The sequence below is a fragment of the Lissotriton helveticus genome, chromosome 2_2 (genome assembly GCF_964261635.1).
Source record: "Lissotriton helveticus chromosome 2_2, aLisHel1.1, whole genome shotgun sequence".
NCBI lineage: Eukaryota > Metazoa > Chordata > Amphibia > Caudata > Salamandridae > Lissotriton > Lissotriton helveticus.
The window spans coordinates 260,973,065-261,261,422 of NC_136060.1; positions in this window are offsets into that span (position 1 = coordinate 260,973,065).

The window sequence follows — 288,358 nt, forward strand, 5'->3', positions numbered from 1 at the left end:
GCTCCTCACTGCACCAGTAACAAGCATCATGGCACCAGTTTTGGGGTATCACCCCTCATCAGCCAGGCTAGCTTGAATCCAGTGTCACAGTGAACCCGTAACCCAAGTATGGGCATACTTGACGCACTTAGGGTGAGAAAGCAAAAGACACACAATCTATTTTAAAGCACTGTGCAGTATACATAAATGTCTTCTCAGAATTGCCCCTTCTTTTATTATGACAAAATTAGCAAACATGCCCCATGTGACCACTATGTCCATCTGATCTCAGCTTCTGAAAGAACCCAGATTTTTAAAGTCCTCCCTCAGTTGAAGAACCTTCTCTGTCCTAGCACCCTATTTTTAGAATTCTTTACCATCAGACCTCAAAATAATTACTTTAGTTTTAGAAAAACTCAAGACCATGTTTTTCTCGGAATAACTCTGTAGATTACACCTCTTCTGCTCCATTTACCTACACCTAGCACCAAGAGACCTTGAGAGATAACATAACACATCAAAGGAAAATCAATCCTTCAGTACAGCACAGGGTAATAAATTCTCAATGCAGAAGAACAATACTTGCCATTAGGGAAATTAATTTTCAGGCTTCAACCAACTGTGTCAGCAAAAAAACCGAAATCAAGAAGTGAGTAAAAAACAAAACAAGTTACCCAACTAGCTTAATTGAAGAGCATAGACTGGGGGGAGAAGTCTTAGTTTAAAGTGCCTGAGCTCTTAGAAGCCATCTCTCATGGCCTGACCATGGGTGTAGTTTCAGGTGGGAGGGTGGAGTTGTGGTGTCACAGTCCCCAAATAAATGCATTGTTGGCTTGATAGTTGTTTCTGAGGCCCTACTATATGTTCATTTTTCTCTTCGCGATCCTTTAATGTAAGAGCAAAAGAGATAAAGAAACACAGAGACACCAAACTAGTGGCTGAATTTCAAAATGTAAAACAAGATACCCCGATTTCAATATGGCTTCCTGCTTGTCAAAATTATGTGATACTAAGCAAATACTTTATTTCACAGAATGCACCAAATTTAAAATATTTTTTCTTTTTATTTTCTTATTTCTCAAGGTGCACACTATACTCACTAGTCGACGGCCCTATGTGATAACTTTACCTCCGACTAGGACTAATCATAATAGCCCTGACGAAGCTCCTTTGGGAGCGAAACGCGTTGGCTGTCTTGTGCACCTTGAGAAATAAGAAAATAAAAAGAAAAAATATTTTTGGAATAAACTTCTGGCTCCATTGATTTACTTTAAATTTGGTGCTGCCTCCATTTACTTTTGACATTTCTCGTCTGGGATTCCAGTGGGACCCAATCACAGCAGGTCCTGGAGGTTTACAGCACAACTATATGTAACAATTCATGGGACTTCGGAAATTTGAGGTGCTTACTAGTTGATCAGCTGTGGGACATTGTACTTTGGAGTTTATTTCACAGATCCTCCGTTTTCTTTATTATCACACATGTGTTCACTTTTAAAAGGCTGAGTTCAGAATGTGCCCTGTAGAAGTAACTTTTATGTTAGATTTAGTAGACTATAATGTTTCTTCATTTATAATAAGAATCTAGGCCATTTTTAGGGTTTACATGACTACTGACATTCCTCTTAGTTCGCTAATGGCATTGTCAATGGTGCAGCGTGCAATGAATTTATCTATGCAGTGATAAAGTCTGATGAATGGTTAAACGCTTCTGCGTGTTAAAGAAATACTTTTTATTGAATTTTGAAGAGAATGTATTGTTGCTCGGATATGAATTTATGTTAAATGAATAAATTTAATTAAATGGTGCAGCAAGAGCCTCGACAGAGTGTGTCTGTTCAAAGTCTCTTGATGTATAAAGTTTTGGTTGTCATTATATACAATTTATGAGGAACAATAAAATATTTTCTATATTCCAACAATAAGGCATCTGATAAAGACATAGATGGCTCTCAACTTTGGGGAGAGCTAGTGTGGCCAGTGTGTATGTGTCCAGATGTCCGGCATGAGGAGCACCTAATCACTACGTGTGAAGTGCATGTCTTGTCAGATTTGCTGAGTGTTTCTCTCTACATATGGAATCTAGCTTTGTGGTATTTTTGGGGAAGGTGAGCCTTTGGCTAAATGTATTTAATTGGAGCCATTTGCCTCGGACCTGTTTGTGGTGCAACTATCTGACTGTTGAATCGGTCAGGGTTTTCCCTTGGCGAGCGTTTGCCTTTGGATTAAGACCCACCTGTGATCTCGTATTTGATAGGTGCAGGTGTGGGTCGTAGGACCTGAAACCACATATCTCTGACTCAGGGTTGATAGTGAGGTCACTTTGGGTGAAGTTGACAGAAATGATTCTTAGTATTATGCATATAGTTGTCATAGCTTACACTTGATATAGTTCTCACTGGTATTGGCATGGTTATACTTGCAAAGTTCATAACGTACATTGACATTGTTGTTACAGCTAACAATATTGTCATTTCCAAATGGATTATGGAATGTATTGACATTGTTACTGCTGATGTCGATACTGCTGTCCGGGCACAGGTTATGGCATACATTGGCATTGCATTTATTGGTATTGACATAGTCGGGCCTACACAATATCATGGTATTCATTGGCATCGTATTCACCCGTTCCAACATTCTCATATTTTTATAGTATTTTGTTGACATGCTATACATGTCAAAGGCTTTCAAGGCTCAGCTCATGCATGGACTCTTCCAGCCAAGCCTGACCTAAGGCTCAGCTATAGCTTGGCATGCCCTAATAAATTAATTTCCCTGTGCGCCCTTCTCTATTTGGACTCAGGCTTAGTACATGGGGCTGTCAGTCACCTGATAAAATGATTTGTAAAATGCGAGGACTGGATGCATAGAGGCATGCCCACATGTACCAATTTGATAACTCTTCTATCAAGGCTTCTTGTAGCAGAGACTGAAAAGAATGGACACAGTGAGAAATACATTTAAAAGAAGTGACCTCAGGGCATGGACTCAAGGCTGTTGTGTTGTATTTCACTGTATTCATGAGTTCCCAGGGATAACCACCAGACTGAGGTGTAATGGGTAGGGCCATGCCATGAGCAGGTGTGTTGTGGGTAAGACACACCTAAAATACATTCTTGGTTTGTTAGTTGGGTCTGGAAGCCCTGAGTTGAGTCTGCTATGTCTGTGTCAGGTTTTCTCAGTGTTCATTTTTTGGATGGGGATCTTAACCACATATACAGTGATGTAAATAGTGACCAGTTTACCAAAAAGGTAGTAAATCTGCAGCCACAAAAGTTCTTCTTAATCGGTGCAAATTTACTAATGTTTGGGATCCCCAAACATTGCCATTACTAGGTTTGGAAAGCTTTTCAAGTTTCCAATCATACTAATGACAATCAAGTACCCAAACTATGATGGGTGTTTGCTTGCAAATCATCTAACCAATGGCAGTCACTTAGTGGCATTTCAATCCATCATTTTCTGCTCAGTGTGCCAGACAGAGGCCCACCTAATGCACCTTTGGTTATCTAACCCATTCACCTGCAGACCGCTTCTTTTATTGTTGAAAAATTGGAGATTCACTCTCCTCAAATCTCACTGACTAAGCAACACGCCTGCCCCTGTCTAAATGGAGCATGGCACCAATTGAGCTACTCAATTGAGTTACTCAAAAAAACTGCAGAATGTGCTCACTGGCAAGATGTTTGCAGGGCCTGAGGCTCCTGTCCAATTTGCGGCACTTAAGATTCTCCTAACCCCCTTTGTGCTGAGCGATTTAAGGACTGCACAAAAGGCAGTGCCAGGTCTATAGTTGTCTGTACTTTACTGATACTGATGATCCACTCCCTGTAGACAACCCTGGAGCTGTGACGTGATCCCAGTGCAAAAACTGGGACTCATAATATTCGCTTGTCCTAGGATCTACATGAACCAGAAGGGGTAGTGTACTGGTCAATTGTTTCAAGTTTTCAAATAAACATAATGTTCAGGATGTCGTGCTTAATAAGCATTCAAATGAGGTGTGTTGAAAAGTCATCCTGTGCCCTGGGCACCCCAATTTTGTTTTCTGGCTGGTACTCGTGGTAGCTGACTCTGATTGTCCCTCTGCTCTGCCTAACCAGGCCCAGGGCCAGTGCTATGCTAAAAACACACTTAGAATACATTGAAAACACCTAAATACATTACGGTACACTATGGGTTAGAGTACCCATATTATTGGCATGACCTTTCCTATCAGGCCCAAGTACATAATAGGGCAGGGGGTTAAAACTACTTTTAAGTCCCTACTATGAAATATGGCATGGCAGTTTAGAGGCCAGCAGCCCTTTCTGCAATTGCATGTGTGCACTGCTGAGAGCCTGCGGTCAGTTTAAATTTGTCCAAGCTCGACTTTGGTGTTTGGGGCACTTAGAAATTAATATACTACAATATTATTGCATATTAGGTACTCCTTGGGTCTCCCGTAGGTGTTCCAGGGGTGGGGGTTCAGACACTTATGGGGAGGGGCATTATAACATAGGTTGTATATATCCTGGGGATAGTTAAATTGCATATTTCACTTCACTCATTGTGGAAAATCGACTTTTGTGCTAGGAGTACTCTGGAGTGAGGGTCTGCAATATTTTCCCTTCTTCAGAACCCCTACAATGTTTCTTAGGTGGTCCAGGGGCAGGGAGTCCTGTAGATACAGGCAGGGACCTTATACGAGATGTTTTATAAGCCCTGGTGTTGGAGAAATTGCCCAGTTGACTTTCCCCATTGCAGGTCCCTCGCCAAATAGGTCAGCATGGTGTTTAGTTATTAATCAATAACTCCCATTAGGAAATACAGAAATATCATTCAAGGACTTAGTAAAATGGTATTGATAAATGCTATTGTTGAGTTTATCCTAAAATGTACAGACAAGAAGGTATAATACTTTCTTGTCTGTATGTCAAAGTCAGACTTCCAGTGATCTTCCCGGATTGTTCAGAGTTAAGTGGATTAGCCAGGCTGCTTTGATGAAGTGATACCTGGCACCTAGGGTGAAGAACCATTCTGGGGGCAGAGGGTTCTGCTGCATAGGAATGCCGGTACAGGGGGGAGGGGTTGTAAACCATGATCTTCAAAGAAAGGAGGGGGGCAGAAGAAGTCAGTTTCATTTACACCCATACCCTCTGAACTCAGCCAGATGACAGGTTTAAGGAAGGAATGTGCAGATGCCAGGGAGTACTAACAGACCTCGCCTGGACTATCACCACCAAGAATCCCAGCGTGGAGTACTACCAGTTGATTTTTTGGGGGTTTGTCCAAGCAGATTGTGGGAATTGAAGTCCAAAACTTTGAAAGAGCTTCTTGGAGCTTCCAGACCCTTGGAGTACGTTTTGGACACATTGGGACCCTCAAAAGTGATGTTTGGAGAACTTTTGTGCAACTTTGGAAAAAAGCTCCATAAGTGGACCGACTCGACCTGGTAGCCAAGCCGTTGATACTCAACCACGAGCCGGCCTGCCCTCCAGGCTCATCCCACTGAAAAGCTCCTGAGGTTTGACTTCCAGAGTTTGACCGGGAGCTGGTCGAAACCCAAGCTGCTGAACCCTCACAAAAGCCGGCCTGGTGAAGAGCATCGATGGACCCCAGAAGAAAAAGCTCTGCAAATAGTTTCTAACTCCAAACGTAGAAAAGGCAACTGGGACCAACCACAAGAGTCGAGCCGCCCACCTTCAATCGCAAGCCTGTCTGGATCTCTGGTTTGTCTCGCTGGAAAGCTCCAGAGGTCTGACTTCCATAGGTTTGACCGGGAGCTCATCACAAGGCAAGCTGGCATAACCTCACCAAATCTGGACTGGCTGAGAGATTCGAAGGACCCCTGGAAGAAAAGCTCCCAAAATGTTTCTAAGTCAGAAGGTAAAAACTTCGATCGAGACCTGCAGCAAAGTGTAGCTGCACAGGCATCCATTGCGGCTGGCCTGAAACTTTGATTTTGTCTCGGCACAGGGCGACCAGATGTCCCAATAGGAACTATTGGTTTCTAGGTGCTATATAGTGCTAAGTCTTTAAAACATCATATCTCTGGTTCCCTACACTGGATTCTTTTTGTTTTGGTGTCATTTTAAAGACTAATAAACTTGGCAAAATCTTGTTGATATATAGCATGCATAACTCAGATGAAGGATTCTAATTAAGTAGCTCTGGCAACCACATTCAGCCGTTGGGCTGCTGATGAGATTGAGTGTACCTGACATCTCCGCTGTTGCACTCTTTGCCACTAAAATAGACGTTTTGCAGTCTTGGAGAATTAGTCAAGCCAATAGTTAGGGTTTATATCTCAAAAGGCAAGTCAGACTTATTGACCTTGCCAATACTTGTTTTAATATTAGGGAGGTGTATGGGAGGGGTTTTCTCCTGCTAGAAAAATATTTTCCCAGTGGAGAAAAACCAGCATGAACAAAAAGGTGCCATAGTGCTCATATAATTTCATTTTCACCTGCACAGTTTTACACTATGGACTATTACCTAACCATTTTCAGATGTACACATGGTAACCTGGTATTATTGTCACTGGTGTTCCAAGAGTACTACTGGGAACCTTTGTAAATTAAAAAAAAGTCAATTCATCTGCAGCCATGTGTAAGCCCAACTGTGCAGAATTTCAATATTTTTAAGTATTGGGTCGTATTTCTATTAGTTTGTCACATAGCTTGTTGCCAGTGAGCCATGTGTTGTGTGCTTTTAAATCATTATGGAATTTGGGGTCAGTAAACAGTCGCAGAGTCATTATTCACCAATCAAGAAATGGACCAGAGCTGTGCAAGGATATTATAAATATTTGATTATTCAGATCATGCCAGGAAATGTCAGCCTATCACTGTCAATCAAATGCTTCCAACTATAATCATATTGAGTAACTGCACCAGCTACGTTGGGTTGAAGATTTTTTAATGTACAAGACAGCTTAATAGACATGGGTAGTTTTAATTTGCCTATGTCTTTGGTCATTCATCATATGCAGGATCTATACACAAGATGTTGAATGTTTCCCAAATAGCAGTGAGTGCGTGTTTTATTAGTTCATATTTTTTGTCCAAGACAGTGAAGATATCTGTGCAAACAAACAAAGTGGCAGTGATCAACCATTCGTTACCATTAAACGTTTTCACCTTTTTCATTTGTACTTTCACATGACTTCATGTAAACAATCTGTATGCAAAAGTATCTCTGTTATTCTCAAAAACGTTAATTTCTGAGCACGTTCATATTTAATGCCTGCGATCTTCAAAGTCATGTCAGCATGGACTATTGAAGAACATGTGATAATCTGAGATAAATAAGCACTATCTCCATAATTTGTCACCACCACCACTATCACCAGCAAAGGCCAGTAAGAACAGGATCCCTGTAAAGAGTACTACTTAGTCAACTAATAGGCTATCTCGCTAAGTTGAAGGTAAAACCTTCCACAATCTTTAAAAGAAGAAAAGTTTCTCAAATAGTTTTCATGAGTAAGAACATTTTCATTAATTTTGTTATCTTCAAAATATTGTGTGATTGTGAAGCATTCCCGTGCCAATCATCTGTTGCTAACTTCTCTTTGTGATGTCAGCCCTACAGGAAGAGGAATTATCCCTTACCTGAAAAAAAGTTGAAAAATGTAAGCAAATATTTTCTCATATTGTTTTGGCGGATCGTGATTCTCTCTCAGCAAAACCAAAGAGATGAACCTAGATAGCCATAAGTAAACAGGCGGCTTATGAAGAGGGCGAGGGAGTGCTGCATAAGAATGGAGTCTCAAAGGGAGTCTCAAAGGAGTTTTATATCCCACTATGTATGTGTATGGTATTTCTAGAGCGCAAATTGGAGCAGCGTTGGTGCCGTCCTGATGGAAATGGAAATTCTGTTCAAGCTCCTGAGTGCATGAATGGGAAAAGCCTACTGCCTTGATTTTTCTTTTTAACACTTCTTAGTACGCAATCTGATGGTGCCCTCTCTGTAGGTGTGCCTCGAACCATCAGAGATGATGAGCTTGTCTGTAAGATAAGTGGGAGTCGGTGGTGATGGCTTTGTAAATGATGTAGCAGGTTTTGAAGATGGTGTGGGCTGACAAGGGGAGCCAGTGCAGTTTCCTCTCGATGTGGGTGAAAATGATCATTTTTTTTAGGTCCTGCATGAGATTTGCTGTGGCGTGTAGAATGCCTTAACCCCTTTGATGCTCACGACGGAATGGTTCCATCATGAGCATCGGTGCCCCTGTGCTCATGACGGAACCTTTCTGTCATGAGGCCGTGGGGCATGGAATCCCTCTGCTGCAGACAGCAGAGGGATTTCTATTATTCCCCTGTGACCCTGGGATTCCCCAGCTCCTGAGGCCCCCTCCCTGGTTTCTGTGTCATGAGGATCAGCACGCACGTCGCGCTGTCGTCATTACACAGAAACCAAAACTGAAATGAGCCTTTAGGCTCACTTCAGTTTCATTTTCTATGTGCTCAGGGGGCTATCTCAGCCCCCCGGGCACGTATAAAGACGGGAGAGGTATCCGTGGAAAGGGGAGAATCTCCCACTATACGCCAGGGATTTTTAAAAAATTATAATATATGGTGGGGGCTTCCCAATATGGCCATGCCCGTGCCTCCACCGACCCCCGCAAAAATGACAGCCACAGTAGCCCCCAATCTACCCCCCCCCATTGGGGGAAAAAAGCCCACTAGACAGCAGGATTTTTTTTGGCAAATTTTAATTGGGCTGGGGGCATTGGCATGCCCGTTTTGGGTAGCCCCCACCCTAATTAAAATTTGCCCAAAAAACTCCCTGGCATTTAGTTGACATTCTGCCCCTCCTGGGGGGGTAGATGGGGGCATTAGCCCCCAATCTGCCCCACCAGGGGGGGGCAAAAAGCCCACTAGATGCCAGGGATTTTTTTGCGGCAAATTTGAATTAGGGTGGGGGCTTCCAAAATGGGCATGCCCCTACCCCCTCCCCCGCAAAGTTAACAGACCTTCCTGCCACCCCTTGGGGGCAGATAGGGTAGTAGCCCTCAATCTGCCCCTCCGGGGGGGCAAAAAGCCCACTAGACCCCAGGGATTGTTTTGGCAAATTTTAATTAGGGTGGGGGCATTGGTATGCCCGTTTTGAGCAGCCCCCACCCTAATTAAAATTTGCCCAAAAAACTCCCTGGCATCTAGTGGACTTGTGGACTTTCTGCCCTGGGGCCAGGTGGGGGCATTAGCCCCCAATGTGCCCCGCTGGGGGGGGGGCGAAAAGCCCAATAGACACCTGGGGTTTTTGGGGAAAATTTGAATTAGGGTGGGGGCCCCCAAAACGGGCATGCCCATGCCCCCACCCCCTCCCCTGCAAAAATTACAGCCTTTCTGACCCCCCTGGGGGGGCAGATGAGGCAGTAGCCCTGAATATGCTCCGCTGGGGGGGGACAAAAATCCCACTAGACGCCTGGGATTTGTTTGGCAAATTTTAATTAGAGTGGGGGCTTCCAAAACGGGCATGCCCATGCCCCTACCCCCTCCCCTGCAAAAATAACAAACTTCCTGCCCCCCTTGGGGGCAGATAGGGCAGTAGCCCCCAATAGGCCCCCCCGGGAGGGCAAAAAGCCCACTAGGCACCAGGGATTTTTTGGGCAAATTTTAATTAGGGTGGGGGCATTGGTATGCCCATTTTGGGCCGCCCCTACCCTAATTAAAATTTGCCCAAAAAACTCCCTGGTGTCTAGTGGACTTGTACACTTTCTGCCCTGGGGGCAGATGGGGGCAGTAGACCCCTATCTGCCCCTCTTAGGGCGGGGGCAAAAAGCACACTAAATGCCAGGGATTTTTGGGGGGGAAATTTGAATCAGGGTGGGGGCTCCCAAAACAGACATACCCATGCCCCACCCCCTCCCCTGCAAAAATGACAGCCTTCCTGACCCCCTTTGGGGCGCAAATGGTGCAGTAGCCCCCAATCTGCCTCCGGGGGTGGCGAAAAGACCAGTAGACGCCAGGGATTTTTTGGGCAAATTTGAATTAGGGTGGGGGCATTGGCATGCCCATTTTGGGCAGCCCCACCCTATGCCTACCTGTGGGTTTTGGGCCCTAGCACAGCCGGCACATAGCAAAACCTAACAAACCTGTACATTTTTGAAAACTAGACACCCTGCAAAATCCAGGTTGGGGTGACGTGACTGGCTCTCACCAGGTTCTGTTACCCACAATTCCTTGCAAACCTAAAAATTTGTAAAAAAACACCCACATTTTTGTCACATTTCTGTGGTCAAAAGTCCTGGAATCTGTGTGGATCCACAAAAGTCCACTCACCCCGCATTTTCCAAAGTCTTCTGAGAAAAATGGTACCTCACTTACGTGGGTAGGCCTAGTGCCCGCGATAGGAAACGGCCCAAAAAGCAACATGGACACACCACATTTTCACACTGAAAACTGATACATTTTTGCAAAGTGCCTAGCTGTAGATTTTGAACCGTAGCTCTGCAGGCACCTTGGGAAACCCAGCAAACCTATACATTTTTGAAAACTAGACACCTATGGGAATTGAGGATGGGGTGACTTGACTGGCTCTCACCAGGTTCTGTTACCCAGAATCCCTTACAAACCTAAAAATGTGTCCAAAAAAACACACTTTCCTCACATCTCTGTGGTGGAAAGTTCTGGAATCTGCGTGGATCCACAAATTTCCACTCACCCCGCGTTCCCCAAAATCTTCTGAGAAAAATGGTACCTCACATGCGTAAGTGGACCTAGTGCCTACGACAGACAAGGGCCCAAAACCTATCGAGACGACATCAAAATGACCTATCACAAAACAACCTGGTTTTGCAAGGGGGGTCGCGGGCACTATGCCTACCCACACGAGTGGGTTTTTCTCTGAAGACTTTGGGAAATGCAGGGTGGGTGGAAAATTCTGGATCCACGCAGATTCCAGAACTTTCTACCACAGAAATGTGAGGAAATGTGTTTTTCTTACAATTTTTTTAGGTTTGTAAAGAATTCTGGTTAACAGAACCTGGTGGGAGGCAGTCAAGACACCCCATCCTGGATTTCCCTGGGTATGTAGTTTTCAAAAATGTATAGATTTGCTAGGTTTCCCTAGGTGCCGGCAGAGCTAGGATTAAAAAACTACAGCTAGGTACTTTGCCATAAAAGGGTACATTTTCACTGTGAAATTGTGGTAGGTCCACTTTGCGTTTTGTGCCATTTCCTGTCACGGCCACTAGGCCTACACACATAAGTGAGATACAATTTTTCTTTGAAGACTTTAGGGAACGCGGGGTGGGTGGAAATTTGTGGATCCACACAGAGTCCAGAACTTTCCACCACAGAAATGTGAGGAAAATGTGTTTTTTGGGACACTTTTTTAGGTTTGCAAGGGATTCTGGGTAAAGAAACCTGGTTTGAGCAAGTCAAGTCACCCCATCTTGGATTCCCCTGGGCGTCTAGTGTTCAAAAATGTATAGGTTTACTAGGTTTCCCTAGGTGTCGGCAGAGCTAGGGTTAAAAAACGACAGCTAGGCACTTTGTCAAAAAATTGTCATTTTTCGCTGTGAAATTGTGGTGTGCCCGTGTTGCAGTTTGTGCCGTTTCCTGGTGTGGGCACTAGGCCTATCCACACAAGTGAGGTACCATTTTTCTTGGAAGACTTTGGGGAATGCGGGGTGGGTAGACATTTGTGGTTCCACACAGATTCCAGAACTTTCCACTGCAGAAATGTGGGGAAAATGTGTTTTTCGGGACAATGTTTTAGGTTTGCAAGGGATTCTGGGTAACAGAACCTGGTGAGAGGCAGTCAAGTCACCCCATCCTGGATTTCCCTGGGTGTCTAGTTTTCAAAAATGTATGGGTTTGCTAAGTTCCCCTAGGTGCAGGCAGAGCTAGGGTTAAAAAACTACAGCTAGGCACTTTGCAAAAAAAGGGCAATTTTTCATTGTGAAAATGTGGTGTATTCATGTTGCGTTGTGAGCCGTTTCCTGTCATGGGCAGTAAGCCTATGCACACAAGTGAGGTACCATTTTTATCGGGAAACTTAGGTAATTCAGATTTGTAAAGCAACTGTTATTACCTATTGACTTTTGATGCATTTCTGCCTTCCAAAAGAAAGATAATGTGTAAAAAATAAGTCATTTTGAAAAATGATTGATAATTCTCATGCAAGTATGAATATTCCCAATTTCCGAAATGTGCAAATATGTACTGTTTCTAAACTCTATATTTTGTTCCCATTTCAGAAATACATAGGTGTCTTTCATACCAATTTTTCCATGTATACATTTTCCCAGAATAATTTGTATATACCCAGTACAAAATAAAAAACCATTGCAAGTTGCTGCTCAGTTTTTGGCTCTGGGTTTGTCCGGTTCTTGGTGAACCTATAATTCCCCTATATATTCCCACAACCAGGAGGGTCTAGTGGATGTAACAGTATATTGCTTTTAAAGAGTTGTCATAATTAGAAGAAGTTACATGTGAAAACGTTGACATGAAAGCCTGTTTTTTTCAACTAATTTTCAATTTTTCCTATATTTAACTGTTAGTTTCTATAAAGAAACCATGAAGGATCTACACAAATGACCCCTGGCTAAATTCAGAATGTTGTCTACTTTTCTAAAATGTATAGCTTTCCTGGGTCCATTATTGCTTTTATAACCATTTCTACCATTAACTGGAAGGAGGCTAAAAGCACAAGAAATAGCAAAAATATGCAATGTCCCAGAAAAATGCCAAAACTGTGTAAAAATGTTTGGTTTTCTGACAAAAGTCTGCTTGTGCATGAAAGCTGGGAAGATGGTGATTTCAGCACCACAACCTCATTTTTGATACCATTTGCAGGGAAAAACCAGATGCTTTCATATGTAGCCCTTTTTTGCAATTTCCCCCCAAAAACTAAATGTAGTTGTATTTTGGCTAATTTCTAGGTCCCCTTCAGGGGAATCCACAAACCCTGGATACCTATAGAACTCCCATGATGTTGGAAAAAAAGGACACACATTTGTCATGGATACCTTATGTGCTCAAAAAGTTACAGGGGCCTAAGCACAAACTCCCCCAAATAGCCCAAAAAGGCTTAGCACGGGGGGGAGGCCGAACAGCAAAGGGGTTAAGGGGTGTCAATGTGGTGTCTGGGAGGCCGTGGAGCGGGGTATTACCACCGATCAAATGCAAGAGTATGGGTATTTGAAAAGAAGTTCTGAAGTCACCTTTTTTGTTTCAGTTTCTTTAGATAAGAGATCAGATACCAGGCTTGCTCTGTTTTTTTGGCACTGTGTTCCATTACAGTGAGGTTGGTGGTTGGGTGGGTGAATCCACGTGACTCGGCATTCGCGGAGAGTTGGGTTTGAGGCCTTCAAAGTTCAATGAATTGAGCCAGGTTTGTACTGTTTCTGGTTTGTTGTTGTAGTGCCTTGTATAGCCCTTCTACTCCAGCATTCCAAGGCTTGCCTATCTGTTTCTCTCAGTTTTATTAAGAACATTCAAACTCTGTGGGTGGTAGGCTCTAATTCTCAATATCATCATTTTTTATATGCCTCATGCTGTGCTGTCCATAATGTAGGTACTCTTATTTGTTATAGCTCCTCACCTACTGCTCGTGCCTTAACCAACCGATATGTAGTCCTCAGCAGCAATATGTTGTGTGCTCCCTTGACATTTGAGTGGCAGACGGTCAATTACGCCTGCAAAAGGCCTTTTGTTGCAATGTTCTAGTGTGTATTCGACTCTCAGTAGGTGGACGTTCCAATAGCTTTTCTGCTCAGCTACACCAATATTTAAGCCCCTCCTCCTTATGGGCCTTCATCTAAGGCTCAGGTCTATTACCCAGGAGAGGGGCGAGATATTTAGGAGTATGTTGCTCAATGACAGACATCGGGGCCAATTCACAAGAACATTTATGAGTAAAGAAAATAGTGCTACAGGAGCGCTCATTTACGTACTTTAACATGCCTTTGTTGTGAATTGTCCTCTAAACCTCTAACTCCCTTTTAGTAAAAGCACAAATAGGGCACAGCCCTTTCGATTTGTACTAACTGCATATGAATATTTTCTAAATATCCCCATATTAGATGTTTTGGGGTAAATTCCCAAAGGCAATCAAGAGTACTTCAAAGGTACTATTTTACACACTCCAAAGAGGGTCAATGCCTTTTAGCCGCTTCAGAGTGCTATGTTTTGAGGTCACTCATCCATGATCGGTCTTTATGCTTAAATCTGAGCAGATAATATATTCTGATCACGTCTGCTGAGTGGATCCCTGTTTGAGATTTTGCAATGGTTTTCCTAACATCAATGAAAACAGGAGATTATTGTAATGGCCAACTAGTTACACCTAAGAGGTGTTTTATGCTGATTGGCATTACCTAGCAGCGCAGTAATTATTTATACAGCTTTGCAGGTAGAGGCAGCACAACTATCAAAACAGATGGGCCATCTTTTTTGCTCCAAGACAGTAATATATTTGTAGTGGTTTAATGTACACATATAATTTTACTGCCAACACAAGGACGCCTTTTGAACAGTTAATTTGCAATGTAAATTGATTAATAAAACTTCTGCTGTATTGAAAAGCTTGTTTTATCAAAATGATTTATTTCTTGGCGGATGCCGAAAGAAACTTTGCACTGTCTGCAGTGATGAATGTGCATTGCAGAATTTCAAACTGATGAAAATGTAATTGTAAGTGCTTTTCCTGAGATGAAGCCACATGCTAAGGGGACCAAGACAATTGTATGATGGCGCTCGCGCTGTTTTGTCTCGGCGGTGGTTTGCAGATTTATTTTGGACGATTGCTGCCCGTAAAGTAAACCTCGGCTTTAAGATTATCCTTTATATGGATGGGCGCTGGACTTGGAGTGAATGATTACAACGATGTAACTTTTGTAGAAAAAAAGCTACACATGATTATGGATGAAGGTGGTGTATTATACTGCCATTTGTATAGCACTTCCATACCCCTTGCGAGCCCCAATAAGCTTTACCTATCTAATCCCGTTGACATTACTGTGTGTGGAAGATGAATGAACATTTACAACGCGAGCTCAGTCTCACATACACTCAACTCGACTACACACAATGCACTAAGCAAATCAATCAATCAGTCAATCAATATATTCTTTATTTGATTTAAAAAATATAATCATAAAAGACATTATGATGCATTTCATAAATATCGACATCAGAATATATGACAGTTTAGCTTGCTTTAGAACATCAGAAAGATAACAATATAAAAAATAAAATACTGTGGGAGTAGTTCAAAACTGTAGAAACAATGGTGCAGGTCTCACTTAGTTAAAGTTCATGGGCTGCAGGAGTGGACTTATAAATGTAAAATGCTGATAATTGTATTTCGGGTAGATCACAACTATATGCAAATTATCATTCATGGAAACATTATCACATTAACACAAAGGCAACCTCGAGTCCTTAAAACAGCCATGATTGGAGGACAGTAGCTGCGGGAATAATTTAAACCTAAAAAATGGCAGCAATCGTCACTGGTGGCGGGGCATATCAAAAGTAGAATAAGTCTCAAAGCCACTTACAGTTTTCACTAAAATCGCATGACTTACTAAAAGCTTGTTCAATGCTAATGCCTCTTGATCTGCTGCCATCTTGTCTCTAAACGCATCTTTGACCCTTCTGTTGTCAGGTTGCACTATACCACTTGGCTTGGTATAACGTTCAGGTCTCCTTAAAATTTTCATAGTGGTAGAAGCATAGGTCAAAACAGGGATCAAAGATAAGTTATCCAAGTTTGTGCAGTCTTCCATAATCAATCTATTATGCCCTAGCTCCTCATTTGTCCAAACCGAGAGCCAGATCATCAGGGCCGAATATAATCAATGACATATCCCATGCCCAGCTATTCATGATCAACCTCATAGGGTGTACTTTGTGGGACCCCCATGAGACCACTGAGGAATTTATTTTCCGCTATTTGAATTGGGGTGACTGGCCCGTATCCCCAAATACCACACCCATAACTAACTATTGAGTTGCATTTAGCCTCCAAAACTTTTTTATGTGGGTGTGCCCCAACCACCTGGAGAAGTCTCCTATGCTAAGCATTGCCCTGTTGAAATCCGTCACATTATGATTTATTAGTGAGTACCAGTTAAGACCAAAGTTCAATTGAACACCCAGATAACAAAACATATTTCCTGGCTGATATAGTGACCCTCTGCTATGGATTTAATTGTTTTTGTCTTGGGTGGGCCAAACTGCATTACATGTGATTTGGAAAAATTGGTGGACAAGTCAAGGTCATTCATAAAATCAATAAATAGAACTAAAAGTTTCTGCACCCTCCTGGCAGTCCGGGCGATGAATACTGTGTTGTATGCATAAAAAGAGCCGGGGTCGGAAGGACTCCAGCCCTAGGAACGTCCAAGTGAGAATGCATCAAAAGTGATTCTAGCTGATTAATATAAAAAATACAAATGGTGCTAATATGCAGCCCTTGCGAACCCCATGCTTCAATTTAAATTGCGGGGTGCTTTCCCCATTGGGGACATATTTAACAGAGGCCGAAGGTTCCCTGTGCAAATCAAGCAAAACATTAGCTAGAGCAGGCTCTATACTCATCTGAGCCATCATGGGCCACTGCTTGCAGCAATTCACTCTATCGAAAGCTGAACTAAGGTCTATGAAGGCCAGATGGATTGCCTCCTCCTTCTTAGCCATTGTGTACTTACAGATCAGCAAATAAACATTCAGATTTTGCTCAATAGTGCCCCACCATGGCCTAAACCATATTGCAGGTCTGATAAAATACTGTGCTCCTCTGCCCAAGTTAAGAGTCACTCCAGCAGGACCCGACCAATGATTTTCACTTCTGAGTCAATAAGAGATATGAGCCTATAGCAGGCTGGGTCTGACCTAGTTCCCTTTTTATGAATTGGGACTATTACCGATTTACGCCAATTCAGTGGGAGGGGGCCACTAGCAGCTGCATTTAAGTGCTGATTTATTAGATCAACAGAGAATTAAAAAATGTTCCTAGGGATTCCATCAGGCCCTGGGGCGTTGTTGGAGGAGAGACAGGAGACCACTAAGATCACCTTGACAGTTGAAATATAATTATATGATCCTCCTTGCTACCACCTGACAAGATGGCCTCTTACTCTTGATTGTAAATGGCCTTAAGTGCTTAACCCAAGCTTGTGATGTGATAGCTGATATCTGGTTAAAAAGTTGGTCAATATTAAACAGGGAGAGGTTGACCACTCGCCAAAAGGCAGCGCTATCCTGTAGCATACTAGCGGTAAGTAAATTACCCCAGGCCTCATCTTTCAGCTGGATCTTACCCTCCTTGCAAGTCCTACGGTAAACCACCCTGACTCTCTTCACCTTTCCTGACACAAGGTGATTTATTCAGAGATTTCAATAGATCCTTGTGTGTTTTCGAGCACTTTTTATTGAACCATCTAGCTATGCGAGGTGTGGAAGGGGCATCTGATTTACTGAGGGCCGATTTAATGACCTGCAAAGGTTCAAAAACAACACCATAATGCTATGAGCCATGGAATCCTCAGTCAGACATAAAGAAAAATCAGCACTGCAGATAGTAACCAGATTAAAGATTAAACTCAGTGGGAAAATTGAGGCTCACTGTACCCTTCAACCCTGGTCGACAAGGAGTACTGGTTCCTTTCAGGAATAGGCCTCATCAATAGGCTTTTTGTCCTACAGAAAGATGGCCATCAAAGCACTATGGTCACTAAGAGTACCCCATGTAACCTTAAAATCTACAAGGGCTAAGGATAAACAGAAAGATAAAAAATATATAATCTATGATTGTGCTAAAACCTCTACCCTTGAAGGTGGGAATTCTCTCAACTGACCCCTCTTGTCTTGGATCCATTAAATTGACGAAATTATACTCAGCAATTAGGCTAATTACATTATTGCCTTGCTGTGTGTGCAGGAGGTGGACCTGGTCAGTGCCTGGGCTTGCAATCTCAGGTGCATCATTGGCTTGACAGGACAGACAAGGTTGAAAATTAAAAATCCCCAATAACTTAATCACAGTGAATGGAGATTATAAGAGAAAAAAATGTATAAACACTTTTAAGCTGGAACCAGCATCTATTTAATTCCTGGCTGTGCGTGCATTATAATAATGTATGACCAGCAGTCTGCATTTACTTATGAAGTTTATGAGAGTACCCAGGACCTCCTTTGACTAAAAAGTTTAACTTTACAGATAAGGCCCAAATCTAGTACTGTGACAAAGCCTCCAGTAGCACGTCCCCTCGTAGCCAAAATGGCTTGTGCAGTAAATGAAGCAAAGCCGTACAGATGTAGGCATCCCTTAGCATTGTACGTCTCCTGTAGACATACAACATCAAAGGTAGCCAACATTCCAACCGATCCTATATCGATTTTCTTTCCCAGTACCCCAACAATATTCCAACTAAGAACCCCTAGGTACGTTGAACTACTGGGTACTGCAGATTTGAACAGGCCCTCTTCATCGGGGACTGGACCCAGTCAATCAAGATCTTCCAACTCTCAAAATGATTACTGAGTGGTATACTTGCAATGTGGGGTGGATAAAATATGCCCAGTGGGAGCACTGAGATTCAGTCCATGGTGAAATCTTGGAGCCCTAGAGTGTTGAGGATACGTCCTGCTACACAGTGTTGTTAAAATTGACTATAATACAGTCACCTGAAAACATCTTCTGAGAGGGGCCGATCCAGCCCACTCTGAGTACCATGATGACTTTGTTTGACAGGAGCTTGGATAAGGGCTGGGGCGAGTAAGCCCTAGAGGCCAACCAGTGGACCACTTTATTTTTGAGCTGCCCATAGTTTTCCTGAACCTGCTTTCTTAAGGGGGAACATCCACCATAATAAGAACATAAGGGGTTGCAGCTTGGGGCAGCTGGATGACATTGGTACAAGAATATTCTGCAGAAGAGGCCTCATGTGGCAAGTGATGGGCTACTGCTGCGGGCCATTAATAGCGCTATGATTGAACAGCTGGACTAGATAATAGTAGCCTTCCAACTGATGACTCCAGAGCAGTAAGCCGTGTTTCAAAAGTATCGAGGGAAGTTAAAATTATAAGTTTCAAATTATAAAACAGCTCTAAAACATTGCTCTCAACCTTATCTGTCCCAGGAGGAGTATGGTTGTTGATGTTGTTAACAGTTAGAAGATTCGAGAGAGCCTTTCTTGTGCCGTTGTCAGGTTTGTTAGGGAGTGGTTGCCCTGGGGTTTTGGCTTTGCGTCTGGCTCCCAACTTGGTGGTTCCAGATCAGCTCAACCTTGGCACATGAAATTTCTTCGGAGAGCATTCCAACTCTCTGGTTAAGAAAGGACAGTATAAATGGTAGATTCTGCTTCCCTCTTCCCCATACTATAAATAGCTGACCGCTACCATATTTTATATAATCAAAGATTTATTTATTTATTGGTATTTAATAAAGCGCGAACAAATGCCCGTAGGCGTCTCGGCGCTGTTACTACTGCAAACTTCTCCACTACTGCGTTCTGGCAATTACTGATTAAACAACCACGTTTTCAATTTTTTCCGGAATGACATGAGCGAGGGGCTGGTCCTGATAAACTGGGGGAGTGTGTTCCATACTTTTGGTTCCGCAACCCGAAAGTGGCTATCACCCCAAGTGACCATTTTCGTACGGGGCACCACCAGATCATTATCGTTGGAGGAGCGAAGTGGTCTTGAGGGACGGTATGGAGTTAACTGTTCTCTCAGAAACTGAGGTGCTTGTTGATGCAGTGAGTTATAAACTATGCATAGGGTCTTAAATTTAATTCGGTTTACAATGGAGAGCCAGTGATAACTTCTGATGGTATCGGCTATGGGTTTATACCTGGGAGTTCCGGAGAGAAGTCTGGCCGCTGCATTCTGGACCGTCTGCATTTTCTTAATGACCCTAATCTGGGCATTGGCAAACAAGCCATTGCAGTAGTCTAATGCCGATAAAACTAAAGCGCTTACCAGAGTTTTACCTACACTCTTTGGAAGAAAAGGAAGGATTTTTTTCACCAATCGTAATTTGTAGAAAGCTGTAGCAGCAGTCTGATTGGCGTGGGCAACAAAATTGAGGTCGCTATCGAAGATAACACCCAGGTTCCTCACCTTAGGAGTTGGCTTTGGCAGGATTCCGAAAGATGTTGGCCACCAAACGGGGGACCAGCTAGGAGATAGATGTCCAAAGGTTACTACCTCCGTTTTTCTGTAGTTAAGTTTTAGACAGTTTAAAGACATCCACTGTCCGATTGCCAGCATACCTGTTTTAAGACCTTCTGCCACTTTTTCTCCATCATTTTTGATGGGCAGAACCAGCTGTGTGTCGTCTGCGTATGAGGTAAGGTTCATCCCGTGTGCTTTGATGGTTTTAGCTAGGTCCGACACATAGATGTTAAATAGTGTCGGACTAAGGGATGTACCTAGAGGTACCCCACACGGCAGGGATAAATTAGCCGATTGGAACGATCCCAGCGTCACCGCCTGCGATCTATCGTTCAGAAAAGAGGCCAGTAGGTACTTAGCTGTCCCCTGAATACCCATTTTTTCGACACGATCGACCAAAATCTGATGGTCGACCGTGTCGAACGCTGCAGCGAGATCCAAAAGCACCAGAAGTGCTGAGCCTCCTTGGTCTCTAATGACTCTAATGTCATCTGCAGCCTTAATCAGTGCGGTCTCTGTTCCGTGGAACTTACGGAACCCAAATTGGGTCTCGTCGAGTAGATGATGTTCCTCGATAAACGCTGTTAACTGGGTGTTCATTGCCTTTTCCACAACCTTTGCCAAAAATGGAAGATTGGCAATCGGTCTGTAGTTTTTCAACTCTGTTTTATCTAAGCCTGGTTTTTTCAATAGGGGCTTCAGGAGGGTTTTTTTAACGAACTAGGGAATATTCCTGTGCTGAACATAGCATTACATATTTGTGTAATAGCTGGAATCAGGGAATCCATAATCGGTACAAGAGTTTTTAAAGGACATGGATCCAGAGCTGATCCCGATTTAATAGTGCTTATAATATCTCTGGCTTGAGTCTCTGTGATATCCACAAACTGAGAAAATGCACTACTAGAAGAGGGAGCCTATACAGCTTTTGTACTATGCGTGGCATTGGAGGAGAAGGCTGAATAAATGTCATTCACTTTTGTGAAGAAAAATAATGCTAATGAGTCACAAAAGATTTGTGAAGCGGGGGGATTAAGATCAGGGGCATTTCCTACCAGTTGTTTAGTAATATCGTATAGCTTTTTATTGGAATTTTTTGCACTCTCTATTTGCTCTCTAAAATACTTTTTTTTGGCTTCTATAATCATGGATTTGTACTGAGATAACAGCTCTTTATAATTATTTTTACTTTCTTCATCATAGTTTTTCCTCCAATGCCTTTCCTTATTTCTACAGCGTTGTTTCTGCTTCCTTAATTCCTCAGAAAACCAAGGAGCTGAAGGGGCCTTCCTGTTACTGGTTATCAATTTGAGCGGGACCAGTTCGTTAATGGCTTGACTTAGCCAGTCGTGATATTGCTTAAAGGCAATATCCGGATCATCAGACGAATTTGGTTTAGTACTATCAAGTAGAATTGTGAGGTTAGGGATGTTAATGTCTTTCCATGCCTTGAAAGGTTCACGACTAAGAGGGGGTGTCCTAGAAATGAAGGCCTCATTAGTTGTGATTACACCAAGAACTACATGATGATCCGACCAGGGTAATGGGAGGATATTGGTTATTTGAAAGTTTTCTAGATTGGAGAAGATACCGTCCAGCGTATGCCCTGCTTCATGTGTGGGCCGGTTTACTAGTTGAGAAAGCCCCAAGATTTCCATTTCAGACAGGAGAGAGAGTGTGTCATTATCTTCAGTTTTGTCTAAATGGAAATTGAAGTCCCCAAGTACTGTTAGTGACTTCTCAATTGCCAGCGATTCCAAGATGGTACCGACTTCAGTGAGAAATCCGGAGCGTGCTCCTGGCCGTCTATATAGCAACAGTCCCCTAAAATTGTACGTGGGGGATAGATGGATATCAAATTGCATTGCTTCACAAGTGACAGCGGGTATCAGTGAGGTCCGGATATTATACGTATCTCGAGCGATTATAGCTATCCCACCTCCCCTTTTACCCTGTCTGTCATATCTATGGATTCTAAATCCACTTGGGACCGCAATCACGAGATCAGGATCAGACGACTTGTCCATCCATGTTTCAGTCAAGAACATGATGTCAATATTCCTATCTCTAACTAAGTCTGATATTTCTTGTCTGTGCTTTCCCAATGAGCGGACATTAGTAAGCGCTATTATCGTCTTTTTAGGATATTTCTGTTTAATACCATGAGTTGAATTATTCACTAACGGTATGGTGGCCTGACAATGCGAGCATTCAAGAGAGGGAATATCTGGGATTGAGCCTAGGTGAAACTTAGTGCATTTATCTGTGGGAGCAGGGCGAAGATCAGTCAGCATTAGGGATGAATAGGAAAGGTGGCGAGCTTTGCCGTGAGGTCCCTGGGTTGTGGCCCTTGGCCCGATCTTGGCGCGGACGGGCGCAGACGGGCTTGCCTTTGGCGCGCCGCCGGCACGCCCGCTGCACCCGCCCGCTGCACCCGCCCGCTGCGCAGACGGAAGGACATCGTTAATTTATACTGTATAGAGGAGGGTGGGAGGGATCCTGCAACTGGACCGCCAACCCTTTCTCCCAGCAAGATGGCGCCCACAACCTTTACCCCGCGTCGTCAGCACCCTAATCGGCTGTGCCGGGGATGTATGAAAGGCGAGTACAGCAAACCTCGGTGCAACGCTATTCTTGCACTCGAGTGTCCCTTAAATGTGGCAATTTAAAAACGAACTAGTAAAATATATACAATTTTTAAAATATTAATACCAAGATGCAGGGATAGATTTGTAGAACCCCCGGCTTCCACCTCAGGAGAGAAATAAGCAAAGTCCTGTGCCGAGTGAGCACCACCCCTTAAATATCAGGGAGGGCGGGGGGGCGGGAGGCGTCCTGCAACTGGACCGCCAACCCTTTCTCCCAGCAAGATGGCGCCCACAGCCTTTACCCCGCGTCGTCAGCACCCTAATCGGCTGTGCCGGGGATGTATGAAAGGCGAGTACAGCAAACCTCGGTGCAACGCTATTCTTGCACTCGAGTGTCCCTTAAATGTGGCAATTTAAAAACGAACTAGTAAAATATATACAATTTTTAAAATATTATTACCAAGATGCAGGGATAGATTTGTAGAACCCCCGGCTTCCGCCTCCGGAGAGAAATAAGCAAAGTCCTGTGCCGAGTGAGCACCACCCCTTAAATATCAGGGAGGGCGGGAGGCTTCCTGCAACTGGACCGCCAACCCTTTCTCCCAGCAAGATGGCGCCCACAGCCTTTACCCCGCGTCGTCAGCACCCTAATCGGCTGTGCCGGGGATGTATGAAAAGCGAGTACAGCAAACCTCGGTGCACCGCTATTCTTGCACTCGAGAGTCCCTTAAATGTGGCAATTTAAAAACAAACTAGTAAAATATATACAATTTTTAAAATATTATTACCAAGATGCAGGGATAGATTTGTAGAACCCCCGGCTGCCTCCTCAGGGGAGAAATAAGCAAAAGATCTGATGTAAAGCTATCGAAGTGTACATGGGTAATTGGTAAAAGCCCACAAAATAGCTATATTTAATACTCTCCTGCTACAGAGAAAGTCACTTTAGAAGATGTTCAGGGGTGGCCCAGCCCTATCCGGGTACTGACGGGCATGGGACAGGTTCGCCCTTGGCCCGTGAGCGTCCCATGCTGCGGGACCCTCAGCTGTAATTGATGGACCTCTGAGTGCAGGGATGAAGAGGCAGGCAGCAAAGCAGTCTGGGGGCTGAAGTCCTCACCCAACTTCATACAGTTATACAGTGATGTTCGAGCATTGTCATTAACTTGTATCTCTTTTCTCATACTTGCACCACTTTGGATTCTTTGAGTTTTGTAAATTAGCTTGAGATCCGTTTCAGCCCATAATGAGAAATATTTAAATACTCAGGGTGAGGTATAATGTGTATTAAAATCAAGCTGAACTATTTGAACAGTTTTGATCATATTCTGTTTTAGAGTTGGAACGACTCTAGAGACTCATAAAACAAATGTATTCAAGGCTTCGTACTGTATGTGCAGTATGATAGTGTGTTGATAACTGATATTCTTAAACCTGTTGAACACAGCAATTCAACCCCCCTACTTTGAACATTGTACGCATTATTGTGCATTGTTTTTATTTATTTTAATAATAGATATTGTTCCTGTTAATTATGTAATGCAAATCAAATACATTACTATATCCCCTTTCTTGTTTTAATGACCTGACCCATTCAGTTTCAGGTAGGTGTTGAAAGGCCATCTTGAGTAAGCAAGGGAAAAAAAGTAATTGTTTGACATTTCAAAGCTGCCTTCATCCTTGATAACTAAAATAAATTAGCACTCAGTTTTGCATGTTAAAGTGTTCATTATCCATATGTGTATTCAGAGTGCTCCCTTTTCCCCATTGTATGATGAGTCGAGAGTAATGCAGCATCTGGGGCTATTCATTCCAAGGGTTATGACACATACTAATGTGCAGAATACTGTTAGTGTAAGTTCTTGGGTCATCGATCAAGGTTCATGGTGGACAGACAATTGTCTACAGATATCATTGTCCCTTTTCAAAGAAGAAGCAGACATCTGTTGGTAAAGCTATTTTAGTGGCTTTTTGTTACAGAAAGCGACCAGCACAGCTGTTTAGATATAAAATTAAGATTTATCAATTTGTCTCTTATCTGGCTAGAGCCAATTTTAGAATTTTCTATAAAATTACGATTATAATGCTCTTTGTCAGTGCTTGAAGATTAAAGGGATATGGTGAGCGATTAAGTAGGTGATGGATGGAGGTACTCAGTGACCTTTGAAGATCTGAAGGAACTGAGGGAAAGAAGAGTTGAATAGAGGAAATGAATTATGAAGGGAGATAGTGACAAGTCATACACCTGGTATTCCAAAATTCAATCAATTACTTCCCAATTAAATCTCCATATTTTTAATTCATCACAATACAATATTTCTACCTTGGCTGTGTTGTATAGAATGGTTGGTACCTGAATTTTGAAACCTACATTCTGTTCTATGAAAATATTGTGGGAAACCAGACTGCAAAAATATTTTGGAACCTTATATCAAATGTAAGTATACAATGTTTGTCTGTGTGTCAATAATGGTAATGCAAAATATATAGAATACAACAATATCATGATATTTCCAATTAATTGACATTAATATTGTGATTTACATGTTTATGCTTGCATTTCTTTTATGTAAAGATGTGTTTTCTTAGCAGTAATATTCTTTTTTATTTTAACATTTTGTGTTAAATATTGTTCTGCGCACTTTTTTAAATTTCAAGTTGTTATATGTGTATTTCATTGTATGTTTTTATTCATCTTGATATATTTTATTTTTGCATTGTTTTTAATTATTGTGATTTATAAATATTTCATGATTCTTTTGCAGACTGTGGTGTTTATTGGTTAATTTGGTGGGTAGTAATTTACGTAATATCACTTTTTGGATGGTTCAAGCATAATTTATGTATTTTTTCTAATACATTTAGTAATATTATATTTTTAGGAAATGTTTTAGGGTTCCATTAAAAATCCAATTAATATATCTTGGATTTTTAATTTTGTTTAAAATTATTTTAAAATATATTTTGCGGTTCTGATTCTGTTTAAAATAAATGCATTTGGGTTTCAGTCAGGAAATACACAAATGTTTAACCAATTTAAAAATGTCAGTAGGAATGGAATTGAGATAGTCTATTTGGCAGTCTCATATCCACATTTATTCACTTCCACAATTTTTTTAATTTTCCACACTGTTTGTCAGGACTGGAGGTAGATTGAAAAGCCTTACTCCCTTAATCATACTCCCTAAATTTGTGTTCTTTTCTTTCTAATATGTGGGGGACAGAAGTTAGAATAGTAAATCATAATCCCACTCCAAATGTATTCACTTTCAACAGTGTTTGTGGGAATGGAGTTAAAAATAAATCTTACTTCCAAATGTTGCACTTAGTTAGAGTAATAATTGCTACTACCTCAATATTTGCACTTTCCTCAGTGTTTCTTGGACTGGAGTTGCAATAGCAGATCTTCCCTTGCTCACAGTTTTAGGCCCAATATTTGTGAAAGAGGAATTAAACTAGAAAATGTGCCCTCACCCATTTATGCACTTTACCCAATGTTTGTGTGTTGGAACCTGGGATGTCAGGTCACCTAGGGTAGCCTGGCCTAGGGTAAGACATGCAATTCTAGAGGCACAAGTGTGAAGGTTGCAGACCACCCAGCAGTAAATCCACGCAATAACACTTAAAAAGGACACTACACCAATTTGTTGGAAAAATATGTACTGGTTTATAAAAATAATATACTCTGCTCTTTGGTTTCAAAATTTACAATTTAGGCACTTCAGTTTGTCATGGAAGCATTAACTACACTTTTAAGTTCTAAAACATTCACAACCAGCATTTACAGTACATTACATTTAGTCAGACCTCTTAACCAAAACTGGCAGGTAACTCTTATACTTCAATAGCTCAGTTATGCATTTACTGTACTCTGCTTTACTCTATAGCATCTCTCATTACAGCATTACTTTAAAAGAGGCAAGATCAGCACTTATGTTAGATCAGGTAAGTAATTTCCTTTACATGGATGACTCTACAATTCCCCTTCTTAGCTTGTTAAAGAAGAATTGGTTATAACCACTTGAATCAGCTTTCAATAAAGCCCTGTCAGGGATTCCTCATGGACGCTGTACTCCCGGGGCCAGAGTCTCAATCTATGACACCAGTTAATCTTGTGAAAGTCACTCCCCCACGTGTTTACCTCCTTACTTGTAATTGTCGATGCTGGAATCGTCCTGCGCCAGAAGTAATGGGGCAAAACAGCCGATATGGCCAAAGTATCGAGTGTGGCAAGGGCTTTCTTGCTTTTCAAAGCTCCCCTGCTCTCCCTCCCCACACGGGCCAGCTCCTCTGCTTGGCGCTCGAGCGGAAGGTAGGCCGATTTCTCAATACCCCCAGGCCGCCACCGGGCCCCTCAGCTTCCCCCTCCTTGCTCGGCCAGCTCCTCCATGTGGCGCGCGAGCAGAGGGAGAAGGCGGGACACTCACTCTGGCTGCTGAGGCAGCCGGCGCTCCTCCGTGATGATCGGCGGGGCCACTACTCTCGCTGACATGCGCGGTAGCGCTCACGTTGGTGCTGCCTCACACAGCGCCCGCTCCCAGGAAGGACGCTTTCCACACGGGCCTGCTCGGTCCTAGGCCCCTCCTGAGGGGATGGCTGCGACGTATTGGGCATGCGCGAAGGCGCCTTCACTTTCCCTTGACAACCGGGGCGCTGCAGGCAACGCGTCTGAAGCGCGGTAGGCGCCCCCGGGGTCTCGCTCACGAAGGGAAGCCTCGCAAGGCTTCTCAGGCTCAGTGGATCCCGGGGAAGCGCTGACACGGAGCGCGAACAGTGCCCCAGGGGTCCCGCTCACAGCCGAGGCGGCGCTGCCTCAAAGAAACCGGCACCCCTCACCCCTCGTCAGTTCCCAAGGAAATCAGGGGATCAGCTGACTGCACGTCCGGCCAGGATCTTCTGGGACACAGGGGCACAAGCCTTCCCCCACACCCAGGAAGGTAGGAACAGTGCTGGATCTCTTCTCACTTCAGCTCCCACTTCCTAGCCCTACAAAGTCCTTTTACCACTCAACACTGAATGGAGGCTGGTGTCAAGGGATGAGGGTTATTCTTTCAGAGTTCCTTCCACTGGGCAGAGGACTGCGCTCCACAGCGCCACAGTCTCCTTCTCCTGTTTACACCCCACTATCTTTAAGCTAGGGGTTAGTCAGGCGCCCAGGGTCTCCAGCCATTCAAAGCAGCAGGGATAGGACAAATAACCCAAGGGAGGACGGGTGGTGAATCAATAGGTCCAAACCTCTGACTAGCCTACCCCCACCTTAAGCTACAGCCTGTCCTCCAGCTGACTCTCTCAGGAAGACAAAATGGCTGACCAGCATTCTGCCTTTTATAGGCTGACCCTCAGAAGTCCAGAAGGGACCAGAAGGTTCTGGAACGCCCTATTCTACTCTATGGGACAGGTTCTGGGTATGACAGTTGAGACAGTTGGTAGCCACCATTTTGTGACTCCAGCAATTTCCCTGTCAGAAAAGGCCTCTAGGCCTGAGGTGAGAGACTATGAAGGGGGAAAGAACACCTATCCCCTAGACCAACACCTTAAAAAAATCTAGTGGACACAAAAATTAATAAGAGCATGAGGGGCAAAAAGGGGACAAAATAAATAATAAATGGGAGGGACTACGCAAAAAGCCAGACAGGTCTAACATTGTGGAACTAGAGTTAGATTATTAATCCAATGTATGCACTTTTTCTAACATTTGCAGACTGTAGATACATTGGTATCGTAACAATTTTATATAATTGCTAAATACATTTTACATATCTGCTTTTTAATATGATTTTATTTAAATTGGAGTTTACTTTTTTAGTTACATGTAAAATTAAAATAATACTTATGTTTTAACTGAATAAACATTTACACATTGGATAACTAAACTAAATATTCAATAACAATACATTTTTGTTAAAAATAAAAAAATAAAATATTCAGTTATACAATTGTAACAGTAAAGAGTTAAAAGAAAGTATCATTGTTAGATACAATTTTCCAGTAAAAACAATGCTTACTATTATTATTGGCTTGATAGTAAAGTAAGCACAACTACATTAATATGTTTATAGTTTATTACATGTAGATATTAAAATATTGTAATATTCATGTTTTTTAGGTTAAGAACATTATATACATTTTGCATAAATATTAAGCAGAGAGGGGCATGGTTTGGTGCCAGCCAAGATGGCAGCGTAAATCAGGAGCTCAGAAGCGGCCTCATCCAGTACCCGAAATATCCGACATTCATCCAGCATATGCGGTGAAAACTAGCGAACGTACAGCATTGCAAAGGTGGAGCGATGAGTCCGGTGCTGGGCATCTGAATCCGGAACTCAGCACAAGCGAGAAAAAGGTGACGGGCCGGAGATCGCGGGAAGGTGGAGATGCAATCACGCGGCGTCTCGTGCCGAAGGAAGGCCGTTCAGCAAAGACCAAAGCCGGGACAAGTGATCGAGTGGAGGCTGACGTACTGTGGCAGTGTGTGCCAGCCAGATTTGACAAAAGAAATCATTGGGCACATAAACGTCCCCGCCACCAGTAAGGAACAAAGTCAGAGGGTGGTGATGAGAGCCTGGGACAAGGCTCTGACTCACAGGAAGAGGCAGCACGCTGAGGAGGAGCTCAGGGAAGGCGCCACCGACACCAGATAGCAGACTGCAAGTGAGCTGCTATGGAGGAAAAGTAGACGGGAGACCGGCGGGAGTTATGTCCCCCTCATTTAACGGAACCCAAACCACCTAATCCAGACTGTGCTGCGGATGGGGTGGGGCATCCCTCATTGGTGATAATAGCGGGCCACCCAAACACGGTAAGATATCAGGGGTGGGAGTGTTGCCTGCCAGGAGGGAAGTGAGGAGGAAAGAGTCTGCAAACTGGACAGAACCCATAGGAAGCAGAGGCAACACTGGGGGGGTGCCCAAGGAGGAAGCCTCCAGCACCAGAAAGTGGCATGGCAGGTTCACCGGCGGGCAGGACGGACCCCCCCTTAGCTACACAAGCAAATGATGGATGGAATGCTGAATAATTCATACATTCACCATCAGTCAAGAGATCTGGGTTAATCCATCGTTCTTTTGCTCACCATGCCACACCAGTTTAGACCCAGCCATATGCAAATCAGTCTTAGACCCTTAGCGACACAGGTGTCAACCAGGACAGAAGGTGTGGCAACTGCCCCGCAGGAATAAAAGATGCTGACTGAGGGGCCGAGGAAGGGGCCCTCTCTATCTCCCCTCACGGGCTTCAAAATAGCGCACAGAGACTGGGGGCAATATCGAAAGAATAGTCATTGCGCATTTCACAGAGGAGAGCACAGAGGTGACAGTAATAGTGTAAGAGGGACCACTGGCATTCCAAGAAGCGTCTACAGGCCACACCAGCATTGGTTTCAGGGGGTGTTAAAGGAACGACTGAGGTGTGCCTCAACAGGTATAGAGAGAGAACATGGAGGGGAAGCCACAGGGACTGAGTAAGTGAGCTGCTATAGTGCACAACCTTGGAGGCCATGCAGCCCACCGAAAAGTCTGCCATAGGAAGCCATAAGGTGTTCTTCCAGTACAAACCAACAAGCTGGATAAATATGCATTTCCGTGACAATCGGCGCAGGAAGATGAAGCAAGTGGCAAAAAAGAGGGGCAGCGGAGCCATCACTAGGAGCAATAATGACGACCATCCAAGTCCTGGGCATTACCCTAGAGACTAAGATAGACAAAGTCTCTAGACGACCCTTGACAACCACCAGGTAGGTCGCTCCCTCCGCACAGCACCGCCAGTGCTTCCCTGCCCCAGCTGCCGCTGCTGAGGACGTTCGAGGCCCTCCACCACCCGCAGGCTACCACCTGCACCTCATCCCTGGTGGCCAGTGGTAGGTCGTAGGTAGGTTTGTTCATCCTCCGCTTTATTGCTTTTATTGTATTGCCTTTATTTTCATTGTTATGTCTGTGACTGCTGTTGCCTGTCTTCCTCCGCTGCCTGTAGGTGGTCCATGACCCTTTTTCTTCCCTCTGTTCCCCTCGCTGTCCCCGTGCTCTCTCTGCCAGGTCTTTCCTTCTGTTCCCCTTGCTGCCCCCTTGTCTCTGCCTGGTTTTCCCTTCTGTTTCCCTCGCTGCCCCCGTGCCTCTCTGTCCGTTCTGCCCTCTGTTCCACTCGTTTTTCCCTCGGTTTTTGTGCCTTTCTGCCCTCTGTTCCACTGGTTTTTCCCTTGTTTTTTGTGCCTTTCTGCCCTGTGTACCACTGGTTTTTCCCTAGTTTTTTGTGCCTTTCTGCCCTCTGTTTCACTTGTTTTTCCCTCATTTTTGTGCCTTTCTGCCCTCTGTTCCACTTGTTTTTCCCTCGGTTTTTGTGCCTTTCTGCCGTCTGTTCCACTCAGTTTTCCCTAGTTTTTTGTGCTCTTCTGCCCTCCGCTCCACTTGTTTTTTGTGCCCTTCTGCCCTCTGTGCCACTCATTTTTGTGCCCTTGTGCCTTCTGTGCCACTCGTATTACCCTCGATTTTTGTGCCCTTTTTCCTTCTGTTACCTTTGTTGTCCCTCACTGCCCTTGCCGCTGGGTCCCCTGTGGCACTGCCCACTGCCCAATCACTGCCCCCGCCTCCCGCCTCCCAGCTGCTCCTCCCTCCCACCCCCCCATATATGCCTGCCGCTGCGCGGCTGCACCGCTGGCGCCAGAACCCCTGGCCCCCGCACCCACCACGACGACTGCCGCCACTATGACGCCAGCTCTGTGAATGCTCACAACACCGGACGGAGCCACACCTGCCTGAAGGCCGCCCCGAAACGCACACACGGCCCCTTCACCTGCAGCTACACCAGCCTCATCGTCTACAAGAACAGCATCAGGGTGTCGACTATCACCGACGACGCACTCAGCACCACCGAACACATGTATTTCCAGATCCGCACAGACCCTAATACCACCCTCAGAGGCACCCTCGTCTACCGCCCCCCCTGGACCCCGCCCCCAGTTCAGCGACTCAATCGCCGACTTGATCAGCATGCACGCCCTGACCTCCACCGACTACATCCTCCTCGGAGACCTGAACTTTCACCTTGAGAACAACAACGACAACAACTCCACAACCCTGATCGATAACATCGCCAACCTAGGACTGAAGCAACTCGTTACAGCGCTCACCCACTCCGCCGGCCACACGCTCGACCCAGTCTTCTCCTAAAGCCTGTACGTCTCCATCAGCCACACCACCGAACTCCTCTGGACCGACCACCGCTGCATCCACTTCCAGAAAACCCAGCACACACCACCACACCCAACAGATCCCCCGCCGCTGCTGGAGCAATATCACCGAAGACCAACTACACGCACCAATACCCTTGCCCCCTGAAGAACCTCCCCCCCACAGAGACACCAGCAAGAGGGCAGCTGGTTCACCCCAGAACTCCTAGCCTCCAAGCAAGCCTGCCGGAAACTAGAGAAGAAATGGCACAGTGAACAAACTCCGGACAGCAACGCAGCACACAAGGACGCCATCCGCAACCACCACCACCTCATCAGGGCGGCCAAGAGGACCTCCTTCAAAGACAGCCTCGACATCAACGCACACAATAGCAAGGAGCTCTTCAACATCGTGAAGGAACTCTCCAACCCCCGCTCCAACACCAACGACATCCCGCCGTCGCAAGCCCTGTGCAACTCCCTCGCCACCTTCTTCCACCGCAAGATAGCAGACATCTACAACGGCTTCAACACCCAGACAGCCCCAACAGACAGTAACACTACAGACACTCCGTACACCATCGACCACGACCCCCTAGGCCAGCGTGAGCATCGATTACACCATCAAGACCATGCACTCAATCCACCACAGCTCTCTGTCGGATCCATTCCTGCACCACATCTTCAACAGAGCAAGCAGCACCATCGCACCCCACCTGCGCAACATCATCAATCTCTCCCTCGAGACCGCAACCTTCCCAGAGATCTGGAAACATGCCGAGATCAGCGCCCAACTCAAAAAACCTAAGGCAGACCCAAGAGACCTCAAGCCCATGTATCTGCTCCCCTTCCCTGCCAAGGTCAACAGACAGCTAACCAGATACCGCGAAGAAAACAGAATCCTGGACCCTTCCCAGTCAAGGTTCCGCAGCAACCACAGCACCGAGACTGCCCTCATCGCCACCACCGATGACATCAGGACCCTGCTGGACAACGGTGAGACGGCAGCACTCATCCTCCTAGACCTCTCTGCCGCCTTCAACACTGTCTGCCACCGCACACTACACAGACGCCTCCACGCCGCAGGGATCCGAGACAAGGCTCTGGATTAGACCACATCCTTCCTCTCCGGCAGAACCCAGAGCATCTGCCTCCCCACATTCTGTTCCAAAGCCTCCGAGATCATCTGCGGCGTACCCCAGGGATCCTCCCTCAGCCCAACGCCGTTCAACATTTACATGGCCACCTCGCACACGTAGTCCGACAGCACGACCTCAACATAATCTCCTATGCCGACGACACTCAGCTGATCATCTCCCTCACCAAGGACCCCATCACAGCCAAAGCCAACCTCCACGAAGGAATGAAGGCAGTCGCCGACTGGATGAAGCCCAGCCATCTGAAGCTGAACTCGGACAAGACGGAGGTCCTCATCCTGGGCTCCAACCCTTCAGCTTGGGATGACTCCTGGTGGCTGACAGCACCTTGCGCCGCCCACGCTGATCACTCTGTCACTTGTGTCGCCGCAGTGTTATTCACTTGTTTCACTCGTGCACCTTGTACAACTTTGGGTTGTTTACTCTTCAATTGGAAATCGCAGTGCTGATATTAACTGTAATTGTACTTGCCTATCCCCTTTAAATATGTTGAGTAAAATGATGCCTTGAGCACACGTTAAAATCATATTGAGTCTCCTTGTTCCTTCCTGGATAATGCGGTATTCATGTCCCCACTAACTGTCCTCAAATTATACCAATTGGGATACTGTTTTGTTTATATAGTTCTCTACCCCAATCCCAACAAGGTTGACGGGTAATCACTCCTGTGCAATTGTACAAGCACCATCCATAAGGCACTGCTTAACTCAGGACCTTCATATCTCTCTGAGAAATTCATGCCTTATGCCCCCTCAAGATCACTCTGCTCGAGCACTAAACACCTGCTACTGGTGCCCGAGTAAGAAGAGCAAGACTAGAAGGAAGGGCCTTATCCCATCTTGGCCCTCGCTAGTGGAACGAACTGCCACTGCCCCGTAGGCAGTGTCTAGACCATCTAAAATTCCGGAAGCAGCTCAAGACCACTCTTTTCCTCACCTACTAACTCACTAGAGTCACTTTGCCACCCATGTTCCACTGAAGCGCAGAGATACCCCTTCGGGGGTCGATTCTAGCGCTATACAAACAAACAAATAATTAAATAAATACCAGAAGCTTTCTTCCGAGCAGTTGAGGCAGAACAGCACACTTTGTTGTGGGGGGTGGCAGCCCAAGGATTGCACTGAAGAAGCTACAGCAAGGGGTATATGAAGGAGTGCTGGCTGTTCCAGACATTAGGAAATACCATTGGGCGGCAAAACTTATAAATATTAATGTGTGGATTTTTTCTCCAATCGAGGAGCCTGCATACCGGATTGACCGGCTAGCAATGGGGAAAGGCAGTTATCAGGCTGAGTTATACAGTAAAATCGCAATAGAACACTCTCAACACACACAGAGAGCCAGTAGTTACTGCATGGAGGAAAGCAACAAAATTGTTGGGTTGGGAGGCCAGGCTTCTGGAGCAAACCCCATTGTGGGAGGGAGACTTCCTAGGTGAGGTTAGACGTCTAAGAGGCTTTAACAAATTGGGAATCATAATGTAATGTAATGTATGTATACTTGTAAAGCGCACTGTTACCTCGTTACGTGGCGTCCTGGTGCTGTATACCGCTGGGGAACCCGTCCTGGCTTTCCCTGTGAGAAGGCACCCCAAGGTGAAGCCAGGCATCCCCGGCGTTGCTGGGCCCGTTGTGGAGATTAAGCAAGCTATTGCCCAGAGTTGCAGAGTGGGACCCATGGTTAGCGTAGGCACCTAAGCGAGAATTATTGAGTCCGCGGACATTGACCCAAGACTCTGCCGCATCGGGAATTGAACCCTGGTCCCGGGCCGACCTCTGCTTCAGGGTCTGCCGCTTCTAACCAGTGAGCCACACTTCTCCTCATAGGGATAGACCTCTTGAAAGATGTCTGGAGAGGAAGAAAAATTATTGACTTTGTTAGTCTCCAGATGGAATTTAAGAAGGGGCAGGAGAATACCTCAGGTACCTACAACTGCGACATGCCATCAAATGTCACATGATGGAATTGGGAGCTGTTTCTGGAGTACACTTCACTGGAAGATAGACTTTTACTCAACCCAATGATCGATAAAGCCATATCCCTCACAAACATGAAACTAATAAACAACTCCCCAGATTGTTTGGGTTCCATAAGGGCGGCAATGGAATCGGATGTGGGACTTTTGGAGGATGATGACTGGGCCGAAGCCACACAGAGCCCTAGGGAAATAGCGATAAGGGCACAGTTCAGGATGATTCAGCTTTGTATACTGCATAGGTCCTACACCCTAAGGATAGTGCAGTATCATATAGGTCATTGTGACTCAGAGGAGTGTGGGAGGGGGTGCAGCGAGAATGGTACATTCTTCCATATCCTAAGATCCTGCCCCAGATTCAAAGGTACTGGAGTGGCATTGCCCAGGTAATGGAGACGGTGATGGGAATACAGGTCCCAGTTGAAGCAAGATGGCACATCTTGGGAGTGATGGGGGAAGTAGTCTGGCCATAATATGCGACAACATGGATTATTCCAGCAGGTGGAGTGGCCAAAAGGAACATTGCCCTTGCATGGGGTGCTGGGGTGGCCCCAACACGCGAGGCCTGGAAAAAGGATCCTGATTGGTGTCAACGAGCGGAAGAGACAATATACCAGAGTAGAGGCTGCCCACGCAAATGGAAAAAGATATTGGGGTCTGTATGAAATACAGGAGTTAGCGTTCGGAGGCATGAAGGGCAACCCAGCGTTAGGAAAGGGAGATGAGGTTAAAGACAGTACTCTGGACTCAGATGAGTACAATGGTAGGCTGAATGGCATTTGGGAAAAGTGGAACCCTGCTAACCGACGTATATTTCATTGCATTCCGTGCATGTGTCGTATTGTTTTATGTCTGAAGCATCTGTTCAATAAAAAGAATTTTAGATAAATAAATAAATAAATAATAATAACCAGATAGCTATAATGGCTGGAATGCCTCTGACACATTTTCAGAGGGTAATGTTGTTTCTGATGACTTCTTCTACCTGCAGATTCCTCACCTTTAGAACAACCCCAGGTGTCAGATTGGATCCGGAAAAATTCAAAGCTCTCACTCCGCAGGTAGGGGGTAAGGACTTTGTAATGATTCTGGAAATCGAGTTAGTTGACATCACCGCAGCTGTATAGCGACCTGCTCCACATCCACATCCACCAGCGCCACCTCCACCTCAATCTCCACCTATGACGCTGGAATGGACACACAAAGTAGCAGTCACCTAATTCATGCCTCAGAGCAGGTCATGCATTGAGACACAATGACTTATAGTAGAGTATTACAGCAGACAGCTTCATGATATTTTTGGAACAGACTCTGATCCCCTGAATCTTTCTCATTATGACTATATTGGTGTTGATAGAGATTTGGGGCAATATTTCCAAGGCTTGTGTTCTGCAAGTGCTTTGCACACCTCCCCAAAGGTGACTATGGATTTCTCCACTGGTCCACCAGTGCCCGAAGTGGTTATTTCATGAAGTAATGCAAAATGCTGCTGAGTTCTTGGATCCACAACTGCCAATGACAGACTTCAAAACTAATGGTAATATACCAATGGCATGTCCTTTCTCTCACGCACCCTTCTACTAAGTGTCTAGTGGTTCAAGCCTCTTGCTCAAATGGTCAGTACCTTCTGACAGAGAATCAAAGCACCTGGAGGCCTGGAGGAAGAATGCTTTTTCAACGAAGAGCATGGCCCTGAAGTCCTTCAATGCAATCTACCTTCTCACACTCTGCACCCATGCCTGTTGGGATACGACACAAATGGTGGTACCTCATGTACTGGAATACATGAGGGTTCATTTTCAAGAAGACAACCAAGATGGCCAGAACACCTACTTTTACTTTATTGCATCTGGGCTGAACAGAGCGGAATCCAAGGCCCATGCTGTTGCAACTTTCATCTGCATCCGGAGGCATACCTGGCTCTAAACTTATAACTTTTCTCCTGACATCCAGGCCAACCAAATTGATCTGCCTTTCGATTCAGCACTGGAGTGGTTCTAAACCAGTAAAGCCATAGACCATTCCCCTAAGACTACAACCCTCTACCCCCCCAAGCATTATCAACAATTTCAGCATTATCATGGCTTTCTGAGGGGATTCTCATTTCACCAGTGACTGCCATACTAGTCTCAGGCTCAGCAACAGCCAAAGCCACTTGTTAGACAGTATTGTGTCAGTCAGCGGAAAGTCTGAAAATTCATTTTACTTCCCCAATACCACTGGGAGCCTCTGGGAGGGCTGGTTACCTTATTTCTCACAGCATGGAATTCCATCCTTCTGACCAGTGGGTCCTCTAAATTGTGGAAATGGGTTGCACCATTACCTTCCTACCTCCACCCTCCTACCTCCTCTCTGGACCACCTAACCATACTACAGCAAGAGGTGGCGACACTCCTACAGACAGGAGCAGTGAAGTTGTTACGCACATTCTTTGTGCCGAAGAAGAATGGCAAATGCGTGTCTCAATGGGTTCTCTCAATTATAGAATGTGGTAACCCCATTCATTTCCCCCCTCCACCCTTCTACTCCTTCTTCCAGACCAGCTGGCCATACTACAGCAAGAGGTGGTGGCACTCCTACAGAAAGGAGCAGTTAAGTTAGTGCCGGGACAGGAAAAGGGTCAGGGATGTTATGCACGTCACTTCCTCGTACCCAAAAAGAAGTGTTGATCTTAAATGTCAGGGCCATTTACTTTTTTCTTAAAAAGAAAATGCTCATGTTTCTGTCCCTAGTTCAAGTACTGCTGGTGTTGGAGCTTGGAGACTGGATGGTGTCACTAGAACTGCAGGATGCAGACTTTCACATCCCTATCATGCTGTCACTTCAGAAGTACTTGTAATTTATGGTAGGGTCTACACATTACCAATTTGCAGTGCTACCCTTTGGCTTAACATCAGCACCTCAAGTCTTTATGAGGGTAAAAATGGTGGTGGCAGCCCATCTCAGAAAGTGCAGCATTCCCATCTTCCTGTACCTGAACTACTGGCTAATCAAAGCCAGATCTCCAGAGGTGGTTTTGTGCCATCTGCAGTCAACAGCATCCCTGGGTATGTCAGTCAATGAACCCAAATCCCACATGTGGTCTTCCCAATGGCTCCAGTTCATAGGATAAGTTCTGCACACCACCATGCATCTTTAGGACTGGATCTCTAGCACCTTGCTAGAAAGTGGAATCATATCCTGGATGTCAGAAATCCTATGGGGTAAAGGGAAGGTGCCACACCTTCCATTCACCCCATAGGATATCTGACATCCAGGATATGATTCCACTTTCTAGCAAGTTGCTAGAGATCCAGTCCTAAAGATCTCAGATTCCTTGGTTTGCTGGCTCCTAGCATTCTCCTAGTCCTGCACACGAATTGGCATATGGGGACCCTGCAGTGGTTCCTCTGCAAGCAGTGGCTACAGTATAGGGAGACCTCTCAGACTCCATCATAACCTCCCCAGCAGAGTTTGGTAGGGGAACAAGGTGAACCCGACCTGCGGGATCACCTTCACTGTCCCTCCGCCCATTTCTAGGGTAGTGACAGAGGCATCCACCTTTGAATGGAGAGTCCACATGGTGGATTTAGAGATTAGAGGTCTCTGGACTCCAGAAGAACAGTGTCTTCACATCAGCCTGTTAGAACTGCAGGCGATTTGGCTGGTGCTCAAGGCCTTCTACCCCTCCATCCAAGGAAGAGTATATGCTCACTTCCTTTGCCTGAAAACTTTGAGACTGGTCTTGGGCACACCACCAGGGGATCTGGCTCACTGCCAATCACCAATCGGGGTCTCTGAATGTCATAGCAACTATCCTGAGCAAGTGCTACCTTGCCAACCTCGAGTGGTGTCTTTTACTGGAGGTAGTGCAGGACATCTTTGCCCAGTGGGGTACTCCTCAGGTGGACTTGTTAGCTTCCTCAGAAAATAATCATTGTCAGCAGTTCCACACCCTCCTATTTCTGTTGCAGATCCTGCAGTATGCACTTTCCCTTGCCCAGAGGGGTTGTGTGATATGAACCGCGAAGGGGAATTTGACACATCGTCAGCATTCCTCTGCCTGCCAGACCAGTTATCCCTTTTTAAATCCACCATTGTTATGCTTTTTCAAAGGAGTTGACTAATATGTCTACTCCAACATCATCTGTGGTACTCCTGAGCAACCTCAATATGGCTTTGTCCTTTCTGATGAGGACTCCATTTGAGCTTCTTCATAGCTGTATCTTAAAGACAAGCTACACTACTTCTGTCCCTCTCGCAGACTGAGATCTAGTGATATAGCACTTCTATCCAACCCCTGCAATCAAGCCTCAAGATATGGGGGCAGAGCATTTTCTTATACTGCCTGATGGCGTGGAATCAGCTTCCAGGTCACCTTCGCTGCTGTTTGGACTTTGCTCAGTTCAAAAGATTGTTAAAAACTTGCTGTTTTAATTGTTAGATGCAATTCATGTGGAGGTCAAGTTCCCGAGATACACCTTTGGGTGTGATTCATTGTGCTGTGGATTTAACATAATATAACAAGGCGATAGACTCTCCCAACTGCATTTTTGGTCGCTGTCACTTCAGTCAGGTAGCTGAGTGAGTTACAAACACTTAGTTTCCTTCCCCTTTTTACCTCATTTTACCCTCCCAAATTGGTGTTGCTAATCAGGGCTGCCTTCCTTGCTGAAGTGGGGGCCGATTTACAAGAAAGTGACACACCTGTAGAGATGCGTCACTTTCCCTCCGCCACCCTGAGAAACCCTTGTACCACCATGGGTGCTCCGTATTTCCAATGCAGTGCACCATGGCGCAAGGATTGACTGATGCGTCAGAAATTCTGGTGCATCTGTTGGAGCAAAAGTCATGCATTGCTAGAGTTGTGTTGCAAGCCTGACGCAACTTCAGCAATGCATTTTGAGGCCTATTCCCACTACACTGTGTCACTCCTTATGCCAGCTTCAAGCAGGCATAAGGTTTTGACTCAGTGGCATCCTAGAAGTGACGCAGTGAAATCTTGTAGCTTTCCCTGTGTCACTTCTATGAGGCTTTCCTGCGTGGGAATGCCCACCCTGCATGCATTATACCTGATGCAGGTATAATGTGACGCACAGCTTTACAACATGACACATCTCCCTGGAGGCGTCATGTTGAAAATTAGCCGGATTTTTAATGCCGCCGCTGCGTCACAAAAGTGACCCAGCGGCAGCCTAAAGTGTTGCAAGGGGCTTGTAAATCTGCCCCGTGGTAACCTCTTTTCACTTGGGTCAATCCATCACCCTTCTAACTGTTTATCCTCTGCCCCCATCCCACTAAGGAGAAGGAGTGGTTCGACTGGTTGAATCCTAGGCAGGGGGTCAACTACTACGTGGTCCTCACCAAAGCCATATAACTTGATGACCAGGTAAAGCTGTGCAAAAGAACCCTTGTGAGATGGATCATTCCCTCCATCAAGATCTGCTATGTTTTAGACAAGAAGGATCATCCATAAGGGATCAGAACCCATTCCACTATTTCTAAATGCACCACTTCTGCTTTCGCCAGAGGCATTCCACTTTATCGTATGGTACTGCATTACTGTCAGTCGTCCCACTTCCCTTGTCGGCTTGGACAAATGGATGGAAGCCCTATGTTGTTGTGCTGGGGCAGGCACTATATGACCATTTGCACAAATTAATTAAAAACAGGCCACTGTGCTACTTGTCACATGTCCCAAGCCTGTTTTACAAACAAAAACAGGGTGAAGGACGTGTGAGATAGCTGGCAACTGCCCTCTCCCACTGTACACAGCAGTAAACAGGTCATTGAAAAGTGTTGTGATGTGCCCCAATTCCTCTTGGTGTGCATCATTTTGCATCTAAAGGATACAGATAACAGGTAACTGATGACCTGCTGCCATTTATACAATACTGAACAGGGCATTTGCCCAGGTAACAACGGTCCTGTGCCACCTCTCACAAACAGCTGACAACTGCCCCGTTAATAGGTATGTACTAGCAAACAGGACATATTTTCTTTGAGCTCATCTCTATAAAAATAATTACATTACCAAGAAAGGTAACATTAAATAAGAGGTACCATTAAGTGAAAATTGCTGGGAGAAAACTAAGGTTTGTGTACTACCTCAATTGTTGTAGTTCAGGTGTGGCCTATGCACAGTATTAGTCAATACAATATAAATGTCATTCATCTAAAGTAATTTACCAATTAATACCTTAATTAGTTTGACAAAATCCTTTATTTGCAATCTTTCTAGAACAGGTTTAATTGCCTTAGGTGACCCACTAATGACCTTGCAGTACAACTAAACAGGGACATTGCATTTTCCCCACATAATATCTGGTTTCATTGATTTGTAGACCCTCAGATTCGTGTCAGTGGGTCATAGTTTAATGTTTAGACCTACACCCATGTGGCCCAAGTGAACATAGCAATATAGTTTCAATTCCTCTGTGGATGCATGTTTAAATGCTTTTGTTGCAGGGTCGTCTTTGGTCTCCTTGTGCACATGACATGGTAAAATGTATTTGTGTGCACCACTTTAACTGCAATCCATAGCTCCCCTTTGGAATTTTGAGGTTTTATAATGAATAGCTATTTCTCAGTATGTATTGATGGACAATGTGGCTCATGCAGTAAACCACCTGACAGGCTAGTGCTTCTGGAGTTCAAGGTGGTCCTGTGGCACAGTTACATACCAATCCAGCTGGTACCAAAACATAATGATAACACTTGGTCAGAGCAGTAGTACATCAGATTGAGAACTCAGAATGTGGTACAGTCAGTCAGTCATCTCTTCACATTTGATTTTTGAAGGTGGACAAAGCTGAAATAGCTTCAGTCACAAATGAAGTTAATGACTGTGCAGCTGGTGAGGGAGGACTGTGCAGGGTTGCTCACATGTCAGGATATTGCCAGTGGATTGAAGGAATAAGTGGGGCTGATAATTTCTAATTACGTTGGTGCTCGTATGATGGCTTGGGTAGAGTCTGTCACATGGGACATCAATATGTCTGTAGGCAGGTGGGCCTCGGTCAAGTGTGTGACATGATCTTAAATGATCTGAAGTATATGTCTTTGATGCTTGTGAGCTGGTAACTGCAGCATCTTGATGACACTGAGTCATACGGTTGTGTTCAGGGAGGAATGCCTTGGCTTTTCAGAGAACTGGCATGCATTTTATCACTTACGTCCTCATTTAAATATGTGCCATTTCCTCACCCCAAATGAAAGTATTACACAAGTCACAATCAGGCCCTTGCACCTGTAGCCACACCTTTGAGAATTTCACTTGAGACTGAAGTTCTTTCAAGTGGCTTGATTATCTCAATATCGTTAGTCATTAGAGCATATGCTTGTCAATTTGCAGACATCTCTTGCTTCCCAGGGTGCGATCCTACGTCATTAAATGTACTTGAACATGGATGCTCATGCTAAACAGATGCCTTATGCGCTTAAATGAAGTCTGGTAGGATTTCACATTTCAGATTGCACTACTTATGAAACTTGTACATTCAGGTACATTATATATTATTTTGCCATTAGAATGTTCATGTGCGTACATAGCCTGAACAAACTACGTGTCGCCTGCTGGCCCATTTAAAAATTACAATCCTACTAAGAAATTCTTGAGCAATCGGAATGACTACATTAGAAATTCAGTTGAGAAGTACAAACCAGCTTCTCTCCTTTTTTCTTTGTGAATTACATATATCTTATGCTTGAAGTCATACCACCCCTTTCCAGGTGCGTTCTGTGATGTGGGTGAATTTGATTCTGTTGCTTGAGGCAGGGCCGGTTCTAGGATCTGCGAGGCCCTGGGCTAAAAGGGAACCTGCGAGCCCCCCTCTAATTTAGATAAGTGGCCCCCTGCAAGGAGACCATTAACAGACACTGTGGGGGGCCAATTGTCCAGCATTTTGGCGCCCCCACAGTTTTAACTTTTACTCCACAAGCATTTCTCACACCTTCAGTCCGATAGGTGTGAGAATTGATTGTGGTCTAAAAGTTAAAACTGTGGGGGCGCCAAAATGCTGGACAAGGGGCCGCCAACAGTGTCTGTGAATGGTCTCCTTGCAATTGAGGGAGCGTCTCCGTCTCCCTCCCCTAATGCCTCCAGACACCACCATGAGAGGCCCAGGGAGGGGGCCCCCTCAAATGGACCTTAATTGCAGGCGACACCTTTCTTTGTAAAGGTTCGCCAGGAAAACAACAGGACACATCACTGGTGCGTGGCCCCATGCTGGTGGGCTGAGTGCGAGGCCCTGTGCAGCCGCCCACGCTGCCCATGCCTAGCGCCGGCCCTGGCTTGAGGCAAAGATGGGGTTGAGTGTATGTCTAGCTTTGTACGGGGGTGTGGCTTGGCGCGCAGCAAGATGGCCCCACAGTAGTGTAGCTCTGCCGGCCGTCGCAAATATCCTTTAAATACCCTGCTCCTAGCGTGACTATCGGAGTCGATTACTGGTTGGAGAAGATTGCTGATGCTGAGGGCTATCGAGCGGTGAAAACTGTGTTGGTGTGTTGGCTGTGGTCTCCGAGAGAGGAGCATTAGAGGTTTTGCCCACGACCTTGATGGCGGCTGCTCGGCTGATGACAGCGAATCCAGCACAGCACTAGAAGAGCGAGGTGCGACTTGCGGCAGCGACTGGCAGCGTCTGGCAGGGTGCTACGGCCCATGACAAGTGCTGCTGCCGTGGAGAGCTGTCAATCGTCCAGGCCTGCGAGATCCCCCCGCTCTTTGCTCCGGATGCTGGGGAGCTCAAAGACGTGCGCTTGCCGGAGCTGAGAGGCGCAACAAGGTAGGCCGCACGGGGGATGCGTCCTCTGTGAGTACATGATATCTCATGCCTGCTGGATTGTGCCCTATATATTACGCTGATGCGTTCGTCGCAGTGGGGGCCGTTATAGACTGCGGGGGTGCGAGGACATCATCAATGCTGTGGATTGCTATCTAATGCTCACTATAGTAGCTATAATCCCGGATCAGCCCTGTTAAATTACGTTTGTAGGGCCAGCTTGTAGCCCCCGCCTCCACTACTATTGAGAGCGCTGACCTTATACCTCTCTTGGACTTCCTCTGGCAGTGCTGCTTGGTTGGTGTCTGAGGCCTGCTGCTGAAACATGGGCGTATTGTTATGTTATGTTATGTTATGTTAAACTTTTATTTGTATAGCGCACGGCTACTCAACAAGAGTGTCCCGGCGCTTTATGAGGGCGACTCAGCAGTTAAAAAACATAACAGTAAACAGAAAAAGAGAGCAAAGGAAAAGAAAACAACCTAAAGATTGAAAAGCCAGGTCTTCAGACTTTTCCTGAACAGGAGCAAACTAGAAATGCTACGTAGAGCAAGGGGCAAAGAGTTCCACAGCTGGGGAGCCTTAAGGCTGAAGGAACGACCCCCGGTGCGAGCCTTCCTCACGCGGGGCACGACGGCCATGAACAAAGATTCCGACCGCAGAGAGCGGGCCGGACGATAGAGGGCCAGTCTACGCTGCAGATACTTAGCTCCAGAGCCAGAGAGTGCCTTATGCACCAGCGTCAAGGTTTTAAACATTATCCGCTTTCGGATAGGGAGCCAGTGAAGTGACTGTAGCACCCCAGATGTTCTTGCCCGCCTGTGAAGGCCGAAAATGGCGCGAGCCGCAGAGTTCTGCGCCACTTGCAACCTTTGGATCAGATAATCCGGAAGCCCTAAGTAAAGAGCATTAGCATAGTCCAGTCTGGATCCTATTAGAGCTTGGACAGTGATCTTTCTATGCTCCTCTGTAAGCAGGGGTAGGAACTTCCGGAGCATCTTTAGGATGCCAAAACAGGTGCCCGTCAGACCAAGAATGTGCGATCTGAACGTAAGGTTATTATCAACCTTGACTCCCAGATTTTTGGCAGCCGCAGATGACTCGGCGGGGGGCACATGTCCACAGGCCACCACTCACGCCATTCTGGTTCCGAAGCACAGCCAAATAGCAGAACCTCTGATTTACTGGAGTTGGCCTTGAGACCATTCTGCTGAAACCAGTCAAAGACCCTCTTCAGACATCCCCGGATGCTCTCCCCGTCAAATGACTGATCTTTCCTGCAGGTGAAGAGAAGCTGTGTGTCATCCGCATAGGACACGATCTGGGACCCCGAAGCCTCCACGAGTGCCGCCAAAGGGGTCATAAAGATGTTAAAAAGAGTCGGGCTCAACACAGAACCCTGTGGAACTCCGACTCCCAGTGGCGGCATCTCAGCGGCGCTCGAAGAAGCCCAGTGAACGCACCACTGCATGGGTGTGACCGGCCCACCATACCAGACTGAGCACCAGGGAGATGCATATTGCTTGTGTGACTAATGGTCTGAGTTGGCAGCTGAATTGTGCAAAGACTGGGAGCACGCATAGGTGGACACTCTCAATCCTAGGCCTAGACCCAGAGGTGGACACTCTCAGTTCTATGCATCTGCGCTGAGCGCACTTAATTGGCTGAGTAGGCGCTGCGACGGGTGCACAGCATGTCCTGATCTGCTCTATCCCTCAGCCTACTTTGCATTGTGGGCCTGTGCCTGGTCTCGGTGCCTGGTATAGATTACTGGAGGACCCTCTGTAACTGGCTGCCTCAATCACCATGCGCAAATGAGAAAAGAACCAACCCAGACTCACTTTTGAACTACGCAAGGGTGGTAAATCCTCGCAAACAGCGGCCTCGGACTCGGAGCTGGACTCTGCCTCCCAGGCTCCTACTGGTCTGGAGAAAACCCTGTTAGCCATCCAAGCCAGTCTGCAATCCATAGACAGTAAAATTGAGGCTCTCAACGGCGGGGCTGTGGACCACATTTCAACAAAAATGACTAAACACGCAGCACGAATTGGCGAGGTGGAACAAGCATCTCGGATACCGAAGATGGCCTACAGGAAGTTGCCGCCATGACCACAGATATGGAAAAACTATTGGCGGTCATACAAGCTAAGAATGAGGACATAGAAGCCTGCTCTCAGCGTAATAATGTGTGCATTTTAGGCATGCAAGAATCGACAAACGTAGGACGTCTGGAGGATTACGTTGAAACCATGTTCCGCGACATATGTGGAGCTGAAAACCTCTCTAACATGTTCACCATCGAGCATGCTCACAGGTTGCTGGCGGCGCGTCCACCCCCCGGTACTCCCCCCATGCCGATTGTCACACGCTTACTGAATTTCAGAGACCATGATACAATCCTGCGCATAAACTATCAAGGCAACGTCCTCTCATTTTATCCCGACTTCATGGCCACGGTTCAGGCTGCCCGGAAGGAATTCCAAGGGGTCAACAAATTACTGGTGAAGGAACAGATTCAATATGCAATGCTTTACCTCGCTAGCCTGTGCATAGGCGTGGAGGACAATGCTAAGATTTTTGTAAATCCAAAGCTAGCCATGGACTACGCCAAATCCTTACGACGCAAGCGACAATCTCCAGCCAATACCTCTGATGTCGATGATTGATCCGTAAATCCTCTGTATGCCCTCGATGTCCATCACTGCTGATGACATATTTTTGATAAATGCTGTTGTTATGTACAACCGTACCAGTTGATCTATCGGATGGGCCCGAGCAGGATTTAACGCATCTTTATTGTTCAGTTGACATATGTGATTTGTATTTTTGCTAAGGGTCTGCATTATGTACTCATATAATTGTTTTTTTATTAATACACATATGACAGACAAGACTTCTCCATTTTACAGGTATGGACAAATTTGGAATTCAGGGGTATTATAGCACCTGGTTATTGCTTGGGCGGGTGCTTCATATGTTTCTCCGTTTGGGTCTGCCCTGATGGTTCGTGCCCAGGAGCTTTACATTTATCGTGGCAGCCCCCTTCCGCCCACATCTGGGAGAGGTTTGTGCCGCTACATCCCTCAATGGGTGTACCCCTCAATAAGGTCTATGATATTTTGTTTTTAATGGGGTTGTCTACTTTACTAGGATATGTCTTTGGCAAGTTCGGGCTGCTGAAGTTGGTGGTGGGAGGGGGGTTCACTGTTTTGTATACATGCATCTACTGTGATCGGATTGCAGGCTGCAGATAGAGTCCGCAGTACGGATTGCTTTAGACATTACCAACTGAATTCTTAGAGTATGTCCGAAATCCTGAAAATGGACAATGGGTGAAGGGTATAAATTCCTAACATGGAACATTTGCGGTTTTAACACACCCAAGAAAGTATGCTAAGTTCTATCATACCTAGATAGGCATGCTATCCAGATTGCTTTATTGCAAGAATCGCACTTAAGTAAACACACAGAAGGCAAAATAGCACACAGGTGGGCGGGTTTCCGTCTGGGGTCTTCATATTTTACCTATGCCCGAGGGGTGCTCTTTCTAATCAAAAAGGGCATACCATTTCTGCTGATACACACCTGCACTGACACAGAGGGCCACTGGGCCATGGTACAGGGCAAGTTGGGTGTGAGATTGCTAACGATTATTAACATATATGGTCCCGTGGTGGACGACCCAAAATCCTTTCTGCACATGCCTAATGTTCTGCGTTAATGGCCTGAGATAGCTGTTCTCTGGGGAGGCAATCTTAATACACACCTTAACCGGCATCTTGATAAGTCCAACCCGTTCGGCGCACGCTCTATCAGGGGGGCTCAATGCGCTTGTGACGCAATGGTGGAAATGGGTTTGGTTGATGTCTGGCGCCTACATAATGCAGAAGTTCCGGAGGGCACACATGTCAACCCGGCCTACAATAGTTGGTCCCAGCTAGACTACTGGCTGCTCAATGAGGAGGTTAACGGATAGGTCACACACATACATACTTTACCATGCACGCTATAAGATCACAACCCTGTCTGTTTGAATATTCGGATCCCTACAAATCCACACCGCCCATTTACCTGGCTCTTCCGGGCCGAGGCTCTATCGATCCTATCTATAATGACGCCGTCAGAACTGCTATTATTCAATATTTTGACTTGGATGTGGGCTCGGTGGAGAGTCAGGCCACTGTCTGAAAGGCGTTCAAGGTGACAATTCGGGGGGTATGTATTAGCACTGCGTCGGGGATTCTTAAAGACATTAGAGGCCAACTTTCTCAGACAGAGAAAGCCCTACGTGAACTAGAGAAACAATATATGACTGTGCCGTCTGCAGACTCACTGGCCCGTGTACACGATTTGCTAGTCGAATATGACAAATTGGCCAAATCAGAAGCGAGGTATGTAGCGTGCCGCCATATGGCTCGGGCATACGGTGAAGATGGTAGACCAGGTAGGAATTTGGCCTCTAAATTGCAATTTAGATCAGAACACCACCAAATTATCAACATAACGGACGACCAAGGAGAGGCGCTTTTTACTCCTCAGGTCTATCGTCGATCGATTTAGAGGATTCTATGAGGCAATGTTTACTACCTGAGAGGGGATTGATGGCACTGAGCTGTATGAATATCTCTCGGACATAGCTTGTGCATGGATGTCGGATGCCCACCGAGAATATCTGAGTCAGACAATAGATGAAACAGATGTCAGGGAAGCAATTCTCTCTCTCCCTCTCTCTCCCTAACAAGAAGGTCCAAGGGCCAGATGGCCTAACAGCAGAATTCTATAAAACATACGCAGACCTTCTTGTCCCCTATTTATTAGAAATGTATGCTGAGGCTCATGATTCCGGAACCCTGCCTCCATCTGTCAGGCAAGCCTTGATCATTACACTTATGAAAATAGACAAACCACCCACGCTCTGTGAGTCCTATTGTCCCCTATCTTTGATAAATCTAGAAGCCAAAATATTAGCAAAGATCCTGGCTACCAAAATTCAACCTCAGATACCTCTCCTTGTACTCCCTGACCAGTCCGGATTTGTGCCAGAGCGTTCCACCTTTCACAATCTGCGCACTATTTTTGCTATGTTTCACGCTCTCAACCCAGAGTTGCCAGCAGCGGCTGTCATGCTAGAGGCGGCCAAAGCATTCAGCTTCATTGAGTAGGGTTATATGTTTCGCATATTGCAAAGAATGGAGTTCCTGAATGTCCTGATACGATGGATACAGATCCTATATATGGATCCATTGGCAAGGGTGCAAGTAGGCGGACTCACCTCAGAAACTTTTAATATTGAGCGTGGCACCAGACAGGGGTGCCCTTTGTCCCCCCTCTTGTTTGCGCTGATAGTAGAGCCTCTACCCTGTAAAATTCGCCAACTAGATAGGGCAGCTGCTCTCAATTTTAATCATCGGCCTGTCGCTATTTCGATGTATGTAGGCGACATGGTCCTCTTCATTTGTGACCCACAGCATTATTTGTCCACTGTTCTTCACAAATACATTAGATTTGGTATCTTCTCTGGTCTTATGATAAACTGGGAGCAATTGGTAATTATTCCATTGGCGATGGTCACATCCCAGCCTCAATTGGAGTACCTATTATTGTGGGCAATCGATCCGGTTAAGTACTTAGGAGTATGGATGCACCGGGACCCTAATGTTGTCACTGAAGAGAATTATGGCCGAGCTTATGACACGTTGGTGCAACAAGTGCATAAGTGGGCACATCTTCCACTGTCCCTGGCAGACTGCATCGCAGTAATTAAAATGGTTATTTTTTATATCTTTTTGTAATATTCCGCTAAAGCTCACTCAACATTTTTTCACAACAGTGAGAACGCAGCTCTTGAGACTGGTATGGGGGAATGGACAGCCCAGAATTAGCTGACATACACTAACTCTCTCCTATGACAAAGGCGGGTTTGCTGCGCCGGATTTCTGTGTGTACTACCTTTGGGCACAAGCCAAGTATGCTTACTACTGGTTCAGAACGCACAACTTCATACCACATGGTGCAGTAGAAGATGGGGATGTGCATCCTATACCACTAATGATTATTCTAACGCATACTCATAGGCACACGCCAAAAATAGAGATAAACACTATTGACATCACCATCTCGACATGGCAGGAGATTGGTAAGCGTGCACACAAGCTTCCCCTTTACGCACCTGCCCTTCCTTTGGCTTATCATGCAGACCTCTCTGTTACTCAGGAAGTAGGTCCTATGAAATCATTAAAGGATGTTGGTATAACACATATGTGTGATCTCTATCCTGAGTACAGTTATATTTTAGGGTGTGACCTGGAGTACATACATAATCCCATATCACTTTGTAAGTATTCATGTTACCGTCTGAAACACGTAATCAGAGCACATTACCTGGGTTTCCTTGCTGAGCCCCCTAGGCTTCAATCTCTACAACGTTTATTAGTAACCCCTACTAGGAAAAAACTGATTACTAAATTGTACGAGGCTGTGCAAGAAGAAACAGTACGTGAACCGGACACAAGTCTTGCGCGATGGAATATTATATTAGATACCTGTGAAAGAATGGGAGCAAATATGTATGCTAACGGGCCACCTCACATCCAACGGTAATTTGTGCATTATTCACTATAACGTTATTGATCAAGCATACCACACCCCTGTCAACTTGCACAAAATTGGCATAAGAGACTCAGACCAGTGTAGGCGCTGTGTGCAGACTAACACAGACTTTCTGCATCTCGCATGGCACTGCAGGATGGTATCCAAATACTGGGAGGAAGTGGTGGACTGCATGCATACAATAACTGACGTTGTACTACAGCGCACACCCCTAGAGTGCTTACTTGGCTACACCCCTCTTCAGCCAGGATAGCTTGATTCCAGTGGCACAGTGAGCCCAGGACCCACGTCTCGGCATATCTGGCACACTTAGGGTGAGAAAGCAAAAGACACACAATTGATGGACGGAATGCAGAACAAATCAAAACATTCACCCCCAGTCAAGAGATCTGGGTTAAATCCATAATTCTTTTGCTCACCATGCCACCCAAGTTTAGACCTGGCCATATTCAAACCAGTCTTGACCCTGTGCCTCATGGGAACAGTCCAGCCCGAACTGCCAAACCAGATCCTTCCTGGACCGGAAACAAGCATCCTAGGACCGGTTTTGGGGTTTCACCCCTCTTCAGCCAGGATAGCTTGATTCCAGTGGCACAGAGAGCCCAGGACCCACGTCTGGGCATATCTGGCACACTTAGGGCAAAAGCATAAGACACACAATTGATGGACGGAATGCAGAACAAATAAAAACATTCACCCCCAGTCAAGAGATCTGGGTTAAATCCATCATTCTTTTGCTCACCATGCCACCCAAGTTTAGACCTGGCCATATTCAAACCAGTCTTGACCCTGTGCCTCATGGGAACAGTCCAGCCCGAACTGCCAAGCCAGGTCTTTCCTGGTCCGGAAAAAAGCATCCTAGGACCGGTTTTGGGGTTTCACCCCTCTTCAGCCAGGATAGCTTGATTCCAGTGGCACAGTGAGCCCAGGACCCACGTCTGGGCATACATGGCGCACTTAGGGCAAGAAAGCATAAGACACACAATTGATGGACGGAATGCAGAACAAATCAAAACATTCACCCCCAATCAAGAGATCTGGGTTAAATCCATCAATCTTTTGCTCACCATGCCACCCCAGTTTAGACCTGGCCATATGCAAATCAGTCTTGACCCTGTACCTCATGGGAACAGTCCAGCCCGAACTGCCAGCCAACTCCTCCCTGGACCGGAAACAAGCATCCTAGGACCGGTTTTCGGGATTTCGCCCCTCTTGAGCCAGGATAGTTTGATTCCAGTATATGGCTGGGTCCAAACTGGGGTGGTGTAGTGGGCACAAGAACAATGGATTTAAAACAGATCTTTTGACTGGTGAAGAATGTTTGCATTGTCAGCATTTTGTCCATCAATTGTTTGCTGTAACACTTTTCGCCTCAAGTGGGATGGGTATGACCAGACGCTGGTCCCTTGCTCACTGTGCCACTGGATTCAAGCTAGCCTGGCTGAAGAAGGGTGACATACCCTGAAACCGGTCCAAGAATGCTTGTTTCTGGTCCGGGAGGACCTGGGCAGTACGGTCTGGACTGTTCCCATGAGGCACAGGGTCAAGACTAATTTGCAATGGCTGGGTCCAAACTGGGCTTGTTTAGTGATGTCGCACAAGCTCCGCCGACCATCTAGGACATCGAACATCGTCCCGCTATCCAGCGCGACCAAATCGCCATGTCTCCGACCGCTTAATGGAGGGGAGAGTTGCCCGAACCGACACAGCCCACAAGCACCGAAAACGCAGCGAAGGATCATCAACTGTAATACCGAGGCGGCGCGGCTGGTTAATCCATCATGGCGGTGGCCTGACCAGTAGAGGAGGACCGGGTGCGGCGTGGGAGTAGTGGTGCACACATCGAGATCCCTGGTCGGTGAGGTGAGTTGGTGGGGTGTGGGTTAAAGCGCTGGGTGGCAACATACTGGCAGACATGGTGGGGCGCTGGCGCGAGTCTGTCGGCCACCCGCGGTTGCAGAGGAGCGCTACCCCGGGCGGTGCATAGAAACGCGCAGGGACAGGGCCTGCGTGTGTTTTTGTCCATATGCAGAGGCTCCTAGTTCGATATAGCAGCAAGTGCCCGCGGGGTGCTCTGGATGATATTAAGCCCACGCCTGCCTGTGCCCTGGATGATATTAAGCCCGCGCCTGCCTGTGCCCCTGACGTACTTCCCCCTCGCTAGGGTGCACTCCACGCTGGCGCCACACTCCACAACACCGCCTGGGATTTGCTGAAGTTTCTCTGTGACGCTTCAGATGCGACAGTCGTGGTGGCCCCTGCCTTGGCATCCCAATGACAGTGCTGGGATCCTTGAGCTTGTGGACCGTCGAAGTTGGCTTAGTGGAAGCAGCTGAGAAGGTGAGGAGGGACCGAGCAGTACTTGTGGCCTGCTGGACGTGCTGCCGGGGCATTGCTGCATGAGCTGTTATGTGACGTGGAGCAGCTGACTGAGCCTGTGGGCACTGAAGACTGCCTCCCCCACATTGGTGATGGCTGTTTGTACGGCCTGGTGGGGAGAGGGCAACATCGCTGTTCCCAGGGACAACGTGAACGTGGTGGTGAAGATGGTGCACATAATAGACTGCACAGGATTTGCTGATCTGGGGGCCGCCATTTTATGCCAAGGTTGCTGTGACTCTTACTCTGGGCCCACCATCTTGTTGGCCTCAACCATTTCCTGCGTGTACAACTAGCCTTCTTTCATTAGTCTGTCCAAACCTGCCATTGTTTGCCATCAATGCTGCGGCAGTCCTGGAGAAATGTGTCATGGGAGTGCTTTTGTGTGTGCGTCTGTGCATGTGTGAGGGGGTGTGTGTGGACCCACATGTGTAGGTGTGTGTGCGCCTGTGCGTGTATGAAAGACTATGTTCACATTTCTGTGTGCGTTTGCATGTCTGTGCGTGTGATGGTGTAGACATTCATTTGGGTGCTTTTGCATTAGAGCATGTGATTCTATGTGTTCTTGTGTTTGTGCGAGCAGATGTTTCTGTATGTGTGCTTGTATGCGCTCTCAGTTCATGTATGAGAGTATGTGCGCGCATTTGTGTGTGCTTGTGCATGTCTGTGCGTGTGATAGTGTGTGTGTGTGCATGCATTTTGTGTGTACGTCCTTGGGTATTTTTGTTCTGGAGCATGTGACTGTATGTGTGCCTGTGTTTTTGATAGTTTCTGTATGTGTGCTTGTATGTGTGTGCATGTCTGCGTGTATGAGAGTGTGAGCGCATTTGTGTGTGCTTGTGCATGTCTGTGCATGTGACGATGTTTGCGTATGCATGTATTTGGGTGTTTTGTATTAGAGCATGGGATTTTATGTGTGCTTGTGTTCTTGGATGTTTTCTGTCTATGTGCTTGTGTGTGTGCGTCAGTGCGCATATGAGGGTGTTTGCTCACATTTGTGTGTGCTTGTGTATGTCTGTGCATGTGATGGTGTGTGCACGCTGGATTTGTTATTCTCTGGCAGCCGCTGTCCTGGATATTGACTTTAACTGCCAGATGCCTGACCTTAGGATGACCACCAGTGTACCAGTGTACAGTACAGTCCCCTGCCTGACCCCAAGATGGCTTCCATAATGGCCCCCTACACGTTGTTTTACTTCCCCGGGACAACAATTGGACATTGACCAGACCTTGAACCTATCCCCTAACCTGCCTACACATCAGGACATGGAGCCTGCAGAACTTACCCCAGAAAGTGGAGACCTAGCGATTTGGAGCTACCATATAGCTAAAGAGGAGATGGGTTGTGGACTCCCCCCCTGCCGTCACTTACCCAGTCGGACCTTGGGCAGATTGTTCCCTCATCTCTATGTCCTATCTTCCTCCTACCCCTTTACCCTATCCCCTTACCCTTCCTTGCTCCATTCACCCTGTCCCCTATGTTCTTTAAATGCTTTTCTTGATACTTATGTAACTTTTAACTGATTTGAATTGCAACATTATTGTTCCTCATGTAAGGCGCTCTGATTCCCATGGGTCGAGCCAGCGCTATATATTAACTCATTAATTAAATTTGTTCCCATTTAGTACTCTTTCTCTCTTTGTCTACCTCCCTAGCTCTTATCCCCTCTCCCCTGAATCTCTCATCTTGCTTGCTAGTCTGCCTAGCCCTCTGTCCTTTGTGCCCTTTGACTAAGCACTCCTTCTCCCCTTGTTGGGGAAAGATCCAATATTTATACTCTGGAGTCACAGCGAAGCCGCTGAGAGAGTCCACTGCGCCAAGGGAGCCACTCACAGCTGAGGTATGGTATGGCACCCCTTGCCAAAGCACTCCCTCTCTCCTTTTTGGGGAAGGATCCAGAATGTAGGCCTTGGAGTCTCAGAGACCCATCTGAGAGAGTCCACTGCATAAAGGGAGCCTCCCGCAACCGAGATAGGGAAGTGATACCACTCCCCCTGGGATGACAGCTTACTGGACTTTGGACGTTGCTTTGACCCGTCTACCAGTTTGAGTTCCCTGTCGCCCATCCCCTCCTCTTCCCACGCGGTGTCCTGCACCCTCCCCTCCTCTTTCCCACCTTCATTACCTTTCTACTTCCCCAGCTCCTTCCCCCTCCCCTGAATCTTTCCCCCTGCCTGCTTTTCCCCTTATATATTTGTGCTTATTGTTTATCTCGACCATACAAGTAACTATGTTGCCATGCTCTAATAACTGTGTAACCTTTGTAACGATGTAACCTATAACTATGATCTGATGCTCATGTAAAGCGCTCTGATACCTCCGGGTCTAGCCAGCGCTATATAAAACCTTTAAAATAAATAAATAAAAATAAACAATGGATTTAACCCAGATCTTTTGACTGGGGGGGGGGGGGGATTGTTTGCATTGTCTGCATTCCGTCCATCACTTCTTTGTTGTAACATTAGTGGGGCTGCAGCACTCATTATGCCATCCACTTAAGTAGCACTTTTGAATATATCTCAAACCTGCCATTGCCACCTGTAGTGCAGTTTTAAAACTGTCAAATCGTCCTGGAAACATGAACCTTTTTGAAGGCCCAAACCTTCCTTTGTAATACATATAAGCTGCCCCTAAAGTAGGCCTAAAAAAGCCCGTAGGGCTGTATTTTAAAAATAGGACGTGTTTTTTAGTTTTGCTTGTCCTGGTAGTGAATACCACTGAGTTACCTTATTACATTTAATAGGAGTTAACTTTTGATTGGGCGCAGATAGGAATGTCAAGTTTGGACTCAAATGAATTGTAATTCAAAACCCTCTTTCATGGTAAAGTTAGATTTTTAATCATAATTTTTGGTAATGTCACTTTTAGAAATTTGTAATAGCTACAATGGTTCTGGGAAAATGTTTTTCAAAAGGAAAGAAAACAACAAATATACTATATTCAAAGAAATGTATGACTCATAACTGCAATGAAAATAGAAAGAACAGAATACAAGGTACCCACGATACATTTAAAAAAATTAAAAAAATTGTCATTGAAATGATATATAGTAAGACATACATAATACCAAATCCAATAGAAAAAATCAATTGCTGCTCCCAAGGTTACACATAAGAAACCTATAAAACAAATCACAGTGTAAACAAGAAGCGCACACAATGGCAGAGGAATGAGAATACAAATATTTGTCCATATTATAACTAGATCATAGTGCAATATGTGCTTCCTCTTGATTTGCTAAAGGGGAGCGTCTGCAGTGCTTTGACCATATTGATATCAAAGGTAATCATTATGACATAAAACATTATGGTTTTGGGCTCTTTGTGACCGCCAAACGGCCCGTTACCGCCAACAAAAAGTTCTGGTGACCCCGATTCCTAAAGCTACAACAACTGCCAGTGACTGGCAACATGAGACCTACACTTCTTTCTACAGCAAACACAGCCCGCTATGACTGGCAACGCGAAGCTCTAACAACAATCGTTCATGACATCAACGTCCTCTTCCACCGCAAACTGGGCTCTTTGTGCCGGGCTTGAGAAGGTGACTTTTTTTTTTTACAAGCGGACTTACCTGGCCCTCTGTCCAAGCCATGCACTGTCACATGCAGCCTGAACTTGTGACGTCCCCCAGTCAAGCACAACCAGATTACCGCAAATAGCACTTTGTGCTTTTAGGTGCTATATCCACCTTTGAAATTGCCTATCTCATGTTCTACTAATTACATTTTTGTTATTCTGGTATCATTTTATTCACTGGGTATTTTTTGTGTGTTTTATTATCACTTTATTCCTGTTTGTGTGTTGTATAAATACTAATCAATGGCTACCTGGATGAGTTACCATTGGTCTTGGAAAGCATATATGCCCTATACTCAAACCAGCCTACTTTCTACACCAGGCTCTCGAGGTTTCTGGTAATATGGGCCCATCTCCCTTGGAACCTTGAATTTCAAAGCAGTCTGAGACACAAACCTAGATATATCATGCCCCCCATCGCTACAAGCCCACACAACTACCAGTGGTTGCTCCCTGTCAGACTGGTTATGCAATTGGATGCTAACAGAAATTTGTAGACAACATAATCCCAGTCTCTGCCTATATTCCTACTAATGACCTCAACATGAGTTCTATATGCATTTTGACTGCATAGTTTGTAAGTATGGGCAAAATTTGCGATTTTCGCGTTCCGCGAATTCGCGCGAAATCAAATTGGCAATCCGCAAAATCCGCGAATTCGTGCGAATTTGCGGATTTTTGTTTTTTGCGTGTTCGCGGGGTTTTTTACGTGTTCGCGGGTTTTTTGGCGTGTTCGCGGGGCTTTTTGCGTGTTTGCGGGCCGCTTGCATAGCGAAGTTACCCATGCAGTCGTGTATGGGCACAGCACCTCTGGTTCACCACTGCACCCTCTGGTTCATCCCTGCCACCCTCTGGTTCACCCCTGCCACCCTCTGGTTCACCACTGCCACCCTCTGGTTCAGCACTGCCACTCTCTGGTTCACCCCTGCCACCCTCTGGTTCAGCACTGTCACCCTCTGGTTCACCACTGCCATCCTCTGGTTCACGACTGCCACTCTCTGGTTCATCACAGCACCTCTGGTTCACCACTGCCACCCTCTGGTTAACCACTGTCACCCTCTGGTTCAGCACTGCCACCCTCTGGTTCACCACTGCCACCCTTTGGTACACCCCTGCCACCATCTGGTTCATCACTGCCACCCTCTGGTTCACCCCTGCCACCCTCTGGTTCACCCCTGCCACCCTCTGGTTCAGCACTGCCACCCTCTGGTTCAGCACTGTCACCCTCTGGTTCACCCCTGCCACCCTCTGGTTCACCCCTGCCACCCTCTGGTTCAGCACTGCCACCCTCTGGTTCAGCACTGTCACCCTCTGGTTCACCACTGCCACTTTCTGGTTCACCACTGCCACTCTCTGGTTCACCACTGCCACCCTCTGGTTCACCCATGCCACCTTCTGGTTCCCCACTGCCACCCTTTGGTACACCCCTGCCACCCTCTGGTTCACCCCTGCCACACTCTGGTTCACCACTGCCACCCTCTGGTTCAGCACTGCCACCCTCTGGTTCACCACTGCCACCCTCTAGTTTACCCACTCCACCCTCTGGTTCCATACTGCCACACTCTGGTTCACCCCTGCCACCATCTGGTTCATCACTGCCACCCTCTGGTTCACCCCTGCCACCCTCTGGTTCAGCACTGCCACCCTCTGGTTCAGCACTGTCACCCTCTGGTTCACCCCTGCCACCCTCTGATTCACCCCTGCCACCCTCTGGTTCAGCACTGCCACCCTCTGGTTCAGCACTGTCACCCTCTGGTTCACCCCTGCCACCCTCTGGGTCATCACTGTCACCCTCTGGTTCATCACTGCCACCCTCTGGTTCACCACTGCCACCTTCTACCGAGACCTTTTGTGACGCAGCGGCAGCACAAAAGATGTGCCATGGTGCTGGGTATTAACAACGTGACGCATCTCTCTGAGAGATGCGTCACGTTGTAAAGCCCTGCGCCATCAGGAGGCGTTCCGACTCAGCCTCCTAAAAGTGGCTGAGTGAAATCTACAAGATGGTTTCCTGACTGAGAAAGAATGTCTGTACTTGAACGTTAACCAACCACGCATCCCTACCATCTACGTCCTACCCAAGGTCCATAAGAACCCCACCAAACCACCAGGGCGTCCTATTATATCAGGCTGTGGCTCCCTTTTGGAGCCACTCTGCAAATATGTGGATGTCTTTCTAAAACCGCTAGCAGAAGCAACTCCAACGTACCTGAGAGACACCATGCAGGTGATCAACCTGGTGGACCAACGACCATTCGACAAGAACAATCAACTGCTTGTCACAATGGATATTGTGTCCTTATACACGAGCATTCCCCAGGGCCCAGCGCTAACAACGATGCAGAGAGCCTTGGCTTCAAGACCACAACCAACAGAAGTCCTGACAGAATTTCTAATTGACTTATTGGATATTGCCATGACAAAAAATTTTTTTGTATTTCAAAATAAACTCTTCGTGCAAAGTAAAGGTGTAGCCATGGGGGCAGCTTTTGCTCCGGACCTGGCTATTCTTTATATGAGTGACTATGAGGAACACCACATCCTCTCCCCGCAGAATCCGTATTTCAACAACATCTCAGAATACCGATGCTACATAGATGACATTCTGATCATCTGGACAGGACAACAACATGAACTTGAGTCATTCACTCAGTGGCTTAATACTCAATCGCAGGACATCCAATTCACCTTGAGTTGCAGCAACGAATCAATTGACTTCTTAGACATCAGCATCAGAGAAAGAGATGGAGCCTTGTACACGACCCTGTACAGAAAACCAACTGAGCGGAATACGTTGTTAAGATACTCAAGCCATCACACACGGGCCTTACGTGACAACTTACCCTTCGGTCAGGTCCTCCGGATCCGGAGGAACTGCACCCTGAAGGAGGACTACTTTGTTGAATCGGATGAACTGATCTCCCGTCTGCTCGAAAGAGGCTACCCTAAAAGGCTGGTTAAAAGGGCACGCAAACGGGCCTGGTTTTACAACAGAGAAAACTTGCTTGTACCCAAAAATAGAAACACCCCAGAAGACAGGATGATCTGTGTGACTACCTATTGCAGCAAGAGCCATGCAATAAGGAAAATAATTAACAAATATTGGAAACATTGTGTCTGATGCTATAGAAATGCCTAACCCGCCAATGCACGCTTTTAAAAGGGCTAAAAGCGTCAGAGACTGCGTAGTACGTTCCATGCTGGACAGTCCACCGGTCCCCACCATCCAATCAATGTTGAACTTGCCTGTCACACTTGGAAACTATAAATGTAGCAATTGTAAAGCATGTGCACTATGCATAGAAACCAAGACGATTACACACAATAACCTGACTGTCTCGCTAAAATCATTCACGAATTGCAATAGCAATGGAGTGATCCATGCAATTTTTTGCCCTTGCGGTCTCATCTACATTGGACAAACTAAGCAAAAGATAAAAAATCGGATACTGCAACATTGCAGTAGAGTAAGATGTCAAACAGCAGGGGCACCCTTGGTTGACCATTTCCTAGCAAACACCCACACACCAGAATCCTTGAAGTGGGTTGTTATTGAAAAAATCACGCTGGGCCCACGGGGGGGTGACCTTAACTCTATCATGAACATAAGAGAATGCAAGTGGATGCAGTCCTTTGACTCCGTCCGTAATGGATTGAATGAATTAGATGCCACATTTGCTCAGATGGCTTTGATTGACCCTGATTAATATACAAATCTACAGTTAGGTTTGCCTTGTGATATTCCCTTCTATATATGTACCATAAGACTAGATACACCCTAGGCACCATGCACAATCACATCTAGGACTATGTCTATAACTTTGCCTGTATGTTCAAAGGTTCCTCCTTTACATGTATTTTAAGATCAGATACATTGTAGCTATAATGTACGACCATCTCTAGGACTATGTTTTTAACTTTGCCTGCATACCGAATGGTTGGCTATGCCCACTTGCTCCCCTTACTCATGCTGTTTTAAGGAGTTCTCTCTCTTATCCGAGCTAATTGACTAAAGTGGCACAACCACACTCGAGAGAATGTTAACAATTACGTCTGATGTATACTCTTTAAGTAATGTATATAGGTTCAATATTATCTACCAACCAGGATGCATGTAATTGATTCTTGTCTTTGCATAGGTAACAGGTACTTTTCATGTATTATCTACCAACTAGGATGCATGCAATTGATTCTTGTCTTTGCACAGGTAATAGAATTACGTCCTATGTATGCATATTTCAAACTTGTTTTGGGCATAATTACTCAGCAAACATTGATTTAGCCATGTCAAATTACGATCTTTTTGTGTCATCACTTTATAACTATTTAAATCAATAATTGTCGAGGCACTGCGCGCTTTCTATCACGTCTGCATCGGGTACCTAGGCACTTACAATAACATCTTTTACCATGATCCCTGACGAGGACCGGGTGCTGCCCCATGATTGGCTGCCACTGGACGAGCCTCCAGACAGTATCTTGCTGCTGCACCTCGAGGCAGCCCAGTCTTTTTCCGGCAGCCGACCGTGGACGATACATACAGGCCACTCTAGGTGAAGATTAGGTAAGCGCTAGCCCGTAATCCGCAACCCTGATCGACCCTGACACGCCGTATACATTAATCTACGACCGGCTTCTGAATTCACTGCGCATAGCCGATAACGACCGACGAGGGTGACTTCATGATTATTTACGAATAACGCAAGCGTATACCACTTAGAGGTCATGCAATGCACAGTCCACTTTGTCATTGCCCAGGGCTCGCAACCCGCCCCCGTGTACAATGCAAGCGGCCCATCTTATGGATGTTTATTAGCTTAAAAGCAGAGTTTTTCCTTCTATCACCTTTGGGGTTCCGACTATAAGTAGACTATAACCACCACTAACCTTGCCTACCTAACAGCACACGATACTCGCCATAACTCTGGCGTGTATATTGAGTCCTTATTTATTGTAACTATACCGCTATTTTGAACAGACCCCTGTTCCGCTACCTGAGCGCGATGTCAGTTTTAACCCATTAGACCCTCTTATGAAATTCATCTCATTCTCCAGAAACCACCGGGGAGTGTGACGTCTGGCGCACCCTCCTGGCTACCGTGAGAACACGACTAATTTGCGAATACAAGACATAGACATTGGAAAGCTCCGACGACCCAGTAAGTGTCCCCCCTATCTGACTATTCATCCATATCCATTCATATGTGTCTAGGGGAGGTTCCCCCTCCACCTCAGTCTAAAACCGAACCTTCTGATTAATTACAGGTATATCTTCCCGCACAGGAACCCTTGATGGTCTTAACCTAAGAGCCATTGGATGGCCTTACGCAAAGTGTGTATTTGATTCCTAGTTCAGTCCCACTGTATTAATGAATTAGGGTATCAGTTTGATATATTCATTCTTATTATAATATCCATAGGCGCTCCTGTTCTCTTTGTTCTGATGAAGACCCCAGCATGAGGTTCCCATTAACCCTTATACCAGGGGTCGAAACGTAGACGACCAGACCACGCCACTTCTCTAAACATAGGACTAAAGATATGGAGTAATACGGATCCTATGTTGAAGAGTTTTATGGAACTACTGATCTAAATCAGACTGTAAAGGTTGCATCGAACTTCACTGTGATTTTTACAGGATCACAACACCTTTACCCAGTCCCCACCGCTTTCCATCACACCCATCCCTTCTAACTACCTCCTTTCCTTGTTTACTTCGAGCGCATTGTTTAAATTACCATGTGATTAATGTGTGATGTTTTTTGATAATCTCAAGCTATCTTTATGATCAATTACAAATGGATTTTTTGTGTCACATTCATGCCTATAAGACCATTTGATTCAATGAATTAATTGATATGCTTGTGTATATGGTTGTGTAACTCAATGACTTTGGGTACCCACTGATGAATACTAATGAATCCAGTTAACTATGTATGATAATAAAATACGCACTGGATCTATGAACCATTATAATTTAAGTTATGTTATGTTTATTTGTGACATTTGATGTTTAGTAAAATAACAGACTCTGACCACTTTATACGTACCTGCTTAACTGACCTAGGTCAGACAGTTTGTAGGGTCTACCCCGTTATAACTTATCTCTCTTTCTGCCTCGTTAGACTCGTTTTTTGTGCCCTTCTGCCCTGTGTTAGACTCGTTTTTCCCTTGTTTTTCTTCCCTTCTGTCCTCTGTTAGACTGTTTTTTTGTGCCCTTCTGCCCTCTGTTAGACTCGTTTTTCCCTTGTTTTTCTGCCCTTCTGCACTTTGTTAGACTGCTTTTTGTGCCCTTCTGCCCTCTGCATCACCACATCATCACTCAGCGCTACCCCAGCATCACTCAGCTCCACCACAATATCATTCAGCACCACCACATTAACACTCAGCACCATCACAGCACCACTCAGCACTACCAGAGCACCACTCAGTGCCACCACAGCATCACTCAGCACTACCACAGCATCACTCAGCGCTACCACATTATCACTCAGCACCACCACAGCACCACTCAGCACCACCACAGCATCACTCAGCACCACCACAGCATCTCTCAGCACCACCACAGCACCACTCAGCACCATTACAGCATCACTCAGCACCACCACAGCACCACTCAGCACCACCATAGCACCACTCAGCGCCACCACAGCATCACTCAGCGCCACCACAGCATCACTCAGCGCCACCACATTATCACTCAGCACCACCACAGCACCACTCAGCACCACCACAGCATCACTCAGCACCACCACAGCATCACTCAGCACCACCACAGCACCACCACAGCACCACTCAGCGCCACCACAGCATCACTCAGCACCACCACAGCATCACTCAGCACCACCACATTATCACTCAGCACCACCACAGCACCACTCAGCACCACCACAGCATCACTCAGTACCACCATAGCATCACTCATCACTACAGAACATACAACTTTTTATTTTTAGCAAAATGCATATGAAAATTGTGCTGTAAAGGTCTCTTTTAGTTTAACCCCTCCTGACAACTCCAAATGGGTGTATTTGCCATCCTCTCCCTTCTTCCTGTTTTTTTATATCTGTAAGTGCTTCCTGATGAGGTTTAATTCCTGGGACAGGTGCCTCATTGCCTACTTGTAACCCTGTGTTAGACTAGTTTTTCCCTTGTTTTTCTTCCCTTCTGTCCTCTGTTAGACTGTTTTTTTGTGCCCTTCTGCCCTCTGTTAGACTCGTTTTTCCCTTGTTTTTCTGCCCTTCTGCCCTTTGTTAGACTGCTTTTTGTGCCCTTCTGCCCTCTGCATCACCACATCATCACTCAGCGCTACCCCAGCATCACTCAGCTCCACCACAATATCATTCAGCACTACCACATTAACACTCAGCACCACTCAGCACCACCACAGCACCACTCAGTGCCACCACAGCATCACTCAGCACTACCACAGCATCACTCAGCACTACCACATTATCACTCAGCACCACCACAGCACCACTCAGCACCATTACAGCATCACTCAGCACCACCACAGCACCACTCAGCACCACCATAGCACCACTCAGCGCCACCACAGCATCACTCAGCGCCACCACAGCATCACTCAGCGCCACCACATTATCACTCAGCACCACCACAGCACCACTCAGCACCACCACAGCATCACTCAGCACCACCACAGCATCACTCAGCACCACCACAGCACCACCACAGCACCACTCAGCGCCACCACAGCATCACTCAGTACCACCACAGCATCACTCAGCACCACCACATTATCACTCAGCACCACCACAGCACCACTCAGCACCACCACAGCATCACTCAGTACCACCACAGCATCACTCATCACTACAGAACATACAACTTTTTATTTTTAGCAAAATGCATATGAAAATTGTGCTGTAAAGGTCTCTTTTAGTTTAACCCCTCCTGACAACTCCAAATGGGTGTATTTGCCATCCTCTCCCTTCTTCCTGTTTTTTATATCTGTAAGTGCTTCCTGATGAGGTTTAATTCCTGGGACAGGTGCCTCATTGCCTACTTGTAACTATTCTCTGACCCTGCTACAAGGGTCAGAGAATAGTTGCAAGTAGGCAACGAGGCGCCAGGAAGCACTTAGCAGCAGGTGCCCAATTCAAAGTTAATTTCTTTGTAACCCTTTTGTAAAAGGTTACAAAGAAATTAGGTTCAACTTTTGCACCTGCTGCTGTAACCCTTGCTTGGCTGAAAATTCGTCCCCACTGATTCGCGGATTTTACAGCGATTTCGCGAGATTCGCGGATCGCGAAATCGTGGAAAATCCGCAAATTCGCCCGTGAAACGGATTTTACACCCCCCCTTAATAGTTTGCCCATTTTATCTCTGCTGATCATTTTCCGGCTCAGATTACCTGTGTAGGTACATTATTCAGACCATTGCCCGTTAATGGCCTTGCTACAATAGTGACCATTGCTCTATCCTATTTCTTCTTGACACCCTCATGCCGCTATTGTGGAAGATCCGATTTTAGGGAAGCCACATATGCCTGAAAGCTGACAGAGAAACAACTCTCCCCTGCCGAAGACACCAAAAGAGCCCTGGAATGGTAGTCAGTCATCAACCCATCCTGTAGGGATGCCTTTGACGTGGCCCTTGCCTGCAAGACAACTTTGTGTGAGAGGCTTCTGCGCTTTCACTACATGCAATACATTGCTCATGTACCTGCTGACGGAGACAAGGCAGTGAGGGCTATGAGCCTAGCTTGTCTCCCATGATTCTCCTATTGCTGAACTTATGGCTTCCAATGGAGCTCTTGTGTACATGCAGCAAGGGCTTCCATGGCTTCTATGCGTGCCTCTATCTGAATCCACATGTAACCCATCCTCACAGACTGCTACCTTTCTTTCAGGCCTATCACTACCCCGAATCTCCCCCTAAGATCGCTAACAGTCGGGCAAACAAATATCCTCCAAGACATCAAAGCAGGAATTTGTTAACTTCCAACTTGTAACTCCCTATCAACAATAGCTCCCCCTTAACTTCTAGAACATAAACGGGCCTTTCACACCAAAAGTAGCAGAACTCTATGCATCACCCTTGGCTGGGAGCATCCTTCTGCAAACCCAAACAGATGCTATACTAGTTCCTGTATTGAGCTCCCAAGCATCCTGTCCTATAGATCCATTTCCATCCTTAAATCGATTACAATATCTTTGGCAAGATTCTTGCCTCCTTTATTCTCCCACTCCTCCCCCGAGTAATTCATACAGACCAAAATGGAACCATATCCCATAGGAAGACCTCCTTAAACATCTGTTGATTATACTGCATTATGGAGGCAGTCCTGCCAGCTTGCCTTACATCTACGGTACTGAGTCTACACCTTAAAAAAGCAACTACAGGACTTAAACACCCACCTGCTGCAAATACAGGACTTAAACACCTGCCTTCTCATAAACGTCTGAATCTTGCAATCGTGCCCAAAGCTTCTCCTTGTGACCGAACAATGCTATTCACGTGCCTTTACACTTATGAAACTGGCATTCTCATAGGACCTCCTGACTCCCACCAGACCAATAAATTCCAGGCACATATGCAGTTGGAAAGAGGCATACATAGCGACCATCAATGATCCATATGACCAGGAGCAATGGCTCTCTCTTGATGAGTATCAATAAAAGTCGAGGAGGCCCCCTTGTTTATAAAGGTCTGGGACCAGGGGATATAGATCTGAAAAGGTACTGGTGTCCTATTTATACATAGACCTTCAATATGGTCTCTAAAGAGGTTAACTCTTTAATTGCCTGATTTTTGGCAAACCTACCAACCGCACAGAAAATGAACCTTCTACCAACTAGTTCCTGTATTGAGCTGTAGTCGCAGGTTTGGTATACTTCATTCGTCGACTTTACTAGTTTTGGGGGTTGAACTCCCGTTTTCTAGGCGATTTCGAATGCTCCAGAGTCGGCCTCCCTGCTCCTACCGATGCAACGTCTCGGGGTTCTGTTTTCATTCATGAATCCATTGAATGAAAACAGAATCCCGAGACGTTGCATCAGTAGGAGCAGGGAGGCCGACTCTGGAGCACTCGAAATCGCCTAGAAAACGGGAGGTCAACCCCCAAAACTAGTAAAGTCGACGAATGAAGTATACCAAACCTGCGACTACAGCGATTCTCCGGCTCACATGATTGCAACAAGCCAGCAACAGAAACCGATATCGGTGGCTCCTCCTAAGCAGCGTTCATGTAAAAGACACTGTTTTAAGAAAATTTAATGCGCAGATATACCGAAATCAACAAAGTTGGGTATCTGTGCCAGTCGGTGTGTCCAAATCAGGACCCGGTTCATTCTTGCATGTCAGAGAGAACCCTGAGTTTTGTAATTTGAGAAACCGTCCTGAAGAAGGTTCTTATTGCACATAACCGAAACGCCGCGTCAACATCTGTTCTCATGAACATTTTAATCATTATTGTAAATTGTCTTAATGATTTTTTGGAATATGTACCTGATGTTATGAATGTATGATTTTATGTATTGGTTTTAAACCCTGACATAACATAAAGACGTATAATATACATATATATATATGTTTTTTATTTCAAATCATAGTTTTGTCTGTATCACTTTTTATAAAAAATGTTCTTAATTTTTCGTAACTCTTCATAATTATTGTGTAACTTTGATGCTGCCTTGGCATTGTAATTTTGATGCTGCCTTAATACTGTATACACGTTAGAGATACCAGAATCCCTCATTGTGAGTCCTTTATATTGTAGAAGGTTCATTTTCTGTGCGGTTGGTAGGTTTGCCAAACATCAGGTAATTAAAGAGTTAACCTCTTTAGAGACCATGTTGAAGGTCTATGTACAAATAGGGACACCAGTACCTTTTCAGATCTCTCTTGATGAGAACATGGAAAAATGTAACCTTCAAAAGGGCCAATACCTCTAATATAGCCCTACTCAACACTAAATACGAGGTCTATAGCCCACCCTGAATCCACCCCTTAGGAATTGGAAGGGTTGCTTGCAAGGCCATGCTGATTTAGGAACTAAAGACCACTTGCACATCCATCAAGGTGTTACCCTTGAACTTGGTCACCTGACTCAATTTTTTCTCCGAATGCTCGAGTTTGTGGCCCTGGGTCTAGAGGAACTACTGGCACTGTAAAAACCTAACTATGACTTGTGTATGAGATATCGTGCTTTAAAGTAGTTTCATGAAAAGCACACAGACTCCAGTTTTCGAGCACAGTCTCCTTTGTAGTCCACCCTCCCCCACCAATAAAGAACTCTCATAGATTGTGCCGTCAGCAAGCGCTTTATTTTATTTTATTTATTTTAAGAGTTTTCCATAGTGCAAACCAGACCCAGGGTAGGGTATTAGAGCGCATTACATATCGAGCAAAGTGACAACAATTAGTAAAAACACATTGTATATTAAAGAAAAGCTTAAAAGAAACAGCATATAGAAAAAGGACTCAGTGGATAGCAGCATTGAGCATTGTTCTGAGCAATAAAAACAAGCTCGAGTTCGTATAGGCCTTAGCTTACTTTCATTAACTCGAAAGTACAGGTAATTAGGAGGTTGTATAGCTGGGGTCGTGATTGTGCAGATTTAAGGTAGGAATTTGCTCATCAAGAATGATTTTGCCTCCTTTTTGAAGAGAGGCTTAGAGGAGATTTTTCCTATGTGTAGGAAGCGAGTTCCATATTCCTTGTGCTGCTCCGGAGATGCTCTGTTGGAGGTTTTGGTCTTGTTGAAACATGAGGGTTTCAGAAGTAGATTTTCTGCCCTCCTAGAGTGTCTGTTTCCTCCCGATAAGGTAAGTTTTTGGGCTAGGTACTGGGGGGTGTTGTGGTGTAGCGTCTTGTGAGTGATACAGGCCATCTTTAGGTGGATTTGCGCTTCATGGGGTAGCCAGTTGAGTACCTTCAGGTCTGGTGATATGTGGTCGTATTTCCTGGATCCTGTTAAACGTCTTGCTGCAACATTGAGACAGACTTTTAGAGGGGTAGTTGATATTTTGGGAAGTCCTGAGAGGGTGGTACATCCGTATTCCAGCCTTGAGATAACTAAGGACTGAACTGCAGTTTTGAGGGCCGAGTTCTCGACGAATGGCTTCATTTTCTCAGGGAGCTGAGGTGGAAGCGGGCGTTTTTAGCCAACAAGTTGATATGACTTTGCATGTTAAGGTTCTTATCCAGTGTGATTCCAAGTGATATGGTGGAGTCCAACTGAGTCGGCATGCAGTTCAGAGCAGTGATCATTTTGATCCACTCATTTGTCACCATGGAGTTGTTAGCTGGGGAGATCAGAAGAAATTCCGTTTTTTGTGAGTTTAGCTTTAGGAAGTTGGTTGTTAGCCATTGGACGGCCTTTTCAAGAGCTAGATTCATTGTCTTTATCTCTTTGATAGAGGAGATCTTGATGTACAGTTGGGTGTCGTCCGCGTACATGTGGAAGGAGATGTTCGCCTGCTGTAGTAGATCGGTAAGAGATTCTACAAAAAGGTTGAATAGCATGGGGGATAGGCTAGAGCCTTGTAGAACTCCTAGTAGGTTAGGTGAGGCAGCGGAAAGATTTTTGTTGACCATCTACGATTGTATTCTGTTTTCTAGGAAGGATTTGAACCATTGCAGGACCAGATAAACCTATCCTGTATTCTAGTCTTCTTAGAAGTTTGTCGTGATTGACTGTATCAAAGGCTGCTAAGAGGTCGAGTTGGACTAGGAGGCAGGTTTCGTTGCGGTCAAGAGCTTGAAGGGAGTCGTCAACTATGTGCAGGATGGCTGTTTCTGTGCTATGAACAGGTCTGAACCCTGATTGGTGGATGTTCAGTAGATTGAAGTTCGAGATGTGTTGGTTCAGTTGTTGTTGAACACATTTTTCTAAGACTTTAGCTAGCATGGGAATGTTGGATATTGGTCGGAAGTTGTTGGGGTCGGAGGTGTTAGCTGTAGGTTTTTTTTAGGCAAGGGGTGACTTGTCCCGTCTTCAAGCAATTCGGGATCAGACCTTGTGCTAGCAAGGCATTGATGATTTTGGTCCATAGAGGTGCAATGGTATGGTAGAGGTGGGGTAGGCAATTATAGGGGACAGGGTTATTGAAGTGGTTGTTGAGCTTGGTAGTTGCTAGAATATTGATGATGTCAGTAAGATCATATAGTGTGAAAGTAGACCAGTGCAAGTTATTCTTGGGCAGTGGTAGCTCATGTAGTGCAGAGGTATCGTCTTGCATGCTCTTTAGGGTGACTGAGTTACTTGCCGCTGCACTAAGCTCGAGTTGGAGGGAGTTTGTTTTAGTTGTGAAAAATTAGGAAAATTCTTCACTACTCAGCTGTAATTTCGATGTTAGGAGTGAAGATTTGGCTAATTTGTGGATTGTTGTTTCAGAATTGCAAAGAGTCTCTTTGGTCTATTTTTAGCCTTGTCTAGTTCTGATTAGAAAAAGTCTTTCTTTGATTGTAGAATGTTTTCATTGTAGGAGTTTCTAGATTCGGGGAGAAGTTTAAGATGGTAGGGGGAATGATGTTTGCTCCATTTCCGTTCCGTTGATCTTAAGTTTGCATCTCTCTTTGTTCAAGGCTCCGCTGAAATATGGGTTTTTGTCTTTGTCCAGAATTCTTTTTAGTTTTGGTGGCACGGCTTGGTCCAAGACTTTGGTCATTGAGGAGTTATAGTGAGCCGTGAGGTCATTGACATCTGACATGTTGTTGGGGGAGTGAGAACCCTCTCACAGTGGGAGGCTAGGTCCTTCCAATTAATGTTTTTTGTGTCTCTTATCCATTGTTTCGGCTTGACTTGTTTCGGGAAAGTTTTCTTGTTAGCTGAGGGAATTTGAAAGGTTATAATGTGATGGTCTGACCAGTCACATGGGGTAACCGAGAGCGAATCAATCATGTTTTGTTTATAAATGATCAAGTCTAGAGTAGCACCCTTTGTGTGGGTCGGCTTTGAGATTGCTTGGATCAGGGAGTGGTCTGCTAGGAAGCTTTTGAGGGCGTTAACCTGCTTGCCCAAAGGGTTTTCCCAATGGAGATTGAAATCGCCAAGGAATATGTCATTTGAGTGAGGGGAAGAGCTAGAAGTAATGATTACCATATGATGTTCTGTGAACTCCACGTTCGAACCTGGAGGATGGTAGAGTATATGTAGTCTGTGGGAGTGGATGCAGGATGATTTAACAGAAATCCCAAGGTATTCACAAGAGTCCAGGGGTTCAGCGTGAAACTTTGTGATGGTGATGTCGGAGCGATGTATGCAGGCTAAGCCTCCACCTGTTTTGTGAGTTCTCTCAAGTCTAATGATGTTGTAGTCTGGGAGGACTAGAAGGTCTAGGCATGTTGAGGAGGAGTCATTGAGCCAAGTTTCTGTGAGGATGATTACATCTGTTTTCGTGTTAAGGACGAGGTCGGTGATATCAGAGGCGTGTTTTAGTGCTGACTGGCAGTTCAGTAGTAGGCAGGAGATTGAGTTTGAGGAATTCTTTAACGTAAGCTCAGGAATCTCGATGTTAGAGGTTAAGGATTGAAGGTTGCACCTTTCACATCCCATTTCTATCCATTCAGCTTCATATGGTTTTGCATTAGCTTTTCTGGCTACTGGTCAGTGGACATTGGTTAGGGTCTGAGTGGTTATGTGCAGGTGCATCAAAACTTTGTTAAAAGCAGAGAATTTACTTTGTACTTTCTCTTGCCAGCGCATGGCCTTTCAGACACACATTGTAAGCTTTCCCCATTATTGTTCTGAAGCCAGGGTTCCTTGTTCATAAAGTCCATTTGGTTATATGCTGATGAAGTCAGGAACTGATTGCAAATATCTTTGTGGGCTAATATTGGTCACAGGAGAATCTAGTGCCTAAAGCAGTGCTTCCCGAACCTTTTAAAACCACAACCCGCTTTTTTGTACCATTTGCAACCCACCTAGCTTTAATGGCCATGAGAAAGGGGATTTTGTTATGTATCTAAAGTATCATGTGGCAGAACACTGCCCTTTACAGACAGCACATTTTCAATTGAAATGGCTACTAAATATGCACAGACATAACGTTTTACTGATTTGCACACAGTTGATAATGTTGGAAAATCAATTTCAGTGAAGATGTATTGTGAGAAGTTGGCCTGGTATATAATGTACACTTGTGTAAGTGGACACCTTGCACCAGTCCAGAAAAACCCTTATGGTGATTTCAGAGGTCATAGACAACCTTAGAAAACTCTCTAAGTAGTAGCTGTGGACAGCAGCCTTCAGGCTTAGTCCAGAAGGAGTGTAAAGTAGCGTGTTCTACCAGAATGCAATCTTATAGGACAGATTAAGTGAAAAAGAACCACACATGGTATTTATACAAATATGTATTTATTATACAATACTCTCTAACACATAGAAATAACTCCTACATGGAGATGTGCACAATGCAGACAATACTTTAGCAAAGAAACACAATAAATAGCACAAAATATACAGTGGCCCGGGGGGGGACCAAACAATATACTAAGAAAGTGGTATAAGAACTACCACTGGGGTCAAGATAATATCAAGTGGACGTAGCAATGCTGGGGACCCAAGAAACCACCCAGGGTGAGTAGATAGGGACCCCACGGGGAGCGTGTGCAATGTCAGAACACAACAGGGTGCTCAGTACAACTCTACGTGTAAGTCGTGGTTGGATTTTGAAGGAATAAGGACCCTTCTCAGGAAGGTTGGAGCTGTTGAAGAAAGAGAAAGTGTTCGGTGGAATCCAAAGATGGAGGAGAGGTACTTGCTAGCAGAGGGGACTGAGTCTGTGTCACTCAGGGGTGTCAGGAGAGTTGGAAGACAAATGCTCTCCGATGTCGGGTGTTGCAGGGTTGATGACAATGACCTTGACTCTACAGCTGTGAGGACCAAGCGATGCTGAGGAGGACCAGGAGCCATGCAAGTGAGTCATGAAAAGACCTCAAGCAGCTCACCAAAACATGCAGGCCATGGTGCACACAATGTGGTGTGGCTGAAGATTCTGGACACTGGAGGTGCTCGACGTTTGGGCTACATGGAGCCCAAAAGATCTTCTTGGAAAGAAGTCTTTGTAATTGCAAGTTGACGCGGTGTATAGGGGCTCCTCCACGAGGGATACAGGCCTCAAACTTGGTGAGAGAGCAGGACAGGCCTCAGGAGCTGTGGAAAAACCACCCCCTGTGTTGCAGAACCTTATGGAGTCCAGAGGATCTCAGGATCAGCAGATCAGTCAACTTAGTTGAGGTGCCTATAAAAGCAGGGGAGTGACTCCTTCAGTCCAAAGGAGATTTCTTCAAGTGTCTTTGATGCTTCACAGGCCTTGGAAGGTTCCTGTATGATGCACAGGCACGGATGTATGACGTTACAACGCAGGCTGTTACAACGCCTGCCTTTACAACGCGGTTTTTACATCGCAGTCCATTACAACGCATAGTGCTTTTGGGTGTTGGATAGTGAATAGTTTAATTTACTATTCCAACTCCAGTCCCCGTAGACACTAGGGAAGGTTATTGGATAGTAAATTAAACTATTCCCTATCCTAGAGCGCCCCCCAGCGCAATGCGTTGTAATAGTTTGCGTTGTAATGACCGCGTTGTAATGGTAGTGCGTTGTAAAAGTTTCGTTGTAAAGGTTGTTTACCCACAGGCACAGACAATGGGACAGACTGGAAGAGAAACTAAGTAAGTTCCAAACCAAGTCCAGCGAAGTCCAGAGTGCCCAGACTGTAAAAGAGCAGTGGTGTCTAATATGAATCAGATCTTATGATAAATCTAGGAAACTACACTCAGGTAAGCCCTTAAGAACCCTAGGGAAAGGGTTGGGAAGAATCAGGGGATCCTACCACGGGAGGGTCTGGACAGGGTCAATGTTACTGCTATTTTCTTTGTCCTCTTTCTCGCCAGAGTGGGAGCCAATGGCTCCCAGGAGTGGTTTGAACTGGACTATGCACAGGGACACCAAATGTACCCCTCATGCAGACTGAGAGGTGCTGGCAAGCACACCCATCCCACCCCAATACATTAAATCCGGTCTGGGAGGTGGTCACTCTCAGGGCCGGACTGGGAACCACAACCGGCCCTGGCAAAGTGCTCGGCCAGCTCCCCTCCCCACTCGGGGGGTTGGGGATGCCGCCGAACTCTTTGCCAGGGCCGGTTTTTGGCTGATTTTGTTACAGGGACGATTATGCTGCAAAAACGGCCCTGTAACAAAAACGGCCCCCAGGGGCCCAAACTCGGCCCCCACCCGAACGGCGCACCGGGGGAGTGCCCGGTGCCCGCTAGGGCCAGTACGGCCCTGGTCACACCTCCCCGTGACAGAATGTTTATTGTTCTGCCTTCCCCTGCTTGAGCTTGGCTCAGCAGCAGGCGGGTGGAATCATGTCTCAGGGCGACAGTAACCATTTTGTGCTGTCTGGGTCAAGAAGGCTGGTACTGGAAACACTGAGAGCCTAACAGAGGGCTCTTCCAGTGCTTGGAATCATACCTCCCACAAGGTGTGGGGGTATGATTCCAACATGTTGTATATCAAATATGATAGGAGTTGGTGCAACTGTTTCGAGATGGTCATCACATAATTATGCTGTGCCCCTCTATTATAGTATATGGCTGTTTCACTGACAACCCAGGAGAATGGACTCTGCAGGCCGCAGGAGTGTCCTGCTCATGCAGTGACACCCTCTCACTTAGAAACAAGCTCCCTGCCTTCAGGATTGGAAAGGCCTGCTATAGGGGTGACTTCAAGGTTTTAAGTGCAGTGACCCTAGACATAGGAAACCTATATCTTTAGTAAATGGTGCTAGCACCAACTTACAAAGGCTGTAATGGCCGGCCCGTAGATCTATATTGAATGGTCTCTCATGGGTGGCATAATACCTGCTTCAACCCATCGGAGTATATAGTACCTTAGTACTATATACTAGGGATTTATAAGGGTACCCCCGTATCCAATCTGGTCTGTACCTAAGTACGGAGCACAGCAGTTTAGGGATAAAGCAAATTAGCAGTAACCCAGGCAGACTAGTCAAATACAGCTTAGAATCAGGCAAAAAGTGGGGATAATCACAGAAGCAGATACTACTTTCCCACATGCATCATTTGTGCATCACAAAGTAAGGTGTCTTGACTTTTTTGATCCTATTAACATTTTTGTTTCAATCAGACTTCAAATTTACAAAAATTGTGCTACATTTTTGCTTTTGTAACTGCTGAATGTGTATAGTTAATTTACACGTATTTTCATTTAGTTGTGGATTAGCAAAAAAAGACATCCTGCAACCTTTCCTGTCACCTTCTCTATGCTTCTCTGTACTCCAGCACGATTGTCACATAATTCACTTTACTTTTCTTTCTCAGACTGCAAAGTGAGAGGAGATTGTAAATACCAATCCTGTTAAAAAAAAAGAAAAAGCTGCTATTTGCCAGAAGACGTAACCTGACATTTGACCTCTGTCTTTGAAGTGCTTTTCTGTGTAGTATTCATCTTCATATATCTGAAAGTATTTTTCTTTTTATATTGTAAAGAACTAACTCCTCATTCAGTTTTTAGGAGACATTGTGAGGTCCTTAGACTAATAAGCTAACCTTACAGTCTCAAAATTCTGATGGGCATACTTGGCATTCTGGTTTGAGTTTCAATTGTACTTTTGCCCCAATTGTGACAGTTTAAGACCAGTAATCTCTTGCTGACCTGGGACCTCAGTCTCACTGCTACAAGACCCCCTAACATTTCTTACCCTTATGCCTGCGTTTATAACACTATTTGATTTACGATCTTTGTCCTGTATGTATCACTGTTCTGAAGTAATCACAAGCTGACAACCAGTGCTTTAAAAAATAACCTAAATAATATTAGGGGTAATAGTACTACAAGTTTATTACTACCTCTACCGCTACTAATACTAATCGTGTGGATAAAGAAAAAGTTCCCAAAAACCAGTAAACATTGCAGGTCACACCCCAGGCCAGGCTACTATCAGACTGAAGACTAACAAGTGTAAAGGAGAAAACATCCAGGATCTGGAACAACATTCCCGTATCCATCAGGATAACCTATTACTGCACTAATTTAGGAAAGATTTGAAGACTCACCTCTTTAAAGTACACTAAATCACAGTGCAATAATAATACAATATCCTTGACTGGATGCTTGCCTTTGATGCTGTGAGGCAACCCAGTGCTTTGACTAGGTCTGTGCTATTCTGACTGCACTCTAGAAGAAGCAGGAAGCACACATGCTCCCCTAAGCCAATCACAATTCTGTAATGCAGCATTATGATTGGTCTGAGCTCAGTGGTTCAGTGCTCAGACGGTGACCTGGAGCCTGAGTATGTTCCCCACCAGTCTGTAGTGCACAGACTGGTGGGGAACATGTACAATATGCAAAGTGCGGATGACTGGCCCAAGATGGCCGGCCAAGCCGTCATGCGCACTAAGGGGGCCATTATGATGGCGGTGAATCCACCATTGACAGGCTGTCAGTGGCAGATTCACAGCCATCATAGTGACCCCCTTAGTGTGCACAAACCACTCCTCCTCCCTGAGCCACCATCCCGCCCGCCCTAACCCAGCCCGAAAGTAATGAAAAATAAAATGATAATAACGCTCTTATTATCATTTTATTTTTCCCTTTTTGCCTTTTTCACTGCTCTAAGAGCAATGGAGCGACGCTCCTCACCCTTAGCAGAGGAGCCGCCCTTGACATACATACAATTGTTCAAATTCAAACACTGTCAGTTGACAGGAGATACTTGATTTCAAAATAGAGTTATAATATACTACATGTCTGAGTGTTTCTAAATTCATGGCATCCCCACTTCACTCCACATCATCACGTGTTCCAGCCCTGTGCTTTTCACCCGCCTGATATGTACATGCAGACCCCGTGTCTAAAGCAGCACTTAGATGCTGTTTGCTCGACTCAGCATAAACATTAAAAAGATGTTCAATAAACGTTCTTTATCTTTAAAGACATTGTGCAGCAAAAGTGTAAAAATATGACATACTTGTCGAATTTTAGAATTCATCTTAGTACATCAGATTATATCGGTACATTGAGAAGTATTTTTTTAAGTGATATTTTTCAAACATGAATGCAGACAAATCCATCTCCCACCCCCAACAACAATGCCAATAGTGAACTATAGGCATGTCAGTTGCTATCTTACTGACTCTTTGGGTGACCTGTGGAGGTATATTATACACGAACAACATTATAGTTTATTCAATCAAACATATCAAAAGTTTTTGTACAGTGCACATGCTAAAGTTATGCATTTCGAGGCCTTCTTACATGTGCTAATGAAGATAAAGGAGTATAAGTGAAATAAAACAATTGGCTAGGTTCGCATAATTTGATAAATTGAGGCAGCTGGGAATAATTTCACGTGTTCTGGTTTCACACTGTGCAGTTCAGCCACTTTATGTATATGGCAAATTGTTTCATGTTTTTGCTTCAGTCCTTTTTAGGTGCTAAAATTACAAACAAACAGAGAACGGTTGCACAGTAGATTACAGCTCTACATGAGTAACTGAACTGAAAAGCATTGACAGTCTTTTTCAGGGTTCCAGAGACTAACTAAAAAAAAAACTTTAATTCCACAGACAACATTCGACTTTTATATTTTTCAGGACAGTTGACAAAAATATTTACTTTGGTATAATTCTGGCAACTCTTAAAATGAAAAAAAGTTAGAACAATAGCATTTTAAGAATATTTTTTTTAATGAAAAGTAACACAATTTAACCCCCTTGCCTCATAGTGCCCATTAATGAATACTCTATTCACTCCAAGTGACAATTAATATTTCCATTTGTCCAAGCCCTGGCGTCAGTCAGCCAGTTTCCAAAAGCCAATTGGACCAAGCCTGGTGATTGTCGCGAGCCTCCGGCTGGTTGTTGACTCTTTTGCATGGGTTCCCATCTGAACATTGTGTGACAAAGGCAGGGAGTAGTAGACTCCTGAGCACATGCCTTCCGTGCGCGTCTCACATTCACCCTGAACACCGCACAACTGATGCATGGAGCAAAGGTGGACTAACTGGCTCATCGCATTGTGGAAGCAGCTTCTTCCCTCATGGGGCAGGGAATAGACAATGCTTCTAGCTGGGCCCATGAACTCGCAATTACCTTTGCAAGTGCAGCTTGCATGCAGCAAACTGTTACACCACCAGCAGCAACTTGCACATTAGGACTTTTGATTTGCTTTATACGGTGTTTTTTAGGGTTTTAATAGGCAATACAGTTTTCTTTCCAATCGAGTTTTGCAGCTGTATATGTAGGTGTGACATTTTTGGGATTATGCTCACTAATTGTTCCTCCTTAACAGGAGTGCTTGACAAAGTTGATTTATGTGGTCAGCTTTGCATTTAAATGGCTTATTACCCTTTCATGCTGTAAAGGCGATAAAGCCTCAAAGAACCAGTAGTGTCAGGAGTGAACTTGGAAGTCAAGTCAAGTCACCTCTCCTTCAGAAAACAACTCAAAACTTGGCTATTTGATAAGTAACGAACACCACCACCCCCCCTCAAGCGCCTTGAGACCCTCTGAGTGAGTAGTGCGCTATACAAATTTTTGACTTGACGTGACTTGACATGTGAAAAAATATGAAGTGTCTCCTTGCTCGTTGTTAACTCATGTCCTAAGCTGACATTCTTGCTACCTTCAGTAACTTTTCTCAAAGCACTCATCAACGTCATCCGAGTGCCTGATGTCCTTCAATGTACTTACACCAGATATAGGCGATGCATGTTTGTCACTGGTGACCCTTCATTAGCCTAATGCTCAAAGACTGTTTGGATTTGCCAGCTGAGCACACACTGGATATTTAATCCAAACCTTGTTCAAATGAGTTGTCATTCTGAGCGGCTTCTGTACTTTGAACAATCGAGCAGTCCCATTCCCAAATGATCCGAGCAACTGGAGTAATTTCCTCCATGTTTTAGGTACATATGTTTGATGTTTTACATACAGTGCCTTGCGTTGCATAATTAAATCAGAGATGATGCAAAAGGTTTATGCAGTTGTAAGTAATTTACAAAACGATAAGCAATTCAACTGCATTATCTGCTTCATGCATGTAATAAAAGGAAACTGATGTGTATTGTTTTATTACCCCTCCACCCGTCCATTTAAAAAGTCAGATTTGTAAGGAGGGTAAGGTAACTTTACTATTTGCACTATGTCAAATAGATAAACAAATATATTAAGCCGTGCCATAACAAAAGTGTGTTTTTTTAATGGAGAGTAGCTCCCATGTAGGAAAAAAAGACAAAAAGAAAAAGATACAATTGTTTTGCCAGGTTAAAACTCCTGACTTACAGAACTTTGAAAAAAGGTGTTCTTTATGGTCAGTAAAAGAGAAGATAATCTAAAGCTTCTGTTTTTGTGAATCAGTAAATCTGCTTTGTAATTTCCTCCTTCATGGGCCAAGACCATCATTTGGATCGTATACTCTTCGTCAGTTCATAGACACTTCCTTGTGTTTGCTTGCTCAAGCTATCTGTAATGATGAGCATGGACACTTTAGTCCTTTGTTTATTTCATGGTCATAACATAATTTATTGTAAGTGGTCTCGCACCTTGTTCATCTTTTTATATGTTTGCTTTTAACTTTCCTCCGCTCCGCGCTCCTTCTCCATGGTGTCCAACTACAACTCGGGCAGTTGCAGACCATGCTCCATAGAGGCAGGACGTGTGGCTCATTTCATTAATGCAAGATACCTCACTTCTTGGAAAATACTGTGGTGTTGCCTGGGTGGCTGACACCAGCGCTGGGGACCAGGATATGTTGGGGGCCTGGGAGCTGAATAAAAAGGACATGGGAGACAGTGTGGTGGTCGCTACTGGGTTGGTGCACGTAGCCCAACTGGCGTACATTTGCGCGCACCCTCGTTTATTAAACAGGGGTCACATGACCCTCACGCTGTTACATCACAGGCTCGACACAGCATTCCTCCCCAACAAACATGAAATCCACATGAGCAGCTGACCTACGGGCCAGACAAACCAATGAACAACAGTATACTGGCATTTTATCAAATACACTTCTGGCAAACACAATTAAGAACAGTCTTACGTGAAATAGTCTTGTAAAATGGCACGAGGGCTCTGGATTCTCTCGCAGCCAGTGTTGGACTTGCCCCGGCACTGAGTTTCTCTGGCTGCAGGTTCAGAGATGGCTTCGCTCCGACCCAGACCGGGGGAATCACTGTGGATGGTCGGCATATCACTCATTGTTCCCTCTCGCTGAGTTGGACTAGGAACCTGACAGTCACTGCCAGCCTCCAGATACGACATCTCCTCAGTCTCGTCCAGACTGGTATTATCCGGAGATCTTGCACTAGGCCCACTCTCTGGCCCAGCCCGCACCACTGCGGGCACCTCCGACTGATACCTCTTAAAGTTGCGGGGCACTGTATCTCTTCCTCGTACAGCAATGATCCAAGTACCCTTAACGTTGATCACAGTCCAGCGGTCTTTTTCATAAGACAGCCGGAATTTGCAACTGGTGACACGGTTTTTGAGGAGCACCTGGTCTCCTTTTTCAAACCGCGTATGCTGAGCCTTCCTCCGGAGGCTGACTTGGGCATAGGACTGTTGTCGTCGGGCATCAATTCGGGTGTCATCAGGCATTTCAGGTCGCCACTGGGAATGGTTAGGAATGGAATCAGTGACCACATGGCCCATGAGGAGATGAGCAGGTGCCACACCTGTGGTGGTGTGGGGCATCTGACGGTAACTTCTCAGGAATGTCAAGATGGCTAACTCTATGGATTGGTCTTTATCATGGGCAATGCGTATTACTTTATTTGGGGTTCGCATGAACCTTTCTGCTTCGTCATTTGCCTGGGGCCACCTGGGGGTGATCCTACGGTGGCGTATCCCAAGAGCTTTAAGGTACATGTCCAGTTCCTGCCCTTGGAAGGGAGGTCCAATGTTGGTACAGAGTTCTTTTATAAGCTCATGAGCAGCCATGATTTTCTCCAGTTTCGGGATTACTTTGGTAGCACTGGGGTAGCTATGATTTCAACCTCCGGATACTTGGAATGGTCATCGATAGCTACAAAGGTGTGTCGGCCATCATGGAGGCTACCAAAGTCCAAGCTAACACAAGACCAGGGAGATCTTGGTTGAGGTTCCATGATCACTGGCGCAGGGCGAGGTGCTCCCGCAGAAACCTGACAGGCAGAGCACTAGCGGACAGTGGCTTCGACCAGTTCATCCATTAGCGGGAACCACACCTTGGTTCAGAGTCGAGACTTGGTCTTTACTATGCCCTGATGCCCTATGTGAGCAAGCTGCACGCATTGATCCGTCAAGGACGTGGGGATCACCAGCCGGTGCGCTCCGCAGCAAACACCCGTGGTGTCTTCAGTGAGCTCATCTCGGACATGATAGAGGCTGTCCATGACTTTCTGGGCATGGGCTGTCAGGATCTTCCAGTCTTCCTTGGCCTTGTGCCAGTTGCCACGGTGCAGGGCAGCTTTGGCCCTTTGCAAACACTCATCAGTTGCCGTCACTTCTCAGAGGCGTTCCATGGAGAGACGAAGGGGGCAGGAGCGAGCTGTGACGCATCGGACATACTCTTCTGTATCAGCCGTATCTTCCATTTCTTGGGCCATTGCTGCTCCGGGTGTCGAGAGAGGTAATCTGCGGGGTGCCGAGATCCTGGTTGCTACTCCACCTTACAATTGTAATTTTGAAGCTGCAACATCCCCTACTCAATCCGTGGAGGCGTTTTGGTGGACGTTGCGGAAAACAGAGCCATGAGAGGCTTATGAGAGACTTATGATCAGTTGCTACCACGAATGGCTTGCCATAGACATAAAGGTGGAAATGACGACACCCCCAATGGATGGCAATGGCTTCCTTCTCAATCTGGGAATAGTGCTGTTCTGTCTCAGTGAGGGACCTGCTTGCAAATGCCACGGGAGCCTATTTGTCATCCTGATGTTGTCTCTGTGACAGCACGGCTCCTAGGCCCATGGGGCCAGCATCCACGGCTATTTGGACATCTTTCTAGGATCAAAGAAAGCAAGCATGGTCGCTTCTGAAAGTGCGTTCTTGATTTCCTTGATGCCCTTGACTTGTTCAGGACCCCACTTCCACGGGGTTGAGTCCTTTGTGAGGTTCAACTTCAGGGTCAGGTTGGTGAGATCGTGAATGAACCTCCGGCAATAGTTCACCATGCCGAGGAAGCTACGGACCTCAGTCCCATTGCCTAGGGCCACGGCATCTTTAATGTCTCGCACCTTTTCAGGTTCTGGGTTGTCTCCTTCCGTGGAGAATGTGTATCCGAAGAACTGCAGTTTCTTTTCAGGAACCCGCACTTTTCCCAGTGAAGGGTAAGTCCCGCATCCCGCAGCCGGCGAAGTACTTGAATGAGACGGATGTTGTGTTCCTGAATGGTCTTCGCATGAATCATGATGTCGTCACTGACGATGATAACGCCAGGTATATCCATGATTAGCTCGTGTATATTGTTCTGAAAAATCTCAGCCATTTCCCCAATGAGGTCAATTAAGGTGTGGGTGATGTGGTGTTCCCTCTTGATTGCAGCGTTTGGCAGGCGCATGTCTATGCAAATCCTCACAGGGCCAGGCTGTTTGGGCTTCCGGGTGACAACGATCGGAGAGACCCAGGGCGTGGGCCCCAACACTTTCTCCATGATGCTGCAGCCTCCAGCTTCTTGAGTTCTGCCTCTACCTGTGGTCCCAGGTGAAAGGCAATCCGCCGGTGCCATAGAGCTACGGGCTGGACCGTCGGGTCGATGTGCAAATGGATCTCCTTGCCTTTGAATCTTCCGATCCCCTCGAAGACCTCTGAGAATTCGGAGTAGATGTTGAATTGACTCCTGATGTTCTCCGAAGGCAAACATCATCACTCCCATATCTTTGGCAGCTCGACACCCCAACAGCATGCCTTGACCATCCTCGTGACATACACATTGGTGGTGATGGAGTGGTCGCCATGAGATATGGACGCCTTGAAGCGACCCCTTATTTTCAGGGGCGTGTCCTGACCATATGAGAATACAGTAATTGTTGAGGGATGCAATGCGGGCATTGGATTCATAGTGCGGTGAAGAGCGGCAGCCATGATATTGATGGTGGCCTCAGTGTCGACTACGGCCATGACGTCCTGTGGTCCCACGGAGATGTTACACTGGGGTAACCGTCGTGCTTTCTGGGCAGTGGTGCCAATCATGTGTACCTTGTGTACTGTCCACTCTTCCTCCTCATCATCATCCATATCGCTTGGAGATCTCTCGCCATCGGGTTGTGCAATGACCGCTTGTCAAGGTTTTCAATACCGCTTGGACCTACAGACCTTCTAAAATGGTTGAATCGTCCACATCCCAAGCACCTTTTGCCTTTTGCAGGGCATTCTGCCATCTGGTGGGCTGTTCCTCCACAGTATCCACACATTTTGGCCGGCCCTGAAGACATCGTCCCGGACCCTTTCTCGTTCCACTTCTGCGGGGGTTTGGTCGTCACCACATTCACAGGCTCTGACTTCACCGGAGACTGGAGGGCCGTCTCCATGTATGCCGCATGAGCCTTCGATAATTCCTGGTGCACCCCAGGGTCCAGTATCCGTTCACGAAGCTTGGCTGAGGCGCAGCCTTGAACCACCTGTCCCCTAATCTCTTCCGTCTGGTCTTGGAATCCGCACGTGGATGCAAGGTTCTTTAGTTGGGCATGATACGTGTCGAGTGACTGTTCGGGGAATTGGTGGGCTTGCCTGAATATGAATCTCTCATAGTCTTGATTGGCCATCGGCTCAAAGTGTCCATTGAGAGCGTTTATCAGTGTGTGGTGATTCTTTGGCGTGACCTCCACGACTGTTTAAGTGATGTTATGAATATCTTTGCCCCCTAGATGTAGCAACATTACTCTTTTCTGGTCCTTGTGGACCTTGGTGGCCTCAAAGAATATCAGGAGACGGTCCACCCAATCTTTCCACTTAGGTGCCAGCGATAAGGGTGAGCCCTCCACTATAAATGGTTCTATGGGTGGTATAGTGGACATGCTGATTAATTTTGATCCTGTATACGTGGTCCCTTTTCCTTGCTCACTGCCTCTCTGCGTACTAGTTGCGCAGTTCTGCCTGCTTTGGCTTCAACTCCGTCCTTCACTAAGGCTGCTGGCCTCCGGGGTGTGAGGAAACTTGCACCCGAGTTGGTTTCACTTTTTGTGGGGCTGTGCTGGCCCTCCCTGGTTGACCTGACTCTCCCGCCTTATTATGTGGGGGGGGTGGCGCCTGTCCTTGCCTCTGCAACGTTTCTTGGCAGCTGACTTGCCCTTTCTGCACTTGTGACTCCCCTTCCAGGCCTGTGTTAAGGCCTTCACTTTCTTTTCCCCCTTTCAAAGCAGGGCAGGGCACTTCTAGACCACGTGCTTCCTCTGCTGCAGATTTAACATTTTTACTAGGAAACAAATTCAAGAGGAATCTGTCGAGGAATTTATTTGTGCACTTAGGATGAAGCCGGCGAAATGTAACTTTGGAAATTCCTTAGACACATGTATCAGGGATCATTTTGTCTACAGCTTCAATTCAAGAAAAGTTCAGGAACATTTACAATGTTTTTGTGAAATTACATTACTGGAAGTTGCGGATATGGCTAAAGCTGTTGCACATTCAGTTATTTTGAGCAAAGGCATTTTAGCTGATATTAGTGTGAAAGCATTAAATACTGCACAAATTTCTTATTCAGTGAATGCGGCTCACGCATGGTGGATCCATTCGGTGGTGGTTTGAATTATCTCTTCTGGACCATTCGTGCTTCCTGCTGAGTGGATGCTCCGTACGCTGGGTGGAGTTGGTTATTAATAAACTCTTCTTCTAACCTACTGGATTTTCTGGATTATAAATCTTACTACAATGCATTATCTCATAAATATAAAAACACCAAGTTTTCACAAAAAAGGAGTGGGACATATTGCTTCAGATTTGATTCCAAAACTCATCTTGGCAATCATGCGTCTCGTTCAGCTTTGGGGCAGAGGTGCACACGTGTCATAAGGTTGGACACTTCTAAGGGGTCTACGGGGCGTTAGAGATACCATTTGAGTGGGTTCTGTGGACATTGCTTCTGGGTGTTCGCATGGTTTGCTGAGGGTGGTACTTATGCTTGATGTGGATTCCAAGGAAGATAAACCATTAAAAGGTCCTCTTTGTAATATGTATGTGAGCTCGATCAAGCTCAATATGATGGCTGACTCAGGTGCACCATGACGATTATATTGGATACTTTGTTCAATCAAACATGGAGTAAAACCACTACTCTGTGTGCATCTGATGATTCTCTGAAAGCTAATGGTGATCATATTATTCACATGATTGGTTACTTTATGATTGAGCAGGGGCAGCTCCTCCGGTGGATAGGAGGAGAATCGATGCACTTAAATTGCCCCCAAATCCCTGAAAAATAATATGGTAATTTATTACCATTTCGCTTTTCTTCCCCGTTCTGAACAGAGCCTCAGGACGGGGGTGGGCTGCTGCTGAGTGACAGCAGCATGTCACTCAGTAGGGAGCAGGGTAGACTGTTCTGTGCACTGTTTAAAGTGTACATGTCGTTTTGGCTGGCTGTCCTACAACGGCCAGCCACCTATAAACAGTTTTAACCCAGCCGTTTTAAGACAGTTGGGTTGGAGCAGTTAAAGTTTCCAGAGCAATGTGGAGTGCTGAGTGAGGCCGCTCCCTCCAATTAGGGTGCCGCTCTCATGCTGCAAGAGAGCAGCGCCATGATTAGTCAAGGGAGTTGCTGCATCCAGTTCCCGTGGTGAGGAAAGGACCATCATGGAAGACATCGCGTTTGGGTACGTTTTTATTCATTTTATTTGATTTTTTGGGGTACTTTGTCTGCTGGCGGTTGGCCTTGTTTTGTGGTCTGTGGGTGGGTTGGGAATGTTTGTGGGCTGGGGTTGAGTCAACCGTAGTCTAGCTTCGAATGGACGGAAGCAGGAAATAGGGAGAGACCCCCAGTGAGGTAAGTGGGGCTTGGGGTGGGTCGGGGGCACATTTGTGGGCTGGGGGTCAGTTGTTGTTTTGTGGGCTGGGGGTGAGTCAGGATTGTTTAAAGTGGTACTGTAGGGTGGGTCGGGGTAGTTTTGTGACTTAGGGGTGGGTTGGGGGTAGTGTTGTGGGCTGGGGGTTGGTCAGGGGTAGTTTTGTTGGTGGGGCAGGGTAGTTTTCCAGGCTGGGGGTGTGTTGGGGTAGTTTCCTGGGCTGGGGTGGGTTGGGGGTAGTTTTTTGGCCTGGGGGTTTGGGCTAGTCTTCAGGGCTGGGGGTTGGAGGTAGGTTTCAGGGCTGGGGGGATTAGGGCAAGTTTTCAGGGCTGGGGGTTGGGCTAGTTTTCAGGGCAAGAGGGTGGGGCAAGTTTTCAGGGCTGGGGGTCAGGGGTTGTTTTCAGGACTGTGGGGGTCACATTAGTTTTTAGGGCTAAGGGAGTGTTGGGTAATTTTTTTAATTAGAGGTTAGGGTATTAGGTCTCAGGGCAGCAGGAGGGGAATGGGTAGTTGGGGTCTTTTTTTTAAAAACAAACTTTATTGATTTTTTGTTTAACAATCGTTGTGATTAGTTACACTTTAAAGTCCTCAGTATGTTAATACATATCATTATGTTCGAGAGCAACTCTTGTTTACAATGATATATTCCTTGAAATCTTTGTTCTGCTTCCGACGAATTCTTATTCTTTAACATATCAATAGTAGAACAATAAACGTATTTGTTAACCAACTAACCCCCCCACCCATTCCTCCCCCACCCCCCTTTTTATGTTCAGGCACCTTTTTATTGCTTGTGTATGTTTTCTGTGTGGCCTACTCCAATGCTGCTGGATCTGTAAAGTGAAAGTGTCTTTTTATTCATTTAACTTGTCATTTGTTATCACCCACATGTCTCGACTATACTATATGTGATTGCGTGTTTGGGGTGCTAGCTCCGGGTTCTAGGTCTATATTTTTAAGGGCTTCTACCAAGGTATCCAATTCCATGGATATCGGGTTTTTCTGTTAGCCCTTGGCTTCCTCCATCCGTATGGCGGCACTCTCTGCCCTGCTCCATCGGATAATTTTGCCATGCCATGTATGTAGGGGGTTTTGCTGACTTCCACTGCATGGTTATGGATTAGGGCAAGGTCCACAAATCTAACTTGTACCTTCTGCTGGTTGAGCGTTTGCCTAGGCCCAGCAGGCATTCCTCTACTGTGTCTCCTAATTGCATTTGGGTAACTGTCGTGATATGCATCCTAATGGAATCCCAATAATCGTGCAGGCTGGGTCACACCCAAATCATATGTAACAAGTCTGCCTTTTTCACATGGCATCGTGGGCATTCATGCTGTGTGTGTGGGAACATCCGCTGTAGTCTTTGCGGTGTGAGTTAGGCTCTATGGAGTATCATGGATTGAATACATTGAACTTGGCATTTCTAGTTACTTTTTTGGGTATTCAGCATTCCCGCCCATTCCTCGTTCTATATCTTCCACCCATGTGGCTCGTAGGCCTGTTAGCTCTAATGCTGCGTGTGCCCATAGTCCCACATATATGACAGCCCCCCCATGTAATATAGTGCCTTAACTTGTTCATGGGTTGTAGGTTCTTGTCTTTGGGGGACCCGTGCTTCTGGACATATTGCAGTAGTGCAGCGTGTATTAAGTATAAATGGTCTGGCACCCAATTTTCTTGCACAAAGTTCTCATGTTCCATTAATATGTCATAAGCCACCCATTGTGTCGACTCCATCGTCTAACCAGACCCCTATTCTACGCTTTGTGAACTTTCAGCTCATTAATGGGATACCGATCAGCGGGATGTTCCCAGCATAGAGTTGGCATCAGGACATGTATTGCAGTGCCGCCTTACATAGTTAGGTAAGTTTTTAGGACTTAAGGGAGGGCAGGGCGGTTCTTAGGGCTGGATGGCTAATGGACAGGGTTGTAGGCATTAGGGCAGATTGAGTGCAGAGTGTGGGGGTTGGAAGGGGTGTTTAACCTCAAGGCGGGGGGTGGGTAGGGGGAGTTTGTGCCTTAGGTCGCTGAGGAGGGGAGTGGCGACCTTAGCCACGCATGCCCCTTTACCATGCATGCCTTTCCCACGAAAATTTGTGGTAAAAGAATGGGTGGTAAAGCAATGTGTGGTTAAGATGGGGTCTTTATTCAGACCGCGTTGTTTGGGCATGCGGGGTTACGAATTTTGCTGTTACAACCGATTGTACATTTACCTTTTGGTCTTGCATCTGCAGCGAGCGTCTTTCAGAAATTGATCGATACCATCTTAACCAACATAGCAGTTAATCAAGCTTACAAAGATTCTGTTCTGGTTTTTGCCAACACGGTTCATTGTAGAAATAATCTTATAGTTCCACAAATTCTTTAAAGCATTTAAAGAGGTTGGTATTACACTCAAACCAGAGAAATGCTGTTTATTAAAACAAGAATTGGATTATTTATGACACCACATTTCAGACACAGGCATTAAACCCAAATGTGGATTGATTCATTCAATAAAGGATGTAGCCCTACCCAAAGCCAAGAACACCTAGAGATCTTTCCTTGGCATGAAGGAGTACTACTCTAGGTTTATTCAAGGGTGTGCACTGATTGTTCACTCGCTTTGCAAATTATTATATAAAGGTGTACATTTCACTTTGAAATGATGTTGCTGATCAAGCTTTCAAAAAGATAAAGATCCTTATAATTGATGCTCCAGCCTTATCATCATTAAGACAAGATAGTAAATGTAAAATTGGTATTGGGCAGTTCTCTTGCAATTTTATGACAACAAAGGACACACTGTTGCTTTCGCTTCCCGCTCTTTGAAATCCTCAGAATCACACTAAAATACCAATGAGAGGGAGGCATTGGCTTGCTCATGGGCAATTGAGAAGTTTAAGACTTATCTTTGGGGCATGCGGTTTGACTTGTTTACGGATCAAAAACTCCTAATACATTAGCTTAGTGGCAACAGGTCAGGAAAGGTTTTGGCATGGTTGGTCAGGCTATTTCACATTTGCCGTAATACAATTTTAGAATTGATTACATCACTGGAGACAAGACATTTTGGGCTGATTGTTTATCCAGGATGCCAGTGGAGGGTATGGATCAAACGGAACTTTCAGATGAAATTGTCTATGGTAGATGGTATTCTGTTATACAATGATGTTACAGTCCCTCCTGCTGCGGTTAGGCGCTGAATGTACTGAGGCTGCTCACCAAGGTTATTTAGGGGTGGGGGCTACTTGTAAAAATCTTAAACAATTTTGTTTGTGGCTTTCTTTAGATACCTTAGTTGTGAGTTGGATTTCAGAATATAATACGTGTTTGCTATCAGAAAAGCATTGGGTTACACACAAAACATCTTTACACACAGTTCCCATTCCTAATGATGTGTGGTTCAAAGTTGCATTGGACTTTGCAGGACCTTTTGAAGTTTTACCTTCTGACCAAAAATATTTACTATTCTTAGTGGCATATACATCAAACTTTTCTTTAGTGACTCACATTTTGCGATTTTTACTGAATCGCAAAATGGGAGTCGCAAAGTTCAATGCATTAAAAAGCTTGCACAAATTTAACGATTCAGTCAGAATCGCAATTTGCCATATAGAAATACTGACTCGCAAAATTTGCGAGCTCAATATTTGCGAGTCGCAAATAGCGATTCCCAGAATACTATTCACCATGATGATGTCAGAACCAGGAAGTGGCCACACCCATGCAGTTACCTGTGTGCTGAGAATGAGGAGGACGGGGTAGCCTACTGGAGAACTGCAATTCAGAAGAGTTTGTGCTTTTTAAACTAGTGCGGACAGCAGCATGGCTAAGAAAACACCCCTGAAGAAGAGAAAAAGGCAGAAGAAGTTCACTGAAAAGGAATTGGAGTTACTGATCGAAGAGGTGGTGAGGAGACCATGACAAATTAATTGGGAAACTGTCATTGCAAGTCCCAGAATCTGAGAAAAGAAAATTGTGGCTAGCAATGCAAGGTAAAATTAATGCAGTGGGAATTGCTCACCGCAGCATTGGAGATTTGCGCAAAAGGTGTACGAATTGCGTAGTCGTGCCAAGAAGAGTGTTGCGGATAAGCTTGCAGATGCAAAAAAACTGGAGGTGGAGCATCAACCCAAGCCAGCCCCACACCCATGGAGGACCTTGTGGATTCTACCCGGCAACCGTAGGCAGTAGTTGGAGTTACAACAATAGATTCCTCTGCACCACCCACTACCTCCCAAGGTAAGATGCATGCAGTTTCATTTCCACATTTCAGTGTTAGCTAACATACAGTGTAAATCAGATCTGGCTTGTGCAGGAAATAGTATTCCAGTCCATGTTTTACTTGGAAAACAACCTTTACAATGCAGTCATTACATCGCACTACCTTTACATAGCAGTCATTACATCGCAATATCATTTACATAACATGTCATTACAATGCATCCATTACATTGCATGTCACTACATTGCATGTCATTACAACACATGTCACCACAACGCAGGCATTACATCGCAAGTCATTACAATGCATACCATTACAACGCATAGTACCCATACACTATCCAACACTGACCCTACTGTTGCACTCACTGGAGTTAGAATAGTAATTATTACCCCTATACTGTCCAACACTTACGTTAAATGTGATGTAATGGTTTGCGTTGTAAAGGTTTAATGCGATGTAATGGAATGCGTTGTAAAGGTAGTTTCTGAAAATGCGATGTAATGACATGCATTGTAAAATTATGCATTGTAACATCATACATTCCTTTTACTTATGACACACTAATGCATTATGGGAATTGTAGTCAGCAAAACCACAAGGGAAGTCTGGTGTCTAGCAAACAAGATTAGTTGAAATCCAGTGTACCAGGGAAGTCAGTCTACACACACACTGTAATTCAAAATACCTTTATTGAAGAAAACTTTGTACAAATAATAAAACATGTCCTAAATGCCACTGTTCCACATCACAGATGCACGTGACCAAGAGTCTGAGGACAGTAATGGACATGCACCACCAGAGAGTGAGTCTCAGTCAGAAGAGGACATAGCAGTCTCACCAGCACCCACAACACCAGCTCCAAAAAAATGCAGGACCACTGTGGCCCCATTGTCAGCATTGGAAACAGAGGATGAGGGACAACCTGAGCCCACAATAGCACAGCCAGTGGATACACCCTCTTCCAGACAATGCAAACAGCTGCAACATGGGAACATGCGATTTCGGAGAAGCAGGGCAGCGGCACCGATGAGATCTTGTGAAGGCGAGAGTTCCACATTGCAAGATGGTCTAGAGAGGGCCATTTTAAGGGCACAGCGCCTGCAGGTGAAACACATGCGTTTTATGCAGCGAAACCTTTCCACTCTTGCATGCAAAATGGGGGATATGAGTGACAGCATCAAGCATCTAACAACTGCTGTGCAGGAAGGATGCAGGGAAAGCAGAGAACAATTTGGAGAGATGACTGTAGCACACAGGGACCTATGCAAGGTTCTAGAGGAGTATCGGGTGTCCCATCGCAAAAGACACACCCATTTACTTGGACGCTTGGATGGGTACACTAGGCCACCAACCGTCTTAGTACCGCTACATCCCAACTATCCTGACGTGCAATAGCCATGCAGTTGGAAAAGAACCATTGCTGCGTAGATGTTGCCAGGGGACTGGTCCAAGGCACAAATGCTGTGGAGCAGATGCAGACCAATGCTGTTGCTGGCAGTAGTGTAATGGGTGAGGGGGGAGTGAGGATGTCTCCAGCCACAGTGGCAGTTTGGCACCAGTGCCGGACTCCAGGCGGCGCAGCACACGGAATACGGCAGGATCAGAGAGTTCTCAAAGGGATGTGTCTGACCCCCAGAACGGTCAATGGGAGTGAGAGGATGCAGGAAATAGTGTGGCCATGTCCACAGCAATTGTTACTGATGAAGCAAGCAGTAACTACTTTTGTCTAGACTGAAGTGAAGTACCATGACATACCATTATGTGTAGACATAATTATATTCTGGCTATGCAAGTGTGCATTAACACAACAGTTTACATTGTTTTAAATAAATCTAGTTGGCAAAGTAACAGTGTTGTGTTGGACTATTACTCCCATCAAACATAATTCTGTCTGATTTCTGCATGTCGCGTTCTCCCTTCAGCTGCACTCGCAGCACTTCCTGTATGTTATCTTCCTCGTCGGGGTCACTATCCAATGTTTCAAGTGGCACGCCTCTGGCAGTTGCTATGTTATGCAACATGGCATATGTGGCAATTATCTTACAACAGATGTCTGGCCTGTATTGCAAGGCATCACCAGTTTTATGGATGCAGCGAAATCAACTTTTCAGCAGCCCAAAGGTCCTCTCTACCACATTTTGCGTTGTCCTGCGTGCTGCATTGAACCAGTGTTCACTAGGTGTGCTTGGGTGCAGGTACGGTGTCAAGATAAAAGGATGCACAGCATATGCGCTGTCACCTATGGAGAAACAGCATATATATTAGTCACTGATCTTTCACCATAAAATGTAGATATGCATGAGACAGTGGAATCCTTCTCCAAATTCACCCCCAAGTAGACGTGTATGTATGCCGATGTGCCTAAAGATATAGGAATCATGCATACTACCTGGGTATCTTGCCACTATGTCCGTGATTATGTACTTCGCATTGCATATCAATTATATGTCAGTGAATGATATGACTTTCTATTCCTGAAGATATACTCATTCACTGAGGGTGGACATATGTCTACATGTGACCCATCTATGCAACCTATTACATGGGGGATGTTGGCTATCTGATAAATGTCCATGTTAGTTTCAAACAATTCCTGTGGGGCAGTTGGGAATCTGATGTGTTGGTGCATCCGCAGCAGAAATGCGAAAGTGAACTTTGTAACACTCCGACAGCTGTAATGGAAGCTACCAGATGCTAGGCGGTGCAGGGAACACAGGACCTGCACTTGGGTGGGGATGGCATGTGTTCTGCGAGATTCACGCTGCAGTAGTGGCTCTAAATCTGCAAATAGATAATATATCACTGCTGCATTTAATCTATACTTCTCATAAATTTCCTCCTCTGTCTGCCCCAACGGAGTAACGCACACTCTGAAAATTCTCTCCAGTGTCCTTCTTCTCCTGCTGCTGCTCTTAGCCTCATCCTCCTCGCCATGACGTAGAGCGCTGTCATTGTGAAACATTCTGAGGCCTCTGGTCCTGTTTAAATACTTTCCTGATATTTCCCACCTATATTGAGTGTTTTCACCTGGTTACCACCTAGTTTGATTTGGTGGTATTTTGCAAATGCAATTGCTATTCGCAAATAAGGATTCGCAGATTTTGGTAATCACAATGTTGGTGATAGCTAAATTTAGCGATTACTTGGGATATTCTGCAATTTGGGTTGATGCATTGCTTATTGCTATTTTGCGATCGCAAACGCTCATTTTTTGCAAATGGAACTGTTTGAGATAGCAAAATACGTGATACATCTGGCCCTTAGTGAACTATTTCTTTACATTTTTATACTTCTAATTTGTGCCTGCAACCAACACTGCTATTATCAAAACATTTTTGAAAAAGGTGTTTGAAATAGAAGGCTCTCTTAGGTAGTTATTTACTGACTATGGTACACATGTTGCTTACTTACAAAGGAAGGAATGTGTTCACAATTTTCATATCAGTCATTTGAAAGTGGCTTTATGCTCTCCAAGTTCAAATGGTCTGGTGGAGAGGATGAACTGGTTCCTAAAGAAGGTAATACAGTTTGCCCTGGCCAGCAGAGTTCCTGTCAAAGAGTTTCTCAGGAAAAAAGTGTTGGTTTTTCATCTCACTCCACTCTCTACCACTGGTGTTTCACCTTTTTGTCTATTGTGGAATAGACAACTAAGTTCTGACCTTTGCCCTGACTGGGTCAAAGACCTTGTAGCAAAAGTGGAAAGTTAGCAATGCAAAATTTATAGTGTAGTTAAAGACAGAGTTGCTGCCGATCAATCTGCGCATTAAATCTACTATGACCAAGCGAATGGTGTGAAAAATGTGGATTTCAAGGTTGGTGATTTGGTTTTGATCAAACTACCCATCAGAGTAAAAAAGGGTGAGACAGAATTCTCAGAGCCAGTTCAGGTTCTTAAGGTCTCCAGTGGCTTGGTTTTTCATAATGATAGAGGTTGGAGGAGCACAGAAACTCTGGTGAGAGTTACACATGAACAAGCTGGTAGAATTATCACACACAAGGCTGGTGAAGTCTCTCATGATTGGTTTGGGTTGGAAAGCTCCAAATGTCACTCAGCTGGGGCTTGTCTTTCAAGTGGGGCCAGAGCTCCTGTTCCCACTTCATCCAACACTTCTGAATTAGGTATGGATTCAGATATCATCGCAGAGAGTTTTACAGGTAATTCAGATGAATATGTTGGCCAAAGTCCTTCTGAATATACCAATACAACAGAACCTATCAGGACAGTTATACCTTCTGCTCGCAATGTATCCATGTCCGCAAAGGATAAGGACTTTTATGTGCACTGATGTTTAATTTTTTTTAGTTCCATTAAGGGGAAGAATATGTAATGATGAGCATGGACGCTTTAGTCCCTTATTTATTTCGTGGCGTGTAATATGTTTCATTGTGAGTGGTCTCGCACCATGTTTATCTTTTTATATGTTTGCTTCTAACTTGCCTCACGCTCTGCATTCCTACTCCATGGTGTCCAGCTTCAACTCGGGCAGTTACAGACTGGAATCCGTGGAGGCAGGGTGTGCAAGTTTTGGGCTCCTTTCATATATACAATAAACTTCACTTCTAGGAAAATACTACTGAGCGTCATTACCTTCACTCTCACCACAACACTATCCTAATTTAAGTGTGTGTTAAGCAAGAGAAGTTTACTCTTAAAATTGTAGATCTAGATTCACAAGGATAGTCCTAAATTTCAGTGTGCAAAGTGTTTGAATATCGGCCGGGAGCCTGTAAGGCAGAAAGCTTTGTTTGTACGCTCTATGTGAAAAATTGCACTGACGTTTACTGTTAGAAATATTTTGAATTTTGCCAGAACTGACCTCATTTTAATCTCATTTTTAGCCTGCTGTATTTGCACAACTTTAAATTTGCACAGCACTAATTTGCACATCCTTTTTAATTGTTTTTAAATAGTTTTACCTGATTCAGACTCCCTCTTTGCTGTTTCTTGGTTCTGTTTCCCCTCCCCGGTCCACCACATGTGACGTCCCGTTTGAGTGGAGGGAGGACTAGGCGACTACCGGTTTCTAGGAAGGTTAGCGGTCTAGTGGCCACTTTCCCCCAAATAAAAACCGGGTGTCCAGCTCGACGTGCAGCGGACTTGCGTCTGTAAGGCAGAAAGCTTTCTTTGTACACTCTATGTGAAAATTTGCACTGACGCTTGCTCTTAGAAATATTGTGAATATTGCCTGAACTGACCTCATTTTAATCCCAGAGCATAGCAGAAGCCAGAAAACCCACTCTAACAGGGGACCCTGTAATTGATAAGAATCTATTTAATAAATGGATGTTATATTTGGCCAACACTTTAGCCTCCTAAAGAAAAACAGTATAAAACAAGCATTTACAATGCAATGGTCTCGGCATTATTAAAGGTAGAGCTATTGGCATTGCTCATGACTTTTTTTTTTAAATCATAAATAAATAGCATTGTCATTTACAATGCCAATAGCTTAATCGCTCGCAAATGCATGACCTATTGCATTTACACCCACACAGAGCCACACACAAAGCCACCCACACACACATACAGAGCCACCCACACAGTCATTCACATAGGGCCACCTACACAGAGCCACCCTCACACAGCCAGAGCCACCCACACATAGAGCCACCTACAAAACAAGATTCAGGCACACAAACACACTTCTATGGCACAACGGAAAGGAAAGGCGTCCCCTGCAGTGGCCTGGTAAGCAATGCCTTGGACTCTGCACTTTTTTATTTACAAATTAAGCACTGAATTACTAATAGGTTGTGGGTGAAGTGGGATCTGAGGGGAATAAAAACAGTAACTGTAGTGCCTTTTTAAATAGAACACTTTGGAGCATTTTCCTGCATATTAAATATCTGATGTTAGTTAAGCTTAGTAGCTATAATGGCGCTCCATGTACTGACCCCTGTAAGCATAGAAGGCTGAACTGATTTTGAGGAGATGTGAACCCGTAACTTTCTTCCTGCCTCTTCTATGACATTGTGACCCTGCCTGCCTGTGTCACGAAGTCACGTTGTTCTTGTGTGGTCAGTGTGTCCACGACTGTCTGATGTTGCCTATTAGTACAAAGAGACCTTCACACAACACTCACACAGGCGCACCAACACACAAGTTAACTGACACAATGCACACACACAGCATTACTGAGCAACACGAACACACTAACACAACAGTACAGCTATACGGAGCTACATAACCTCATGGGTGCATATAGAGAGCATGACACGGAACACAGCCCTCTGATACATGCACACACAGCGTCAGACGCGCACCAGCACAGCTACACCATCACTAGTACAGAGCCACGCAAACAACTTTAAAGACACTGACACTCGTACACAAACATGATTGACCGTTACACAAAGCACACACTGCGTTATAGAGCTTCGTTTCGTTTATTGCTTAATAAATAAAAGCCCTAACAACATGCAGGCAAAAAACAATAGAATGCAATAATGACGATAAAATCGCTTGGCTTGAAGACACATTACAAGATTACCTCCAAAAGGCACTGTGTATATGTTTACAGCATTATTGATTAACGCTGACCCACAAGCAAACAGATGTACTGCCACACTGAACTACACAACATGCAAAGCATCAAGGTCTCACCACGTACACACACACACACCCCGCACACAATGCATCACGTGCACATGCAAGCACACACGGCTGCACACGGCCAAAAGTACCGCTGACGCAGACACCCCCACCCCCCATAGGACGATATCACTGGTACTAAAGCAGCAATGCACTCAGCATAACACGTGCTCAGTGTCTCTGACAACAATACACTCACAGTGTCAAGGGTACACACACGTGTAGCTACACAGCATCATTGACTCACGCTACTGAGCACACAAAGCGTCACAGTTACGCCAACACACTCACAGAGACACTGGTACAGGCACACACGCAGTCACATGACAAATACAGCGTCACTGACACGTGCACACGGAGCTGTACAACATTCCTAAACATGTACCCTACATAGACACACACACAATGCAAAGTAAAGTAACACAGACAAGCCATCATACCTGTGGCGTCACTCATACACACATAGAACAGCCAACACACGGATTGACAGACAGAGAAGACGGAGAGATACACAACACTAAAAGTGCCACTGACAAAGACATACGCCACTGATACAGAACACCGATATACTCGCAACATCGCTGTCAGACAGAGCCACACACTGCTTCATTTGCACATCCAATGAGAGAGAGAGAGAGAGAGAACACAAAAACCTTCACTGATACAGACAAACCCAGATACATCACTGACAAAGAAACGCGTACACGCTCTCCTCACTAATACATAGAACAGTGCAATACACCTACACAAGTGTCACGGACACACCTACAGACAGCATCTCATACACTAACACACGTCATTGACACACAGCTACACAACATAGTGCTACTGAAACCGATACAACAATATGCTTCCAGCGTAACACACAATAACAGAACTCGCATGGTATTATACCTGAGCAGTAACACAGGCGCAGCATCCCCGACAAAGACACACAACACAGTACATTACACACAACCACACAGTTACAGAACAGGACACAACAGAACAGCCTCTTTGATACAAACACACCTGCACACGAACTGTGTCGCTAACGTGCCACAAACTGCACACAGAGCAGAACCGAGGAAAACAAGCACACTAACACATCCTCAAGTGACACAAGGCACACAACACCAGCTGCATCTCCGACGGTAAGGCAGTCGCCATTCATACCTCTTCCCTGACAGCAACAGACACACCAAAGTATCACAGACTGCAACACTAACAAAACACACATAGCATTCCTATCATTAACACGCACGCACAGTAACAGACATGCTAGCGCACATACATTGCTACGAAGACACAGACTCACACATAGACAGCAACAAGCCAAATGCTGTACTGCCAGCGCTAGGAACCCGGACACAGTTTAAAACCCAATTTATGGCATCACTGAATAGCACAGACATTCATCAACACATACACGGCACAACCAAACTATCACTATCCCACTCGAAGCAAAGAGAATTCCCCAGTGACGCGCAATCCGCTTCAACAACACAATCACATCCTCGAGTCCACCCCGCACCCAGAGCCAGAGTAAAGGCCTTACTCCGCCAGAAAGGCAGAGCTCCCGCGGCCCCTACACCAATCCTCCTCTCCGTAGACGCCCAGGCGTGGAGAAAGCTCGGAGGACGAATCACTCCAGAGGCGGTGGCGGCGAAAATTACAAACCGCAGCGACTCGTGGGTTTGTGTCATGAAAAAGGCGGCAACGGCGCGTCTGAGGCCACTCTACAGCCGCGTGTTTATTAGTTATCATTATTGTTCAAAGTGCCAAGTTTTGGACGCACCTTTGGTGCATGTGTTCCTGGCACCCAGTGCTCAGCTGAGGTGGCACCCTGCATGCCGCCCTCATGTGCCAGCAGGGCTCGCCGCACCTCAGTATACCCCCGTCACACACCCCGTCCCCACATGCACTGATGCGACCGCAGAAGTAGCTTTACCCACGCGGCACGCCGCGACACTAGTTGGCAAACCTCACTTCGCAGCAGCCAAATAAATCAACACCTATTAGGGACGTTGGGTTATATTTTGGGGGGAGGGGCGGCAAGGCACGGGGTACTTATTGGATCAGCGAAGGTGTAACCTACTGATTTAGTTTTCCGTTCCGACCGCTTACCTCGTTTCCCCGTCGCCAAATGTCTATATCCCACGTCTTCTGCAAGGCACCAGACCCTTCGAGCTCAGGGTATGTCTGGACCCCTCCCACCCCCTAAACAGCACAGGTGTCCCCCTTTCTCTGCCCGTGGCTCGACTGTAGCGAGACGACTGCAGGGGCGAGGGCTGCACAGGACTAGGAAATTGAAAAGCACACTGTCAGCAACCACGAGAAAAGTGCCAAATGATTACATGGGGAGACCCTTTCCTTATCTCTGAAAGGCTGGCTACACTAAGATTCAGGGAAAGACATCTCGAGGCTGAGAGGGGGAGGTACCTGCTCCGAGCGGCGGCGGATGGAGGAAGGCAGCTCGTCGGGAAGCCCAGAGCCCCGGACCGCCATCCGCCGATACTGCAAGGTCTGAAAAAGTGTATAAGAAAGATTGTGCTGGAAAAATGGAAACATTTTCATGAGATGATTTGGCAAGGTGTATATTGAAAAATTAAATATGTTAACTGGCATCCAGAATTGTGACTGCCATTGGCACTATGCAATAGGGTGCTTTGAAAATGTATATCAACACTTCTATCGTAGTGAGCAACTACAAAGAGCTACTTTCAGAATATTTTCTGCAGCTGATTTAATTTCCAAGCCCATTCCAGCTGCCCTTCTGGATCCCTGATTTAGTGGCCTGGAGAGTCCAAAGGCATAGCCTGGCCTTCTTCGGGTTTATTCTACTGTGAACTGAGGCCCCAGTTCTACCCTACTGCATCCATGTCCTGCTGTCCTGGCTTTATTCCTGGTGTGCCTGTGCGAGGGGCGGAGCGTCCACGTGTGCCCTCCTCCTAGGCTAGTGTGCCTTGTGTGGGAGACCAGAGTGACTTAATTAGAGATGTCATGTAAAGGAGGATGTTTTGATTAGCAAGGGCCAAGAACTAACAAATGGCGGGACAGCTTATCTGGTGAAGCGGCGCCCCCCCCCTTCCTGATGACTGTTTGCCCTGATGGTGTTCGCACCCCATGGGACTAAAGAGTTTCCAAAATGAAATGACCCTCAGACAATTTCTTCGTTGACTAATGCCACCAGGGCCTCCCCACTGGCGTGAGGAAACTTGAGGGGCCCCCTGCAAGGTACGTGGAGGTCCCCCCTCCGGACTCAGGCAGGATCTCTCCGGCCAGAGGCCTGGGCTGAGGGGGTCCCCAGGAGTGTGCTTCCCCCCCTACCCCCCCCGCCCCCTGGCACTGGAGCTGCCGGGCGTGTGTTACGCCACTGGGCCTCCCACATAGCACAGTGAAAAGCGTTAAATGTGTTAATGCCCCAATTTGCACCCTCACACTGTGTGCCGTGTCAAAGAGGCGATTCTTGCACTCTGACCCCCACGGTGGGCTCCTGATCGGGCTGCTGGACAGAATGTTTCCATGAGGACTCTCCAGTGAGAATGAGATCGAACAGAGGCGGTGCTTCTGGAGTGACGTCCATGGAAGAAAAGAGTCCAGACTGCACCTATTGCAGGCATGCCTGTCTGGGGTCCCGCAGCGCCTGTAGAGGCACACCGCCAGGGAGACGAATCCAGCTCCAGGAGGAGCCCCGCTCTGATCCCCTGATTGACGCACGGGACTCCATTGCCCAGGAGCCCGTGCAGGACCAGCCCAGCAAGGAGGCACGCCCACCCGCCCACCGGCGCACAAGAGACGTCGCCGGACCCGCTGGCGCGGGTCCCGCAGCGCCTGTAGAGGCACACAGCCAGGGAGACGAATCCAGCTCCAGGAGGAGCCCCGCTCTGATCCCCTGATTGACGCACGGGACTTCATTGCCCAGGAGCCCGTGCAGGACCAGCCCAGCAAGGAGGCACGCCCACCCGCCCACCGGCGCACAAGAGACCTTGCCGGACCCGCTGGCGCGGGTCCCGCAGCGCCTGTAGAGGCACACAGCCAGGGAGACGAATCCAGCTCCAGGAGGAGCCCCGCTCTGATCCCCTGATTGACGCACGGGACTCCATTGCCCAGGAGCCCGTGCAGGACCAGCCCAGCAAGGAGGCACGCCCACCCGCCCACCGGCGCACAAGAGACGTCGCCGGACCCGCTGGCGCGGGTCCCGCAGCGCCTGTAGAGGCACACAGCCAGGGAGACGAATCCAGCTCCAGGAGGAGCCCCGCTCTGATCCCCTGATTGACGCACGGGACTCCATTGCCCAGGAGCCCGTGCAGGACCAGCCCAGCAAGGAGGCACGCCCACCCGCCCACCGGCGCACAAGAGACCTTGCCGGACCCGCTGGCGCGGGTCCCGCAGCGCCTGTAGAGGCACACAGCCAGGGAGACGAATCCAGCTCCAGGAGGAGCCCCGCTCTGATCCCCTGATTGACGCACGGGACTCCATTGCCCAGGAGCCCGTGCAGGACCAGCCCAGCAAGGAGGCACGCCCACCCGCCCACCGGCGCACAAGAGACCTCGCCGGACCCGCTGGCGCGGGTCCCGCAGCGCCTGTAGAGGCACACAGCCAGGGAGACGAATCCAGCTCCAGGAGGAGCCCCGCTCTGATCCCCTGATTGACGCACGGGACTCCATTGCCCAGGAGCCCATGCAGGACCAGCCCAGCAAGGAGGCACGCCCACCCGCCCACCGGCGCACAAGAGACCTCGCCGGACCCGCTGGCGCGGGTCCCGCAGCGCCTGTAGAGGCACACAGCCAGGGAGACGAATCCAGCTCCAGGAGGAGCCCCGCTCTGATCCCCTGATTGACGCACGGGACTCCATTGCCCAGGAGCCCGTGCAGGACCAGCCCAGCAAGGAGGCACGCCCACCCGCCCACCGGCACACAAGAGACCTCGCCGGACCCGCTGGCGCGGGTCCCGCAGCGCCTGTAGAGGCACACAGCCAGGGAGACGAATCCAGCTCCAGGAGGAGCCCCGCTCTGATCCCCTGATTGACGCACGGGACTCCATTGCCCAGGAGCCCGTGCAGGACCAGCCCAGCAAGGAGGCACGCCCACCCGCCCACCGGTGCACAAGAGACCTCGCCGGACCCGCTGCCGCGGGTTCCGCAGCGCCTGTAGAGGCACACAGCCAGGGAGACGAATCCAGCTCCAGGAGGAGCCCCGCTCTGATCCCCTGATTGACGCACGGGACTCCATTGCCCAGGAGCCCGTGCAGGACCAGCCCAGCAAGGAGGCACGCCCATCGCCCACCGGCGTACAAGAGACCAACAGGCCGACGCAGCGCGGAACGCAGCGCGGGACCAACGCCGGACTAAGCCCGGGCAAAGGGCGGGCCCTCTGTGGCCCTCAGAGGCACAAGGAGGACGGGACGGGCCAGACCACTGACATCTCCATCTAAGAGGTATTGGGATTGTCCCTCTCATTTCTATCGATCTACTGTAGCTATCCGCATTATATTATGTCTATCTGGGAGGAATTGAACGCCCTGTGCGGAACCAAATACGTCCCAGACATACTACCCACTAAAAGCATGGCCACCAATCATGATGATGTAACTGCCACCCTGCAGAACTCACCTCTTGACTCTATTAAACACTTATCCCCAGCCAACGTATTTCCAGGAGGGTCCAACACGAAAACGAAGCAGTATGATGATTTTGTTAAAGAGAAGCAAGCCGAGATCCAAAAATTATGCTCCAGTCCCTCTCTTCTCTACTCAAACTTAACCACAGTATCGGGGGACATGGCGCGTGGAGAAGTAGAAAACCATCTATTACACCCACAACCAACTTTATTGGCACAGCTTGAGCACCTACTGACATCTCTTATAGCACCACTGGTGGCCAAAATAAATGATCTGGGGGACAGGATATCTGGTATGGAACTGACAATCAAAACGACCAAACTGACATTATCAGACGCTCCCACTATCCCGGTAAAACCTAAGCTGAATTCCTGCAAGAACGCTCATACACAAACACTACCTTTTACAACAGGCTTCAAACTGCCCATAGAACGCCCGTTAATAAACCGTATTGAGGCTAATCCAGTACTTGATCATGTTAAAATGCCTCGAATTAACTTACCCCCTGAAGCCGCCCCTTATGTGACTGTTGTCTCTGGGATCCCACCATTAAACCATGGAAATCATGAAACACGTCAAGACCTGCTCAATAAGGTCATGCCCTGGTTACAGACCAATAGACCTCTGCCTCCAGACTTAGATGGGGGGATTCTAAGCGTTAGGAGGGTGGGGTGGTTGGGTGCAATGCCAAAAGCCATCCCAGGGGACTTGGTGCTAATCAAATTCAAGCACAGGAATATAGTTCCTTATTTACGATCATGCAAGCAGAAAGAGGGGGATGGCTCAATCCGCATTTGGGATTTACACAACTTTTATCCGAGCATTCCACCTATCCAGCCACCAAGAACGGCAGTAAAGAAGTATAACGTTTGGGGAGGGGGACTCTGTGCGTTTAATGCCCCTAGTTTTGTAGCCCCTAACAGATTCGAACCTCTGTTGAAATTTTGTATTTCCTGAGCACTACGTACAAGACCCAACCTATAAGCATCCAAATCGTTTTATATCGATTAGCTGATTTGTTTTATTAATTTAATTCTGTTTTTAACAATCGATATGTAATGTAATATGGATGTATTTCATTTCTGTTTTGTTGCTGCTTTTATGATTTTAAATCAAAAATCGAATAAAGCTGATTCTGATTCTTGCACTCTGACCCCCACGGTGGGCTCCTGATCGGGCTGCTGGACAGAAAGTTTCCATGAGGACTCTCCGGTGAGAATGAGATCGAACAGAGGCGGTGCTTCTGGAGTCACGTCCATGGAAGAAAAGAGTCCAGACTGCACCTATTGCAGGCATGCCTGTCTCCAGGTCCCTTTTCCAGGAGATCTATGCAGTGTCGTTAGGCAAAATGACGCCAGTAGAATCCACAAACCAGCGCAAAATCTACCACGTGCCAAAGACGCAATAAAACTCACAACACCATGTGCTTATAAACACCGCACCACACATACCCCGTGGGCCCCAAAGCAGTGCAAGAAACCCCTTCTTTCAACATCATTGCACTTGCCGTGTTCCACTGGTGTCCCGTGCAGAGCACCCAACGTGCCATAGTGCTGCAAAAGCGGCAGTGCAGAGTCGCCAGCGCGCTAAAGGAGCAAGGGAGGCTGAGCCCAGTGCTGCACCCTACCACTCGGAGGCCACTCCGCCCCCGGCCTCCTCCAGAAGTGAAATGCAGGCGCATCAATCACATCACCAAAAAGAACTAAAACCCTTTTGCCGATTGTTTAAAAGACATGCCAAAAGGGGCGCTCGCAAGAAACAGCTGCAGACCTCCACTGAAAAAAACCCCAACTAGTGCAAGCTTCGCTGAGAGGGGGAGGTACCTGCTCCGAGCGGCGGAGGATGGAGGAAGGCAGCTCGTCGGGAAGCCCAGAGCCCCGGACCGCCATCCGCCGATACTGCAAGGCCGTACTGTTCCAGCACTGGGGGCCCACACAGGCTGAACTGTGCACCCCGCTCCTTGCCTGCAGCACCCCAACATTCCATTACCAAGTTTTTGGGGAGCGGACTTGCGTGCGAGCCTGTAGGTGCTCGGAGAGACAGCTGCAAAATGGCGGCTGGAAGCTTCTGATTTTTTCGGAATTGGGGGCGTGGTTTTGTGGTTCTGAGTGACAGACAACGTCACTGTCTAAAGAACGCAAAAAATCACGCCCCCAAATCCGAAAAAGACGGAGCTTCTTTCGAGGGACGGCTCTCTCCTCCAATGGCTGGCCTCTGTTTAGGAAGCCAGCCAATGGAGGAGAGACGAAAACAGAGGCGGGATAAAGCAGCCTACTAAGTAACAATAATTCTCGGACTTCCGGTCTTCTGACCGGATATTACCGAGACCTAAAAAGGTCAGCTCCCTGGCTTACCCCCAGTTTAAAAGCCTTGCAGGGACAATGTAGAAAACTAGAGAAGCAATGGCGGAAAAACTACAAAACAGAAGACCTGGGGATTTTTAAATCAGCACTTAGATCTTACCACCAGCATATCAAAATAGTCAAAAAGACATACTATTCATACTTAATAAATAAAGCTGATAACCAGAAGACTATTTTTAACATAGTAAATTAATTTACAAACCCAAAAAATCTGGAACAGGAAATCTGTCCTTCACAAGACTTATGCAATCGAATCGCCGACTTCTTCAATAACAAAACCCTCAACTTAACCCCTTCGGGGTGGATGACGAGCTCAGCTCGTCATGGGCGTAACCTGCGCTACGCGGATGACGAGCTGAGCTCCTCATGTAACGCGGGTTTTTTTAAATCGCAGCGCGCAGCGGGAAAACCGCTAGCGCGCATGCGGTTAAATAAAGACTTCATGAAAACACTCCCCCAAATGCAAAACATTGAGAGCACAGGAAAAAGAAAAAAGGGACTTACATGTTTTAAGGAGATCAACTTAGAACAAACCAGGCAAGCTATTCTCTCATGTATATCTGGCTCGCCTTTCGATCCTTGTCCCCCAAAAATGTTACATAAGCTGGTGGATACCATAAATCCCATCATCAACCAGATCATTAATGCTACCTTCAGGCTAGCCATAATCCCCATAGATGGAAAACTGCTGCTGTGAAACCACTTCAAAAAAAGAAACTTTCAGATCCCACATCCCTTTCCAATCTGAGGCCCATTCAATTGTTGCCATGCTTGCGTAAAATTGCAGATAAACTTGTTAACATCCAACTTAATGATTTCATGAAAGAAACTAACATCTTACATCCCAAGCAATCGGGCTTCCGACCAAGTCATTCAACAGAATCAGTTCTACTGCACACTACTGAGTCTCTAAAACTTGCCATGGATCAGGAAAAAGATGCGGTACAGGTTCTGTTGGACTTGTCAGCGGCGTTTGACACGGTCTCTCATGACATTCTGAGAGACAGACTTGCATGCAGTGGATTTACGAACAATGCATTGGCCTGGATTACATCTTTTCTAGAAAACAGGCATCAGATTGTAACATTGGGATGTTACAAATCGCAAGAAAAAGGGCTGGCATCAGGGGTTCCTCAGGGATCGGCCTTAAGCCCAACCCTTTTTACCTGTATATGGCACCACTGCTTTTTATGATGGACACATGATGTTGAATTCATCGCTTATACAGATGACACTCAACTGATCCTCAACCTCGATAAAAATTCTACAGTGGCTGAAGAAAAGTTTCACCACTGTTTAACAGCAATGATGGATTGGATGTAACGGAATCATCTGAAATGTAACAGCAGTAAAACTGAGATTATACTGTTTGACAAGACCAACGTATTCAGACTGGTCCAATGGTGGCCATCAAATTCGGCTCCACCTCCTAATACAGTAAACACTGTGCGAAATCTGGGAATAAAATTCGATCACACCCTATCCTTCCACAAGCAAGCCCTTGTTGTGGCAGGTATGTGTTTTCAAATAACAAAGATCCTCAGAAAATTCATCTATCTACTTCCTATACCGGCCAAGAAGACAGTGGTAGCAGCCTTAATCCTATCTCGCCTGGACTACTGCAACAGTCTTTATGCAGGAACCAATAAAAAGTACTGCAAAGACTACAGGTAGTCCAGAATGCTGCAGTGAGGCTGGTACTCCACTGGCTGCCTGTCCATAAGAGGATTCTTTTCAAGGTCCTGACCATCACTTATAAAACAACTAAAAAAATCGGACCAGAATATCTAAATGTCAAAACAAAGCCCTACACTACCCAACCCACCCTACTGTCATCTTCTGAGAACTTTCTAACAGTACCAAATTTTAAACTTAAAACTAGGGGTGGAAAGACAGTGGCGGGCCCAGGGAGCAAAGCCTGGAACTTCTTGCCAACACAATTTAGACACACACAAACAGAACTAAATTTTAGGAAGTCCTTAAAAAGCTGAATGTTTAGTATCCCAGCTAACACTGTTGTGTCTCTTATCTAATGTTCTGACATCATAGATCTGTGCCAGCTCTTATCCTATCAGGTACCGTTTCCCCCCACAAACGGCTCCAAGATACTCCTTGGAGTGAACATGTGCTATATAAAAGCTCTTTCATTCATTCATCTATGACAGGAAATATAGTGTACCTTTTCATGAGTTTGTGTGGATTACATGACCTTACAAGCTGTAGGGCCACACCTTCCTATTGTGCCCTACCTAAATATGGAATTCATTCCTTCTAAAATGAGAAAGTGGAAATATAAGACTATTCCGATGGATCTTCAAAACTATTTTTTTCTGTTAACTTTATCTGCAGTTCTCTTTGCTGAAGTCAATTTTACGTGGTAATTCGGGTCTTAACTACTCAGCACCTGGAGACCACATCAGCGGTGTCTGCATGTGCTATACAGAAATACTTAACAGCATACCATAAAACCTGCACTGTTTTTCTCTGACCCTCTGCTGGGAATGTTCACATCTACACATTTATTTGGTAAGTTCATGGGCAGGACTTACTTATAGGTTGGATAATTTCCACGAGCACATATGGCAGCTCCACATCCGTAGCTTACATTGCTATGGTTCTGTGAATCACACCAGAGTGATGCATGAATGTTACTCCTTTTCCAGTGAGTAAAAACCACTTGAAAAAAACTTCTGAATCATATCAGTAGTTATCTATGTTTTCTTTCTTAAATTAGCTGTATTTTATTTCTGTGTAAACTACTCCACATTGGGTGTCACTACTTTTGGGGGCAGTTTTGTGAATCTGATTGATGAGGTAATTGACACATGACACATGTTGTGCGTGTGCATACAGAATCATTTTCATTGGCTTGGATGCTGAGCTCCCCGAGGAACTATTTACATTTGGAAGTCTAATTTGTCTGTTGTAGAAAAATAACACTTTAAGAAACAAACATTTTCCAATGTTCTCTCTGTTACTATTTATTTTACTATGAGAGTGTTACTCACCAGACCTGCACATCGGATGCCTAGCATGTAAAGAACCACAATCTGTGTTCTGTAAAGTGGCTTCGGAAGAAAATACAGCATAAGTAATAATTTTTAGAAAATGAATTCACCGTGCTGATCTTTGTGCCTAGAATGTTTTTCTATTGCATGAGGCAATATCTTTCTACTGACAGAAGAGCCATTTGATTGTCAGCCAACAAAGATTTCACTGTCTGAGCAGCCTCTCGTTTTTCTGATGAATTTAAATCCACTTAAGCAAAATCACTAAGCTGTCACTAACAATAACATTGTTTTCATGTGCTGTAATAAGTGTTGCAAATTATTAGGGAGTCTGATGCCAAGTGACAACAAGTTGACAGATTTGTTGGCATCTAATTGGATTTGCTGTGTGGAAAAAGGGGCGTGCAGTACAGCGTTTGATTACGACCCGGTAAAGTTTGGCCTTTTGACATTTTTCTAAAGAATTCAGAGAATGGTGGCATATTTGCACTTTGTTCCAGAGCTTTCTTGCAGATTAATGAATGCCTGCCTCATATTGTGAGCTACCCAACAGGATGGATTTCAATTATAGCTCCCACCCACTTCTGCCCCTTTGCTCAGATACAAGAGATCAATGTGGATGGTTTATGTCCGCCTCTCTAGGCTGATTCATACAACCGCTGTACCAGCACAATTGCCATATGTAAAGTAAAGAGGAAAAAGTCGATTCAGCACGACTGAGAGTATCAGTGCGTAAATAACTTGTGAACATAGGCTGGTCATTGTGACGGGCACTAACTACAACAAAGGCTTGGAGGGCTGATATTTCCCCTTCCTCTACTCGTAGGTAGTGCACACTTCTGCTACAGCTGATGTCTCCAATGCATAAAAAAATCTTTCATATGTGTGTTTTCTAAAGTTTTTTTTAAATTTAATTTGCCCCATTTTTTATTGTAAAACTCTTTCATTAACATTAAAGTCAAACATGCCAAATTGTCAGCAAGTAAAAATGTGAATTTATTTCATAAACTCGGAATTTCTGAAATGAAGTGATTTTAATCAGATTTGTTTTAAAAACATTGATGTCATACATTGTTCCAATATTTTAGTCATGTTTACTTTCTTAAAAATTTTATTAAAACCAGTCTGCTATACAATTCGTGATACAGCTATTTGACCTCTGCTGAAAATCTGATTTCTGGCTGAAGATCTGGAGGCATATTATCAAGAATTGAATTAAGATTGTCGCCGCTTTAGCGGCAGGAAAAAGCGGCAATAATGGTCTTGGTAATATGCCGTAGAGAGTTCCAATAGAAGCCCATGTTCAGACCAGAACATGGGCTTCTTTGGGAATTCACAAGGACATATTATCAAGATCATTATCGCCGCTTTAGCGGCAGTTTCCTGCTGCTAAAGCAGCCATAAGTTTCTTGATAATATGCCCAAAATGAATATATTAGTGCTCAATGTGTAAGGACTATCCTGTTCAATATTGCACATCGAACTCAAGCAACAATGGTGAAACTAACCCACTGCCTCAAGCAGTGAAACCAACGAAATCTAAATTTAGCCAGTTATTTATTTGGTTGTACTGCGTTTGACCACACTAGCTCATTTGCTTTCATATTACATAAGTTGTTTGTGATGGTAAAATTCGCCCAATCATTTATCCTGTGGAATTTTGTAAAAAGCGATGCACATCCAGACATTTAAAGTGCTCAGTATACTCTTTCACTTCCAGTAGATTTCTTTGATAAAGTGTGGCAAATGCTGCTGGTCAGGCATGTATTTTATTTTCGCAGTCTGTCGCATTAACTGCTTGTCACAGGCAGCCTAGCGTACAATACCTCATAGAGGAAGCTTTGCGTAAGCCCCTTTCTGGTGATTTGATAGCTTTCTTGTCTATCTCCGGTACCTGCTTTCCTCCCTATTCTTGTTTGTCCTGTCCATGAAGCGTATATATTTTATCCACACTTTTGACTGCTTGTATTGTATCTTTATACTGTTTTTTCCAGTGAATTTCTCATTTATCATTTCATGAGAATGCTCGACCTACTCCTCCTCTGTGTATATGGAATGTGCTTGTGCTCAGACAGAGTGAGAAAGTGATTGGGGTTGACGGTATTCAACGACAAATAATATGTAGTGTAGTTCCTATTATCCCAATAGGCTCTGCGCATTGGAATAATATCTTCAATAGTATAGACGTAGGACAGAGGTTAACTAGGTCTTCTACTGTCGATATTAGACTTAAAGTTTAATGTTTGCCAGCTAGCTCAGAGTTCACTAGAAACTTTCTCGAATAGACAAGGAGGAGTTTAACCTCCCTGGATAGACAAGAAGGGATTTCGTTTCTGACAACCATAGAACAGGACAACTTTGCTCTCCCCTAAACAAGAGTGTATCTCTAGAGTCGTGTGAAAACAAAAGACAACTTATTTTAGTCAGTCAGTTCAGTGCATTCTTAGTTTCACCAGATTGTAGAGAAAAGGAAGAGACGGGCGTGTTCAATAAAAAGATGTTATTTATTGATCAGTCTCTTTTCTCATACAAGAGAAATTAATCGCTATTATTGCAATACTTATAGTTAAGTAAAGTGCATACAGTAATAACAGAATTATAAAATAATACTGTAAAAGCATTGATATGGTTTCTTAGCCATATGATACTTAAAATGGATAAAATAGATACATACATATATACATTGACTAATCGTACTCAACTGGTGCTTCTAACTACGCCTACCCCAATGTACCTGACCTAAGCCTAATACGTGGGCGGGAGTAGATAAGTAGCAGTTTAAGTTAAGTTTGTTTTGCCAAGAGTCTGCTTCAAGAATTCTCTACAAAGGGTTATTCAGTTCAGTACCTGGGATTTAGAAGGCTGGAGGGTTGGTATCTCTATCTCAGGTCTTGATATTCCAGCTGCCTGCGAGGGCGGCTTGGAAGCGCCGGAGCTGGATTTCTCGGCAGGAGAAAAGGCAGCGTCTCTCTCTCAGCGCGTCAGAAAGGAGGGGCAGCGTCTGTGGGCTTCGCTGTCAGCTGGGCTCCTCGGCAAGTCTCGCTGCTCCAATCTTGTCACCACCTCGTGTGTTTGCTTAAGGCAATGTCGGTATTATTTATACCTGAAAGGTGCCGAGATTGACGTAAGGATGGACATAAATACGTCAATAAGGATGTCATACGAACTGATCGTTCGCACATTCTTTACTGAAGTTCTCGGCTAAATCAAAACAATGGCTGTGGGGATTTCCCAGGTCGTGGTAGGTTTGATTTGTTTTGAGAACACCGTATGCCTATTAGGGGGCTGGAGAAATAGTGCTTGCCTAATGAGATGGCATGCGCTATGACCTAATCAGATAACGGTCTTCTGTGCTGTTGTATGGCTAATCTGATAACGGGTTTCTGTGCAGTTGAATGGCTGCTAGTTAATTATTAACCAGACAAGGGTCAGAAATAGGGGGATCGATACAGTACCCATAGTAAATACATCACACCCACTCCACGTAATCTATGTCCATATTTACAAATCTAGGCATAGTAAACAAAACTAGTAGTGCATGTGTATACCGAACCACCCCAAAATATAATTAAATGCTTTCTGAAAATTGGAAATGCGAAATACACGAAAAGATGAGTATAGTTACTATATGCACTTCAAGCAGTATAATAATGCTAAATCTAATACGCATATTTTGAAATCAGTATGAACGAAATGTGGAAATTACACATGAAATGGCTCTTAATACAGAAGAAAAGGTCGAGACCATCTCATCACAAAATCATAATACTTGCGAACATGCTAGAGGGTAGCTAATGTCTCTAGAGTAGCTAAAAATAGAAATTTTGTTCTCTAGGAATAGTTTTACTTTAAACAGAAGATAAGTGTCCCAAAAAATCGTAAATATTCTTGGAAATGGAAGGGGAAAAAAATGTCTCGCTCTCCGTAAAAACTGGTGAGTAAATTTCTTATTGCTTTATTTTCAAAGTTGAAGGCCAAATTCAGGGTGTATGGAACGCCGTGTGCTAGTTTGTTCAAAGTCATTCTTTCTGCTCTGGTGAAAACATCATATTGTTGAGACTTTCGAAAAAACTGTCAACTGCTTCTTGCGAGAGTTCCACTAACTCGGAAAAATTTTGTAACATGCATTCATGAGCATGATTGCCTTCATTGATGTTTCGATCAGCATAGCTGACAGAAGGTCGTACCTGATCAATGCTGCTTTCATCTTGTACTTCACAACTCTTCAATCGTAGTGGTGAAGTCTCCACGAATGCCGTCATCAGGATTGGTAGCCGCTGGGGACAGCACAATGCATGAGCCGTTACCGGACCCAACAAAGTCTCTGCGTCCATTGGCACATCCGATTGTAGTGTCAGACAGGTGTCCAACACGCATTCTTCGCCGCATAGCAAGCACCTTAATACAGGCATAACACAACTTTGCCACATCGGTCTAAATGAAAGAAACCAAGTCATGTTTAAATCTTGTAGCCGTGCTAGTCCAAGGACTATAGTTATGCGGTCCCGGTAGCCAATAGCTCGGATTGTTTCTTCCAATATCGCTGGTGTCATGTCTGTGACGTGGTTTGCCATAGCGAAGTAACAGGATCAAAAATAGGATGCCTGCCACTATTCCCAAAAGGAGAGGAAGTCCGCCAAAGATGGAATGGACAAAATCAGGAAAAATACCTAGGATGGCTTTGAATGGGGTTAAAGCTCCCGAAAACACTGTCTTAAATACACTCGCGATTCCACTTGTATCAGAAATATTTAAGATTTCGCTCAGTATTTCTGCGAAATGTATGGGGGAATTGGTTGATAACAGTGAATGAATCTCAGCAGTTGTCCTTGCAACTTGGAGATCATATGTTTCTTTTGATGACGTTAACATGGATGGCGTCTGTAGGAGCACTGTCTTCATTCTGCTTAAAGTATCAATTCGAATAGAAGAAATTTTCAAACTGGGCCATAACCTTGCCTCCCTGTCTCGGGCATCGTTTGGGAACAATACTCGTTCACAGCACATGACCTTCGTAGTCACGGTTATGAGATAAGGTTTTCCGGGCAGCAGACTGCAACATCTGCGATCTACAATTAGAATGTAACTCCCGTTCGAGAGTCTCCTAAAGAATGGTTCTATTTGTGTTGCAGGTGTGCCTAGCTGGTGACATGAAAGGTTATTTGAAGTCCCTTCACATGCTCCATGCAAACTAATACCCTGACACAGAAGTGTACCGCCTAGTGACCTTTCACAATTATTGCCACTAAGGAACACACTTTGTCCTTTATTACTAACACATGCGTGTGTATAGGGCAAGTTCCATGTTGACTTAATGTATCCTTTACCCAACCTTTCATACTGGCCTGACTGTATATATTTTTGGCAGTATTGAAACTGGAAAGTTGTTATCGGAATATTTATTATCCCATGTATTATCCATTCAATGACAGGTCGTTCTGACATTGTCAATGGTAATCTCTCAAGTTTTTCAATGCTCAGAATTGTATAGTCAGCACCCTTCTGTGCCAAACTGATTTGTTTATCAGTAAGGTTAAAGATATTAAATAGTGACTTTGTGTTGATTAAACGCCAAGGCACATAGCCTGAACACAGATTTTGTAACGTCCAGCCAAGTTGTACAATAGAACGCAATTGGGACTGACCGTGTTGTTACATCAGTAAGTCTTGCGATATTATATCGATTGCTGAAGACACAATACTGTCCAGTGAATATATTCTGGAGGACAGAGTCATTAACCCATTGTCCACAACAGAAAGTGATTTTTCCAAATGAATACGGTCAATTTCCCGTATTTTTTCTGCTGTCTCAATTTGAGTTACTTTCCAAGCTTTATTGTAAGCTGCATATATAGAGGCCGCTATGAAACGTTTTTGACGCTGTTTGCGTAGTCCCATAATGAAATCACTCAAGTCAGCACCCTCTTGAAGTAAAGTTAGGTGTTGCTTAATTTCTGCCAGTGTGGATGTTTGTAGCCATTGAAGGCAGAGCTTGCCCACACTGTAAGTAGTTACTATCCCTGGATGTTGTCTTTGGGAATATCTAGGGTCTGGCCTGGTCAATTTGAACCCCTGTATTTTGTTCAGGAATCTGTCTTGACAGTTATTTGTATCAGTGGGCCAGATCAACCATTATTTCCAATCAGGATGTGTTCTGTTTTGGTTTAAAATATGGTTCACGTCTATCTCAACATCTATAGAGCTATTACTGTTCGTTGTTGGCTTTGGAATAGACGGTTTGTTTAAGTCTTTGATTTTGGCTAAGCCAAGACAGGTAGTTTGTTGAATAGTATCATTAAAAAATATAATTTGTTCTGGGATCATACAGGCTCTGAACAATTATTCTATACCTTGTACTTGCCAATCTTTTGTACCCCAAACAGTTTTTGTTTCAATGTTATTGTTCCAGAAATCAAAACCAAATGTATTCATTTGCTCAAAAAATGAATCTGAATATATCAATTTCGTGTTTGTAAGCATGGTCTTCATACCTGTCTTATTTGACAATTTGAAATAAAATGTTTCTGCATTACTTGTGTTAAACCCTGAAAAATATGCATATTTATCATAAAATGTTTTAGAACTACCCTTTGGAGGAGTAGCACAATGTTCCCATTGGTTATAATTTAAAACATTTCTAGGTTGTGCAGATTTATGGAGATAATGGTTACCATAGTGGTTGTAGCAGAACATTTGATCATAATTAGACGAACCCTGCAAATAATCATGTTCTGTAAATTTAGCAGACATTACTAGGTCAGACATCATATCATTAATACTTTCAAAGTCCCAATCATCAGCAAATGTGCTTGGTTTTACAAAGTCACTTAACAAGATCTTAAATTGATGTGGATACTTCAGGATTTCAACCGGGCCATAGATTTCATAATCAGTATTGTCCCATGCTACACCGCCTGGTATAGGATTGGCTGTGAAGTTTACTGAAGAAAGTTCTCTTTTCTTGACGTGTGAAGATGTGTGTGGTTTAAGGACCAAGTTGATTTTCTGGCTTGCTGTGTCCATTTTAGCATATTTTCCCTCAATGAAATGTCCCAAGCATAGTACCATGATGAGCCAAAGTATGAGGATAAATGCACCTAATGTCACCCAAATTTCAATCCATGGAGAAGTCAGATAGGTTCCCTTTAGTTGATGAAAAAGTTCCTTTGCTTTGTCTTTAAAAGTTTTTGTTGATGGCTGTACTTCTGGTTCACTTGGATCTTCTGAAGCATCATCGAAGTTGATGAAGTAGCCGGATGCCGTTCTGTCAATTGTTCCAATTGCTTCTGGATTACTTTTTGTTTTTGGATTTTGCTTTATTTCATTAGCAAAGTCTGTAGTTACATCATCGTAGGTTGTTGTTCACGGACGAACTCAAGAGCTCCAAGAAGAACTGCAGAGCCCTCGAGAAAGCCTGGAGAAGGGGACCAACACCGGACAACATGACCACCCTCAAGCTTGCCACCCGGAAGCACCACCAACTGATCCGCGCCACCAAGAAAACTGCATTCAAGGACCGGCTGGACATCAACGCACACAACTGCAAGGAACTCTTCAACATCGTGAAAGAGCTCTCCAGCCCCAATGCCGGAAACAACGACATCACCCCATCGCAAGACCTCTGCAACTCCCTCGCCTCCTACTTCCACAACAAGATCGCGGACATACACAACAGCTTCAGCACTCAACCGACGCACGCCACGACCGAACCACCACCCCCCACCACCACCCTCCGCGCCTGGACTCCGATCTGCACCGAAGACACCGTGCGCATGATGAACTCCATCCACTCCGGATCCCCATCCGACCCTTGCCCTCACCACGTCTTCAACAAGGCCGACGCTGTCATCGCACCCCACCTGCAGGACATCATCAACACATCCTTCGACACCGCCACCTTCCCGGAGATCTGGAAGCACGCCGAACTCAGCGCCCTACTCAAGAAACCTACAGCGGACCCCACCGAACTCAAGAATTACCGCCCCATCTCGCTCCTCCCGTTTCCAGCCAAAGTCATCGAGAAGACCGTCAACAAACAGCTGGCCGCCTTCCTCGAGACGAATGGATCCCTCGACCCTTCACAGTCTGGCTTCCGTGCCAACCACAGCACCGAGACCGCCCTCATCGCCGCCACCGATGACATCCGAACCCTGATGGACAACGGAGAAACAGCGGCCCTCATCCTCCTAGACCTCTCCGCGGCATTCGACACCGTCTGCCACCGCACCCTAGTGCAGCGCCTCAGCAACGTCGGAATCCAGGAGAAGGCACTGGAATGGATCATCTCCTTCCTCGACGGAAGAACACAGAGAGTCCGTCTACCACCGTACAAGTCAGAGGCCACCAAAGTCATCTGTGGCGTCCCTCAAGGATCCTCGCTGAGCCCCACCCTCTTCAACGTCTACATGAGCCCCCTCGCGGCCATCGCACGCCAACACAACCTCAACATCATCTCCTACGCCGACGACACCCAGCTGATCCTCTCCCTGACCAACGACCCCGCTGCCGCCAGAGCCAACCTGCACGAAGGGATGAAAGAAGTAGCCGAGTGGATGATGACCAGCCGCCTGAAACTGAACTCAGACAAGACGGAAGTCCTCATCCTGGGCTCCTCGCCCTCCGCCTGGGACGACTCCTGGTGGCCCCCCGCCCTGGGCACCGCACCCAAACCGACAGACCACGCACGCAACCTGGGCTTCATCCTGGACTCCTCCCTCTCCATGACCAGACAAGTCAACGCCGTCTCCGCATCCTGCTTTAACATCCTGCGCATGCTACGGAAGATCTTCGGGTGGATCCCCACCGAGACCAGGAAGACGGTCACTCAGGCCCTCGTCACCAGCCGACTGGACTACGGCAACGCCCTCTACGCCGGAACCACCGCCAAGCTCCAGAAGAGACTCCAGCGGATCCAGAACGCCTCAGCCAGACTGATCCTCGACATCCCCCGACGCAGCCACATCTCAGGACATCTAAGAGACCTGCACTGGCTCCCCGTCAACAAGAGAATCACCTTCCGTCTCCTCACCCACGCACACAAAGCCCTACACGACCAAGGCCCGAGCTACCTCAACAACCGCCTCAACTTCTACGCCCCCAAACGCCACCTCCGATTGACCAACCACGCCCTCGCCGCCGTCCCCCGCATCCGAAGAGCGACAACAGGAGGAAGGTCCTTCTCCTACCTGGCCGCCAAGACCTGGAACTCCCTCCCGACCGACCTGCACCTGACCCAAGACCGCCTCTCCTTCAGGAAGAAGCTCAAGACCTGGCTGTTCGAGCAGTAGCAGCGCCCCACCCCACCCCCAAGCGCCTTGAGACCCTCCGGGTAAGTAGTGCGCTCTACAAATGTCTTTGATTGATTGATTGATTGTTCCTTGATGAAAAGTTTTTATTTGGGTTTTAAGAGGTTCAAGTTCCATTGCTTTGTTGCATAGTCCTTGTTGTTTCACTGTAGATTTTCCAAATGTGATCAGTCTTTCAGTTTGAACCTCTGTGGATGTAGCAAACTTTGGTGTTCTGCTACTTCTTGGGAGTCCACTTGGCCTACTATTTGTTATCGGCCACATGATTGTGGTTTAACAAGGTCGATGGATATGACTCGGTTCTCCTTTTTACCAGCAAGGGGCGGTAGTACTACTGATCTTGTCCCGTTGATAGACAAGACAGGAACTGCTTTTCTGTAAGAAGGCCCAAATTCCTTCTTTACCGCGATCTTCTCTCTGACCAGATCCCCGACTTTTGGAATCCAGACAGGCCTTGCTGGGACAGGTGGTTTTTCTTCAGTGGTTGCTGGCTGCTGTTTCAACTTTATGTTGCTCAGGTCTTTTCTTGTTTCATTTAAGTCCTGTAAAATAGCCAAGCGATCTTTGATATCAAAGCATTTTTTTTTAACCACTGAAGTCTGACTATCTAAGTCCTGGATTAACATTCTAGTCCCAAACAATAGTTCGTACGGACTGAGTCCTTTCAGAGAATTTCTTGGCAGGTTATTTAGACTACGTTGGACACTTATTAGATGTTTGACCCACCCAGCTCCTGAACCTAATACCTTTGCTGTTATAGATTGCTTTATGCCTTGTTTTTTTTTTTTACACCATCCTGTTTCCCTCAGGAAGGAAGTGAGAAGAGTCCCGCAATGCAATGTTCATTCTGGCCAGGCACCCCCCATAAGCTGTTTTAGAGCTAAAGGAAAGATTTTGGTCAGAGCGTAACATGCTTCTAGCGTATATGCCATTATAGACTCGCAAATCTTTGTATAACAGTTCCGACGTCAGCCGAAACTTGGGGTCTACATTATAAGTGAAGATAGTCTCTACATGTTAATATGACGCATTATTCATACTGGGTTTTTATTTTTTTGTTGATTTGATACATTCTGGAGTGAAACGCCATGGTAGTAAACCGTTTCTCTCGCCACTGCGATCTCTGTTGCAGTCTGGGCAGTGTTTTACAAAAATGTGATGATGCAGGCTCATGCCTGGCCACCAGTACACTGATTGTAATTCTTCCAGGGAATCTTTTAGCTTAAGGTGTCTGAGACCCTCACCCATATGTGCGTCTGCTATTAACAAGCCTCTCCTTGTTGGAATTACTCTATCCCCCACTCCAGGGATTCGAGCAAAAGGGACTGAGTTTGCATCGATTATGTATGTATAATTGAGTGGGTAATTGATCGGTAGCGCTGAGCAGTCGCCTTTTGATGACGTTTTCACTGCCAGCACAGTTTCTCCGTCAATGTATTTTACTGTACGCTTTTTTGTAGCTACGGAAGCCGATTTAGTTGCTACCGCTGTGGCTGTCTCAGCCAATGAATTCCCTGCAACGTGAACGCCATCACGCTGATGACTCAGTGAATGTATCACGTGAGTTTTTGGTAGTTCTTTCTGTAAAAGAACTACTTGTTCCCAAAGCACTTTTTGCTTTATTGTTGCACCTGTGTCATCTTTGTAACCGTTTTGAATCCATTTCTGTAAATCGTTATTGTATGATTTGACACAGTAATACGAATCGCACACTATAAGTGTCGGGAATTCGCGATCGGCATTATCTAGCGCCATTTTTAACGCTATTATTTCAGTTTGTTGTTCTGAATTATTTTCTACTGAGTGTGTTTTTGTAAGTAGAGGTCTTAATTTACCTCCACGCCACACTTCTTTTACAATTTCGCATGTGGCGTTGTAAGCCAGCTCTCCCCAAACTGAGGGTTGAGCATGACCGTCTGTATATATTACACAGGCGTACTGTCGTAAAGGCAGAATGTCGATTGGCAGAGGGTATTCTCTCTCATATTCTAGATATTTTAATTCTTTCATTTCCGGGTCAAAATAGTATTTTACTTTGTCTGTAGCAACAGAATTTACCCATTGTATCCATTCTGGATTCAGTGCCGTTGTCGGTAAATTACATGGTGTTGTTAATGCCTCAAAAGCTGGTTCTGCTGTTCTGACTGTAACCTGTCTACCGTCGGCTTGGTATTTTTCTTTTGCTACAGCTGTTTGAACCGCATGAACAATGTTTTCCTTAATGCTGAACCTTTTTTCAGCTTCTGTGTACAAATGTGATTTGTATGCAATTGGTACCTTCTCTCCTTCATTAGAGGTCAGGTATGTGTATCCGCATCTTCCTGGGATGACTCGAATCACAAGGTTGCGTGTGTTGTCACGTGTTTGTAATTTTGTTTTAACTAACATATCTGTTTGTAAAGATCTCAAAATTTCTGTGTGTTTTTGAGTCCAATTGATTCTTTTAAAATCTGGTTTTATAAGATCATAGAGAGGTTTAACTCTCTCTGCATAATTTATAATGTAAGTTCTTCCGAAATTCAGGAAACCTAGAATTGATTGTAAGTTTTTTAGTGTTCTAGGTGCTTGGATTACAGCACATTTCTCTAGGAAATTGTCAGCCAGGCTTTTGCCTTCACTTGATAGTTCATATCCTAAAAACAGGACAGTTAGATGGGCAATTCTTGACTTTTTAAAGTTGAATTTGTAACCCTCTGCTGCGAACCCAATATTATGGTGTTCACTCTCTTCAAGTGAGTATCCAAGTCATCATCTGTTAGATAGATGTCATCGACATAAGATAATGCCTCATCATCATATATTTGTAGTAACTCTGTTACTCTTGCTGAGAATAATCCTGGGCTGTTTTTAAACCCCTGGGGCAAACAACAGATTTTTTTTTGCGCGCCATTTATTGAGAACGCGGTCAAATATCTGCTCTCTGGTGCTATATTTTGACAGAAGAATCCATTAGAGATGTCTAATGTTGTTTTGAATTTTTTGCGCACTATGTTATTCATTAGTGCAGCACTATGCGAATTTTGTACTGCAAAGGTTTTGCAACATGAGTTAAGGTGTCTGTAGTCCAAAACAAGACGATATGAATTGTCTGGTTTGGAGACAGGAAACAAAGGATTATTCATTTGTGAGGTGCAAGTTTCAATCACCCCCTGGTATTCAAGTTGATCTAGGATCTCTTTTACCCGTTTCCTAGCTTCTTGCTTAATTGGGTAATGCCTCTGTGCAGTAGGTTGTGATTTTAACTGGATTTTGTGAGGAGGAGAGTCCTCATCCCATCCCACATGGTTTTTATATAATGCAGGAGCTTGGGCTACTGCCCACTTTCTTGCAAGTGTATATTTTTTATGAATTGGAATATGATTTGAGAAGGCAGGCATAATTATTTCTTCGCCATGAGGGCACTCCCTGACAAACTCTGGTGGCCAGTCTCTTTCAGCTAGAAGAATGTCATAGCCCTTGGAGAGATTATCCCAAAAGAGACCCCTTATTTTCCTAGTCTTATCCCCTTCTATACGCAATGTTATTTCATATATTTTATGAGGTTTGCTAACCCTGGTATCTGCAGTTTCCACCTGAATGTATTCATTCGTGTCCACTGTCTCCAGATGATTCATAAGGATCTTGCGAGCTATGCTCACTTCTGCTGCGCTGTCTAGCATTGTCTGAGCCCATTCTCCGTTTTTCAGCTGTGTCCTCAGTATTCTCGGCATGGTTGATTACTTTAACACTGGCTACCTTCTTTTTTGGAAACTGTAATTTTTTATTTTGATGAGCTGGTTCCTTGTCTTTGGACTTGACGTGCTCTTCCCTGTGTTCTGATCGTCCTCTTCTTTCCGATTTCTGCAAGGAAGTCTGAAAAGATTGAGAGGGACGTGTATCAATATCTTGATATCTATCAGGTTTCTTCAGATTATCCCTATTTCTAAGGTTGTATTTTTTCGCAGAGGGCTCCCTCTGGGGAGACTTGTGTCCTTGGTCCGGAGATCTTTCTCTCCGCCGAGGAGACTTTCCTCTGGACTGGAATCTTTTTTCTTTAGGAGTGGATTGTTTATTTCCATCCCAGCTCTTTTTTTGAGTGTTTAGATTATTTTTAATAAATACTTTTTCAGGTTTTTCAATAAGTTGGGGTTTCACCGGTTTTCCACCCAAACTATCTCTTCCTAGTTCTTCATAGGATTTTTCTATGATTCTGGCAATTTCAAATGGTTGGTCTGCTATATCTGTCTCTTTCAACCTCTGGCGGATCGCCACATTTGCTGCTTCTCCCTTTATATTGGCTAATAATATTGCCGAGACCTGCTTGAAGTCTTTTAGTAATTTCATAACAAGAGTTAAAGCAGGTTCTGGACCGTATTCATCTTGAATTTGTTTTAGCACATCTGGTATTACTAACATGGATGGAACACCATGTGTTTTTGTGTAAATGGAAGCAAAGACTGTACCCCAAGTGTCACAGTCCTCCACATGTTGTGCGATTCCCATTGGAAGACAGATAGTCAGAATTCTGTGTTTCTCAACCGGGGTGGTATCTGGAAATACCGCCTCTATTTGAGTGATTTTTTGTGCTAACCAGAATGGAATTTGTTCCCGTTTTGCGGGTACTTTACCTAGACAGGACTGTATGTTCTGTGGTGTCATTTTATTTGTGTTCCCCTGGTGAGGGATCAGCTGTGGAATTTTAATAGCTGGTTGGACTGTTGAAGTCCGCATTACATATTGGACTAATTGTCTATGTATTTTAATTAATTGTTTTAGCTGTGCTAAAAGTTCTGGTGCAGACATTTCTTCAATGTCTGGATGTGGTGTGTATCCGGCTAGGACCGGCCACGTTGCTCCTGGTCTACCTAGTGGACCGAGCCTGGTGATGTGATTATTATGTTTTAGGGCGCCATTAAACCAGAGCAGGTGCTCTTGGTATTTGAGTGGTATTTCCACCTCCTCGAAAGGAGTGTACTCATTAGGAGGTTCCTCTATTTTGTAAAGTGGAAGTCCTTTGTTACAGCGTTTGCTGCTGGAAAGTTTATCCATGAATAGAATACCTCTGCCTGCCGACATTCGTGTGCCTCAATTACGAATATGACTGTACCACCTCTCGGTGTCAGCCCATTTTCTATAAGTTTTAAGGTTATAGATTTCCTTATGTTGACCGGGATGAGTATTTCATCCGGGTCTTGTTGTAGGAGACTATTGTCAGCCGCTAGGAGTTGAGCTGCTATTCTAGCTGTCTCCCTTTCTTCTTCAGCTTCTGACATTCTACTGTCAAGAAGGTTATTTTGTTTATTTGAAGATCAGGTTTCTATGGAAACAAAGATTAGATGCACAATATTTTGGAACAGTGTATCCTTCAACGTTGAATAAACCAAGAACCATACATAGGAGTCTCCTCCTACTAAGTTTGGCGGATTTAGCCTTTCACCCACTCCAGACGTCTTTGGAGTATTATGGGGAAAAAGGGGGTCTGTGTGAAAAAGCACGACTGAGTTACTCTAATGTCTTACGTTAGATTTATCGCCTATCCAAACCGTTGGGCGCCATGTAGTGTAGTTCCTATTATCCCAATAGGCTCTGCGCATTGGAATAATATCTTCAATAGTATAGACGTAGGGCAGAGGTTAACTAGGTCCTCTACTGTCGATATTAGACTTAAAGTTTAATGTTTGCCAGCTAGCTCAGAGTTCACTAGAAACTTTCTCGAATAGACAAGGAGGAGTTTAACCTCCCTGGATAGACAAGAAGGGATTTAGTTTCTGACCACCATAGAACATGAGAACTTTGCTCTCCCCTAATCAAGAGTGTATCTCTAGAGTCGTGTGAAAACAAAAGACAACTTATTTTAGTCAGTCAGTTCAGTGCATTCTTAGTTTCACCAGATTGTAGAGAAAAGGAAGAGACGGGCGTGTTCAATAAAAAGATGTTATTTATTGATCAGTCTCTTTTCTCATACAAGAGAAATGAATCGCTATTATTACAATACTTATAGTTAAGTAAAGTGCATACAGTAATAACAGAATTATAAAATAATACTGTAAAAGCATTGATATGGTTTCTTAGCCATATGATACTTAAAATGGATAAAATAGATACATACATATATACATTGACTAATCGTACTCAACTGGTGCTTCTAACTACGCCTAACCCAATGTACCTGACCTAAGCCTAATACGTGGGCGGGAGTAGATAAGTAGCAGTTTAAATTAAGTTTGTTTTGCCAAGAGTCTGCTTCAAGAATTCTCTACAAAGGGTTATTCAGTTCAGTACCTGGGATTTAGAAGGCTGGAGGGTTGGTATCTCTATCTCAGGTCTTGATATTCCAGCTGCCTGCGAGGGCGGCTTGGAAGCGCCGGAGCTGGATTTCTCGGAAGGAGAAAAGGCAGCGTCTCTCTCTCAGCGCGTCAGAAAGGAGGGGCAGCGTCTGTGGGCTTCGCTGTCAGCTGGGCTCCTCGGCAAGTCTCGCTGCTCCAATCTTGTCACCACCTCGTGTGTTTGCTTAAGGCAATGTCGGTATTATTTATACCTGAAAGGTGCCGAGATTGACGTAAGGATGGACATAAATACGTCAATAAGGATGTCATACGAACTGATCGTTCGCACATTCTTTACTGAAGTTCTCGGCTAAATCAAAACAATGGCTGTGGGGATTTCCCAGGTCGTGGTAGGTTTGATTTGTTTTGAGAACACCGTATGCCTATTAGGGTGCTGGAGAAATAGTGCTTGCCTAATGAGATGGCATGCGCTATGACCTAATCAGATAACGGTCTTCTGTGCCGTTGTATGGCTAATCAGATAACGGGTTTCTGTGCAGTTGAATGGCTGCTAGTTAATTATTAACCAGACAAGGGTCAGAAATAGGGGGATCGATACAGTACCCATAGTAAATACATCACAATAAAGTAACCAACTTATTAGGTTTAGGCAAATGTTTCAGCAATTTAAATCTGAGATCAATCCCTGGTAGCTATAGCACAGAAGAAACACACTTAACATAGCAAAACACTTAACATTCACAAGTAACAAAACAGTTGAAAAATCAAAAACACAGGGGCGCTAGAGATCCCGACTGCAAGATGGCCGCCCCCTTGTGAGGCTCTGCCGGCTGGAGGCATCAATTCAACTTTTATCCTGTGCACGGAGATATCGTGGCACATAACACCCAAATGTGCACTCCTAATACCCTGCTGCACCGGAGACATAGTTTGTCTCCCATTCTAAGCCCGGAAAACAACCCTCTTCACAGCTATTAGCCACCAAGACGTGTGGCTGCATTATACACCCGGGGCCGGTGAACAGGATCAGCCCAACGAAACGACCAGACATCTGCGGCTGAGGATAGCAATTACACTGGACCGGCAGCATCGGTTAGGAAAATGAAGGGCTCTTTGAGGAGGCATCCTTGAACAGGGCCTGTCTGCCCGCTGGGCCGCATTCTGTTGGATAGGCCCGGGCACTGGATTGCCGCCAGTGAGTTGACTGCCCTCTAGCCCCCCTCTCTAGAGTGGAGTGCTAGGGCACCTGACTTGTACATGAGTCGATTGGTGGATGGAGCCCAAAGCTGCTGGGTGAGACTGCACAGTTGCAGGGCTGCCCGGAGTGGCACCGGTGCAGCAGACCGGCTGACTGCCTTGGCTCTGGGGCCTAAAGGTAGTGGCTCAGGGGTCTGCTGCTCTGGGGCCTCTGGCTGATCGTCTGTTGTGAGGGGTGCCGTGTCAGATTTATGCAAAAGACACACAGATGATAGATAGAATGCAGAACAAATCAAAACATTCACCCCAGTCAAGAGATCTGGGTTAAATCCATCATTCTTTTGCTCACCATGCCACCCCAGTTTATACCTGACCACATGCAAATCAGTCTTGACCCAGTGCCTCATGGGAACAGTCCAGACCGAACTGCCAAGCCAGGTCCCCCTGAACCAGAAATATGAATCATAGGACCGGTTTCAGGGTTTCACCCCTCATCATCCAGAATAGCTTGAATACTGTGGCACAGTGAGCCCGGGACCCACGTCTGGGCATATCCAGCGCACCTAGGGCGAGAAAGCAAAAGACACAGTTAACAGACGGAATGCAGAACAAATCAAAACATTCACTCCCAGTCAAGAGATCTGGGATAAATCCATCATTCTTTTGCTCACCATGCCACCTCAGTTTAGACCTGGCCATATGCAAATCAGTCTTGACCCTATGCCTCATGGGAACAGTCCAGTCCGAACTGTCAAGCCAGGTCCTCCCTGGACTGGAAACCAGTATCCTAGGACCGGTTTCGGGGTTTCACGCCTCATCAGCCAGAATAGCTTGAATGCAGTGGCACAGTGAGCCTGGGACCCACATCTGGGCATACCCGGCACATTTAGGGTGAGAAAGCAAAAGACACACAGGTGATGGACAAATTTATGTGGCACGGTCACATGAGTTGCCTCACTGCACCCTGTGTGGGCCTGTGAGAGTATGTCACATGGCGAGAAGGTGAGATGCACCAGGGCCTGCTTGCAAGAGGCGCCAAGACAAAGGGGCTTGTGGATCCAATGTTATATGGAGGGGCTACTGATTCCCATGGGAACGACATGCAGAGCTCCACGGTGAGATATCTGTACGGATTGAGCTGCCCTGCTCTCTGTTTATTTTCTCACTTCTCTAATTGCAGCCCAACAGCAACCACAGACATAGGAAGCCTAACATAACTTCGATATGACTGGAAATGTTTGTGTGCTCCTTCTCCTCCTTCTCCTCCTGACTTTCGTTTTTATAGCCAGCGACCCCACATGCTGACATTAGAGCCATTGAAGTGTGTGGGCGGTCGAGCCTGGATCGTGCACTGGACTGATAGAACTACGTGGAACTCTGACCTGCTTACGCCCCCTGGGAACTTAGTGTGAGGTGAGGATGTGAGGCTGGGAAGCTAGCCCCTGCTGTGGGCAAATAGTCACAGACCTGCCATACATGTATATGGGCTCTGTCTGATAGCGTTTGGGCTCAGAGGAAAATGGACACAGGTCTACTTTTTCCCCCCTGCTGACTGTGGGCTGGGGAGCTGTGGGACCTTAGCAAGCACTGATGCCCAGAAGTGAACTGAAATGGGTACCGGCCCAACCGGGACTAACACTTCCTGAGGAGCCTTATTGCATGTAGATGGGTTACACAGATGAAAAGCAAGCCAAACTATCCTTTGATAATAGATGACAGCCCCGCATGATGGAACCACCCGCTGACATCTTTTTACCAGGTAGGAGCAGCACAAATGTCTCGGCCCCAGCACAAGATATCAAAAGCATGTTCCTGGGCCTGAAGCAGAACCTCACAGCTATGGACATGAAAATGGATTTACTACCAGATAGATTTGACCACCTCAAAGAAAAAGTTGACGAACATGATGACCGGATTGATCAACTTGAACGTCACAGCTCAGATGTATTTGATTGACAGTCTGTGGATGAGGACAAATTATTGCATATGGAAAACGTACTGGGGGATGCCTGAGTCAACAGCCATGGGCAGAATGGAGGACTATGTTGAGGGCATGCTCTGGGTCCTTTTTGTAGAGGCGCTCTCCACCATGTTCTCTGTGGAGAGAGCCCATAGATCCCTTGGTCAGCGACCCCAGCCAGGAGCTCCTGCCTATCCTATTATTGCCCGTTTATGGAAATACAGGGACTGAGATGTGGCCTTATGCTTTGCGAGTGAGAGGCGGCTACTCCAGTACCAGGGTAATGAAATATCCATCTATCCAGACTTTACGATGACACTACAATCCGCCAGAAGAGACTTCCTGACAGTTAAGTGCACCTTTCAGTGAACCAATACTAAATATTCATTGCTATACCCAGCTAAGCTTCAGACACTACAGCAGGGGAAGATCTACTACTTCACTGACTCTAAGTCGGCAGCCACATTTGCTAAATCAGTTCCAGGAAGGGAAGAGAGTTCCTCCCCGACTGCCTGTGGAGTGAGTTCGGAGCGCCTCAGCTGCAACAATTAGCTCTGCAATGTCACTGTTGGGCTTACCTTGCCAGTGACTTGAAAGCTGGTTCTGCTCAAGCTGTGGCTCCTTTTCTGGATACTATATGTACTACAATGCACCTGCAGATATGAACTGAAGAGATACCTCTAACATTCTGCAGGAGGAGAAGCTGGAAGGTGATGCCCCTAACATGTACACCAGTTCCTGTGAGAACGGAGTACACAATGATGACTGTCCAATCCAACATTGATGTACTCTCATGGTGTGAGCAAGCCCACTTGACATTGGAGTCTCCTGCCACCTGCTCTAAGAGACAAAGAGTAAGCCAGACTCCCCCACAGGATGACTCCCTGGCAAAGTCTGCAACATAACTGTTGCGGGTTATACAAAGGTAGGGTTCATGGAACTTGGCCCATTTGGGGGGTGTAAGATTGGTTTATCCAAGAAGCAGGAGACTCCAACAAGGTGAAAGAAGAGAAGGTTATTCTAAGTTCAAAGGTCACATCCATCAGCATCAGCTCCCCTGCACCAACTGACTCCAACCTCCCAACGCTCCGGCCCCTCGGGTTCCATCACCGTGGTATCACTCACGCACAAACAACAGCTTGAGATGAATACCACAAGGGGCAGAGTGCGAGTGGGGGAAATATCAGCTGTTGCCTGCTCTTTGCTTTCCTTTTCCCTTCCCTGAGGTTCACTCGGCACATGATCACAATTTGCAATGCTTGGTGAAAGGCGCTGGTGCACATGTGTAACTGGCAGGCAGTGAGTAGGTGGTGCGACTCCACACAACAAACACTTATTACACTTGAGCTCAGTTAAGGCACTAACCTGGAATGAACAAGGCCTTAATATCATTCCCTATTAACAGTGGCATTCGGGAAATATCTGCCTTTTGCAGGAGCTCCATCTCATGGAGAGCACCCTTGTGAGGCTGAGGGAGGGTTGGATAGGAGAAAAACACGCGCATAATACTCCAGCTACGTGCGAGGGGTGGCTATGCTTGTCCGCAAGGGCTTATCATTAGTGTACATGACATCTGGAATGTGACCCTCAAGGGAGATATGTGATGCTTGCTGGCATATTGCAGGGACAGCCAGTTAAGCTGATAGCAGTGTATGTACCAAACGTTGATGACCCTATGTTCTTTGCGGAGGTATGGCGCATGGCTGGCCACTTGGGCCCTGGTGCAATACAGGGTGTGTATCACTTACAACGCAACTTTTACGTCGTAATGCTGTTACAACGCAGCTATTACAACGCAGGATCCATTACATCGGATGCCATTACAACGCATGGCATTACAACGCAGATGCTATTACAACGCATACCATTACATCGTAAGTATTGGTAAGTATATAATTTTTTTAAATTTTATTTAATATTATATAATTGATTTAATTATTATTAATTATAAATAAAAATAAATAAAAATATTTAATTATGTTTTTAAATATTATAAATTAAATGTATTAATTTAAGTAATTTTTTTAATAAGTATGAGTATAGGAGTATATGTTTTGGTGTACTGAGGTATATGTTTTGGGGTGTTTGGGTATTTTTATGTTTTAGGGCAGGTTTTGGGTTTTGGGGTACAGGGGTGTTTTTAGGTTTCAGGGCTAGGTTTGGGTTTTGGGGTACAGGGGTGTTTTTAGGTTTCAGGGTAGGGTTTGGGTTTTGGGGTACAGGGGTGTTTTTAGGTTTCAGGGTAGGGTTTGGGTTTTGGGGTACAGGGGTGTTTTTAGGTTTCAGGATAGGGTTTGGGTTTTGGGGTACAGGGGTGTTTTTAGGTTTCAGGGTAGGGTTTGGGTTTTGGGGTACAGGGGTGTTTTTAGGTTTCAGGGTAGGGTTTGGGTTTTGGGATACAGGGGTGTTTTTAGGTTTCAGGATAGGGTTTGGGTTTTGGGGTACAGGGGTGTTTTTAGGTTTCAGGGTAGGGTTTGGGTTTTGGGGTACAGGGGTGTTTTTAGGTTTCAGGGTAGGGTTTGGGGTTTGGGGTACAGGGGTGTTTTTAGGTTTCAGGGTAGGGTTTGGGTTTTGGGGTACAGGGGTGTTTTTAGGTTTCAGGGTAGGGTTTGGGTTTTGGGGTACAGGGGTGTTTTTAGGTTTCAAGGTAGGGTTTGGGTTTTGGGGTACAGGGGTGTTTTTAGGTTTCAGGGCAGGGTTTGGGTTTTGGGGTACAGGGGTGTTTTTAGGTTAAATTAAATTAATTATATTATATTAATTACATTTCTTAATTAAAATAATTAAATTAAATACATTATTTTAAATAATTTAATTTAATTACAATCAAAAAAATATTTAAATTAAATTAATTTAATTATATTAATTAAATAAAATTAATTACAATTTGTATTACAATTAATTTAAATAAATAAATTTAAATTTATTAAATAAAAATAATTACTATTTTAAAATGTATTTTAATTAAATTAATTTAATTATATTAACTTAATTACATTTTTTTAAAAAAGGTATACTTACATATACTTACGATGTAATGCCATGCGTTGTAATAGCATCTGCTATGTAATGACATGCGTTGTAAAGGTTTGCATTGTAATGGTTCCTGCGTTGTAAAAATTGCGATGTAACGGTCTGCGTTGTAAAATAACGCGTTGTAACATCATAGATCCGCAATACAGTGGTGGGGGGATTTCAATGTTGTGTCAGACCCATAGGTAGATCGATCAAGCGATTCCAGGCATCTGCATATGCGTGCGACGGCCCAGCTGCGTATGATTATAGACGATTTTGGCCTTGCTGACTTATGGTGCTCCTGCCACCAAATTTACCTTGAAAGCACAAGCATAGTGACTGTGCATACCACGTGGTCTTGCATTAATTATTAGTTGATGTTGAGGAATGTTGATGCATGAACTACGCAAGTCTGTCACCTGTCTCGGATGCTATCTGACCATGCTCCAGACTACCTTGAACTTGCCTTTCCAGAGGGCTCCTTACGTACATTCACCTGGAGGTTCCCGCTTGGAGCCCAGTGGGCCCAAGTGTTCCAAAAGGAAATCAGAACCGCAATAACAGAATACTTGGAGCACAATGATACACCTAAGATGGCGTTGTCGTCCCTTTGGTAGGCCTTTATGGTTGTGATAAGGGGCGCATGCATCATGAAGCAGGCTGGGGAACTAGGGACGCTGCAAGGTGAGTTGGTGTAGTTGGGTAATATTAGGAAATTAGAGCTCAAGAATTTCTCAGAATGCAGCGCATCGGTGTTGGTGTCCATCCAGGGAAAATTGGTGGAGTATGAGGCAGCACAAAGAGAAACCCATTACTTAGGCAAGGAGGCCTGCACGTGAAGATATGTGGAGGGAGACAGAGCGGGCAAGACATTGACTCAATGCTCTGCAAACAATTACATAGTAGAATTGCAAGATGAGCATCTCCAAGAGCACATTGGCACTGATCAGGTGCAGGGGGCAATGATTGATTTCTTCTCTACACTGCATCAGACAAAGCAGATTACGCCTACCCCAAACCTTGAGGCATACTTTGACTACGTACAGCTGCTATGGCTCGAGGACAGCCTTAGAAAATATCTTGATGGGCACTTCTCAGCTAAAAAGAGGTCACACAGGCTGCCGTGCTTGGTTATTAGCACCATACTGGCTGACAAGGCCCCAGGGGTGGATGGCGTGAAAGTGCCATTTTATAAGGAATATGCCCACCTACTTGTTTCTAGACTACTCTCACTACTCCCAAGATAGTGCGCCCAGACCAGTTAGGTTTCATCCCCGGTAGATCATTGTCTCCATGTATGCTGATGATGTTATGCTTCACATCAGAGATTCACAGACCAACCTAGACCCACTGATCAGGGAATTCACAAGGTTTGGAGGCCTGTCAGGAGTCACAATTAACTGGACGAAGCCTGTCTTGTTCCCCTTAAGAAATGTAACTAAGAAATTCTCTCCTGAGTGCCCAATAAGGTGGGCTGAAGGCCCTGCGAAATACCTTGGGGTATGGCTCAGCATGGACATTGATGACCTCTAGAAAGCACCTGATGAGCATGTGGAGAGCTGGTGTGTGCTCTTGCTCTCTTTGTCAGGTAGGTTAGCCATTGCCAAGATGGTTATTCTCCCAAAAAGTCTTTATTTGTATATTAATTTGCCACTGCCCTTACTGCTCTAATTTAGACACCAGTTTCGATCTTGCTTGCTGTCCATTGCATGGGCTTAGGGCCAACTCCAAATTGCCTGGGAGATACTGATGCACCCTTGTGCCCCAGATATGGACCTCTACTATTACATCACTCAGGCACACTTGGCGCATTACTGGCTCTTTCCCACACAATTTCAAGCCCACACAGCTCCTGAACACAGTCTTGCTGCTCCGTGCCCTCTTCAGATAGCACTCTTTCAGACCCCCAGGCGCCCAAGGGCACAATTTGGTACAGTGGCATGTATGGTATGGTCAGGGAGGGAGCTCTTGTGAAGGGCTAAACTGGAACATTTATTTGCCCGGTCAGTGCTGATTATATGACACCATTACTCTTGATGCCAGCACCAGCATCAGGTTACGCAACATGCAACTAACTTTGATGGGGTCCATACACCCGGATGGTCAATTTGTGTCACCGCAGTTAGCACTTCAGGGCCCGATCGCACAATTCTGGAAATCTTCACGTATTACCAGACGCAGATCTGGCATCTCCCCTCAATGACGATCAATGGCAGTATTGCTGTGCACAGGCATTTGCGCTCTATCCTGATTACTGATTGTGGCTGGGATATTTTAAATACCTGCACAGGTTATATTGCACACCAGAGAGACTACATAGAGCAGGACTGATTGAAGATGCGTGCTGCATGTGCTATGCAACACCCTCCGCTACATTCTTGCACCTTGTATGGGACTGCCCGTATGTTCAGCAACACTGAGAAGCAGCATTTGAGATGCGGATACAATCACAGGAAATATTCTGGAGGGTTCATTCCACGTTGAGATATTGAGCTATTTCAAAGAGGTTCCGGCGGAGGGACGCTGGCTAACGGCTATGGTCCTTCTGCTTGTAAAGCACAGAGTGGCGATAAAATTGGGCCTGCGTCAGATACCGCACATGGCAGATTGGCTCATGGATGCAGCATTCTGCCAGGAGCAATTAAATGTAATTTGGGAATTGATCAGGTGGGCTCTCACCCCAAAGATATAGGGTCCCCGTTGGAGGCATTCTTGCACACCCAAGCTAACCTAGAGGAGGCTGTGTCTGCTCAGAGGATTTGGAAGGGTATGCCACGTGGCAGAGTAGGCCCTATGTAGGGCATTGCTGGGCTCAGGTGCAGCCACAGGGCAGATGACTAGTTGAAGTCAAGTTTATGCTGCAATAACGCCAATGCCACCACAGTCCTCTGCTTGCTGAGTGTTTCCCCACCCCTTTTATTTTCCCTGTTGAATTGCGGACACACGGAATGAAAAAAAATAACATGTATTACCTGTATTTGTGAACAATTCACATTGTACCTATCCTGAACCACTATTGTTGTATGCTGTGCTGTCTTGCATTGCTTAAAATTCAAGAGAAATAATTTTTTTAAAAGTCAAAAACACAACACAATAAAAAAATCCTATTTTAATTTATTAACATAGAGTAAAATTTAATGAACAAAATAACAAAACTCTATGTAGGGAAACTTTAGATATTCTTTTGTTTTTAAATGTTTAAGATAATATAGCACCAGGAAGCCCAAAGCACCAGTTGTGTTCAATGGTCGCAGTAGACCAGGACCTACGCGCAGGTTGGGTCTGACCATGATGTAATGCAGCTCAGACCTGAAAGTAAGGAAGTTCGAAAAAGTTTCTAAGTTCCATTCCACAAAAAAAGTCTTTGTTATTTTTCTGAGTAAAAACTCTTCTCCACATAGGACAAACCTGAAATTCAACTCAACACAGTGGAACTGCCGGTTGGATACTTTTCATGGTTGGTTCCCTTGAAGGTCTGACAAAAAGATTTGTAAATCCTTTGGTGCCAAAATAACCACAGGAATACATTTCCAAGGATTTCCGGGGTAGAACTTAGACATTCTCAGGTGTCATTGAGAGAGCTACCTATACCATGGGGATAAGAACGTAAGGGAGGACATCCACATTACACCAGGCAACCCGCCACAGGGAATGTGCTTCCTTAAACTGCTGTTAACACGTTACTATAGCAACACGCTACCTGGCAACACCGCGACACCCACTGCACCCTGCAGAGATAGTGGGTCGCAGTTTTAGCCAGTTAACCGATAGCCGGGGCACGCAACATAGTACCGTCTTCTTTCTGTGCACCAGTACCCTACGTTCCTAATACGGGCTAACAACTCAGGTTCCACATGAGCCTTGTGTCATTACCATACTTCAGCCAGCCATAAACAAGGGTGACACAGAGGCGAGAACCCCCAGCAACAGTGGGATCACAATCTACCAGAAGGGGAGGGCCCTTTTGTGTTAGATCCATTTTGAAATGCAGAGGCCACAGTAGGATAATGGAGTGACCGCCAACCTGTAACCACTCTTTGTCTGTTGTGACACCAGTAGCCTGTGACATACACTACCAGTAACAGGCACTTAACTACGGTTTTCTCCCATGACCCGCCAGATACTTGATGGTTCAACACGCTGTATAACCCGCCGGATACTGTTGTTGCCTATATACATAACCAATTAGGTGAGTTAGAGCTATACCACCCTACATTGTTGATGCTATATGTGTGTTTTGCTTTTAACCAAAGGTTTTTACAGTTTTTTACAATTGTCCACAGGAGCATGCCCACCACATTGCTCACTAAGGATCTGCACGAACACTCATTCATTTATGTTGAACTCACATGCTAGCAACACCTATTCTAGCATGGTACTAGGAATGTACATTATCACCCTTTGTTTTGTTTTATTTCCGTACCTGTTGTGATTTGCTCCTTTTCTCCCAATCCAAGTAGATGCAGCCCAACACAGGTATCACGCAGGAAAAACTTTTTCTGTGAGCTAATTACACTTGAAGGTTTTCTAAATATTAGACATTAACCATACTGACGTAGACAGTCGATACCTTAGATATACTTTCTACTGTTAGGTCCTAAAGAATCGTTAGCCTTTGCACTAGAGCGAGAAATATGTCGACCAACTACAGCACACACTAAACCGCGACTTGTGAACCGGAAGCATAACATTCCAGCGAGTACCGGATAGTTTTCCTTCTTAATTAGAGCAGGGGACCCCCAGAATAAAGTAATTCCTGGTACTCCTAGCTTTATTTTTACCCACACTCACACGTCTATGCACTTCTGGCCCCACACCCGCACTTCATCTGAGCGGCAGATGGATAAAGGATCTCTGCCAAAGAGCCCCTCTTTGAGGTGTCACCCGTTGGGTATTGCACCGCCGACCCAACAAGGAGCAAGCCCAGATGATGAAGCATGACACCTGAGAGGGTGTGTGAGGGCATTACATCCAACAAAATGGATGCCCAACCGTAGGTCTCTACGAGGCCCTACACCACAGGGACACATACATTCCTTAAACTAAGGAACAGCCCAGCTTTTTTGGTAATCAGTCATTGAGAGAGCTACAGCAAAGTACAGTTGCCACTGGTCAACTAAGATTCTTCACAGGAAGGTTCTGTTCAGCTATTTTGTGTTCCTGGAGCCACCCAAGGGATGGGCCTTATGATCCTTTGAGATCTTTTTGTCCTTGAATTTCAAGTGGAAGGGGCACAACCTCCTCGGGTCCTCCTTAAAGGCACTGATGCCAACTGTAGTAGATTCAGTCCACCTGGTATCTTTTTTGCAAGTCCAGCAATGTACTGAGGAAGGATGGGCTGGGTAAGGGCCAAAATTTATAGAGTTGTCCAGCCTGTGGGTGTTGGACACCCTAAGATTCTCCTACTCTCTCTCACCTACTGTGTTAGTAGTTTCTGTTTGTATTTCTGCAAAATATGCTCAAAATACATTGTATCAGGGCAAATCCAAGATGGCAAAGGTCTTCGCCCGCTCTGAACTAAGGCTCTGATGCTGGAGGTGTGAGTATGGAGTGTACTATAGCAATACTAGTGTCCTCCCACATCTAATAATAAAATTCAGTTTGAAGCAGGCACTCTCCCCATACCAAACCCAGATAAAGAAGTCTGGTAAGACAAAAGTAGGGTCCTTCAGCAACCAGACAGGGGATACACAAGAAATGGTCTAGCATCCTGTTCTCCCTCTTTAACATGTACCAGATATTACATGTTCCAAAACAAACCTGTTAGGCAGGATCTGACACTGTGACAACAATAGAATACCCACAGCTCCCAATCTGCATATTCTATTGAGCTTGTCACTGTTATCTCTGCCCAGTCAGGTTAGTCTATTGTGTGCTTCTGCAGGAATTTTACACACCTTTTGCACATCTTCCTGTGCTGAACACATACTGTGAGATGCTGGAGAGTTAATGTAAACTAGCCTGCAGGAACTTCAGGCAGTAAAATGCTCACTTTTTAAAAGCTACTTCTCATTGATAGTTATGAAAAAATCCGACTTCACCATGGAATTGGGTGTTTAGTAACTATTAAAATGATTTGTTTAATTTATTTTTCTATTTGGTCACGTTCCTGAGATACAGTATTAGTGGTTTGATTTCTACATAGAAGAGCTAGACAGGCCACAGTAACAATAGCGTTTAGAGCCTTGTCACTAAAGAGACATGGAAACATACGTTTTCTACATATGCCACTTTTAATTACCATGCTCTCTACTATGTGGGAAACAAGGCCTACTAAGGGGTGACTTACTCACATATTCAAAAGAGATGGTTTAACTGGTCAAAACAAGCTAACAGGTTGCAGGTTTAAACTGCAGCAGTCAGGCTACAGTGGTAGGCCCGATCCATGTTTGAAGATAAGTGGATGGCACTTGCTGTGCCATGGATGCAGTTCCTACACCATATATGAGAGTTAAATATTCAAATAAGAGATTAGCCTTTTTCCACATGTTTTAGGGGTCAGGAGACATATACTGGCCACTGGAGACCAGTGTGCCAGTGTGGAGAGTTTAAAAACCTAGATATAACCACAGGGGGGAGAGAGAGAGTCAGTGGATTCGGTCTTCCTTGGCAATATGATCAAACAAAGTGGAATCCACTCAGAAAGTGGTGGTGGTCCCTAAAGTGATGGGGAGCACACAGTGTTGTTTAAATGCCCCTCACACACCAACAGGCCCCTTGGTGTCATGCTTCATCATCGGGGCCTTCGCACCCCTCTACGGGATGCGGCGCGCTACGACTCACGACTGCGTAGGAGCACTTGGTAGTGAACTATGTGAGGGAGTGTGTTCTAAGGGAAAATGTGAGTGAAGTGAGGTAAAAAGTGAGTTACTTAAAAAATACCTGGCGCGTAGGAAAAAATTATTTATTATGTCCTCGGCTGGTATTATTAAAAGGTGCAAAGTGAGGTTGTAGAAATACGAATTAGGGTATTACAACCGCTTCAAAGTGTCAACATGTTTCAGAGCGCAAGGGCTCCTTCTTCAGGACAAGGATATGCACATTATCCTCACCTTACTCACATGAAATGTAAAAGTGTTAATATTAAATTAGAAATGTGTAATGTACCTAACAATGTTTTATGTATAGGTAAGTTCATTTGCGCCCAATAGGCGTTGTAGAGAACCTGTGAAGAAAAGATACAATAAACATAATAGTCTAATGTTCAAGAACTAAGGAAAAAACGGTTTTCTTAGTATATAAGGGTAAGTAGTAGAACCCAAAATGAAGTTCAAAACCCTGTAAAAAAGACATTGGAAAAAAGACATACACAACAACATATACACATACAACTACAGTGCAAATGCTCTCCCTGTTTGGATGGAAAGGAGGGAGAGGGTGATTAGTTAAAGGCTTACTTTTTGTTCTCAGTCTGATAACCTTATGAGCCTATGCGTGGTATTGGGGGGATCCTTCCATACTGCTTAGTAAAGCAACCTAGAGAGTATTAAATAGCGGGTTTTAGTTTGTTGAAAGCACAAGGTATTAAATGTACCAAAGTTGTCCCAACTTTTCTAAGCCTACTCACGGTTACTGCATAGCTAATCGCCTGCCTTCCCCTCAACGCTGCTCCGAAGAAGTGAGGGTAGGTTGTGGCGGTTTCCTATTTATACTCTTCTTAAACTAGTTAGTGAGGAAGATTGAATAATTGAAATCGGAAAGGCTGCCCAAATACGGAGTTAACAAAAAAAGTTGTTACTGCACATGCGCGAACCGAGAGGGAAGCCGTAGGTTTAAAATGGGTCTCTGTTTTCAAGAGGCCTGTCTCATGAAATATGTTCAGGTCCAGGAAAACCATAGTCCTGTTAGACATTTGGTGGGTGAATTTAAGGAATGAGTTCTGGTCGTTGAGCCACTGCATGAACTCGGAGATTGAATTCTCATCCCCCTCCCAGATCACCAAAATGTCGTCGATATATCGTCGCCATGTATGGATCCTACCCCTGAAAGGATTATTGGGGTGGAGGATCTTGGTAGTTTCCAGGTGGTGGACATAGAGTCCCGCCAGACTTGGGGCAAATGTGCTTCCCATACTGGTCCCATGGCTTTGCCAAAACAAAGTGCCTTCATATTCAAAAAAGTTTTTTGTAAGCGCTAGTGAGATACATTCCATCACTACACTACGGGGAGTATGGTATCTCCAATTGGAGGAATGGAGTACTTCCTCAATGATCTGTAGTGTCTCATCATGTGGGAGGCTCGTGTAGAGGCTCTCCACATCAAGGCTAAGAAGCATCTGGGAATTTGGATCAAAAGCCTGGTTCTGTAATAGTTGTACTACCGCTTTGGTATCCCTCAGATATGTGTCGGTAGCCTGTACAAGAGGTCTCAGAAAAGCATCGGCGAACTTCGACAATGGTTCCAGAATTGACGAGATGCCGGACACAATCGGGCGTCCTGGTGGGTTCTCAAGATTTTTATGCACTTTTGGTATAGTGTAGAAATATGGAATGCGGGGATTCTTCTGAACCAAGAACTCTGATTCTTTTTTAGTTAACCAGTCATGCGCGAGGGCCTCCTCAATCATCCCTCCTATTTGTATTCGCAAGGACTTGGTAGGGTCTTCAACTAAGACCTGGTAGTTCCTACTGTCCGAGAGGAGTCTTCTGCATTCCCTGTCATAGGCTGTGGTAGTTTGAATAACCACCGCTCCACCCTTATCTGCAGGTTTTATGGTAAGGTTTTTGTTAAGTCTCAGTTCCCTTATTGCTTCATTCTCCAGTTTGCTAGTATTCTGGAACACCCTGTGTTTGGTGTCCACATTCTTAAGTTCCTGCATGATAGCTTTCTCAAATGCTAGTACCTCCACCGGAAGTTGGTTGTCCAGTGGTGTGAAAGTCGACCTAGGTTTTAACCCTGTGTCTGATTTTTCCAAAGAGGGTTCCTTATCTTTGAAGAAGGCCCTTAATTTGATAGTTCTTATAAAGTCCTGCATTTCTTTATGCAGTAGGAACATGTCAGGTTTGTTGGTAGGGACGTATCCCAAGCCTTTATTCAGTACCCTTTGTTGCAACTCAGTGAGGGGCCATGGAGTTATGTTGATTACTAGGTTCCCCTCTTGCTCGTAGACGCTTGGTTCACCGTCATGCTCCTCGTCAGGACCCTCGGGTCTGTTTCCTCTGTGGGTTGCCAGTTTACATTGTTGCCCCTCTTGTTCCTCCCTCTGCGGGGTCCCTGGCCCCAGGATAAAAAAGGCTGAGCATTCTGGGGTACATTGGTTTGTTCCGGAGCCCATTGGGGGTACATCTGTCCCATTTGTGGAGGGACAAATTGGTACTGTGGAAACTGGAAAGGGTTCTGGTAGGGATTGAATTGAGGTCCTTGAAAACCTCGCCAGCCTCTCTGGCGGGGGAATTTAGATCTCTGTTGTCGAAACCCTCCTCTCTGTTTCCTTTGTTGGAAAACACCTGAATTGGTACTTGAAGTGCTACCATTAGAGCTTACACTATCTTTGTCACTTACGTTGTCTTTCATCACATAATCTGCTCGTGTATATGGATAAGCTCTTTCAGGGGTAAAACGGTCCTTATCCTTCTTAAATTTGTTAAATTTACTTTGTTTTAAGGTTTCCTCAAATTCCTTCATTTGTTGGTTCAATTCTTCCAATCCCTTCTTTATGTCGGCTGGTGAGATAAATGCTTTTAACTGGACTTCCAGTTTTTGGATCTCTACTTTCAGTTCCAAAGATTTTCTTGCGGCAGTTTGAATTATCAAGACCAGCCAATCCCTGGTGCAGTGCCACGAGATAATTGACCACGCTTTCTTAAAAACGAGGTCATCCTGGAAAATAAAAGGTTCTGTTTTCACCAGTAGACCCTGCGGGGCTATTTTGTTTCTTAAGTATTCCCTCATCAGAAGACCATGTAGGGCTGTTCTTATTTGAGTTTTCCTGATATTCATTAGCTCATCCCAGTCTGCTACCGCTGGGCCCGGGTCACTGTTGCTAAGGCCCTCAAAAGGATTGACATCAGCGAGAATTCGGTCGATGTCATCCTCACTGAAGGTCAGTCCATGTTCATCCTCCATGTTGGTATACGGAGGGTGGGAAGGTACAGAATGTTACAAAGTAGTGTATGAAAAGTGTACGTGTATTTCAAAAAACGAGTTTACATTTATGGGAAGGGGCTCCCACAGCTGTGCGCTGTCTAGAACTTAGATATAACCACAGGGGGGAGAGAGAGAGTCAGTGGATTCGGTCTCCCTTGGCAATATGATCAAACAAAGTGGAATCCACTCAGAAAGTGGTGGTGGTCCCTAAAGTGATGGGGAGCACACAGTGTTGTTTAAATGCCCCTCACACACCAACAGGCCCCTTGGTGTCATGCTTCATCACCGGGGCCTTCGCACCCCTCTACGGGATGCAGCGTGCTACGACTCACGACTGCGTAGGAGCACTTGGTAGTGAACTATGTGAGGGAGTGTGTTCTAAGGGAAAATGTGAGTGAAGTGAGGTAAAAAGTGAGTTACCTAAAAAATACCTGGCGCGTAGGAAAACATTATTTATTATGTCCTCGGCTGGTATTATTAAAAGGTGCAAAGTGAGGTTGTAGAAATACGAATTAGGGTATTACAACTGCTTCAAAGTGCCAACATGTTTCGGAGCGCAAGGGCTCCTTCTTCAGGACAAGGATATGCACATTATCCTCACCTTACTCACATGAAATGTAAAAGTGTTAATATTAAATTAGAAATGTGTAACGTACCTAACAATGTTTTATGTATAGGTAAGTTCAGTTGCGCCCAATAGGCGTTGTAGAGAACCTGTGAAGAAAAGATACAATAAACATAATAGTCTAATGTTCAAGAACTAAGGAAAAAACGGTTTTCTTAGTATATAAGGGTAAGTAGTAGAACCCAAAATGAAGTTCAAAACCCTGTAAAAAAGACATTGGAAAAAAGACATACACAACAACATATACACATACATCTACAGTGCACATGCTCTCCCTGTTTGGATGGAAAGGAGGGAGAGGGTGATTAGTTACAGGCTTACTTTTTGTTCTCAGTCTGATAACCTCATGAGCCTATGTGTGGTATTGGGGGGATCATTCCATACTGCTTAGTAAAGCACCCTAGAGAGTATTAAATAGCGGGTTTTAGTTTGTTGAAAGCACAAGGTATTAAATGTACCAAAGTTGTCCCAGCTTTTCTAAGCCTACTCACGGTTACTGCATAGCTAATCGCCTGCCTTCCCCTCAACGCTGCTCCGAAGAAGTGAGGGTAGGTTGTGGCGGTTTCCTATTTATACTCTTCTTAAACTAGTTAGTGAGGAAGATTGAATAATTGAAATCGGAAAGGCTGCCCAAATACGGAGTTAATCAGCCCTCTGGATCCGGTATTGCGCGACCGACTGGATGTAGTGCCGGTAGCGGCCGCGCATGCGTACGTATAACAACCAAAAAAGTTGTTACTTCGCATGCGCGAACCGAGAGGGAAGCGCGCATGTGCGGAGGACTTACGCTGATCGCGGGCACAGTGCTAGGAGGAGAATGGTGTTAATGCCTCCGGACAATTAATACTCGGGCAACATTATGAGCAAGTACACAACATTCGGAGAGACAGCTGGGTCTAACTGAGAGGCTCAGAACAGTAGCACATAAATAAACAAATTGCTTGATGGAATATTTCTAAAGAGGGTATCTGGAATAGCAAGGGGGGCTCAGGAAACCCAGTGTTAGCAGTGGCAGGAGGTGGATAGTGGGCTTGTGTCAAGACCAATTGGTTGTGCCCAGTCTATATACTGCAAAACATTGAGTGTTATATGAGATGGTGTTCATCGTAAAAGATTCCATGGAATTGAGTCATTGAGGCCGATGATGTCGGTCCCAAGGCGGAACACCCACCGTTGCTCTTTTTCCAGGAGTCCTACCTCTGAAGGTAACTGTTCGATAACCGTCCACTGAAGCTCATTGACACAGTGTTGGTGTTCCAGGAAGTGGGTTCACATTTTAGTTGTTAGCCTTTAACTAATCACCCTCTCCCTCCTTTCCATCCAAACAGGGAGAGCATTTGCACTGTAGTTGTATGTGTATATGTTGTTGTGTATGTCTTTTTTCCAATGTCTTTTTTACAGGGTTTTGAACTTCATTTTGGGTTCTACTACTTACCCTTATATACTAAGAAAACCGTTTTTTCCTTAGTTCTTGAACATTAGACTATTATGTTTATTGTATCTTTTCTTCACAGGTTCTCTACAACGCCTATTGGGCGCAACTGAACTTACCTATACATAAAACATTGTTAGGTACATTACACATTTCTAATTTAATATTAACACTTTTACATTTCATGTGAGTAAGGTGAGGATAATGTGCATATCCTTGTCCTGAAGAAGGAGCCCTTGCGCTCCGAAACATGTTGACACTTTGAAGCGGTTGTAATACCCTAATTCGTATTTCTACAACCTCACTTTGCACCTTTTAATAATACCAGCCGAGGACATAATAAATAATTTTTTCCTACGCGCCAGGTATTTTTTAAGTAACTCACTTTTTACCTCACTTCACTCACATTTTCCCTTAGAACACACTCCCTCACATAGTTCACTACCAAGTGCTCCTACGCAGTCGTGAGTCATAGCACGCCGCATCCCGTAGAGGGGTGCGAAGGCCCCGATGATGAAGCATGACACCAAGGGGCCTGTTGGTGTGTGAGGGGCATTTAAACAACACTGTGTGCTCCCCATCACTTTAGGGACCACCACCACTTTCTGAGTGGATTCCACTTTGTTTGATCATATTGCCAAGGGAGACCGAATCCACTGACTCTCTCCCTCCCCCCTGTGGTTATATCTAAGTTCTAGACAGCGCACAGCTGTGGGAGCCCCTTCCCATAAATGAAAACTCGTTTTTTGACATACACGTACACTTTTCATACACTACTTTGTAACATTCTGTACCTTCCCACCCTCCGTATACCAACATGGAGGATGAACATGGACTGACCTTCAGTGAGGATGACATCGACCGAATTCTCGCTGATATCAATCCTTTTGAGGGCCTTAGCAACAGTGACCCGGGCCCAGCGGTAGCAGACTCGGATGAGCTAATGAATATCAGGAAAACTCAAATAAGAACAGCCCTACATGGTCTTCTGATGAGGGAATACTTAAGAAACAAAATAGCCCCGCAGGGTCTACTGGTGAAAACAGAACCTTTTATTTTACAGGATGACCTAGTTTTTAAGAAAGCGTGGTCACTTATCTCGTGGCACTGCACCAGGGATTGGCTGGTCTTGATAATTCAAACTGCCGCAAGAAAATCTTTGGAACTGAAAGTAGAGATCCAAAAACTGGAAGTCCAGTTAAAAGCATTTATCTCACCAGCCGACATAAAGAAGGGATTGGAAGAATTGAACCAACAAATGAAGGAATTTGAGGAAACCTTGAAACAAAGTAAATTTAACAAATTTAAGAAGGATAAGGACCGTTTTACCCCTGAAAGAGCTTATCCATATACACGAGCAGATTATGTGATGAAAGACAAGGTAAGTGACAAAGATAGTGTAAGCTCTAATGGTAGCACTTCAAGTACCAATTCAGGTGTTTTCCAACAAACGAAACAGAGAGGAGGGTTTCGACAACAGAGATCTCAATTCCCCGGCCAGAGAGGCTGGCGAGGTTTTCAAGGACCTCAATTCAATCCCTACCAGAACCCTTTCCAGTTTCCACAGTACCAATTTGTCCCTCCACAAATGGGACAGATGTACCCCCATTGGGCTCCGGAACAAACCAATGTACCCCAGAATGCTCAGCCTTTTTTATCCTGGGGCCAGGGACCCCGCAGAGGGAGGAACAAGAGGGGCAACAATGTAAACTGGCAACCCACAGAGGAAACAGACCCGAGGGTCCTGACGTGGAGCATGACGGCGAACCAAGCGTCTACGAGCAAGAGGGGAACCTAGTAATCAACATAACTCCATGGCCCCTCACTGAGTTGCAACAAAGGGTACTGAATAAAGGCTTGGGATACGTCCCTACCAACAAACCTGACATGTTCCTACTGCATAAAGAAATGCAGGACTTTATAAGAACTATCAAATTAAGGGCCTTCTTCAAAGATAAGGAACCCTCTTTGGAAAAATCAGACACAGGGTTAAAACCTAGGTCGACTTTCACACCACTGGACAACCAACTTCCGGTGGAGGTACTAGCATTTGAGAAAGCTATCATGCAGGAACTTAAGAATGTGGACACCAAACACAGGGTGTTCCAGAATACTAGCAAACTGGAGAATGAAGCAATAAGGGAACTGAGACTTAACAAAAACCTTACCATAAAACCTGCAGATAAGGGTGGAGCGGTGGTTATTCAAACTACCACAGCCTATGACAGGGAATGCAGAAGACTCCTCTCGGACAGTAGGAACTACCAGGTCTTAGTTGAAGACCCTACCGAGTCCTTGCGAATACAAATAGGAGGGATGATTGAGGAGGCCCTCGCGCATGACTGGTTAACTAAAAAAGAATCAGAGTTCTTGGTTCAGAAGAATCCCCGCATTCCATATTTCTACACTATACCAAAAGTGCATAAAAATCTTGAGAACCCACCAGGACGCCCGATTGTGTCCGGCATCTCGTCAATTCTGGAACCATTGTCGAAGTTCGCCGATGCTTTTCTGAGACCTCTTGTACAGGCTACCGACACATATCTGAGGGATACCAAAGCGGTACTACAACTATTACAGAACCAGGCTTTTGATCCAAATTCCCAGATGCTTCTTAGCCTTGATGTGGAGAGCCTCTACACGAGCCTCCCACATGATGAGACACTACAGATCATTGAGGAAGTACTCCATTCCTCCAATTGGAGATACCATACTCCCCGTAGTGTAGTGATGGAATGTATCTCACTAGCGCTTACAAAAAACTTTTTTGAATATGAAGGCACTTTGTTTTGGCAAAGCCATGGGACCAGTATGGGAAGCACATTTGCCCCAAGTCTGGCGGGACTCTATGTCCACCACCTGGAAACTACCAAGATCCTCCACCCCAATAATCCTTTCAGGGGTAGGATCCATACATGGCGACGATATATCGACGACATTTTGGTGATCTGGGAGGGGGATGAGAATTCAATCTCCGAGTTCATGCAGTGGCTCAACGACCAGAACTCATTCCTTAAATTCACCCACCAAATGTCTAACAGGACTATGGTTTTCCTGGACCTGAACATATATCATGAGACAGGCCTCTTGAAAACAGAGACCCATTTTAAACCTACGGCCAGGAACTGTCTCCTCAGGTTTGACAGTTTTCACCCACGTCACCTGAGGGAAAATTTACCATACGGGCAGTTCCTCCGCCTACGTCGGAACTGCAGTGATATTGCAAAATATAAAAGTCAGGCGAAGGATCTCAGTAAAAAACTGAGACAAAGAAAATACCCTGACCCAGTGATCCATAAAGCTATGAAGAGAGCCAGGAACAACAACCGTGAGGCTCTTTTGGAAGACAACCCACATAAGGATGACCAGGTAGGAAGAACAGTCTGTGTTACCACATACAGCCCAGTAACCAACCAGGTTGCCAAATTGGTCAACAAACATTGGCGCATACTTTCAAGTGGTACTCTATCACTGGAAAAACCACTGTTTGCACACAGACAGGGCAGGAACTTAAAATACATGCTTGCCCATACAAGACCCTCTCCACTCAGAGAAAAACAGACAAGACTACAAGGGATACAGGGCCACCACCCATGTGGTAATTGCAACAGCTGTCACCTTACAACAAAAAGCCAAACTCTTACCTTTTCCAATGGCACTAGTTGGGAACAACGTACTTTCACTAATTGCAACAGCAAGAATGTTGTGTACTTGATCACATGTCCGTGTAGAAATGAGTATGTGGGAATGACAACGAGATCAGTGAGAATAAGGATTAACGAGCACAAAAGTAATATCCGATGCAAGAAGTTAACAACTAAAATGTCAACCCACTTCCTGGAACACCAACACTGTGTCAATGAGCTTCAGTGGACGGTTATCGAACAGTTACCTTCAGAGGTAGGACTCCTGGAAAAAGAGCAACGGTGGGTGTTCCGCCTTGGGACCGACATCATCGGCCTCAATGACTCAATTCCATGGAATCTTTTACGATGAACACCATCTCATATAACACTCAGTGTTTTGCAGTATATAGACTGGGCACAACCAATTGGTCTTGACACAAGCCCACTATCCACCTCCTGCCGCTGCTAACACTGGGTTTCCTGAGCCCCCCTTGCCATTCCAGATACCCTCTTTAGAAATATTCCATCAAGCAATTTGTTTATTTATGTGCTACTGTTCTGAGCCTCTCAGTTAGACCCAGCTGTCTCTCCGAATGTTGTGTACTTGCTCATAATGTTGCCCGAGTATTAATTGTCCGGAGGCATTAACACCATTCTCCTCCTAGCACTGTGCCCGCGATCAGCGTAAGTCCTCCGCACATGCGCGCTTCCCTCTCGGTTCGCGCATGTGCAGTAACAACTTTTTTTGTTGTTATACGTACGCATGCGCGGCCGCTACTGGCACTACATCCAGTCGGTCACGCAATACCGGATCCAGAGGGCTGATTAACTCCGTATTTGGGCAGCCTTTCCGATTTCAATTATTCAATCTTCCTCACTAACTAGTTTAAGAAGAGTATAAATAGGAAACCGCCACAACCTACCCTCACTTCTTCAGAGCAGCGTTGAGGGGAAGCTATGCAGTAACCGTGAGTAGGCTTAGAAAAGCTGGGACAACTTTGGTACATTTAATACCTTGTGCTTTCAACAAACTAAAACCCGCTATTTAATACTCTCTAGGTTGCTTTACTAAGCAGTATGGAAGGATCCCCCCAATACCACGCATAGGCTCATGAGGTTATCAGACTGAGAACAAAAAGTAAGCCTTTAACTAATCACCCTCTCCCTCCTTTCCATCCAAAGAGGGAGAGCATTTGCACTGTAGTTGTATGTGTATATGTTGTTGTGTATGTCTTTTTTCCAATGTCTTTTTTACAGGGTTTTGAACTTCATTTTGGGTTCTACTACTTACCCTTATATACTAAGAAAACCGTTTTTTCCTTAGTTCTTGAACATTAGACTATTATGTTTATTGTATCTTTTCTTCACAGGTTCTCTACAACGCCTATTGGGCGCAACTGAACTTACCTATACATAAAACATTGTTAGGTACATTACACATTTCTAATTTAATATTAACACTTTTACATTTCATGTGAGTAAGGTGAGGATAATGTGCATATCCTTGTCCTGAAGAAGGAGCCCTTGCGCTCCGAAACATGTTGACACTTTGAAGCGGTTGTAATACCCTAATTCGTATTTTTACAACCTCACTTTGCACCTTTTAATAATACCAGCCGAGGACATAATAAATAATTTTTTCCTACGCGCCAGGTATTTTTTAAGTAACTCACTTTTTACCTCACTTCACTCACATTTTCCCTTAGAACACACTCCCTCACATAGTTCACTACCAAGTGCTCCTACGCAGTCGTGAGTCATAGCACGCCGCATCCCGTAGAGGGGTGCGAAGGCCCCGATGATGAAGCATGACACCAAGGGGCCTGTTGGTGTGTGAGGGGCATTTAAACAACACTGTGTGCTCCCCATCACTTTAGGGACCACCACCACTTTCTGAGTGGATTCCACTTTGTTTGATCATATTGCCAAGGGAGACCGAATCCACTGACTCTCTCCCTCCCCCCTGTGGTTATATCTAAGTTCTAGACAGCGCACAGCTGTGGGAGCCCCTTCCCATAAATGAAAACTCGTTTTTTGACATACACGTACACTTTTCATACACTACTTTGTAACATTCTGTACATTCCCACCCTCCGTATACCAACATGGAGGATGAACATGGACTGACCTTCAGTGAGGATGACATCGACCGAATTCTCGCTGATATCAATCCTTTTGAGGGCCTTAGCAACAGTGACCCGGGCCCAGCGGTAGCAGACTCGGATGAGCTAATGAATATCAGGAAAACTCAAATAAGAACAGCCCTACATGGTCTTCTGATGAGGGAATACTTAAGAAACAAAATAGCCCCGCAGGGTCTACTGGTGAAAACAGAACCTTTTATTTTCCAGGATGACCTAGTTTTTAAGAAAGCGTGGTCACTTATCTCGTGGCACTGCACCAGGGATTGGCTGGTCTTGATAATTCAAACTGCCGCAAGAAAATCTTTGGAACTGAAAGTAGAGATCCAAAAACTGGAAGTCCAGTTAAAAGCATTTATCTCACCAGCCGACATAAAGAAGGGATTGGAAGAATTGAACCAACAAATGAAGGAATTTGAGGAAACCTTGAAACAAAGTAAATTTAACAAATTTAAGAAGGATAAGGACCGTTTTACCCCTGAAAGAGCTTATCCATATACACGAGCAGATTATGTGATGAAAGACAAGGTAAGTGACAAAGATAGTGTAAGCTCTAATGGTAGCACTTCAAGTACCAATTCAGGTGTTTTCCAACAAACGAAACAGAGAGGAGGGTTTCGACAACAGAGATCTCAATTCCCCGGCCAGAGAGGCTGGCAAGGTTTTCAAGGACCTCAATTCAATCCCTACCAGAACCCTTTCCAGTTTCCACAGTACCAATTTGTCCCTCCACAAATGGGACAGATGTACCCCCAATGGGCTCCGGAACAAACCAATGTACCCCAGAATGCTCAGCCTTTTTTATCCTGGGGCCAGGGACCCCGCAGAGGGAGGAACAAGAGGGGCAACAATGTAAACTGGCAACCCACAGAGGAAACAGACCCGAGGGTCCTGACGTGGAGCATGACGGCGAACCAAGCGTCTACGAGCAAGAGGGGAACCTAGTAATCAACATAACTCCATGGCCCCTCACTGAGTTGCAACAAAGGGTACTGAATAAAGGCTTGGGATACGTCCCTACCAACAAACCTGACATGTTCCTACTGCATAAAGAAATGCAGGACTTTATAAGAACTATCAAATTAAGGGCCTTCTTCAAAGATAAGGAACCCTCTTTGGAAAAATCAGACACAGGGTTAAAACCTAGGTCGACTTTCACACCACTGGACAACCAACTTCCGGTGGAGGTACTAGCATTTGAGAAAGCTATCATGCAGGAACTTAAGAATGTGGACACCAAACACAGGGTGTTCCAGAATACTAGCAAACTGGAGAATGAAGCAATAAGGGAACTGAGACTTAACAAAAACCTTACCATAAAACCTGCAGATAAGGGTGGAGCGGTGGTTATTCAAACTACCACAGCCTATGACAGGGAATGCAGAAGACTCCTCTCGGACAGTAGGAACTACCAGGTCTTAGTTGAAGACCCTACCGAGTCCTTGCGAATACAAATAGGAGGGATGATTGAGGAGGCCCTCGCGCATGACTGGTTAACTAAAAAAGAATCAGAGTTCTTGGTTCAGAAGAATCCCCGCATTCCATATTTCTACACTATACCAAAAGTGCATAAAAATCTTGAGAACCCACCAGGACGCCCGATTGTGTCCGGCATCTCGTCAATTCTGGAACCATTGTCGAAGTTCGCCGATGCTTTTCTGAGACCTCTTGTACAGGCTACCGACACATATCTGAGGGATACCAAAGCGGTACTACAACTATTACAGAACCAGGCTTTTGATCCAAATTCCCAGATGCTTCTTAGCCTTGATGTGGAGAGCCTCTACACGAGCCTCCCACATGATGAGACACTACAGATCATTGAGGAAGTACTCCATTCCTCCAATTGGAGATACCATACTCCCCGTAGTGTAGTGATGGAATGTATCTCACTAGCGCTTACAAAAATCTTTTTTGAATATGAAGGCACTTTGTTTTGGCAAAGCCATGGGACCAGTATGGGAAGCACATTTGCCCCAAGTCTGGCGGGACTCTATGTCCACCACCTGGAAACTACCAAGATCCTCCACCCCAATAATCCTTTCAGGGGTAGGATCCATACATGGCGACGATATATCGACGACATTTTGGTGATCTGGGAGGGGGATGAGAATTCAATCTCCGAGTTCATGCAGTGGCTCAACGACCAGAACTCATTCCTTAAATTCACCCACCAAATGTCTAACAGGACTATGGTTTTCCTGGACCTGAACATATATCATGAGACAGGCCTCTTGAAAACAGAGACCCATTTTAAACCTACGGCCAGGAACTGTCTCCTCAGGTTTGACAGTTTTCACCCACGTCACCTGAGGGAAAATTTACCATACGGGCAGTTCCTCCGCCTACGTCGGAACTGCAGTGATATTGCAAAATATAAAAGTCAGGCGAAGGATCTCAGTAAAAACACTGAGACAAAGAAAATACCCTGACCCAGTGATCCATAAAGCTATGAAGAGAGCCAGGAACAACAACCGTGAGGCTCTTTTGGAAGACAACCCACATAAGGATGACCAGGTAGGAAGAACAGTCTGTGTTACCACATACAGCCCAGTAACCAACCAGGTTGCCAAATTGGTCAACAAACATTGGCGCATACTTTCAAGTGGTACTCTATCACTGGAAAAACCACTGTTTGCACACAGACAGGGCAGGAACTTAAAATACATGCTTGCCCATACAAGACCCTCTCCACTCAGAGAAAAACAGACAAGACTACAAGGGATACAGGGCCACCACCCATGTGGTAATTGCAACAGCTGTCACCTTACAACAAAAAGCCAAACTCTTACCTTTTCCAATGGCACTAGTTGGGAACAACGTACTTTCACTAATTGCAACAGCAAGAATGTTGTGTACTTGATCACATGTCCGTGTAGAAATGAGTATGTGGGAATGACAACGAGATCAGTGAGAATAAGGATTAACGAGCACAAAAGTAATATCCGATGCAAGAAGTTAACAACTAAAATGTCAACCCACTTCCTGGAACACCAACACTGTGTCAATGAGCTTCAGTGGACGGTTATCGAACAGTTACCTTCAGAGGTAGGACTCCTGGAAAAAGAGCAACGGTGGGTGTTCCGCCTTGGGACCGACATCATCGGCCTCAATGACTCAATTCCATGGAATCTTTTACGATGAACACCATCTCATATAACACTCAGTGTTTTGCAGTATATAGACTGGGCACAACCAATTGGTCTTGACACAAGCCCACTATCCACCTCCTGCCACTGCTAACACTGGGTTTCCTGAGCCCCCCTTGCTATTCCAGATACCCTCTTTAGAAATATTCCATCAAGCAATTTGTTTATTTATGTGCTACTGTTCTGAGCCTCTCAGTTAGACCCAGCTGTCTCTCCGAATGTTGTGTACTTGCTCATAATGTTGCCCGAGTATTAATTGTCCGGAGGCATTAACACCATTCTCCTCCTAGCACTGTGCCCGCGATCAGCGTAAGTCCTCCGCACATGCGCGCTTCCCTCTCGGTTCGCGCATGTGCAGTAACAACTTTTTTTGTTGTTATACGTACGCATGCGCGGCCGCTACCGGCACTACATCCAGTCGGTCACGCAATACCGGATCCAGAGGGCTGATTAACTCCGTATTTGGGCAGCCTTTCCGATTTCAATTATTCAATCTTCCTCACTAACTAGTTTAAGAAGAGTATAAATAGGAAACCGCCACAACCTACCCTCACTTCTTCAGAGCAGCGTTGAGGGGAAGCTATGCAGTAACCGTGAGTAGGCTTAGAAAAGCTGGGACAACTTTGGTACATTTAATACCTTGTGCTTTCAACAAACTAAAACCCGCTATTTAATACTCTCTAGGTTGCTTTACTAAGCAGTATGGAAGGATCCCCCCAATACCACGCATAGGCTCATGAGGTTATCAGACTGAGAACAAAAAGTAAGCCTTTAACTAATCACCCTCTCCCTCCTTTCCATCCAAAGAGGGAGAGCATTTGCACTGTAGTTGTATGTGTATATGTTGTTGTGTATGTCTTTTTTCCAATGTCTTTTTTACAGGGTTTTGAACTTCATTTTGGGTTCTACTACTTACCCTTATATACTAAGAAAACCGTTTTTTCCTTAGTTCTTGAACATTAGACTATTATGTTTATTGTATCTTTTCTTCACAGGTTCTCTACAACGCCTATTGGGCGCAACTGAACTTACCTATACATAAAACATTGTTAGGTACATTACACATTTCTAATTTAATATTAACACTTTTACATTTCATGTGAGTAAGGTGAGGATAATGTGCATATCCTTGTCCTGAAGAAGGAGCCCTTGCGCTCCGAAACATGTTGACACTTTGAAGCGGTTGTAATACCCTAATTCGTATTTTTACAACCTCACTTTGCACCTTTTAATAATACCAGCCGAGGACATAATAAATAATTTTTTCCTACGTGCCAGGTATTTTTTAAGTAACTCACTTTTTACCTCACTTCACTCACATTTTCCCTTAGAACACACTCCCTCACATAGTTCACTACCAAGTGCTCCTACGCAGTCGTGAGTCATAGCACGCCGCATCCCGTAGAGGGGTGCGAAGGCCCCGATGATGAAGCATGACACCAAGGGGCCTGTTGGTGTGTGAGGGGCATTTAAACAACACTGTGTGCTCCCCATCACTTTAGGAACCACCACCACTTTCTGAGTTTAAAAACCAGCAATACAATTCAGCATAAAAAAATAGGAGCAACCACAAAAAAGGGGCATTTTCACACAGATGCTAAGAGTACACCATATATTTTTGTATACAGTTACAAAATAATACCTTAGGCTCACTTGGTTCAGAGACTGTACGCAAGCAAAAGATCTGCATGCAGAGTTGTACTGCTCACCACGAACAATTAAATGAGATTAAAAAAATCATTGTGAGGTGGTTGAACCTCACAATTAAATGGAACAAAAATTTAATAACTGCTCAAATACACCACAAATTGAGTCGATATGAAGTGTTAGGCAAAAATGGGATTGAATCAGAATGGGTAAAGTTATTACGGCAGAACTGGAAGGAGCAAAGTTAATGGCTACATGTACCGTTGCATTATTTGTTGCACTTAGTACATATGTATCGTTTTTACAGTTAGAACAAGAATTCACAAACTCAACAGGACAATGTTTTTCTAAAAAGTCAAAGTGCTTTTGTTATTGATTGGAAACTTTGTGTCTGACTTTGTGTGGATGGGTTAGAGTGTGAATGTGAGAATAGGCGAACAATTGGAGAGATGAGTGTGTGAATACTGTAGACAAATTACTGCAATCCCACAGGTTGCAGCTGCATCAACAGCTATAGAGATAATGTCTTAAAAGCTTTTTCATTGTAGATGATGAAATGACTTCACATAAGTTGTGAAAGAAGAGCAGATGCCCAAGCAAACACAATCAGCAATAACTCTACATGATTTATCTGTCACAAAATAGATTTAACTATAGATTGGAAATTAGACTTTTGACAGTTTCTGAAAATTGTCTTGTTTTACTATCAAACACAATAACGAATAATCAGATAGAAGAACAGGACAGACATTTTGGTGAGCTGCTCAGGGAAGAGACATTTGGTGATCAAAGCAAAGGGTGGCGCATACTGGAGGTAAATCTTGCTTATAGGCTGCAGGGATACATTAACTGGTGTGCAAAACAAAGAAATTGTGCAGTGGCGGGATAGAGGGATAAGGATCCTGATGGAATATTCTGGGGGTAGTGTGCACATGGAGAGATATCTGTAGAAAGAGAGGGAGCCCAGACCACAGACGTTGGTCCAGCAAGGAACCCAAAAGTATAGCTACCATAGGAGAAGCATGACAAAACAACATTTGCAAGTGTTGTGAAATGCTCAAGGAGCCTTCCTGAGCAAAGTTTAGGTACTCAGGACATGTAGAGACTGAATGGGAGGTCAGATGTATGTTGTGTACTGGACTGAGGGGCATTGGCTTTGAAGAGAATGGAGTAGATAGATGGGAGCACTTAAGGGTGGAATTGTGGCGGTGTGGCAATAGTGTGTATGTGTTCATGAAGTCCATGAAAAAAAAGGGTAATTGTGGGGAGACAGACAGTGGCATCTAGGACGCAAATGGATTATATACCTGGGTAGTGCTTAGTAAGCACACTGGGGGTGGTGATGAGAACGTTTCGGGTATGTGTACTCCAAAAGGCTAACAATAGTGAAATAATTGAAAGGGGTCATATGAGACACAGAAAGAGGAGGCACTTGATTTTATTTGAAGATAAGTTTTTTGGGCATACTTGGACCACTATGTTGAGCGTGTTGTGGATGAAAAGCAAGTGTAGGAGCCAACCAGAGCACCAGTGATTCTGAAGGGAGTTGGTGAGAGAGCTAAGTGATTCTTGACCTCTTAATGGCGTAATTAGCCCACATAAGAATTCCCTGGTGACAATGAGCGGAGCATCTTGCATGTGTGTCCTAAGTAGGAGTTTTTGTGTGTGCTGTGGTAGGCTGCTGCATGGAAAGACGGGTGGGTACCTTGTGCACAAAGAGATTAACCGCTAGTGGTGAAATTGGGGAGTGACATGAGGGTGAAAGCCTTGGGTCTCTTAAAGATTGCATTGGGGTCACAGATGAAAGTGGCATGGGTCATTGAATGAGCTCAAAGGTGGGTTGGTTAATACTAAATCCAGAGTGCAAACATTGGAGAAACGATGAGTCAGATGTGCCTGAAGGGACCAATGGGGTCCAGTGGAGGACAACATCTCCTTTTCTCCTGAAACACAGTTTGATTATTTATTTTTACTCATTCACTCGTGAAGCATCTATTTACAGTGTAAAAGGTCAGCTCTGTGGTTCCGGACAAGACCACCATACACAACAGGCATATTTGCAAGCAGCAGTAACTGCTATTGGTTTTACACTGCTTTCATCTTCTCATAGTACAGCAACTGCAACTTAATAATATTCGAGGGGTGAAACAGGATTTAATAAGGTAGACTTGATATGCTTATTTTATATAAAGCTTGCTGATAGAAATTGTAATAAGGTTATTATTCTACACTGAGGTAGGAGATCAGGGTTTCAAATGTAATGTAAGAAATCAATTAATTGTCCAGTATAAGCTTTGTGAGATAGGCAGACACCAGAGTCTAGTTAGTTGCAATGATGTTATGGTGATCAATGACCTTGTTGACAAGTCACAGGCGAGCAGTCAACAGTGTGGACTAGGCTACCAAGATACACAGGGATTCCTTGGTAGGCCACCGGAGAGGTGGCTTTATTCAGTACTGGAGTGGCTGCACATGTAGCCCTGAAAACAACTTTGTAGGAATACGATTCCTGCAAATCTAGAGTCAACATTTTAGCTTCCAGCAGATTCTAAGTAAGTAAGTAATTAAGTAAACTTTTTTTTTATAGCGCACGATAATGCCGAGGTGTCTTAGTTCTAGCTTCCTAGAACTGGGCAGACAAAAAGGAGACCTACTTAATGCTGGAGACAGAAACCAATGTCTTCAAAGATTTCCTAAAAAGAAACCTGTTTGAGATCTCAATGGGAGGGGCAAACAATTCCAGAGCTTCTGGGCTAAGTAGGAGAAGCTTCTGCCAACCCAATGAGCATGCATGTCATGAAAAGGTATTTTGAAAATAGAGAGGGCCAATTCCATATAGTGCTTTGTGTACCTACACCAGGCCTTACATTTGACCTGTCCGCCAAAAGGAAGCCAGTGAAGATCTCTGATGCTTTTTGAAATGGAGCTAAAATTGAGGATTTTGATGAGCAAGTGGGCTGCTCATTCTTCAGGGATTGTAGCTTTGATTGAAGACGTTTGTGAATTCCCAAATAAGGAGCATTCCAATAATCTATCTTGGATATAACCAGGGAAAACACTATGCATGTCAAATGGAATAAATGGAGACAACTTTTTAAGTATTTTCAATAGCAGTGGCGGCTTCTCCGCTAATGCGAAGGAGCGGAGCCCCACTGCTTTGAAGCAGCTTAATAAAGGAAAAATAAAACTTGAGGTTATTATCATTATTTTTTTCCTGTTGTAGCAGCTTTGCTGGTGGGACAGACGGTCAGGGAGAGGAGTGATGGCAAACTGTAAGTGAGCATGACTGTTTGGCTGGCCATCTACGGCTGGCCAAACAGTCACACGCACTTTGCATATTCTCCACCCAGGCTCTATTACAGCCTGGCTGGAAAACAAGCCCAGGTTCCGACTGCCTGTCTGAGCACCGAACCATGGGAATTAGACCAATCACAATGCTGCATTGCAGCGTTGTGATTAGCTTAGGGGAGTCTGGGTGCTTCCTCTCTGTTCTAACCAGGAGAGATGACAGAGGGACGGCGGAGGAGAGACGCGGCGAGGAGGTATGTGTTTTTTCTTTTTTTACACCCCTTTACCCTCCCCTCACCCCCCTGATCCGTGCCAGCCGCCACTGTTCAATAGAGAGAAACAAGAAGATGTGATGTGATTGTCAGCCCACCACGCACAAAGAGATTTGAAGATGCACTCGGGAATAGGACCTCTCACATAACTTGAGCTCTAATTCTCTGACTGAATGTAATAGGTGAGAATAATAGGGAAATGAAGTAATATAGTCTCAAGGGTAGATTTGTAAAATTGTGCTATTTCCTGTACGAACCATTTACAGACATGCACTTGATAAAGGCATGATGTCTGTGGAAAAGGTAAAAAAAAAACTCATTAATACCTGGAGATAGAACAATAAAAAAGGAAGTAGGGCAATAAACAGATAATGGAGGAAATAAAGAGAAGAGATGGCACTATGGATTCACATTTATGGTAGTATTTTGGCTACTGGCACATTAAGAATAATGACCTGAGATGTAGCTTTACAAAATGGGACAATGTGGACACTGGTCTCATGATTTTATTTGGCATATTTAGAGTTTTACATACTGAGGCTTCCTGAGTACTTACAGATACATAAAGGATAGCTGCCACAAGAAAGTTTCTCTTAAAACCCTTGTATTTAAGATGGGGCATTAAGACATGCTGGGAGGCTTCGGCTCTTTGTTTCGCATCCACTGACATCCAAGTGCTTGCAAGGTCGGGAAAATTTTTGAGACTCTTGGACAATCTTTTGTCACCTTCTTCGGCCCCCGCTCTCCCACGTCTACCCCCTCAAAAACTCATCACAGACTTTTTTTTCCCGTTGGTTTAGCACTTTTCGTTTTTATTATCTTTAGTTTTGGTTTTGCGTAGCAAAATGTTTAAATCTGTAACTACAAGACTGTTTTTCTTAGAAGCACAATGGTCACTAAGCTCAGTGAGCTGTTTCTCAGCTTTGTGTTTCTGTTTTCTTCCTTTTATCCTAAACATGACAAATGTGTTACTGCTGATTTTTTAAATATGTGCTAATGCTGTTTTTATAGCAATGGTTTTAAGTAACTGTGCTTAACTAATAAAAAACTTCGAAAAAAAGAACTACATAAAGGATACTTTGAGAACTTACCTGGTGATAGTGTATAATATATTTCTGGATTAATACAACAAGCCAGCTCTCATACCTTACTTACGGGACATTGGAAAAACTCACCATACTATGGTGCTTTACATAATGGGCTATTATTAAAATGGCAAAAACAACAGGTGATGGAGAGAATGCAGAACATTGTCATGCATTCACCCCAGTACAGAGATCTGGGCCTAAATCCATCGTTTTCTTGCACTCCACACCACCCCAGGTCAGACATGGCCATATGCAAATCAGCCTTGACCCTGTGCCTCATGGGAACAGTCCATCCCGAACTGCCAAGCCATGTCTTTCCTGGACCGGAATCAAGCATCCAAGGACCGGTTTCTGGCTATCAGCCGTCATCAGCCTGGATAGCTTGACTCCAGTGGTGTGGAGAGCATGGGACTCACGTCTGAGCATACCCATCCCACTCGGGGCGACAGAGGCAAAAACAACAGGTGATGGACAGAATGCAGAACATTGTCATACATTCACCCCAGTACAGAGATCTGTGCCTAAATCCATCGTTTTTTTGCACTCCACACCACCCAAGGTCAGACATGGCCATATGCAAATCAGCCTTGACCCTGTGCCTCATGGGAACAGTCCAGCCCAAACTTCCAAGCCATGTCTTTCCTGGACCGGAATCAAGCATTCAAGGACCGGTTTCTGGCTATCAGCCGTCATCAGCTTAGATAGCTTGACTCCAGTGGTGTGGAGAGCATGGGACTCACGTCTGAGCATACCCATCCCACTCGGGGCGACAAAGGCAAAAACAACAGGTGATGGACAGAATGCAGAACATTGTCATACATTCACCCCAGTACAGAGATCTGGGCCTAAATTCATCGTTTTTGTGCACTCCACACCACCCAAGGTCAGACATGGCCATATGCAAATCAGCCTTGACCCTGTGCCTCATGGGAACAGTCCAGCCCGAACTGCCAAGCCATGTCTTTCCTGGACCGGAACCAAGCATCCAAGGACCGGTTTCTGGCTATCAGCCGTCATCAGTCTGGATAGCTTGACTCCAGTGGTGTGGAGAGCATGGGACTCACGTCTGAGCATACCCATCCCACTCGGGGCGGCAAAGGCAAAAACAACAGGTGATGGACAGAATGCAGAACATTGTCATACATTCACCCCAGTACAGAGATCTGTGCCTAAATCCATCGTTTTTTTGCACTCCACACCACCCGAGGTCAGACATGGCCATATGCAAATCAGCCTTGACCCTGTGCCTCATGGGAACAGTCCAGCCCGAACTTGCAAGCCATGTCTTTCCTGGACCAGAATCAAGCATTCAAGGACCGGTTTCTGGCTATCAGCCGTCATCAGTCTGGATAGCTTGACTCCAGTGGTGTGGAGAGCGTGGGACTCACGTCTGAGCATACCCATCGCACTCGGGGCGACAAAGGCAAAAACAACAGGTGATGGACAGAATGCAGAACATGGTCATACATTCTCCCAGTACAGAGATATGGGCCTAAATCCATCGTTTTTTTGCACTCCACACCACCCCAGGTCAGACATGGCCATATGCAAATCAGCCTTGACCCTGTGCCTCATGGGAACAGTCCAGCCCGAACTGCCAAGCCATGTCTTTCCTGGACCGGAATCAAGCATCCAAGGACCGGTTTCTGGCTATCAGCCGTCATCAGCCTGGATAGCTTGACTCCAGTGGTGTGGAGAGCATGGGACTCACGTCTGAGCATACCCATCCCACTCGGGGCGACAAAGGCAAAAACAACAGGTGATGGACAGAATGCAGAACACTGTCATACATTCACCCCAGTACAGAGATTTGAGCCTGAATCCATCGTTTTTTTGCACTCCACACCACCCCAGGTCAGACATTGCCATATACAAATCAGCCTTGACCCGTGTCTCATGGGAACAGTCCAGCCCGAACTGCCAAGCCATGTCTTTCCTGGACCGGAATCAAGCATCCAAGGACCGGTTTCTGGCTATCAGCCGTCATCAATCTGGATAGCTTGACTCCAGTGGTGTGGAGAGCATGGGACTCACGTCTGAGCATACCCATCCCACTCGGGGCGACAAAGGCAAAAACAACAGGTGATGGACAGAATGCAGAACATTGTCATACATTCACCCCAGTACAGAGAACTGGGCCGACTGCCAATCAACATGGCTGCTCTCTGAGGCGGCTCAGTCCGAGCGCACCGTTTCTTTCAAAAATCTGAATGAAAATCCCGAGCTGCAGAGGCACGAGTGACATTTTCTTGCACCGGAATCCAGCGCGTGTGGTTTGAGCCGCTGCACAGTTGATTCCATCCAGCTGTCGCAGAGATTGACTCGAAGTCATGGTCAACCTGGGGTGGTGGCCCCGGCGGTGAAGGAGCAGCGCTTCGGCCCCTGCCGCCATTTGTGTCTTTTATCCCCTGCAAAGAACTCCTGTGTGTATTGCTGAGCCTGCACCCGCCCTACGAGCTGAGGAGTGGGCCATCTGCAGGCTCCTAGAGGACCCTGAAGGAGCCGTAACATCGCTGGAGGGAGTCTGAAGATAGTGTGTGGGCCGGAGGCTGATCGGCTTTGAATACCTGAGGCGAGGAACGAGGCCGTACCTACTGAGCCTTGTGGGCCGGTGGGAGAAGGGTGCGCATTTCCAGCGCGTGGCCCAGTATTATCCCCTGGGACCATGGACATTGTTTTGGGGCGTAGCTTGTGCCCCCGGGTGCTCCCGCTGCAGCGGACGTGCGGCACGCATTGGGGCCACAGTGGAGGCCCTCCTGGTGCAGTGAGAGAGGTGATCTTGGTAATCCTGGCCCTTCCAAGCAGCCCGGCACATATCGTAGCGCCACGCTGCGGTGTATCGAAGGTTCTCCTTCACCTTTGAAGTCTGGTTGAGAGAGTAGTGTGGCAGCACACGCAGTGTGGAGTCACTCCTGTTTGATTTCCTAGCCATTCCTGGCCGGCCACAATTGCCAGCAGCGGTCAGTATTTTCCAGTTGGGCGGATCGGCTCTGGTTTGTCATGATCCCTAGTCACCGATGCTACCACCCTGCAGCGGAGGGTGGACGATCTCCAGACCCTGACTGTGAGACTGGAGGCTCAACTGGACGAGTATGAGGGACGGTCCAGGCGCAACAACATACGCATACTGTGGATCCGGGAGAAAGCAGAACAGTCATCAACGGACCTGTTTGTGGAGGACCAAATCACTACCTACCTAAAACCAACAAGACTGTCCACATTTTTCTCAATCGAAAACCTGGAGCCCCCGCTAAACCTATAGCTGCCAGAATTTTGCTCTATAGGGATAGAGACATTATCCTGTTTACAGCTCATGTAGCGCCCCCACTCGAATACCAAAACAGCAAAGTGACTTCCTGGATTTTACCCTCAGGGTGCAACGGCAACGGCTCCATTTTTTAGAAGTAAAACAGGCACTATGTGACAAAAACGTCAGGTATGCCATGCTTTTTTCGGCAAAATTGTGGGTGGAGTCAGGGAAAAAGGCTTGGTTCTTCACTAACCCTGAAGAAGAGTGGAACTGGTTGGACGGCTGGCGCCTGGCGGGGCACAAAGGTAACTCAACACAGTGGAAAGGTCAAGAGAAGGCCCAGAGTGATCCAAACAGAAGCTCCCAGTTGGGCGGACATGAAGAATCAGCTGGAGGCAACAAAGAACTGGTCTGTTTGTACTGTTGTGCAAGTGATGGCCCCAAATTTATTTTGTCTATCAGACTGGGCAGTGGTTGGGTCATGTTGGTTGGCAAACCCACACCCTGGCCGCATCCTCTTGAATGTTCCACATTGGAGAGACTGCCATCTGTCTTATAACACAGTGACTGTGGGTATTTTGTTTTGCTGATTCACCATTGCCTTTATTCTCCGGAGTGGGTGCCCAGTTGGCCACACACACCTCAAGTTTTAGGGGTGGCGGATAGGCACTCTGCAAGTGTGGGGTGGCTGGGAGGTTCTGATTCCGCCATGCAGGGAGGCAGGGAGAGGGTTGTGTTCTCTATGTTGGGGGTGTGGGATCCAGAGCACATAGACTCTCCGTCACAAATCATAACTATATGGTTACTAAGGGCCAGATGTAGGTCGGCAAATACCGGTCAGTAACGGCCTAAAATCGGTAATTTCGGCCGTTACTGACCAGTATCCATGAAATGAGATGTAGGAGTCCAATTTTTTTCCGAATCGGAAAATAAGAGTCGGTATCATTCCGAATCGGAAAACATGAGTCGGCATTATTCCGAATCGGAAAATATGAGTCGGTATTTTACCGATGCGGAATTTACCGAATTCTTAATTACAGAATCGGTAAATAAGAAATTATAAAATAATGGGCATGGAGATGTAGGAAAGCCGAAAAATACCGAATTGATGGAAATTCGGTATTTAGGAGTCGATATTTACCATGGATTGAATGCAGGCGGTAACCAGGTGCAGGCTATAAAAAGAGCTCCAAAAAGCAACAGTGTAACCAGAATGGCGGCTTTTTACGTCATTGCAAGGTGGCAAAGACTACAGGCAGCAGGAGAGAGGGAATGGCTAAGGGAGGAGCAAGTGTACAGGCAGAGGATAACACTTTTCCATCTGACAGAGCCTGAAATACTCCAAAGGTATAGGCTACATCCCCAAACCATCTTGAACCTGATCAGGGACCTACATCCATTACTGGAGCACCCAACACCAAGGGCGCACGCCATCCCACCCCATGTGCAGGTGCTGTGCAGCCTACACCTGCTTGCCTCTGGGAGTTACCAAAGTGTGTTAGCTGCAGTAGGTGGTGTGTCCCAGAGCTGCCTGTCCCTCTTCTTCTGGAGGTTCCTTGACGCAATGATGCAGAGGATGGAGCGTTATATTACATTCCCTGACACACCTGCGGAACTTGCAAAGACCAAGACAGATTTCTATCAACTGGCCCACTTCCCTCACGTAATAGGCTGCATAGTTGGCCTCCACATTCCACTCTGTCCACCTGCAGCCATAGAACACATATACAGGAACCGGAAATCAACAAACTCCATCAATGTGCAGGTCATATGCAACGCTGGCAACATCATCACAGACATCGTTGCGAAGTTCCCTGGGAGTACCCATGACTCCTACATATTCCAGAATAGTGGGATATACACACGCCTAGTTGCCGGAGAATTTGGGAACGGATACCTGCTAGGTAAATGACATAGACACACCCTGACAGTCACAGTAGTTGAATGTATCATGTTCATGCAACTAATGCCAATCTTTCTCCCACCTAGACGACAGTGCATATGCCCTGCGGTCCTTTGTGCTCACCCCGATCTCAACCCATCCACCTGGAGTGTAAGGCGTTACAATGTTGCTCACAGGTCTACACGCAACGAGGTGGAGCGCACATTTGGACTCCTCAAGTGCAGGTTTCGCTGCCTCCTCAAGAGTGGAGGGGCACGCCAGTACACTCCAATCCTGTGCTGCAAAATCATGGCGACCTGCGCCATGTTACACAATCTCGCCACCAAGGAAGGCACAGAGGTGGAGATCACACATCATGAGGACATTGATGATGACACAGAACAGGCAGAGCCCTATGCTACAGTAGCAGCACCAGCTACAGATGGGAGACTGAGACGGGCAGAGATGACACAGCAATATTTCTGAGTGAGTAATGAGACACAGACAGGCTAAGATTATGATGTACGTAGTTTAATTTTCACTACGCAATTGCAATGATACCACACAATGGTTACACAAAATATCAATGTCCATGACTGGGTGGTCACAGTTAACCCCACTGTGATCTGTCCTTTGGGTGGAGGGCATAGTCAATGTTTCCGTCCACGGATTACAGGGTGGGACTACTGTGGCTGTGTTTCACGGCTTTCGGTGTTGCCTGGCTCTGTGGAATGACGCCTGCCGCTCCTGCTTATTTCTGGGACAGGAGTGCTTGCGCCACTCCTGCTGGGGGATTCCTCACTTTCAGCCACACATGTGTCGCCTCGAGTGGCTGTCTGTTGTGTAATCATCATCTCCATGGCAGAGGTCACTCTGCCCATCCCCACAGATAAATTGGTGCAGCACTGCACAATAGCATCCTACATCGCTACTGACCGTCTGCACAGCAGGGAGGTTGCAGTTGCAAATCGGTTTAATGCTTTTGTCTGCTGGCGCACATCCACACTAGCCTTGCGCCTCTCCAAGTGGTCCCTGTCCAATTTGTCGCACAGGACAGTAATGCACTGGGTCATGTCTGTCATGCCATTTGCCAGTGACTGCATGCTGTCTGAAATGTTTCCTATGCCCTTGTCCAGCTTGTTGTTGATGCTGCGCGCCTGCCTCTGAACACCCATCATTGCCTTTGCCTGCAGGCGCTGGACCTTGACCATGGTGGACTCCAGACCACAGAAGACCCCCTGACCGTACTGCCCTTCAGCACTCTCCCGTGATCTTCATCCTCGGACACTGGCCCGCACAGCTCTTGGAGTGGGCTGCTGCTCATCATTGGCTGACTCTGGCGGATTGTTTGCCATGTCACCCTCCTCCTCTTCCTCCTCAGTTGTTTCGAGAATGCGGGGAGGGGGCACATCAAGCCGCATAGCCCTTTCCTGCACTGGTGACGGAGTTGTTGGTGTGGGGGACTGTGCAGCTGCTCCTGACTCCTGACTCCCAAATAAAAAAGGAGACTGGGGCTGTGGTGTGGTTGTCAGCTCAGGTGTCTTGGCTGCCTGCTCTGTGTCCTTCCCTCTTTGAACTGTGCTGGGACCAGCTCCTTCTATCCTCTTCTCCCTATCCATTGCTGTGCTGTGCGATGACTCTCCTGTGGACAGACATGGACATTGTGTCAGTGGAGTAGTTCGCCTCTGTGTCTTGATTAAATCACACTACTATCACACATTTGCCTGCTCCTCATTTGCTTATGCTAGTACTGTGTTGCATCCCTTGCTGTATGGTATGTTGAGTGCATAGATTTATCTACCCATGACTACGTCTCCCATGATGCTTTGCTGAGCATTAGTAATACCTGTTGTGGAGTGTGATGTAGGCACACAGAGTAGGGAAGGGGAACAGGTAAATGGGTTGATGATGATGTACATGCATCTTACCTTGTTTCTTTGCAGCTCTGGCCGAGCTGTCAGCATCCCCAATGCCATGGATGCATTCCGGCTCAAGGGTGGATTCCACAAGCTCCTCAATGTCGGTGAGTCGTGGTGCTCTGTTTCTGCCTCCCCCTGTTGCTGCAGCTTCTTTTCTATGGGCAGCTATTTTCTTTTTGGTAATTATGCGAAGGTCATACAACCTTTTTTCTAAATCGTCAATTTCACGGTGGGTGACCCCGATGGCATTTACCTTTGCTTGAATATCAATCCAGGTAGTGCGCTTGACAGACTCTGCAACATGCAGTGACTGTGTCCCAAAGATTTTGCTGTAGTGTTTCACTACCTCTGCAACCAGCAGCTGCAGTCCTCCAGGGTTGAATTTCTGTTTCCTCCTGCGCTCTGCTGCATCCCTCTGTCCATCCTGGGTCTCCATGATGCGGTTCAGGTAAGCTCAGGGTAGCCTGCTCCTCTGTCTGTCCTCCTGCTCTCCTGACAGTTTGTTTCTGCACCTGCATGGGTGTGGCCACTCCCAGGTACTGGGGAGGGGTGCTTGATTCTGATTGGTTGATTCCACTGTACCTTTGTTTTTGGGTGTGGTTGGTGTTTCTGATTGGTTCACAGGATCACATGTTAGTCAGTTTCAAATATCTGATTCGGTATTTACCGAATCGGTAATTTTCGATTCGGTAAATTCCGATTCGGTAAAACCCATTCATTCCTATGGGCCAGGAGGCCCATTGGTATGAATGGGTTTTACCGATTTGGAATTTACCGATTCGGATATTACCGATTCGGTAAATACCGATTTCAGATACCGAGTGATTCCGAATCAGTAATTTTTACTGATTTTTTACCTACATCACAAATTCCGATTCTTAAATACCGATTCGTTATGAGTCGGTATTTAAGAATCGGAAAAATAAAATTACCTACATCTGGCCCTAAGAGTTCTCATCATTGTGCCAGGAGAAGGGGGAGGGAAGTTTATTCCTGTTTAGTTCCAATAGAGATAGGGATGACATATGAGACACGTTGAGTGACATAGCAACTTGTATGCTTAACATAGTGGCATTACTGTATACTGGGGAGGGTCGGATAGTGGGCATTGTGTGTTCCGAGGACACTGATGAGGGGTCTCCCCTGTGACTGCACATTCACTCCCCAGACAAAGATTGGTACCACACTTAGACCAGAGCTTAAATTGCTGTCCTGGAATGTGAACAGAGTGGAAGATAAGATTAAGAGGGGCATAGTGCTCCAATTTTTAAAGAGACACTCCACCAATGTAATTCTGTTACAGGAAATACATTTACTCGGTAATGCCTGTAAGGCCATGTCGAGATGGGGATTTAAATTGGTGACGCATTCCACATTTGGGTCTGATTCCAGAGGAGTGGGCATATTGTTGCAAAAATCGCTCCCCATGACTATCGATCATACTAAGATGGATAGCGTTGGCAGATTCGTAGCGATTTCTGGGACCTGGGAGGGGCGCAGCATTAATTTCATCTCGGTCTATGGGCTGCCTGGCTTGCAGGCCCAGACATTTGTACCTTGGGAGTCAGACCCGAGATAGGGCGGCAGTGCGCTTTACAAGTATACACACACACACTCATTTTAGGGTTGCAGGAGGGCAGATTATTGATCTGGGCGATTTTAATTCCATTGTCTCTGATTCCCTTGACCACTGGCCCCAGAGGGTCCTGCCCTCCTCACAGACACAGATCCAGTTTTCTGGGAGATGTTTGGAGGAGTATATATCCTGTACAGCAGCAGTACAGTTTTCATTCAGGGCACACCGTAGTGTGTCCTGGATTGACTATATCCTGATGTTAGTGCACCAGATGGACAGCATTAAAGAGATACACCACTTGGCCAGGGAGATACCTGACCACTCACCTATCTTGTGCCGACTGGAGGTGGGAGAGCCCACTATGGCAGGACGGCCCAGATTAACCCTTGGTATCTCAAGATTCCAAAGATCAGCGTAAAGATTAAGGATGACTCTGAGCTTTACTTTCAAGTAAACGTGGGATCTGTAGAATCGCCTGTTACGTTGTGGGATGCCTACAAGGCCATTATTCGGGCGTGGCCCTGGCTCAAATCGCACGTACAGAGATGAGTGCAGGCATGACTGGAAGGCGAAATATTGCAGTTAGAAGAGAGACTTCGGACGCAAGACTCGGATGAAGATTAAGGAATATACCGACTTCGCTTCTGACGCAGCGAAGTCACAGCACAGAGCCACGCTTAGCAGAATTTACGAGGTTGGCGACAAGGCTAGCAAATTGCTGGCCTCGCTGGATTGCAGGGACCAAGCTCACCGTGTGGTAGTGGACATAGAGACAGAATCCGGAACCTGACTCACTGCCCCGCAGGATATGGCCAACGCCTTTGGCCAGTACTAGAAGGCCCTTTACACGTCCCAATCTCCACACACGGAGGAGGAAGCATCATCCTTCCTGAAAGATATTTAGCTCCTGTTGCTGACTGAGGACGAACGCTCTGATCTCGACCAAGAACTCACTAGCACAGAGGTCGAAAAGGCCATTCATGACTTGCGTAGTGGCAAAGCCTTGGGCCCTAATGGCTTGCCTATAGAATTGTTTAAACTCACTTCAAGCGAGATCACTCCTCACCTTACTGAAATGTTTCTAGTGAGTAAGGCAGCAGGATTCCTGCCCTCCGACCAGAGACTGGCAACTATTATGGTCATCTACAAGGTGGGTAAACCGAACAATAGGTACTCCTCCTACAGGCCAATATCATTGCTAAACGGCGAAGCCAAAGTATTGGCGAAAGTCCTAGCCTCTCGTTTGCTGAGGGTCGTCACACGCTTAGTTCACCCGGATCAGGCAGGATTTATGCCAGCCAGGAACACCTCACTCAATCACGAGACTCCTTGGTGTGTTGTGCCGAGTCACAACAATTATGGAGGACACAGTGGAGGTGTCCCTCAACACAACCACTGCATTCAATACCATTGAGTGGCCCTATATGTTCACAGTGTTCCAGAAACTAGTTCTGGGCCAGGAATATATTGGATGGGTTCGACTTCTCTGTCAGCAACCGCTGGCCCTAAAAGTTTTTAACAACAGAAAATATTGCACCTTCACACTTACCAGGCAGGGCTTCCCCCTGTCCCCGCTCCTTTCTGCCTTGACCCTTGAGCCACTTCGATGTGGATTCGCAGGGACCCTCTCATCAGGGGCCTCAGGTGGACCACAGGCTGGTAGGACGACATTTCACTATACGCGGATGATATTTTATTATACCTGGCATCTCCGGCAGCCTCCCCTAACAGAGTTCTGAACATTTTCCTGGTGTTTGGCAGATTCGCTGGCTACAAAATAAATTTGACCAAGTCAGCGCTCTATGTCCTACATGGGTGATGCCTCGCTTTCCCCGGGGATCCCAGATAATGGAAGCGGTGGATGGCTTTAAATAGTTGGGGATCTGAGTCTCTAAGGACCCATTCCGGTTTTACGGGCGCAACCTTCAGCCGCCCATACTGCGTCTTAAGAGCAACGTCTGGCTCTGGAAATCGCTTCCCCTGTCTTTCCAGGGGCGTGCAGCCCTATTCAAAATGATGTCCCTCCCTAGATTTTTGTACATCTTGTAGAATACTCCACATCATGTAGACTCTGCATATTTTAAGGAACTTGACAGCATTCTTCTGGACCTGCTTTGGGAGGGAAATCCATCCCGGACTGCCACTCACAAGCTCACACTGGGGTGGTTTGATAGGGGAATTGGCTTACCAGACATTAAGAAATATTACTGGGCGTCCCACCTCGCAGCAATCAACCAGTGCATGTACAGACCGCAAGGTGACCCTGGTTTCCAAATTGACAGGTGGCTTCTACTGGGAGGAAGCTTTGAAGGGGCATTCACATTCGAACTCGCATTCGGTGGGGTCAGCCTTGACTGGACCAACTGGACATGCGGTACAGGTGTGGAAGGCAGCCATGAAAAGTCGGGGATGGGAAAATAGGATCACGCAAGCCAAACCACTCTGACACAGTGAGAGACTGGGCAGGCTGATCTCCTGGAAGGGCTTTGATCATTGGGACCTAATCGGTATATCAAGAGTGGGGGATTTGTGGAAGGCGGGCAACATAATTCCCTTCACCCAGCTGCAGACAGAATATGAACTGGCGAGAACTGAATATTTTAGATATTTGCAAATGAAACACCTTTTGCTCACTGTACTGCCCAGAGGAGAGCCCATTCCTGAATCGGATCACTGACATATTATCGAAAGACACATTATCGAGATACAAAAATATCGACACAAAAATATCGAAATCAAAAATATCGAAGTTATATCTACATAATGGTAAGTACAAAAATATCGAAAAAATAATATCGTTGTACAAAAATATCGAAATAAAAAATATCGTTTTTTTAAATGTATTAATAATAATGTAAAAATAATTTAAAAATACATATAATTTTACAAATATTAACGCATGTTTTTACAACGCAGATACTTTTACAACGCATACCATTACAACATAAGTATTGGTAAGTATATAATAATTTTTTATGTAAATTAATTAAAATAAATATAATATAATTAAATTTAATTTAATTTAATTCATTTAATTTTTACACTGTACCCCTGTACCCCAAAAACCCAAAACTGACCCTGAACCCTAAAAATACCCCTTTACCCAAAAACTAAAAACTGACCCTGAGCCCTAAAAATACCCCTTTACCCAAAAACAAAAAACTGACCCTGTGCCCTAAAAATACGCCTTTACCAAAAAACTAAAAACTGACCCTGAACCCTAAAAATACCCCTTTACCCAAAAACTAAAAACTGACCCTGTGCCCTAAAAATACCCCTTTACCCAAAAACTAAAAACTGACCCTGAACCCTAAAAATACCCCTTTACCCAAAAACCCAAAACTGACCCTGAACCCTAAAAATACCCCTTTACCCAAAAACAAAAAACTGACCCAGTGCCCTAAAAATACCCCTTTACCCAAAAACTAAAAACTGACCCTGAACCCTAAAAATACCCCTTTACCCAAAAACCCAAAACTGACCCTGAACCCTAAAAATACCCCTTTACCCAAAAACTAAAAACTGACCCTGAACCCTAAAAAGACCCCTTTACCCAAAAACTAAAAACTGACCCTGAACCCTAAAAAGACCCCTTTACCCAAAAACTAAAAACTGACCCTGAACCCTAAAAATACCCCTTTACCCAAAAACTAAAAACTGACCCTGTGCCCTAAAAATACCCCTTTACCCAAAAACTAAAAACTGACCCTGAACCCTAAAAATACCCCTTTACCCAAAAACTAAAAACTGACCCTGAACCCTAAAAATACCCCTTTACCCAAAAACCCAAAACTGACCCTGAACCCTAAAAATACCCCTTCACCCAAAAACTAAAAACTGACCCTGAACCCTAAAAATACCCCTTTACCCAAAACCTAAAAACTGACACTGAACCCTAAAAATACCCCTTTACCCAAAAATAAATCTAATTAATGTAATTAACTAATTAACATTAATTAATTACCAATTAATTTTTAATTAACAATAACAATAAATTATATATCTTAGCACATTAAATCTAATTAATTTAATTAACTGATTAATATTAATTAATTACCAATTAATTATTAATTAACAATAACACTAAATTAAATATATTACCACATTAAATCTAATTAATGTAATTAACTAATTATTTTCAATTAATTACAAATTAATTATTAATTAAAACATATTTAAAAATATATATTAATTATTTAATTATTATTAAATTACTTCCCACCCTATTCCCCTATAAACCCACAACCCGCTCTAATACTAAAACGCAAAATGTTAACATAATTACTAATTTTCAAACATACATTTCTAAACATATTTAGCAAACATATAAACAACATAATAAAATACATAACACTAAACAACAAAATTTCGATATTACTAACATACATACCTTAATCTCGATATTCTGTCTGTCGATATTATGGCACATCGATATACTATACCATCGATATTAAAACATCGATATTATTGTATATCGATATTTTGTTTTCGATATTTTGTCTGACTACCTCCTGAATCCTCCCTCTTGAAGATAGAGTTCTAGATGGAGACTGTTAGACCCTTTGATCCCTGATTGGCTGAGGTAGGTACCTTAGGCCAAGTAAGGACCCGCGTTTCAACGTCAAGAAAGGGAAGGTCACCTTCTTAGTTAGCCCTGCTCACCCCCTCGGTACCTTGGCACAAGCTGCCAGGCTTATCTTCAAGGCAAATGAGTAAAGTATTCGCAACCACGCTCACAATAATCCAATGATGACACCACAAATAGACTCCACACGAGTTTTATAAAACAAGCATAAACTTTATGTAAAAAGATATACTATAAGACCACACAATATAAAGTAAACATATGAGGTTGTGTAATATTTCTCCTGGTCGTTTATGCCAGCCAGCCCTTGTAAGTTCTGGTGATGTCAATGAGCACTTCTAAGCATTCTCCTGTACTCCTAATATCATGTCATACAGTTCGTAACGCTAGAATCAGGCACTTTTGCTAATTTAAAAATACTGTAATGCGTAACGTAGCAATCAGACACTCTGCAATTAAAAGAATGCAATGCGTAACACAACAATCAGGCACTTTGCAAGGTAAAATAATGCAATGCGTAATACAACCAGCAGATATGGCGTTCTGCAAAAATAAGGCAATGCATATACACTAATCAGGTAATTCAATATGCAGGAATAATGCAATGTGCAATACGCTAAAAAGGTAGTTCGTTATACAGAAACAAGACAATGCGTCATACGACAAACAGGTATTTTGTTATATAGAAATGATGCAATGTGTAATATGTCAGTCAGGTACTCCGTTCTGCAGAAATGGAATACTACGTAGTACACTCAGGCCCCGATCACCGGGCCTCAGGCGGTCTCTCCGCCTCTCCTTCTGACCTGCAGTCAACCTCTCACAGTTGCCCCAGCACAGTACCATGTAATCCCAAAGTGCAGCTTGGCACTCCTGCCCCTGTAAAGCCACTCCCCTGGCAATACGGGGCCTCAATACGAGTCGAAGCAGAGGCTCGCACTGCCAACATGAGAGAGAGGCAGAAAGCTTCTCCCTCCGAGCCCGCACACCGCCCCAGGAGTCGACACATGTTATCTGGGGGGCACAAACCCACTCTTCTCTCCTCGTCCAGTGCCTGGGCCTCCAACGCAGTTTTGTGAAATGGCAATGGCGGCTCAGGCCGGCAACTCGGGCCGGCAACTCAGCTCCTCCGGAACTGCCCGTCTGGGCAGCTGCACTTACGAAGATCTCAGGCTGCCACAAAGCACACGCAAACAGCGTTGCCGAATCTTTCTTCACTCCTGGTGCACGATCACTGGGCATTCCACACACAGGTCTCAGGCTGCACGAAGATCACGTGCACAGCATTGCTTAGACTCACTTTACTCTGGTGCACACGATAACACAGCAAATCCTCACAAAAGTCTCCCGGTGCACAACGCACCCACACACAGTGGTGAGGAGACTCACTTGGATTCCGGTACACATGATAACACGGCAAATCCTCACGAAGGTCTCACGGTGCACAACGCTCACGCACACAGCGTCAATGAGAATCACTTGGAGTCTGGTGCACACAATAACAAGGCAAATCCTCAATAAGGTCTCACGGTACACAACGCACACGCACACAGCGTCGATGAGACTCACTTGCATTCCGGTACACACAATCACTGGACAATCTTCTCAACATGGTTCAGGCTGCACAAAGCACAAGCTGATCCTTGCTTATATTCCAGGTGCCCCCGATCACAGGCTTATCCTCCTGAACGTCTCACAGTGCACAACGCACACGCTCACAGCGTTGATGAGACTCACTTGGACTCCAGGCGCCCACGATCACAGGGCAGTTATTACGAGGGTCTCAGATCACAACAGGCACGCTAACACAGTGCTGCTGAGACTCTTCTGGAAACTTTTGTGTTCCTGTGTTTTCAAACAGGGAGTCAGCTCACCTCAGGCCCTTTAGGATAAGTTACTATAGGACAGAGCACAGAGCAAAGTTCTTCAATCAGGGGGACACATCACACAGCAAAGTACCTTCAGCCTTTCCTTGGCTAAAACAGCGAACTGCAGGCCAGCCCCAGAACACACGGCAAGGGTCAGCCCTAACCTTCAGTCTCTTCAGTTGTTTATTCCTTGGCAAAGGTCCTCTTGACCACAAAGTAGCTCTATTCTTGTTCACACCTGATCAAGCCATTCTCCAAAGTGCAGGGGCTTCAGCTCTCATAATTATACCCCTCAATGGCTTTGAAGTCTTTGTGTTTCAGGGGGCACTGACCCCTGTTCAAACCAGTTCTGGGTGCCTGCCTGCCAGTGACACCTTTTTTCCTTTGATTAGTGGGGGTCTGGATTCTCAATCACTCAGCAGGCGATGAGACAATTGTTTTATAGCAGCAACCCAGGCCTCTTCACCTCTAGGGGCTTCTCCTCCCCCTACATTCCAGATGCAGATCAGTCTGTTGCTGTCTCACTTCCTCACGTGGATCAAGACATTCCCCAGGTCCTATCACTTTCAAATCCAGACAGTCAATCCACAGCCAGGCAGAGACACACAGAATTGTTAGAGCATAGAAACTCAGCCACTTTTAAAAGAGTGGCTTCTGAACACACAAGGCAAAAACCACCTACATAAAAAGATGTGTTATTACATGGTGAGTTCAGGCATACTAACCTTCACCTTTCCATTTTAAGCCTTTGGGAAGATAGGCTGGAAACATATTACACAGCCTTCCCATTCTATCCAATGGGCAAGATGGCATTTCAACAGGGAAAAACGAAAATGGAGATTATTTCACTGTCAGGACATGACAAGCACCTTAGTACATGTCCTACCTTTCACATGCACTGCACCTCCACCAGGGGGTACCCTGGAGCTACCATAAGGGTGTCTGAAATGTAAAGGGAAGAGGAAGGTCTGGCAAGTGAGTGCACTTGACAAAACAACATGGCAGTTTAGCAAACTGCGGGCAGGCCCTGCAATGGAAGGCCTGCGTTCCCTTTTTAAAGCTACTTGCGTGGGTGTATGCCTATGTAGAAAAGATGAACACAGGCCTGCGTGGGTGTATGTCTATGTAGAAAAGATGAATAACCGCTTGTCCTCAGATACTCACTACAATCGTATCCTGAGATGTCCAGAGGAAGGCTTAAAAAGACGTATTCTCCATCAAGTCACCGAGGCGGCAGAAGGAGGCTTCATTTGTATCAAAGAAGCTGAATACCTCACCCCCACTTTCACTAGGATGCCCATCATTTATGGGCTTCCTAAAGTCCATAAAGACCAAACTGATCCACCTATTCGCCCTTTTGTTTCCACCATCGGCTCTGCCACGGAACCCCTGTCTAAGTACATTGACCAATTCCTGAAACCTCTTGTGTGTAAGCTCAGGTCTTACGTCGGAGATACTGGCGATTTTATCTCTAAGATCGAAAAGCTACCTTTTGATTCCAACACTGAACTCCTGGTCACTATGGATGTGGAATCGTTATATTCCAATATCCCACAGGAAGGGGCCCTGCTTATTCTTGAGGAAATCTTAACCCGACAGGAGAATCTCCCCAATGCCTCGGTGATCCTTGAGTTTCTCAAAATAGTGTTGGGTGAGAACTACTTTGAGTTTAACCAACAATATTTCCATCAGGTGAAGGGTGTAAGCATGGGGGCCTCTTGTGCCCCCAGCGTGGCCTGTCTTTACATAGGCCAGTTTGAGGACAGGAATATCCATAACGAGATGGCCCCATTTTATGAGAACGTGCGAGCCTGGTCGCGCTTCATTGATGATATTTTTTTCATCTGGAGTGGCGACCAGGCGGCACTTAACGAATTCATTGGTTGGATTAACTCGGCTGATGTGAATATTCATTTCACGGCTAACATCAGCAACGAAAAAGTCGAGTTTATCGACGTGTGGGTACAACACTATGAAAAACAACTATATGTATCTTTATACATTAAGCCCACCGCTAAGAACACACTGCTGGAATAAGGTAGTTTTCATCCACGTAGCCAGCGTGATTCGATTCCATTCAGTCAATTCCTTAGATTAAGGAAAAATTGCTTCCAAATCAGAGATTTTCTTTTTCAAACAGACGCTTTGAAGGCGAAATTAGCTCTACGAGGATACCCACACCGTCTCATTCGAGACTCGTTGAAACGTCCGAAGTACTTTGACAGAGACAGCATGTTTCAGAAACAAAACAATGAAAAACAAGACCGTTTGGTGTGCATCACCAAGCACTCAACGATCAACAACAAACTACGACAAGTGGTTAATTCCCACTGGCATATCCTGAACACCAACGATCCTGGAAACCAAATAAATAAACCTATTTTTGCGTTTCGCCGCAACAAAAACCTTCGCAACTTTTTGGTGCATGGTCCTGTACAGTCTCTAAGAGAACCCAAACAGATTGTTTTTTTTTTTGTTTTTTTGCAGAGTGTTATATAGCGCGAACTAGACCCGAACCGAATCAGGTATCAGAGCGCTTTGCATATTTTTCCAGTTACGTTACATTTTTACGTTTTCCAGTTACTTTCATTTTAGGCACGGGGAGATTAAGTGATTTGCCCAGAATCACAGGAGGTTTTGGCGTCGTTACCGAGACTCGAACCTAGTTCCTCCAGGTCCGAGGTCGAGCGCCCTAGCCGTGAGGCCAACTCCTCTCCTTTAAAGGCCACTCCTTTATTCGGGCTACCCCCAATTGAGGGTAACCATCGTTGTGGGACATGCCAGGCATGTCCCATGCCCTCACAGGTAACACCTTGAATTTGGCAAACGTAATATCCAACTTAAAACCATGAGCAACTGCCGAACTACCAACATAATTTATGTCATCATATGTGGGCGACCATATGTTAATGAAACGGGACGTGAGTGCCGAATTCGAATCGGCAAACACAAATCAAATATCCGCAATAAGAAAAGTGGGGCTCCACTTGTGGCCCATTGGACAATGGCCAAACATTCTGAGGTGGATTTGAAGTGGTCGATCCTCGAAAAGGTCCGCAATGCCCCAGCAAGGATGCAACCTTACTGAGAAAAAAACGGGAGGTGTATTGGATCTTCCTCCTTGACACTGTGAAAACAGGTCTGAATGATTGGTGCCCTTGGGAGAATGGAATCTTATACAGATTCTGCAATGTGAATATTTCTCAAGTCCGCTGATATATTGGCGCTGCATGATCTGCTCTGAGCCTTTATACGCCGGTGTGATTTCTCCATATTTTCCGTATACATTATTATTCCGCCTTTTTAAAAAAAAGTTTGATTTTCTGTTCTCTCACGCGTGTTTATTTTGGGGGTGTTCTTTTCTTTTATCTTTCCTTATTTCGTTTGTAATTTTCTAGTTCACTCAGACCGTTCCCCACGGGTTGACCATTTCCCGCAGGAATTATCTAGACCTCTTATACGATCGAGCTGTTCCCTTACAGCTTTAAAAAGTTGAAAAACCTCTGGCCGTTTCACCGTTATCATCTGGCTAATTGTCAGCCAGTTCGGGTTTTACATTGCCCGATCTGCGGGGTTCTGCCCCTGATTCATTTAGGCCCTTTGGTGAATCCACCCCAGGCTCTCTCTCCTGCCGCTTGGAAATCCTATCCCGCCCTTAATGAGAGAGTGGGTGTGTCTCCTCCCTGTTTTAAACCGCGGGAGTTTTGACTCGGATTCTGCGAACAGCTGAACTTTTATGTCGTAGGGACTGCCCTGAAACCGGATAGGAGCCCTTTGCGTCTATGCTCGAGGTAAGCCCATTATTGCCCGGGGCCTCAATTATGCTCTTGGGGATATTCTTTAAAAAAAAAAAAAGAACTCAGTCCGCGAAATTTTTGGGCCCTGGCTATTTTTCCAAACACTTGGGTCGTCACACTCCGTGTGTTAAATTAATGGGTGTTTTAACCGTCCCGGGATTGCCGCCATGACCGATAGTGAAAAGGAGTGGGGGTGGCTTTAGAAGTAGTCTTGTATCAATCCCTGGACGTGTTCTTAGCCATCTCTGAATTCGTCATCTCTTCCGTGCCTTTCTCAGAGCTTCAAGACGCCCAACCGCGGATGTCCGTCTTTGCTGAGCCGTGAATCTAGTTGATTGAAAGCAGGTCTCTCAACTTGGGGACTACACCTGGAGGGTAAGCATTCATCCATTGAAGTTACCGCCGGGTAAAAATACGGGATAACTAAACCTATAATGATGGTGCGACTTTGGCCCTTGATATATCTTCCATCTCTTTTCAGGCTGGCCCACTATTTCATTTCTACATCCGGAAATCGTGTACACATAGCTGCTTCCTGACTCCATCTTTTCCCGTTTTAAAAGTAAGTTTCACGTCGAGAATGGGTGTACTTCCCCCATCGGCCCTGACCCCTCGATATTCGTGTAACTGACAGGACTGTCACTGAACTATGTGCTTTTTCAAACAGAGCCCCCAGTCTGGATTGATCATGTGTATCTCTGCTGAACTGAGCATCTACATTGAGAAATAGTTGATTTCCGTGAGATAGCGTCCTACACTATTCGGATTTGAGGTAAAAATTAAGAGAGCTTCATAGCAGCTAGCCCAAACCTTTGTGCACGCTGGATATTCTCTACAGGAATTTAACTGCTCTTGTGACTTATTATACAACCAGGAGTCCTGAAATTGTAAATATCTTTTTCTCCTCTCCCTCTGGCTGCTGCATATGCTCTTCTCTTTCTTTTTTCGACCCTATGATTGTGTGAATGAAAGAATGTAGTATTTCATCTCAAGGGATTTCTGTTCTTATCGACCCTGCGGGCCGGTAGCATTTTAAATGTTGTTGCAAAAACTCTTTCATATCCTGGATCTACACTCTTTGAGCTCACTATACACACTCTTTGAATCACACAATATATCTATAAAAATAATGACTATAAGAATACGAACCTATGAACTTGATTCCATGAATTCTGTTTCAATGCAACTTTTTATTAAATATACGATTGCAGAATTATCTTCACATGAGAAAAAAAGTTTGATAGCCATGTATGATTTTAAAAGTTTTGTTTTCTATTTATTACAGAGTGGCCGCTGTTTTGATATTTTGTTGTTGTCCCCCCTTTGCTCCCCATCGTGTACATGCCCTGATGAAGGTGCGGCCGTAGATCGGGCCTAGCACTGAAACGCGCGTTGGCGTGACTATCTTTTGTCCTGCTAGTACCATCTTGGTTCCTCAGCAAGTTGCTGAGAGGATACCGCAGGACAACCTCAGTGTATCAGTGCACGATGTGTACTGAGGTTTTTGCATTGTGTTAACTGGATATGATTGATGGAATGTGTGACGTTAGTTTAGTGGGATGATTCTGTGATGATGAATGAAAGATGAGTGGGTGCTGTGGGGCGTCGTATTTATGTCTATTGTGAAAAAATATTTGTTATTTGTACACATTTGAATGATGATGTTTTTCTATATCTGTTGAATAATAGTTATATCCTGAAAATGAAAATAAAATGATATATTTTTTCTATCTTTTCTATTTTTGTGATTAATTTAAATGTCGCGGCCTTGAATATCAGTGAGCTCAAAGTGCTGTTTATTAAAATTGTTGGACTCTTTATGAGCCTTTAATCAAAATATATAGGGCAGACTTATCTCCTGTGGTCTCTGGCACAATCAGTGCTGCAGGCCCACTAGTAGCAGTTGCATTTCCAGCCCTGGCACAGTGCCCTTTACCAGGGACTTTACTTTGTAAAGCAAACATACCAATCATGGACAACTAATTACCATTACACTTTATACAGGGAACACTTGCACTTTGACACTTTCTAGCAGTGGCAAAGTGTCCAAAGCATCTAAGTTGGCAGCACTATGTCAGAAAAAAGGTCTAGGGGGGAAGCAAAAAGTTTAGGGACCTGTAGGAAAAGGCCATATCACTTGTCTATAAAAAATTAATTAACAACACTGCAGATCCGTTAGTCCTGCTGAGGGCAAAATGGGACTATGACATACCGAGCTTGATGACGAAGAATGACTCCCGGTGACGGCCTCTCTTTCAGAGGTGGCCATTTCCTCTAAGCTTCCATTAGTACAACTAAAGCTCCTGCATGGATCCTACTTTTCTGGGCCGCTGCTGGTTCTGATGGGCTATTATACAGAGGGTTGTTGCCTTAGGCACTATGGGCAAGAAGGCACCTTTATGCATACTCTCTGGGAGTGTTCGTTCATCCAGCGATACTGGGCGGCAGTGGTGGGATGCATAGACGATGTGTTGGGGCAGACAATTGACTGTAATATTAAGCTGGCCATCCTGAACATCTGGGGCCAGACAGACCTGAATTCCAAGGAGCATATTTGGGTAACTTTGGGACTGATGGTGGCTAAGCGGAATATTGTGCGATTGTGGAGGGCGGGGGATCTGCAACGCCTCATTGTTTGGGGCAAATACATTGATTGGTGATTGGTCACAGAAACAACCATATATGAAGCTAGAGGGTGCCCCACCAAGTGGACGCAGATCTGGGAGAAATTGAATAATTATAAGGGAGGGATATGTGTACCCCCGCCGGCGAGAGAGACGTTGCTGTCACATGGGGTCTGACCACGATGGAACTGTGATTATTCTATATGGATCAGTCTGCAATGAGGTGCATGTCTCCCCTGTATCATGACTTTGTTGCTATTACTAATGTATGCTACTTTTCTTGATTGTCATTCCCTGATTTCAATAAAAAGATTTGTTAAAAAAAACCAGAAAGTGCAATGCAATACAACATTATCTAGGCTTGCTTTGAGAGTTAAAACATGCTAAGCACAGTGTTGCCTGCTCAAATAATTCAGGAGCAGACCCAGTAGATTTCCTGTAGCCCCACAACCATCATGGTACACAACAATGTTGCCCCACATTGGCCTATAGGCTATACTGATTGATTAAGAATGTACAGGGAATGAAGAGGCCTCCCAGAAGCATATTTTAAGGAGTTAGGTATAGGGATCCTTCATTTGTAACCTGAAACCAGTCCCCAAAAACTCTAAAAACGTATATTAGTTGTACTTGTTTAGTCATATGCTAGTATAGAATGGGATGCCAGCAAAATTAATGACATGCGGTGTTCCCCAGGGCTCATTGTTGAGCCCTACACTATTTAATATCTATGTAGCAGAATTAGCACCACTGATAAGAATTTGATTCCTACTTCTTATGCCGACGACAGCCAGCTGGTGATCTCGACAGTGGACAAGGACATCAACCACTCATCTAAACTTCATGACTGTATGCTTTCCTTACGTCATTGGATGAGTACTCACTGCTTGAAGTTAAATTCGAGCTATACAGAGGTGATTATGTTCGGTAACCTCTTTTCACCTTGGTCCCCAGGTTGGTGGCCTCCCCCTACCCAGGTGGATGAAGCTAAAAATCTAAGGGTTATTATAGATGAGAAACTTATTTTTAAAGCTCAAGTCTCTAAGATTGTGTCTTCTTTGTTTTTTATGATTAGGACCATAAGGAACTTTTTGCCTTTTATTCCTAAATCCTGCAGAAAGTTGGTTGTAACCTCCTTAGTCTTGTCTAAACTTGACTTCTGTAATGGATTGTACATCAATGTGCAATCCACCCCTCTCGGGAAGTTACAGGCAGCACAATATGCGGCAGCAAGACTGATTCTTAACATACCTAAATTTCAGTAGGTCAGATCAGCATTGCGTGACCTCCACTGGCTGCGAGTTTGTCAGCGGATAAAGTTCAAGGCACTTCTCATGACCCACAAGGCTTGCACAAAGAAGGGCCAAAATTTCTAGAGGACCTCTTCAGATGGTATTCCCCAAATAGACCTCTGTGTTCGGCTAATGAACGGGGGAGGAGTTTCATCTATAATACCATCAAGATATGGAATTCACTTCCATTATATCTTAGAAAAATGTCCTCCCTTCTCAAGTTCAGAAAACAACTGAAGACCTGTCTCTTTTAGTAGTAGTAGCACTGAGTACAGTATGTAGCACTGTTAGCGCCAAGACACCCGAGGGTATTCCTGCACTCAATAAATGTTATCAACATAACATAACATTAGACTATTCTGGTGTCTTGTCACCCAAACGAAGTCGGATAAGCCTAAGTCACATAATTATAATATCTCTCCTGACAAATGGGTTACACACTTGTCTATCCTTTAAGCCCCAATGGATTTAAATGAGTTTAGGAGTAGCAATAATTCAGATGCTTTTACAACTTTGGATCCCACTCAATGCTTAATTTGAGCCCGTGCTTTCCGGTGCTCATCACTGGCACCTAATCCTCAGCACCGGCGCTTATAGCACCAATTAAGGACACACTCATTTGGAAGGCACATGATCTTACCCAAATCGCAGAATGTTGAGCCATGCTGAGGCTCGAACCTGGTTCCCTAGCTCTGAAATCAGCAGCGCTAGCCATTAGGCCACGTCCTCTCCAGAATAGTATGTGCTGGGGCTCTAGTCAGGAGGCAGTTTGCACCAGCACATTTCTCTTGTTAGTGCTGCCTCCTTAGGAGAGCCGCAGCACTTTTTATTTGACAAATTAACCACTGATCCCACTGCCTTTGTCATCTTTAGCCTTGATGACACAAGTAGAGTGATTGATTCCTTAAAACATTCTAAAGCTCCTAGCCTGGACAAACTCCTCAGAGAATCAGAGCCCATGATCTGGTCTGTATATCTAAACGTATTGTCAAATGGAATAGCAGCCCGGGGCAAGGTGCCGGACTCTTGGCTTGGGGCATAAATTGTAACAATCCTTAAAAAGGACGATGCAACTGAACCATCAAACTATAGGCCGTTTAGCCTTATTGATAATTGCCAAAAAACTTCACTAAGCAAATTCTAGAAAAACTCCTCGATCGGGTGAATACTAATGAAATGTTGTCTCCCCTTCAGGCTGGTTTTAGAGCGAAGATTAGCACAATTGACAAAATTCTAAGGTTTCCTATCTTATAGTGGAAGTACGTTTTATTACAAAATCAAAAACCTTACGTGGTTTTTATCAAACTTAGACTAGTTTTTGATCTTATTCCTCTGCCAAATTTATGGCAAGTCCTGACGAAAATTGGGGTCCCAGGTAATCTTGTATACTTATTCAATACATTGCATGTAAATAACTATGCTCAAGTTGGGGTCCTAATGGAGAATTAACAGATCGTATCCCCATTGAGAGAGGAGTTCGACAGGGCTGTGTCTTGGCACCAACTTTGCTCTCCTTATATATTATTTATGTCATAGAAGACCTAGAGCAATGCAGAAATGATTCCCCGGTCTTGAATGCTAGGAAGATATCAATTCTTCTTTTCGACGACGACTCCCTCCTTATTTCTAAAACACCCATGGGACTCCAAATTTGTATTGATACATTTTGAAGTTTTTGTATCTCTAGGGGTCTAGTGCTAATTGTAAAACGAAGTACATGATGTTCTAGAAGACTAAAAAGAAGAGCCACACTGTCTGTGTAGCTAGTGAGGTTCTTGAAAGAGTACACAATTTTGACTATCTGGGTGTGAGACTTATGGACAATCATAGGTAAATAAGTAAAATGAACAAAAGCACTCTAACAATAGAATCCAGACTCAACGCCATTATAAGATTTTATAATCAACCAACATCATGTGTATATTCACCCACCCTGGAAATTTATTCCGCTACTGATCAGGGCGCAGCGTTGTATGGTGCTAAGATCTAGTGCTACACTTACTTTCATTTGCTGACAACTGCGGAAAACAATTTCATTAGGCAATTGCTTGGTCTGCCACCTAGCTCACCACTAACCCCCCATGTATTTTGATATGGGTCTGAAAAGAGTTGGCAATTTGGCTGTTTTCAAAACTTTAATCTATTGGGTCCAACTCTGGACCATACCTGAGCTTGGAGTTTACAAAGACTCACGCATAGATCTACTAAAATCACCAGGAGCGAGGAATATCCCATGGGTTAAACTCGTTTCGGGTTGGCTTTGGAAACTGGGGAAGAGCTATTTGGATGACCCAACCGCCATTTGCAAAATTGATCTCCAGATGTTAAAAGCTCGATTTGAGCCTAAATAAATGACAAATATGCAACTAACAGTTCAAGTGGGGCCCTGACTACTCTGTTTTTAGATTTTAAGTTTCTTCCCGGGTTAAAGAAATGTTTAGACCTAATATCCCCGCCTTGAGTCAGTAGCATGTATATGCGCTTTTGCCATGGATCTCTCCCCTTACGATCGTTTACTTGCAAATGGTACACAAAGCAAGATTCCACTATCTGTCCCACATGCGGTCTGAATGAGGAAGACGAGATACATATAATGTTCTTCTGTACTGAGTATCATAATCTACATCGTAAATGGATTGTGCCTATCTGCGGTGACATGGGGATATACAGACACTTGGCAGCTTTTAGGATTTTAAAAAGTGATACACCCACAAAAATAGTATTTGGAGTCAGCAAATTTCTACAAGCTGTATGGTTTAAGGGGACAACATTTTTTAAATCCAATTGCTTAAAGTTGTGCTAACATTGTGCTAACTAAATATGTATTTTAGCTATATTGCTTTTTGTACATTAGTACTGCTTGCACTATGCACGGTCGCTCTGCGGTTTTACCCTACTGCTTTTTAGTGTTCTAGTGAGGATGTTGTTTTATGGAACTGCATGTGGTGGCCTGCAGTTAGCAAATTCTTATAACGCTCCTTGTTTCAAGAGAACAACATGTTAAAGTGAACTGCTTTCAGCAATGCTACTATTCTACCAACCAAACATGTATTTTAGCTATCTTGTTTTTTGCGCATTAGCACTGGTCGCACTTTATAGACTTACTGTACTGTTTTACACTGCTCCTGGGGAAATGTTGCTTATAAAATCACATGAGGTGATTAAGATGTTTTTATTTTATTTTAAGAGATTGATGATGACCTTGTAACTTAAACTTCACATGACTATCGCCAAGCGTTTATATATTTCCTCTTTAATGTGAAAAGACGCATAAGCTGATCGATATGTAGTATGTGTTTATGTTTTCGTATTATTCATAACCGAATAAGGTATCTCTACTAATACTACTACATTAGTATTGAGTGTATCAGAAGCACTATAGAAAATGTAGGATATGTCCACTGACAAATGTTAACAAAGTAAATATCAAAACACCAACATCGCATACTCAGCCTAAACGAAACACAGAAGCTTTTTTTCATGTATTGTGGGTTGCAGTCCTCATATCTGCATTCTGTAGAAGGGGAGGAATGGCTGCTGATCAGCAGGCATGCCCTTTGACCCAGGCTCTCTGGTAGCATGTAGTCCGCCCTAGCCAGCTGAGACATGATGTTAATAATAGTGTCATGAAACAAAAATGTTCAAAAGAAGAAATGCTAATTTTCAGATGATGTTTAATTGGGCCAAGACATCATGGACAGGGGACTCGAAAAACAAATCATCGGCAATACTGACAGATGTTAAACACAAGCCCTCCATTAGAAATATTGTACAAAAAGAAAGCAGACACTTAAATTGTACAAGGCACGTCTGGGAAAGCAATAGAATTAGCATATTACCTCCTCATATACTGGAATTAATAATGCTTTGAAATATATAATAATAATAATAATAATCCACATTTGTAAAGCGCACAATCACCCGTAAGGGTCTCTAGGCGCTGGGGGCCGTCGGGAAGATTAAGCAAGCTGTTGCCCAGAGTCACATGGTGCTGGGCTTATCTGCTGCCGGTGCCGGGGATCGAACCGTGATCCCCGAATTCCGGAGTCAGTCGCCCTAGCCGCTGCGCCACACCTCTCACAAATATATAAAACCACAATAAATAGCATGCATAAATAAAATGTACATAATCATACACGGTAGGTCAGGAATAAAAGGTCAAATGTGAAAGGGTATTTGACAGGGAAAAAACGTTCAAATGCAATGCATCATGCCATAAACATTCATAATCATAGAACATAAGTTCCTGAGATGCCTCCATATCACACAGGGCACAGTGCTCCAGTCATGGGATTTTCGTTTACACGCTATTTAATTTAATTATGTTAGTGTCAAGGACTAGACTCTGAGAAGGTATGTTGATTCTCCTTCTTGATTGCTCAAAGAAAAGAGCAATCAATTGTGTTACCATGCAGTTAATAGTACAATTGAAAGGTGTCAGGTGCCTCCTTAAGAGGGTTCCACTTAGAAGGAAAAAACTACAGACAGTAAAAACCTCTTTGATAATCTTGTAGCTCCTAAATGAAGATAAAGAGTAATACAGAAGTCATCAGCCAGGGACTATACCTCCCATGATATCTGTGAAAAGGAAAGCATAGAGCATAGATAGCTAAAAGAAGATTTATTATAATTTCCAACTGCAAAAAGCAAACATTAGGAATATAAATATTAGCAAGTGGACGAAGAACTAAATGTAAGTGGAAAAAATGCATTTTAACTCATCCATCACTTGTAAGTGCCTCGTTATACATAACTCAAATAGGACCTGACATCACAGGGAAATACTCTACTTCATTTTGGACTGGGGACCTCAGGCAGAATTCTCCAGACTGACCACCATTTTTGAAAGAGAAGTGTTAGAAATGGGATTTCTGGTTGGCTGAGGCTTGCACCAAAGCTAGGCAGAACCACCACTCTAGTCAGGGCAAGGGAGTTACACGCCAAAGATAACCCCTGCTCACCCCCATGGTAGCATGGCACGAGCAGTAAGGCTTATCCCAGAGGCAATGTGTAAAGCATTTGCGCATGCACCCACCAGCAACAACATCCCAGGCCCCCCACAAAAGGAACTCAAGGTTATATCAAAAATAGCCTTTGTATTCTCAAAACACATCAGATAGTAATCACACCATATACCTTGTGCCAACTGGCACGGGCAATATTTACAAGGGATTATGTACACCTGACAGGGCCACATGGACCACTGTCAGCATCAGCACTTGGTAAAAATAGATAACTTAGTCAAGGTGAATAAATCATAAACATACAAGTAAAAATAGGTCATAGAACGTACAGCCAGTAAACACTGATAATCACTACACTTGCAACAGTCTGTACCATGAAATCCATCATACACAGTATCCCACCAGTCTAACTACAATAGACTCTCACCACCTAAGTAAACCTTACACTAGGGGCGTAAATCACACAGGGAAGTATAATCTCCCAAACATAAACATAAGCAGGTAAAACAACCTCCTATGCAGAAATATCTAGAGGCATCAAACAGGGTGCGCAAAACATACTATATACCATACATTTCCTAGCACCCAAAAGTGTTAGCACATGAATCACAATAACACATAAATCACATTAGGGCCTGCGCCCTATAAATGTGACAATCCCTCCAGGTCAACTGGCCATCTAAAATAAGGGGGGCTCAAACGCCCTATGTCCACAGAGTCAGGGCTGCTGCCTAAGCAGCGAAGGTCAAGACTGCGCCACTGCGCCAGAACCTAAATGTTGCAGCTGCCCACTACTTGCTGGGCAGCTGAGACAATGGAGGCCTAAACGCTGCAGCTGGCACTAAGTGCTGCGCAGATGTGGAAGGCCAAAGTAGGGGCGAAGGGAGTGCGACTCACTCCTGGGTTCACAAAGAACAAGTCCCCTGACAGGAAAACCTAAACGGTGCAGCTGCCCACTACTTGCTGGGCATCTGTAAATCAGAACTGCAACATGGGCTCTCACTGGCCCTCAGGAATAACAATGCGCCAAAACATGGGGGCCCTCTCGGCTCTAGGACAATACTGCGCACACTGGAGACCTTTAGGCTCTAAAAATAGCAGGTGTCCCCTAAAGAACTTGAGGGGATAGGACAAAATGGGCCCTGGCACAACGGTACCCTCTGGGCCCTGCTGGGCTCTTAAAAACTAATGTTGCCCCTACTTGAGCAATCTGGCTTGGAAAACTACTGGGGGGCGGGGAAGCCACCTGGGATCCTTGAACGAACATGCCCCCATCGGTGGAGCGGCCCTATGACAGACGTGCCGCTCTATCATGGCTCCTCGCACCGGCACTGGGGCTAGGGGGTACCCCCCTCGGGGGCTTCTCCTCTCACGCGGCTCTAACACACACAAGGCCACCGTTGGGCACATGTGGCCTTCCCCCCGCCCCAGCCGTCTTAACTTACCGGCTCTTGGCAGGGGAAAGGCTCTTCCTGGCAGATGCGGCGGGAGCAGGCACCGGCAATGTGCCTCGCGCCCCCTCCATGGGACATCTGTGGCGGCGCAGGCAGGGCTCTCTCTCCCCATGGGAGCCATGCGCCTGTCTTCACCCGGTCCTCTCCCCTTCGAGGACCGGGACTCGGAAGGTGGAGCCCTCAAGGCTCTGGGCTCCTCTTCTTCTGGGGCTCCCTCCAGCACATGGGAGCCCCCGGAGCACTCGCGCTGCTTCCTCTTCCGCCGGCAGCAACCGCGGGGCTATCCCCTTCACATGAGAGCCCCGCAATGGCCGGCTGCATCGCCACTTCCGCTTCCGTCCGGCGGCCCTGCCCACAACCAGGCGGGCCCCGGCGGCAGTGGCAATCGGCAACTCACCTGAGGGGTAGGCTCCCTCGGTGGGCAAAATAAAAGTAGAAACGGGGTGGGCACCCGCTAAGGCTCCTCTAAAACGGGGTGGCGCCCTTAATATTTTATAATAATAAAGCGAAGACGCAGGGTGGGCACCTGCGCAATCGGGGGCATACAAATAAGCAGGGTGGCGCCCACAGTGGCAGCAAAAGGGCAGGAGTGCTTCCCCCGAGGGAAAACGACAGCGCTCTGCTCAGAAATCAAGATAAAGTGCCCATGAGGCGCTGGGGCCCAGAAATCACCAAAGGCCCCAGAAATGACCCCCACAGCAAGAAGGGTCCCAGCAACAAAGTTCTCATAGGTGAAGAGGGCAGGAGGGTTCCAGAAAGAAGTCCCCCTGCAAGCCAGGGTCTGGGCAGGGCCCAGGGAGGCAAGCCCCCCCCTCGGCTCCAGCAGCTGCACGCCCCTGGTAGATTCAAGTCAGGAAACAAGAACATTTTCATGGGGTCACAGCCCCTCTTTTATACACAGCAATCATTTGATGTCAAAGGTGCAGGCAAGGGGCGAATCAGATGCTACTGGTTCTTGAGCAGTTTGTTTTGCTCAGCCCCTCTGCCTATTCACAGCATGGGTCAGGGACATCAGACACACCACAGGGGGTGGAGCCAGCATTGTGGAGGGAAGGCTCCGCCCTATTCAGGTCCCAGGTGCACTCCTCCCTCCCATCAGCATGCAGATCTCTTCATTCACCACCGGAGCAGACCCATCCTGACTCCTGGAGCCAGGCACACCAGCCAGCTCCAGCCAATCACAAGCCAGACAGTCAAATCACATTAACTGCACAGACATGCCAACTTCTAGAAGTGACACTTCCACACTAGACACAATAAATCTGCGCACATCATCGCGCAGTATTTAATCTCATGAGTTTGCACATACCAAACTTGACCCTGTACTCCCCACACATCAGGAACTACCATGGACACACATATCCCCCATGCATTCCTATGGGAGGGCAGACCAATCTCACACACGCACTCAGAGAGCGCACACACTTTACACTGGGACACAGTGTCAAAGTGCGCAAAGACCAGAAATCACTATTATTATGTAATATTAAAAGTTCAGGGGTGAACCTGCCAGAAGGGCCAAGTCCAACAGGAAGTTTTTAAGGCTTGTTAGAAATGGGATTCCTGGTTGGATGAGTTATCCACCCAGGGCTGGCAGGAAACACTACTCTAGTCAGGGTAAGCTAGATACACACTAAAAGATAACCTGTGCTCACCGTTTGGTAGCTTGGCACAGAGCAGTCAGGCATATCTAAAGAGGCAATGTGTAAAGTATTTATGCAACACAAACACACTGTAACATAATTAATACACTACAAAACAATTTATCTGAATAATACTAGACCGAAATGACAAAAAATTCCATCAGTAGAAGTCAAGATATCAATTTTAAACGATTAAAAGCTAAAACAGTGCTTTAGATGTCACTAGCGGTCAAAAGGTTACTTGGGGTCACTAGAGACCGGTGCAAATCTGAAGTTAATGCTGACTGCCATGGAGGGCAGGCCGGTTACAAGGGTTATGGTATATAACATCAAACACTTCTCCCAAAACATTAATTCAATGTCAGGTATTGCATCCAAGATAAAAATACAATTGTCCCACTGACCAAGCTTATTTATTCTTTATTATCAAAAATATAAATATTTTTTATAAATAAATTTTTCCATTAATATCACACATATACATCAATTGTAAAAATTACACTACCATGCTTTAACGAATCAATATTTAGTACATCAAATGTTGAGGAGCCCCACTAACATGAAGGAAAGCAGATGACTTAATAAATATTAATCGATTCTTGAAATAAGACAAAAGACATAAAACATTTGTCAAAACAGATAAACAATAAACAACAATGATTCTAACAACAAAAGTAAATACATACAACACCAAAACAAAATATAATGTATGCTCAATAAGTTGAATACTCATTTATACGTTTTTCAAAGAGAAAAGCACTGACGCTTGTTTTGGAAATGGTGCATGCACAGACAATACCTTCATCAGGGCGCTGAGAAAACAATTGGTCCAGTGGCAGAGGGCCATCTCTATCACAAGCAATCTTGCTGTATATGAGGTGCAGAGAGCTCTGTATCAATACATGTCTCCAAAGGGTCTGTAGGGACAATAAAACATCTAATAAATATAAAAAGACTAATACAATTCTGAGAATTAGCGAGTTTTGATAACCCCAGAATGGATTCGGGAAAGCCTCATCGATAAAGTCTATGACAGTAAAGAGCAACCCATACTGTGAAACGGGTCAAAGAGGATAAAAGTGCAATACAGAGTAACCACCAGTATATTATCACCAGGAAAAAGGTCAAAAGATAGCGAACAGAAGAAAGAAGACCATAGGATATATGGATCAACATACTTTCTCGATGGAGTATGAAGTTGGCTCAGCAGGAGCGATCCGTCCAAAGTCACTTCTTCGCAAGAAGGAATAATATTGTGTGTGCCAAGGTAAAGGCGTCTAAAGTTCTACAAAATAATAAAAAAGAGGGCTCAACTGAGACAACATTTAACAAGGTGCTCAACCGACAGAAGTACCGAAAAATTACCAGCCTGAAAAACCATAAAGTGATTCAAAGGGGTTCCCCTGATAATGGAAAAAAGGAAAACTAGACAGGTATAAGTATGCTGGACTTAGCGCAAACTAGAACAGGGTGGATGTCATGCGCCTGCCCCTTGGTGGTCAATTAACCACCAATGAATATTATGGTGACTGTTGCTTTATAGGACTCAGCACAAGTTATCTGAGGATGAATAACATTAGCATACCCCCAGTGGGTTGAATAAAAACCATTTAGTAGCAAAAGCTATTATCGGGGTAGTGAAAGGAATGAGCAGCTATACTAGAATAAAAAATGGCCCCTTGGTGGTCAAATAACCACCAATGAATTGTATGGTGACTGTTACTCTATAGGACTCGTCACAAGCTACCTGAGGATGATTAACGTTAGCATACCCTGGTTAATCGAACAAAAACCATATAGCAAAAGCTATTTGTTGTAATCTCCTTTTACTGGTTGTCTAAAATGGTATGTTCCAACACCCCTTCCCTTCCCGTGTTATCAGACCTCTGGAATGTTAGCGAGGCGTCTGAGATAGAACGTTGGTGTGTGAGGCGGCGGAGTGCGAGAGACCAAGACGTGATAAAACCAGCTCTTCCACAACTATTGCCTGCTGTGTTTATTCTAACACTATTATCTGGGTAGTGAAAGGAATGAGCAGCTATACTAGAATAAAAAATGGCCCCTTGGTGGTCAAATAACCACCAATGAATTGTATAGCGACTGTTGCTCTATAGGACTCGTCACAAGCTACCTGAGGATGATTAACGTTAGCAGACCCTGGTGAGTCGAATAAAAACCACATAGTAGCAAAATCGGGGTAGTGAAAGGAATGAGCAGCTATACTAGGATAAACAAGCATTTGCAATGCAATCGGTTTCGGCTTTGGAACCATATACGTTTTTAGCTATGCAGCACATAATCCTGGGTGCCACAACATCTAGTGTTCTTTAACCTTCAATTTTCTTTTCACAGTTTTATATAGTATGAACTACACACAAGGGTTTTGGAGTGCTTAACATGAGCCTCTGTTACATTATGCAAGCACACATAGGCATATTATCGAGCTGCATTGAGAAGAATGCCATGCCAATCGGTCTTGTATTTGGGACCTTTGAAGTGTTTAGCCAGAGCTATGGGCTAACACGGTTGACCAGGCACTTCCATAGTTCACCTGAGTGAACACTTTGAGAACTTGATCAGGGCAAGAAAGAAAGGGAGGAAGTGAAGTGAAGGAATCAATGGAAGTGATGGAATGAATGAAGGCTATGGCTGAATAAAGAAAAATATTCCAACAGTAACTAAAATGAACAAGCAAAAATCCACTTTAGACCAATGCATTAACCCAGTTAAATAATTTAAAGAATTGAAATGAAGGATAGAATAATCTTACTGTGTTTAGGGGAGCAGGGAAGAGACGGGGTCTGAATCGGTTAAAGCGGTAATGGATAGTAAAAAAAGAACAAAAGAGAGCCAGGCAGGAAATGGAGTGCTTACAATAAAAGGAAAAATAAATCCCTCAAGTATGTAGTTGAAGGGTACAGCTTATCCAGTTGTCACACTATCAGACCAGAATACTCCGTGGCTGGACAAACACAGGAATATGGGGGGAAGCCATTGAATCAAGAGGAGAGATATGAGATGGGCAACAAACCCCTCCAATTACGAGCAGGGGGCTGACCCAGGTCACCTCTTAGTATAATGAGCATTTCAGGTGATTAGTGCGCTTTACAAATTAATAACGCATAACATATAATGGAAATATTGCGTCTGCCCAACAGACAACTTAATATGCCTGTAGCCAAGATGTAAAAAACAAAGGTAGAGAAAAGAAATTAAAAAACATTTTTCCTATTTACTATGTTTGGATAGCTGTTGCCCGTATTGACTGGCCCTCTTGGTCTCTTGCCTTAAACTGTAATTCCTCTAATAAATCAACCTAATCTGATGTTTCCTTTATTACTCACCACAGAGAGGGACCTAAATCACAAGAACATGATAACCAAAAATCACAAACCTCTTTCAGAATCACTGATGAAGAATCAAGAAATACATAATTTCTTACTAAACGAGCCTATCCAAGTATCACTGTCACATGAAACAAAATAAAAAGAAATAATTAACAAAGCTCTGCATAAAAAACTAAAATGTATTTAACTAAACTGGTGCTTTGCGACAATTAAAGCACAATCCGCTACTGACACAATCACTACATTTCTTCAGCAAGACATGACTTGCACACTTAGTTCACCCTCTTATGGGCAAGAGGATTACACAGGGAAATAAAATATTTCAAAAGCATAGAAAAATAGACCATGATGAAGAGCAGCCATAATTCACAAAGAAGACAGTTGCATCCCCCTTATACCTGTGCGCTCTCGAAGCCCTCAAATGCCTGAAATCTAACATCCAGATTTCAAACTCATGCAACACAACTGTAATAAACCACTTCCCCAGAAAGAACATAGCCTTCACATAAGAACGGATTCGCTTTAAGACCCCTACTTTGCTTTTATAGGACAACTACCTACTATTTGGAGACTGTACTTTTAACAGGAACGATAATTAGGGTGAACCAATGGCTAATAAGGCAGATCAAATTTCTAAACACTTACAGTTAATGAAATGTTTAAGCCAAACCTGCAATGTGAACATTGACCTTTCGGCCCCTAAGAAAGAGAGCCGTTGATACAGGAGGGCCTTCCTCAGAATGAAAAATTAAGAATTAGAAATAATTAAACGATCTACACACCCCAGATATTCAGTTGCACTGGGTCAAACACAAAGGCCCATGTTTCAATAAATGTTACATTATTCAAAAATCATAAGACAGCTGCTATTCAATAGCACAGACTGCGCAAGGTGCAATAAGTGCTCAGTGCGTGACTGTATTTACATGTTTACATACACACCAAAACCACAAGGTGTCACAAAAGAATACACCAATCAGTACAGTGTCCGCACAGAGTCGTAATTTGGCGTTGGTATAGAAGACAACCCTGACAGTGTGTCCAAATTTCGACCCAGGCTGAATAAATCAATGGGTCTCCTCAAGACGGCGGAGCCAGCCTTTTGCCTCTTGCGTTTACACTACACATTTGAGGTAATCTCCCCTATAATTCGTAATTTTGCAGCAATGGGTGCAAATTCCACGGATATTGGCGGACCAGCGTAGAAATCTTTGCCAGGACTCCAGCAACCGGAATGCAGCTGTTTTATGAAATTTGAATAATGCAATATTCAGCCAAACATGGGCCTTTGTTGTTGACCAAGTGTGATTGAATATCTGGGGTGTGTAGATTGTTGAATGATTTTAACACATGGTACAATTAAGCATTAGTAAAAAGCAGCCGTGCTGTACAAGTGCACAGTGTTTTGCTTTTGAGTTTGTTACGTGGGAACATTATTTCCCGTACAGGAATACCCTCCAGAACCCTCCCTTTCCTTATGACACTTAGGGGTGTTTAATGCTGTGCACATCCTTCAATACCGTTTACTCCTGCTCTTTGAAGAAAATCTTCAACAGGTTCCAGGGTGGGAAAGAAAGTGTTGGAAAAGACTTTGTGAAAGGCCACCAGCTCATGAGTTGTGGGAGTTTGTAAAGTCTCGCAGGCATTCATGCCTTTTTGTTGCATATTTATATAGCGCAAACTCTACCCGCAGGTATTGGAGCACTTTACATGAGCACCGTATTTACATTACACATTCAGGCATGAGGAGATTAACCCCCACATGCATCATTGTGACTTTTTGCATTTCTTAATTTGCGAAAAATAAGGAATCGCAAATTAAGAAATGCAAAATGATATGCATCAATATTTTCGGTATTCTTTTGGGATTCGGTAAAAATCGCAATTTTTACCGAATCCCAAAGAAATACCGATTTCTTAACTTAATTTTCGCAATTCCCATTGATTCCTATGGGCCAAAAGGCCCATAGGAGTCAATGGAAATTGCGAGTGGCACTTAGAAAATTTCATGGGTGCATGGGGGGGTCCAAAGGACCCCCCCATGCACCCCTGAAATGTATTTTTCGCATCATGTTGCACACACACATGTCCTAAGGACATGTGTGTCCGTAACATGAATGTTGAAAAAAAACCATTTTCAACATTTTACACACTTTTTCCAAATTTACCGAGTGGTTCAACCACTCGGTAAATTTGGCACCCTATTTGTGAATTTTCACTTTTTAAAAAAATGATGCATTGCTTTTAAGAAATCGCAAATCTGCGACTTCTTAAAAGCACCCGCAATTTTAGAATTCGCACACATGTTACGAATTCTAAAATTGCTTCATGCATCCCAAAAAGCACTTTTGCATGCGCAAACGGCCGATTTTAAGGAATCGCACCGTTTGCGACTACAAAAATGCTTGATGCATGTGGGGGTAAGTGATTTGCCCAAAATCACAGGATGTGTATGCGACCCTGAGGCTCGAACCCTGGTTTCCAGCACCAAAGCCGGCAGTCTAGCCAACGGACCACATCCTCGCCCTGTCCTGCCTACTCTTCACACCTTACGAGGAGATTACTACTGCGTTATTGAGCGCAGTGGCAGCATGCACCACACAGTAGTAAATAGATTTACAATACACTTGGTGAGTGTCTGACAGGCGTAAACCGAAAGAGTTTGGTCCCAGAAGTGAATTTGGCTCTGAGAGTCCAGTTTTAGGAATGTCCAGCGCACACACACTTTGAGCTTCCTCTGAACACAGTAGTGATTCTTGTAGGCACACGCACTTGGCACTTTACAGATGGTCCAGTAGGGTACAACGTCCGCTGGCCTAGAACGCTATCTTTCTGTTACTACACCAGAGTATGTAAAGACTGCGTGAGGTCTTATCTCACCACCCACCAGCGCAGGCCACTTCTGTTTTCGCAACTGTTGTTCTTATGTTTTTCATACTTTATACTTTTAGAGGCGTATTAAAGTACGTTTAAAAGACATAAATCTCTGACGATCCGGGCGGTGGGAGGACATGACGGCCGGAAGCTAACGGCCGTGACGGGGCTCCTCCCTCTCCCTCTCCTGTGTATGGCGTCCGCGGAGAGTCGGTGTTAGGCAAACTCGCTCTCTGGAGGCTGTGCGATCTCGCTTTCTGTGCAACCGTTCGTAGAGCTAATCGAGCGAATCTCTGTTCTGTGCGAAAATGCAAAACTAGAGGGGAGATCGTGCTTGGGCTCATTTTCTGCTTAAGCCTGAGATCGTTTTTTTTTTTCTTCCCCTTCCCTGCCCGTCACAGGCGTTCTTGTAGTGGCGTTCTTGTAGAGCACAGCTGGGGCAACAGAGCGGATGATCCTCGGCGGGAGCAGTGACAAGTTGGCTGTCCCGGCCTGGTGTAAGGAGCTGGGAGCCGCTAGGTTCTGGCGACAGGCTCCCAGAAGACTGATCCCTAGGACTGGAGGACCTGCGTCCGTCCGGCGTGAACTATACCAGGCTATCAGCACCCGTAGGTTTGTGCTCACCTTCGGTAAGCTGTCTAATTTTGATATACATCAAAGCGATAATACGCGGCCCGAAGATAAATTGTATATTCTTGGCATAAGTAATTACGGGGGTGCTTTGGGACCTGACATTTACAAGCCTACACATATTGCCACAATACAGGATCCCTATGACAAATATTGGTGTCAGGATCGGGTTCCCTGCATGGAGGAGGGTGCTGCTGGTGTCAGTTTGCAGCCAAAAAGTCACCTAGATAAGAGTGGCTACAAGTCAGATACTTCGGCTACCCGGGTGGGAGCGACCCATTACACACTGCGGAACCGTGTTACGAACATTAACACGAATGCTGTGACACTTCCCTCTAAACCATCAGTTTCCCCACCGGTGATCCAATTGAAGGCCAAAGTGAGGAGAGGAAAGATAAGCGTTGGAGGGGTGGCTACCCCCCCCCCCCGGTAAGGGGAAAATCAAGAAAGTAAGGGCTGGCATATCGGGAGGAGCATCTTGTCTGCCCAAAGTTACACCATCACTAAAATCATACTATAAGGTCTTATCCACCAGCAGCACGTATCAGGTTAAAAAGATGGCGGCAATTGGCGCCACAGACTCCGCAATTACTTTAACCTCCACTTTAACCTCCACTAGCACCATGAGCTCTGCAGGGAGAACTACAAGCAATACGTCTATAAACACCATAAGTACTAATAACGCCATACGTGTCACAAAAAAGGTAGGCACTCCTGCACCTACTATACCTGATCAATCTAGCCTTATAGACCCTATTGACCCATCTCCACGCCTCACCTCTTCCCCATTACAGGATGTTGTACATCCAACAATAGAACTGTCGAACAGTTTCTCTGCCTTGGCCATTCGTGAAGTGGCAGAAGATGGTGGGCCAAGCAGGTGGACTATAACAGTAGGGAAGCAGGACAGCTGGTCAAGAAAGATCCTGAGATAGATCCTGCACCTGCTGACACAGTAATGTTTGATGACGACTTACCTGTAATGACTGGTGCAGATAATAACCCCCAACCAAAGTTGGAATCCCAGCTCCTGGATCACTGGCGGCTATATTACTAGGTTTAAAAGAGGACATTGGAAAGCGGTTCTCTATTTCAGAAGCCAACCAGAGTGCAATTTAGGCCTCCTGTGAGACACTCGCCTGGAAGGTGGAGAAAGTGACATCAAGGACTGATGCATTAGAAATGGAACTGCCAAAAATTAAGGAAGCCATAGGTGCCGCCACAATGGCTTTTGATAAACTTGCCCAGCAGAATCGGGAGATGAGGGACAATATCGAGAGGTTAGAAAACCAATCGAGAAAAAATAATCTAAAAATTATTTTGAATATCCCGGAGGATATTGAGGGTAAGGACATTAAGGCATTCATAGTGGCGCTCCTAAAAACAACAGTATTGAAGGAATCCCCTGAAACGGACTTGGATTTATCAGCTGACATTCAGAGGATCCATCGGGATCCATACAGGAGGAAACCTGGCAAAGAATGCCCACGGAAGATTTAGTACATTTTTTAACTTATGCCACTAAAGAAAAGATTCTATCAGTGGCCCTCAAAACAGGTCACATAAAATCATCTTCCTTCTCCAGTCCGTTCACATATGTGATTCGTTCGGGTGTCTCATCGATAACTGCTACAAAACAATGGGAGCTGGGCAAAAGGGCAGCAATACTCAACTCACTGGGGGCGAGTGCCCAGCTGAAGTTCCCCGCGTCACTCCGCGTAATGTGGAGCAATCATATGCATATCCTGCATCAGGTAGAGGAAGCAGATACTTTGATAGAGATGATAAGGGGTGGTAGTGAGGGAGGGAAGTAGAGTATCAGCTAGTAATTGGATAGTGGTAAGATATTGGGTATTGCCTGAGAGTATCATCGAAACTCTTAGATAGAAGAAACTATAGGCCCAATACTTACTATATCCTATTATCCCCTGAATATAAATCTCACATCAATGCATACATTGTGGCGTATTATCACTAATGTTAAAGGTATGGGGAGAATTAAAATTCAATTAACATGCATTTTTCTTTTTCTTTTTCTTTTTTTCATGCACAGGAGGGAGGGGGTGGTGCCGTTGAAGGGGCACATGCCCAGGAAAAAAGAAAGGGTTCTCCAGGGGAGGAAGGGTAGTTTGTGGAGTTGTTGGGGGGGGGTGGGAGGGAGGGGAGGGGGTTGGGAGGGTCGAAAAATCGAAAATTAAGTTCTCATCGCACACGTCACATTCACCATATCACACCATGGCAGAGACTCCTATTAACTATTTGGGGTTTTGGCTGTCGGGTAAGGGGAGTATTCAATGACTAGTAATAAGGTTTCCTATATCTTTAGGAATGTTAACGGGCTTCGGTGTCCGAGAAGAAGAAGGCTAGTCCTGAAGTATATAGAACAATCCCAGGCTAAAATAATTCTGCTCCAAGAAACACATCTAAGCCTCAGTGAGGGTAAAGAGCTTTTTGTTGTTCTGGGCAGTCGGCTGTAAGCAAGGGAGTAGCAATCCTGATAAAGACTGGGATAGGAGGTTCCATCAGATCAACATTAACGGATCACACAGGAAGATGGATCCTCGCCCAGTTAGATTTCAGTGGAAAAACACAGACTATCATCTCTTATTATGGGCCCAATATAGACGACCCTTCCTATCTCCTTAAGATACAGTCCAACCTGGTGGATGTTAGATCCCCCATTATCATGGGGGGGACTTTAACGTTCTGCTTGATCCTAGGCAGGATCGCTCCAATCAACGCCAATATGTGACCACACCACGATCTAGGCGTACTGTGGTTAATATGATGAATGAGCTTGGGCTCATTGATGCTTGGAAGGTTAAGGGAGGGTCAGCCCTAGGATTCACCTACTTCAGTAAGAAGCATGGTCATGCATCAAGATTGGACTATATCTTAGTAGATAGGCAATGTTTGTAGATCTTGGAGGATATAAGAATTCTACCCACTATTATATCTGACCATGCACCCATTATGTTCTCAGTGTTGCTCCTTAGAGATACAGGTATGGCATTACCAAGATGGACTTTAAAAAGGTCTGCATTACGTAATCAAGATATAGTAGCATCCATTAGAACATTTATAGACAATTATTTCTTCGATAATGTAGGCTCCACTCTCCCTGAGCATGTCTGGGATGACTGGAAAGCGCATATCAGAGGTCATCTTCATAGCCTAATCTGTTCAGAAAATAGGGCGGAGAAGAGTAAATTTAAAACTCTAGAGAACAAAATATCCTCGCTAGAGAGTGCTAGGCTGGATACCCAGCAATCAAATTTAACAAGGTTACTAGACGAGCTGGAACTCCTCAGATAAGAATATAGAGGGTTATTAGATCAAAAAGTGAAGGCCCAATGGGATACCCATGCTATGGAAAACTATGAGTATGGTGAGAGAGCTGGAGCAGTTTTGGCTAGTTAGACCAGAGGGGATCGTGTACGAAACAACATAGACAGGTTAATGCTCGATGAACAGGGGAATATATCCTGTAAACAGAAAGACATGGAATATCATTTGCTTGTTAAGTTATCTAAACTCTATGAGGAAGAAACACCCTCTACGCATGTGAACTCCCTACGTTGGTTGGAGAGTAAGGCCCTCCCTAGCCTGACAGATAAAGGTAGAAACATTCTTAATAGCCCCATCACTGAGGAGGAGGTCAGGAACCATATTAGGAAATTGAAAAACAATAAAGCAGCGGGGCCTGATGCCCTCCCTGGTGAAACATATAAAACCTTCCAGGAGAGTTTGATCCCAAGGTTATGTGAGCTATTTAGCCATGTATATAACACAAAGGGTGGGATACCAGCATCCAGGAGAAAGTCCATTATCGTACTTATTTTAAAGCCAGGGAAGGACCCTCTTAATGCAGACTCATATAGACCCATCTCCCTGCTAAACGCTGACTATAAAATCTTTACCAGTGTTTTGGCAGGGAGATTGGCTAAACTGGTTCCCCAACTCATCAGCTCGGACCAGAAAGGTTTCGTGCCCGGAAGATATATTCATGAGCTGAATCTGCAGCTGATTGGAAGTATAGATCTAGCAGAGACACGGTCGGAGCCCTTGGTGGTAGCCCCATATGATGCGGCGAAGGCCTTCGACCGTGTCAACTGGGACTTCCTATGGAACGTACTAAGGGTAATGGGCTTTGGTGAGACCTTTATACAAACTATGAGAGGGTGCTATGAGGGTGCCTCGGCGGAAATCTTAATGAATGGCTTTTTAACATCAAGCTTCAAAATAGGGCGGGGCACCAGGCAGGGGTGCCCCATTTCGCCCCTTCTTTTTGACATTTATATTGAGCCGCTGGCACAAGCATTGAGAATTGATGAGTCAATTACACCTTTTAAATACAAGGACTACAGTTGTAAACTAGCCCTATATGCTGATGACCTCATGATTTATACCAGCAATCCCGTGGAAGTATTCCCTAGGGTGGAGGTAATAATGGCAGATTTTGGGCTCCATTCGGGTTATCAAATAAACAACTCAAAAACAGAAATCATGTGTTGGGGGATTGATAATTGGGAAGGTCCTCGCAGCAGCCATTTCAGATATCTGGGAATCACTATCACACCAGATATCAATAACATAGCTCAAACCAACATAAAGAAACTAAGTAAGGACATAGATCAGCTCTTCTCTAGATGGCAGAACCTCCCCCTCACAATATATGGCCGAGTCAATTTAGTCAAAATGATAATTCTGCCTAAACTGACCTATTTGTTTAACTCAATACCCCTCACTTTCCCAGACAAAATGTTGGTGAACATTCAGGGAAAGATTGGCAGTTTTATCTGGGCAAAAAAAACCTCCAGGTTATCCTGGAAAAAGCTGAAAAGAAGACTATTAAAGGGGGGACTGGCACTCCCAGATATAAATTGGTATACCTTATCTTTTCAACTGAAAAATATTAGATGCCTCCTGTCATGCCCCGATGACTCAAATTGGAGGAGGATTTTGAACATAATGGTAGGTCTAGATGGAAGTGAGTCCTGGTTCCTATATAAATTTGGAGCAGTAAAGTTCTTTAAAAAAGTGCGCTTAAAGGTCTTAATATCGGCTCTTACAGTCTGGAACAAAGTTAAAGGAAGATGGGGAATCAAATATTAATCTGAGTCTGCCCCAATTTGGGATTCACCTGGTTTACCATCATGCCTCAGGGATAGCTTGTCCCTTCCCATCAGGAGAGCAGGAATAAACATCTGGTCCGACTTAATAACATCAGAGGGGATCCTTCCGTGGGAGGTACTGAAAGCTAGGATAGGGGACTCCCTTTCTAAATTTAAATACATCCAACTATGTTCGTGGTTCATGGCCGAGAAAGAAAACATCGGAGGTAATTGGGAAATTGAACATGCTCTTCTATCTCCAGGGCCTAGGAAGAAGGAAGTTGGGCTCTGGTATAGGAAAATGCTGGAAGCAGAGGAAGCACAGTCCCCCCCCATTATATCGGGTGTGAAATTCTACCAGGCTGGAGGCAGACTCAGTTACCTTGTATGACATCTCTCTTAAAGTACTCTATAAATATGTTAGGACTGTATCTCTTAAAAAAAATCATTTTTATACAATAAACAGGCTGTACTATACACCAAAAAAACTAGCGAAGTTTGTAAACCCACCTCCTCTTTACCCAAGATGTGGGCTTATAGAAGCAGACGACACCCACATATTCTATGACTGTCCGGTAGTTGGGTCATTCTGGGGTAAAATGGAGCGGGCCATTGAAAGCATCTTTAAAACAAAGTTATGTTTGAACTTAGCTAGAATTATGTTTGGCCTGGATGCAGATCTCATTGCTGAATTAAGGGGGACACAAGTTGCTTTATTTTTTTGTTTAATTCTGATTGCTCGAAGAGAAATCTGTAAGATTTGGAAGGATGCCAACCCTCCACTATACGAAAATTGGCTCCAAGCAGCAATTAGAATGGCACGTTTAGAATCACTTTCAACTCACAATGTAAATAGCACGGTGTGGAAACCTTTTACGGATTGGGGAATAGCAATGAGATAAAATACTCAAGGTCCAATGATTACACCATGCCTTGGTATAAAACGGCAGGCCAGGTTGGCCCCAGACGAAAGCAAGAACTCCGGCCTGGGGCGCCTAGGAAAAGATTGGGCCTTAGGAGATAATTTGCACTCGTTAGTGGTGAGATGAGGACTTAATTGACCCAGGAAGGATGAAAGGCTGAGTGGACCCGCTAGGAGTTGGGCCTATGGTCATTGAACCGAATAGACATTCATGCAGCGGGTGCATCAGCCCACTTAGGCCCCAGGGCTGGAGAAAACGCTTACCAGCCACCCCCTTTCTTTTCCAGCTGAAAGATTACCCACTCCTCTGCAGGTACAGCCCCGGTGCTACGGCCCTTCCGTGTCACCCCCCTTCGCACCTTAAAGTCCTCAGATGCTGCGCTCGTCTTGCAAACACCGACAGCAGCAGAATAAAATAAGTGCGACAGGTGGCAGCGAGAACTCGGATCCCATTACAGCACCGTAATGGGACTCTGCACGTGTTCTTTCTCTCCCCCCCAGCAGCCCTCCGAGATGTCTAACACGCTCACTCCTATTACCCAGCTGGATGCTCAGGCCTGAGTAGTGTGCTGAGGGGGCCCTCTGTAGCTCGGGGCCCCCGCACACCATGGTGTGGTGGTGCAAATACTGCTCGGTCTCCGAGAAGCCGTGGTGCTGGACCCTGGCTGAGCCCGCCGTCTGCTGCCGGTGGGAGGGAGGACAGGTGGGCGGGAGAGGATGCAGGGGTTCTGGGGGGGCTGCTGGAGCGTGACCTGCTGCTAGTGAGTCCGGCTCTGGTACTGGCGGTGCAGCTGGGGCTGCTGCTCCCGTGTTTACATGTTTCGGAGCCTTCAAGTCCCTATTGCTGCTGCCGCTGCCTCCCGGAACAGGCACACTGCTGCCCCCTGCATCCAGCCTTCAACCCTCCTAGCACATACACAGCGAATGGAGAGGTGGGCATGGGGTGAGTGAGGGAACGAATAGGTGAAAGACAGGGGAGAGGCGGTAAACATAGAGACTAGAGAAGCAGGCAGGGGTAAAAATAGCAGACACACTAGGATAGGGCAGGAGAGAGATTAGGATTGATCCAACAAGCGAAGAGGCGAGGGTCTTGCGGAGACACGTGGGTATCAGGGCAGAGTGCTTAGGCTGCTTGGAAAGTGAAAGCGTTACCGCTTCCGGGTAATTCAGCCTTGTGAATCACGAGAGAGGGACAGGTCAGGCAAAAAGAGTATTTAGTTAGCCAATCAGAGGAGAAGACGAGCATTTACAAATGCAATAGGACTCGTATTTACAGGAGCCCTATTGCATTGTAAATAAATCTGCGGGTGTGCAAAAAGGTATGAACGGGAATGGGTGGGGGGGTTGTGGTGGCCAGAGAAGTGACAGACTGCGGGAGGGAATGGGGGGAGTCAGGGCAACAGAACTGTTTTGAAAGTAAAGGGGATGATAGCCATGGAGGGACAAAAATGACGTAATGGCCGTCAGGAGGCGGGACTAACTTGCCAAACACCAATCAGAATGCTGTATTTACTGTTTCGGCCAATGAAAATGATAGCCGGGAAAGTTGGCGGAGCTTCCCCTACTATACTGTATACAGCATTTCTCGATGGGAAAGCACATGCGCTGCATAGTCTGAGACCTAAAAATAGCCATGAACCAAGTGCAGCATAACCAGTCTGAAATAAAGCCACAGGGTCACTTACCCAGAAGTTCGAGTGGACTCACTGTGGTGTCCTGTATTAAGTATTAAGAGTCCAGTATGTTCATAAGAAAGTTCTAATAGAATACACCAGAAGGATTAGGTATTGTCAGGCAAGAGCTACAATATCAAGAGAGTGCAAAGCAAATCAAGACAGAAACTTACATGGGCGTCCCAGCCTGGACTCCCGCTCCATAAGCTACCACAGTATGATGTGCTATATCCAGTGAAATAATAAGGGAACTACTTAATAGGAAGTATTGTGTAATCTAAAGGACCAAAAAGTGAGAGAGAAATAGGATATCAGAGTGGGTGCCAACTAATGCAGACGAATAAATCAAGAAACACAAAGGCAACAACTGCAGAAGTATTTAAGTTACTGATAACGTCCTCCGGGTGAAGCAAAGTATTAAGGTATCGGTGTCCGTCCAGAGCAGGTACACAAGACCGGGATCAGGAGGTATATATATAGGTGGAAGCAACTGAAAAACGTACTACAATGAGGGGCACCTGGAACCTATTTTGGAGCGCAGAACATTAAGAGCAATACTAAGAGTGCTAATACAATCGCCATCTTGGAGTAAGCGCTCGTAGTAGCGTGGCCACCATTACTGAATGTATACTACCAAATTAAGGTAACAGTGGTATATGTGTGTTATTAATGGAAAAATCTATTTATAAAAATTATTTATATTTTTGATAATAAAAATTGAATAACCTTGGTCTGTAGGACAAATGCATTTTTATCTTGGATGCAATACCTGATATTGAATTATTGTTTTGGGAGAAGTGTTTTCTGTTATATACCCTGTTGTTTTCTCTGCCTTCTTCTCCGCAAATATATTGATTACTCAGGGGCCTTCTAGCTTTTTTTACAGTTACAGGGCTCCCACGGGGCCTGCTGAGTAAGTACCTTGGATGGAGCAAAGCATCGAGGCTGAGGGCATGATGTGTCAATCTTTTCAATGAAGTTGGGTTGCTGCGTCGTCTTCAAACTTCGCTGAGCTGAAGCCAATGCATCTTCATTGAGCTGCACTAAGCGTCGTCATCAGGCATCGCAGGCTGTAGAACCCCTGTTGTCGAACAACCTCTGTGTTGGCATTGAGGGGTGATGTGTCAGTTCTAACCAGTGCAGTGGAGGCAATATGTTGTTTTGTAGCAAAATAGCTGCATAATCCTCTTCTGGGACCTAGAACTTGGAAAGGGCACCTCAGGCAAGGGTAGCATTCAACAATGGCAGAGTCCAGCAGCACCAGCAGAATTGCAGGAAGTCTTTTGTGTTCCTGAGCTTCAGAAAACAGGAGGCAAGCCAGCAAACCCGTATAGATCGCTTGGAGGGAAGGCGGAGTCCAGCTCTCCTTCAGCAGGAGCAGGGAGCAGCAGCCAACAAGGGCAACAAGTAGAAAAATAGTTCTTCCGGAAAAGCAGTCCAGTTGAGTCCTTTAAGAAGCAGTTCTTCTGACAGAGGTTCAGTTCAAGATCAAGATGTGTCTGATTTGTGGGTGTCAGAGACAGAAAAAATGTCTTTGTTGTAGGGTGATTCAAAGCAGCTCTCTGAAGTGCACAAGGATCCCTCTCAACCCAGTCATGTCTGCTAGGCTATCAGTGGAAGGTAATCATTCAACTGTGTGTGGATAGAACAGTACCTATTGAATTGTGTCAGCCACTCCCATTCCTCCCCTACCTGCCCAGGAAGACCCATCAGAATGCTGATGAATGCAGACGAGAGCTCAGAATGCAGATGAGCCTAACTCTCCTATGTTTGTGGCTGCCTAGAGGGAATGCACAAGTGTAGTTGTTATCCACCCCAGGTGTGTATTGGAGACAGGACAACAAAAACAAGGTCAGCAAAACAGGAGGATGAAGGCAAAAGGTTTGAGATGACCCTTCAGAGAGGGCAAGCACTTGTCCACACCCCTATCATGAGAAGCAGGTTTGACACCCTTTGCCATCACACCAAATTCTGCAGTCCCACTGATGCCCTTCTTTCCTGATACTTCATATGGCTTACAGAAAAACCCTCTGTTAAACCGTGATTAAACCTTCAGTGACGTCAAGGCTGCAAGGATGCTTAACTATGAGTTGATTCTGGTATGTAGCAACATTCAGCCTAACTGCACAAGTAACACAGTCTCTTCTCCTGAATTCTTGCAATATCTAGGAGGCGCTTGGCACCGATGTGAAAATTACTTCAATTGTATCAACGTACCACTCCCAGAATGCACTAGGTTGTTACATAAAAACCAAAGTCTGGGCCATCACTTGCATGTTTATTAAAAAAATTGATTGAGTACTACAACAACAGATGATACCCCAGGTTACATACAGAAACATGGACAATGGTGCAACAAAGATTGTGTGTTCTATACAAATAGTAGATCAAATGTAGTTACATTGTCTCCAATTGCACAAAGCTTTAACATTGCTCTTACAAAATGAAGCTTTCTGCTTTTGTCATTGGGGATAATATAAAATGCCATACTTCAATTCATGATTCTTGTATCAAAAAACTGCCCATTGTCATACTAATAATAATAATAATAATACTAATAATAATAATAATAATAATTAAGCTTGTAAAGCGCCTGGTTACACTAGCCATTGTGTCCCCACGCTACGGTATAGATGCCTTCTAGGGAGCAAAGGTATCAACTGCGTCACCCCTCAGAACATTTCTCCGGATACAGCCATGTCTTCAGCTTCTTCCTAAAGAGTGACTCCGATTGTTCCTTACGCAAAGAAAGAGAGAGTGCCCCTTCGCCCACACGCGTGTTCCCTTCCCTGCTTGAACCCTCATGTTCTACCACTCCCTTGTATCATATGTTTGCTCATTACTGCATATGCTGTGAAGCGCTCTGATACCCCTGGGTCCAGCTAGCGCTATACAAACCTTCTAAATAAATAAATAAATAAATTCCAGTGCTTTCAGGCCAGACAGCTGAAAGAGAAAGCTCCCATTCTCGCTTTTCTTGCTCTGGGTATTGTGACCTGCCTAGTCCCGATGATCTAAGATGCCATGTTGGTATATATGGGGTGAGTAGCTCATGTAAATAACCTGGCCCCGATGACTAATACATAGTGTTTTAAGGACTATTCTTTTTTGTATTGGGAGCCAATGGAGAGCAGAGAGGGCCCTCCTAGAGGAGGATTTTCTCGGGAGCATCAAGATCAGGTAAGCAGCTGCATTCTAAATGCATTGTAGTCTGTGTATGCATTTGATACTTGCTCCTAAGTAAAGAGCGTTCCGATAGTCCAGGTGAGAGATTATTAATGCATGAACTTCGGTTTTCCTAGCTGTGATGGGCAGCACAGCTAGAGTCCTCCGTAGACCTTTTAAAATCCCAAAACACTTCCCTGCTATCATACTCGTGTGGCTCTCAAAGGAAAATTTAGAATCTATCCACACCCCCAGATTCTTAACCTGATCGCTCAGTGACTGAGGCCACCAGGCACAGGACCATATAGAGGGTGTCTTTACCACCACCAATAGCTCCATGTTACTGCAGTTCAGTTGTAGACAGTTATTTATCATCCAGACTGCTAGGTCTTGAAGGCAGTTAGAGAAATGTTTGGCTGCCACTTCTGGAGACTGAGACAGGGAAACCACCAGTTGCGTGTCATCCGCATATGACACAATACTGATCCCATAACTCTCTACAATCTCTGCTAATGGGGCCATATAGAGATTAAAGAGAGTGGGGCTCAATATAGATCCTTGGGGGTCCTATTGGGAAAGCAAAATGTTTTTAGAGAAGTGCGGGTGTTGGGTTACCTGAAAGCTCCGGTCTCTTAAAAAGGACCCCAGACATTCGAGTGCCACTTTATCCACCCCCCCTTCTCCAAGGCGTTGTAGGAGAAGTGGGTGGGAGACAGTGTCAAAGGCTGCACTGAGATCTAGGAGGACCAGGGTAACAGTCTGGCCCTCATCTACCTGTTTACGAATCGTTTCAGTAGATAGGAGCAGGACTGACTCTGTGGAATATGAGGCCCTGAAGCCTGATTGTGGGGGTGTAATAAACTATGTTTATTGATGTGGGTCGTAAGTTGTTAATTAACCACTTTCTCAGCAATTTTAGCACAGTAGGACAGAAGAAGAGACTGGACGGAATTTTTGCAACTGACTCAAGCTCAAACTAGGTTTTTTCTTTATAGATAGAACAATAGCTTTCTTCCAACTTATTGGGACTGCGGCAGTTTCAAAGGAGAGTTCAAGGAGGTGCTTGATATGGGGTAGCTGGATCTCCAAGCTATCCTTCAAAACCTTAGGAGTAGCCGGTTCTCCGGGAGATTTGGATTTGATATTTAGTGCTTTGCTTTTCAGGTCTTTTCAGGTCTTCTAAAGAGGGGATAACAAAACAGGAGAGGCGTTGTGCCTCCTCCACCTTTATCCTCCCATCCTGACCTGTGGTACCACAACGTGCCTCCTCTGAGAATGTGGAATTGATTTTTGCTACCTTCTCAGCAAAAAAATCTGCCCTTAAATTACAACACTGGAATATCAATAAATAATCAATAAATATAGTTATAAAATCCACAATTCATAAAATCTCATAAATATTGCTCTAAAGGAAGATCTAAAATTCCTAGTATAAAAGTCACAATGTGAATTAGTCAACAATCTTGAAAACACTCTACAGGCATGTAAAATGATCCTCCGTTACATTTAAACCGAAAGGCTGTTTTGTGTTTAGTTCTAAGATGTATCTAGTCACCAGTTGGCGTCATTTCTCTTCTCTATTTCCGCCTCTGCTACTAACAGGGATTGAGTTATTTACAAAATATCTTAAATGTTTGCTTTTGTAATCATGTTTAGCTTTAAAGTGTTGCGCCACTAGATATGTGTTGTCCTGATTATTAATTCCTCTCAAGTTTTGTAATATTCTCTTATGTACTTGGAGCTTAGTGCTCCCTATGTAAAGTAAGTTGCATGGGCATGACAACACATATACCGCAAATTCGGTTTTGCATGTGAGAAATTTGCCAATTTTGTGATTTTTCTGATCAAAGGGAGTAATGTACATGATTTTATTCTCACCCCGTTGGCAAGCTTTGCACGATTTACAGTTAAAAAAATGGTATGGGTTTGCAGCCAACTAGTAGACTCAATAACTTCAGGACTAGTTTTGACTAATTCGTCTCTCATGGAGCGACCTCTGCTGTAGGTTATGGACAGTCTTTTGGGCAATCCTGGACCTATTATAGGGTCACTAAGAACCAAAGGCCATTTTCGAGATATTTTTGATTCAATATTTTTACGCTGTTGACTGTATTGGACCACAATTCTAAAATCCTTGTCAGTTTCATCGATATTATTTTCTGCTTCAATTACTGTGGTGTTGGTCCTAGATTCTGTCTCACATAGTAGCTCAAACCTACTTTTAGGCAAAGATTTATTGATGGCATTGTCTATGATCAATTCAGAGTATCCCCTTTCCTTGAACCTCTGTTTGCTTTCGATCTGGGCTATCAACAAATTATTTTCCTTGCTATGAATCTGTCTCAGCCTAAGCATTTCACCGTAGGGAATACTAGTCACCAAGTGTTTTTACATGAGAGCTACTCGCATGGAATGTCGAGTTACCAGCGGTTTCCTTGCGATGGAGTTTAATTAGTTTCAATTCTATTGTTATCAATATAAACCTCTGTGTCAATGAAACTCACTGTGGATGCGCTAATGCTGGCAGTAAAATGCAAATTCAAATCATCTACATTAAACGCTTGTACAAACTCATGGGCTTTATCCATACTACCATCCCATATGATGAACAAGTCATCAATAAAGTGCAGCCATAACTTGACATTAGTTGTCATGGCCCCCTGGTGTTCCCTTATGAGGACCATCTCTTCCCACCAACCCATGTGTAAACATGCCTAGCTGGGGGAGAACCTAGCCCCCATTGCAACACCTCTGAGTTGTCTGTAAAGTAGGTTATTGAACATAAAAATATTGTTCGTTAGACAGAAATCAACCATTTCGATAAGTATCTTTTTGTGGTCTCTCATTTTGCCCATTGTTTTGTCCAAAAAATAATTAAGTGCCCTTCAGTGTGTTGGATGCTTGTGTAGAGTTAGCTGACATCCAGAGCGATAAGTAAATAACTTGGTTTCCATGTAAAGTCTTTGATTTTCCGTAGGAAATCGCTTGTGAGCCTCATATATGGAGGTAGGGCATTGACAAGACTCTGCAAGAAAAAATCTACATATTGGGATGTATGTTCTAGACATCCATTCCTTGCAGATATAATAGGTCTCCCAGATGGATTTTCCGAGTCTTTATGGATCTTGGGCAAAAAATAAATAGTGGATTCCACTGGGTGATTATTTTTCTGGAATTTGAATTCTTGCCCTGTAATCAAATTATTTGATTTCCAATTTTTTGTAAAATATTGTATACATTGCTTTCAGTTCTGATCCATTACATCTAGTGTAGCAGGTTCTGTCATTCAACTGTCTATAGACTTCCCTAGTGTATTTGTCTTTGGCCATCAGTACAATGTTCCCACCTTTGTTAGAGGCATGGATTATAATTTTTTTGTTCTTCCTAAGTTTCGACATCAAAGTAATATAATTTGATTTTTCTTTGTTGTCTTTAGGGTTTCCTCTGTGTGTCTTAATGTTTAGATCCTTAAGTTGATCTGTCACCTGGTCGTGAAATAAATCAATCGAGTCACGTAACATGATTGGATTGAATGTTGACTTCGATTTGAACTGGGTCAAAGGATGTTTTGTTTGTATCTGCATACTACTGTGCTCTGTGGGTGGTTCACCTGCTTGTTTTTGAAGGTGGTCAGACAGTTCGACGTCATGCTGATAGGTTTTCATTTGTGGGTCCCATAGTTCCTGCATCTCATTTAGAAATGATTCCTCTGATTGTGAGACTTCTGCTGGGTTCAACGCTCTTGTTCCTCCTTCCATAGGGAGATCTTGTTTTCTAGTGTTCCAGTTGAGCAATTAATATTTCATCAGTTTAAATTTTCGAGTACTATTGAATACATCTAGTCTTGTTTTCACATAATTAAAATTGTTTGCAGGACAGAATGTTAAACCCAGACTGAGTATTCTTTTATCATTGTAACTCAGCTCCATGTCTCACAGGTTCACAATTGTTTTGTTAATAACTGTTGACACGTTCATTTGCCTCTTCTCCACCCTCCTCTTTTTTGCGGTTTGTTTCAATTTCGGTTTGCCTTCCGTCGTTGCTTTCGTTTCCAGTTCTTGCTTGGCCATAGATGGTTTTGTGCGTGCGGGGACCAAGAGTTTGGCGTCTGTCCTCGCATAAAAAAGATAACTCTTCATCTGGTGTACGTTTTGGCCTGCCATGATTAGAGGCTTATTCCCACTCAGAATCACTATCTGGAACTGAGCTTAAATCGGACTGTGATGTACTAGAAGATATCCCATCCGTCTTTTTGGCATTTGATTTGGCAAGTCCTATTTTTCTATCTTTGCTTGATCTTAACGCTTCATATTTCTTAGAGAAGGTGAAGATCTGCCCCACCTGATAGTCTGTTTTGCAGCGAAAAAATGTACAGGTTTTCTGCTCCTTAATTTTCTCTTCTTCTTTTTTGAGCCTTGATAGCATTTCTTGACATAATTTTTGTTTCTCCTAGGTGTGTTCCATTGCGTCAATGTCCTCATTGATCTTCGCTATCTCTTCCAGTAGAGCAGTGCGGTAGATGTCTGCATATTTAATCAGGATTTGCATCAAATATTTGCATGAGTCTAGATTACATTCCGCCCACTCCTGCATCATGAGTGGATTAGATGCCTCATATCTTGGTGCTAGAAGTATCCTTAGAACACGTGGCGCTCTGTCCATGTCCAGGTACATTTGTAAGGAGCGTGATTCCCACCATTTACTTTGTTCTGAACGACTTTTCTTTTCCAATAGTTTTATTTATCTCTTAGTGAAGTATTTGTCTCCTTTGGGTTGGTATTAACTTTAGTTTCCTTATTAGTTGCAGTTCTGCAGTCATTGAACATCATCAATGCTGCGGCTTCTCTTTCTTTGACTCTGTCAGCCGACATTGCACAATTGAAATACGAGTATAAGGCCCGAAGATAAAGAAACTGTAGTTGAGTTCCAAACTTCGTCCCGCACACCTCTCACCCCTTGTCCGCTACTTAATACATACCTGAGTTGACAGAAGAAACGGTTGCTTCCTCCAAAACGGTCAGCTTCCAGTCCGCTCCGGGATCGTGCTTCTTTCGCAGTTCCGGGGGGGGGGGGTCCGACAGCACAACTCCTTCCGGATCAAGCTTGCGGTTTCCTGGAACAGGAAAACAGGCCTCTCCAAGTGCTGCAACCTAAATCAAGAGGGGGTCCGTAGAACGCCGGGAAGAGACTTCGCCGGCTTTAAGTATCCAAGGTGCTCTGCTTCTATTGCGCATATATTCTTCACCAGACAACGGACACGGACCACAACTTTAGTGCAAAGCTATTATATTTTCATCCAAGATGTTGCCATGACGCGTTTCAGCCCTTCCCACGGGCCTTGATCACATGACACAGTACAGCATTGCACATTGGCTTAAGTAGTGAGCTATGTGGACGACATCATTGGTGCAAGAGGCATACAGACCAGTCAATATTGGAGACAGACTATCCAAAACTACGAGTCTTTTCTCCTTTTTCTTTTTTGTCAGAACATGCTTGGCTCTGCTGTGTAATATATAAGCAGAAACCCCTGATTTTAAGATAGACAATAAAAGCTTACAATAAAAATCAGTTTAAAGCCATACATGTTAATTTAAATGCAAATACGTCTCCACAAATAATCAAATGTGCAAAAGAGTTATTTAGTTGTGCAAAAAAGTGCACAAGTGAAATAAAGTTTGTTCACATTTTTTTTTCCAAACGGTAATATGAACAAGGAGATGCTTCGGACATATATATATATTTTTATTTTACATCATTTTTATTCTAATATTCGGTAATAACAAGTATATTGTGATAACACGTTCAAAACCTGTTCATTTTGATGTGGGAATTTCAAAGGTTTTGTATGAGTGAAATGTCCAGCTAACTATAAAATGTGTGAAACCTATGGTTTTTTCAGTGAATTTTCAAGGTTTTTTAAATGCTAATTCCTAACTATGACGTGTGTGAAACCTATTTTTTTTTCAGTGAATTTCTAAGGTTTTTTCAATGCTAATTCCTAACTATAACGTGTGTGAAACCTATGGTTTTTTCAGTGAATTTGCAAGGTTTTTTAAATGCTAATTCCTAACTATGACGTGTGTGAAACCTATTTTTTTTTCAGTGAATTTCTAAGGTTTTTTCAATGCTAATTCCTAACTATAACGTGTGTGAAACCTATGGTTTTTTCAGTGAATTTGCAAGGTTTTTTAAATGCTAATTCCTAACTATAACGTGTGTGAAACCTATGGTTTTTCAGTGAATTTCTAAGGTTTTTTCAATGCTAATTCCTAACCATAACATGTGTGAAACCTATGGTTTTTTAAGTGAATTTCAAAGGTTTTTAAAATGCTAATTTCTGTATCAATTTTTATTTTTTTATATATTTATTTTTTCACAAACTGCCTTTGTATTTTGTAATACATTGACTGTATACTGTAATATGCAACAGCACAGTTAGTTTTTAAGATTTGGATAAAGTTGAACAGTATAGTCTACATCTTCAATCAACATATAAACAGTCAAATTTGTCAATTAACTTTTTTTTCTCCAACTTGCGAGCAACGTGCGAGCACCTCGTGATTTTTTTAAAAAATATATTTTTTTGCCCTTCGGGGTCCTTCAGGGACCCCCTGAGAAGGCCTAGGGGGTCAGGGAGTCTCTATCCTGCCCCCTTTTCACTTTCTCCACTTTTGTTTTTGAGTCACTTTTGCCTCAAGGGTGCGTGCAACGTGCGCGCACCTGGCGATTTTTTATTTTTTTTAAAATGTTTTTTTTGCCCTTCGGGGTCCTTCAGGGACCCCATGAGAAGGCCTAGGGGGTCAGGGAGTCTCTCCCCTGCCTCCTTTTCACGTTTTTAAAAGTATTTATGAAAAACTGGTAAAACGTCATTCATATGCGACGGTCGCGCAACGTGCGCGCTCCCGTGCGCGCACTTAAAGTCATGTGACTTGAAAACAATACTTTTCATTGGTTCATAGTAGTTCCTTTTCCAGAATCTTCAAACACCCTACCCACTTCCCTCACTATCTCTTTCACATTGCTGGGAGAAGGATCTACAGAGTTTTTGTTTCTGCTTTTTGACTTGAGAAAATGGCAGTGCAACACCAGCCAGAAGATTCATCATCTGATTCTGATATTGACATTGTTCCAGAGCAGCCACTTCCTAAGAAAAGCAAACATTCTTTTATTTGGAAGTTTTTTAAGTATCCAGAGGGGCAGAAGAAAGTTAATGCCCCCAAAGTTACCTGCACAATATGTGGAAGTGTGGTTTCAAGAGGGGATCCGAAGAAGCACTACTCTTTAGAATTCATACCATGATTAGGCACGTAAAAAATGTGCATCCAGTTAACTTTGCAAGGGCATCTACTCAAGCCCTTGCAGCCAACCCTCCAGCTGCTGTCCCCAGCACCTCTTCTGCTGGAGCATCTCCTTTGAAAATTGTTCTACTTTTCAGTAATGTACATATACGTTGCAACTTCTGCAATGAGATTCTTTGTTATGAAGAGCAGAGTGTTAATTTGATTGAGTTGAAGATTAGGCAGCACACATGCCGTCGCACTTAATTTTTTTCATTTATTATTTTTGTTCCTGTTGAACAGTTTTTCGCTACCTGTTTACTTTTTTGTTTAAAAAAAAACCCCAAAAATATAAAATTGCTAAAAAACTACAAAAAAAATACAAAACAAAAAAGACAAAAAACTGTTCTTTTCAGAACTAACTTCACTTCTCCAAGAAGACCTATATTTCTAATATACTGTGTCATTTTTTTTTTAATGAATGCGTAGTATATAAATGAATGACTGAAATGACTGAGTGAAGGAGAGGAAGGGACTGAGGGTATGAGTCATGAAAAGGTAGTATGGTGAGTGAGGAAAGGGGAGTCAAAAAGTGACTGAAACAAGGGGACTAAGGGTAGGGGAGTGAGGTAAGGGGAGTGCAAGAGTAAGTAAGTAAGTAAGGAAGTGCAGTAAGGAAAGGAAAGTAAGGGAGGAGGAGTGAGAAAAGGGGAGCAGGGGATGCAGACAGGGAAGGGGAGTAAGAGACGGAGAGGAAGAAGTAGAGCAGGGAAAGTGAGTGAAGGTAAGAGAAGTGGAGTGACAGTGAGGGAAGGGGTATGAGGATAAGAAAAGGGGGTAAGGGAAAGTGAGAGAATGGGAGTGAGGGAGAGAGAAGTGGAGTGAGGGGATGGAGTGAATTAGAAAAGGGGAGTGAGAGAAGGAGAGTAAGGAATGGAGTGAGAGAAGGAGAGCGAGGGGGACTGAGGAAAAGGGAATGGGAAAGTGAAAGGGTGAGAAATACAGACAGGAGGAAGTGGAGTGGGGGAGGGGGAGTGATGGTGATTGAAGGGCAGTGACAGTTAGGGAAGGGGTATGAGGGTGAGTGAAGGGGAATGAGAGAGAAGGAAGAAATTTAAAAAAGAGGGAAAGTGAGTGAGAGAGAGAGAAGAGGAGTGATAGAAAGAGAGAGGAAAGAAGATTAAGGGTAAAGGAGAGAGAGGGAGAGAGTGAAAGAGAGGACGAGCAAGGAACTGAGATGGAGTGAGGCATTTAGAGTGAGTGAGACAGAGGGAGACAGGGAGAGAAACATGGATAAAAAAGTGAGTGAGGGAGTGAATGAAGGGGAGTAAGTGAGATGGAGTGAGGGAGTGATGAAAGAGGAGTAAAGGAAGGAGACTGAGGGAAGGAGAGTGAGAGAAGCAGAGCGAGGAGGAGTGAGGAAAAGGGAGCGGGAAAGTGAAGGGGTGAGAAATACAGATAGGATGAAGTGCAGAGGGGGAAAGGGAGTGACGGTGAGTGAAGGGCAGTGACAGTTAGGGAAGGAGTGTGAGGGTGAGGGAAGATGAATGAGGAAGAACGAAGAAAATTAAGAGAGGGAAAGTGAGTGAGGAAGAGAGGAGGAGTGATATAAAGAGACAGGAAGGAGTTTAAGGGTAAGGGAGAGAGAGGGACAGAATGAGAGAGAGGGAGAGTAAGGAACTGAGAAGGAGTGAGGCAGTTAGAGTGAGTGAGACAGAAGGAGACTGGGAGAGAAAAATGGATGAAAAAAAGTGAGGGAAGGAATAAACAAAGGGGAGCATGTGAGATGGAGTGAGGGAGTGAGGAAAGAGGAGTGAAGGAAGGGGAGTGAGGGAAGGTGAGAGAGGGAAAAGTACTGAGGGTGAGTGAAAGGCAGTAACAGTGAGAGAAGGGGTATGAGGGTGACGAAAGGGGAATGAGAGAGAAGGAAGGAGATTAAGAGAGAGGAAAGGGGACTGAGGGATAAAGTAGGAGTGAAGGAAACAGAAAGAGAAAGACAGGAAGGGTGAGGGAGAGAGAGAGAGACTGAGTGAGACAGATGAAGAGAGGGAGAGAGAAATGGAGTGAAGGGGAGTGGGGGACTAAACGAATGGGAGTTAGCAAAAGTGAATGAGGAAAGGAAAGTAAGGGAAGAGAACTGACGGATGGAGTGAGGGAAAGAGAGTGAGGGGGAGTGAGGGAATAGGAGCAGGTTGAAAGGTAATGGGAGTGATGCACAGAGAGAAGAATATGAAGTAGGAGAAGAGTAGTGAGATTGAGTGAAGGGCAGTGACAGTGAGGGAAAAAGAAGCATATTAAGATAGAGCAAAAAGTAGTGAGTGAGAGAGAAGAATTTATGGAAAGAGAGAGGAAAGAAAAGGAAGATTGGTGGAGAGAGAGGGAGACTGTGAGAGAGAAAGAGGGGGAGAGTGAGGGACTGTGAGAGAGTGAGGCACTTATAGTGACTGAGACAGAGGAAGAGACTTAGAGACGGATGGAGGAAAGGGGAGTGAGGGAGGGAATAAAGGAAGGGGAGTGAGCGAAAGGAAGTGAGGGAATAAGAGAAGGGTGTGACTGAAAGTGAGTGAGGGATGGTGTGAAGGAAAGAGAGTGAGGGGGGAGAGAGAAAAGAGTGAGGGATAGAGCAAAAGAAGGGTTGTGATGGAGAAAGAAAGAAAAGAGAAGTGAGGGTCACAGAGAGGAAAGAGGGAGCAGGAGAAGGTAAGTGAGGGTGAGGGAAGGGTACTGATTGTGAGAGAAGGAGTATAAAGGTGAATTAAGGGGAGTAAAGAGAGTGAGTGAAGGAGAGTAACATGAGCAAAGGAAGTGGAGTAAGAGACAAAGTGAAGAAAGTGAAAAGGGGAAAGAGAAGTAAGAGATTGATGAGAAAGTATTTTTGTTTGTCATACTCACCTTATAAGTAATGAAAAGTTAATATATTTTTAATAAATATAATATCTGTGGAAGAGAAAAATTGAGTTATAATATATATTTCACAATACAAAATAATTTGTACAATATGTTATATATTTTATTTAGCTGTTCTCAGAATATATTGAATTTCACTGAAAACAGTGAGTTCAATAGTACTCATCATATAACAGCGGGCAAAAAAAAGACAATCAATAAGATTGTCTTTAAAAAACTCATTCAACATTTTCATTATGAATGTAACAATTAGAAAAAAACATATCTTAAATGTCTTTTTCGAACAGCAATTTGTTACGTAAGTAAGGGATATTTCCAACAATCACAAAGTAACAAAACATTATTACTTCTTTTTTATACACTCTAAATAAAGTAATGTACAAACATATGTTAACAACATTTACCCCAAATAGTCATTTTTGGTTTCAAATACCATTCCTCATGGCCAAATAGTATTGTCAAATCATTAGTTTGGAAGATACTTAATAGTACTCTTAAGCGTTCGTTTTCCAACCTTCTGAATCATAAGCACCAACATCTTTTGTACCATCTAACAATGGTTATACCTCCACCCGATGCTATTTATCATGTATATAGAACCTTAAACAACTAGCATTCTATCAGAACCTCAACATCATCTGGTATGCCGATGACACTCTGCTCATCCTTTATCTTAGCAAGGAGCTGTATACCATTAAAAGAAACCTCTACAAGGGAATAAAAAATGTCACCAACATCTCCAACAACTACAACAAATCTAAAACACCTCTGCCTCACTGATGATCAACATCTCCTGTGATAGCCACATCACCCACTATCTGATACACTTACACCACCTCTACGTCAACTACAAGAATTTTTTTAACCTCATCACCCTCACTCACAAAGTACTTTTCAACACCAGACTACCCTTTCTTAACAGCAGTAATTTTCCCAGGCCAATTATTTTTCCTAAAATTTGGGTTGTAAAAACACTAGGTAAGAATTTGCTAAGTCATAAGGCAAACGTTGTTTAAAAATCAATTGAATATCATTACAATGAGTCCAGTCTTTTGTACATTTTAAATAAGCTCTGTAATGTCCTGTTGTTGTAGAAGGACCATCATGGAAAATAATTGCTACACTTACAAAAGTTCTTCCTGATATTGATAGTTGAGAAGTTGTCAGTTTTCTTCCATCAGGTCTGCATCGTTGCAGCATTAAAATTACATACTGTCCATATCTTTGTATAAATAATGTTGATAACAATTGTGAGTTACATTGGGTACAGACCATGTTTTGATTTGCTTCTCTAACTAGATTATTAAAAGACACTAATTTGCAGTCTGGTAAAGTCAAATATATAAATCTTTCAGTGTCTATTTCAGTACTACTCGAAAACTAACAATTGTCACAGTCATGTTGCCATTTATAAGAAAGGCCAAAAAGATTATCAATATCTATACCTTCATCTTGCAATACAACAAGCATATACATTAGAAATTCCTGATAATCTTGCTGAATATTCTGTGACAATTGATTTAAACCAGAACATATGTCTAAAACATTTTGAATATCAGAAACACTTTCTATTTTAGTTTTATCACTACTACATTTCTCAAACACAGAATTCAACAAACAACAAAATCTTTTGTCCCGATTTTCAACAATTTGTTGTAGTAAAGTTTCAAGAAAAAAAACATTAACCACTACATTAGCATAGCAGTTGACACCAGAACTGTTTTCAAACTGAAAACCAACAACCTCTTCAATAGAATCCTTTTTCTTTTTGCTTACTATCACTGGTTCATCTAGTTTTTTTCTTTTCTGTGCAACCTAGCTACAATTTTTCTCATATCTTCTTTTTTGACTTACCACACGCTTTTCGAGTACTGGATATTGAGGTAAATTGGGAGCATGTTCTCTTCTTAACCTATTATACTCTTTTACACAATTTACATCTGCACTAATCTTTATGTCATCAAAATCAATCAGGTATAATCCAGATAAAGTTCTGACTCGAGATAAAGCAACATATGCTATATACCCTCTTTAAACACAGTACTTCCAATATTCACCAAAGCACAATCTACACTTAAACTTAGTCGCCGCATATGCCAATCAAATAGGAAACTGTTTTCAGTGAACATATAAATCTTTTATAATCAAAAATCGAGCTGAACAACGACTCAATTGTTGTACTTCTTCAATTTCATCAAATTTGATTTTCAAAAATTCAATGTCATCTCTATTTGGGTAATTCACAAAATCAACAACATTACCCATTGCTCCATTTACTAAACCTCTTTCCACATGTAACTTACGTCCTAAAATTATCCGACAATTTATACATGCATATAGATTCTTTTCTAAACCAGCAGTTTTAGATATTGATTTTTCTAAAGAATCCAATTTTGACTTCAACTTTTCTGACAAAATAATAGTAGCTCGTTCATGCTCTATTCTATCAATAGCTTCCAGTTTTATAATTTCTTGATTTTCTGACTTTAGCATTTTTTCATTGAATATTGAACATTCTTGCAGAGTTGGCATAAAGCATATCACTGATTTCTTTTCTGAAATTTTTCTATATATTTATTCTCTGGGAGAATATTTTCGTTTGGAAACAAATTTGTAAGTAATCATGTCTGTAAAGCTTCTTTGCTGTGTTCACTCACTTTTCCAATTTTTATATCTTCAAGAATACTTTTATAATCAGCATCCTTTGCCTGTCGCATATTTGTAATGAGTTCTGAATATTCGAAATATGACCAATGGTTCCCAGGCACTTTCTGGTGTCTTCATGTGTAACTGTTTTAAATACTGGCTGTCCTTTCACAGGAGTTAGTTGTAGTAGATCTCCAAAAACTATGACGTGTTTGCCTCCAAATAACACATCATACTCTGTTTTAAGGATTTGTTGCATTCTTAAATGCACAAAGGCAAGCATTACATTTTATACCATGCTTACCTCATCAATAATGAGAAGTTTCATTTTTTTCAAGACTCTAGAAACTTCACAACAAGCTTCTCCAGATAGCTTGTGGTATTCTAATTTATTTTCATGCTCTACTGGCAGCATCAATAAATGATGTAAAGTAATCGCTTTAATGTTATATGCTGCCAACCCAGTTGGAGCAGTAACAACACAATAGAGTGACGACTCAGTTCTTTTCTGTAGATAAGTTGCAATTCCTTTAATTAGAAAACTTTTTCCAGTTCCTGCTTCTCCACTCACGTACAGTCGGACAGGTTTAAATGACGTACATGAGCACTCTTTTTTCTCTTGATATAAACCATGCTCAATCTGTTCTGTCACTTGATCGTATATTTGTTTTTGCTCAACATTTAGTTGTTTTTCTAATTCTTCTAAGTTTATTACATCCTCTTGAGCTTGTTGCATTGCTGTTTCTACCTCATCCATGGCAGTTGCTGCTTCATTTTGAATAATTGGTTCTCCTAGTGGATCCTGACTCAACAAAGGAGAACTTTGACTGTCTTGAGAACTGTCTCTAGCAATCTCTGCTGCAATTGTAGCTTCTTCCTGTATTTCGTCGTTCAACATTTTCAGATAATTAGTAAAAGCAGGACATTCTATAGTATTTTTAGTTGCGTTGAATGAATCTTCATAACTGTCAAAATCTCCAAGTAGTTCCAGTTCTGTTCGCCATGGCTTAAAGAGTTTCAAAAGAGCTTAGTAGTAAAATTCCCTTTTGTCAGGAGTTTCGCAACTCAGTTTTCGGTGATTAATCAAATGTCCTTTTCTTTCTTTCACTAAACATCCTTCAGATCCAATCACAGAATATACTCCTTTACTGATATATTCTGTAATATTCCTCTTAAAAGTATAGCTTTGCAGTACTTCATAGAGACAAACGTTCTCAAGATGATTACTTCTATTTGGATAGTACGTATCCAACATATTTGTCTTCAAAATATCTGTACTGTCTGGTTCTCTCTCTGCTAAATACTCAATTTCTTGTACAGATTTCAAAACTCTGTTTCATGTTATTGCAAGACCTAAACTCACCCAAATGATTGTTTCTAGATTTGGAGTATAAACTTGCAGATGATAAACAATCTGAACATTCATATGCTCCGATTTCTCGATGAGACAACATCTTCAAACTGTAGCTGTACAATTTCTTACGTAGGCTCTTTTCATGAGAAATTTCTTCCCACATTTCCTTTAGTTCCGTCTTTTCAGATTTAGTAATGTAAGACGTTACATATCGAGCCACAGCAATGGAGTTGTCTGCAACATATTGAATATCCATTTTAGCATTCCACATGGACAAAACGACTGGGTTATAGTCATTTATATATTTTGACTCCCGCGACCAGCCGCCTGAAACTGAACTCAGACAAGACGGAGGTCCTCATCCTGGGCTCCTCGCCCTCCGCCTGGGACGACTCCTGGTGTCCCCCCGCCCTGGGCACCGCACCCAAACCGACGGACCACGCACGCAACCTGGGCTTCATCCTGGACTCCTCCCTCTCCATGACCAGACAAGTCAACGCCGTCTCCTCGTCATGCATGTTACGGAAGATCTTCTGGTGGATCCCCACCGAGACCAGGAAGACTGTCACCCAGGCCCTCGTCACCAGCCGACTGGACTACGGCAACGCCCTCTACGCCGGAACCACTGCCAAACTCCAGAAGAGACTCCAGCGGATCCAGAACGCCTCAGCCAGACTCATCCTCGACATCCCACGAAACAGCCACATCTCCGGACACCTGAGAGACCTGCACTAGCTCCCCGTCAACAAAAGAATCACCTTCCGCCTCCTCACCCACGCACACAAAGCCCTACACGACCAAGGCCCGAGCTACCTCAACAACCGGATCAACTTCTACGCTCCCAAGCGCCACCTCAGATCAACCAGCCACGCCCTCGCCGCCGTCCCCCGCATCCGAAGAGCGACAACAGGAGGAAGGTCCTTCTCCTACCTGGCCGCCAAGACCTGGAACTCCCTTCCGACCGACCTGCGCCTGACCCAAGACCACCTCTCCTTCAGAAAGAAGCCCAAGACCTGGCTGTTCGAGCAGTAAAGGCACCCCCCCCTCCTAGCGCCTTGAGACCCTACGGGTGAGTAGTGCGCTCTATAAATGGACTGATTGATTGATTGATGACAGTATTTTCCACAACGAAGGGTTTGAAACCGTAAGACTTGATGTCTTAAATTCTTTTCTACTGTACTTTTAGGTACAGCACATGTAGAATATTGTTCAATAAAACTAATCACTGTGTCATCTGAATCTGTTCCAAATTTGGGGGAATCTTTGATCCTTAGCAGCATATGTATGTGAGGAGCACCTCTTGCTTGATACTCCTTTCTCCAAAAGAAATCCAGAACCTCTCCAAGAGGAGGATTTTTTTTGTTTGTGATAAAATACATCAAAGCTTTAAATCTATGATTGAAATACCTGCATACATTAACTGGATCCAAAGAGCACAGTTCTCCAGGTGTCTTGTATTCTATATTTTTTATGTTAGCATTTGCCTCTAGAAGAAATTGAAGTAAATCTTCCCAAGTATACTCTGCACAGCTTAGAGTAAGAAACCATGTAGGAGTTCCTAAGTTTCTTAGCATACATTTCAATTCCCCATGACGATGGTACCAATACTCATTAGTACCACGCTAACATGCCATGGGATTAATTAGCTGAGATTCCAAAACAGTATCTTTCTGTTGGACTTTATCCATAAAGTCCTTTGCCGAAACATTTTGCAAACGTACTCCACTTTTTAGTATATGGTTCACTGCATAAGAAAGTCCAGACAAGTCACTCTCAAACCGAAGATGAAACAAATATGGAATACATTGGCGAAACCTTGAATCTTCTGCATATAATCTTGAAGTCCGGTATTCAGATGCAGGAATCTGCACAGGTCGTTCATCATATCGTCCACCTTTGCCTGTTGGAAATAACTGAGGGAAGCAACGAGCTTCCAAGCTTTCTTCCCATGCACTAATGGGACTTCCTTTTGCTTCTTTCATTTGAAATAACTCAATAGTATTTCCCATCACTCCTTTAGAATGAAGTGGATGCACACTATAATGTTCATAGATTTCTTCAGTTCTGGACCCATCCAATTTTTCATTTTGTGCAGTTGGCAAATCACTCTCCTCTTCTACAGTTGTTTCCTCTTCTCCTACATACACATTTTTATAGTATTGATTATTTTTTACCAAATACAACGTTGCCTTTTTCACTTTCCTAACATCCACTAATTCTTGCCAGATTTTCTTACTCTTCGTAGGAACGCCATTAACTAGAATAAATAGAGATTCCTCTTCCACATTTTCTACACCAATTGTTTCAATATTTTTCTTTAAATTTAAAGGCAAATATACAACTCTTCTCTTTAATCCTCTCTGTGAATCTGAAGGAGGCAATTTCCCTGTCTTAGGCTCCATGCGAACAATAGCCTGAAATGGATGGACACATTGAATAGTATTTAAATCCATCAGTTCAGAAGGAATATTTACCAACTCAAGATTATTATGAACAGCTCTAGCAGGCATCTTATTCTCATCTAATTTATTATAACAATATTTACAAATACGTTGATCAGAACCCAAATCAAAACAATTCTCTACCAACAAATAAGTTGCAAATTCCTTCCACTCATTATTATTCTCCTTTTCACTTTTTAAATATAGATCAACTAACCTGGTCTGATTTTTATAATGAATTTGTCTACAACAAATACAAGAAAAGTTTGGCTTTTCATCTGAAATGACCTTAAACCTTGTAATTTCTTGCTCAAAATTTTCTGTACTAAAATTCAGTACATTTTCTTCCACATTTCCTTCTATTAATGTATCTGTTTCTGCACTGTCTTCTTCAGGAACAAAGTAGCTAACCTCAATTTCTTCACAAATGTTGATCACATCTAACATAGATCCATGCACCATCGCACCCCAACTCCGGAACATCATCAGCACCTCCTTCAACACCGCCACCTTCCCGGAGAGCTGGAAGCATGCCGAGCTCAGCGCCCTACTGAAGAAACCAACAGCGGACCCCACCGACCTCAAAAACTTCCGCCCCATCTCGCTCCTCCCTTTTTCTGCTAAAGTCATCGAGAAGATCGTCAACAGACAGCTTGCCGCCTTCCTCGAGACGAACGGATCCCTCGACCCCTCGCAGTCCGGTTTCAGAGCCAACCACAGCACCGAGACCGCCCTCATCGCAGCCACCGACGACATCCGAGCCCTGCTAGACAACGGGGAAACAGCGGCACTCATCCTCCTGGACCTCTCTGCAGCGTTCGACACTGTCTGCCACCGCACCCTAGTTCAACGTCTCAGCAACATCGGCATCCAAGAGAAGGCACTGGAGTGGATCATCTCGTTCCTCGCCGCCTCCCCCCGTTTCGATCCGAGGCTACCGAAGTCATCTGCGGCGTACCGCAAGGATCATCACTTAGCCCCACCCTCTTCAACGTCTACATGAGACCTCTTGCAGCCATCGCACGCCAACACAACCTCAACATCATCTCCTACGCCGACGACACCCAGCTGATCCTCTCCCTCACCAGAGACCCCGACACCGCCAGAACCAGCCTACACAAAGGGATGAAAGACGTCGCCGAGTGGATGAAGAACAGCCGCCTGAAACTGAACTCAGACAAGACGGAAGTCCTCATCCTGGGACCATCGCCCTCTGCCTAGGACGACTCCTGGTGGCCCCCCGCCCTGGGCACCACACCCAAGCCAACAGACCACGCACGCAACCTGGGCTTCATCCTAGACTCCTCACTCTCGATGACCAGACAAGGCAACGCCGTCTCCTCATCATGCTTTCACACCCTGCGCATGCTTCGCAAGATCTTCCGATGGATCCCGACCGAAACCAGGAAGACGGTCACCCAAGCACTCGTCACCAGCCGACTGGACTACGGAAACACCCTCTACGCCAGAACCACAGCCAAGCTACAGAAAAGACTCCAACGCATCCAGAACGCCTCCGCCCGACTCATCCTGGACATCCCCCGACGCAGCCACATCTCCGGCCACCTGAGAGACCTGCTCTGGCTCCCCGTCAACAAGAGGATCATGTTCCGGCTCCTCACCCACGCACACAAGTCTCTCCACGACCTGGGCCCCAAGTACCTCAACGACTGCCTGACCTTCTACACGCCCACCCGCCAGCTACGGTCTACCAGCCTCGCCCTCGCCGCCGTACCACGCATCTGAAGAGCCACCGCCGGAGGAAGATCCTTCTCCTACCTGGCGGCCAAGACATGGAACTCCCTCCCCATCCACCTTCGGCTGACCCAGGACCATCTCGCCTTCAGGAGACAACTCAAGACCTGGCTGTTCGAGCAGTAGCGGACCCTTTCCCCCAAGCGCCTTGAGACCCTTCCGGGTGAGTAGTGCGCTATACAAGTGTTATGATTGATTGATTGATCGAGCACTGTTCAACTTTTTTAACATTATTGCTGGACTTTTTGCATAATACAACCTTCTCACTAATTTCCTCACTTCAGTATGATGCAAAATGGTGAAAACACTCTGACATACTTTTTCAGAAAGACAAGCCAAAGAATGACCTTGCAAATCCGTTTTTTCTCTCACTCTGCAGGGGTCTAATTCTTGCAACATCTTAATCTTCTGTTTAACGCTTTTCTTAGTATACTTACGTAAAAAATTGCGAAAAACGTCAATTGAATCCTGTCGTTCACTACAAATACTACTACAATTCCAATTGTACACTGGAGCCTTAGGACGTCTCCCTAAAACTTCATCAGCTAACACCTCTTCTGCATTTCGAAGGACAATTTTCTCTTTTTCAATCGGACAACCATTCTTAACCTCATAAGCTCGACCACTGGTGTCAACTGCATGCAGCAAATCATTACTCTGAAAGTAACTCTCTTCATTAAAAAACGGCTCACAACTTGAACTATGTTTCCAATCTCCAGAAAAAACATTACAAAAATGAGTTCTATTAATTAGTCTTTTCCACTTACTTTTGACCTTCATAACATTGATTGGCTTATCTAGTGTTCGAATCCTACTGATTACTAAAAGAAAACATTTATTTAATTCAAAAGCTTTCTCAACAATTGTCTGTATATGTTTTTTTTTCTTATAAAAAAGCTGTTTTTCTTTTACAATTCTTTATATTTTTTAATAAATTTACAACAACTCTGTTATGAAGCATTCGCTTCCGAATCTCAACAAACTGATTTTTCGTCTATTTTTCTTTTTTGTCTAGTTTTTCTTTGTATTTACAGATCATTTTTTTTCCTGATTGTCCACAGTTTTTTTACTTTGTGTTATTTTCCTTATAAAATCCTTTGTTGACTTACCAGGAGCTTTCTTTGTTTTTTCCACACATTGCTGTTTAGATAAATCTTGTACTTCTTTTTTCTTGGAAATGTAAGCCTGTTTATATCTTTTTCTTCTATCACACTTTGACGGCATATTGTTTTTTCTTTCTGTAGATAATTAAAATCTGTTGTGAAAAAAAACATGTTAATTTTTTTTTTTAAATGAAGACCACTACTAGCATACTACGTAGCAATTAGAAGCACTATATGTTGTTAAGTCTGGTTCACTACATAAGTAATTTTAAGGCACAGCAGCAGTGTTCGGGCAGTGTAGGAGATCATGCAGGGAGTGCTGTTTCAGGGTTTAGGACAGTGCAGTGATGTTTGAACATTATAGGGGTATTTGCTGAGGATGGTGATTCTGGTTTTAAAGCAGTGCAGTAGTGTTGAAAGAGTTTTGCAGGTTTTGCTCTTAAACCCTGAAACACCACTCCCAGCAAGACTCTCTTTACTGTACTAATCATTTTACGGAATTGCAAGGCATACTGTCATGTGTCTAAGATCACAAATAGTCTAATTTTTTACCACAGTGCATACAAACAGACATTCTCTTGAATACCTCTCTACAATAGAAAATCAACAATCACAGAGACTTTGCTAAAAGTCAAACAATATACACTTGGAAATAAAACCTATGCTGTAAGACTCGGTTTATACCACAATAACTTGGCTACTAGCTCAAAGATTACAATGGTACAAGAAGACTCTCTCAAATTATTTTTAATTTGTAAACATAAATTTATTCTTGGAACATTTCATATTGTAATAGAACATCTAGCATGATGTCATCAGCAATTTCATTAACATCTTCATCAACTTCAGAACTTGTCACATTAAACTCAATATCAACCAATACTTCAATGAATTCATAAAGATACTATTGAGACAGTCATTCACTCACTAACACACCCATACACACATTCATCCACCCATACAGTCCTGCACACATGCTGTCTCCAACATACAAACAGTGAGTCAGTCATTCATGCATCTATGTGCTAAGTAATATCCCCCACCGAACCGCACAGGCACTCATACTGATGCTCAAAAAACCAACTAATAACCCATATACACACTCATGTACCTACTCACCAACCCATGCAACCACTTATACACAATGTGAGACACTGATACAGATATTTACATATTTAAACATTACTCGCTAATACATGTATTCACTAAGATACTCTTAATTAGTCAGTTATACAATCAATTTTACAAAAAAACATCCATTTAGACACTTATTTACCCATTTATTCTTCCATCGACCTTTAGATATACATATATAAAAAATATTTATTTTACAGAAAGACACACATTCGCTGGATGATGTCAACAGTGATGTCGTCAGTGATGTCATTTGAGATGTCATCAGTGATGTCATCAGTGATGTCATCAGTGATGTCACTGACCATGTCATGAGTGATGTAATATGTGACATCATCAGCAGTGCATTGCGGGCGCGCGAGCTATAGTTAGCTGAACTAACTATAACGGGGAATTTCAATAGTTTTGTATGAGTGAAATGCCGAGCTAACTATAACATGTGTTAAACCTATGGTTTTTTCAGTGAATTTTTATACATATATATATATATATATATATATATATATATATATATATATATATTTTCACTAAAAAATACATAGGTTTCACAATCGTTATAGTTAGGAATTAGCATTTAAAAAACCTTTGAAATTCACTGAAAAAACCATAGGTTTCACACTCGTTATAGTTAGGAATTAGCATTTAAAAAACCTTTCAAATTCACTGAAAAAACCATAGGTTTCACACCAGTTATAGTTAGCTTAACATTTTACTCATACAAAACCATTGAAATTCCCACGCTAGTGTCACGAGAGTGTCAGGGCTCTGGCACGAGAGGCTCCCAGTGATGGGGCCTCTACTTCAACCGGAAGAGCAACTACATCAGGGAGGGGGCGATCACAAGAGCTGATTCCTAACATTCAGGCTGCTTTTACTAAAGGCGTTATTAAATGCAGAGATTGTGATCAGCTACTTTGCTATGGGGAACAAAGTGTTCTGCTCATGGTTCGAGCATTAGAGAACCATCGCTGCCGTTCCCAGCCCTAATTTTTTTTTTTTTTTTGCTCCTGTTGAGCAGTTTCCCATTCCCTGTTTTTGTTTTTGTTAAAAAAAAAGGAAAAAAGAAGAAAAAAAAGTTCTTTAGAACTACCTCCAATTCTCATCAAAGAGCTGTATTCTTAAAAAAATGAAAAAGAGTAAGTGAAATGGAGTGCATTGAGAGAGGAGAGGAAAATGAGTGAGAAAGCAAAGAAAGGGACGAGAGGAGAAGGGAAGTGAAGTAGGGGGACTGAAAGAAGGTGAGTGTGGGGAAGGAGAGTGAGGATAAGGAGAGTGAACATGGGAATGTGGATACGTGAAAAAAATGTAGTAAAGGAACGGGGCTGTGGAAGGGTAAGAAAAGAGCAGTGATGTTTTGGAAAGAGTGGAGATACAGACTGGATAAAGACAAGTGAGTGTGAGACCAGGTAAGTAAGGCAGTGAAGAAACAGAGAAAGTGAAAGAAAAAATAAGAGTAGAAGACTGAAGGCCTCATTTTGCACCTGCCTCACAGCAGGCGTAACACTGACGCAGGCCCTTTAACATGGACCTGGCCCCATGTGAAAGGATGCATTGCTGGGGTTGCATCACTTTTGTAACACACTCAAGCAATGCATCACTTTTGTGCTTACAGATACGTCAGAAATACTGACGTATCTGTAACTCCTTGCGACATAATGCATCATAAATTAAATATGACGCATAAGTAGAAGACTAAAGGCCTCATTTATGAGGCCATGCGTCACTTTTACGCCACCGGTGCGTCACTTTTTGTTACGCACCAGTGCTGTAAAAAATGCACCTTGTTGAGTCATATTTACAAAGTGATGCATCTAGGTAGATGCGTCACTTTGTAAACCCCTGCGCCACATTACACCTACGTCAGGTGTAATGTATGCAAAAGGGGCGTATTGACGCAAGAAAGGGTCGTAGAGGTGACGCAGTGAAATCTATGAGATTTCACTGCGTCACTTTTAGGACGCCGTTGTGTCAAAATCTTGCGCCTGCCTCACAGCAGGCGTAAGACTGATGCAGGCCCTTTCACATGGGGCTGGCCCCATGTGAAAGGATGCATTGCTGGAGTTGGGTCACTTTTGTGACACACTCCAGCAATGCATCACTTTTGCCCTTACAGATACGTCAGAAATACTGACGTATCTCTAACTACTTGCGACATAATGCGTCATACATTAAATATGCCGCATGAGTAGAAGACTGAAGGCCTCATTTATGAGGCCATGCATCACTTTTTGTGACGCACCAGTGCTGTAAAAAATACACCTTGTTGAGTCATATTTACAAAGTGACGCATCTAGGTAGATGCGTCACTTTGTAACCCCCTGCGCCACATTATACCTGCGCCAGCTGTAATGTATGCAAAGGGGGCTTATTGACATAAGGAAGGGTCATAGAAGTGACGCAGTGACATATAAGAGATATCACTGCGTCACTTTTATGACGCTGTTGCGTCCAAATCTTGCGCCTGCCTCACAGCAGGCATAACACCGACGCAGGCCCTTTCACATGGGACTGGCCCCATGTGAAAAGATGCATTGCTGGAGTTGCATCATTTTTGTGACATATTCCAGCAATGCATCACTTTCCTCTAAACTACCTCTACATTATTTTTTTTACTCTATTTTTTTACACTGTTTTTCCCCGTGGTGCGCTCAGGGTGCGCGTACTGGAGAGCGCACCCAGGAGCGCACCCAGCACTTACCCCGTGAAATTCTTTTTTTTTTAAAAACGATTTTTTGCTTTTCAGGGTCCTTCTAGGCCCCCTCAGAATACCTAGGGGGTCAGGGGGTGTCTACTCTGCCCCCTTTTAATTATATCCCCCTTTCTTTTTTCACCTCTTGTGTCTCGATTCTACCGAGACACAAGATGGCGGACTCTCCGGACTGTTTAGAATGTTGACAGACACCCGACAGCCAATCAGCTTCCGCTCGCGCACTCCCGTAGCGCGCCGGGTGCGCTCCCCGGTACGCGTACCCGTAAGCGCTCGGAGCGCGCCTATAGATATATATGTGTTTTTGAAGTTCATTTTCAAAAAAACCACTGGAGCAATTTTCACCAAATATAGCAAAGGCACATCTGCTTACCAGTCCCTACAATTTTGCCAAGTTTGGCGTAATTCCGTTCAGCGGTTCGGGCTGTAGACTTGTCAGACCGTCCTATGGAAATTAACATGGGGAAAACACGTTTTGGGACCCCCCATTTTTTCTCAGCCCCCACTTCACGAATCCCCCCGAAACTTCCAGGGAAGGAGCGGAGCGGAGCTGGCCCAAATTTTGGAAAATTTCACACAAATTCCTCAACAGGCGCCAGAGTTATTCCCAATAGAATGTTGCGGAGTTCCTATGGTAGCCAAACCTAACTATAACTACCTACTGGCGACCGCCAGTAGGTAATAGATATATATATATATATATATATATATATATATATATATATATATATATATATATATATATATATATATATATATATATATATATATATATATATATAAGTTTTTTTATAGCGTTGGCCAGAACCGGAGTATCGGAGTGCTTTACAAGATTACCATGCCGATGACACACAAAAGTTAGTTTAGCAAACAGCAGTGTCGCAAGTAGAATCAGGTGATGGCATAGAGGGTGACACGGAAGGAGGAACAAAGAGCATGTATAAACCATCTTGCAGTGTGCGATTGTTAACCATCTGGACGAGATCCCGATGCAGAGGCACTCTAGCATGCTGGGCAGTTGCTATCCAGTTGGTTGAGCTTCTGATTGAGGGAGAAATCCATAATCTGTCTTTTGAAGTTTAGGAAAGAATGTTTAGGCCTGATATATACCGGGATGGAGTTCCAGACTTTAGGGGCATTGCCCCAGAACGGATGCAGCAAGGTTTTTTGTTTGCGATTTTTAGGCAGAATGAGAAGCTGGGTGTTGGTGAGCATTAGGTTTCTCCTCAGACCTGCTTTTTTGAGTTGGATGCCAGGTAAGATGGTTTGCTGGTGTGAAGGACTTTATGGGTGAGCCATGCAGTTCTGGAGTTGGAACGAACTTCAATCTTGAGCGACTTTGATTCTTTCAGAGAGGGTGCGATCTGGTTGTATTTTTTTTACTCCAGCAACCATCTTAGCAGCTGCATTTTGAGTGGTCTCTGGGGGGGCTAAGTGGGATTTTGCTGTGGCTGTGAAGGTGGCAATCCCATAGTCCAATCTGCACAGAACCATAGTTTGTGTGGCAAAATTAAGATCATTTGGATGGAGACAGTGTTTGATTTTGTTAGGGAGTTTTAGGTTGTAGAAGGGTCTCTTCGTAGTGTTCTATATATGCTCACTCATGTTCAATCATGGTTCCAGAGTGATTCCCGGGGATTTGACGAAGCTAGCAATGATTAGATTGCAGTTTAGAGCATAAATGTATACTACCCATTTTTTTATCTGGGGACCCTATTTTTTGCTATATATGAGAAGTATTTTGGTCTTATCTTGGTTGAGATTTAGGTGGTTGTGAGACAGTTAGTGTCGGACTTCTCTGAGAGTGGCATTTACCTGGTGTATGTCATCTACTGAGGATGTTTCCAGGTAGAGCTGGGTGCCATTAGCGTAGAGGTGGAACAGGATATTTGCTTTCTTGAGTATGACAGTAAGAGGCTCCATGTAGATGTTGAACCTTGAGGGAGAGAGAACTGAGCCTTGTGGGACACCCCGAGGTCTTAGAAATATGTCAGAGGTTGAATTGTTTATTTTTATTTGTTACGAGCGGTTTTGTAAAAAAGATGTCAACCATTCTAGGACCACCTCATCTGCTTTGATCCTTTTTTGAAGGGAGTTCTGGAGAAGCTTGTGGTCGGCAGTGTTAAAGGCCACCGATAGGTCAAGGGGTATGAGTAGGCAGCATCAGTCAACATCAAAGGATTTGTATTCATCACCTATACAATGCAGGTTAGTTGTCTCCGTGCTGCATCCTTTTATCAATCAATCGATAAATCAAAGCATTTGTAAAGTGCACTACTTACCCGTGAGGGTCTCAATGCGCTGGAGGTAGGAGGTGCTGCTACTGCTTGAAAAGCCAGGTCTTGAGGAGTCTACTGAAGGACAGCAGGTCTTGGGTCTGCCGTAGCTGGATGGGAAGGGTGTTCCAAGTCTTGGCAGCGAGGTGGAAGAACGATCTGCCGCCGCAGGTCGCTCTTCGGATGCAGGGGCTGTGGCGAGGTTGGCGGAGTGGAGCTGGTGGGTGGGGGTGTAGAAGCTGAGTAGTCTGTTGAGGTACACTGGTCCGGTGTTGTGGGATGCCTTGTATGCACGGTGAGGAGCTTGAAGGTGATTCTCTTGTTGACAGGGAGCCAGAGCAGGTCTCTCAGGTGGGGTCTGATGTGGCTGCAGCAAGGGATGTCAAGGATCAGGCCCGATTAGTGACGGTTCAGGAGGTTGTTGCTGTCAATGTTTTGGTTGAGTTGCAGGTTGCTATATTAGGGTGAGAGAAGGTCTGCCACTCTTCCACAAGGATGATGTCATCAGTGATGTCATGAGTGATGTCATTTGAGATGTCATCAGTGATGACATGAGTGATGTCACTGACCATGTCATGAGTGATGTAATATGTGAAGTCATCAGCAGTGCATTGCGGGCGAGCGAGTTATAGTTAGCTGAACTAACTATAACGGGGGAATTTCAATGGTTTTATATGAGTGAAATGTCCAGCTAACTATAACATGTGTCAAACCTACGGTTTTTTCAGTGAATTTCAAAGGTTTTGTAAATGCTACTTCCTAACTATAACGTGTGTAAAACCTACGGTTTTTTCAGTGAATTTCAAAGGTTTTTTAAATGCTAAATCCTAACTATAACGTGGCTGTAACCTATGGTTTTTTCAGTGGATTTCAATGGTTTTGTAAATGAAAATTTTTTAATGTAATAATTGTTATATTTTTTATACTGATTTACTATATTATTATACATTTTTTATTTTTAGATATATTATTTTTTAAATTACATTACATATTTTTAATATAAATTGATAAAAAATGTTTGTACACCTCTCTGCAACGCAGCCCCCTGACGCGTTTGCAGACGGGGAACTAATTCCGCTTGCATACTGGCGGTTCCTGGGGGCCAACTAGCCCACCAGGAACCTCCAGTATTCCCCAGGGGGCTGCATTGCAGAGAGGTGTAATGAGGCCACACCCTTTTTTACACCTCTCTGCAGCGCAGCCCACGGGCGCGTTTGCAGAGGGGGAACTAATTCCCCTTGCATACTGGGGGTCCCTGGGAGGCAACTAGCCCACCAGGAGCCTCCAGTATGCGCCAGGGGCTGCGTTGCTTTGCCCCGGAGGGCGGCAGTTCCCGGGGCAGTGTGGGGGGGATTGGGCACCCCCCACACTTCTTTATCACTATGCCCCCACAATTTGGTCCCCCTGGGGGGTAATTGTTAAAAAAACATTTTTGGCCTTGGGGGGGTCCTTGTGGCACCCCATGAGCAGGCCTAGGGGGTCAGGGTGCTTCTACCCTGCCCCCTTTTTGTGTTCTACACGTTTGTTTTTCTATTTTCTTGTGCCTCAGGCACAAGATGGCTGCCATCAATTTCTGTTTTGGAGTGTTGACAGACAGTGGCAGCCAATCAGTATGAAGCTCGTGCACGGCAAGGTGCGCGCACGGAGCGCGCACGGTGCGCGCACGGTGCACGCTTATAGATATATAATTGATTTCAACTTTAATTTTCTCAGCAACTACTGGAGGGATTTACACCATGTAAACAAAAGCGTGATCTGCGTACCAGACCCTACCATTTTCCCAAATTTGGTGTAATTCCGTTCAGCGGTTCGGCCTGTAGCCGTGTCTAATCGTCCAATGGAAATTAACATGGGGAAAACACGTTTTGGGACCCCCCTTTTTTCTCGGCCCCCGCTTGACGAATCTTCCCGAGACTTTCAGGGAAGGGGCGGAGTTGAGCGGGCCATCTTCTTTGAGAAATTCACGGAGATTCATCAACCGGCGCCAAAGTTATTCCCAATAGAATGTTGCAGATTTCCTATGGAAACTAGGTCCTAACTATAACTACCTACTGGCGACCGCCAGTAGGTAATATATATATATATATATTCCACACAAAGTCTTCTGCAAGAAGGGCTCACACTCAGAGGTTTAAACCAGTGTTTTATTCGTAACGCATTTCGTCAGTGAAACTGACTTGATCACACCTAAGGGTGTGATCAAGTCATTTTCACTGACGAAACAAGTTACAAATAAAACACTGGTTTAAACCTCTGAGTGTGAGCGCTTCTTGCAGAAGACTTTGTGTGGAATAATCATTATCGGGAGACCCACCCGGTGAGACTCGCCACCTGCCAACGGGCCAGTGACTCCAGTAATCTGGTCAAGTATTGATAATGTGTATATATATATATATTCACTGAAAAAACCATAGGTTATAGACCATATATAGTTAGGAATTAGCATTTAAAAAACCTTATTTTACTCACACAAAACCATTGAAATTCCATATATAGTTAGTTGCACTAACTATATATCGCGCACCCGCAATCCACTGCTGATGATGTCACATATTACATCATTCATGACATGGTCAGTGACATCACTGATGACATCACTGATGACATCTCAAATGACATCACTGATGACATCTCACTTGACATCAATGATCACATCACTGATGATATCATTCATGTGATAATACAATGCATCTCCTCACACTCTAATATAACCTCCGTTACACCCAGTGTTAAATAGAGAGTATCATTTTTGAAACCATTGACACACCAATACTAGTTACTACATACGCACTCACTGATTCCTATGTCTACACACACATTCACTCATACAATCATTCATACATACAATCACTCATCTTTACAACACTATCATATGCACTCATACACCTATACAGACACTCACACTCTGCCACTCATCCATGGAGTTACTCACACACCTAGTCAGTCCTGAAAAGAATCAATCACACTTCCATTTTCTCATCTATACAGTTAAACACAGAACACCTTACATTTTTGAAACATATACTAACACATAGTTACTCTCTTATAGAATCACTGATACAAGTACACATTGATCTGCACAGAGTCACACACCTCCCAGCCAGCCATACACACACTCAGTCTCCCATACAAACACTTGTGCAACCAATCAATAACCCATATAGCTACTTATATAGCTACTGATCAACACATGCAGCAGCTTGCACAACAACAGACATACTGATGCACACTTTCAGACAGTTTAGTCACTAACCCGTGCATTCAGTAAGACGCATTTAATCACTCACTCATACAGTCAATCACGCACCTACTAAAACCTTCATTCAGACACTTATACATCCACTCATTCTTCAATATGTAAAACATATTTAAACTTTACAGAAACACATAATCACTGGATGTTGTCATCAGTGATGTCATCAGTGATGTCACTGACCATGTCATGAATGATGTAATATGTGACATCATCAGCAGTGGATTGCGGGTGCGCGATATATAGTTAGTGCAACTAACTATATATGGAATTTCAATGGTTTTGTGTGAGTAAAATAAGGTTTTTTAAATGCTAATTCCTAACTATATATGGTCTATAACCTATGGTTTTTTCAGTGAATTTTCAAGGTTTTGTAAATGCTAATTCCTAACTATATATGGTCTATAACCTATGGTTTTTTCAGTGAATTTCAATGGTTTTTTAATAGCAAATATCATAAGCTGTCGAATGTCAAGTACGTGGTAAGAATTTTTTTTTTCGTGTTTATGCACACTGATCTGCTTTGATTGCTGCCCCCCACCCCTCATTTCTATTAGGAGTACTCTCTCTTTGCAGATAGTGAAGGGTAGTTAACGCAGCCCTTTCCCCCTTTGTAATCCGTCGTGCCTGCTTCTCTCTCCATTTGATTGATTGTTCTCTTTGGTTCATTCTCTATTTACAAACAAGCACAGAGTCGCAATACTCTGTTTAGTCTTTGCAGATAGCGAAAAATCGTGTAAAAAAACAAAAGGAATCGAGCAAAATCAGTAGGCCACTAATGGGATCTCTTTTGACCTCGCTAAAATAGAAACATTAGGAACAACCTGTTGAAAATAGCAATGCGTATGTATATAAGCGGCGTTCATTTGTGTTCACAGTACCCCTTGTTGATTGTTTCAATCGAGCATTGAATTGTTCGAAGTTAATTCTCTTAACGATCTTCTCTACCTGCAAACGAGGAAGAATAGGAATATTCTATCTCCCTTTGCAGATAGTGAAGGGTAGGTAACGCAAGCCTTTAACACGTCGTACCTATTTCATTCCTCATTGATTGATTGATTGTCCGAACATTGACTGTTTGGGAATTAGTTCTTTTTGGAGGTATTCCCTGTTTGCAAATAAACGTAGGAAAATCTTTGCAAGTAGTGAAAGGGTACGTAATGCGGACCGTTCTCCCCCGTTGTAATCTGTCATGCCTATCTACTCCCCACTGATTGATGCACCTTTTTCACCCGGACCATTTACTAGAGATACGTCATCTGGCCCGACCAGAGAGCACCCCTAGTGAAAAGGACATATGCAATAATAACGAAGTGATCACTGTATCCTGTTAACAGAAACTTTACCATGAAACAACCTGGAAAGAAAAAAATAGGAAAACGAAAATCAGTAGGCCACTGATGAACATGAACTTTTATTAAACAACGAACAAAGAAACGATAACATAACGTAATGATAAAACCTATTAATGTCCTAGAAACAAGAAAACGTTAAAATATGCCAGTGGTGAGAGACCAGAAAAACAGTAAGAGAAACCAAATCACCCCTCGCTGTCCCACCGCCTGCCACGCCAAAAAAATCGATAGACTAGGGAAAATGCAAGTCAGTAGAACATCCACCCCCACTCTGGAAACTTCCAAGGTGGGGCAGGGTTCCGGCTACGCCCAGCCGGGAGCAGCCCATATAAGGCAGGTCCTGCTGCCACGCCTCGGCCAGGAGATCCTAACGTAGGGTGTAGCCGGAGGAGAGGCCGAGACCAGCGGGACCCGGCCAGGGGATTGCCTTTACAACGCTGAACAGTTGCAGGGGGGGGGAATGTCTCCTCGACCCTCCCCTCTCTCTCCCAGTCCGGCCGCGGTGGCCCTTGAGAGTTGCAGGTAGTCCCGCCACATGCTCTTCCGGTCCGACCACCAACGGTCGGGGGGCCGAGGCCGACGGGATCCGGCTGCAGCCGATAAACCAAGAAACCCGTTCATGGGGCCAGAGCCAGGGGCGTCCGGCCGACATCCACCGGAAGCCCGGCCCGAAGACGGACGGGACACTTCTTTCTTTTATAATGGCTGCGACAACACTGGAGGGGGATGTCTTGCACATGCCTCCGACCCCCCCCTCGTCCTCATCGCCTGGTCCGGCCATAACAAATCTCAAGCGAGACGCCGTGGGGTGCACTGGGAGGGAGAGACGGTGCGAACAGGCCTCTCCCGCCTCCCCAGGTGGAGGCTTCCCAGCTGCACCCTCAGCGCTCCAGGCGGTGCCATCCTAACAACTACAGTGCTGCACAGTTTCGGAACGACCTAGATAACGGTTCTTCCACTGTGGCCATGCTGCAACGTCTCGCCCGGCAGGGTGGAGCCCGTCCGCTCATGTGACCCCGCGATCGCCGGTAGCTGCCGAACTCTCAAAATGGCGGTCGACCTGGCAAGAGCGGGCCCAACATAAAGAAATGGCCCGGTCACTGGTTGACTCCACCACCGTAGTCCTCCACGACCTTGAAGATTCTAGAGGAGCCGCGGGAGTCTCCGACCCCCGATGGGGAATGACTGCCATGATCGCCCGTGGAGTGACGAAACTGTATCCGCGGGACGTCGGCGCTCCCATGCTGGCGCCAGCCTCACTTTGAATTACTACAATCCTGCAGACCTTACTTCCGGTGAAAGCACAGTGTGACCCGGTAGGAAAAATTATTGCACCCCCTCCCCTTTTTGACTGATAGTTCAAACCACCGATCCTTTCCTTTGCCCTTTTAACGGAACTTTGGACTGCCTCCCCCTCTTTTACATTTTCTAGAGAAAACAAAACATTAACCACTACATTAGCATAGCAGTTGACACCAGAACTGTTTTCAAATTGAAAACCAACAACATCTTCAACAGAATCCTTTTTGTTTCTGCTGTGACCCTGCTACAGCACAGGCATTGTCCCCAGCAGTAATTCTGCAATGCCGGTAAGAATAGCTGTGGTGCCTACTGGACTCACTCACCCCCGCGGCGCCCCACGCCGTTTTTTGCTGGGCGGCAACTTACTAGACATCACTTTCGTGCCATCTAGATTTCAGCGCGTTCTGCTGCCTTGGAACTATTCGCACAACAGACCGCTACTGACAAGAATATTTCATTATTGGTGCTGTCAATTTCAATAAATCTATTGGATAATTAAAAAGAAATTGCCACGGTCTCTTCGTTGTTTAAATGTTTTTACTGTTTTTGTTTTGTTGTATATATTTATATGTTATTAAAGTTTTATATTCCTACTACTTTGTTGGAGTGCTATATATTTTTAATGTGACACATAATTGTAAAAACTTTGATGTACAAAGAGTCATTCCTGGAATCTTCCGCTTCAGGCTCGGTCCCCTCCCCAATCACAATACAGGATGGTTTTCAGATAGTAGGAACGCGTGTGCTGTGACGGATCACATCGGGTGTGGGCCTTGATCTACTATAACTCCTTTGAAGAGGGGTGATTCTTTACAGCTGGGGCCATAAACTACATCTGCAGGGCTAGCTGATAGCCTAGGACCGGCCTGGACATTCGGACACAGAGGAAGAGGAGTGTCAGAGGGTGCGGTAGTGAATAGGGCGAAAGGGAGGTGTCGGGCGGGCACAGAGTGTGATTCTCAGGGAAGAGCAGCGCAGATGGGGGAAGGTTTATTGCCCATGCATAAGACAGAGAGCGGTGGTGACCAGTGCCTGGGGGAGATGCTTACGAGGGTGAGGAGCCATGCTACGAATCGACAGCGTGCAGAGAGTGGGTCTGGTCAAGACATCTAAAATGGCTGCCGTGCACGACAAAAGTGTGGCATTTCAAAAAAGGCAAGATGGCGCAGACAATGTTTTTCAACACTTCCTCATTTCCTTCGAATCGAACGTTAACAGACGTTGGGGCATATTACCAAAGTTAAGCGATATTTATCGCTAACGATGCTTACCAACCAATTTTTTACCACTAAGCATCGTCAGAAATTATCGAAGATAAACCTTACTATTATCAAGGTTTATCGCAAATGCGATAATAAACGGCCGCAATGCATGAATATCGCTAAAAAGTCAGCGATATTCATGCATTACCGAGCTAATACTCTTAGCCATGTTATCCACCTCCCATTGGATAACATGGCTAAGAACTGCTCAGGGCAGGTGTTACTTTTTGGAGATATTCGCGCTTAGCGCGAATATCTCCAAAAGTTGGTAATAGGAGATAGATATCTTGCATGTTGTAATGCAAGTTATTGTGGTATATGGAACTCATACCATAATCTCTCAGGAAAGCAGAAACTGATCCTTTTGGGACCGCCTAAAAAGGCCTAGGGGGTGAGGAGTACTCTACTTTGCCCCCTTTTCACGTTCCGAACTATTTTATTTTACTCTCTTCTGTAATTACACAAAATACCAGCGATAAGATGCATCGGAGACACACAGTGAGAGAAAGGAGGCCGGAGATGAAGAAGACATGTCAAATACACATTGGAGATAATATAGTGGCAGAAGGGAAGTAAATATGAGTAAACTTACCATGTAACATAAAAATGTTGCACTCTATACTATAAGTCTCATTTTATACTACAATCACTTCGCTACAACCTCATAAATTAAAAATAAAAATAAATAATGTCTCAAACAATTTTTGATTTCTAAATATAAATTTATTCTTCAGAATTTTCTAAATTTGAAACAACTAGTAACATGTCCTCATCAGTAATTTCCTCTTCAATCATCTCATCTGGAATCTCCTCATTAAAAGTCTGCAATGATGATTCTTGTAACTCTATGGTCTCCAAACACTCGATAAATTCGCCATCAAGAGATTGATCAAAAAAATCATTCAAGTCATCTCCTCCTTCTGACAATATTTCATTATTGGTGCTGTCCATTTCAATCAATGTAGTGAAATCATTCAAGTCATCTCCTCGTGACAATATTTCATTATTGGTGCTCTCAATTTCAATCAATGTAGTGGAATCATTCAAGTCATCTCCTCCTTGTGACAATATTTCATTATTGGTGCAGTCCATTTCAATCAATCTAATGGAATCATACAAGCCATCTCCTCCTTGTGACAATATTTCATTATTGGTGCTCTCAATTTCAATCAATGTAGTGGAATCATTCAAGTCATCTCCTTGTGACAATATTTCATTCTTGGTGCTGTCCATTTCAATCAATCTAATGGAATCATACAAGTCATGTCCTCCTTGTGACAATATTTCATTATTGGTGCTCTCAATTTCAATCAATGTAGTGGACAATTCAAAAGAAATTGCCACGGTCTCTTCATTGTGAGCCATTTTATTTTGAAATTGCTTGCTGTAAATTGCAGAAAAAAATAATCACTTTCATTTATCGTTTTTAGTAATACATAATATAAAACTAACTTCATCAAGTATTTAGTATAACAGAAGGACTGCAAATAAATAACAGAAAACATTTTTCAAATTATCTTCAAGTGTACAACATAGTTCCCCTTACAAATTAACAACTCACCTTTTTAAAAGTAGCAGAAGTGTTAGTACTGTGTAAATCAAACACCAGAAATTCACCACCAAAAATTCCTCACAAATGTACCTCAGACAGTAGTATCACAAAATGGCTGTGGTTTCCTCTCATTTGACATATATACATAACCAATTAACTTTCATCACACACAAATACAAAACCAAAGTAACATTTTAATTGGTTCTAAATTTCAACACTTTCAAATGTGTTTTCCCCATGCAATTTTCCATAGGACATTTACATACGTCTACAGCCTGAATGGCTGAACGGAATTACACCAAACTTGGCAAAATGGTACATCAAACCTAAGAGGTCAGGAATGATCTACTATGCCCCCTTATGGTCATTTCCCCCTTCGCTTTGGCCTCCTCTTGTCTCTCAATCCTACCGAGGGACAAGATGGCGGCCGCTACGGACTGTTTGGAATGTTGACAGACGCCGGAGAACCAATCAGCTTCGCAAAGCTCCGTAACGCGAAAAGTACGCGAAGCGGAGCGCTGTTACAGATATATATCTTTTTTTCAACGTTAATTTCTCAAAATCCACTGGAGCACATATATTGAGACCTAGCAAAGGCACATCGGGCTACCAGTCCCTAATATTTTGCCAAGTTTCGTGCAAATCCATTCAGCCGTTCGATTATTATTATTTTGTTTTTTTTTTGCCCCGCGGGGCCCTTTTAAAACCTCCACATCAAACCTAGGGGGTCAGCGAGGATCTACTATGCCCCCTTATAGTTATTTCCCCCTTTGTTTTGACCTCCTCTTGTCTCTCGATCCTACCGAGAGACAAGATGGCGGCCGCTACGGACTGTTTGGAATGTTGACAGACGCCGGAGAACCAATCAGCTTCGCTTCACAAAGCTCCGTTGCGCGAAAAGTCCGCGAACCAGAGCGCTAACCGGTCCGCTGTTACAGATATATATCTTTTTTTAAACGTTAATTTCTCAAAATCCACTGGAGCACATATATTGAGACCTACAAAAGGCACATCGGGCTACCAGTCCCTACAATTTTGCCAAGTTTCGTGCAAATCCATTCAGCCGTTCGGGCTAAAAGTGAGGCCAACCGCCCTATGGAAAACTCAATGTTAAAAACACGTTTTGGGACCCCCCTTTTTTCTCGGCCCCCACTGGACGAACCCCCCCCAAATTTTCAAGGGCTGCTCAGAAACAAAATGTGCCATTTTCCTGAAAATTTCAGCCGATTCCGTCCACAAACGCCAAAGTTATTAGACATAGAATTTTCAAAAAACCCATAGAGAAAAAATCCTAACTATATATACCTACTGGCGACCGCCAGTAGGTAATATATATATATATATAATATATATATATATATATATATATATATATATATATATATATATTACCTACTGGCGGTCGCCAGTAGGTATTCATAGTTAGGAACTAGTTCCCATAGGAAATCTGCAACATTCTATTTGGAATAACTTTGGCGCCGGTCGACGAATCTTCGCGAAATTCTCCGAGAAGATGGGGCGCCCCGCTTCTATTCTGAAAGTTTCAGGGTGATTCGTCAAGCGGGGGCCGAGAAAAAAGGGGGGTCCCAAAACCTTTTTTCCCCATGCAATTTTCCATGGGGATTCTTTAGACATGGCTACAGCCCAAACTGCTGAACGGAATTACACCAAATTTGGCAAAAAGGTAGAGTTTGGTTCACAGATCACACTTTTTGTTAAATGGTGTAAATCTGCGCAGTAGTTCCTGAGAAAATCAAAAGTAAAATCAAAGATTTATCTATGGGCGCGTAGGGTACGCGTATCCTCCGCGTACCCTCACGAGCACAAGCTGCATGCTAATTGGCTGTCAACTCTCTGTCAACATTCCAACCCAGGAAGTGTTGGCAGCCATCTTGTGTCTCGGTAGAACCGAGGCACAAGACAACTGAAAAAAAAGTGCCCAAAAGACGCAAAGGGGGCAGGGTAAAAATCACGGCATAAGCGTAGGATACGCGTATCCCGCAAAAAAAAAAAAACAATGCCACTTTAGTGATAATTAGCCCCGGGGGCCACGTCCCGTGGGCTATGTGATTTATTATAATGGGGGACCGCCACCCCCTGGGGCTTTAACAATACGTATGCAGGGGGCTCACAGCCCCCCCACAGCCCGGGGGACCGCCACACCCCAGGGCTTTTTTTAATAATAATGGGAGACTCAGAGGGTCCCCCATCCCTGGGCACCACCACCCCCCAGGGCTTAAACAATATGTATGCGGGGGCTCACTGCTCCCAGGGCGTGGCGGTCCCCGGGGCTTTTTTTAAAATAAAAAAACAAACCTGTGTGGCACACCGCGGGGACCTCCACCTCCCTGGGGCACTACGTTTCTCAATTGGGGGTCAGTGACGGACCCCCCAGCCCCGGGGACCACTACCCGCCGGGGCTTTTAAATGTTGGGAGGGGAGCCTTGTGGTGGCCCTAAGGACCACCACCCCCTAGGGCCGGCTCCTGCAGCGTCCCGGGGTGCCTAACCCGGTACACTATAGTTTGCTATGGTAGGGCGGGGGCCTCGCGGCTCCCTACCATAGCAAACTGCTTTGGTTTTTGGAAGAGAGAGCAGATTTCCTGCAGGAAACCTGCTCTCTCTTCCAAAAACAAAAGACAAAAGCACAGGGACCCCCAGGATTCCAAGGGACTTAATTCCCCAACTTAAAACACGGTACGGGTCGCGTTTGCACAGTGGTGAAGGAAGGGGGGTCGGGGTCTGAGTTCACATGTGTGCAAACACGCCCTGTGGTGCGGTTTAAGTTGGGGAATTAATTCCTTGTCAATACTGAGGGTCCCTGGGGGGCAACTAGCCCACCAGGGAGGTACCTAGTGGCCTAGTTTGACCCTAGGGATCCTAAGTATTGAAGGGGACTTAATCTCTCAACTTAGAACGGTGACAGGGTACGTTTAAACAGTGGTGAAGGGAGGGGAGGGGCCTGACATGATGTGTGCAAACACTTCCTGTGCCTCGCTTTAAGTTGGTGAAAAAATTCCACTTCAAACCTGAGGGACCCTGGGGGCCAAGTAGCCCACCAGGTGCTTCCAGGAAGCGCCACTGCGCAGCGTTGCAGAGAGGTGGTGCAGGCTGTGCCCCTTTTTACATCTTTCTGCTACGCAGCTCTGTGGCGCTTACTGGATGTACTACGAATTCCGATTTACTCACCTATTATCAGGAGAGACCTCAGTGCTGCATCTTTGAGCCCAGTACTGATCCTGAATCGTAATTATAACCATACTTACCAGTAACTTGAATTTCCTTCCATAGGTTAACATTGACTGGTTTCACTTGGAAATTCTTCTAAGTGTGGAGTTTTGCAAATTTAAAATATTCACCTAAAATCATTCGAACAACGAATTCCGATTTACTCACCTGTTATCAGGAGATAACTGAATGCTGCATCTTTTAGCCCAGCACTGACCCTGAAAATTAATTCTAACTATACTTACCAGTAACTTGTATTTCCTTCCATAGGAATCCATTGTCTGGTTTTCACCAAAAAAGTTTCTGTCTATTTTCACAAACTACAAATATTCCTAAAAAATCACCTGTATGACTTAAACGCATTCTTTCAACTGTTTACAGGAGATGCACCAGTGCTGTATCCAGGATCCACCACTGAGTAAGAAAAAGTAACTATAATACTACTTACCTGCTAAGTGAATTTCATTTAAATAGGGTAACATTGACTGGTTTCACTTGGAAATTCTTCTAAGTGTGGAGTTTTGGAACTTGAAAATATTCACCTAAATTCAGCCGAACAACAAATTATGATTTACTCAGCTGTTATCAGGAGAGACCTCAGTGCTGCATCTTTCAGCCCACTACTATCCAGAAAAGTAATTCTAACCATACTTACAGTAACTTGAATTTCTTTCCATAGGCTAACATTGACTGGTTTCACTTAGAAATTCTACTTCTAAGTGTGGAGTTTTGGAACTTTGAAATATTAATCTAAAATTAGCTGAACTACGAATTCCGATTTACTCACCTGTTATCAGAAAATACCTCAGTGCTGCATCTTTCAGCCTAGTACTGATCCTGAAAAGTAATTTTAACCGTTCTTACCAGTAACTACCATTGCCTGCTAAATAAAATATATATAAATAAAAAAATATATAAAATAAAAATATTACAATTTCAATAGTTTTAAAAATATTTGTATTCAATTTATATTAAAAATATGTAATGTAATTTAAAAAAAATAGTTTAAAACAATGTAGTAAATCATTATAAAATATATAACAAGTAATACATTTAAAAATTATCATTTACAAAACCTTTGAAATTCACTGAAAAAATCATAGGTTTCACACATGTTATAGTTAGCTGGACATTTCACTCATACAAAACCATTGAAATTCCCCCGTTATAGTTATTTGTACTAACTATAACTCAGGCGCCCGCAATCCACTGCTGGTGATGTCACATAGAACATCACTCATAACATGGTCAGTGACATCACTCATAACATCACTGATGACATCATCCTTGTGAAAGAGTGGCAGACCTCCTCTCACCGTAATATAACCTTTGATACACACATTCAAAAATATAAACTAAAATTTTCAAAACAATGAAAATACCAAAACCAGTTACAACAACCTATTCAGTAATTCCAACATCTACATACATATCAACTCATTCAACAACAGTTCTATATAATCACTCATACATGTACTCACTCATCATATGTACTCATTCACCTATACATCCTGTTACATACTGACACTCATCAATAGAGTTACTCACACACATACTCAGACATGTAAATAAAGTATCAAACATCCATTTACTTGCATATACAGCTATACAGACACCACTACACTTACTTCTACAGAAACGTACACATACTTACTCTCTTAAACAATCATTTATAGAAACACATACTTATATATACAGGAACTCTTCCAATCTCACTCTCACATATACTCACTTATATACATCAATACTTACATTTACTAGTTTAAAACATATGCAGTTACTCATAAAGATACTATTGAGACAGTCATTCACTCACTAACACACCCATACACACACTCATCCACCCATACAGTCCTGCACACATTCTGTCTTCAAAACACATGCAAACAGTGAGTCAGTCATTCATGCATCTATGCGCTAATACCCCCGACCAAACCATACAGACACTCATACTGATACTCAAAAAACCAACTAATAACCCATATAGAAACTCATGTAGCTATTCACCAACCCATGCAGCCACTTAGACACAAAGTAAGACACTGATACAGATATTTACACATTTAAACATTATTCGCTAATACATGTATTCACTAAGATACACTTAATAAGTCAGTTATACAATCAATTTTACAAAAAAACATCAATTTAGACACTTATTTACCCATTTATTATTCCATCAGCCTTTAGATATACATATATAAAACAGATTTTTTTACAGAAAGACACACATTCACAGGATGATGTCATCAGTGATGCCATTTGGGATCTCATCAGTGATGTCATGAGTGATGTCACTGACTATGTCATGAGTGATGTAATATGTGACGTCATCAGCAGTGCATTGCGGGCGCTCGAGTTATAGTTAGCTGAACTAACTATAACGAGGGAATTTGAATGGTTTTGTATGAGTGAAATGTCCAGCTAACTATAACATGTGTGAAACCGATGGTTTTTTCAGTGAATTTCTAAGGTTTTTTAAATGCTGAGCCCAGCCGTAAAATATTTCCCACACCTCTCCACAGGACAAGAATTTGGTCGCACTCCATGGAAGGGTCAATAATTCCTTTCCCAATAATTCTTGGAAACAACAGAAACCAACGAGTTTCAGTCTCACTGAGACCTTGATCATGGTAACTCCCGCATAAGCATAACAACCAATATCTACAAACTAATGCATTACATCATTTGCTGTTGGACAAGGCTAGTCGTTGTGGGAGATGTAGTTGCAACAAAAAGAAAGGGTTAATAGTGTGTGCTAAGAAAATTAAAATTGTGCTCAAGGGGGAAATTAATAATTTAAAAACCCATCCCTAATCATGCTCATATTATTGACAATCATGACCATATTAGAAGCAATTGTATGACAATTCATCACTATAAATCATTGATGCTAGCACCGGCATATTTATACTCATGCAAGGTGGCCAGTCAAACCCTCCAGTGGGTTGGGTCCTGGTTTGGTATACATATTCATAAGTTATATTTGGCAATGTGGAGCAACACCAAATGGAGAGTGTCATTTCATTATTTTCAAGATTCCTGTTGTCCCCACCACAAAAAAGTAACATTGCACCAGTATTCCTATATTAAAACTTCAGCATGTGTTTTCTCTTGAACAGATTTATGAATATACGATTCAAGATACACTAAGAAATCAGTATTTGTCCAGACTTGAGATGGTGCTACTGTAACACATGCATGAAAAATGCAGTATTCTTTGTGAAGTGATGTGCTTTTATTTTTTGTAACATTTATTTATTAGGATTTTCTGTGATCATCTGCATACATTGGCAGACAAAAATAGAATCACGCAAATGTGCTTCTTTCTTCTTGTTAACAGACTTTTAAAATGGTGGCAGGCGTAAAATGTTCAATAAGTGCTGAAATCCTCATCCAACCAGGTCAACTATACAGTATTTCACGTCATGTGAGCAATGGCACGGCAGAAGTTACCTCTATAATTCCCATTTTTTGAATATTGAATATTGAATTGAATTGAATTGAATTGAATATTGATTTATATAGCGCGATTGCTGCCCAATGGGCGTCCAAGCGCTGCGCATGTAGACAGAACTGGGCAGTGCCGAAGAGGTTAGAACTCGGTGGACCTTGTAAACAGAAGAGTCTTCAGTTGTTTACGGAAGGAGAGAAGGTTCGAGTTGGACCGGAGTTGTAAAGGAAGTGTGTTCCACAATTTCGAGGCGTTCAGAGAGAAGAACCTGCCTCCGGTCCTAGCTCTCCTAACTTTAGGTACCACAGCCAAGAAAGCCTCCGCAGAGCGAAGATTTCTACTTGGGTGGTAGTGGGTGACTAAGTTGTCATTGATTGCTGGGCCTGTCTTCCAGAAGGCCCGATGGGCAATGCATAGCGCCTTGAATGCCACTCTCTGCCTCACTGGCAGCCAATGCAGGCTTTTTAATCCGGGTCTGGCTGACTGAGTGCGTGGGATCTGTAGCAAGGTACGGGCTGCACAGTTCTGTACCACCTGCAACTTTCGTAAGGTCATCTCAGGGGCTCCCACGTATAGGGCGTTGTTCGAATCTAGCCGGGACTGAATCAGGCCTTGTACTGCTACTTGTTTGGCTTCCATTGGCAGAAGGGGTAGAACCTTCCTCAGTGTTCTGAGTATGCCAAAACATGTGGCAGATAGCTTAGTGGCCTGAGTGGTGAAAGAGAGACTTTTGTCCAGCCATACTCCTAGGCTTTTTACACTTTCCTTAGGGGTGGGAGGGGTGCCCAGACAGGAAGGCCATAGGGAGATGAGTGGCACTGGTGATACTGGGCCCAGGAGCATGAGCTCAGTTTTCTCTCCATTGAGTTTTAGAGAGGAGGATGTCATCCACTCCTTGACATCCTCTAGACATTTCATCAGGCCTTCCGAGGTTTGCCTGTTGCCCTCTTGAGCCAGAGAAACCACTAGCTGGGTATCGTCGGCATACGATATGATTTTAATACCGTGCGGTTCGACGACCCCAGCCAGTGGTTTCATGTATATGTTGAACAACGCAGGGCTTAAAGAAGAGCCCTGCGGCACCCCACAGCTCAGTGGTTTGCTGGCTGACACTATTTCCCCGTCAAAGATCTGAAAAGATCTGTTGGTCAGGAAGGAGTCAAGCCACCTCAGTGCATCGCCTGTTACTCCGATGTTACGTAGACGGTTCAGCAAGGTGGTATAGCTGACCGTATCAAAGGCTGCACTTAGGTCAAGGAGGATCACTGCCACTGATCCTCCTTGATCTAGTATCCTGCGTGATTCTTCGGTAACCGCTAACAAGGCGGTTTCAGTACCGTGCTTAGGTCTGAAGCCTGTCTGGGTCGTGTCCAATAGCAAGTTGTTCTCAAGAAATTGGACTAACTGGGTGTTTATATGCTTCTCCAGGACCTTGCTTACCCAGGGGAGTAGTGAAATAGGACGGAAACTGGAGTGATCTTCTGGATCAAGATTGTTTTTTTTTAATAGTGCCCGTACCATGGCTCTCTTCCATACAGTAGGCACTGTACAGGAGGAAATAGAGGAGTTTAATAGATCCAGAATTACGAGAAGGGTGGCTTGGTTTGCCTGGAGCAGGATCTCCGGGGGAGCTGGGTCACGAGGAGAGCCAGATTTGACTTGGAGTGCCAGTTGCTTAAGGGTGCCAAGGTCTAATAGGGGGAAATGTTCAAGATTTGGCTGGTCTGGGGGGGTGGGGTGTCTCGAAGATATTTGGTCGGCTGCTCCTGGATTTGTGGCTGCTATCGGGAAGGAAGAGTAGATCTGGGTAACTTTATTATGGAAGAATTCCGCTAGCTCATTGCATTGGTCTTGCGTTTTTGCCAAGGGAGGAGCTATGTTCATTTTAGTGCATTTTTTTACCAAGTGAAAAATTTTCTTGGGTTTGGATTTGGCTTCCATAATTTTGTCCGCGAAGTAGGTAGCCTGGGCTGCCCTAACCCCATCTCTGTAGGCCTTGATAGCCTCTCTATATTGGGACTTTTTTTCAGGTAGGAAATCTAGACGCCACACTCTCTCTCGTTTCCTACAGAGGCGTTTTTTTTCTCTTAAGGTGTCTATGAACCCATGCAGACTCATCTCCCATTGAACCATGTATAAGTTTAAAGGAAGAATGCACCTTATGCAGTTCTAGAGTCCTCTATTTCAGTTCTACGCTCTGCTAGATATGCTCTAAGCAGTCTCCCAATGTTCTCATAGAATGAAGAGCCACATATGGTGCAACAATGCCATAGCATAGATGTACATCCTTCAGGCAGTTCTGCACCAGTGGCCAAGTGCCTCTTGTGTATAGTCTGGCAAGCCTATGCTTGGTCATCTGGTCGTGCTACACTGAGGGAAAGCCACAAGTTCAGGCCGACTGCGATGAGAAACAGGCTGGATACAGCGACTAGATAAATCTTGCTGAAAAAGCTGCCCTCTCAAAGTCTGGCGTGAAGTGTTCCACTCGCCTTGGAGGCGGCTGCAAGGAGTAGGTGAAGCGTCATGGGTGGTATTCGCTAAAGCACACAGAGCAGGAGCAGACTATTGTCGATGTAGCATCATGGTCTGGGACTGCCGACCACCCCCCCTCATCATGCCAACAATATTTACCATCACGTAGTAATCAATCAGGCGAGAGAATTCTTTGGAATGCAGGGGCTCTCACGACCCCCCGGCCGTATTTATTAAAATATGAAAACAAATTAAAAATGAGTAAAATGAACATTATTTACACAATTATTAAATGCAAAATTCAGACATTAGATTTACAGCAAGGTAGACCGGTATGAAGGGCTAACCTTAACAAATGTCTAATACAGCGTGTTTCCTAACCGAATCTAACATATCAATTTTGCATTCTAATAATTTCTGGGCCTACGGCAAGGTCGTTAACCGTTTCAGATTCTTTTTCCCAGCTAAACCCTCACGCCTGAGTACGCATGCGCAACAAGGGCCCGGTTACAGGGAGAGTTCGTCCCTTCCTGGTACCCTTGTACGCTCCGTGAACTCCATTTAACCAAAAAGGAGGGCCCTTACACTCGCGCCATTTGCTGACGTCATAGTGTATGTGCGGGGTGGCTACCAGCCCGAGGAAAGCGTGACTCCCTCCCTCGCACCCTTCCAAGCAAGCGGATATCCTGCCCCTGAAGTTCTAGGAGAGACCAGTGGCCCCTCCCCCTGTGCAACCCCATTCGATAATGGTGCCGCCCCCTAAGGACCTTAAATTGCTGCTCACCGATTGTGACCTTACCGCCTGACCAACGCAATAAATACGACAACTAAGAAACCTATGAAGGGAAAAGGGCCTGAGGAGAAAACAAGTGAATACGCATCAACACAACAAATTAAGCACATTTAAATTAACATTGCCTGGACACGGTAGAAAAGGCCTAAGGAAGAAAATCACATCCATAACTACAGCGTTCAAAAACCATCACCGGTGATACCTACCAACGTCCCAATAGAATTCTGCTAACAGGGATGGAGGGTGGGGAAAATGAACAGCCACACAGCGGGGCAAGAAGCGAGCCTGGGAAGCGTGGGCACAAAGAGGGTCCTTCCTGTGTGCCCCAGGCTCTTAAACCCTCCTTTCTGGTCCCCCCCTTGACCCAGAAGCACTCACACCGCTTCCGGGTCAATGGCGGGACCGACGAATCCTATAGGGGCAAGGGGGGCTGGGCCCAGCCATGCGTGCGTGGGGGCCGAGCGACCCCCCCTTTCCTCATGGTCTGGGACTACCGACAGCCCCCCCTCATCATGGCAACAATATTTACCATCACGTAGTAATCAATCAGGCGAGAGAATTCTTTGGAAGGCAGCGGGTCTCACGACCCCCTGGCCGTATTTATTAAAATATGAAAACAAATTAAAAATTAGTAAAATAAACATCATTTACACAATTATTAAATGCAAATTTCAGACATTAGATTTACAGCAAGGTAGACAGGAATGAAGGGCTAACCTTAACAAATGTCTAATACAGCGTGTTTCCTAACCGAATCTAACATCCTACATATCAATTTTGCATTTTAATAATTTCTGGGCCTACGGCAAGGTCGTTAACCGGTGTCAGATCCTTTTTCCCAGCTACGCCCTCACGCCTGAGTGTGCATGCGCAACAAGGGCCCGGATACCGGGAGAGTTCGTCCCTCTCCTGGTTACCCTCGTACGCTCCGTGAACTCATTTAACCAAAAAGGAGGGCCCTTACTCGCGCCATTTGCTGACGTCATAGTGTATGTGCGTGGTGGCTACCAGCCCGAGGAAAGCGTGACTCCCTCCCCCATACCCTTCCAAGCAAGCGGATATCCTGCCCCTGAAGTTCTAGGAGAGACCAGTGGCCCCTCCCCCTGGGCAACCCCATTCGATAATGGTGCCGCCCCCTGAGGACCTTAAATTACAGCTCACCGATTATGACCTTACCGCCACAGGCCAGCATAGTTGACCGACTATCTGGCTACCCCCAAAATCCCTACACTGAAAGGTCATACCTTCCTAGCAAAACCTTCTAGCCATGCCAGTATGTTCCTTACCAGTAGGTCATTACCTGCTTCTGTCCATTGGACCCCATCCCGTAAGTAGAACTGATCCCCCCAAATGCACCCATGTGGAATACTCTGCCGGGGTAAACAACCTTTACAACGCAACTTTTACCACGCAGTGCCTTTACGACGCAACTTTTACAACGCAAACCATTACAACGCATTGCGCTGGGGGGCGCTCTAGGATAGGGAATGGGTTTAATTTACTATCCAACACCTTCCCGACTATCCACGGGGACTGGAGTTGGAATAGTAAATTAAACAATTCACTATCCAGCGCCCCAAAGCACTATGCGTTGTAAAGGTATTCGTTGTACATACCGCGTTGTAAAGGCATGCGATGTAAAAGCATGCGTTGTAATGTCATACATCCCTCTGCAGGTGAGGTGTTCGAAAGAGTTTCTTCATCTTATTGTTGATCCTCTTTACCGAGTGATTCAACGCCCTAACTGATTCCCCCCCTCCACTGAAGTCTAGGTATCAAATGCGACCACACTATGGTGCAACCTGGTAACAACTTCGCCAGCCAACCTGCCACTGAGATAATCTCTTCCAACAAGACCCTTCTGCCTAGCATCACCAAATCATTCCCCCCCAGATGCAGGATGACCACTGAGGGTGGTGGGGTATGCCTTTCGAGTAAGTCAGAGATGTAGCCCCTAAGCTGACTAAGGCGGAGCCCCCCTCTGCCATGAAAGGAAACATTGAACCCCCCGCACTCCGCCCTCTGTCCACCCCCTCCTGAAAGGAAAAATGGTTTAGCACGCTTCACATAAGAATGACCAACCACCCATACTACATGTGTCCTCCTCTTGTCTTCTTTCCGTTGTCGGGATGTTGATGGTTGCATTTGCTGACCCTGTAGTAGTTTCCGTCCTGCATCACAGGCCCGAGAATCTGAAAGATAAACATAAACAAGGCAGGTGTCATGGGGGATGAACTGACCCTTACAACATGTGCAGCCACACATAACGCTTATAGGCATTGGAAGACCATCTCCCAATCCTCTTCACACTGTTGGCATGCAATCCTCTCACAGTGGCCTCGGTGGCCGCCCCTATCCGGAAAGAATGTGTTCCAAATTCCATGGGGTTCACACCAGCTCTGGTGATAGCCATTGCTAACACTCTTTGGTACTGAAACCTGGTAAATGGGGTACCATCCGCATGTATTAACAATGCTCCCATTGCCTCACCCGCCCGTTGTCTGATGAACGCCTCCACATGCGACACTGGGCAGCACGGGTTGTTCAGTGCCCAGTGTAGCACCAAACTCTCCCCCAAGGCCTCCTGATCAGTCTTGGATTTCCGAATGGTAACCCACATTGAGTCGCCCCGTATAGTAGTATTTGTCAGCTGTAGGCCACCTAACCTTGTCGAGTTTGTTGCTAACCACTAGTTCACTTACCCGCAATGGCCCGTAAAATGCCAGGGAAAAAGCGGCTTTGAAGAGAACTACCTCTCCCGCAGAGCTGCATGTGTCAGGCAGGATGAGCAATACCGCTGCCAACCGTTCTAGACCTATTGGCCTTCTGCCATCGGTGGTGTTTGCCTGTAGGCACCGCCACCCCTTCATCGCCTTTTGTACTAAGAAGCTTTTCGTAGGGTCCCTGGCCCCCTTTGTCTGTGCAAAAAAGGACATAGCTGCCTTGTGTCTGCTAGCTGTCGCAGCTAATCGCCCCTCCTTGTGCAATGTGTCCATGTACCCAGTAAAATTTGCCTCCCTCCCAATCCTGTCCCAGAAAATTACAGTAAGACCTGAACGCCCCTTCGTAAGCTGTCCTCGTCCTGGGAGCTAGGCTGGCTGCAATGAGGTCCTGTAGTTGGGGGCACCAATCTGCCAAAGTGTTGATGGGAAGTGAGCTGGGGAGGCCTCTGCAGCTGGTAGGTGTTCCCTGAATACCTGCATCTTAAAGCGAGAAAGGGCATCAGCTGCGTTATTCAAGACCCCTGGAACATGTTTGGCCCTGAATTGCACGTTCAACTTCATGCATCTTAGCACAATCTCCTTTATAAGGCGGAGTATCAAGTTACACCGTGCTGCCTGTTGATTGATGCATTCCACTACAGTCATGTTATCCGACCAGAAAATGACGGATCGATTAGACAATTGATCAGGCCAGACCCTTAAAGCAACCCATATTGGGAACAATTCTAGGAACCCAATGTTTGTTGTCAAACCATTTTTCTCCCACCAATTGGGCCACCTTTGTGCCACCCACTTGTTGCCAAGTATGGCGCCAAACCCTACACTGCCAGCAGCGTCAGTCCATAATCCTAACTCTGCTGAGGTAACAGTGTGGGCACCCCACAGTACTCTGCCATTGAAATCCTCCAGAAATGCAATCCATATCCGCATGTCCTGGCGAACCTCGACTGATAGTCTTGTGTGATGGTGCTTGTCTCGCAGACCCCTCATGGCCTGCGCAATTGAGCGCGAAAAGGGGAGTGCCATAGGGATGACCCTTGATGCAAAATTCAGCTGGCCAACAGTCTGCTGCAACTGCTGCAATGTGACTTTCTCCTTCACCAAACATTGTTGAAGGGCTGCCCTGAACTTCGCAATTTTTTCCTTTGGTAACCTGAAACAACCCTCAACAGAGTCAAGTTCAATGCCTAAGAATTCCAGGCACGTAGATGGCCCCACTGTTCTTCCTGGTGCCAGCAGGACCCCAAAAGCACGCATGAGAACGCAAAACTCACGCAATGCCCATGCGCACTCCTGTGAGCCGCTACCCCTGCAAAAGAAAATCGTCAAGGTAATGAATCACATACTGGTGGCCCGTAGATTGTCTCAGAACCCATTCCAGGAAAGAACTGAATGTTTCAAAGTAAGCACATGAAATGGAGCAGCCCATGGGCATACATATGTCCATATAAAATTTGCCTTCGAAGGAAAAACCCAGCAGGTGCTGGTCAGATGGATGCACTGGTAGCAGTCTAAATGCTGACTCAACATCTGATTTCCCCATCAATGCCCCGGGGCCCAAAACTCTCAACATCTCTACTGCCTGGTCAAAAGAAGCGTATTTCACCCTACAAATGTTCTTGTCAATCGCATCATTCAATGATAATCCCCTAGGTGCTGAAAGATTGTGTATGAGTCTAAACTCACCTTTTTCTTTCTTCTGGACCACTCCCAGGGGTGAGCAGACAAACTTTGGTACTGGGATGTCCAGGAAAGGACCCGCTACTCTACCTCTTTCTCAATTTTTTTTGCTACCACCCCAGGATTGTGTTTAACTGACAACTGGTTCCTACACTGCGGTGTCCCGGTATAACCCCCAGCTGGAATCTGAAAACCGTGTGTGAAACCTTCTTGCAGCATCCTTGCGGAGGTATGGTCTGGGTATCTATTGAGCCAAGGAATCATAGCCACCACGTCAATGGGGGAATGCGCGACCTGGGGGTATTCCCCGCTATTCTGGTTTTCTTCTCCCCCTGTTACCTGAAGCACTACCCTTTAACCGGCATGTCGTTTCTGGGTGGGAAGGGTAGCCGCATATGTAACACGCGTGTCTGAATTTGCACGTGCCCCCCCCTTGCGCTGACCGAAAGGGCTGCTGAAAGGGCTGCTGGGGCTTGGGCGAATATCCTTTGTTACAGCTAGTGCTAGCGCCTGCGGATTGCCCCCTTTCAAACTGAGAATGCCAGGAAATTGAGTCGACTTTGTCCCAGGCTAAAGATTTGTTAAATTCCCTAGCTTTCCTGAACGCTATGTCATATTCCTTCCATGCATCCCCCCATGATTCTCATTGAACATTGTAATCCTACTCTGATAACAAGCCATCTCCGCCTGCATTGAAGGGGAACGTTCAGCGGTAACTGCCACAAACACAGAAAAAGCCCTGATCCAGTTGATGAGCGTCTCCTCCACCCTGAATTTATACAACTGAGACCGCCACTCACTAGGCAACATCATATCTTTCTGCGACTTGCCATATTCCCACTCCCTGTTGTCAATCAGCAATGAGAAAATATTTACATATTTGTGTGCCCAAATAAATTCTTTCACACTCTGTGAGACTTGCTGTGTCAAATTCTCCCCCCTGGAGGGTATCGTGCCTTCGCCTAATACTGGCAAGGCAACCTCCTTACCACTTTCAGCGAGTTGCGATGATTCTACGGTCTTGACTGTCCCCGCATTGCTCACCAGACCTGTTTGGTGAGAAATTGGTGTGCTTGGAATGCTACCTTCGCCCCTAGCCACCATGATTTTCATGACCATTCTCTGTGCCTCGGCCGTGGGGTCAGCTGCGGAGGGTAACATTCCCCCAATCCCCAACTATGGAAGAACTGCCGCTATCTGTGCTGCCAATTCTGGGGGTACCTGACCCACCCCCGGTGCTGGGCTGGCCGGAATTTCTGGTGGGACCACTGTCGGCACTAAGTTTATAGGTGGCGTGGCTGGAGCCGGTGCCACCGGTACACTTATCGGGCTAGGTGGGGCTGGCGTGGGCGCCTCAGGTGCTGTCGGCGCTCTGCTAGGGACTGGTCCCGGGGACCCCCTCCTACACGGGGCTTGGTGGGGCGACTAAAACCCTTCTTAGCTCTGCCACATTTAGGTGGGGCCTCAAATTCCCCCTTGGTCTAGGTGGCACTATTATCCGCTTGGGCCTCCCTGATGGCCCTGCCTGTGCATCAACCCTCGCACTCAAGTCTGCCACAGTCTTTCCCAATGTATCCACCTTTCCCAATCTCTTGTCCATCGCTGACATTCTGCGCATCATGGTTTGAAACATTAACTCCATGCGCGAATTTCCTGCTCCCCGTTTACCAGACATTTCCTACTACTGGCACCTGTACTACACAATACGGTAATTATGGGCACAATGTGCCTTGTACCTGTCCCAAGTTGGAGGCTCACAGGCTGGCCGTAAGGACCATGCAACTGTGACCGCACACCCAGCTAGCCTGGGTATTTGGGCAAGCGAACTCTAGCCCCGCGGCCCGCCAGAAGCAGTGAAATGCAAGCCTGCCTGTGACCTCGGATTCCGCCGTTCACGTGAGCTCCTCCGCTACTCGGTCCGCAGCGCCCCTTGTCTGTAAGCCTACCAAATACGGGTAGATTATCTGTAGACAGCCTGCAGTTTAAAATACAAAACCTTCTTGATGTCACTTTATATGTAACTGCTTGTTGTCAGCAATGAGCCGTAGTACCTTGAAATTATGCTTTCACTGAATATTCCAGCCTGTCCTGCTTAATAACAGGCCTGGGGATTAACTCCCTTAAATCAACACAGTACTCAGCAGAGAAAACCAATTCTTGCAATAATAAGGCACTGCAATGCCTTCCCCCCTTTAAACTAGCTGTGGTCCCCCATCCAGCTATTGACCGTGCCGACCCTGCTTAGCTTCACATAAGATGTACTGTTTTTATTGTGCAAAACCTCCCGTGCAGTCGGCCGATCCTAGTTCCTAACAAACAACCCTACACAGTGTTTTAAACCCTTGTACTGCAATGCATGACCTTTCTATTTTTATGGTGCATAAACTCGGGACCTTGCCGTTATTAGCGCCAGGCTCTAACTAACTGAGCACACCGGCAAGCGCAGCCGCCCCGCCTGTCCCAGCCCGCACAATACCTCAGCGCACCACCGGCCCCGAGAAACTTGCTGGCCGCTCAGTCGGGCCGATCTTTGCACCACAGCCGCCCCAGCCCGCACAATACTAGCTGGCAGCTCCTGTAGTGCTCCGCGCCGTACGCTACGCCCGCGTGTCCCCGATGCGATGTTGCTACGACCCGGTGTCCGCTCCTAACGGCCTCCGCTCCCGATCCGCTCCTCAACCTGAAAAAACAAAATTAACAGAAAATTAACAGCCCCACAGCGGGGCGAGGAGCGTGCCTGGGAAGCGCGGGCACAAAGAGGGTGCTTCCCGCGCGCCCCAGGCTCTTTAAACCCCCCTTTCTGGTCCCGCCCCTTGACCCAGAAGCACTCACACCGCTTCCGGGTCAACGGCGGGACCGACCAATCCTATAGGGGCAAGGTGGGCCGGGCCCAGCCATGCGTGCATGGGGGCCGAGCGTCCCCCCCTTTCCTAAAGGGCTGGTCAGGCAACACTGACAGTCATTGCTAGAGCTGCACGTTGGGGGGTCACCGGGGGCTGTCGTTGCTGTAGCGCAAATGAAAAGGGGGGGCTCTTGGCCCCCCCGCCCACATGGCGGTGTGGCGACCACTCCCCTCCACCAAGGCCTCTCGGTGGTGGGGCGTGTCCTCAAAGGCGCGCCCTACCACAGATTGGCGGGCGCCCTCCCTGACCCGGATGGCATTAGGCGACATCCGGGTCAGGGGGGTGGGCTGTAGGAGGGGATAAAGAAGCGGGGAGCGCCCAGGGGACTCCTTGTTGCTTGGATGCTCCCCCCCATACCGGTGGTGCCCCGCGCTCGGGGCTTCAAGAAACCGAGGTACAGTGCCCCAGCCCTCGTGCCTCTAGTGCCGGTCCCGAATACACCCACACCTGTGGTATCGGTTCCTCTGGCACCTCTGCCAGTTGTTCCTGTGCCCGCGACACCGGTGCCGGACATAACGCCGGCACCCCCTCCTGCGGGGATTAACCCACCGCCCGTGGTACCGCTAACGGTCCCGAGTGTGCCGCCAACACCCGCTCCCTTGGCTATCGCGCCAGTGCCACCGGACATGCCACTTGGGGTCCCAGTTGTGCCAGTGGGCAACCTGGATCCGGTCCCTGTTGAGTTGGTATCTCAAATAGCCGCCTTATTACCATGGTTGCAAAAGGGTGGCGTGTTTCCTGCCTCATCAGATCATGCGGCAGAAGCGGCGAAATTGGTAGAAAAGATTAAAGCTGCAACTGCGGCTGACAATATTGCGGTGCCATCATCTTCTTCACTTACAGGTTCCAATTCCGCTCAACCGAAGGGAGACGAGGGCTTACCGGTTCAGCCGCCCGTCAATGGTAAGGAGGTGGCTCTGCCTCTCTTGGGGGACGGCTCAGTGCCATGCAGGAGTGAAAACTTGGCACAACATGTGTCACAGGCAGTGAAAGAGTTGATTTGGGTGGGAAAATATGTTTACATTTTTTCATTGTTGCTAGACAATAGGGAAATGGAGAGGCCAAGTTACTGAAGGAATGGATGCATCTGAGTGAATGGAGGGCACAGTGCTCCAGGTTCAGGGTAGATGAGACTCTGAAGAATTGGATCAGGGCCTTTTCCGTCCTTAAGGCTATTACGGCCGAACGCCCCCCTAATGTGCAGGCAGCAATGGCTTGCTACCAGAGCAGGATTGTGGGGTGGAGCGATCAATACACTGGGGATGCGTGGAAGGAGTATGATGTGAATTTCAGGAAAGCAAAGGAATTTGACTCATCACTGGCATGGGACAGAGTAGATTCTATGTCTTGGCATAAGCAGTTCTCAGGGGACACAGCCCCATCCAAGGCCACTAATGCAGTCAGGGTGTTCTCCGCCAGACCACAACAGCCCTTTCGAGCATCCCAGGGGAGTGAGGTCCCGGGGAAAAGTAGGGGTCGGGGGGTCGGAGAGAAAGGGTGTTTGCTGGGACTTTAATAAGCGCTCCTGCACAAGGGCCCAGGGCACCTGTAGATTCAGACATGCATGCGCAGTCTGTGGTCACCCATCCCACCCTGAGACAACTTGCAGGTCCAAGCAAGGCAACCACGGTCAAAGGGGAAGGGGGAAGCCAGAGTAGTGCAGACGATTCGGGCCCTCCCACACCGATAGACGTTTTGGCAATGATCCCATGGTTGAATAGATACCCGGACCACGCAGCGGTCACTCTCCTTCAGGAAGGTTTCTCACAAGTTTTTAGGATCCCGGCGGTGGGGTACACAGGAAGCGCACGTTGCAGGAACCAACTGTCAGTAAAGCATAACCCTGAAGTGATGGGGGCGAAGATTAGCAAGGAACTGTCACTGGGTAGGATAGCGGGCCCCTTCCAGGAGGTGCCTGTCCGCAATTTTGTGTGTTCACCGCTGGGAGTAGTACCTAAAAAAGAGAGAGGCGAGTTTAGACTGATTCACAACCTGTCAGCACCAAGAGGAGCATCCTTGAATGATGCGATTGATGAGGGGATTTGTAGTGTGAAATATGCCTCATTTGACCAGGCAGTTGATTTATTGCGAGCTCTGGGGCCGGGGGCACTGATGGCAAAGTCTGACATAGAATCGGCTTTCCGTCTTCTCCCAGTCCATCCGTTAGATCACCACCTCCTAGGTTTCAATTTCGAAGGCAAGTTTTACATGGACAAATGCATGCCCATGGGCTGTTCCATTTCATGTGCTTACTTTGAGACGTTTAGCTCATTTCTAGAGTGGGTCATGAGACAGGCAACGGGTCACCAGCAGGTCATGCATTACCTAGACGATTTCCTTTTCTTAGGTGCGGCGGGCTCTCAGGAGTGTGCTTGGGCATTGCAGGAATTTTGCGTGCTCATGCGGGCTTTTGGGGTCCCGCTAGCGCCAGGGAAGACGGTCGGCCCGGCCACCTGCTTAGAATTCCTTGGGATCGAAATTGACTTGGTGGAGGGATGCTTCAGGTTGCCCAGGGACAAAGTGTCTAGATTTAGAGCAGCGCTTTCCCAATCCCTATGCAAGGACAAGGTGTCCTTGCAACAGCTGCAGGAAGTAGTGGGGCAACTGAATTTTGCTCTGCGGGTTATCCCAATGGCACGCCCATTTTCACGCTCCATTGCACAAGCTATGAGAGGTCTACGGGAGAAACATCACCGCACAAGGCTGTCATCTGAGGTTCGCCAGGATGTGCATATATGGATGGCATTCCTGGCGGATTTTAATGGCAGGATAGTGTGGCCCGGTCCTCCCGCCACATCAGCAGAGTTGGGTTTATGGACTGACGCTGCTGATAGTGTGGGCTTCGGCGCCATTCTGGGTCCAAGTGGGTCGCCCAGCGGTGGCCGGAGGAATGGAAAGCGTGGGGTCTGACCACCAATATTGGCTTCCTGGAACTCTTCCCAATATGGGTGGCCTTGAAGGTCTGGCCGGAACACCTATGTAATCAATCAGTGGTGTTCTGGTTGGATAACATGACAGTTGTGAATGTATAAATCAACAGGGGGCACGCTGCCCCTTCATACTCCGCCTGATAAAGGAGATTGTGTTACAGTGCTTAAAATGGAATGTGGTCTTCAGAGCTAAGCATGTCCCAGGAATCCTCAACAATGCAGCTGATTCCCTTTCTCGCTTTAAAATGCAGGTATTCAGGGAGCATCTTCCTGCAGCAGACCCCTCGCCAGCTCACTACCCGGCAGTACTTTGGCAGATTGGTGCCTCAGACTACAGGACCTCGTGGTTGCTAGCTTAGCCCCCAGGACCAAGACAGCTTACGAAGGGGCGTTTTTGTCTTACCGGGCTTTCTTGGGGCTGGAATGGGAGGCTAGGTGGGCGCAGGAGGACAGCTTTGCGGCCTACTTGGAATCAATGCACAGGGAAGGGCGCTCAGTGGCGGCGGCGAGCAGACATAGGGCGGCGGTTTCCTTCTTTGCGCAGGCTAAGGGCTTGCGAGATCCTACTAACACCTTTATGGTGCGCAAGGCTTTGAGGGGTTGGCGCCGTCTACAAGGTCACGCACCAGATGGAAGAAGGCCCATTGGGCTAGCTCTGCTGACAGCCTTAATGGGAGCGCTTCACAGTGTCTGTAGCTCCGAGTGGGAGGTACTTCTGTTTAAGGCTGCATTTTCCCTGGCCTTCTATGGGGCTCTGAGAATTGGTGAATTAGTCGCAGGGTCAAAAGGGGATACGCTGGGCGGCCTGCAGCGGGCTTGTGTAAAGATCAGAGAGGATGCTATGTGGGTGACAATTCAGAGGTCAAAGACTGACCAGGAGTCTCGGGGTCACATCATAGTGCTCCACCGGGCACGGGCCAACCCTTGCTGCCCGGTTTCACACGTGGAGTTCCTCCACAGGCAGCAAGAGGGCACGTCGGGGGGTGCACTGGTGTGTCACGCAGATGGCACACCATTGACCGGGTACCAGTTTAGGTGAGTCTTGGTGCTGACGGTCAGACAGACAGGTTTCGACCCCAAGGAATTTGGCACTCACTCATTTAGGATTGGGGCAGCAACTGAAGCAGTAGCAAGGGGTCTCCCGGTAGAGAATGTAAAGAGAATAGGGAGATGGTCGTCAGAATGTTACAAACGATATGTACGAATTGACTTGTTGTGACAGGATGGTGCTCACCCCTGGTGTCTTTCTGGTTTTTTGCAGTTTCTCAAACCTGTGACGCAGGGGAGGAACTCGCCGGCGGCCGTCAACGAGCAACACCATCGCAGCACAAGAAACAGGAGGGACACATGAAAGTGGTGACTTGGATTGTGGGCCATTCTTATGTGAGGCGTGCTAAACATGTTTTTCTTTCAGGAGACCGTAGGAACAGGGCCGCGCAGAAAGGGTTTCATATCTCCTTTTTTGGTAGAGGGGGTCTGTGCCTCAGCCAGTTTAGGAGCTTCTTCCAGGGACTCTTAGCGCAGCAGCCCACCCCCGTCAGTGGTGATAATTCACCTGGGGGAGAATGATTTGGCCAGACTAGGGAGGCGCATCCTTATTGAGGAAATCATCTCCACTGCTGGGTGGGTAACTAGGATTTGCCCGGGCTGCACGGTAGTATGGTCGCAACTTATCCCTCGGTGGCAGTGGCGAAGGGGGGACTCTGTCATGGCATCGAATCACTCGGTAAAGAGGATCAACACACAGTTGGACAAACTATTCCGAGCCCCCCGGTTGCAGACGATTCCACACGGGTGTATCTGGGGTAAGCATTTCTATCTGGGGGACGGGGTACACTTGACTGAGGCAGAGAATGTCCTGTGGTCTAATAATCTCTGGGCATGGTTAGAGGGTTTTGCTAGGTAAGGCAGTCCGATTGTAGGGATAGGAAGGGGGAGGCCAGATCGTCGGTTAACAATGCTGGCCTGTGGCGGTAAGGTCATGACCGGTGAGCAGTTATTTTAAGGTCTGAGGGGGCGGGCATCATCCTATGGTGGTTCCCGCCTAGGGGGAGGGGCCATTGGCCCTTCCTAGAACTTCAGGGTCAAGTTAATTGGTGCTTCAAAGGGGCGCTGGTTGGAGGAGTCACGCTTTCCTTAGGCTGGTAGCCACCCCGCGCGCGCATACTTATGACGTCAACAGATGGCGCTGAGTAAGGGCCCTCCTTAAGTGGGTAAATGGAGTTCACGGCGTGGACCGGGTAAGTAACGGGCCCGGCTGCGCATGCGCACATCTTGTGGTGAGGCGCAGTTAGTAGAACCTGACACCGGTTAGCGACCTTGCCATATGGCCAGGAATGTTAGTATACTAAATTTCAGATGAGGATGTTAGATTCGGTTAGGAAACAATATGTATTAGAGTTTTTGTTAAGGATAGTCTCTCACACTTGTTGACAATCATGTATCTAATGTCCTGCTGAATTTTTGTATAAACTGCTTATCGTACAATTAAAAAATGTATTGTTTTATATCTTAATAAATACGGCCGGGGGGTCTTGCGATCCCCCAACTTCCAAAGATAACCATGTTTAGTGTCCTTGTGTCCGGGGGTTGGTGTGGTCATAGGGAGGGGGCAGCAGCCAATCACTGACCATGTGAAAAGGGGGGGCTCTTGGCCCCCCCGCCCGCATGGCGGTGTGGCGACCGCTCCCCTCCACCAAGGCCTCTCGGTGGTAGGGCGTGTCCTCAGGGGCGCGCCCTACCACCGATTGGCGGGCGCCCTCCCTGACCCGGATGGCATTAGGCGACATCCGGGTCAGGGGGGTGGGCTGTAGGAGGGGATAAAGAAGCGGGGAGCGCCCAGGGGACTCCTTGTTGCCTGGACGCTCCCCCCATACCGGTGGTGCCCCGCGCTCGGGGCTTCTGTTTCCCCACCCACCATCCCTGGAACAATGCGGTGTTGTAGGCATTATTTGCCTAATTCAGTCGGTAATTTGATGTAATGTTCGTTAGGCCAATTTTCCTATGCTTAGAAAACTGATTTGGTTTTGTAATTTTGCTTGTTATGCTTTCTCTTAGGCCTTTTTTCCCTTTAGTTAATGGTACTGTATTATGTGATTGGTTGCATTGGTATTTAGGCCCTTTTTCCCGTTTTTGCTTTACGGTGTTATGCGTGATGTTTATTTAGTCAAGGTAGCTGTCCTTTAGAATTTTTTCCATAGATCGTCGTATTTATTAGGTGTGGGGCATGCGGTAAGGTCATGACCGATGAGCAGTTATTTTAAGGTCTGAGGGGGCGGGCATCATCCTATGGAGGTTCCCGCCCAGGGGGAGGGTCCATTGGCCCTTCCTAGAACTTCAGGGGCAAGGTAATTGGTGCTTCAAAGGGGCGCGGGTTGGAGGAGTCACGCTTTCCTTAGGCTGGTAGCCACCCCGCGCGCGCATACTTATGACGTCAACAGATGGCGCTGAGTAAGGGCCCTCCTTAAGTGGGTAATGGAGTTCACGCCGTGGACCGGGTAAGTAACGGGCCCGGCTGCGCATGTGCACATCTTGTGGTGAGGCGCAGCTAGTAGGACCTGACACCGGTTAGCGACCTTGCCATATGGCCAGAAATGTTAGTATACTAAATTTCAGATGAGGATGTTAGATTCGGTTAGGAAACAATCTGTATTAGAGTTTTTGTTAAGGATAGTCTCTCACACTTGTTGACAATCATGTATCTAATGTCCTGCTGAATTTTTGTATAAACTGCTTATCGTACAATTAAAAAATGTATTGTTTTATATCTTAATAAATACGGCCGGGGGGTCTTGCGACCCCCCGCCTTCCAAAGATAACCATGTTAAATGTCCTTGTGTCCGGGGGTTGGTGTGGTCATAGGGAGGGGGCAGCAGCCAATCACTGACCATGTGAAAAGGGGGGGCTCTTGGCCCCCCCCGCCCGCATGGCGGTGTGGCGACCGCTCCCCTCCACCAAGGCCTCTCGGTGGTAGGGCGTGTCCTCAGGGGCGCGCCCTACCACCGATTGGCGGGCGCCCTCCCTGACCCCGCCCCCGCCTTTCAAAGATAACCATGTTTAATGTCCTTGTGTCCGGGGGTTGGTGTGGTCATAGGGAGGGGGCGGCAGCCAATCACTGACCACGTCATACTTTGCTGATGTTCACCTGCAGACATTGTAGCACTGAAAAATAACTTCTGGTGTAATAGACAGACAGGGGAAGACGAAAGTTGTAAACTCGAAGCATCCAGCTGCTGAGAATACTCAGTGAGTTGCAGGAGCATAAACCGCTGATTTCTATTCAAAGAGGAAATAGCTTTGCATTTATTTAAATGAATTTGTCCATGAAAATAGTCTCTTATTTCTTCAGAATCAAATTGTTATATTTCTCTCTGTGGGAAATGTATTGCTATCTACAACCATTGCTCCACTAAAACTCTTTTACAATTTCGAATTTTTCTTTAAACACTATTACTGTTCCATCAGGAGAGGATGTGGTCTCACGGCTAGACTGCCGATCGTGGACCTGGGAGACCAAGGTTCGAGCCTCCGGTCGACTCCACATCCTCTGATTCTGGGCAAATCAATCAATCTCCCATTGCCTAACAGAAATGAATGTGTCCTTGTGTTACGTAACTGGTGCTCATGTAAAGCGCTCCTATACCTTCGGGTTCAATTCGCACTATATAAATCTGCAAAAAAAGTCAAAGGTTTGTTTTGATGATGCTGCTGACTCATGGGCACTCTGTTGGTGCCGATGCCAGAGATCTAGGTCGTGCCATCTCATGTTCTACAAATAATACCGATGGACTCCACTGTTTCAACAATTTGAGGCGAGACAACGAGCTTCCATTCCGGCACAGCAGGGTTTTAACACTCGAGTTCTTTCCAAAGTGTGAGGTTACCACAATACTGACTCGTGTTGTTGAAAACTAGTACTGATCCAAGTGTTTGTGTTGTTATTTATACCTTAGGTATAAAAATACGTGGCATATTAGCAAGAACCTCGTTAAAATTATCGCCGTTTTAGCGGCAGTTTCCTGTCGCTAAAGCGGCGATAATTTTAACGAGTTTCTTGCTAATATGCCCCTTTATTTTAAAAGTATATGTCGTATATTGCATACTTTCACTTCATAGACGCTGCTGTCCATATTGATTTTAATAGATTTCCTGCATGGGAGAAACCGATCTGAAGAATACAATTGGTTAATTTGGTTATTATTTCACCAGCCGTAGTCTTATGTGCATTGTAGCTTAATAAATACGCACCCTGCCCTGCCCTCCGGGGGCCGTCACTAAATCACAGCCTGCAGGTTTTGTTGTATTGTCCCCCCGACCTGTCACAAAGCGCTTCTCTAACATTGCTTTGTTTTAAACTAAATCATCTTTGCATTCGCTAGTAAAAGGCGGTTAATGACAACATGCCAGGAAGAATTATTCCGACATAAAAAGCCAGCCCTTGGCTGTGAGTCATACTGTGCTGTTTGGAAGATCTCGTAATCAGTGAAATGAAAACCACTTCAAGAGGCACTTAGATTGGCAGCGGTTTCGAGAGCTGCCGTGGCTGCGGCATCTTTCCAGGTTTTAATGATGTACTAGGACGATGTGGGCTGCACAATTGCCATCCAAGAAGCTTCATTCAGCCCATTAACCTGGCAGCAAGGCGTCGAGCTCTGTTCCTAGAGCCATCTCGGTATAGAACCACATCAAGATGCCGCTCACTCCTGAAAAAACTACTGTGTGCTAGTTATGTCCTTATGTCTCAGAGAAGGGAGTGAGCTCTAATGGGTACCACACGGGCTCAGGCCCAGAAACGAATTCGTTCAGTTTCTAGCTTGGTCCTGTGCCTCAGCCTATTATATCGAGCATTTCTCTGTTCTTCAATAGTTTAATTTCTTATTTAGCGCGAATAGAATAAGCCATCATGAAGCAAATAGGTTTGACTTTTGTATGATGTAAGCACGTAGGTGCACAATATCTGAGCAGACATCCACATATTGCCGCGGATAACCTATACATATACATACGAACCCTACCTACCAGAGGATCATCATGGTTATTCACACAAAACGTGAGTGACATTATAGCCAGAGCTGCAGACTTTGAAAGCAGGCATAAGCTCAACATCCTGTGATTCTAGGCAAATCACTTAATCTCACCGCGCCTCAAAAACTAATCTAAACTTCTGTAATGTAAAATACTCTAATGCCCTTGGTTCCACTCACTGTAAACTCTGTTAAAACGCTTTGGGATTGCCGTCACAGAAGGGACATTGCAGGGATTGGCGATGACCTAGTGTAGGTCTTCTAATGTGAGCAGGTATTCTTAGTGTAAGTTTTTAGTGCTTAATTGAAAATTCTGTGTGCTTTACTGTTTTATTCATTATGGGGGGACACTGCACCAAACAGTTTAGGCCTAAAGACTACCATGTTGCAACAATCCTATAGTAACCATGGATTGAAATTGCAGATTGAATGTACTTTTGTCATCTTTCACCCTCTTTCTGGCTCTGAGGATGCGTCATATGTCTTTGACTCCGCTCCTAACTAGATTCCTGGCTTTTGTTCATCCAGCTGGACTAAGTTAATAATGTTGCTGGCCAGTTGAAAACCAAAGGCCTCCCTACACAATGGGGCCATTGGCAAATATTTAGGCCTGCTCCTGGGAGAGCAAAAGGTGGGGAAGGGATCTAGATGTGGTAATTACTTCTCACACTGTACCTGGCCTGGCAAGGCAAAACCACACAGAAACAAAGGAGGGTAGCCAAATCTCTGGAGCTAGTCAAATGATGGGCTGCCTTTTGAAGTTATGGAGGAAGGGACCAAGAAGCTGTGGCAGTTAGGGACGGGGCTTAGGCTTCCAGAGAAGATCTTTTAGCAGACCACATTGAAGCCCCATCTTAAACACTTGACAAATATTCTTCAGGAGAGTTAAGGGAGGGGTGGAGTGATGATCTAGATCTAGGCAGAGGTGCCCAACTTTCTAGAACTTCCCAACCCTTCTTGAAAAACTCTGTATAGGCGAGAGACTTTTCAGTACAGTCTGGATCTAGGGGAGCGATGCTGGAGGAAAGCCCAGTTGGGAGAGAGAAGACTCCAGACTGCAGGGACACCAGGTCGTTAGGACTTCAGGGACTAAAATTTGTTTCTCCTAGGCCAGTGTACACCTTTTGGGGGCTGTGGAAGATTTGACCTCCTTTGGGGAACATTTGAGGGCTTCCTCGGATCTTCTCTGGACCAGTTACTGCAGGAGTGTAACCTCCAGACAAGGGGGGCCTAACTTCTATGGCCCCAGGTACTCTGCAAGTGTCTAAAGGATGTTGTGGGACCTGCAATGTGCAGGCCAGGAGGATACTTGTTAAATTACCACTCATCAGATAAGTGATGGTAAAAAAGCATGAAGTTTATTAATTTATTCCAGGACTACCAACAGCATCCAAGAATCTATTCACCAGCTTCCAACTGTCCACTTCAGAACTCTAGTACTCCTGAAATTACCTTCTATGTTCCATACCTACAACCTTCCACATTTCGATTGCTACATGTCGCCCAAGCAACGAAATACAAAATGTACAGAATAAGCCAACAACAGTACTCTGCCTTGGGGTCGCAAGGTGGTGCTGAGAAAGAGCCCAGGCAGAATGCCAGGTGCCCAGACAAGATACAGACTCTGTTTGAAGAGGAAGAGCAGTAAGAATCAAACTGTAAAAATAACTGAAATCTTTTAGAGGCCAAGAGGCCTGAGAGGAACCTTAAGGATGCCTGACCAACCTGAACATCACTCTCTACAGCACCCTCATCTACAGAACTCCCAGAATCTGCCCCCCCAGTCAGCAGGACCATAGCTGACTACATCGCTCAACACGCTCTCGCCTCAATAGACTACATCCTCCTCAGGGACTTTCATTTCCACCCTGACAACTTTGACGACCACAGCACTTCACCCCAAATAGTCACATCTCCATCCCACTCAGCAGAATACGTGCTCTACCCCATCTTCTCCCCAAGCAACAACATCTCCGTCAGCCACACCTTCAATTCACAATTCACCACCACCATGCTCACCGCAATCCTTGCAAAAGCTGTAACAAGGTCACCAAAGTCCAGCTCACAAGCCCCCTACCGACATCCATGGAAGGCAACATCTGAACACGCAATCTCCACATTGGCTCTCCTCAGGGAATCCTCATGCAAGCATCCCTCCAAGAAAGCCAGCTGGTTTTTACCCTACCCTACTTAAGTCCAGGCCCACCTGCAGATGGCTCAAGAAATGATGGAGGAGCAGCAAAATCGTGGCAGAACATGTAGCCTTCAAAATCGCCGTCACCGCACACAGCCACCTCATCAGAGCAACAAAAAATGCAACCATACAGGAATGCGTTAAGGCCAACACACACAACAGAAAATAACTCTTTGTCATCGTTAAAGAATTTGCAAAACCCAGCGCAGAGACAGCAGACATTTACGCCTCTCAAAACCTTTGTAACAACCTCGCTACCTTCTTCCACCGCAAGATCAAGGAGATATAAAACAGCTTCACAAACCAAGACCCACCAACCCCACCTGCAACCACTTCACCCAATGGCTCAATACCCCAGAAGACCTTGCCAAATGGGCCAACCGCACCTCTTACGACACCCTGAGGATCATGAAGAGCATGCACTCCTGATCCATCTCAGATTGCTGACCTCACCACATCTTCAACAGAGCTGGCACCTCCATCGTATTGGAACTCTGCCACACCATCAACTGCTCCATCGAGCCCACCACCTTCCCTTAAGACTGAAAGCACGCAGAGATCAATCCTGTGCTGAAGCAACCTCTCTGCTGACCTGTTGGACCCCAAGAAGTACAGACCCATCTCTCTGCTTCCCTTCTCAGCCAAAGTCTTCAAGAAAGCCATCAACGCCCAGCTCGCCGAGTTCATCGATACAAACCACATCCTAGACCTCTCCCAATCGGGTTTCAGAAGCAACCACATGACTGTGACCTCTCCCTCGCTGCTACAGTTGACATCCACACTCTCCTCGACCGAGGCAAAACTTCTGCCCTCATCCTCATGGAACTCTCAGCTGCCTTTGACACTGTCCCCCACCACACTGTCTGCACATGACTCCACAACACCAACATCCATGACAAAGCCCTAAATACGCTCCTTCCTCATAAGCCAAACACGCAGTCAGACTTCACCCATTCAACTCAGAACCTACAGAGATCAGCTGTGGAGTATCTCAGGGATCCTCCCTCAGCCCCACCTTCTTAACCATCTACATGGCCCTGCTTCAGCCATCGCCAGAAGCCACAGACTAAACATTGTCTCCTACCCCGATGACACCCAGGTGATTCTCCCCCTCACAGACAGCCTCATAGCTGCCAATAGCAACGTCAACAACAGGATGAAGGCAATCGCCACCTGGATGAAGGACAGATGCCTCAAGCTTAACTAAGTCGGGGCGCTAGAGGGCGCACAGCAAGATAGCCGCTCTGTAGAGCAGCTCCGCCGGTGGAGCCCACAATCCGCCCATTATCCTTGCCATCCTGCCCTGATTGTTGCCCTGCCTGCATGAGCTGCACTGTGGAGTGTTGCGGAGCACTTTGGCTGGGAATTGCAGACTGCAGAGGTGACTCCTGAACAGCTAAGAGGCGTGTAAAGCTCTGGGCCTGCGCCAGTAGCGTGGTGGACTAGGACGTGCTTTGGGCGCGCGACTAAGGTAAGCTGCGAGTGGCGCCGACTGCGGTCTGCGGGCACTGTGGGGATGATGCGCCTCTAAACCTGTGTCCGGTGGACTGTGCAGTCTGGACTGGGGGTTGGCAGGCTCCCTGCTGTGCGACATCGTGACGCCTGGGGAGCAGGCCGCCCTCGGATCCTTGTTTGGTGGTCTGTCGGCTGCAGGTATATGGGAAGTGGGGCTGATCACCCTCTGCTCAGGGTTGATTGCCGGGCCTACTGTCGAGCTACTTTGGGCCGTCGTTGAGGGCTGGACCAAGGTCTTGGGTGTAAGCCCCATGCGCCTACCTTTCACCACTGCGACCGCTCCTAAAACGGCATGCTGCCGCCCTGATCTTGACTGCCCTGCGCCCACCCGCCCCTGCTGCCAATTTCATTGAAGTCTGGCCGGAGATCGTACTGCGGAGCACTGGTTGTGGATGGCGGTGGACTGGGGACGCCTGTGCTCTTGCGTGGTGATTTCTGCGTGCCGCTGGCTGACAGACAGGTGGTGGGCTTGCTTCTTCTGCAGCCTATGGGGCCGCTGATGGCTGACGCAGTGTGGCTCTTCTAGTGACTGTGTACGGCTGTGCCACCAGAAATTGATCAGCTAGGCCCTGTGGAGAGGTGCGGCAGAGTGTGGCCTGGGTGTGAACCTCCTTAGCTGTCGCTCCCTCAACTCTGGGGTGGTGTTACTGTGCCAGATCATTGACCCCACGTCCTCCTATCCTGGTGCCAGAGACACAATCGCTCTGCCTTGTTCTGTGACCCATCCACTGACTGTGACTGTGCTTGCTGTCATCCCTGCTCTTCATTAGGAACCCGTTCTGCACTACTCTCCCCCCGTGTGGCGGGGCCGCTGTACTGAAGACATGGGGTGTGCATGCTCTTTTCTTCTAGCCTGGATTCCGATTGGTACTTGCTGAGCAACCACTCCCTGCCCTGGCCTCACACTGAATCAGTGGCACTGGTGATGGGCTTCAGACACGCTGCGGATTGACTCCTGCCCTCGGCTTCGCTGCACCTTACCTGCACTGCCACAACTTCATTCTGCTTTCCATCACCTCCTCGTGTTCCTGTGCGGTGCTGCCAATTGGGGCTTTCTGTTTTTTTGTCTGGGCTGAGGTACGCTATCTACAGCTCGTGCCAGCATCATTGGAAAATCCCAGCCGCGTCTCACATTTGAACTACGTAAGACCAGCAGGGCCTCTCAGCATGCTGTCTCTGACTCCGACCCTGGCGCCCCCACTGATCACCTCACCAACATCGACAAAACCCTTCTCGCGGTTCAGGCCAGTTTGCAATCAATAGATGGAAAGATCAACCACCTGAACTTAGGCATGGCTCAAATGTCCACGAAACTGCAAGCAGGAGCTGTGCTTAGGGGAAGCGGAGACACGTATTTCTGATGCTGAAGACGGCCTGCATCAGGTGACTTTCAAAGCAGCGTCCATGGAAAAGTTTCTGGTTGTCATACAGGCCCGTAATGAGGATTTGGAAGCCAGATCACACCGCAACAACGTGCACATTACGGGCCTGCCAGAGTCCATGAACACAGGCCGTCTTGAGCCCTTTCTGGAAAATCTCCTTCTTGAGGTGTTTAGGGCGGAACAGTTGTCTCAGGTCCTGATTGTAGTACTGGTTCACCGCTCTCTGGCTGCCCGTCCTCCCCCGGGGGCCCCGCCGTATCCCATCATTGCCTGACTTTTTAATTATAGGGACCGGGACACTGTTCTCCGTATGGCTCGCGGGAAGGGTACCATCATCCATGAGGGGAACACCCTCGCCTACTACCCCAACTTTTATGTGGCGTTCAGGAGGTTCGGAGAGAGTATCAGTCTGTCAAGAAACTGCTCATTGCAGGTACCATATTCCATGCTGTGGTTGTGCATAGAGGAAAATGGAAAACACAAGATCTTCACCTGCCTGAAATCAGCGATGGATTTTGCCAAAACTGTCACTTGTCAGAGTCGGCACCCAAAAACTGTGGCGGGGGTGATGGCGGGGGTACGAGCGAAATGCCTATATGTGATGGAGCCGGGGTATACCTTTGCTTTGTTCTATATCTAAGATGTCGTCAATCAACCAGGTTGCCACACTGAAATCTGACGTGAGTGCTGAAGACATACACCATGTCATGGTCTAATGATGATAATTTAATTTTTTCTTCATTGTTTAAATCTGCAATGTTTACCACTGGGGCAGCCCTTGCGGTGTTCTGTGATGTAACATTAAAATGGCCAGGAGGGGATTTCACACTGGCTCGGCCACCTCCTATCTCACCGGGAGCGACACTGTACTCCGGTGCCCCCCTCATGGGTATTTCCCATAATTGGTTACTACCTCAACATTGCGCTCGGGAATTGTTCCTTGGGGTTTGGGATGGCTTTAGCAAGTTGGGGCTGCTGAAGTGGGTGGGGGTGATGGTGGGTGGGAGGGTATTACAGGGGTTGTTTATGTGGCTAGTTACTTTATCAATTTCTTGGACAACACACGTGCATTCTATAGGCTGACATGTTTTCTCATGCTACAATGTTGGAGCGAGACTGTTTGGGGTTTAAGATAAATTCTGTCTCAAGTATATTTTGCTATCTGTGCATAATAATGTAATGTCAATCTCTTATTTAAAATGGAATGTGCGGGGTCTTAACACGCCAAAAAAGATACGGTAGGTAATAGTGCATTTGGATCGCCATGGGTTCAGCATTGCCCTTCTGCAAGGAACGCATCTGACACAGGCTACCGATAAAATGGCGGGGATTCCCTGGGCTGGCTACCTTTTAGCCTCTTCCTAGTCCTCCTATAGCTGTGGGGTTCTCACACTTGTCAAAAAATGCCTTCCCTTCACCGGAATCCAGACCTTTGCTGACACAGCGGGTCGTTATGCCGTGGTACACGGGAAACTGGCGGGCAAGCTAGTCACCATTGTCAACACCTATGGTCCCAACATAGACAACCCTGCTTTGTATGAGCGTCTCTCGCTGTTCTGCGACTTCTGCCAGACACTGTGGTTCTCTGAGGGGGGGGAGCTAAACACTCACCTGAACCCCAGCAAGGATAAATCCAGTGGCAGGGAGGGACATTCTTCCAGGGAGGCTCGTGTAATTAATGATGGTATGGCTGACTTGGGACTATTAAACATATGGTGACATAGACATGAGGAGACCCTCAAGGGCACACACATTTCCACCGCACATGCAACTGGTCTTGCCTCGATTATTGGCTGATAAGTGTGGGGGTGGCATGCTGGGTATCCGATTTGGAGGGATTGTCACGCTCACTTTACGATCACTGTCCTGTCTGCCTCACTCTCTGTATACCACAAACTTTCCCCAGGTCCTTCACCTGCCGTTTTCGACCTGAAGAACTGCTGGACCCTCTCTATCTGGAGACAATTCGTGAGGCCATCACACAATATTTTGCGCACAATAAAGGCTCTGTAGATAGCGCTGGAGTGCTCTGGGAAGTGTTCAAAGCTACTATTCAGGGCACCTGCATAGGTACATCAGCTGGAATGTTAAAGGACCTGCGAGGCCAATCGACTACGGTGGAGCGGGACTACGAGATTGCGCCCTTTGAGTCGACCCTGGCATCCTTTTAGGACGCTATACTCGAACATGCGAAGCTGGCAGAGGAAGAGATGAGATACATCTCTAAACATCATGTAGCTCGCGCTTATTGGGAGGGTGGGAGACTGGGACATTATTTAGCCACTAAGATAAAACACCGTATGGACCGGGGCATCATCACTAAGATTACGAATGACACGGGTCGAGACCATTATAGTGCCCCAGACATACAGACCAATTCCGGCAATCATACGCAAAATTGTATACCTCGCAAGGCGAGACAGATACTGTTGAACTTGTTACTTACCTGTCGCAGTTGGCCATCGCATGGCTGTTGGATGGCCAGAGAGAATATCTCAGCCAGCCGATTACAGCGAAACATATCAGAACGTCAATAAACGCCCTTCCCAACAAGAAAGTGCAGGGTCCTGATGGGTTCCTCTCTGAATTTTACAAGACCTATGCAGATGTACTGACCCCCTACTTGTTAGAAATGTATGCCGAGGCTTATGATCTGTGTGTGTTACTACAGTCTCTCCAGCGCTCCTCATCACACTACTTAAGAAGGATAAACCGCCAACTAGTTGTGATTCGTACCGGCCACTATCGCTCATTAACACGGACGTGAAAATCCTAGCAAAGATTTTGGCCACTCGTTTCCAGCCGCTCATGCAGAATCTGGTACTGCCAGATCAATCTGTCTTTATTCCCACGCGGTCCACCTCTCATAATTTGCGTACATTGTTTGCTATGTTTCACACCCTGGATCCCGAACTACCAGCAGCGACTGTCATGCTTGACACCGCCAAGGCGTTTGATTCAATAGAGTGGATGGGTTTTTCCCCTCTCTTTGTTAATTGGGTGTGGCTTCTATATGATTACCCAACGGCGCGAGTCCGGGTGGAGGGCTACACTTCGGACCCTATACAAATCACCAGTGGAACCCGACAGGGGTATCCCCTTTTCCCGCTTTTGTTTGCCCGGACGCTGGAACCGCTGGCTTGCCGTATTAGGCAATTTCCCAAATATGCGCCTCTCAATTGTGTACATCGGCTGGTTATCATCTCTCTATATGTTGATGATATGCTGCTTTTCGTTTGCGAACCCCGCAACTACCTGGCGCCGGTCCTGTGTGAATATATTCGCCTTGCTCGATTTTTTGGGCTACATATTAATTGGTCTAAATTTGTGGTGATGCCACTGACGGTGTGTGCATTTCCGCACAAACCCAAAGTCCCCCTTGTATGGTCAAAGAGTTGGTTAAATACTTAGGGGTATGGGTCCACTGGGATCCAGATCTAGTTATCCGAGAGATCGCATTGCACTGATACGTTGTGTTTTTCCTCAGCTCAGAAGAGACTACCACTTCCGACATGCCACGATCACAAGACAAACAAAGAGTGCGGATTCACCCAGCCAATCCCACGATAAAAAAGCATTTACAAATTCAATAGGACTCATATTTACACGCGAGCTATTGCATTTGTAAACAAAACTGCAGCGTCCAAAAAGGCACGAACGGGAGTGGGGGGGAGGGGGTGGGGGGCAGAGAAGTCATGGACTGTGGGAGGGAACAGGGGAGGAAGGGGAACAAAAGAGTTGCTGAAGTAAAGGGTCTGATAGCAATGGAAGGATAAAAATGACATCATGGTAGAAAGGAGGCGGGACTAATACGTTAGCAACCAATCAGAATGCAGCATTTTAGATTTGAGCCAATCAAAAGTATGGGCAGAAAGTGGGCGGAGCTTCCCCTACAATACTGTATACAGCATCTCTCAACGAGACAGCGCATGCGCTGCCTAGCCGAGACCTAAAAATGGTTGTACTTCCTAAGTTTTTATATCTTTTCAGTAACATACCGATATCACTCCCAACCCTTTTTATAAACTGTACCCTCTCTGCTTCTCCGGCTGATCTGGGGTGGTCGGCAGGCCCGGGTAGGCTGAAGAACTCTTACTCTCGACTACAAGCACGGGGGCTTCAGTGTGCCCAATATTTACCTATATTATCTTTGTGCGCACGCACAATACGCACACTTTTTGTTCACGTCTCACGATTTTATCCCGCATGTGGCGGTGGAACACTGGGACGCACATCCCATCCCGTTGAGTTCCCTATTAAAACACAAACATAGGACTACGCCCGAAGTGCAACTAACACAACAATTGCAGCCTTTGCAGGCGTTGGGCTGTGCGGCCGGTAATTTACCACTATACTCCACGCTGCTGCCTCTCGCTTACCACTCTGACATATCGGTAACACACGAGGAGGGAGCTATGCTCACAATGGCCCTGGTGAGAATTGACAAGTTACAAGACCTCTATCCCAATGGCACATTTTTGACCGCTGATGACCCTATATACAAATTAAGACACCACTCTTCATTTTTTTATTTCACAGGCTGAAAAAAGCCTCTGCAAGCCCATTACCCCATGTTTCCTGCAGATATGCCACCGACAATGTTATTGCACACAGTACTTATAAGCCTTACCCGACACAAGCTTGTCACTAAACTCTACCATGCCGCTAGAGAGGATAGGCTCCCCCTTGCAATAGGAGCCTGGATAAGTGGAATGAAAATCTGGACCCAAAGCTCACGCAGAAAGAATGGGAACATTGCTGCCAACTGACTAGCGCCATCACCTCTAATAGAAATCTGCGTATCATACATTTTAAATACCTTCATCAGGTTTATTATACACCACACACACTTTTTGAATATGGGCTCTGGGACACTGATGCTTGTAAATGGTGTGGGGCCTTGGTGGCAGATTTTTGGCATCTAGCCTGAGCCTGTAGGTGAGTGTTGGAATACTGGGCTAATGTGATTGCCAAATTGTCTAAGATAATTGGGATTGACTTGCAATGTTCCCCGCATATATGCTTTATAGGCCTCGTCCCTTTCCTGAAGGGTGTCACTGGCAGGCTAGCGAGGGTGGGACTGCTTATTGCAAAACGACGAGTGGCAATGGTGTGGGATAGCACACAGAGCCCATCAGCTGAGCAGTCGCTTAGGGACTTGGCATACTGCAGAGAAAATCTAGTGCTGCATGCAGAGGAGCTGCCGTCATCCTCCAGGCCAAATTACATCTGGGAGCCCCTATTGATATATTTGCATTCTGTTGCACAGGCAGATGCCCACGACAATACTTCCCTGTGAACATAATTTTTTGTGATTACATGTGCCGAATGATATGTGTAACTATGCCATCTAAGAATACAATACAGCCATGTGATGTTAATGGTTGCTTTTTTCCTATAGTTGTACTCTTTAAAGCTCTTTGTGTACACTGTATGAGAAATCAATAAAAAAATAACAAAAAAGCTTAACTAAGTTAAGACCTAAGTCCTCATCCTGAGCTCCACTCCTGACCGCCTAGGATGACTCCTGGTGGCCCACAGCGCTCGGAACCCATCCACATCCACGCCCACATACCATAAACAAAACCTTGCCATCATCCTAATGAACTGCCAAATCAATGCCATTTCCTCCTCCTGCTTCCACATGCTCTGTATGCTTCGTAAGATCTCCAAGAATCCATAGAAACAGTCTACCATGTGCTCGTCAGCAGCAGACTCAACTACAGCAACACACACTACAGAAGCACTCATCCTGATCATCCCACGCCGCTGCCACATCACCGGCCACCTGAAAGATCTTCACTGGCTACCTATCAAGCTCCTCATGCATGCCGACAAAGCCTGCCACTATGCTGGACCTGCATACCTCAACCTCGACCTCTCCTTCTACACTCCCATCAGACATCTCCACTCCACCTAACTGGCCCTGACCACCATCCCCCGAATCCACAAGACCACGGATGGAGGAAGATCTTACTCCTACCTCACTGCCAAGACCTGGAACTCCTTGCCTCTGCACCTCAGGCAATCACCATCGCAGCCGCATTTCAGGAAGGACCTGGCTCTTCAACTGAACCTCAGATCCAGTTCCCCCTACTCAGCATCTTAAGACCCTTATGGGTGAGTAGTCATGCTGTATAAGAAACTTGATTGATTAATTGAAGTGCATCACCAGTGGAAAACACGACTTTCTCTACCAAAATTGGCCAAAAAGAGCCAAAAAAAGCAAAGAAAGAAGTGCTGTTCCCCAATTGCCAAGAATCCCCCAGAGGAGGTCCAACATACTTAGGGCTCGGTGTAGGCAGTTACATATGTAAGGGAGCATGAATGGGGCACCCTCCTCAGTGGTGCTTTTGTGCCTCAGGGCCTTTAGTTCTCTGGGACTGATGAAACATGAGTGATACAAGAAAAGAACAACATGAGTGTCGCCATGCTCTCCTATATTAAAGTGTTCCTAGGAGCCCCATTTCCCAGGGGAACAAAGGGAATACAAGACCATGCCAGGTGCTCTTGTCACCCATCTGCCCATGTCTAGGGGCATGCCAGGCCCTGGGTCAGAAAGTATGCATACTGGTCTGGTCCTCAGAAGGCAAAGGCACCCCCAGAAGTTGGTCCGCTTGACAAATACAATATTGCGGCGCACGGCGTTCACTTACCGTCATTCAGCGTTTGAAGAGTTGTTTTTCTCCATGTTTGTGTGTGCTGCGCCATTTTGAATCTTGCTGCGGGATCCCACGGGAGTTTGTCGACTGCGATTACGTCATCGCGGCTTGCCACCTTGCAGAGCGAGAGTTTGTGAACGCGAGTACATCATAAAGGCCCGTGATCCCGCATCGCGGGAGTAAACACTTGCGATCACGTAGATGCGGCGGGCAGCGACAATCTCGCATTTGCGAAATTGCAAAATTTGCAATTCTGCACAAGAAATCCACCAGCAGGCAGCATAAACCTTCTGAAAATGATGATTTTTATCAGAATAACTCCTCAGGTAGACATTTGCCTGCACTTTTTTTTGCAAGGAGTCCATTTTGGGGGGGGTGGGAGGAAGGAAGTGCCCCACAGTCCCCAACTTCCTGTTCCTGTCCAGCAGGCTCCTCCCAGTGCTTTGTTCATGTCCTGGTCACTTTGATTTGGATCTTGACCTGGAAGGATTACTTTTTGTGGATGCTGCTGGATATTTGGATTTGAGGCCTTTTTGACTTTCTTTGGATCACTTTTGGATTAGAAATTTCACAAGTAAGTTGATGTTGTTTGTTTGGGGCATTACAGTTGCTGCAACTACAATTTTGCAACTTTTTCAGAACATTAAATAAAATATATTGTGGGTAGCCAAAGTATCCAGTAGGACCAGGCTTAGGTATGGGTGCATGATGCAACTGTTTTGTTGAATTTCAACATCATTTAGGGCATGGATGGAATTGGATTGTGGTGATTTTTGTGTGTTTTTCCTTTTTTTGGGCGTTGTTGGGGCCTTTTGCCCAGGGGTACTCAGTGGTGCATGGACTGAGTCTTTCTGTGGGGTCTCTTTAATTTAAACATCATGGAGGGCATGGATGGCATTGGATTGTGGTGATTTTTGTGTGTTTTTCAATTTTTTGGCTGTTGTTGGGGCCTTTTGCTCAGGGGTACTCAGTGGTGCATGGGCCTAGTCTTTCTGTGGGGTGTTTTGAATGTAAACATCATGGAGGGCATGGATGGCATTGGATTGTGGTGATTTTTGTGTGTTTTTCGATTTTTTGGGGGTGTTGATGGGGCATGGCCATGTGGGTGGGGGCCATTTTGAGGACTGGTACAGGCAGGGCCTGGCCATGTGGTGGGGGTCAAGGGGCCATTTTGAATCCAGGCAGTGTGCTTTGTGCCATAGGCCTGCATCCAATGTGCCTTGCTTTCATCTATTATGCCCAGGGGTACTCAGTAGTGCATGGGCCTAGTCTTTCTGTGGGGTGTCTTGAATGTAAACATCATTGAGGGCATGGATGGCATTGAATTGTGGTGATTTTTGTGTGTTTTTCGATTTTTTTGGCTGCTGTTGGGGCCTTTTGCCCAGGGGTACCCAGTGGAGCATGGGCCTAGTCTTTCTTTGGGGTGTCTTGAATGTAAACATCATGGAGGGCATGGATGGCATTGGATTGTGGTGATTTTTGTGTGTTTTTTTATTTTTTGGGGTGTTGATGGGGCATGGCCATGTGGGTGGGGGCCATTTTGAGGACTGGTCCAGGCAGGGCCTGGCCATGTGGTGGGGGTCAGGGGGCCATTTAGAATCCAGGCAGTGTGCTTTGTGCCATAGGCCTGCATCCAATGTGCCTTGCTTTCATCCATTATGCCAGGAGTACTCAGTGGTGCATGGGACTAGTCTTTCTGTGGGGTGTCTTGAATTTCAACATGATTGAGGGCATGGATGGCATTGGATTGTGGTGATTTTTGTGTGTTTTTCGTTTTTTTGGCTATTGTTGGGGCCTTTTGCCCAGGGGTACTCAGTGGTGCATGGACTGAGTCTTTCTGTGGGGTCTCTTTAATGTAAACATCATGGAGGGCATGGATGGCATTGGATTGTGGTGATTTTTGTGTGTTTTTCGATTTTTTGGCTGTTGTTGGGGCCTTTTGCCCAGGGGTACTCAGTGGTGCATGGACTGAGACTTTCTCTGGGGTCTCTTTAATGTAAACATCATGGAAGGCATGGATGGCATTGGATTGTGGTGATTTTTGTGTGTTTTTCGATTTTTTGGGGTGTTGATGGGGCATGGCCATGTGGGTGGGGGCCATTTTGAGGCCTGGTCCAGGCAGGGCCTGGCCATGTGGGTGGGGGTCTAGGGGCCATTTTGAAGCCAGGCAGTGACCTTTGTTGTGTCATAGGCCTGTACCCAGACTGCCATGCTTTCATCCATTATGCCCAGGGGTACTCTGTCAGTGGTGCATTTTATTGGTCTTTTCATTTTGGGGGGTGGGTGTAATAAAAATGCTTACTTGCAAACTATTAATTGAAGCGCTACATATGCAACATTTATTTAACTGATGTTCCTCTTGCTTCGTTTGCTTTTAGGTGCAGAAAGACGAATCATCAGCCTTATCGTTCCTCATCAGTGCCAGGAAGAAGTCCTGCTGCGGTGTGTGCAGCACAACGTCACGTGTGGCCACAGACAACTCTGCAACTTGTGCAACTGCAGCCTGCTGTTCTGACATCTGAAGAAGATGGCCCCAAAAAAAGTTGCCCGTAGCTCCTCTAGCAAGAAAGTTGCCAGTAAGGAGCAGAAGAAGCAAGTGGCGCCACTTACCAAGGAGACTGGTGTGCCGACCGCCACATTTTTTGGGTAAAAAAAGTACGCCTGCAGCAGCAGCAGGGTCTGCTGGGGACCAAGCTGGGAGCAGCACCTCCGCTCCTTTGGACTCAGTGCCACCACCACCACGCCAACTTAGGTCCAAGCCCTTGAGTGCGGCAGAGGCAGCCAGTATAGTTGTTCAATCACCATCGACCAGTGATGTTGGCTCATCGCAAAAAAGTAGCAGCATCCCTCAATCAACACAGGTTGTTGTAACTCATCTGACAAGTGTTCAACAACCACAGCCGCAACAACAACCACACGTGCAAGTACAAGCCCAAGTACATGTGGAAGGAGAGGCGGCGCAAGGAGAGGCGCAAGCAGAGGTGCATGGAGTGGCACAAGTGCCCACAATAGTTGTTCCTCCCGAAGTAGAGGCACATCAGGAAATCGACATTCAAGCCGAGGTATCATTTGAGGAAGCCACTCCTCCTGATGATTCATTGTCTTCCAGATCCCCAGCAAGGGAAAAATCAAGGATGGTGTCTACATCTTCTTCTAGGCCCTTCTGATGATATGGATGAAAATTGGGAACCACCAGGCCTGTCTGAGAGTGAGGCACACCATGATCTGACAAAGGTAGCTAAGCGTAAAAGGAAGGTCCCCGAAAGTCTCATAATTATGGAGTGTGATGATGATGCCGAACAAGACGTGGCGTATACTCCTGCTGATGAAGACTCTCACGAGGACTACGCAGTGATCATAGACGTCACTCCAGCCTCAGCGGGCATGCAGCAAACAGACATTTTTACCCTATCCCGAAATGCTGCTGAGCGTGATGTTGGCGACGTGTCAATGGGACCATCACCAATGCAGTTAACTAGTACATCACCACCTACAGCTTCCATATTTTCTCGCCAGAAGGGACCTCCATCCATCTCGACCTCCATTTCCTCAATTAGTGGTGCTGTAAGTGCACAACGTACTAAATTTTGGCATCACACATCCTCCACTTCATCTGGCATTAGCATTCCCAGTATCGCCTCCTCCGCCCCCCACAGACATTTGAAGTCCGCAGTTTGGGACTTCTTTAGTGTTAGCCCAACAAGGGAAAACATAGCCATTTGTACCATTTGTAAGGTTCGAGTTAGTTGTGGTAAGCTTGGTACCAACTATGGTACCGGAGGCCAGAGAGGTCATCTTGAGAGACAGCACACTGTCAAATGGCATGCGCACCTAAGGGAGATCAAGGCAGCCAGAATTGCAAGTCAACAAATTGTATCCGTTGATGTTTCATCTGATGATGACGAGGAGGAAGAAGCGTCAAACAGTCCTTCAGTTACACCCAGTACCCCTGTCAGCAGTACACCCCCTGCAAGATATATGAGCCACACTAAGAGCGTGGGAGAGAGTGAGACACCAATGCGAAAAAGTTCATCATCACTGAGCGTAACTGGGTCGAAGAAGTCATCATCATCCCGTAAAATGGTCCAGCCCACCATTAGAAGCATGTTGTTTTCAGATGCGCCATTTGAACGCAACCACCCAACGGCGCGTCTGTATAACACTAAGCTGGCTAAAATGCTAGCGCTGGACCTTCTCCCTTTTTCTTTTGTGGAAGGTGTGGGTTTTCTTGAAATGGTGGCAACGCTCTGCCCTAAATGGAAGGTTCATAGCCGGTTCTATTTTGCCATAGTTGCGGTTCCAGCACTACATGAAGATGTGCTGGAGGTGATTGGGGCAGCTTTGCAGAAGAGTGCTGTTCACACTATACATCTGACAACAGACATGTGGACCAGTTGCCAAGCCCTTGATTACATGTGCATCACTGCACACTGGGTCTCTTTTTCAGGGGTTAAAGCAGAGCTAAGCGCAGGTGTTGACATGGACAAAGTTTATAAAGCTGCTCGGAAACATGCAATACTAGCCATGTTTGCCATGGAGAGAAATCATACAGGAGACAACATTTTGCATGAGTTTAACACAAAGGTCTTTCAATGGCTGTCCCCAAGAAAACGCATGATTGGTTATGTTTCCATGGATAATGGCGCCAATGTAGTTAAGGCCATGGATAAGGGTAACTATTTCAGAGTGCCGTGTTTGGCGCACTGTATAAACCTGGTTGTTAAACAATTCTTGAGTGAAGAAAGTCCAGTCTCCGAGTTACTGACCACCTGCCGAAGAATGTGCACACATTTCAACCATTCTTTTAAGGCCCGGAAGCAGCTGAGGGGCCTGCAACATGAACGTAAAGTGCCAGTGAAAGTGAGGTGGTAACATGTTGGAACTCAACCTTCTACATGCTTGAGCGTCTGTATGAGCAGTATGCGGTAGTCGATCAGTATTTCTTTAAACTGGGTACACCTATGATAGGCATGAGGATACAGGTGGAGCAATGGGAGCTATTTAAAAGCCTGACAGACATGCTTCGTCCTTTTGAGGTCTTCACATGTGCAGTCAGCAGGGAGGACTGTAATTTGGGAAAAGCTATCCCATTGTTGCGCATGCTAGAACACCAACTGAAGGCGGTGTTTTCTACGCTTCAAAAAGATGGAAAGCAAGAAGCATTTGACTTGGCGGAGAAGTTATTACAGCGCCTACTTCACGATGAACGTCTTGAAAAAGATCCACACAGAACAGCATTACATTTCTGCTACTATTCTGGATCCACGGTACAAAAAGGCAGTGGCAGGCAGAGTATTCTTTCCTTTTGATGACGCAGATGTTACAAAGTACAAACATTGGCTAGCTGTGTCAGCCACTCGGTTTGAAAGAGAACGGCAGGAAATTGACGGAAAAGGCAGTACATCAGCATCAGCAGGCCATCCGGAGTCAAAAAAATCCACTTCTGCATCTGTGGCTGTGGCAGAAGTGAGTGATTTTCCCTCTCAGCCGTTAACGACACCAGCAACCGGATCATCTGCACCAGACACAACAGTAATATTGTGTGAAGAGGAGGATTGGCTAACTCAGCTTGGGTTTGCTTCTCAGAAGGTCCCAGAAAAAAGTAAGCAAAGTGGAGGAACCCTGGAGAACCTTGAATCGATGGTGCAGGCCTATCTGAATGACTCAACAGAGGTCTATGTTCATCATGACCCATTGGCGTATTGGCATGGGAAAAGAGATGTGTGGCCAGAGATCACCAACCTGGCTATAAATTACTTGTCTTGCCCACTCGCAAGCGTGTCTTCTGAATGTGTTTTCAGTGCTGCTGGTGGCATTGTAACTTCCAAAAGGACCCGCCTCTCGCCCAAAAATGTGGAGAGGTTAACAATGATCAAGATGAATCAGCACTTCATACCACCAGATTACAAAATATGAGAATGCACGCAGGAAGAAGACGAGGAGGACACCAACTTAGATGAGGGAAGTGCTTCTCTGTTAACTGACCTACTCCCGTCTGAATTAGCAGAGTTTGAGGACGAGCTCTTCTTCCCTGACACGAGCCCTGAAAATGAGTCAATGAATCTAACTTTCTTTTTTGTCCTTATTCACTTTCATTCCTGTGTGTCTGTCTTTCTTTGTTTTGCAAAATCTATAAAAAAAAACTTTAATCACCTAATCACAAAAACAAGCCCATCAGCAGAACTGTCTTCACTTATTTGCTTATTAATTTGAAGGTGCCGCAGTCTGCATTCCTCAGGTTCACAAGTTCACAAGAACATGCTCTTCTATCCTCCTCCTCCAGACTCCTATTTCCCTCAAAGCAGATGGCAGGATTACGCCCAATGAAGAAAGACTCTGCACTTGTGGGGGTGTTCTACTTCTTTGCGGGTGAGTTGACGGGTCTGGGGCATTGCTGTAAAGGTCTAATACCGGATAAAAGTGGGTTGGAGAAAATCGGAGCAGAAAAACTTTTTGCGCATTTGATCACTTGCCTGTCTTTGGGGTACTGTTTCGGGGGCTTCCAGGTTTTTGGGGGTGGGTTTTGGGGTCTGTGAGCACTGCTGGCACATTCTAATGTTGATTGCATTTGTTTTACAGAAAATCCGTGGTGGAAAAGGGGAGTTAGGGCCTAGCTGCAGAGCTCATTTGGACTGCATTCCAGGTAGGCCCAAAGTTTCCTAAGTGTGGCTTTTCCCGCTTTTGCTTTTTGGCTTTTTGGGGGGTGAAACCTGTTTTTGCCCGGGTTCACGGGTCTGAGGGCCTTGCTTGGAAGGTGTAATACCGGCTAAAAGTGGTTTGGAGAAAATCGGAGCAGAAACACTTTTTGAGCTTTTGATCACTTGCCTGTCTTTGGGGTGCTGTTTGGGGGGCTTTTAGGTTGTTGGGGTGGGATTTGGGGTCTGTGAGCACTGCTGGCACATTCTAATGGTGATTGCATTTGTTTTACAGGAAATCCATGATGGAAAAGGGGAGTTGGGGCCTAGCTGCAGAGCGCATTTGGACTGAATTCCAAGTAGGCCCAAAGTTTTCTAAGTGTGGCTTTTCCCGGGTTTTGCCTTTTGGCTTGTTGGGGGTGTTAAACTTGTTTTCCCCCGGGTTGACAGTTCTGGGGCCATTGCTGGGAAGGTCTAATACCCGAAAGAAAGTGTTTTGGAGACAATCCCTGGGGAAAAAGTTTTTGCATTTTCTGAGATTTCGCTCACTCTACTGTTTTCGGGGGGATGTTTGTGGTTCCTGGTGTTTGTGGGGGGGGGGGTTTGCGAGTCTTGGAGCAATGCTGGGTATGGATACTTTGGCTTGCTTGCAAGTGGTTTGAATACAATCCATGGTGGGTAAGGGGGGATTTGGGCCTACTTTACTTTCAAAGTACGTTTTGTCACCATTTTCTACTAGGCCTCTGACAGGTAGCAGTATCGCACGTTTTTTGAGATCTGATTGGGGGTCTTCTACATTTTTGCGACTGGGTTTAGTAAGGGTCTGGGAGCACCGCTGGGAAGGTCTAATTTCGTTCTAAAACACAGTTTACAGTACACCTAGCTTGAGGGGAAAGATCCGCTAAATTAATTCGCCCATACTTATTTATCCTTCAAAAGGAGACTCAGACAGAGTACGCACTTTCAAAAATATTGTACTGTCTATTAGGAAACTCAAAGTGTGACTTTTTGCACTACACAGCATACATACCTTATATTTATTTGTCAGTGGTGTTCTAATATCACTTCCTGTTTTTCCAGCAATAATTACAGGCCGGGTTTCAGCCTGTGCAATGGGAAAAAAGGATGAAGTCAGGCTTCCCATTAGCGAGCCGCAATTCAGCATCCGCCAGGCAGGCAGTGGACAGGGTGTCTTCTGGTCACCAACATTGATGGACGGAGCGTCAGATGGAATGGAGGAGTCCCGCTAATAAGAGGAATGGTTTGATGCATGCAACTTCCCAAATTCAACAGGACAACTACAACAACATACAGATACAGTATCCGTTCTTTTCTAATGATCTTTTAAGTAATGTTATTGCTGTGAACTTCTATGAGTGTGACTCTGCATTTCTTTGATCTCTGCTTCTAAATTCAACCCTACAACCATTGTATAGGTTTTACTTCTGCTATTTTTCAAACCTAATTTAATGCACAAAAGTGTTTCTCTGACTGCAGAGATAGGCAAGTGAAAACGCATAATTACTGCAGCCCTGTACTGTCACATTCTTTCATTCACGGTTGTCGAAAGTACTACTTACTTTTCAGTAACCATGCATGCAGTAGTGCATGCACTTCCTTTATGTCACTTAAAAGATTTATGGTTAGCTTTGTACCGAAAGATTTGTTTATCTTCAATTATTGTTTGTCCATGCTGTGCTTTTTTTTTCTTCTCTCAACAAAACTTTCCCAAAAAATCTCATTCCCATCCATTTTCCAAACCCTAACCCTCTTCCCCCGGGCTGTGTGGTTTTGATTGAAGTGTGACTAAATGACAGCAATAATTCCACACACTTGCTGGGGAGGATAAGGTCATAGCAACAGGCTGGTGAAGGAATCCGAGGATATATTCTTACTCAGCTTGACACAGAACCATGACTATTGGCAAATGAAAGCAGATTTTCATGTGTGCCATCAACTTGATTGATCATCAAGAACATCCTCCTCCTAGACGTGGCAAATGATTACGCTGCTGTGTCCTTCAACTTCAGTACTATTTCTTGTAGTAGTAGCCAATGTCAAAGAAATTCAACGCAAGTAGTAGTTATACTTTCAATACTTTACCATTTGTTAGGCTACATTGTGGCACTGTTCTAGTGTACTGTCAACTGCTATATTCTCTATTGTACCGTTCTAATGCTACGGTAAGGACAAACAAGGTTTCATTTTCTTTTTTTTCTGATGCTGCAACTGTCACTGTGTAACACCACTAGTACCACCGCAATGATGACATTTCATCCGCCCAGGATTGCCAACCTTAATCGCCATTTCCCGTGCAGCCAGCCCTGTGCCTAGCCCTATTGCCAAACACAAATTACAGGTAAGATAAGCGTTTGGGGCGAGGTAGTATAATGGAGTATTAGGAGAGACGAGAGACTGACGGTAGTACTAGTAAAGTCCTAGGACTATTGAATTCACTCACTCTGTGAGAGGCTCTTAGTTTTGAAAACATTTGGGCAATTACTTACACAACTTGAATCAAGATGCCACTTAAGTTTCAGGAAAACAAACTTACTGTTAAACCCCCACCCACCAGCCTCAAAAGCAGTAAAAAACACGTATGCTAAGATAAAGTTTAAAGTATATTTATATCCCTAACATAAATAATCTCCCGCAAGACCCAACCCAACCCCCTCCCGAACCCCAATGAATGTCCGTGAAAAGTCCAAAAAACCCAACTCCCATTTCCCACCCCCCAGAAGTCTTTAAAAAAGGGGTAAGGGACAGTCTCCTCCTACTGCTGGCTGCTGTTCACTTTTCGGGCCAGGTCGGCATGCTCCTTGCGGAGGGTCTCGAGCAGGGTTTTGGTGTTCAACAGCTCCTGCTCGAGGTAGGACACCCTCTGTGAAAGGCGGTGCAACCTTTTATAGGTACTGCTGTGGGGGGCAGCTGATTTTTTTTGCTGCTCGGCAGTGGCGGGTGGCTGCGGTACCCCGGCTCCGTACCGCTGGAGACCTGCTGCGCTGACTGGCTGACCCAGGGAGCGCAGAGGAGGATGCAGCTGTCCCGGTCAATGTTGTGGTTGACTGCATGTCCCCCTCCTCCTGGGCCACCAGCCGCCGATATTCGGCGACAGTAGCCTCCAGCCTCCGTTGCCAGGCCCTTTTAGCCAGCTCCTTCCATGTTGGTTTGGAAGGAGCATCTATATGAAGAAAGAAAGACATAGTCTGTAACCAATGCTCTTTAAGATTAACACAAAATGATTCAGCAGAAAGTTGTGTCACAGTAGAACTAGCAACTTGCAAGCGCAGTACATAACTATTGTGGCCAGTATCTATCTAACCTCCCACTTCTTCATCCTTGCTCTAACATTAGGGGGAGTTAAAGGAATCAATTCTACGAGCACTATGGACTCACTCCATTAGAGTCGACTATGACAGTACACCAGTCTTATTCTTCTTCTTCTCTCTTGTTTAGCAAAATTGGTACGTTAACCTCTGCAAGCCGGCATAATGCCAGCGCAGTCAACTTGAACCCGAGAAAAACAGATGCCCGCCATGATGAGTGAGACAGACTTGCGTTACTGTGCCGGTCCAGTACATGCAGGTGGTGATGCTCTTACTTTTCTATTACGGGTGGCACTGAGAATACTCTGTTACAAGGGCTACCGCTTAATTAACTTAACTTTCACCCTGCAGTGCCAATGAATACTAGAAAAGGAAAATGAAGAAGATAAATAATCTGATTATCTATCACTGCACATGGTATGTATTTGCTTACATATGGGATGACTTTAGGTGCTTTGCTTTTTATTGAGTGAACAGTGATACATCCACACATGAATGACCGAGTTCTACTAAACTTATTAACAGAGGTAGTGAGTGGCCATCGTAATAGCCGGATATATGCTGTGCTTGCAATACAAACTACTGCTACCATTCATGGTAGTATTCGGACAAAATTAAAACTTCTTTTCCTTGCCTTTCCTACACTGGAACGGACATGCGGGTGCGGTGTTACATGCTCTTCAAAGTAACACTTAGTTCATCCAGTGACCGTCTACCCTCTCTAGATACACATATGCTATCTAAGAGTCAGATAGTACCATGATCCAGGCATCCATCCATTCAAACTATATGTCAATCATTCTTCTTCATGTCTCTCATCTGGACAAACCTTACGTTTTCTCACGGGAAAACAACCTTTTCATTTTAATTGGGAAACCGCAAGCCATACATCCGTGCTTGACTTGCATTTGAATTTCAACAAAAGGTTATATTGCGCACACATACAGTTTCTGTTTCACCCACCAAGGCTGTTTTCCTTCCACCCATCCTTGCTTCATCCTTCACCCAGCCATGCATCATATTCCTTCCCAGCCACCTCGGGCACCAATCAAACACGTATCATTCTTCTTTGTCAGTCATCATTACTTTTAACTTGCTCGTCCTTCCACACTTACTTACACCCTTCTTTCGCTTTTCGTTCATCCCATCCATCAAGTTAATCTCTGATTTGGATTCTCGAAAAGTAAATTTAGAGGAGGCTAATACCTGGTTGATAAAACTTTGTTCTAAATTTGAAAGTCTTCTTAACAGTATAGTAACTTAACTGTACAACATATATACTACACCCGTGCAGAGAGCACACTCTGCAGTCTGCAATCTCAATAAGTAAGGAATATAAGAGCTTACCACTGCCCGCCACTACCGTGGCAACCCTCACAGCAGTTTC